The 274,867-nt window shown below is 36.1% G+C and overlaps 12 protein-coding genes and 2 pseudogenes across 22 annotated transcripts; 7 read left to right on the forward strand and 7 right to left on the reverse strand.

Moving 5' to 3' along the window:
- Positions 1–8,511: 8,511 nt before the first annotated feature.
- LOC148208915 (uncharacterized) lies at positions 8,512–9,518 on the reverse strand (annotated as a pseudogene).
- Positions 9,519–56,877: 47,359 nt separating this feature from the next.
- Positions 56,878–62,706, forward strand: LOC111024483 (NAC domain-containing protein 21/22-like). The gene is made up of 3 exons (XM_022302180.2): positions 56,878–57,255; positions 60,618–60,883; positions 62,120–62,706. The coding sequence occupies exons 1-3, from the start codon at positions 57,087–57,089 to the stop codon at positions 62,432–62,434; spliced, it is 750 nt and encodes a 249-aa protein (XP_022157872.1). The 5' UTR covers positions 56,878–57,086; the 3' UTR covers positions 62,435–62,706.
- A 4,091-nt stretch (positions 62,707–66,797) lies between these two features.
- LOC148208916 (uncharacterized) lies at positions 66,798–72,294 on the reverse strand. The gene is made up of 7 exons (XM_088116838.1): positions 69,088–72,294; positions 68,865–69,011; positions 68,453–68,797; positions 68,134–68,370; positions 67,704–68,066; positions 67,533–67,628; positions 66,798–67,446 (listed from the first exon to the last, which is right to left on the reverse strand). The coding sequence occupies exons 2-7, from the start codon at positions 68,934–68,936 to the stop codon at positions 66,883–66,885; spliced, it is 1,677 nt and encodes a 558-aa protein (XP_087972964.1). The 5' UTR covers positions 68,937–69,011; positions 69,088–72,294; the 3' UTR covers positions 66,798–66,882.
- On the reverse strand, positions 69,163–69,800 carry LOC148208917 (uncharacterized). The gene is made up of 2 exons (XM_088117369.1): positions 69,594–69,800; positions 69,163–69,450 (listed from the first exon to the last, which is right to left on the reverse strand). The coding sequence occupies exons 1-2, from the start codon at positions 69,798–69,800 to the stop codon at positions 69,163–69,165; spliced, it is 495 nt and encodes a 164-aa protein (XP_087973495.1).
- A 13-nt stretch (positions 72,295–72,307) lies between the features above and the next one.
- LOC111024486 (uncharacterized) lies at positions 72,308–73,666 on the forward strand. The gene has a single exon (XM_088117370.1). The coding sequence runs from the start codon at positions 72,308–72,310 to the stop codon at positions 73,664–73,666; it is 1,359 nt and encodes a 452-aa protein (XP_087973496.1).
- Positions 73,667–74,058: 392 nt separating this feature from the next.
- LOC111024490 (ubiquitin-like-conjugating enzyme ATG10) lies at positions 74,059–98,764 on the reverse strand. Of its 6 annotated transcripts, none has more exons than XR_015786999.1 (11): positions 98,493–98,764; positions 98,300–98,384; positions 87,931–88,175; positions 87,590–87,763; positions 87,435–87,485; positions 87,259–87,330; positions 87,044–87,149; positions 85,712–85,809; positions 74,949–75,209; positions 74,770–74,865; positions 74,059–74,620 (listed from the first exon to the last, which is right to left on the reverse strand). XR_015786999.1 is itself a non-coding variant. In XM_088116843.1 (10 exons), exons 4-9 carry the CDS (start codon positions 87,743–87,745, stop codon positions 74,961–74,963), a joined length of 732 nt encoding a protein of 243 aa, XP_087972969.1. In that variant the 5' UTR covers positions 87,746–87,763; positions 87,931–88,175; positions 98,300–98,384; positions 98,493–98,764; the 3' UTR covers positions 74,059–74,865; positions 74,949–74,960. The 6 variants fall into 6 exon arrangements, 4 of the variants coding, with proteins under 4 accessions (XP_087972969.1, XP_087972968.1, XP_087972967.1 ...); XR_015786998.1 differs by having other exon boundaries at positions 74,059–74,625; XM_088116843.1 differs by having other exon boundaries at positions 74,059–74,865.
- On the forward strand, positions 76,280–83,182 carry LOC111024489 (uncharacterized). 2 transcript variants are annotated; one of them, XM_088116839.1, is made up of 8 exons: positions 76,280–76,544; positions 76,621–76,706; positions 76,799–76,901; positions 77,038–77,194; positions 78,211–78,339; positions 78,593–78,679; positions 81,548–81,592; positions 82,760–83,182. In XM_088116839.1, the coding sequence occupies exons 1-8, from the start codon at positions 76,405–76,407 to the stop codon at positions 82,907–82,909; spliced, it is 897 nt and encodes a 298-aa protein (XP_087972965.1). In that variant the 5' UTR covers positions 76,280–76,404; the 3' UTR covers positions 82,910–83,182. The 2 variants fall into 2 exon arrangements, with proteins under 2 accessions (XP_087972965.1, XP_087972966.1); XM_088116840.1 differs by lacking the exon at positions 78,211–78,339 and having other exon boundaries at positions 76,281–76,544.
- Positions 98,765–101,525: 2,761 nt separating the features above from the next.
- Positions 101,526–108,562, forward strand: LOC111025647 (uncharacterized). Its single transcript, XM_088117640.1, has 8 exons — positions 101,526–101,843; positions 101,920–102,005; positions 102,098–102,200; positions 102,337–102,493; positions 103,524–103,652; positions 103,888–103,974; positions 106,900–106,944; positions 108,140–108,562. Exons 1-8 carry the CDS (start codon positions 101,704–101,706, stop codon positions 108,287–108,289), a joined length of 897 nt encoding a protein of 298 aa, XP_087973766.1. The 5' UTR covers positions 101,526–101,703; the 3' UTR covers positions 108,290–108,562.
- LOC111025638 (ubiquitin-like-conjugating enzyme ATG10) lies at positions 107,540–114,732 on the reverse strand. Of its 3 annotated transcripts, none has more exons than XM_088117644.1 (8): positions 114,614–114,732; positions 113,365–113,609; positions 113,022–113,195; positions 112,856–112,906; positions 112,680–112,751; positions 112,469–112,574; positions 110,541–110,638; positions 107,540–107,690 (listed from the first exon to the last, which is right to left on the reverse strand). In XM_088117644.1, the coding sequence occupies exons 2-8, from the start codon at positions 113,365–113,367 to the stop codon at positions 107,688–107,690; spliced, it is 507 nt and encodes a 168-aa protein (XP_087973770.1). In that variant the 5' UTR covers positions 113,368–113,609; positions 114,614–114,732; the 3' UTR covers positions 107,540–107,687. The 3 variants fall into 3 exon arrangements, with proteins under 3 accessions (XP_087973770.1, XP_087973769.1, XP_087973768.1); XM_088117643.1 differs by having other exon boundaries at positions 107,541–107,696; XM_088117642.1 differs by lacking the exon at positions 107,540–107,690 and adding an exon at positions 108,778–109,234.
- Positions 114,733–124,653: 9,921 nt separating this feature from the next.
- On the reverse strand, positions 124,654–154,222 carry LOC111023603 (Transducin/WD40 repeat-like superfamily protein). Its single transcript, XM_088117088.1, has 20 exons — positions 153,746–154,222; positions 153,612–153,651; positions 153,283–153,531; positions 150,091–150,190; positions 149,933–150,007; positions 147,293–147,391; positions 146,852–146,968; positions 146,601–146,716; positions 146,301–146,400; positions 145,690–146,048; positions 144,914–145,244; positions 139,397–139,602; positions 132,401–132,619; positions 128,680–128,866; positions 127,495–127,745; positions 127,012–127,104; positions 126,830–126,931; positions 126,188–126,545; positions 125,683–125,820; positions 124,654–125,619 (listed from the first exon to the last, which is right to left on the reverse strand). The coding sequence occupies exons 1-20, from the start codon at positions 153,960–153,962 to the stop codon at positions 124,975–124,977; spliced, it is 4,002 nt and encodes a 1,333-aa protein (XP_087973214.1). The 5' UTR covers positions 153,963–154,222; the 3' UTR covers positions 124,654–124,974.
- A 6,497-nt stretch (positions 154,223–160,719) lies between these two features.
- LOC148208918 (uncharacterized) lies at positions 160,720–164,298 on the reverse strand (annotated as a pseudogene).
- Positions 164,299–175,678: 11,380 nt separating this feature from the next.
- Positions 175,679–180,455, forward strand: LOC148208919 (uncharacterized). Its single transcript, XM_088117371.1, has 2 exons — positions 175,679–176,742; positions 179,652–180,455. The coding sequence occupies exons 1-2, from the start codon at positions 176,516–176,518 to the stop codon at positions 179,902–179,904; spliced, it is 480 nt and encodes a 159-aa protein (XP_087973497.1). The 5' UTR covers positions 175,679–176,515; the 3' UTR covers positions 179,905–180,455.
- A 3,778-nt stretch (positions 180,456–184,233) lies between these two features.
- EMB2788 (ribosome 60S biogenesis amino-terminal protein) lies at positions 184,234–236,079 on the forward strand. Of its 3 annotated transcripts, XM_088116944.1 has the most exons (15): positions 184,235–184,370; positions 184,544–184,645; positions 185,004–186,108; positions 186,210–186,918; positions 187,297–187,789; positions 193,395–193,546; positions 193,619–196,696; positions 196,803–197,012; positions 197,699–197,902; positions 198,159–198,362; positions 205,924–206,079; positions 207,201–207,548; positions 226,948–227,377; positions 234,051–234,135; positions 235,312–236,079. In XM_088116944.1, the coding sequence occupies exons 3-15, from the start codon at positions 185,027–185,029 to the stop codon at positions 235,526–235,528; spliced, it is 7,368 nt and encodes a 2,455-aa protein (XP_087973070.1). In that variant the 5' UTR covers positions 184,235–184,370; positions 184,544–184,645; positions 185,004–185,026; the 3' UTR covers positions 235,529–236,079. The 3 variants fall into 3 exon arrangements, with proteins under 3 accessions (XP_087973071.1, XP_087973070.1, XP_087973072.1); XM_088116945.1 differs by lacking the exon at positions 226,948–227,377 and having other exon boundaries at positions 184,234–184,370; positions 235,312–235,452; XM_088116946.1 differs by lacking the exons at positions 184,235–184,370; positions 184,544–184,645; positions 185,004–186,108 and having other exon boundaries at positions 186,250–186,382; positions 186,532–186,918.
- A 22,162-nt stretch (positions 236,080–258,241) lies between these two features.
- On the forward strand, positions 258,242–259,184 carry AIR12 (auxin-induced in root cultures-like protein). The gene has a single exon (XM_022301083.2). The coding sequence runs from the start codon at positions 258,299–258,301 to the stop codon at positions 259,067–259,069; it is 771 nt and encodes a 256-aa protein (XP_022156775.1). The 5' UTR covers positions 258,242–258,298; the 3' UTR covers positions 259,070–259,184.
- The last annotated feature ends 15,683 nt before the right edge of the window (positions 259,185–274,867 follow it).

A 274,867-nucleotide genomic window follows, 5' to 3' on the forward strand; every position in this document is an offset into this window, starting at 1 on the left:
TCATTTCAAGCAAGTCGATCTTTCACAAGTTGTTTAAAAATTACATCTAGGTCAAAAGTCTGTTTTACCCCTCTAATTACATCTTATACCTTAAGTACCATTGATCCTCTAATGAACAATCCGTTTATAATCCAACCATAAACTACAGTCTCTCTCGGACAAGTGAAAGGGTGGGGTCCCATTGTTCAAGTCCCGACATTAGCACTTAAGAGAACTGAAAGTTATTTTATTTATTGACATTTTTGGCAAAAATATTAAGTTTTATTTAATCATTTTCTATATTTATTTTATGTGTATAATTCAATTATTTATTTGTATGTTTGAATTTGAATATGAATTTGAGCTCTTAAATATTTCCAACCGCTAGTTTTTTTTCTTGGAATGTTTTACTAATTGATCAATTGAGAGATTTTTTGTTGAATTGGAATTGTGATAAATTCACTTTCCTTCTCATGTCAAATTTTCTTGTTTATTTATTGTGTAGTCTTGGAACATACGAAGGAAGGAGTCTGGAGCAAAGTTTGTTTGTTCTCTCAAATTGTCCAAGCATTGTTTATGATGTAAAACTTTGAGAGAATTTTTTATATAATTCGATAACCACACTTCTATGAGTTGTTTTTCTTTGGTGAGATATCTATCAAGTCTTGGAGAAGAGACAACCACCATTGAATGAAGTTCAAGCGGTGGTCTATAACATAAGGGGAGCTTGCGTTTGAAAAGATCCAATTGAAGGAGGGTCGATCAAGTATTGCAGCATGATTTAAGGAGAGAGTTCTTTTATGCATAAGTCAATTTTGATTGTAAACTGTACTAACTTTTGATTGTTAATCTTATTCTCTGGGCATGTGACCTTGTGGAGTAGGTTGGTAAACCAAACTACGTTAAAAAGGACTTTGTGTCATCTTGCTTAATTATTTTAATTTCTAAGATCCAAAAAATTTTATCTACTTATCCTATAATGGGAAGGAGTGAATTCAATCTTGTGATATTATGTTCCCAGCTCTTTATTTGATTAAGTCCCTAAAATAGTAGGCTTATTGAATTGACTGCAAAACACACTCTCACCCATGTAAATCAAAGGACATGCCGTCACAAGTAGGAGTTCATAAATCGTTTAGGATTAAAATCGAGTCACATATGATCCTCCTATGAAATATTTAGAAGATTGACCCCTGAGATTGGAGGCATTATTCATCAGGAAATGAGGGATTTTGTTGATGGTTTTTCGTCTTAGTTTTGAGTTGTTTTATTTCGAGGTTTTTTGCTTCGATTTGTTTTGTCTCAAAAAAAGAAAAAGAAAGAAAGATATTTATAATATCCATTTTGCTACTAATTTAGTATTAATTCCACATAAAAATACAATGAAAACTAACCTATCAAATTTTATCCCTTTCATTTTTCGATCATTTTTTTTTATAATTTCGATGGGATTCAATAAAAGATTTTTCATATCCTAATATTAAAAACTGTAAATAATATAAATTTAAGTTTTAAAAGTTATATTGATTTAATATAAACATTACAAGATTATTTTTCTTATTATTTTTCATTTGTTTTGTTTTTTTATAGATGAGAATTTGAACTTCTAAACTATTATGTGACAATGTACATCTTAATCAATATGATTATGCTTAAAGTTGATAGCTAGTAATCGATGTAAAATGGCAATCGAGCATCTTCTAATTCATGTTGTCCCATATCAACATTTCCACGTAAAAAATTATGTGAAAAAATCAATTTCATTTTTCATAAATGTTATTTATTATATATAAAATATTTAGTGGAAGAGTCGTAGTCAAATTCATAGTTCTAACAACAATGAAGAATCTGCTATGGAGAAGAACAAACAAGAATAAATTAAATGACTTTCTAACCTTCTCTCGCAATTGCAAGAACCCCATGTGTAAAATTTGCAATTCTGATTTCTTTTGTCTCTGTTTTAGGCAAGAGAATTTTGTCTCTCTAATATTTATATATATTTTTTCAATGAATGAAATTTGAATAGATAATTGTGTTATTTCATTGTGATGATTATAATCGTGGATTTTCTTTTATTTGTTTAAATAATTCAGTAGAATACCTACCATCGTTTATAATTAAATTTTATAATCATTGTTGTGAAGAAAAAAAAGAAACGTTTCAAATTCCTAACATAAAAAATTAAGTGCAGTTTCGAATTTCAAGTTTTTGTGAATATGTAGTAAATAATATGTTTTTCAAAGGGTAATATGGTCTAAAAATGTTTTTCAAAGTCACTTTCCTTTTCCTTTTCATTGATCTTGTTTAACAAATTAAAAAATTGATTTTACGAAAGTTTGAAATTAGGTTATTTTAAAAAATGAATTAGACTTAATTCTCTATTTTCAAAATTACTCCCAAAATTTTGGGGGCATTGAGCAACAAGACACTTAATTTAAACACCAAAACAATGGGCATTTATAAGATGATATTTATAATAATTGCTTTATTGAGTGGGATCCACGATTTAACTTTTCTTTCAATTCGTATAACTAATATCATAATTGGAAGTTTTTGTTTTAAAAAAAAAGTAATATATATATATACACGCACACATACATACATGTGAAAGTATTTTGGACTCTTGATTATCTAAAACTCAAAAAACAATTTATTTAGGATTAGTACATTGATAGACTATTTAGAGACTATAATTACATAAAAGGATTTAATTTACAAAATTTACACTTTTGTCACCAAATAACCTCATTTAAGATGGTACCCGTCACCAATTTACCATTATATCATTTTATGTTTACAACTAAATATTAATTATTTTTGAAATTTAAAATTGGTTATTTGGAAGGTTAAATTTTAAATCCCTTATTTTATGCCTAATTAGACCTTCCAAAAATAAAAATTACCAAATCCCGAAAATACTACCCAAATCTCCAGAATCTTCCATTATTACAAATTTTCGAAAAAACCCTCCTCCTTCCTCTGTTTCTTCTTCCTGTCTCGTTTGCTCTCCTTCCACAAAAACCATTGTTTCCATCTGTTTGAGCTTCTTCTTCGTCGCCGGAGCAAATCCATCGTAAATTAGTGTGTCGTCGAATCTGTTCGTTTGTTGCGAGTGGTCAATGAATCTTTGTAGAGAATGTTGTCGTCTGCAAAGGGAACCACACGGCCGCTGGGTCGACAGATTTATTCGTTGATCGCCTCTGGTCGTCGAATCTGTTTGTGGGTCGCAGATCTCGTTATCTGCCGCATTCCAGTTGGTTTTGTTGTCAGCCGTTGTTCCATGTGGTATCGTTATCAGTCGTTGTTGCTGCTTGAAGGTGCGTTACTACATGTTGCTAGAGGTCATGTGATTCATGGTAGGGAGTTCGCAGGAAAGGTCGCTTTCGAATACTGGCTCGTTGTTGGAGAAGACAACCGGGGGAGGGGGTGGCGTGAAGAATAAGACATAGAGGGAGACCAATGATGGATATACCTGTATATATTATAAAACGTATATACCCGTTACAATATATATACCAGTATATATTATATAACACATTGGGTGTATATTATTATCATACTGTAAGTTCGATGAAGAAATACACTCAGTTATGCTTTTTCTTAGTCTATATTGTGAAAGATTCAAATATGATTTCAGTGGTGCGAAATTTAGGTGTGAATTCTTCTATATATGCGAATATAATATATATCTACAACCAAGTACCATATAGGAACTCAATAGTCTGATATATTATATATTTATCATATAAGTTTATCTTGTAATTGTATTGGATTGCATTTGCTAGGTTAACGTTAATAAGAGCAATTCATAATAATGAAGCATGTGCTAGGGTGTTTAAATTGATAGAATAGGTTAATGTTATATGCAGATATAATATATATCTACATTATATAAGTTTATATGAGATTGAGGCTTAAATAGTTAAAGATTATATCTGCATATATTTTATATCTATTATTAAATATCAAATTGCAAGATACAATCTAATGCTGCTTCTTTTTGTTGCTACTGAAAACTTTTGATGTTATACTTCCTAATATCATTAAATCGTGGGTATATTTTTCAACTATTTTGAATTTGAAATCAAGGGTAAATCTACACATTAATTAATTTAGAAATTAAAATCATGATAATCTTTTTGTAATTAATATAACATATCCATGTACTAATCTCATTAATATATGAATGAGTGAATTAAGAGATTAAGGAAAAAAATTGGTATGTGACCCACAATATTTAAAAGATTATGTCTACAAGTTAGGGATTTGAATCTTTTAGATTTCAACAAAAAAATTTAACAATAATAATTATAAATGCAATGAATAAGGGTAAAATCGACATTAAAAAAAATCCTACATGCAGAAATCTAAAAGTGTAAAATTGGAAAACTTTAGACATTTGTGAAAATAAGTTTTTAAAACCGCCTCCGAAAGAAATTAACTCATTTATTTATATTTAAGTATTTTTTTAAGAGGTCGAAGATGTGTTAGTGCATGTGGACAAGTTCATTTTCCAGTTGATTTCATCATACTCAATTATGAGGGAGACAGAGAAATCCCAATTATTTTGGGGAGACCTTTCTTGTCCACTGGCAGAGCTCTAATAGACGTTCAAAATAGAAAGTTAACCATGAGAGTAAATGATCAACATGTTACGTTATCTGTTTTTAATTTAGTAAAATATCCAGCTGATGATGTGGAAAAATGTTCTCCTTTCAGGCTTGCAGATGATTTGTTGAGCGAGGAGCTCCAAACAGAGGCCTGAGTGGATTACTTGGAGAAGGACATTACCAGGGCATACGAATCTGAAGGAATTGAAGCTGAACTAATTAAGTATGTGGAAAATGAAAATAAGAAAGATAAATTAATCAGAAGGGCATTTGAATCACTTGAGTTGGAATATAGAGAACAAGAACCGTTGAAGCCATCTGTTGAAAAAGCGCCCAAGCTGGAATTGAAAACCTTCCCTCAGAATCTGAAGTAGGCCTACTTCGATGATGTTGAGACATTTCCCATTATCATTGCAGCAAACTTAGTCGCAAAGAAGGAATCCCAACTGCTATCAGTATTCAAGAGCCACAAGAAAACATTAGGTTGGACAATTGTAGATATAAAGGGAATCGACCCAAGTTACTATGTGCATAAAATTAACTTATAAGAAGGTTGCAAGAACTCAATTGAGCATTAAAGGAGGCTTAACTCAGCCATGAAGGAAGTGGTTAAGAAGTAGATCATCAAGCGGCTTAATGTTGAGATAATTTATCCGATTGCTAACAGTGGTCCAATGTAGTGTGTACCAAAAAAAGGGGGAATAACAGTGGTTCCTAATGACAACAATGAGCTTATTCCAACGATGACAGTTACAGGGTGGCGCATATGTATGGACTATAAAAAGCTGAACAAAGCAACCAAGAAGGATCACTTCCCATCACTCTTCATAGATCAAATGTTGAATCGCTTGGCTGGACATGAATACTATTGTTTCTTAGATGGATATAGTGGATACAACCAAATTACCATTACACCCCAAGATCAACAGAAAACCACATTCACTTGTCCCTGCGGTACTTTCACATTAGGAGAATGTTGTTTGGATTGTGCAATGCTCGAACAACATTTCAATGTTGCATAATGGCTATCTTTTCAGACTTGGTAGAAACAGTGGTGGAGGTCTTCTTGGACGATTACTTAGTTTTTGGGGAGAATTTTAATGAATGTCTAGCAAACTTGGTGAGAGTGCTTAAAAGATGTGAGGACACTAACCTAATTCTTAATTGGAAGAAGTGTCACTTTATGGTGCAAGAAGGAATAGTGCTTGGACACAAGGTATCCAAGAAAGGGATAGAGGTGGACAAAGCAAAAATTGAGGTGATAGAGAAGCTGCCACCTCCAACATTAGTAAAAGGAGTCAGAAGTTTCCTTGGACACGCTCGGTTCTACAGACGATTTATAAATGACTTTTCGATAATCTCTAAACCTTTATGCGCTCTTTTAAAAAATGACAAAATCTTTGGCTTCTCTTCCAACTGTTTGCAGGCATTTAACACAATAAAGGAGTTGCTCACTAAGGCTCCCATTATGACAGCTCTAGACTGGACAAAGCCATTTGAGATCATGTGTGATGCTAGTGACTATGCTATAGATGCCATGCTAGGACAACAGAAAGACAAGCTCATCCATCCTGTATACTATGCTAGTAAGGCCTTGGTGGAAACTCGGTTGAATTACACAATTACTGAGAAGGAGCTGCGTTGGCTGTAGTATTAGCGTTCGAAAAGTTTAGGGTCTAGCTGGTGGGAACCAAATTAGTTGTATACACAAACCATGCTACTATTAAGTACCTCTTAGCCAATAAAGATGCGAAGCCAAGGCTAATTAGGTGGGTATTGTTGTTACAAGAATTTGATTTGGAGATTTGATAACGCTCTATAATAGAGAGAGTATTTTGTGGTCTAATTTGGGTATTAGTTGTGTGGAAACGTAAGGATCATTGTGTTAATATCATGGAAAAGAGTAGAAATCATTTAGCTAGGGCCCTAAGCTGTTAAGATTCTTTATTCCCGCAATTTGAATGAATTATGCTGAATTATTGAAGTTTTGCATAGGAATTTTGGAATTTGTAGAGGACAAGCTAAGTGCTGCCTAAGTTGTAAGGGTGTTGCTGGAGAGTGACTGGAAGAGCACTTATGCTGAAGCTTAAGACCGCTCGGATGCCCTAGCACTTGTGACTATGCAGTAACTCTTCACATCAGTTTTTCATCCCATCCGTACAGCTTCCAAGGGGTGCCCTAATTTTTAAGGACCTGATATATGAGGAAATGCTACCCTAGCCACAAAAAGAGGACAGGATAGAGAATCAGAATTGGAGCATTAATTTCAGAGAACATTCTTCATTTTGTCATTATCCTTTCATCGAAGAAGGAGCTGGTGGCGTGGTTGACTCTCTTTGGCGTCATCTTGCTGCTGAGGAAGCTTTCATTTCCCTGCTGTCTATTTCACCGATGGAGCACATTTCTCTTTTGCCCACTATTTTTCTTTCTTTCGTTATGAACTAAACCCCACCTTTGGGGGGGGGGGGGGGATGAGCTCGCTGTAGCCAGTGACGAATCTAGGAATTTCATCCAGGGGGCACAATACATATAAAAACGTAGTGCGATAAAAAAATATTCTAAATGTTTATATGCTCTCATAAATGAACTAATTTAATAATATTACAATTGTCCTCTACGAGTTTTCATGTTCTAAAATCGATCTATAATAACATTATTATCTAACTTATCAAATACATCTTTCTCAATATATGCTATGAGACAATCCTTCATACACTGATCTCCCATTCGATTACGCAATGAGTCTTTATAATCTTCATGGTAGAAAACGTTCTCAGTAGTTGTTGCAACAGGTAAAATCAATGCCAAAGTGAGTAATCGATAAACTAATGGATATACCTTATCTCTGTTTGTCATGACCATTTTTACTGCAAGATCATTGATGCTTCTAAGTTCAACAAACTCAATAATTGAGTGCACATCAATAATGTAATTTTGAAGTTGATCATCAAGCATAGACTATTCAATACTTGAAAGTCTCTAGGATAAAATTAAGCAAGACGATTGAGTTTTTCTCTGTCAAAAGCATAAATGAATCACTCGGATTTAAACATGCCACTCAAAGAAGCAACACAGTACTTGTTTCTGTAAAATGATTATTCAACTCTTGAATCTTTATATTAATGCATGCATAAAAAACTTCAACACGGTAATGATGAATATTTGTAATTGGTTGAGATTTTCGCGCTCGCCATCCTCGAATCAAGAACATATCATCCATGTCAAGAACTTAAATATCATGTTTATTACAGAAAGTAGAAACTTGATCTAGCAATGAATCCCAACTAGACTCCCTCATTGTTTGTAATCTTTCTTTATAAATTCTGACTAGATTCATGGAATTCACAATGTATTGGTCTTTCTTTGTAATGGTTGAGACAAATCATTCGTGATTCCCAAGATTATTTTCATAAAATGCATATGAAAAACGAGGTCGAATGATTCGATTGAACTTAATAGAATCTATGCTTCATATTTTTGTTCTGAATTTGATCCACCTTGTACAATTGTCTCAAATACATCAACTACTAACGCAAATATTGTAAGAATACTAAATAAAGCACCATAATGTGATCCTCATCGTGTATCTCCTGGTCGTTTAATCATTGTCTCTTGATTTAACCCTCGACCACTGGATAGTTCACCATATCTAAAGCTTCACAAATTGACATACTATGTTTTTCCCGTAGAATATCACAACCATTTTGATGCCCCAATAACATTCACTACATTTGTAATAATAATAAAAAAAAAGACCAGCAATTTCCACATGATTTATTGCAGTAGCAATAAGAGCTAATTGAAGCTGATGAGAAAAACAATTATTGTAAAAAGCACATTCATTTTCTTTTAAAATAAGTGCTTTCAATCCATAAATTCACCTTGCATATTACTTACTACATCATATCATTGTCCTCGCAAACTAGCAATGCTTAACCCACGTTGAGAAAAAAAATTCATCAATAGCTCCCTTAAATGTTAGAGCATTTGTATTAGTGTCATGTATAATTCCAACAATAACATGACCTTTGTCCACATATCGTAGAACAACTGACGTTTGCTCCTTTGAAGATATGTCTTTGGATTCATCAATCAAAATAGAAAAATAACTTATTACTCATATCTCTTATAATTGCATTTACAATTTATACTGCAATATAATTCACAATATCTTTTTGAATATCAGGTGCAATCAGTTTCAAATTGACTAGAGCATTTTTCAAAGTAACAGCTTCAATATCCTTGTTGTGGTTGCATAACCATCCTAAAAGTTCAAGAAAATTACCTTGATTTTTTGAATAATCTGTCTCATCATGCCCACGAAATGGAAGCCCTTGTTGTAATAGAAACTTAATACAATCAATTGATGCACCTAATCGAGTTCGATATTCAACTCGTGCTTGATTTGACATTCTATTAAAAAACGTCTCAATATGTTGCAATCATTTCAAAAGAGCCTCACATTTAACCCAAGATTCATTATGTGAACTATTAGGACCACCAACATGAGTTTGCAATTTCTCTTTTTTCTTCAAATTACCAACCAACAAAATGATCACCTCTTGATTGTTCACCAACTTCTGGTTTGAACAAGTAGCAACATAAACAAAATGCAGCATCCTTTGAAATACTATATTTTAACCAATTGGAATATTCACTAAACCAACCTGGATTAAATCATCTTGACTTTGATCCAAATTTCTTGAATGGAAAAATATGATTTCGCGGCTGATAAGGACCTTTTTGTAAATAACCTCTACGAACTTAGTCTTGAATATTATAATTGTTATCAGAAAGTTTAGGTCTTAGACTAGGATATGCAGGTCGTTCTTCTAAACTGGCTTCTATATGAGACCTATCAAAATTAGTATTACTCTTATTCTTTGGAGATGATGACTCAATTATTGTTTTTTTATAATACCTCTTCATATTGATTTCAAGTTAAATCTACGCAAATAATTAATAAGAAAAATATTCAAAAACTAAAACATAAATTTAACCATCATAAGAACTAAATAGAAACTTATAAATCATAAAAACTAAAAATAAAAGTCTAAAAATAATTGAAATTTTATCTGTCAATTTTATATTCTGGCTTTCTGACAATAAAACTTGTCCTTCAAATGTAACTCTAAAATTAATAAACACAAAAAAAAAAAAAAAAATCCAACGATGTAAATAAAAAATAAAAAATAGTTTCTTTTTCTCTACAACTTTTATACAAATAAAAAATAATTGATACCTTCTCGAGAATGATAGAGATTTAATATTGTTGAGATTGTGAGGATTTATGCTAACTCAATAGTCAATAGCATTTGTGTTGTGGCTAACTCAGGACAAAAATAAAATACATTGTTTTAGGGTTAAATACATTGTTTTAGGTTAGTTAATGGGCCTAACCTATCAAATTCAATGCCTTATGGATGGGAAATCCTCGCACATGGAAATACTTTCAAGGTACAGAATTTGCCATCCGACCATTCAAAGTTATTGTAAACATTACCTATAATGTGCCCCCTGGCCCCTCCGTGCATCCGCCCATGGTTGTAGCGTTTTGTTAACTATGCTTAAGTAACCTTGAATATTGTTTTAATAGAAGTGTTTTTATTATTCGATCTTAATGATTTTGTTTGGCCAACATTATTGGTTTGTTATCTTACTTGAGGCTCGAAAGAGTCCTTGTTTTGTGTGATTGCCTTTATTAGCTTTAGATTCCTCTCTTTGTAGTAGGATGATGAGTACTTAGGTATGTGACTCACTCTATCGTGCCTATAAACTGCTTTATTGCTTGCTTTCATTACAATGGGAGTTGGGTTTAAACATGTTTGATATCTTGGGAGAGAACCACGTTTGTTTGGGCATTCAGTATTATGGGTTTGCTAGAGCATAGTTAGGAAATGGTGAAAGCATCTGAGCGAATCCCCCTTGATTTACATTCAAACTGTTTCTTTGTCGTAATCTATTTGTTCTCTATATTGGATGCTCCAGCATTGTAGCAAATATTTATGCAGGTGTCGTTTACTGTTTTACAAATTTAGTTTCGTTGCACTCACAATATTACAATCAAACTTTTTTTTTTTTTTGCTTTTTGGTGTTCTAATTTGTTAAGTCAAAGTATAGCTACAATCCCTATAGAGACGACCTTGTTTTATACTACAACAGAACATTTTGGTATATACTTGCACTAATTTTCTCCTAGTTGTGAGAATCCGAACAAGATTCAAGATGAAAAAAGGGTTAGAAAATCAAGTGGCTGACCACCTTTCTGAAGGGGATGTTAATCCCAGAGCGGAAGCAGTATAATGCGTTCTTGAATTTCTTTTGAAATTTAAAACATAGAAAAGTATAAAACGTTGATTTTATTTTTGAAGACTCTTCTTCATGTAATCCCAATGAGATAACACTACTTGATCTTCCTTGCTATGTCTCTTGATCGAGAATCTGAATTGTGGGATCCAATTGCAAGGGATTCAGAGAGTAACAGAGTTGAGAGATTTTTAGCCTTTTTGGCCTTTTAGCCTTTAGCACCTTTAGGGTTCAGCTTACTGTTATATTTATATAGAGAGAAAATCCTAAGACCATTAGGATATCTTATATTTTTGGATATAGGATATACTTCCCTAAAGTATTTAAGGAACACTCATCTACTTCCCTAAAGTCGGGGAGGAGTGAATTTTCATCTTGCATAATTATGTTCTCAGCTCCCTACTCGGTCTCGTCCCCAAAATGGTAGAATTATTGAGTCGGCAACCTGGGCTACTCTCACCCGTACGAATTAAAGGACGATCCCTTATAGGCAGGAGTTCATAACTCTTTTTTTATGATCAAGTCATCTGGTCATCCTATGATATAATAATCTATTGTATGATATAATAATCTATTGACTAACGGTGTTAGAGCCAATGATTAATTATCTCGTAGTCCGGTCTTATACAAACTCATTGTATAGGATACCCTCATTCGCATATCTCTACATGAACGACATGGATAAAGTTGCTTGTAACTATTACAAAGCAGGCCGTATCCATAGTATTACCAGGATAGAGTACCCAACCTTATCTATGTACTATAGACCATTTAGGTTTTACTGGAACATTATCTACTTGTATATCGAATATATACTGTATACCAAAAATATATATATTGTATATTAAATATATACTGTTCCAGTTACGTTAAATAACCTTAGATCTTAGTTTATTGGAATACGAGTAATGCAAAGAAATAATAAGATAACTCTTTATTGAATAAATAATTTGTTCATAAATTACAAATACACAAGCTAAGGGGACCAAACCCAATACTTTCAAAAGTAGAGCTCACAGATGCTGAGAAGGATGTGAGTCCACATCAGGATTCATTCCCTAATAAGCAATTATTGGTCGTGATAGAAGTAAAAAGGGATGCAAAGCCTTGGTTTGCAGATGTAGCCAACTACTTGGCAAGTTCAATTTTGTAGGGGTGCAAAGCCTTAGTTTGCAGATGTAGCCAACTACTTGGAAAGTTGAATTTTGTCCCCTGATATGAACAAGCAATAGTTAAAAAGGCTCCTTCATGACAATCACTTTTATTATTGGGAGGACCCATAACTGTACAAGCTGTGTAAGGATCAAATTATGTGGAGATGTGTGATAGTGCTGAAGTAGCCAAAGTGGTGAAGCATTGCAACGTTGCCTCTTATGGTGGCCACTTTGGAGGGTAGAGGACAAAACAAAGGTATTCTAAAACAGGTATTACTGGCCATCTATCTTCCAAGATGCCCACAATTATGTAAAAAGCTGTGACAGATGCCATCGTGTGGGGAATATCTCTAGTAAGTCTGAAATGCCCCTAAACTTCATTCTGGAAGTAGAATTATTTGACGTATGAGGCATAGATTTTATGGTACCCTTCCCGCCATCGAATGGAAACTTGTACATCCTTCTAGTAGTGGACTATGTCTCCAAATGGGTGGAGGCTACATCATGTATATCCTATGATGCTGAGACTGTCCTCAAGTTTTTGCACAAAAACATATTTACTGGGTTTAGAACTCAAAGAGCGCTTATCAATGACGAATGGACACATTTCGTCAACAAGGCAATGGCCACACTGCTTGCAAAATACAATGTGAAGAACTGGGTGTCTACAGCTTACCATCCTCAGACAAATAGGCAAGCAGAGGTTTTTTTAAGAAATAAGACAATGGGAGGGGGGGGGGGTGGCGAGTGAACACTAACAGAAGGGATTGGTCATTCAAGCTTGATGATGCCTTATGAGCATATGGAACAGCTTACAAGACTCATTTAGACACCTATACATACAAGCTGGTTTTTTGAAAGCTTGCCACCTACCCCTAGAGTAAGAACACAAAGCCTTTTGGGCAATCAAGCAATTGTTCTAGCTGTTGGAATTAGATGAATTCAGAAAGGATGTCTACGAGAATGCAAAATTGTACAAAGAGAAGACCAAATCCTAGCATGACAAGAAAACTAAGTAGAGATCATTTGAACTAGGACAGCAAGTCTTACTGTTCAATTCAAGATTAAAGTTGTTCCCTAGGAAGCTAAAGTCATGTTGGTTCGGACCTTTTACTATGGTACACGTATATCCACATGGAGCCATAATAGTTAAAGAGGATAGTTTTGGAAAGGAATTTACTGTAAATGAGAAAATGGTGAAGCACTACTGGGGAGGTGAAGTGGTGAGAAAGATGGACTCTCACCAGTTGCACCTAAACTGACACCAAGGAAGTTCGAATAAAAAAGGGAAGGTTTCTTAGCAAAAATTTTATTTTTCTCCTGTCTTTGTTCGTTTAAACTTCCTTAGGAGTTTTTAGTAAATTTATTTTTTATAGCTCACTTGGTTTATATTGTTTGCATATTGATGAGGAATAGGTGCTGCAGATGCTGGAGCATTGCTTTTAAAGAGAGGGAATGAGTTAAGGCACAGAGCTTATGTAGTAGTCAAAACGTTTGAGTAAATAGAAGAAATCTCTTCTTTTTCTGACAATTTTGTCAGAAAAAGAAAAAGTGAAGGTAGGAATATCCAAAATAGGAATGACAAAAAGTTCACCACTCCCCATTTTGGAAAAGTTAAAAGAGGTTTTGAAAACCATATTTCTCTCTTATCCTTTCATCCCTTCCATACCTTTTTGCGCTAACCTCCCCATACCTTCGTCTTCCTCTAGCATTATCAAAACCACAGCAACCCAACTAGCCATCCCTCGAGTGAAAACCAGGACTATCAAGGGGAAGAAATTCATCCCACCTCCTCTACCCACACCTCCTTCGTCTCTTGAAAAATCCCTTGAACATACCGCCCCTTCACCTAAACTATCATAGAGGGAGTGAAGCAGCCTGCCAAAGTTTCGCCTCCTTCATAGGATAAAAGGCCTACATGAGGGGTAGAAAGTGGTCTAAGACTATCCTTCCAATTGAGCCTATAAAAGAAGTTGAGCAGCAAATGTCTGAACAATAGCATCACAGTGAGGAAGAGGCTCCATCTCTATCATCAGAAACGCAGGAGAAGATGAACGAGTTCATTAGGTCCCTCTTCGAAATGGAGCTACTAAATATGGGGTTCAACGATGAAGGAGAGCCCAATGGAGACCAATAGGTAGAGGGAGTAGAAGTAGAGCAAAATGGCGAACAGAAGCCAGAGGTAGCTCCAGCTAAAGCAGCATAGTGGAAATCCCCTAGAAAAAGAAGATCTTCTCCTCATCCAGTTCATGAAAAAGGAAAGAAGGCCAAAGGAGGACTAGAAAAAGGAAAGAAAGCCAAATGAGGAGCAGAAAAAGGAAAGCAAAAAGAGGCAGAGGATGGTAGGGAGGAAGGAGTACAACAGATGAAAAAGGAAGCTGTGGGCAAGAAGCTTAAAGACAAAGAAAATGTTACTCCAGGGGCGTTGAGGTATGAAAGATTTGTTGATGCTGTAGCATCAGCCTGTTATGAGCAGCTAAAGGATAGACATTTGTTGGGAGAGTGTAGGTTTCCTAAAGTGTCCCTTCCAGAGTTTGTCTCTAATATCATTCAAAAGCATGAGTGAGACATATTCTATGCCAAGCCCAAGGCTGCGGTGATTCAGCTAGTGCAGGAGTTATATGTCAATTTAGACTCTCAATGCTCTGTGTACATCATGGTAATTGGAAAGGAGGTGTGCTGGACTGCCGAGGCAATCAATGAGGTATATACCTTGCCCAAACCCCATGCTACTTTTAATAAAATGATGGCTACTCAATCTGTGGAGCAGCTTAAAAAGGCTTAAATTTATTGGCATTGAGGGATCACAATGGAGGTTGTCTACACGCGGAGCCGGACTTTTCTACTAGTATACTTGAAGCCCGAGGAAAATGTTTGGCATCACCTCCTGAAGAGTAAAATGCTACCAACAACCCGTGACTCCTCTATAACCAAGGAAAGGGTAATACTGATGTTTTTCATAATGGAGAGGCTTAACATCGATGTTGGGAGGCTGATAGAGAAGGAAATTGCAGCGGTAGAGAAGCGGAAGCAACGAAACCTATATTTTTCCAAACCTCACCTCTGAATTGTGTACGCATTCGGGAGTGTAGTTGGAGGATGTTAATCAAGTCCTAGCAGATAAGGGAATAATTGATGAAACGACAATTGAGCATTTGAAGGCAGTTGACCATACCAAGCGAGGAGGAAACATTGTTTTTGCCATAAGGAGGTGATAGCAAATCAGACCATTGACCAAACAGCTCAACCTATCACTGGCCTGCTGCACACCATGAAGAGGAAACAATAGGCATATATGCACTATGCCAAAGAGAGGGACATGGTAATAAAAAAGGCATTAATGAAGAACTTCTCGCACCCCTTCCCTCCATTCCCATAATTTCCTGACGAGTAGACGTTTGAAGAAAAAGAAGATGAAACTAGAGCATCTCAGCCTGCGGGCGACTCCAGCGATGATGAGGAAGAAGAATGAACGAGGGGAGTTGGGTTTCCTGTTTGCAACTTTATTTTTTTATGCTTGCTTAATTTATGTTTTTCCTTAATTTGATTACATGCTTTTAGTATAGCTTTTTTAAATTCAGTATGCAGCTAGTTAGTTTTTATATTACTAGGATTAGTTCATTTTCGTTTCTCAGCTGCAACTCATGTAAACCCATGGAAAGTAATGACAAGTCAAGCTTTAGAATGAAATGTCCATTGTAGAATAGCTTATAATGCATGTTGATCATACCAAATTGTTTGTCTATGATGACTGATCCGTGGAAGATTTAGATTTCTATTCTTGTGATAGTCAATTAGGATAAGAAAAATTCTTGCTATTTTTCTAAGGTATTTTTAAGTACCAAAAGGTAGCTTCACTCTGCTAGTATCCTCTATTAACCCTAGAAGTTTGGCCTTAATAGAATTTTAAGGGTTGTTCATTCCTTTTCCCCCTGCCAGCAAGCTAATGACCTTAGAAATCTTTAGCAAATTTATGCCTCCTCAGAGACCCTCAGGATATATGAAGCACTCACTATGTCAAATGTTGTTTATAGTATCCTTACCATAAGTTTGGGGCAGCCTTGTCTTTAGCTATTCACCAGAATAGGTTATTAACCTCTTTAGCAAAAAGGACAATGCTTCACTTTATGTTTAGGGGTGTGCGACTCTCCTTGTATAATAGCAATCATTCTTATGATCCCTTTGAGAGCTGTGAAAAATTTTTGGCCCTCTATTTTAGCTTAAGAAAAAAAATCTATTTCAAGAAGCTGTAGGGTCAAGAATGGCTAGTAGCCCATAGCTCTTAATTAGGTTAGTATCAAGCTAGCAAAAGAGGGAAGAGAAAGTCAGCTTACGAAAGGAAGTTGGGGGAAATTTCAAAGGCTGTCAAAGGAGAGAGTAGAATGAAGTGGTCATGTGTGAATAAAACACCTTAGTCTTAGTGCAAGAGTTGATTTATTCTTCTCTGACTTGATGTTTGAGTAGTTTGAAAAGGAATTAGCTGCAGTAATAGATCCTGGGCAAATGAAAAGAGTTGATGTGCATGCGTTGTCTTTCTATTATAGGGAATGAAAAGTAGAGCTAGCATTGCTTGGGGATAAACAATAGTTTAAGTTTGAGGGTGTGATAACTCTCCATAAGAGAGTTATGTTTAAACCAAAATCACCTAGAATAGCTAAGAATTTTCACATGATGAGCTCAATTTATCTTGATTTTATGCTAGCATGCTTCAAGTCCCAAAACAACCTTACAATGGTAGTTAATGTTGTGATTTATGTGATATATTCTAACTTTGAATGTTTTGGTGCAACATTGTTGATGCTGCATCATCGAAATAAAAAAGGTAGAAAAGGACAGAGCTGAAAGCGACAGATTTTTACTCAAAGAGTTGCCGCAGTGAAACTAGAGCAACACTTGATTTTTTGAGTTGGGGCCCACTTTATCCATTTTGTTGCCCTAAAATTAAGGAGGGGTATAAAAGCAACCATTTAAGGCTACCTCCATTATTCTATCCTATTCATTCCATCTTTTCACTACACAAATTCCTAGAGCTCGAAAAAGACAAAAAGAGAAGAAGAAGAGAAGATCCAAAGAAGAAGAAAACAGAGTTGACATCCATCAACATTCCATCATGTTCCTTCTTATTTTATTTAGTAATGAGTTCGTTGGTCATTTATTCTTTCTTTTTTTCTATGACATTTTGTACCTAAACCCATAGGGGAGATATTGTGAACTTATTTTGGGTTCTAAACTTTGTTTCAGTTTATAATGATGATGTGCACTGAGTTGAAGTTTGTTTCTATTGATTAACTTTCAATTTACTTGATCAACATATTGTATGAACTCTTTGTTAACTTTTGGAAAATTGTAATAGAGAGTGTTTGGTTTCAACTTGTGTTAGATCTACTTTTGAGCTTAGAGTGTGAGTACTAGGAATGAGACTCACCTAGCATGGCTAAAAAGTAGACTAAAATTAACATTTGAATAGCATGAAATCTGAACATACTGGAAAGGTGTCGTGTCTGTTTTGTCAGTTTGCTAACATCATTATTGCAGGAGCATCGTTTACTTGTACTCAAAATAGGTGACATAAACTCTTCCCCTTACCTTTCATAAACCAGTTAACCTACCTCTTTTGTGCACTTATTGTTTAAGCTCCCTCCATCTGTTTTCTCGCTGTTTTGGCTAAGTTTTTTAAGCAAAAATTTAATTACAGTACCGTAGTAAGCTCAATCAAATTATTTGTAAACTTGACCTTGTTTTTCTTTAGTGATCATTGAAGTGTCTAGTTGTCAATCCTTGTGGGATCGATCTTTTATTACTTACTACACGATCGTGTACACTTGCACAAAGGTTTTAAAATTGTTAACAAATTTGAACCCTTGACGGCAATTACCGACACTAAAGTAACAAACTTTGTGTGGAGAAACATCGTTTGTCAGTTCGGCATTCTCTACGCCCTTTTCACATACAGTGGAAAATAATTCGACAACGTGCGCTCCAAAAAATTCTGCAATGATCTCGACATCAGATACTTATGCTCGTCCCCTACTCATCCTCAGGAGAATAGGTAAGTTGAAGCCATAAATAAGATCGTCAAGCGCGGACTAAAGATGAAGTTGGAATTGTTGAAAGGGTGATTGGTCAAGGACCTACCGAAAGTCATACAAGAGCAAGCAATTCAAAAATGGTGGCCAATAATTCATAGAGATGAAAGAAGAAGAACAACTCTATTTATCAACATAAATTCGAAGTACAATGCTACTATTCATAGAATATAGTAATAAAAACTCTCATAAAATGAATTTTTGTTCATGAAGATGGGGAAATACATCATGGGAAAAAGAAGAATACAACCCATTCTGACAAAGATAATTGAAACACACAAAAGACACACCAGCTATGCTCGAAAACCAATGGATAGAATGTTTCCTCCCTCAGCTTCAGCTCCAAGAAATGAAATATCCACCTCTTGTCTCTTTTTGGTTTCTTGGACAACGTTACCCCTTGGGATCTATTGTGGCAGCTGGGACTTCACGAGATTTTATATCGCTCCTTGATTTTAGCGTACCTTGCAGTAATTGTACAAACATGAGTAATTTTCACGTGAAATAAAAAGTTATTACACTACTTATATTGTTTTACAGAAACCGATGCTCCAACATTGAGCGCTCTAGGATCTGAAAGTACAAACAATGTCTTTTGCTTCTACGACTCTGCTTCCAATTATTCCAGATTCTGCACAAACAGCCTAAAATTAGCAAAAATAAGCTAGAATTTATCCACGATTAATAAAACAAGGATTTCATTTATAATTTTTTTCTATTTCTCACTTAATTCCTCATTTCAGTGAACTTTTATGACTTGGACTCTCTCATTTGTTGGGAAATTGAAGACCCTGAATAATTTCCCCTTCCACAGAAATATCCAAACACAACCAAAATATATGAAAATAGGAAGAAAACTGTAAAAGCACAAGAATAACGACAGAGTAAATTATACTGGTTCACCACTGAGGGCCACGTCCAGTCTTCCACTTAGATGTGGGTAATTCACTAATAATTGTTTAAAGATTAGAATACAAAACTCTCCCCAAAAATATCTCCTAAAGGTCCCAACAAAAACCCTCTAGCTTCTAAGTACTATAACACACTATACTTAGGTACATGAATGAAAAACACTCACTAAACCCACTAGATACAAAATTCTTTTCAACACTGCTAACAATCACTCAAGTCTCTTTTATTTGGATTTTGTACAAATGAAACCTTAACATAAGGGTTCTATTTATAAGAGGCCAAATATCCTAATTCTTATAGGAAAACAATATTGTAAACCTTATAAGACAACAATATCCTACTCCCGGTAGAAATTGGTAATAGTGTTGAAAAATCTTTTTTTTCATAGGACATGTGTTTCCTGTTTTGGCTCCATAATCCCAACAATCTCCCACTTGGAGACAAAGCGACAATTCTCTGCCTCCCACTACATCAACAGTGTCCCATCAACTTTTTGACACCCTTTGTCAAGGCACAGTTCTGACTCCTCCATCAACGAACTGATCAATACTGCTTGGCCCTACCTAATCATCGTCTGACTCTGCCCCGAGACTGGGCAGCTCTACGTGGTCTTATCCCCCAGACTTAGAGACATAGCCACGTACTCCCACTTGATCTAAGTGGTCTTCGTCGCTTCGTTTCTCGATCGAATCCAACGACCTCTGAAGGAAGATTCCCCTGATGACTTGGCACTCCCACCCAAGTCTGTCGCCACACTAGAAACAGAACTCGTACCCTTCAATGCACTAATTCGCCTATGCGACTTCACTAGCTCGCCTGAACGTCTGACAGTTGAGGTATGAACTCGATGACCTATCAAATTTCCATTTCCCTTTTCTGTACTTCTCAACTGTTTTACTTGAGCTGATGGCAGATTCTTCTGATCTGTTCTGGCCATCATTGCTGTTGATACTCTAAGGTCTCGCCCTGAACCATCTGCTGCTACTCTGTGCATCGTCTGTCTCAGTGAACCCTTGGCAACCCCAAATTCTGACACATAAATAGAAGATCTCTTGTGGCATGTTGCCACCACCCTGGATTCCCTCTTGAGCTTCCAATAACCCTCATTAAACTCACTGCTGTAGCCATCGTCATCTAGTTTCCCTACGGATAGCAAATTAAATCTGAAGCTAGGAATATACCTGACACCTCGTAGCACCAACTCGTCCTCTTTGCATGTCTTCAAACAAACATCTCCAATTCCTCTCACCTTGGAGATACTCTCATTCCCCATCTTCACTGAGCCATAATCACCTACAGTAAAAGATGAGAACCAACGTCTGTTTGAAGTAACGTGCGATGATGCTGCAGTGTCAACCACCAACTGGTCTACAGATATGTTGCTCTGAACACAAGCTAGAAACTCTTCAATTCGTTCTTCTTCTGTTACAACATTTGCAGTAATGTTCCCCTTCTCAAGAACTTCTTTAAACTTCCTGTAAAAGCGTTTAATGTGTCCCTTCTTGTGGCAGTAATAACACTCTACTTCTCCATTGGAACTTCACTACCCCTGCTATATCTCTGCTGCTGTTTCCCATTGTAACTCATCTTTGCGTTCCCTTTGTTCTAAGCTACCAAAGCTGATTCAACCCCGGTTTCTGCCCCTGAAGTAGATGCAGACATTTTCCCTAATTTTCTCCGGGCTTCCTCAGATATGGCGGCATCACAAATAGCTGTAAATTTCAAGCTATTTTCCCCTAACGAATTCGACACCGCGGTCTTCATCGTCTCCCAACTGTCAGGCAAAGACGTCAACAACCCCATAGCTTTCACCTCCTCGTCAATCTTGACACTCATCCCTTCTAACTTGTTCAAGATATCGGTGAGTTCATTAATGTGGGAATTCACTGAGGTTCCGTCCTCCATATGGATATTAAAATACTTCGTCCATAGAAGTATTTTTGTATTGGCAGAAGGTTTTTCATACCTGTCTTGCAAGGCCTTCAACAAATCTTTCGCTGTAGTCTCTTTTGCTACCAGACTACAAACATTCATCGACAACGACATTCTGATGTTCGCAACGGCCTGCTCATCCATCTCATTCCAATCCTTGTCTGGCATCCCTGCTGGTCTCTCCCCTAAAGTCTTGTGTATCTTCTTGCATGTAAGAAGATCCTTTACCTGCATCTTCCAAAAACTAAAATTCTCCCCGGTGAACTTCAGAACTCCTTCATAGTAATGGTGTGTGTGATATTTGTCTCCCATGATGTTGCAACCCTACAGCTCTGATACCACTTGTTGGGAAATTGAAGACCTTGAATAATTTCTCCTTCCACAGAAATATCCAAACACAACCAAAATATATGAAAATAGGAAGAAAACTGTAAAAGCACAAGAATAATGACACATCAAATTATACGGGTTCACCACTAAGAGCTACGTCCAGTCTTCCACTCAGATGTGGGTAATTCACTTATAATTGTTTAAGGATTAGAATACAAAATTCTCCCCAAAAATATCCCCTAGAGGTCCCAACAAAAGCCCTCAAGCTTCTAAGTATTATAACACACTATACTTAGGTACATGAATAAAAAACACTCACTAAACCCACTGGATACAGAATCCTTTTCAACACTGCCCACAACCACTCAAGTCTCTTTTATTTGGATTCTGTACAAATGAAACCTTAACATAAGGGTTCTATTTATAAGAGGTCAAATATCCTAATTCTTATAGGAAAACAATATTGTAATCCTTATAAGACAACAATATCCTACTCCCGGTAGGAATTGGTAATAGTGTTGAAAAATCATTTTCTGCATAGGACATGTGTTTCCTATTTTGGCTCCAAAATCCCAACATCATTTTCACTCAACTTAGCCCAATATATTTCCACAATAACTCTCTTTTGATGAGTTATCAGAGTATGACGTCTTGCCTTGGGTGGCGATTAGGTGCATCATGTGGGGGTGAGAATCAACGATGCCTTCTATACCTCTTTCAGTGGGCTGCCCGGTGTAGCCTTGGGCATTGAGTCCAGTGGTGGGGTATGTCGTCGTCCCATGAGTGGTGGTGTGGGTAGGTGCATGCCTTATGTGCCCGCAGCCATTGTCGTCACGTGGGTGGTGGTTCGACCATCGCATGGAGTCTGCTTCAAGATCTAGAACAAGCTTATCAGAATGTTTTTTAGGGAACAAGTGAAAACATTTGGGATAAGCACATTAATAGACCATTTGGAGATGCTAATTACACAAAAGGATTTCTACTACAACTCCACGAACACCGGCAACTCGAACAGACGCACACACACATACTAATGACAATATTTGGAGGTGGGTTCATGATCTGCTAGTGCACCACCGTTTGTCCCTTGCTGAAGGGGAGATCGCCGCAGCGGCTGAAAACGCAGGGGTGGAGGGGTGGACGGCGGATTAGAGGAGGAAGAGGAAGGGAAAGAAAAATTAAAAGTCTAGGTTTCTACCTTTTTTTAATTTTCTTTCATCGTTCTTTTTTATGAAAAAAAAATCTGGTCACAATTATATAAAACCTCCAAATTTTATATTAATATATTATATAACCTAATTTTTAATACGAAAAACCTCCAAATTTGAGTATATGTTGGGTATATGTTAAGGTATGATGTTAATATGGATTAAATTTTAAATATATGCTACATATACTTCAAAATATATATTATATAACCTAATATTATTATATACATAAAATATGTTGATCCTACTATAAATTGGAATATATTATATAACTTAATAGAATAAGTACTAATATAACCTAATATTGAATATATACCACATATATGTTAAGGTATGACGTTAATATGGATTAAATTTTGAATATATGCCACATATACTTCAAAGTATATATTAGATAACCTAATATTGAATATATACCTAAAATATGTTGATCATACTATAAATTGGAATATATTATATAACTTAATAGTATATGGAATTTAGTTTATATCCAGATATACTCGAGGGTTTTAGTTGAAGAGTGAGTTGCTAACAGTGATTTTAGGAAGTTTATATGGAACTTAGTTTATATCCGGATATATCCGAGTGTTGTAGTTGGGGAGTGTGGATATGCTTTCACCGGTGAGAAGATGTTAGACATTACAAAAGGGGTGAGAATGATTTGGATATTTTTGTAATTAACAATATTGGTAAATCAAGAAAATCAATTTTTTTGAAGGGGTAAATTAAGGTTTTCAAGGACTGAATTAAGGGATTTGTGTTGAAAATTTGTATGGGGCCACAATAATTAAAGGATTATGATAATAATTTATGAAATTAAATCTTTTATATTTCAAAAAAACAAATAACTATAATAAATGTAAATGCAATAAATTAGGGTAAAATCGAAATTAAAATAAAATCTTATATGCAAAAACCTAAGAGTGTAAAATTAGAAAATTTTAGACGTTTTTGTAAATAAGTTTTTAAAACTGCCGAACACATTATCCCAAAACATTCTTGCGGATGCTTTTGCAGACGATTTTGGATGGCTTTTTTGATGGATTTGGGAGGATCGGGAAGATTTTGAAAATATTCCACTAATTTATGGTTGGAATAGAGGACGGAGATTGTAGAATGAAATCTTAATGGAAAAGTTGGAGAAAATGTGGCTTAGAAAATGGAAATGGAAAGGGAAATAATTAATTAATAAATGTAAATATGTGTATCTGAAATTGGGCTTAGCTCAAGTTGAGAAAGTGAAAATATGTGTAATTTTGGACACTTTTATCATTGGGATCTCAAAATAGACTAGCCATGTACTTATTCCTTTTAAGATTTTGGAGATTTAGAATTGCTTAAGGCGAAATAGACTTAAGCCTTTGCTTGTTAAGGGAATTAGATATGAGTATTAGTTTCTCAATAAAATCTAATAAGCTCACAGCAACATTGCAAATGGTGGTAGTTCTCTCAACCACTGAAGCTGAGTTTATAGTGTTGGCACAAACACTAGAAGTAACCATAGGGTTAAAAAGGTTCAAAAGAAAGTAATTAACTATTATGAAAATCAAAACACTGCAAACCTATCGAAGAATAATCAAACATTTCACGATAGAACAAAGCACATCGATGTAGAAAACAAATTGAATTGTTATACGACTGACCTAGATATTTATCATGCGTATTTGGATGCCGATTTGGCACGCTATATTGCTTATGTGATTTCCTACTCAAAATGTATTATTGGTCTCTTCTCTGTGATTTACTTAACTATTCTTGTTCACTTCAATTTTGATATTCTTCCTATAGACTAGTCATTCTTGTTAATATCGAACTATTTCGATTTTGTTACCATCTGCGAGTTCATGTCTTCATAATACTAATTAGAAGATTTGAGCCACATGAGCATAACTCAACGATAATTGGTACCTATTCCTTCTCTTGAGATCAAAAGTTCAAACTCTTATAGTCGCAATGTGTTATACTAAAAAAAGAGAAGGGTTGAAAAATAAAATTTAGTTGTGCCCTATGAAATAAAGTAATAAAGTTTCTAAAACAAGGTATTTTCCACCCAAATGAAAGATTATTAGAATTATTTATTTTTTTAGAAGATATTAGAATTAATATAATGATTACTTCTTTAGTGTGTGATAGTCTAAGTGGGAATAATTTTAAGGCTATTTGATGATCATTTTTAGTGATCTAAAATTATGGGCTCATGAAGTTTATATTATTTAAGAAGTGTGTAGCCCACTAAATAGACATTAGAAATTAGTGAGATTTGCCTATATACTATGCATTCTATCCATCTTCTATTCTCTATCAAATAGTGAAAAGTCATTCATTTTATGTCTAGGGTGAGTTTGAGAAAGATTACTTTCTCATTCATAGTTGGTAATCTTATTCTAAAAAGTGACATCAAGTTAATGGATATAGATTAGATATTGTTACACTTTTATTTTTATGATTCTTAATTAAGTAGGGATATCACAGAAAGATAATAGTATTACGAATATAATATTGAAATAAAAGAAAAACCAATGAATTCAAGTTTTCTCCTTTACAATCGACATTCTACTCTCTCTACTCGTTGAGGTTTCATGAGTGATTGTCTCCCATAATAGATGAATTATAAGAAGCAACGCCTCATAAAAACCCACCAAACTAAAATTAAACTTTGCAGGAACAAACTAAACTTCAACCAATCTTTCTAGGAGGAAGAGAAGGGAGAAATCAAGATTTCAAATTAATAAGCACTTTGGATTCGTTTGGTAACATTTCTGTTTCTTGCCTTTCAAATTTTATTAAGAATTCTAAGCATTTGACAACTATTTATATTTGTAGTTTCTCATTTTTTTTTAGAAACATTCTCAAAATTGTATAGAATTTTTTAAAACAAAATAAATTTCTTGTTTTTTTTGTTCCCGTTTCCAATTTATTTTAAAATACAAATAAAAATATTATTCTGAATGTCTTCCTTATTCACTCGGGCTATGATTTTTCTCTCAATTTGATACATATATATCTCGTTTTCTCTCGATTATTCATTCTTACAAAATATGTCTTAGGTGCATAAACCAGCCATAAAGAATCAAAAAACTAACAAATAATATACTTATAAATCTCACACAATATAACTCACATAAGTGCTATCACCGCTAGCCCAAAGATTAAAAAAAAGAAAATCATTTGCTAAACAAACTTGTTCTGAGCTTCCTCAACTACAGTGTCCATATAGTAAGTGTTTTTGTCTTTTTGAGAAATTAGAGCATGATGTGGTTAGCTAGTTTTATAAGCAACCAAATTATATGGTTCTTTTACAAGTCCAACAAAGAAATAAATAGTTAAAAGGAAGCATCGTTCATAAGCAAACCCACGTGTTTTTATTTCTCAACACACAAAATTTTGCAAAAAAGTGTGAAAGGTAAATCAGATATTCTTGTCTGCTGGAAAAAGCCACTTTTTCAGGGCATCGACACAGCCACTCAAATGTCGGTTGATGGCTTGTCAGATGTCATAGTCATGGTAAAATATATTTGGATGTTTTCGAAAAGATGAAATAATAAAACTCCAATGTTCAATTAAACGCATCAAACTTTTGTTTGCTTCCAACATGGAAACATCTCATAAAGTCATTGCCTAGATTTCCCTTTTATATTTTTTCTGTCTAGATATTCATTTTGTATTGTTTTTTTCTCCTTGTTTTGGAGTGAAAATGGGGCCAATAAAAAACCACCAAAATAGTATATATACATGTGTACAGTAGTTACTTCTTACAAAATTTTTGAAAGAAAACTTTTAATGGGTGGCAACTAACATGGCCATGGAAATAACTAAGAATTTTTGTGGTTCCAGAGAATCCAACTACAGGAGAATTAGGAACGGAGAGCTTTCCCCCCTTCTATGTCCGCCTCTTTGGTCTTAAGAATGTCGGTTTTAAGAATGAGTGATTGCCCTTTCTCCGACCCTTACTGCCCAACTAGAGAGTGGACAGCTAATGCGTTCCTTACTATTCGTGTCAGCCTCAATGCATGCAACGTGTAACGTTAGGAGCCACGAAATGTGCAGTCAGGGTGTCCTCACCAAATGAGCAATCAATCTAATAAGTGCCCAAGCGAGCGCACAGTCCGGGAGCATGAGTTGAGTCACACTCAGTTGAAGTCAACTGGAAAACTCTCTAACCACACAAACTGTTGTCGTGTGATGCAACTCGGCGAGATCTGCAGGTGCGACTTTGTGCAAAGGCTAACCGTTGAGCATCGGTTATAAAAGTCAAGTAATTGCACCAGTATGAGCTACGTGTGAATTTGGAATCTGAACACTATAAATTACCAATCTGATTACTTACTAACTTGAACCTTGAACTTCTCCCTGTTCTTTTTGCAGGTTTTCATACTCGGTAGGCTCATTTCTAATTTGGGCTCTCTTTGAGTTCTAGGAAGATTTTGGATTCAACATCTGGCGCCATCTTTGCGGATGTGTTGTTAAGTCATTTGCTTTACCTAGTAATCCTAATAGAATTAGGGCTGACGACCAGTCCTAGCAATCCAGTGTTCGGAGGAGTTTCATGTGAACCCCAGTTCAACGTAACAATAGAGAGAACAATCGAAGGCGTAGGCAAGGGCATCCCCTCCTAAATCGCACGGGTACAAGGACATGTTCCTCCTAGCCAAACAGGATGGGACAAGAACTCAATGGGATTGAAGAAGAGTTAGGCGAATTTCGAGTAGAGCTAGGAAGCATAGCCCATCTCAGGGTCGTGATCGCTGTCCTAACTTGCAGGTTGCACGATAGCCACACGTTCAACCAGACAACAAAGGAGGCTCAGGGACATGTGGACCCACCATTGTAGCGAGACTGCTTATGGAAGGGAAAAAGGGTAGGAAATCCGTTCAATCCAGCTTCTCCCAAGTCAACAAGTTAATGTTGGGCCCCGTTCAAACGCGTACGGGTAAGACGGCAAACAATCATGTAAGACCTACAAGGAACCCAACACGACCTATGGGAAGTGCTAATAATAATATCGTAGGATCGAACTCGCAACCCTACCATTGTCTTGTGAGACATTCTAAATGAATGGGATTGGGAGGGGGCGCAACCTTCTGCCCTAGTGGACGTGAGCTAGCCTAAGCAACAGGGTGGACAGACCACTGTCAGGCAAAATGATACAGCCTCCCTTTGTTACATCGACGAGAGGTAGTTGTTCCTCCATCCACCACCGTGCCAACGACCCTCATCGCGATCCCATCGGCTTCGACGCTAGTGGTGCATACTGCAACTTTGCCAGACTCGACGCCTATCGTTCCTCCTGCTATCCCATATCAATATTAGGGTATAATAAACAAGCTCCACAACGATTTTGAGACCTTCAGAGAAAGCTGCAAAAAGGGCGAGCTCACCTTTAAAGACGATGAACATGAGGATCCACCCTTCACAGTGGAGGTGGCATTCAAAATGTCTACAAAATTTAAGAAGTCAGTGATAAGGCACTATATAAGCTACATTTCATTAAATTTATATGAGAATTGTTTGTTAGTTTTTGTTTCTTTATGATAGATTTACGCACATAAGATATATTTTATAGGAATGAACAATTGAGAGGAAACAAAATATAATTGGATCAAATTGAGAGAAAAATCATAGTCAAAGTGACTAAAGAAGAATGTACAACAACGATTGGAGCCTGAAACCTGAGGAAATAGCATATCAATCCGTCTCAACGTTGTTGTGCCATTTTTTTTAAAATAAGAATAAGGTTTTCAAGTCGCCGAGAATGAGGAATTTTTAGAGAGATTTTTTGGCAGTTTGTTTTTTTAGCCAGTTTGGAGGGTAAGGAGACCATTGGAGAGCTTAGAAAATAGATTTTCAAGGTTCGAGATCGTGGAGGTCACTTCGAAGACGAACAATTGACACGCCGAACTTAGTTTCTTCTCATTTTCCCTAATTTTTCTAGTTTTATTATGAAACTATCACTTGATTTTGTTGTTTTACATTGAATATCAGTAGCTAAACCTGTTGTCTTAGGAATTGATGTAGTCATTGAACTTTATGAATTGATTGTTTAATTCTCTTGAATGAATGATTATGAATGTTTTATTTATATATCTCTATGCTTAATGTATTTAATCTATTGACCATAGATTGATTGATATTAGACTTGAACTTTTACGCTTAGGAAAGGTGGTTTAGAGTTAGAACTAGGATGAATTACTAAAGGTATTTTAAGATGGAGAGATTTAGAAGTCTTTTAGAGGTCGTTCAAAAACTTATTCAATAAAGTCTTTACTTGTTATAGAAACTAGATATGATATTGGTTTTTTAATTAGTAAGGAGAATTAGCTTACGCTTGGGAGAGACAGCTGAGATTTGAGAGTTCTTAGCCTATAGAATTAATAGTCCATCCATTTTTTAGTAATTAAGTAATTGGTTCATTGATTCAATAGGTGAAATCATTTCTTAGGACCTTTCTCCCCCATTGATTCTCTCTTTATTCTTGCATATTTATTTGCTTTGATTATATTCTCTCATTCGATTTTGATTCTCTAAATAAAATTAAGCAATTGTATATCTGGTACTTGAGTGAGCTATAAACCCATTCTAGAGGACGATATTGGTATTAACTTACCACTTTTTTTAAAACTTGACTCGTACACTTGCGGTAAGCAAATTTCGCTATAGCTAGACATGAATTAGTTCGGTGGAACTACCAACCCGATCATTGTTGTGGGGGAAAATTCCCTACCACATGTAAGGTTAGGAGCCACGGAACGTGTAGTCGGACTGTCCAAACGAGCAATCAGCCCAATACGTTCTCAAGTGAGTGCACAATCTGAGAAGGTTAGTTCGGTCACACTCGGTTGAGGTCAACCAAAAGACTCTCTAACCACCTAGACTGCCGTTGTGCCACACAGTCCGACGAGATCCTCATGTGCGATTTTGTGCAAAGGCTAACCGACGGGCATCAACTATAAAAGTTAGGTAGTTGCACCAATATAAGGTATGTGTAAATCTAGAATCCAAACACTATAAACTACCAATTCAACGTGTTTGGGGGTAAAAATACCTCGGACTCGTGGAGGACGCTTATTGGTGTTCAGGAATTAAAATATCTCAGCTCCACCTCGAACCTGCCGAAGAGGTCGGGTTCGCTCATTGGGAAAAGGCTAAGTATACATGTCGAAGTCTGATCTGATTAGGGTTCGAACTACTCGGAACCCGACAGGTCCGACATGAGGAAAAAACATGTAACTGCCGGTCGTGAGTACTGTCAGATCCCCTACCTATAAATAGAGGGCCTCATTTCACGCTCAGGTATGGAATCTCACCTCGAACTAAATACAAAGTCCGACCTATACTGACTTGAGCGTCGAAGTGTTTACCCTCTTGTACAGGTCCACTCTAGTGTTCAGGTCGAGCCGGAGACCGGGTTCGAGCTAGGTACGTAAAGTGTCGTTGTGCAGACCATTGCATAAACGTTTGGCGCCGTCTGTGGGGACAGGACGATTTAAGTCATCCCGATTTAAGAACGCGAACTAAATGGTTCAGCCAGCAAACTCAACCAACACAGCCAACCGAAGAGCTCTGGCAGCCAATGATGGCCACCAGAGGGAAGCCGGGGCAGAGGTGGTAGAGGGGCAGGTTCATGAAGGCCTGGGGATAGAGCCTCTCCACAGGTTGGCACGCATCACCACGCCTGTTCTGCCACCAGCACATCCAAAGCCATCCAAGGCCAATCGCGGCTGAGGTGGGGCTTCGAAGAGAACCACTCAAGGACCAGCCCCAGCTCCTACTAGGGAGAATTTTGACGCGCTCCAGAAAGAAATGGAGGCAATGCGCACTTAGATGCGCACCATGGAAGAAATGTACAATGAAATGGTGCAGGCGGCTGGCGCAGGGTCTCGCTCTGAAGACCGAGCGGCACGCGACGAGGTACGTGACCAAAGAGGTTATCACCTCGGTCCGGTCGAAGAAGAACGTCCTGGAGGAGATGAGGACGAAGAGTACACTCACCAGAGAGGCGATCTTCACGAGCATCTCAATAGAAAGTGAAGCTCGTCCCTCCGAAAGGGACGATCTTCGTCCTGCTCGCACGAAAACTCCAACCAGCAGGTAGAGTCCTCCTACAATCCAATAACTCCCGAGGGAGTGATCACAAAGTAGGAGTTCGACCAGCTAAAGAGCAAGTTCGATACTCAGGTTGAAGCCTTGAAGGCTAGGTGCGAGAAAAAAGAAAGTCCGCTTGATAATGGCCACCTGGGAGAATCGCCATTTACCTAGGACATCTTGGAGGCCTCAATCCCTCCGAAGTTCAAAACTCCCACCATGAAGCATTATGATGGGTCTAAGGACCCAAAAGACTATGTTGAGGTCATCGAAGGTCTCATGGATTTCCAAGCGACAACAGATGCAATCAAGTGTTGCGCCTTCCAGATCGCGCTCACCGGCAGCGCGCGCCTGTGGTATTGAAGACTGCCGGCCAGGTCGATCTCGACCTACTCCCAGCTGAGGAAAGAGTTCATCACTCAATTCTCTTCTCGGCATTATGATAGAAAGACAGCAACTTAGCTCGCCACCATCAGACAGAAGGAAGGTGAGACGCTGAGAGAATATGTCACGAGGTTCCAGGAGGAGCAGTTGAAGGTCACACACTGCTTCGATGACTCGGCCATGTGTTACTTCCTCACCGGCCTGGTCGATGAGACCCTCACCGTGAAGCTCGGAGAGGAGGCTCCAACCACATTCGCCGAAGTATTACAGAAGGCGAAGAAAGTCATTGATGGACAAGAGCTCCTCCGAACCAAAACTAGCCGACCAGGAAAAAAGATCGACCAGGGGAGAGCTGGCAAAGATAAAGGAAAGGCTGATTCCAAGTCCAAAGACAAGGGATCATCCTCCTCTAGCAGCCGAGCTGATGATCGAAGGTCGGATAGTAGTCACAACCGAAGCCGACCTTATGAGCGTTACACTCCGACCACCATCCCAATCTCTGAAATACTTACAAACATTGAGGAGACTGGGATGGAAAAGCTCCTCAAGCGACCTGAGGACTCTGGGGTGACCCAGAGAAGCGCAATAAAGATAAATATTGTCATTTTCATCGTGATCACGGCCATAATATGTCAAACTGCTGGGAACTTAAGCGCCAGATTGAAGACCTCATTCAAGATGGCTACTTCAAAAAGTTCGTTGGCAAACCGAGGTCCAACTCGGTGGAAAAGAAAGAAGAAAGGAAGCGCTCGAGGACGCCACCTCGTCGAGATGACTGACCTGCGGTCATCAATACCATTTTTGGGGGCCCAAGTGGGGACCAATACAAATAAAAGAAAGGAGCTAGCTCGCGAAGCCAGGCGCGAGGTGTGCATCATCAGGGAGCAAAGACCAACCTCTCCCATTACCTTCAACGATGCCGACCTGGAGGGGGTCCATTTGCCCCATAATGACGCGCTTGTGATCGCTCCTCTTATCGATCACGTCCTGGTCCGAAGGGTACTGGTAGATGGTGGCGCATCTGCCAACATTTTATCCCTTTCAACATATCTTGCCTTAAGATGGACCAGGTCGCTGCTGAAGAAGAGTCAGACACCCTTTGTTGGATTCTCTGGAGAATCGGTCTCTTCGGAAGGGACGATCGACTTGTCGGTTTCGATTGGGCAAGATGATACACAAGTAACTCAGATGGCCGAGTTCGTCGTGATCGACGGAAGGACGGCCTACAATGCCATCTTTTGGAGACCCATCATCCATTCGTTCTGGGCCGTTCCCTCAACACTTCATCAAGTCCTGAAGTACTCAACTCCTAATGGAGTGGGCACGGTTCGAGGAGAGCAGAAAACTTCAAGGGACTGCTATGCCTCCGCGCTTAAAGGGTCATTAATATGCGCCCTAGAAGGACAAGCCAACTGGGACGAGTTGCTGAAATCCCCGACCTACCGAAAATAGGTAAAAGGGAGTTCTCCGCGCTGACTGAGGAGCTCGAGCTTGTTCCTTTACTTAGCCCTGAAAGACAAGTAAGCATAGGAACCAAGCTGGGGGCCACTAATAGGGAGGAGCTAATCAACTTCTTCAGATCCAACTCGGACATTTTCGCATAGTCCCATGAGGACATGTCAGGCATCGAGCCGAAGATTATGGTGCATCGCCTCAACATAGACCTATCATTCGACCTGTGAAGCAAAAGAAGAGACCTGTAAATAGGAAAGGAGTGATGTAATTGTTGAGGAAGTAAACAAACTTTTAAAAGCTAAATATATACGAGAAATTTTGTATCCCGAGTGGCTCTCTAATGTTGTATTAGTTAAAAAAGCTAACGGGAAGTGGAAGATGTGCGTAGATTTTACAAATTTAAATAAGGCATGCCCAAAAGACAGCTTCCCGCTACCAAGGATTAACCAACTCGTAGATGCAACAGCAGGGCACAAGCTGCTCACCTTCATGGATGCCTATTCCGTATACAACCAAATCAAAATGCATGTTCCAGATCAAGATCATACCGCATTCATAACAGACCAAGGTCTGTATTGCTACAAGGTTATGTCATTCGGCGTAAAGAATGCGGGGGCGACCTACCAAAGAGTGGTGAACAAAATGTTTGCCAAGCAGATCGGCCAGAATATGGAGTGTATGTGGACGACATGCTTGTCAAGAGCAAGCAGTCGAAGTTGCATCTTTCCGATCTGGCCAAAGCATTTGAAGTTCTCCAGAAGTATCAAATGAAGCTCAATCCAACCAAGTGTGCCTTTGGAGTCTCCTCGGGGAAGTTCCTTGGTTTTATGGTAAACAACTATGGGATCGAAGCTAACCCAGAGAAGATAAAGGTCGTGCTCGAGATGGAGGCACCCAAGACTCTGAAGTAGCTTCAATGCCTCAATGGCAGGATTGCAGCCCTGAATAGATTAGTTTAAGTTCAAAAGATAAGTGCCTTCCTTTCTTCAAAGTTCTAAGAAAGAAGGGACCGTTCGAATGGATGGCAGAGTGCGAGCAAGCACTGGAGCAGTTGAAGAACTATCTTTGCTCAGCACCTCTGCTCGCCAAGCCATTGCCAGGAGACAAGCTCCACTTGTACCTGGCAGTGTCCGACAGCGCTGTCAGCTCGGCCCTAATCAAGCAAGAGGGAGTACGCCAGAGTCCCATTTATTACACGAGCAAAGCCATGACCGAAGCCGAGACCAGATATCCTCAAATGGAGAAACTGACCCTGACTTAGGCCGTACTTCCAAGCACACACCGTTGTGGTGCTTACCAACTTGCCCCTGAAGAATATCTTCCACAAGCCAGAGACATCAGGGCGCCTGATGAAGTGGGCAATGGAGTTGAGCGAGTACGAAATCCAGTTCGAGCCAAGAACTGCGTTGAAAGGGCAGCAGTGGCATATTTCATCGCAGAGCTTACCCCACCACCTAAGTTGGCCAAGTCCGACCTTCCGTGGACTATCTACGTTGACGGTTCTTCCAATGAGAAAGGGTGCGGGGCAGGAATCCTCTTGCTCGCACCAAGTGGCGAGCGATTCGAGTATGCTCTGCGGTTCAATTTTCGGACTTCAAACAATGAGGCCGACTATGAAGTGCTTTTAGCAGGCTTGCGCGTTGCCAAAGGACTAGGGGCCGTCCACATCAAGGTCTTTAGTGACTCCTAGTTGGTCGTAAACCAGATTAGGGAGGAGTATCAAGCAAAAGACTCCCGGATGGAAAAATATTTAACCAAAGTCAGATTGCACCTCGCCCAGTTCAAGACTTACGAGGTAAATCGAGTGCCAAGATCAGAAAATTCAAATGCAGACGCCTTAGCCAAGTTGGCGTCAGCATACGAAACCGACCTGGCCAAGTCGGTCCCGGTTGAGATCTTGGACGACCCTTTAATCTTGGAGCCAAATATGATGGAGGTGGACACTCTAGCACCCTCATGGATGGACCCAATCGTAAAATTCATCAAAGGAATTTCGCCGCTAGATTCGAAAGAGCAAAAGAAGATGGCGCGGAAAGCAGCTCGGTTCATACTCCGAGATGGAGCGTTGTACCGACGTGGTTTCTCCCTGCCTCTGCTTAAGTGTGTAACTCTTGAAGAAGGCCTTTACATCCTTAAGGAAATCCATGAAAGAGTGTGTGGAAACCACTCTGACGCTAGGTCGTTGTCGGCCAAGGTGGTTCGACAAGGGTACTATTGGCTCACTGTTGAGTGGAACGCAAAGCAGTTTATAAAAACCTGTGATAATTGCCAGCGTTTCGCAAATATCATCCATCAGCCTCCCGAACAGCTCACCCCCAACTCGGCCCCATGGCCATTCGCGCAATGGGGAGTAGATATCATAGGTTCTTTTCCCCTGGGCAAAGGGCAAACCAAGTTCACCGTTGTCGCTGTGGACTACTTCACAAAGTGGGCCGAGGCCGAGGCGCTATCCCACATCATGGAGTCCAGAGTCATATCTTTCATATGGACAAACATTGTATGTCGTTTCGGCATACAAAACGCTATTGTGACAGACAACGGAAAACAATTCGACAATGCAAAGTTCAAAAACTTCTGCAAAAAGTTGGGCATAAGTCATCTCAGCTCGTCCCTTGCACATCCGAAAGTAAATGGGCAGGTTGAGGCGATAAGCAAAATTATAAAACGGGGGCTCAAGCTGAGGTTGGACTCCAGAAAGGGAAGATGGGCCGAGGAGCTACCCAAAGTATTATGGTCATATCGGACCACCCCGAGAGAGTCAACTGGTGAAACTCCGTTCTCGCTAGCCTTTAGCTCTGAAGCTGTTGTTCTAGTCGAGATCGGTATGCCAACAAACAGAGTGGAGCAGTACGAACCAACAAGCAACGAGGAGGGACTACTACTCAACCTCGACTTATTAGAAGAAAAAAGGGAAATGGCTCAGCTACGATTAGCAGAGTATCAAAACAGAATGGCCAGACATTACAACGCCCGAGTTCGACCTCGAAGCTTTCAAGTTGGACATTTGGTCTTAAGGAAGATTCAGAGTCATGTGGGCACCCTTGATCCAAGTTGGGAGGGACCGTTCGAAGTTAAAGGTATAGTCCGACCTGGAACGTACATGCTGGCCAATCTGGATGGAAATGTGCTTGCGCATCCTTGGAACGCGGAGCACCTAAAGCGCTACTACCCTTGAAATTTCAAAATGGTCTTAAAATGGACTTGTAAAAATTTTCAAGGGGAGGAACTAAATTATTAATAAACAGTTTATAAAAGCAAGTTTAAAAAGCTTAAGGGAAAAGTAATAAAAGAATAGACAGAGCTCATTGCACAGAAGTCAGGAAATGAAGACTTCATTGATAGAAAGACAGAGCCAAGGCTTGTATACCTTGCATCTCTGCCCTGAAACTTACAAAAAGAAATAAAAAACAACAACAAACAACGAAATAAGCATGAAGCCTCAGCTACTCCCGAGGTGAGAGGATAGCTCACCTTGGGAGCCCAGAAGGTTCATCTCTTGAGATCCGCCTTGCTGTGAGGGGACTTCTTCTTGCGTAGTGCCGACATCAGCTAGCTCCTGGCTTGGAGCATCCTCATCTTCCATGTCGGAGTAGTCAGAGTCCAGCTCCCTAACATACTTCTCCACCAACGACTGAGGGCCTGAAGTAGGCCCAGAAGCCCATTTCTCAGCATACCTCTTCTTCAGACCGCCGAGGTCGATCTGGAGGTGGGGCATGTCAGCAGCTATGCCTTTCATCAAGAACTTGAAGCCGACATCACTGAAGTCTTTAGCAAACCGATCGAAGTCTGGGTGTTGCTTGAATGCTTCCTACAACAGAGCACCATTGGTGAGGCGTTTCTTCATATCTTTGAGCTCGGTCGTAAGGCGCCCAATTGAGGCATCCTTCTCCTCAAGGACTTGAGCAAGGTCGTCTTTCTCCTTCAGGAGCTGGAATTTTTCCTTCTCCAGCCCTTTGGTGATGGCATGGGCTGCTCGGAGGTGAGCCTTGTGTTTCTCACCTTCCTTCTCCAGAAGCTCGGCCTTAGCTTCCACCTCGGCCCTCAGGATATCCACCTCGGAGTGAGCCTTCAGTAGCTCGCCTTTCATAATGGTGGCAGCCTCTAAGGCAGCAGAGGAGTTCTCCTTCTCCTTTGCTGCCAAAGCCTTCCTCCCATCCAGCTCGGCTTTAATGATAATCGCTGAATAAATGGAGGCAATGAACGCCTGTGAAGGTCAAAGCACACAATGGTTAGACAGAACAATAAAATTCAGAAAATAAATAATATAAGCAGATATGAAAGCATGTCTTACCTCGACAGCATGGTCAATCGTCCTTTGCAGCACAAACCCTGGATCACTTACAAACTTGGACGCTCTCCTAAGACAATGGTTCAAGCACGCAGCTGAGATGCGAGACACCTGGTCTTTCACCCCGGAGCTTGACGGTTCCATCCTGAATCGCATTCTCACGTCAGATGTCCCCCCCATCCGAGCTTCGGGGTCATCCACCAAATCAGCATGGCTCGTGGGCAAGGTCCCATGAGCTTCGGCCTCCGAGGAGGAGGTGGTCTTTTTCTTCTTTCTTCTCCTCCTCAAGGGAGACTCTCCCCTCACCTCATTCAGGGGAGATACATCCAGCACCTCAGACTCGTCCCTTGGGCGCTTTTCCCCCGAGTGGTCCCTAGTTAAGTCCAGCTCGACCACTGGGGTGGGGACTTCAGAGTATGGACCAGCGTTACCTTGAGCTGCAGGGCGAGACGCGGCAGGGGTTGTAGGCTTCGTACCCTCAACGGACTTAAGGGCGTGAGCACGGCCCTTGGACTTGCGCTTCACACTGCTGGTGAACCCGCACACCATCGCTGCAAGGCATTTAAAGTAAGATGTCAGCAATGGAAGTTGCTTTATAAGTCCAAAGTGAGACCGAGCTCGACTTACCAAGTTCAGAGTTTGGCCTTGAAGCTTCGATTGGACGAACTAAAGGGTTGTAGTCCAAAAACCCAGAATCGAGAAGCAGCTTGTCGGTTACCAGAGTGCCGATCTTCCTGCCCTTCGGAAAGCGATCCTTGGAACACTTGAGTGTATCACAGGATGCTTGAGTGAGTTCGGGAATTGGCCTGATTGATACTGCACAAGGCCAAGGAAGGATCGAGTTAGATGAGAAAAGTCAAAAGTCAAAAGGATTAGAATTACATAACAAAAAAAAATGCAAAAGCGAAAAAAACAAGGACGATCCCATACCTAAGTTCCCAAACCTAGTGGGAACGTCAAAGAAGGGACGACCTGACTCGTCCTTTACCAGCCACTCCCCAGAGGCAAAGAACCACTTCTCTACCCATCCTTTGATGGAGGTCGGCCCTTTGACTATACCACCTGCGCCTTTTCTTGCGCATATATAGTATCGACCTGGCTTCTTAGCTATCCTTTTAGCCTCAAAGCACCCAAGAAGCTGGTCAACGTTCAGTAGCTCGGCCTCGTCCTCTTCTCGAGCTCGTAACCAAAAAAGGATGGCCAAAGCAAAAATGACGCCCCATCCGTTGGGGGCCACTTGAGCATGTGCCAGTCCAGTTCGGTTTAAGAACTCCTGGGCAAAAGGATGAAGGGGAAGTCTGAGGCCGTACTCAAACATCTTTAAATAAAGAGTGACCCATCCCTCTGGAGGATTGTCAGCTCTTTCCCCTTTCTCTAGATTCCTATGGAGGATGTCCTTTGGAATTTTAAACCCCCTACAGAGGGGTCCGAGATAGTGCTCGGGTATTTTTGAAGGGTATTCCAAACCCTGACCCGAGGCGGAAGCATCACTATCCTCCCCATCATCAGAAAACCTAAAATTCTCAATCTCTTCCAGTTCGGATTCTAACCTACGAGCTAAGTCTTCCCCCGAGTCACTTGGTTTAGGGGGCGAACTACTTATCGGCCAACCTGCGCTACCTAAACTATCACTACTAGAAGAGGAAGACATGAAAACTACCATATTTGAAAAAAAGAGTAAGACAAGAATGACTGACCTACAGAAGGTTCGAGCTGATTTCAGATCGAACTCCAAGAATTCAGGGAACGTAAGGTTTGACCTGAAGTCTCGGAGCTATTTATAGTCAATCGGAAAAACTTCTACGTTGTACACGTGTAATGAACGAGTGGCCAGGATAATCTCGAAATCCGTAACGACGGAATAATTGAGTACTCCGACAACCTGGCAGATCGAAACATCTTCCGCAACGGTCATATTCTCCTTACGAATTAAAAGTCACCACGTGTCCAAAATCGAATCGGATCAACTTCTCTGCCAGGCCGAGATCGAAGCTGACAGAGAGGGGGCCAATGTTTGGGGATAAAAATACCTTGGACACGTGGAGGACGCTTATTGGTGTTCAGGAATTAAAATATCCCAGCTCCACCTCGAACCTGCCGAAGAGGTCGGGTTCGCCCATTGGGAAAAGGCTAAGTATGCATGCCGAAGTCCGATCTGATTGGGGTTCGATCTACTCGGAACACGACAGATCCGACATGAGGAAAAAACATGTAACCGTTGGTCGTGAGTACTGTCGGATCCCCCACTTATAAATAGAGGGCCTCATTTCACGCTCAGGTATGGAATCTCACCTCGAACTAAATACGGAGTCCGACCTATACTGACTTAAGCGTCGGAGTGTTTACCCTCTTGTGCAGATCCACTCTTGTGTTCAGTCGAGCCGGAGACCGGATTCGAGCTAGGTACGTAAAGTGTCGTTGTGCAGACCATTGCATAAACACAACGACTTATTAACTTGTGTGTTAGAGTGCTCACTTTTTTCCTACAGGTTTCCGTACTCCGTTGGCTCACTTCGAATTTGGGCTCTCGTCGAGTTCTAGGAAGATTTTGGATTCAACATTGTAAATATAGCATTTTTTTTTTACCTATTTAGATACTTTTTTGCAATCTCCCTTTTACCATTTTTACTCATTTCTATTCTTGTATATATTAGTGATAGTCGTCTATCATTGATATAGGTCTCTTAGTTATAGACGTTTCAAATCTATTTTAGTCCTTTCCATGAGTGGGCCCGGTATTTTTTTTAGTTATATTTGCAAATTTATAATGTTGCTATTTGCAATTAATTAAACTTGTTTTTGCAAGTAGTGCTCCACTTTATAATAGATGAGAATATATGATAGTTTTTATAATTATTAAATTTTGTAAATATAAAATTTTAAATCATTATACTGACTTGGAATGTAACTCAAGTAGTCAAGCAGTGCTTCTTTTTATAACTTCAAATTCTTTCCCCTCACGTATGTAATATTGCAACAAAAAGAACATGAGATCTTTTAATGATTACTACATAGGATTTATCAATTATTCTAAAAAATATTTATTTATAATAAATGTAAATTGATTAAAGGGGGGCTTTAATGAAACTTAGGTCAAATACGAAGCCCAAAAATGATATAGTTCATATACTAATGATATACAAGATATATATACCTAATTCTATATGTTGTCGATATATTCCATTACGTTCCATGTGGTGGGGAATTTCTTCCACGACAAATTGGATTTATGTGAGATCACTTCCTTCTTGTTGCAAAAAGCTGGCGACTTCCGAAGAATCGGTTTCAAAGGTTAGTTGGGTATCCCACCAGATTTTGCAAAGAATCTTGAAGCTTCTCGTTTCTTTAAGAAAGTTAAACGTATTTATGCTTGGGAAGATATTCTACATCTTAAGAATGAATAAACCACCACTAAATCCAAAAGCTTAAGCTAACGGGTTGGGTAAATTTAATTCATTTATGAGTATCTCAACAAATATGATGAAAGATCAAGAATAGAGGAGAAATTGTTCCTATATTCAAGATTTTGAACTCTCCACAATCTAATTGATCAAACTAGATTGAAAGTTCTAAAACATGCATTCTAACACAATAATAATTAATATAAAAAAAAGCTTAAAGCTTGAGAGAGATTGAAGTCGTTCTAAAATTTCATTCATCAAATGTTGCGTTTGAGAAGCAAATTTACATTCTTATATATAATAATTGAAAAGACACAATAAGAAGACACAACAACCCTTGGCCTATGTCGTCCAAATTCAACCAACACCCTTTTACATCCATACATTATCCTTATTAAATGAAAATACATGAATTTAAATGGTATCTAATTCATTAAATATGACAATGAATCTGGATTTTCATATTCATTAAACTTCTTAGATGAAAAGGTGCATTATCTTGGCTTGGCTTGAATGAATGCAACTCTTCACCTGTGAACATAGTTTAGATATTCATATCAGCATCAGCGTTCAACTTTTAGATATAAGGGTAGGTAGAGACCAGCTATCCCTTGCTTGCAAATATCTATGTGGATTTTTTTTATTGTGGAAATTTTTGTCAATTTAATGGAATAGATTTTATGGATTTGGAAATATTTTGTAGAAGGCCACCCTGTGTTTCTGTAGTTCTATTATCTCCCATGCAATGAGCATCAATTTCTCTAAATCTTGTTACCTTGCATTCCCATAAAAGATGCTTCAATGTCTCATCTTTTTTCCTGCACAAAAAACACCACAAGTCAGTAGTAACTCCTTTCTTATAGAAATTAGATTTATCGGGGAGAATATTATTCACTATTTTCTATCGACTTGTTTGGTAACGTTCCCGTTTCTTGTTTCTGGTTTCCAATTTTCTTAAGAAATTTAAACATTCTCAAAATTGTTGTTCCTATTTCCAATTTGTTCCAAAACATAAATAAAAAGATTGTTTTATCATACTTGAATTCTTGAATGTTGGAGCCATCCAATTTATTATTCTTCATTAAAAATGAAGAAACAGAAACAAGAAACAAAAAACCATAAATCATTTTGGAACTTTGACCTTCTAGAACAGCTTCCATCTTCCACTTTGGAGATCGGAATTAGAAGAAGCGCGTGGCATTCGTGATGTTGTTTTGTCCAAGCCTCATATAACCCCATTGATAAACCCTTGATTTAAAGGGAAAAAGGAGTAGAATTGATAGTAGTTTAGGGCTTTGTTATGCAAATGGTGTATATATTATGCCTACGATTAGGTACGCAAGTTTCATTTCTCTTTTAAGTTTGTAAAACTTCTATTTATTAATATTTGAGCTTGTTTAGATTCATTTACTCATTTGTCTTTGTTTCCCCTTTAGTCGATCGAGAGAGAGAAACGTGACAGAACGAGTGTTGTGGGGTGTGAATTTGCTCAAATTGAGCTACTTATCTATTCCCTTCAACTCCAAAACGAAAGGACGAGGTTCGGATTGCAAAATTCTCACATTCTTCTCCAGATCCTTTATTTTCCAGCTTAGTTTGAAAATTTATAAATTTATTCCTTTCTTTTCTTTTCTAATTTAATAAAAACTACTTTTCTAATTTATATTCTGGAATAGAAGTTGAACCTGGTCGCTTGGCGCGCACCTCGAAGTTGTGTTTTATTTTTTTTTAACTAGGCAAAAGTAGGTATAAAGGGCGGGATCTTTTAATTCTAAAATTAAGAACTTATTTTTCAACCCAACATTTCGTTTCTGTCGTCATAAAATCAATTGATCATTCAAGTGTTTTATGATTTATTCTAAAATAAACTAGTCCATGAAGAAAAGAACTTAGAATATTTTCCATGTTTTACTTGCGATAGAGTACGATTGCACTCGAATCTCTTGCTATTAAGTGGAGGTGCAATATTTATCGTCCAGGTTTCTAAGCAATGAAATCCACAATATGGGTTCAGCCTATGACTCGATGATACTAGATCTGACATTTTACTCCTTCCATCTTCCCCTTTACTCATGAAAGAGGCATAGACACAATTATAAATGAAAGGAGGTTTAAATTTCCTACCTCCAATGCCAAGGATATCCATTTGTAACCCTTTTCAAAGTGGTCACGCCACCAAAAGATACTTCGATCATGCATAAGAAAAATTATTTGTTGGGATGTATGCCCTAAGCTCGTGATGTAAGGTAAACTATTTAGATATAAATAAAATAGGCATAATATATGGATGTGCAATTTGTTAAGAAAATTGATATTAAATGCTTAATTGCTCCTAAGCTACTGGGTGTGTTCTAAATCTTGGTATGTAACATATATATGAGACGATCATGTTGAATAGCAGTAGCTTAAGTATTCTACCCCATATAATAGGGTTGGGGACTTTATCTTGAAGATACTATTCATACGGTCCCCTTTGTAACTGTTATAAACGGTCCTATCCGATCATTCAGTGGTGACATATGAATGGAGGCATCATATATAATAGGATTGCATAATACTAAACCACGATGACTCTTGCATTTTCTAATAAGAACCTTTAAAGAAAATGAAAACACATCACTAGGATGATCATAGACTCATTTGATCATAATCTTAAGTGTGTTCTAAACTCCTACCTATGTGGGTATATTCTTTGATACATATGAGTGAAGGGAGACATGAATAGCCACCCAATGAGTCTTATCTTTTGGGAACACATTGGGAGCTGAGAACATTTCTGCACAATATAGAATTTATTGTTGGGTTTGTAAGGAGATTGCAAACAAAGTCCCACATTGGCTAGGGAAGGAAATGATCATGGGTATATAAGAGAGGACAATTATCTCTATTGGTATGAGGCCTTTTGGGTAGAACCAAAAACAAAGCCGTGAGGGCAATGCCTAAAGCGGACGATATCCATACCATTGTGGAGATACGTGGGGTACTTCGGGTACCGTTGTCCTTTAAAGTTTGAAGGGATTGACATGACCTGCAAAAAATAGTCGAGAACATCTCAGCATCGAGGCCTGGTCGGCGTCGAGCACTGCTCAGTGCCAACCATGGGTCGGCCCGAGCCTCCTCGGTGTTTACCTGCGCGCTTCTCTCCCGTCCTCTACTCCCGCTTCCTTCGTTCTATGTATTTGTTCTCAAAACAATAGCTATTTTCCGTTTTACTCTTATCAAACTTATAGCTCGGCCACTATGCATGTCTAAGGTGTTATGAATAGGTCACGCATGTGATCCATTTTTCTTCGTCCACATGCTACGTCATATTTTGCCCTCCAACATGGTCCAAGACGAACATTAGACTCTCCAAAACAGAGTCGTCCGAGTCCAAAGGTCAGTGGAGGTTTGATTATACTAGTAAGTTCTCATCCAAATAAGAGAGACAATACTACAAGTACTCTTAAAACAACAATATTGATTGAAACAAGTAGTTACCATCATTCTCCACACCATTCCAATTCCCCATTATTGAATCACAAAGTTATACGCCACATATTACATGGACATGTATTATATACATAATAAAAGATGATGAAGGAATACGAAGGAGAAGGGGCCAAGGCCTTAAAAATATGGCTCTTTTTCAACCAACAAAACAGAAGATAATCATTGAAACAACAAATTATTTGTGGAAATACGTAGGTGGTGAGTAGGATCATGAGATTCTGACAAATAAGGAATCCAATTATTATTATCAAAGAAATCACATATTGATTGGTTCCTAATTATTGAATCCATTACACAAAATGCCATATTACAAGGATATCGTGTTCCACATCCTCTGGAAAAAGCTTGTTCATATTAATGGAGAGTGGATTTTTTATTAAGAAGGCAATTACCTATGCGGAATCAAATCAATAAATATGTATTTTCAAATATAGTATAAAGTTTAAACTCAATGCTCCCAAAAGATTTACTCGTGGCAACCTTCCAGCTGTCGGTTTCTTGATTGCGAGATGAGGGGGGGTTCGATCGAAAACCTAATCTCCCTGAATCCCTCAGGGAAGTCTACAAAAGAAAATAGAGACAGTTGAATAAAAAAAAAAATGAAAAGCTGTGATAGTTTATAAAATACATATTCAATTTATGCTATGGATTGAAATTTCTCAATTTTTTTAATGTGTCAGAGGATTTTTTTTTTTAATATTTAGAAGAAGAATAGCTAATAAAAAAAATGTTGGTTTTTATGATTTAGGCTTAGTTTTAATTTGGTCCTATACATAGAAGATTAAACCTCACAAATTGTCTTAAAAAAAGTCTCATTTTTACCCACTTGAAAATTTACTTATATAGGTTGCTAAACATAGGTAGCTAACACAATCACCGAAACTAGAAAACATAATCTTATTACCCTGTAAATAAAAGTGTGAACTACAAGGATGATTCGTGAGGTTTGATTAAGCCCACGAGGACCAAATTGAAAATCTTAAAATCATACGGAGCAAACTGAAACTTTAATTTTGAAATTACATGGACAGATTTGTAATTTATCAAAAAATTAATGGTTACTAAGCTTTATTATCTTAAAGTCAATTAACATATTAAGTGACTCGTTGAAAATGGTTAAGTTCTGTTAGAAAATTATTAAAGCCTTAATTCCTAATTATATGAGAACAAAAACCTTTGTTTGTTCAAGAATAATTATGAAACGCGATCTACCTAGAACAAATCTTAATTCAACAATCTTTCATTGCTGATTAGTTTTAAGATGGAACCATGAATATTGATATGGTATTAGAGCCGAACAAAATAATTGACAATAATGAAAGAAGTAGCTCATAATATTTAATATTATAAATGATTGTTAGGACTCTTTTCAATGTGAGACAATCTTTTAACATTGTTGAACTAATAAAAACAAAATATATACATATACATATACATATTAAGAAAAGTTAAGGTTTTTTTTTAGTACAATATTTGGGGGTGGAAGATCGAACTCAATACCTCATGGTTGAAGATATATGTCAATTACCATCGAGCTATACTCATTTTGACTAAGACAAGTTAAGTTTTCTATTAAATTGCTTAAATATGATTACCCTTTAAATTTTTATTTATGAATTAATTATAAATCAATTCCAACAAGTTTAGAGAAAGTCAGTTATAATATCAATAGAGTGATCTCTGATGATAAAAAAAAAATTAGTTAGCTAATAATTATATCCTCAACACACACACAAAAAAAAAAAGTTAGTCAATAATTATTATTTATTGATATTCATTGTCTTCTTTTTTTAAGGAGAAAAAATTGATATTCATTATCTGATGTAGGTTAACTGATTGTCATCAGTTTATCAAGAATAATATATATATATGATTGTCATTTAGATAATTAAAGGAGTGATTCACGGCAATTAACATAGTAACTTATATGAATTCGAGTTCAATCAAATCAATAAAGATAGTATATATAATATTAATGACAATTGAAGAATAACTGAAAAAGTTAGTTATTTTATTTGATTAAATTCAATTTCTATTCTATTCTATTAGCATTACAACTTTGACTACAAATTTTTGTTATGGTCAAATTTTATTGGGAAGGTAGTAGAGATGGAATCACTTTTGAGAAAAAAGTGTTTTTAAATAAAATAATAATAATATCTTTTTCTGAACACTCTTGAATAAAAAGAATTTATTAAAAATCGTATCGTTTCGAAGAAGAGATGAGAGATGATTACCTAAAAAGTAACTTTAAAGTGATTGGGATGTACTTAAAAAAAATTAATAGAAAAAAGTGCCAAAAAAAAAAAAAAAATCTTATACTAAACTGTATGCTACATCCTTATTAACAAATCTTTTAAATTTTGACTATCAACACTTACTCAGTACAATTCTTGAACAAAGTTTAATCCTTTTGTTGAAACATGTATCCGTAAACTTTTTATTTTAAGAAAAAAAATGCGAACCCGCAAGCTCTCGAAGAAAGTAGAGATACCTTAGGGTCTGTATGATAACCATTTCGATTTTTGATTTTTTGTTCTTTTTGTTTTTGGTTTTTGATTTTGTGTTTTTAAAAAACAAAAACCATATACGTTTGATAACTATTTTTAGTTTTTTGTTTTTAAAAAACATAAAATCAAAACATGTTTTGTAACAATTTTTAGTTTTTTTTTTTTATTTTTAAGAAGTTAGAAAATTGAAAATACATATTAGAGAGAGAAAATTTTATGTAGGGTAGAGATGACAATGGCATGGGTGCGAGTGAGGATGCTCTCCTCCATTCTCGTGCTCGTGAAAATTTTTAGTCCCCGTCTCCACCTCGTTCTTCGTTCAAGAGATGTTCTCGAGAAAATTTATCGGTTTTATAATTATTTTTAGAATTTAAGTATAAAAAAAGTGTAATAAATATATTTTAATTATTTAAAAAATTGAATCGGGGATAGAGACAAGATCGGGACATGCATTTCCTATTTTTGGGACCCAACCCTGCAGAATTTTTTGTCATCCCCTGATGTAAAGACATGAAAATACAAGTTTAGAGAAAAATGTAAATAAACTTTTGGAAGATAAACTTTAGAGAGATAAATAAAAAGATTTAGAGCAAAAATAGTTCAAGACAAAGAGAGAAAAAATTTAGAAGAAAAAAGTAAAGTCGAGAGAAAAATATTTGTTAAAGAAAAATAAATAAATTACAAAGAAAGAGAAAAATTAGAGTGGAAACAAATTTAGAGATAAAAACAAAATTCAAAATATAATTTTTAGATAAAATAAACAAATATAGAGATAAATAAAAGTTACAGTGAAAGAAAATTGAACGAGAAAATAAAATATAATTTTCAGAGGAAAAATAGATTACAAAATAAAGAAAACTTATAAAAGACAAAATTTTAGAGAGAAAAAAGAAGAAAAATATTAAATTTTTAGAGAGATAAATGAAACGGGTATGTTAGAAAAAATAAAAAAAAAAAAAAAATTTTGGAGAGAGACAAATAATAATAAATATTTAAAATATGAAAATTTTAGAAAGAGAAAAATAAAATTTGTAGAGAGAAATTTAAAAATAAAAAATAATTTAGAGTGAGAAATAAATTGTTTAGAGATAAATATGAAAAAGAAAAAAAAAGTTGAATATGGAAAGAAAAAATCTGATTTTGAAAAATAAAAACCTGTTTTTAAAATTACCTTTTTTATTTTTGAAATTTACATAGGACTTCAAAACCCAAAAACAGAAAATTGAATTGCTTATCAAACAACAGTATTTATAAAAAACCGACCCTTTTTAAGTACTAAATTTTTTTCTGTATAGCTTGGATATAGAAGTGATTTCCCAACCTCTAACTGAAAATCTTAGAAAGATCTATATATGTAATTGGACACAAATTAGAATAGACAAAAATTTATCATGTAAAAAGATTCTGACTTTACTCAAGATTATTACATCAATACAAAAAAACAAAAAGTTCCTGTTAAATCATGAGTATAGCATGTTACATATCATTCTATATAAAGCACTCTAATCAAGCCATACAAATCTATATATTAGATAATTACATCAAAACGACGTAACAAGATGTTCCTTATTAAATCATGTCAGAGTAACACGTTACACATCATTTAAAAAAAATGCTATAATAAAACAATACAAATTTCAATATAGTAAGTAATTTGCATCCGAACAACACAATAAAATATTCCCTCTTAAATCATGATCAAAGAAACACGTTACACATCATTCTTGAAAAACGCTATAATCAAACCATATAATAAGTAATTTCCATCCAACCTATATATATATATATATCAGAGAATTGCGTCAAAACAGCGTAACATAATGTTCTTGTAAATTATGATCAGGATAAGAAGCTATACATAACCCTAGAAAAATGCTAAAATCAAACCATACAAATTTGTATATATTGGACTAGTCCAAATGGCAATCAAACCACACATAGATTAGGATTGGGAGTCATCATGTCCTAGTAATACTATGAAATAAAAAACATGAAAAGTTTTCAAGCTCTTTTCTATCAATAGTAGAGAACCTTGAAAAAAAAAGTATACAATGGGTATTTTCAAACTATTATCCATATATTCTCTCTCTCAGATCCCATCTTTTCTCTTCAACACTTTATCATAATCAATATAATGTTGGACATCATGATTAGATAGAAAGATTGGGTACCAAATACCTTGTTGTTATATATAGGACACATTACAAATTTATGCCCAAAAACTTGCAATAATGAAGGGACTTAATATATATACACACACACAAACACACATCCAAACCTTTATGTAAACCATACAATATTATTACAAAAATAATATAAAGCAAATCAAATTAATTGTGAGTTTGGAGATGAGTATTAAAAGTAGTGTTATTATTAAGTGAAGCATTTTTTCTATAATCTTGAAAGAAGCATTTAGGACCCGTTTGATAATCATTTCTGTTTTTGGTTTTTGGTTTTTCTATTTTTAGTTTTTAGTTTTTGGCTTTCTGTTTTTGAAAAAGAAAAATCGTATACGTTTGATAACCATTTTTTGTTTTTTGTTTTTAAAAAATAGAAAACCAAACATGTTTGCTAACAATTTTTAGTTTTCTGTTTTTAAAAAGTTAGAAAATTGAAAATACAGAGAGGAAATTTAATGTAGGGTAGAGATGATAATAGTGTGGATGCGAGTGACGATGCTCTCTTGATTCTCGTATTCGTGAAAATTTTTAATCCTCATCTCCAACTTGTTCTTCCGTCCGAGAGTTGTTCTCGAGAAAAATTATTGGTTTTATAATTGTTTTTAATTATTTTTAGAATTTAAAAAATAAACAAGTATAATAAATATATATTAATTATTTACAAAATTGAATCGGATACAGGGTCGAGACATGCATTACATATTTTTGGAGCCGACCGTATGGAAATTTTTGTCATTAGAGACATGAAACTACAAGTTTAGAGAGATGTAAATAAACTTTTGGAAGATTTCAGAGAGATAAATAAAAAGATTTAGAAAAAAAAATTAGTGGAAAAAAATTTAGAGATAAATAAAAATTAGAAAAGAAATATAATTTTCAGGAAAAAAAAAATAGATTATGAAGATAAAAGAAAAGTTATAAAACACGAAATTTTAGAGAGAAAAAATATTCGACAAAATCTTAAATTTTTAGAGACAGAAATGAAACTGATATGTTATAAAAAAATAATAAATAAAAATTCAAAGAGATAAAAATTTTGGATAAAGAGAGATAATTAATAATAAATATTCAAAATATGAAAATTCTAGAGATAGAAAAATAAATTTTGGAGAGAGAAATAAAAAAAAGTTGAATATTAGAAAAAAAAAATCTAATAAGAAAGTGAATTGGTTACAAACAATGCTATTTTTAAAAACAAAAAACGAGATGGTTATTAAACGAGTCCTTAGTATTTTAAAAGTTTTGAAAAATATTTTTAATTAGCTAAAAGTTTTTTTTTTTTTTTTTTTTTCTAAAAGTTACCATAACTCACCCCTAATTTCAAAAAGATGGAGAGATGAAATCCTTGACAAGGTCATTGAGAAATTACAAAAAAAAAAAGAATGGAGCTGGAGGTAGTCATTATATTGGCTGAGGGCACAGCGCCAAGAGGCTATCAAATCCTACATTACCAAGTTCATAGCGCCACATTATTGCTAGGTTTCAGCAAAAGCATATAGAAGAAGTAGCGGCAGTGAACTAAGAGTTAGAGAAAGAAGATTGTAGAGCTTAGCAGCAACTCGTTTTTATGAGTCCAGTCATGACCTAGGCTCGTATCATAATAGAAATTATTTTTGCAGAAGACTTGACATAGTCTCAAATTTGGGGTGAACTAATATAAACTTTGGTGTGTTAAGCTTTTATGTCTCCATCTTGTATTTACTTTTGTTATTACTTATCTGTGATCATTTTCATGATGTTGAAGGATAACTAGTAAGGTCTTCTTTGGATAGCTCTATTTTAAAAGATTCTTTTTTCAACCATTTGTATCAAAGTGTTTTTGTTTAGAGTCATGGGATCTGCAGAGTGATCAAGTTTTGAAAGAATTGCCATACTTCAATGGGGACAAACTTTGGATGTTGGAATATGCAGGTTCGGGATTACATAACATACAAAAAGGTACACAAAGCTTTAAAGGAACGACTACAATAAATGAAGAATGAAGATTGGAAAGCGATGGATAAACATGCAGTACCTATCATCATTCTATATTTATCAATGAATGTGGCGAGTCTCGTGGAAAATAAGATAACTTTGATAGATTGGATGAAAGCACGGGTGAATAAGTGAATAGGTACATCAGAGATGACAACTATCTCCATTAGTATGAGACCTTTTGGGTGAAACTAAAAGTAAATCCGTGAGGTTTATGTCCAAAGCAGATAATATCATATCATTGTGGAAATACTTTGAGAGTATTGTGTACCCGTTGTCCTTAAACCCAAAACTCATTAAGCTATAGCATTCTTGCTTCTCTGGCTGCAGCAAAGTTGAAGTTTAGTTTCTTCAAAACCCAATGAGTTTTATGCTTCAATTCCCATAGGCAAATGACACATGTTTTTCCAAAGATTATTGAACACGATCCTCTAGTATGTAATTCAGTAAGTAGTTGACATACAAGAGGATCATGTTCAAAAAATACCAAGGACTTATTCCCAAAGTGTACAATGTAATACCTTTGTGTAAATGTGGAAGGTCCATTGTCTCTAATTAGTGGTATTAGAATGTTACCTCTAACTTAGTCACATCGGTTGAACTATCGGGCGCCAAATAAAGCAATCGTGAGCCTCAGAAGTTATGGTTATGGTGTGATCCGTGATTGAGCTGTTTTAGACAGCATGTGTGCTCTAATGAAGAAGAATTGACCTGGATAAGAGATAAGGGATGGACAACTATTTGAGAGAGATTCGGTGAAACTTTGTTCAAGGTGAGGATTGTTGGAAATGTGACCAACGTCCCACATTGGCCAGATAAAGGGAAGGTCATGTGGATGTGAAGGACAACATCTTCATTTTTATGTGAGTTCTTTTTAGTGAAATCAAAAGTAAAGTCATGAATGCTTATACCTAAAGTGGACAATATGATATCATGATTCGTTGTCCCTGATAGAATTTAATTAATTGTTATATTTAGTTGTGAATCCACAATTGTATAATAATATTTCTTTTTTCCTTATTTTTGCTTGCATTTTCTTTGATTGAACGGTACAATGGAGCTATTTCTACTTTTCTAGGGTTCTCATCTAAATTAGGAACTAAAAGCTACACATCAAAACTTACCAAAATTATGGCCTACAATGTTATTATGTATCCCACACATTACCATTTATAGTTGCCAATTTAATTACACAAGCACTTGCCCACCTGTTTAAGACCATATCCTATAAATCCCCATTAATGAAAATGGACAAGTGTTTGCTTAAGATTCGATCAAGTCATTTTGTTACCTAGACCCAATGATGAGCCCCAAATAAAAAATAAAAAATAAAAAATTAAAAAAAGGTTAGCTTTTTCTTTGTATAGAATTTAATCATCCAAGTTACTCAATATTAGCATATTGCATAAAATATGATACTCAACTGTAAATCTGAGCTTAGTTCTATGATAATTTACTTTCATGTACAAATTTTAACGCTTAAGCTTAATATCAAACAAATAGAAAGTATTTGTATTATTATTATTTATTTTTTTTGTGAAATGTCTCTTTTTATTTAGCTAAATTATCATTTTAATTCCTATAATTTGTGTTTGGTTTCAATTTGGTTCGTTTCAATTTTTAGAGGTCTTAAATTTGTTCTCAGGGGTTTTAAATCTCTTTCCACTTTTCTTAGATATCATGTTTCATTCTCTTTTTTGCCACATTATAAAATAAAAGGAAAAAAAAACATGTCACAGCTAAAAAACTTATGAAATATTTAACAAAATCATAGGAACTAAATTGAAAGTTATAAAATCATAAATCATAATTCAACCTTTTTTATTTCTTAGTCTTCTTCCTTTCTTATACTCGTCCTAGATTTTAGAAATGTTTTTCAAATTGTGTTTAAATTTTAAAAGCAAAAATTTAATGTTAAAAAATAATTTTTTTTGTTATTCAAATTTTCTTTTCTCCACGTTAATTTTCTTTTTAATGTATTTTTTAAGATATTTGGTTACTTAGCTGTGAGAACCAATATTGTCTTCATCATCACCATTGATTACAATTTCAAAGAGAAATGCAAAAACATAATTTTTTTTAAAATAATAATAAATTGTCAATTTTTCAATGATAGTGAAGATAAGATTTGGTACTCACGAACAAAGAAGTAACTATTTTCTTCTCTATATATTTCTCTTCAACTTACCTTCTTTTCTTTTTTTTTTCTTTTAACTTTTATCCATTTTTTTCTCAATAACATTTCTTTTTCTCCCTCTCATAAATCTTTTTTACTCTACCATATCTCTCACGATATTACTCTCTATCTCTCTAACTATTCTCGACCTAAGAAATTTTCCTCCTCTCTTAATATTCTCTCTCTAAACTTTTCCTTATCAAGTATCTCCACAGTACTATGATATTATCTGCTTTGAGCATAATCCTCACAGTTTTACTTTTGGTAGTGGTGGATCCATAAATTTTGTTGAGGGGGGCTTCATACCAATTTCTTCATAAAAGTGTGATTTCTAGGCTGGTGTAATGGTAAGCGCTTTGGACCTTGGTACCACCTACTTGAGATCTCAACTTAGAGCCTTGTGCTTGTCATTCCTCAGCCAAGAAAACGAGCCTCCGTTATAGGGATCCACTAGCCTAAATCACACGACATTCAACTATTTTTACTTTGGAGATAATGACCTCATCGATTTTCAAAATCTCTCCATTTATATTCCAAATCAATTCTAGAAGAACACCAATAAAAATAAAATAGGAATGATATAGTTATATGCATAAAAACAATTGAAACATGAAAATTTTATATTATAGTTACTAGCTATATTTTAAATAATCTCAAATAATGATCAAATTCATAGTATATATGATATAAAGTTAATGAAAATATATCCTTGACAATTAATCTCAAAATTATCAACTTGTTTAGAGACAGAAAAAAAATTAAAATTAAAAATTATATAATCTCCACAATGGTATGATATTGTTTGCTTTGGGCATAAGCTTCACATTTTTATTTTTTGTTTCACCTAAAATATCTCATACCAATGAAGGTAATTGTCATCTCTTATATACTATGGATCACTACCTTCCCTAACCAATGTGGAACTTTGTTTGCATACCTTGCAACCCCAACAATATGTATAGCTTTTGCTTCTTATACGCAGAAAACAAAAAGTAGAAAAATCAAAAACCATAATGGTTATTAGTTTAGCACTTTATTCCCATTCTTCTCTTTATAGTGTTGGAAAAAGGAAGGAAAAAACTAGATCAGTGCGAAAATGTCGTTGTATCGTGGACAGGACTACTACTTTGAAAAGCAAAATCGGTACGACCTTGGTGCTAAATCATTGTATTGTCAAAATACTTCCCAAAGTTAACCCAAACTCCAACTCAGACGTGTACTCATCAAAACAGAGTGAAATCAAACTAGCTTAGAAAATTCTTAGAAAACACCAATTGAGTAGAGAGGGAGAGAAGTGAATGGGATGACGAGAGAGTGGTGGAGGAGTACCAATTTATAAAGGTTGAAAGGTCCAAAGTAGACTTTTATTTTCTAAAAAATAAAAACCTCCAAAAATCAAGGCATTCCACGTGTCTCTTTGAATGCCAAACTCCCTCCAACCTTGCCACTTATCCTTTATTCTCATTAAACAACGTACTTCCTACCATAACCTAAGCTTAATTCCCTCTAAGTGAACCATGTGTGCTTTGATGGGATCAAAACGTTGTAAGGAATGAAGTACAAAAAATAAGCTCCTGCCCGAGCCCGAGTCAGATAGACGGCAGCAACAGTCCACGTGTGGGCCATGGTTTAGGCTTACCCCAAACCATGTTTACAAACTTACTACAAGGATTTGACATATATAAAGCTTGTTTCCCGAGGGATAAACTTCTCATGTGGGATAATTTGTAGCTAGTTTGTTTTACAATGTCATTCCAACAATGTCCCACGAATGACAAATAGTAAAATTAGAAAAGAGAGAAAAAATATTTTTTGAGAAAAAGGAAAATAAACTTAAATGAGTTACCTCTTGAACTTCCAGTAATTATGGTTAAGACCCCCACAACACGTTTAGATCCTTGATTTTGATTCAGCGATATTCGTCAAGTGCTATTAATGGTCATGCACTTACGAACCTTGAGTCATCGTGAAAGCTCTAGAAAGAGATTCTTCAACTCTTTCATAGAAGGTGGTCTCACCTCCACAATCACGTTATTGCTTCATCAAGTTTATCATAGATAAACAACTCACACCACAGCTATAAAAACTTTGAATATTATCCCTCAAGTCCAAACAGGACTACCCAAAGAAGGGCTATGGATTCACATAATGTTTCACTATGTCCATCAAGTCCATACACGGACCACCCAAAAGAGGGTTATGGATTCGCATAATGTGAGAAACATCAAGATTTAAGTCTCATACATCCTGAGGACTCCATAATTACTTTCCTCGTCCGGCCTTTGGTGAGATAATCTACCAAGTTCATCTCTGACCTCATGTACTCCAAGGAGATAATTTCATTTCTCAGCAACTGTTTCACAGCTCTATGTCTCAGGCGTATATGACGTCTCTTGCAGTTAGACACACTATTTTTGACAATCCATATGGCAGCCTGTGAGTCGCAATGTAGGAATACAAGTACAAATTCCCCCATAGTGGCATGTCTCGAAGAAGACTTCTTGGTCATTCAGCCTCTTGCCCTACTAATTCAAGTGCTATGAACTCAGATTCTATGGTAGAACAAACAATGCAGGTTTGTTTTGTTGATTTCCATAACTTATCTACCAAAATTAAACACACATCCGCTGGTGGAGCTTTGAATATTGGTGAGAGATAAATCTATATACATAATTCATTAGTAAATATCATTCATTGTATTTACATATTCAAAAGCTAAGTTCGATTATTGAAGAAATTTTTATAGACAATATTAATCTTGGTCTTTTTAACAATAGTGTAAATAGGGGCAGAGGAAAAAGATATGCTGGCATAAATATTACTAGATATATTAAATAGTTTGTTTTCTTTTTATACAAGATATATTAAATAGTTAATCTTTATTAAAATTATGTTTATTTTTAATGACAGGATAATAATAGCTTTAAATCTATTAACATCATTCTTATTCATACATATATGATTTGAATATGAAAATATTAAAAAATAGAATATAAAAAGTTCTGTTAATTTATTTCTAAAAATTTTATGACTTAACCTTTAATTATAGAATTTCAAAGTTTTTGGAATTTCAAAAGTTATACTATTTTTTTTCAACTACTAGACTATATCAAGATTGTCTCTCTTCTACATTTTTCCTACAAAACTTTTGTGTCTTCTTCGTCCCTCAATTTTCCTTTTTATTAAGTTTAAAACACATATTTACCAACCTCTTAGGTAGATGTTTTAGAGTTACACTTTATGATTGAAAAATATATTTTATAATTAAAATTGCTTTTGTTTTAAAAGTTTATGTATGACTAGAATTTCTTTAATTTTTAACTTCAACGATTAGAATTTCTTTAACTTAATACTTACAAAAATTTTAATTATTATTTAGTATAAATTGATAAATTCATTATCAATTTTAATGTAATGTATGATCAAATAAATTGGAAATATCAAGTGCATTGCAGGTGTTAAAAGACTACTACCTAATATACCTAATATTAATGGTATCAATTATATCAATGTGGCTGATATAATTCATATTAATTATATTAGTAGTATAATTCATATAAGTTATATAGGTTATATAAGTGATATACATAAAATAAATTATATCTTATATAAATGATATATCAATAAGATAAGTGCATTACTTAAAACAAAATCTTTAACCCAAATAAGATTTATCTATGATATACCTCAGGTATATCATTTACATATTTAATGGGATTGATATTTCATATTTAGTAGTTATATATGAGTGATATTCTTAGTATGAAATATATCAATACTTAGGGTAAAATTGGAATAACAAATAAAACCAAAAATTTGATTTTAAAAATTTTGTCATATTTGACAAACTAAATTGTTATTATATTTGCAAATAGGACAAATGTTTTTGCCTTTTTTTTTCTACCCATTAAAAATACCTATTAAGAATAACATATTTAATTACTTTCATGTTCAATACATGTCAATCGAAGTCACAAATTCCAAATTAAACAAATCACAAACATTTGTATGGCTTAAATTTTGGGATGTAAATTAATGTTGGAGATTTCTTTAATTGGAAAAAAGAGTTAATTAAAGATCTAATTTTGTCCGTGGGTAATGAGCGATGGCGCAGTCGTAAGAGTCTTAGTCTATGGTATCACCCTTCCTGGGATCTTGGGTTCAAGTCATGTACTTGGTCATCGTATTGTTCAGCCCAGGCAACGAGTCCTGGTTATAGAGATCTACAGCTTAAGTCATACGACATCGATTTAAAGAAAGAAACCCAAAAAAAAATAATTAAAGATGCAATCTTTGTGTCCCACAATTTTCATTTATCCTCCCAGTAGACGTTTCTCTTGTGAATAAAAGCTTCCGTATAACTTTGGTGTTTATTGCAAAAGCTTCATATAATTTAACCAACTTCTTACCTCCTCTCTCTTTCTCTTCCATAATTTAAGGTATTTTTGCCATTTGTCCTCCCCCACTCAAAATCTCTATATAACCACTAACAACTTCTCTAAATCTCTTCATTAAAGCCTTTTTCATTACTCCCATGATTCTTCCTCCGACACAGAGGTTGTCTTCAAAACATTTAGTTTAAGGTTTCTTTTTTCTCTCTTGTTTGTGTAAGAAAAAAAAAAGAAGAATGGGTCTGCGAGACATTGGAGCAACTCTTCCTCCTGGGTTTAGGTTCTATCCGAGTGATGAGGAGCTGGTGTGCCATTATTTGTACAAAAAGATTGCAAACGAAGAGGCCTCGAGGGGAACTTTGGTCGAGATCGATTTGCATACTTGCGAGCCTTGGCAGCTTCCCGGTACGTCGCCCGACCCGTCTCTCTCCTATCTGTCAATTTATGCATACATCGACTATTGTTCTTATTAGGTGAAATTATTAATATGGTTTTATAGTATTTGATGTTGAAAAACTATATGATATCATAACTATTCGAGGCAATAGATGATTTGTCTAAACGGTACAATATCTATATTGGAGAGCGGAAAGATAGTAAATGGACATCACAATATATAGCTATGGCCTCCTTAACACCGGGGGTGGCGATGTAGTGGACTTATGGACGAATGGAGATATATCCTGTCTTATTTCAAGTCCCACGACGTCGGTTATAGTAGTGGGTGGCCATCAAGACTCTCCAATTATAAAGAACCTCTGCACGACATTAATTCTAAATTATCAAAAGAAAAATGAAATAGGGCCTTTTTGTTTGTGTTTTAATGGTACATAATCCACTTCTCTATTCTAAAGATGAGAAAGCTTTATTTGTTGTTAAATTGGAATATGGGTTGCTCTGTCTTTATATGACATGGAATTATGGATGGCTATCAAGGTTACTAAAGCTTGGAATGACAAAATTAGCTGTGGGGTTAACTGGTTAAGCCTACCTGCAACTTGATCCTTCTAAAGAGGAGGAGAATCTCAGTTTAAAAATGGGATCAAGGTCCGAGACAATGAAAAATCTTTCTTAAATTGCCCTTTTAAGATCGTGACTCTTTTGACTCATTGATTCGGATCCCATTTTTTTATCGGATATTCGTTTGAACGTTTTGAGCTCTAATATACTATATCAATATTTGTGGAATTACATCTTAAAACGAATTGACGATAATAGAAGTATCTCATGTCTATTATATATACTTTTATTAGGTCACTTGTCTTTTCGATGTGAAATCCTTAACGTGAAAATCTCTAAGGGCTCACCCTAAACGAGACAAGGAATCTTGATTTAGGGTTAGGGTTTGAGGCGAAGAACCGTTTTTCCTTTTTCTTTCTTTTTTTTTTCTCTGATTTTGGACTAGTAAATATTACTAGAAGAAATTTTTTCCTAACTGAAATCCTAATTCCCTGTACCAAATTGGAGGATGGGATAGGATAGGAAATTAAAAATCTCCATTAACTTTAACAAATTTTACAAAAAAAACATTATTTTAATCTCTTTCTGTAGATTATTAATCAAAAACTTGAAATGGAAACATCTATTTATTTATTAGACCAATAATCGTCATCACTATTTGAAGCTAGAGTGTCAAATTTCAAAATAATGTTGGATTTTTTATTAAATGGTTAGTAAAAAAAATTATGAAAAATACTAAAAATAGTATTATTATGATGATCTAAACTTAACTATAGGTTAATCATTAAGAAATAAATTAGATCTATAAAATTGGGAAAAAGATTATATAAATTTATCATAATGTGGAAAAATATTATAAGAAATTTTTGTCGTGTAGGAAGGAAATGAAATAATTAGTATTTGTCGAAATGGGCAGGCCAATCCTATTCCCATAATTTCTCCAAATACCATTTTTTTCAACATTGAAATTATTTTTGGAAGGATTATTGTCCCTTACGTTTTTGTTTTCTATATTGATTGACACATATATATTCATTAACCCTTTGTTTGATCATATAAAACTATATGAATAATTTATTGCATATAAAAATATATCATTTGATTCCATTATTGAAGTCTTTTTTGGATTGGGTACTTCTAATCATTTTCACTTATGTGGATGTGGAAATGCTTTGGATAATCTTCTAATGGATACGTTCTCGTTTCTAGTTTCATGTATCTTGTTTTTTGCCTTTTCTTTTTAATAAAGAAAAATATTAATACATTTGATAACGATTTATTATTTTTTTTTGTTTTTTGTTTTTATTTAAAAAAGTATCTTGTTCTTCTTCTTTAAAATTTTAAATTAAAAAAAATATGAGAGTTTTATATGGAAATTAAGTTTTTAAATTAAATATTTATGGTTTTTATGTTATATTTTTTTTAATATTTATTCTACATTTTATAAGTCAAGAATGATAAAATAATTTTTTTTATTTATGTTTTGGAAAAAAAAATTTCAAGTCAAACAAGAAATTTGATTTCGTTGATTTCGAAAATTTCTACTCAATTTTTAAATTCTTTTCTAAAAATTGAGAAACAATAAATTGAAACAGTTATCAAATGCTTTAAAAAACTGGAAGACAAACGAGAAACAAGAAAATTGTTTCCATTATTAGTAAAATATGATTTTTTTTAATATACTTAATGAGATATTTTGTTTTTGGACATGCACTAGCATTAATGTAGTAAAAGAATTGAGCTTTATTTATTTTATGTAAAGTTATTAAGGTTGATTGATTAATTAGTAAAAATCTTAGTTCAATTTTTTACGTGAAATTAGTCTCCAAAATAGTTAATATTAGTGTTTATGTGATAATATTGTTATCTCACATTACTTAGATGAAATGTCTTATTCGCACTAATATATATGACCATGTTAAGTTACTTGGATACCGAAACTTAAGCTTTGAGGTATATGGTGGTTGAAAATAGGTATTAGAGTCATAATGTCGTATGTTCAAAATCCTACAACGTCATATTCGAATATTAATGGCTCACATATTCAAGTTTGTAAATATAGGTAAAAAATTAAATATATACTATTAACTTTTTGATTCTACGTATAGCGGTGGTATAGCTGTGAGAATCTTACCATCTCAGTTAATAATTTAACAAAGTTAATAATTTTGTTTTTAATGCAACAAATGTGGGAATGAGGAATTGAACCTCCCACCTCGGGAAGGACTATGCAAGATATACTTTAACCGTTGAGTTATACTCGTGGCATAAAGTTAATAGTTAAAACTAAGTTTATGTTCATACTCTTTTAGTATTACAATCCATGGATACAAATTTAAACTATGACGACTTTAATTAGTTGAATTATATTCAAACCGGCTAAAAAAGAAAAATTTATGTGTATCTCACTCCCAAATGTGATATTTTATAGTATAACTTATAGAGTAATCTCTCTCCCATATGTATTTTATGTTAACAAAAAAGGGTAGATATTTTATGTTCAAATCTCATATAGCCACAAATGAAAAACAAAATTCTAAGATTTTTTTTGGGTGTTCTATCTCCCATAAAAAATAGTTAAGATTAGTTAAGATGCGTGTAAACTGGTCTTGAATGTTCTATTGAATGTAAGAGGCAAGAGTGGTGTTTTTTTAGCATTTAGGGACCGAAAACGGTCACCTACACAAATAAATCTATTTTGTACATGCCTCACTTTAAAAATTTACTTTTTATATATTCTCGAGTATAGTATATCAATATACCTTTCATCGTAATCACTTTAAGTTCTCTCTCATCATGGAGAGTAGAGGTGGCGAAGCTGAATGGGAACGAGTGGTACTTCTTCAGCTTCAGGGATCGGAAATACTCAACGGGGTTTCGGACGAACCGGGCGACGACAGCGGGATATTGGAAGGCGACGGGAAAAGATCGAATGGTTATGGATCCAATGAGAGGTGAGGTGGTGGGAATGAGGAAGACATTGGTGTTTTATAGAAACAGAGCTCCAAATGGGATCAAAACAGGGTGGATCATGCATGAGTTTCGGATTGAGACTCCTCATATGCCCCCAAAGGTTCAATTTCTCTCTATTTTCCCTTTCACTACTTTTATTTCCTACTTATATTTCTAGTCATCAATATCATGCTTAAATTGCATCCCATTACACACATATTAAATAGAAAGAGAAAAATAGATTAGAGAATGATGGAAGTTTTCTTTTTAAGACGAGATATTAGCAAGGGCGGAGCGGAAAAGGAAGGAGATGGGAAATTGCTGATAAGTTTTTCGTAAATTTAAGAAAAAATGAAAATTACTCGGTTCCTCAACAAATAGGAGAAATCTTGTTCTCAAATAATGAGTTGTCAAACATTTAATGGTGGGGAGAACAAGATTCCTCCTCAATGTGTCTTAACCATTTGAGCTATTCTCGATTTGGTAAATTTTTCCTTTGATTTGTCCCTCTAAATTTTTTGAACTCAAATATAATATTATATGCAAGAAGTTAAAATATAAGATTTGGTCATTTATTATGAAAAAGAAGAAGGTTACTTCCTTGTTAATCTTTTACTATAACCAAACCATTAGGTCGTTTTTTACGTGTTTATTTAAAAAAGAAAGAGAAAAATCAAATTCTTCTTTCCTTGTGTTCCTCTCCTGTTCGTCAAAAATCTATAGAAGTAATAGGAATCGTCCTTCCTAATATAACATAATATTCTCTTTGTCTAGCTAATGTGAGACTTTAATCATACTCTCAATAATCCTCTTTTCGAACAAAGTACCAACAGAATCTTCTCTCAAATAGTTATCGTCTACTTTCAATCTCGTCTCCTAATCTCAAATTGGTTCTTATTATTTTCTCTTTTTAAATCCAACATGTGAGAGTAGGGATTTGAATTTCAAACCTTTTAGTCGATGACATATGCAACCCATTAAACTATGTTTAATTAGTATTTCATGTCTTGACATTTCATGTCCTTGACCTCTTTAAATCTTAAAGTCTTTGAATTTCTACCACACATGTTGGATAGAAATAGAATAATATTATCAACACACATGAGTTTAGTTCAATGGCAATTGACACAGCAAAAATAAATCCGAGAATTCCGCACTAAAAAATAGAATAATTTCAAGTTTTGTTAAATAAAAATTAACTATAATAGACTAAAATAATTATTTATGTAAAGGGAAATAGGATGGGAAAAGGAGAGTAGGTTGCATGGATTATTCAATGTACAGTGCCATGATAAACATTCTTTATCATCAATATCTTCATTAACTTCTTCAATATACCAACCTTTTTGTCCCACAGGAGGACTGGGTTTTGTGTAGAGTATTTCACAAGAGCAAGCCAGATCAGGAAATCACAGAAACAACTCACAGCCTGCAGTTTCCGTTCGATGCAGCGGCGGCCACTTCATCGTCCTTCCGTTCACCGCCAAACCACCTTGGCCAGTTTCTGCCCCCGGACGACGCGACCGGGCTGCTGCCGTGGGACACCAACATGGAAGAAACTGCAGCATTCAGACCCAATGGAGTATTTGGGGACTCTAATATGCAGGAAATGAAGTTTGAGATTAATGACACCATGCAAAATGGCTTCCCTTTTAACTATTTTATTGCTTGAGGAGATATTGTGTATAGATCATTCACCAAAAGAAAACAAAAAAAAAAAAAAAAATAATAGTTTGATTGATTGTTTTCTTGTTGAATTTAAGTGCATGCATAACTGAGAGTTTGGTAAGTGCCTTACTTTGTGGATTTTTTTTTTCCTTTTTTTGGGTTTGATTATTAAGTAAATGCACTTGAAAAAATGGGAGAATTTTGTGTAGAGTCCTCTGAACATGTTGATAGAGGGCTAATACTATGTGTCTTTGTATATAGAATACATGTGTAACATTTGTCTATATGGCTTAGCTTAAGTTAAAAGTATATCCCATCTCGACACTACTCTTCAAGTTTATCTCGTTCATTCGCAACAAGATATTTTCTTTGTATGGATACGGTAAAGATGAACTTGACCACGTACTTTGATGATAAATACCATTAACAAAAATATTAAAACTTGACAATTTATATTGTCACCTTTAGTATAAACCTACCTTAGCATTTTAGAATGGTTTATATAAATATTTTCTTAAAAATAATTTATTTTAATGTGAAAATTAAACTTTTTATTGATGTTTTTTACGAGCACACCTAAACAAATAAAAGCACGCATAACATGAAATCGATGATAACAAAAACCAAAATCAATTGGAGGATAGTGAAGGACGAAAAACCAAACGGAAGAGTTATGCATGCGAAGGAACTCGAGATCAGGAATGAAAAATTCATATGAAATCGATGATAACAAAAAATCCCAAAAACGAGAATTAATCGAACGATACGCATTGTGAAGAGCGAAGAAAGACGAAAAATCGAACAAAAAAGTTGAAGCCATTGGGCGGAGAAGATGAAGAAAAATGGAAGGAAATTGGTTTGGGGCATAAGTAATGGAGATGCAAAGAGTATAATTTGGCAAGCAGTCCATGTTCTGTTTTTCTCTTCGTAATATGTGTTCGAAAGATTCGTTTTTAAAAACGGTCTTTGGATTGTGCATCCAAATAGTGAAAATTTCTAAAAATTTTATTGTTTCGAGTGTTTTTAGATTTATAATTTGAAATTTCAAAACGTAGAATTACACTAAAAAAAACCAGGTAAAAACTTTGATAAATATATTTCAAGATTACTACAATATCTTTTGACTTTAAAAATTTCATATCAAATAATAAGTTAAAAGATATTTCCATATACGTGAAATTGAATCTTGCGGTGATCGTTTTTCTTCAATTTCAACATTCTCATCAAATGGTTTTTATTTTTCGAATCGTTATTTTTCGTGAAATATTGGTTATATTTTCATATCATTTGCAATTTTCTTAGCAATCTTTTTTCTCTATACTTCCTTGGCTCTAGTTTGTTTTTCATAATTAGATGCTTCATTTATTCAACAACCATAACATCATCTACTATTTTTATTTCATCTCTTGATTTGTCTATATTTATTATTTCTTTTATAATTTCATCATTTTTATTACTTTTACTTCCAATAACAAATTTATTGAGTGTGCCTTTTTAAGACTAAGTTTTTCTACTATTATTTTCTTTTATATTTTCATATCTAGATTCATACTTTCACATATTGATATTCTAAATAAGTAAATCTCTTATATTAGGTTTTGAGCAATCAACATGCAGTATGAAATAATTTATAAAAAAAAAGTAAAAAATTATGAATGAAAAACATGGAATTTTAAAGCCGCTAGGTTGAGTTGAGGAAATAAGAAGTTTCGATTTTTACTCTAGCAATCGATAATATTGTGAGACCACACAGAAAATCAAGATGAAAATATGAAAATTTGAGATCTGAGAGAGAGTGAGTATTGACAGAAAGAGACCGAGAGTTCAATCTAAAATTAATGTAACCTAAGTAATATATTTATGAAGTTTTTTATAGAACTTGAAAAGTTTTGGTTAGTGAAAAAAATAAATAAAAAGATAAAAAGATATGGTCTCCCGCTTTGAGGAGCTTATTTTAAGGTTAAGATTTTTAAGGAAATTTGAAATGAATATGAATAAAAAGATTAGGGTTAACAAATTTTGAAAGGTAAGCAAATCAAAATTGAAAGAAATTTATGAACCTATTAATAGTGGATGTTGTTAGTAGTTTGTATTTTCAATATTATAAAAAAAATTATGAAAAATAATTAGTAAATTATTTTATATTTTAAATTTATTTACAATTAAAAATTAAATTAAAAAAATACTAATATTATATATTATAGGTCTCCCTAAAACGGGGGCTTTAGGCGGTCGCCTCGCTCGCCTATAGCTTAAGCCGGTTTGGTCCTATTTTAAACTTCTTAATCTTGATTTACTCCCTTTAAAAATTATTTATAGCATAGCAAGAGCGTAAAATAACTAGAGCGAGAGAATAAACAGAGCCGAAGCAACATGAAAATGCATAGAGAAAGAGCGTGAAACAGAATGAGAGAGAGAGTCAGAAACGGAGAGAAGAGAAAAAAGTAATAGAAAAAGTGAAAAGGAAAAGTTAGTTAGAAGGTAAAACAAAAAAAATATATAGAAAAAAGTTTTTTTTCAAAGGGAATATAGAAAAAAGTTTTAAAGATGAGTGAGAGAATAATAGAGAGAAGAACTAAACAAAAAAATAAAAATAAAAACATTTGTTTTACGAAAATATACTGATTTCATTTTGACTCTTCCACATTTTTTTCAGATTCAATTTGAAACTTTATAATATAGGATTTCTCTAGAAAAATAAAAGTTTGGATAAATATATTATATTATGATAAATTTATTTTTATTTTTATTAAAATTAAAAACTAAAAAATATAATATATTATAAAATATATAATATTGTAAAATAATAATTGTACAAAGATTTTGATAAATCAACTAAATATATAGTCGATAATTTATCAAAAGAAAAGAGTCGAATAATAGTTACCAATAACAATTTTTTATATTAAGATGCAATTTACCAATCTACCACTAAACATATATTTTGAAAACAATCCCTATCACGTCGAACTGCAAGATTCTCCAAAAATGGCGACGGACCTCCAGAAGGGGAAATTGGCTCAAATGACCTCCAAAAATTTTTGAAATGCTCAAATGACCCACCCCCTTTAATTATGCCCAAATGACCCACTTTTAACATTGATGATGTGTTAGAAGCAGGTGAAATGACCAAAATGCCGTTAAATGTAACAGGTGACCGCTGGAATAATTCCCGGCCGAGGTAGAAAAATTCCCGCCCGAGGTAGCTTCAATGCACGGCAAAACCAATTTAATGCACACCGACTTGTACCTTAGTAATCAGTACATGTCATTACTAATCCCAGAGAACATATGTCCTTATCGTAAATATTCTCTCTGCACAATCCTAAAAAATCTGAAAAGTATTGTGAATATTCTCTTTAGAAGTTTCAAGATTTTGGGAGAAGTAGTTCTTTATTTTTTATGCTTTCTCCTTTTGCGCGTTAATCTTGCTTGATTCTACATTTGAACACATGTGTTTTTATTTGATCCTCGTTTGGTTTATTTTTGTTACAGTCGGAGTAACAATAACTATTGTTATTTTGTTTTAAACTCATATGTTCATTCCTCCTGCACTATGCATTCTAATTGTCGGGTTATTCTCGAGCGAGGTGATATGATTATCGGCCGAGATTCATGTTTTTGATGAACCTCGGGCAAGGTACTAAACTTTCTCGACCGGGGTCAGAGGTTTTCAAAACGGAATGTTTGTTAAACTTACCTCGGGCTTGGCTGCATATTGAACTCCACCTCGAGCGAGAAAATATGTTTCTCGCCCGAGGTTGATGTGTATATATATATATATATATATATATATATATATATATATGTATGTATATATATTCCATCTGTAATTGTCTTTCAATTGTGCTTTGTAATGCAGAACAAAATGGTACCCAATCGAAACCCTCATACTTGGTTACGCTGAACCCGTGTACCCCCGTTGAAGACGAAGAATATTGGATTTTACCGGATGACTACGTGCCGAGGACGATTAAGCCACCAAAATTTGTGGACTCTTACTGGAAACCGCCGCTGCATATTTTTCTTGATTCCATAATTCTCGGCCAAGTTATGGTCGACCCCGACCGTAAAATTCAATGAGCTACAAAAATAGAGATTAAAGTTCTGTACATTTAATATGGGGGTTGTTCTTTATTTCAGTTCTGCCAATATTCTCGGGCTCGAACTCGATCGAGGTAGATACCGAGGTTGGTATTTTTTTCAGTTGTGCAAAAAACCTCGAGCGTGAACCAGCTTACCTCGACCGTAAAATACAATGTTCTTCATAAATAAAGATTAGAATGATCCTAATATTGAAAACGCAGTCCTAAACTCCATTAATAATTGATGTTTTGTCTCAATGTATCTAAACAAGTCCCTGTTAAATCATAGTCAATATACTTAAATTCATTTGCATTATCAAATTTAACTAAGTTACGTACAAAATAAGAAAACAATTCTAATAGAATATCAAAAAATAGGTCTATTCGCCCAAAGTTGAAAAGCAAATTGCCTCCTAAAGTATGCGACCCTAGACTGTGTTAGAGTATCCAATGCGGACCCGGTTACATCGTACTCAAAATACTTGACGCAGAAAATCCCACAGTCGCCACCGCCAATCTGCTGTGGTGCTGACGTAACTCGTCGAATCCACCATGGTTGGATCGGTAGATTGGGTCGGACTTTCATAACATCACATTTGAAGAGCATTACTGGGATGATGGTGCGCATTACCTTCAAATGATCCTCCATAGCATGATCCGTGGTCATTGAAGTCAAGGAGTCCCATACTACGATTTCGCCTTCCTCGAGGTCGATACATACCATTACCCAGTGCTTGCCCCTGATATTAAATGGGAGATATATGACGTCCACTTCCATCCACCTCAAAGGGTAGTCCGTATGAGTGCCGTCAGTATAACCCATGATGCTCTTGTCCCTCCCGTCCCAATCGTACTCGGCCGCTACTTTTGAAGGCAATGAACTATCAGATTGCATGCATGCATATAGACCATCCTTACGTCTGAAGTAGTTCTGTAACGTCAAACTTAACTCAATGAGTCATCAACCTATTCACTATGACCAATTTGAAGTTAGTGGATAAGCATGAACACACGTACCACAAGAACTAGATCGCCAATTGTGAACTTCCGAGAACACAGGTCAGGCTGCTGCTCAAGCTTCTTCCGCACTAACATGAACAGCTCATCGACGACCTATGAATAGTACCCAATTTATAAACATGAACGTATACATATTTACTACATTTAGTGTGGTTAATGACCACTTACCTCGGTTGTGCACCAGTTACCTAGCCTCAATAGGTTGTGGAACCAGACCTTATTCCTGATCGAGTATGCGGTCTTTCGCGTTGAACGTTTGTCATCGTCATCTAGCCAGACCTGAAATTTGTCATCCTCCTCTTTTGGAATATCCACAACTGGATTGTATTGTATGACCTTATGTCGTTTTCCGTCCACCTTCACTTCAACCGACGCACGCAACTTCCATGGTACTCTCCTTTCCCGATGTGGTCGCTGAATTTTGGGACGTGGCAATGGTTGTGATATGAGACGTACTTCGTCCGAGTCTACATGCTGTGATTGGTCTGGTACGACCTCGTCTGTCGCCGATGCACTATCGACGTATTGGGACTGAAAGTAAACTAGTTAGAACCTCGACAGATTGACAAAATGAAGTATATGATGTACGATTCGATACCTCTAGCGTCAGTGTCTGAAACTGGTTCGAGTCCGACTCAACCTCTTCCACGTTTCGAACCCCTGCGTCATCTCCTATGTTGACCTTCAGTACTTGGTGAACATTTGGTTCTTTCGAAACATCAAATGCATTTTGGACCTGGTGAACCTCTACCATGTCGACGTTCATGTGGCCTGCTCCACCAGCATGACCGCCTACTTTGGCTCTTCGCATTTCAGCAGGATCGACTAGTTGACCCTATACATCAAATGACATATCACACCATCCAAATTTTAAAAAACATACGGGAATACAAAATTTAATAAACTTATCTACTTACCCTGGCAAGCCGTCGCAAATACTTCCGTATGGATTTTAACTCACCTTCCACACCCTTGAGCCTGTTTTCCACGGCATCGATACGCATGTCCAACCTTCCTAACCGCTTATACACCTTCTTCTTGATCTTCTTCTTCTTTTTCTCTTTCTTCTTATTTGTGCCCTCTCCGTCTTCAATATCATCGACCGGTGGACATTCGATCATATCGTCGTGGCCCTCGCATGCGGGTCGCGGACTTTGGAGCCCTTCTTCATCATTTTCCACATCATTGGATGCTGGTGGTTCGAACGTCCTATTAAAAAATATCGTCTCTGATTCAGTTTGTTCCAAGCTCTTTGCTCTGGCCTGCACGAAATATGATATCACTTAGGTGTGGTTCGAAAACAAGTGCATGATAAAGTTAGTCACTTACTGTTGTTGACTGGAATATGTCTCTTTCCAGCATCAGCCATCCTATCGAACGAACACACCTCCACCGGAGCATGCGGGGTACCACGTCATCATTAACTTTTATAGCAACTCGTCCATCCAGGGACGATATCGTCCCATACCCCCACACCTGTATAAATTATAGAGAATGTTAGCAATCATTAGTGGGTCCAAATAAATATGGCAATTATATGATATTTATTTACCTGAAACACCCACGGGAAACCATACAGACTGTACGCTTTCCTCAACCTCCCATCATCTGTCTTACTCGTCAGTGCTCATTGAAGACTTCTTATTGTCTTGTCAAACGATATGGATCCCCAGTCATAGTTACAGCAAACTTCCCAATCATCTACTATTCCTAGCAAACTACTGTCAAACTTCAAACTTCTCTCCCGTCCATGAAGTACTAGTTCCACGAAGTACACAATTGAGACCTTCACCTCGTCCCAATCATCATCAAACCGTAACATTTTGTACTTCTTCTCCAAATTGGCCAAGGTCAAGTTTACGTCATCATCGAAGTACAATGTTCTAAGCCTGGCAGGAAACGTGTCTTTCCTAACCTGTGCTCTCGAATATTTTAGGCCGCTTATGAGGTCAAATTCTCTCCAACCGAATGACACGTTACTCCCGAACAAGTTGAAACTAATGGTGTCCGGACTACTATTTTCTACCAATACCTCCCTAAGTAACAAGCTACCAATACCTCCCTAAGTAACAAGCTATGTATTAACTGCCCATTAAATACTAGATCCACATCAATGAGATGGCTAAATACAGTCTTCCTAAAAAGACGAAGCTGATGGGGGGTAAGTTTCTCTTTAATATCCTGGGCTGTCTTTGCTAGGTGCGACAGACAAGACACTTGGGACGAGGCATACATCGCGGGAGGGACCTTCGGTACCATTTCCATTTCCTATAAGTAAATGCAAACAAACATGCACACTGAGATTCAAACAAACAAAGTTCAAACAACGAAGAAGTGTTCTCTGTTATTTTTCTCGGGTTCGACCTCGAGCGAGGTTGAGCCCGAGTACCAACCTCGAGGTGAACATCTTTCAATACCTCGGGCGAGGCTGAGCCCGAGGTCGAACTCGAGAAAAATAACAGAGAGCACTTCTTCTTCAACCTCCCACCTCACCACCTCAAATATTTCAAATGAACCGCCTACAGACATATTTCGAATAAACCTCACACCCTCACACGCAGAGACCATATCGACATAAAAATACACAAAAAAAATCAAGAACAAAGAAGGTAGAAACAACAATCAGTTTTCCTATTTTTCGAAATACAAAATACATGAGAAACGAAACCTAAATTGATGCGATATTAATCATTAATCATGTATTCGTTCATCCGAACACCAGAGAACGTAATCGACGGAAGAATCAAACATTGAACTCCTAAACATAGTTGAAAATTGAAGCCCTAACTTTCAATGTGATGGAAAAGAACAAAATCTAATAGAAATCGAACTTACCTCGAGCGATTTCGAACGGAGAAGGAGAAGATAAATAGAGAAGATGATGGAACTGTATCGATTTCAAACAAAGAAGGAGAAGACGAACCGCGCGATTATGACCTACCCTCTCACAGTACCCAACTAACCCACTACTTTTAGCATTGATGATGTGTCAGACGCAGGTGAAATGACCAAAATGCTATTAAATGTAACAAATGAACGTTTACATAATTCCCGCCCGAGGTAGCTTGAATGCACTACAAAACCAATTTAATGCACATCAAGTTGTACCTAACTAATCAGTACATGTCATTACTAACCTCAGAAAACATATGTCGTTATCGTGAATATTCTTTCTGCACAATCCAAAATATCTGAAAAGCTTTGTGAATATTTTCTTTGGAATTTTCAAGACTTTGGAAGAGGTAGTTATTTGTTTTTTATGTTTTCTCCTTTTGCTCAATAATCTTGCTTGATGTCTACATTTTAACATATGTGTTTTTATTGGGTACTCGTTTGGTTTATTTTTGTTACAGTGGGAGTAGCAATAACGTTTATTATTTTGTTTTAAACTCATTTGTTCATTCCTCCCGCACTGTTCGTTTTGAATTTCTAGTCGTTCTCGAGCGAGGTGCTATGATTCTCGAACGAGAATCACGTTTTTGTTGAACCTCGGGTGAGGGACTGAAATCACCTCGATCAAGGCTGCGTATTGAACTTCACCTCGGGCGGGAAAATATCTTTCCCGCCCGAGGTTGAAGTTTATTTTATATATTCTTCCCATTTCTAATTGTTTTTCAATTATCGTTTACAATGCAGAATAAAATGGTTCGCCTTTTTGTGATATATGGGGGTCAGTGGAATCAGACAGGCACTGTATACGAAGGTGGAGTTATGGGTGGGTTAAATGTTGATGAAGGAATAACATATAGAGACCTTGTAAGTGCGATCTTTAGGATGACTAGAATAAATCCTGATCTTTTCAATATTGTTCTACAATGTATCTACAAACTTGAGTACCAAGTGCCGAACTTTTATATATCCGATGATACTAGCCTTGGTTTTTACCTTATGGGCCCTCTACATCCCTTCCAAGTGCCTTTGTATGTATCTGTTGTACCAAAGGAAAGACAAGGTAGTGGTAGTAACTCACGTGATGGTACATTATATCCCCAAACCGAAACATTGGCTTCATTTCCATACCAAGTAGAACAAAACGTTTCTTCTCCTATCCCACTAAATCACATGCACTCACCTATAGATACTATCAACCCGCCATGTTCTGTACAATTTTATGACTCCATTGACAGACAATATTGTCCCTTGCAATTTAGGCGATGATGAACAAGAACACTTCTGGCAGTGGGATGATGTTGGAGGTGATGAGGACCATGAGTATGAGAATGAGGATGATGGCTACACAGGAACTGAGAATGAGTATAAGTACAAGGATGATGAAGCTGAGGACCCAGTTTGGGGCGGTGATCCATCCCCAAGAACACCTGTTGTGGAAGTACAGTCTGTAAGTAGGAATGCCCCTTGTGCAACTACTAATGGTCAACATGCGTCCTTAGAATAGATGGATACAATTGGTAATGAGGATGATTTTGTTCACGACATTGCAGTTGGCAGTGTTTTTCGGTCTAAGGATGAATTACGATTTAAACTGGCTGGTTTTGCTATCACCAAGAATTTTGAGTACAAGGTTAAGAAATCTACCACGAAGTTATTATCTGTTGCATGCACGGAAAATGGGTGCAAATGGGCCCTACGTGCAAGAATAATCAAAGGTTCGGATACCTTCTCATCTCAACGTTTTCTGAGAATCACAGTTGCGAACGATCGACACTGGCACATGATCATCGACAAGCTGGTAGTTGGGTAGTGGGCAGTTGATAAAGTCAAACTTTGAGGAGGTCAGCCGTCGTTACAGGCCTAAAGATATTGTGAATGATATGCGAAAGAATTACAGTGTCAATGTCCGATATGAAAAGGCATGGCGAGCGAAAGAAGTCGCACTGGGCCTATTGATGGGATCGCCTAGAGAGTCGTACTCTACTTTACATAAGTATGGACAGGCTCTGAAGGCCGTGAATGAAGGAACGGTTTTCCACATGAAATTGGAGGACGACACATTCTTCAAGTACGCATTCATGGCCTTAGGATGCTCGATTAGGGGTTTTGGAAGTTGCATACGACCTATACTTGTGGTTGATGGAGCACATTTGAAGGGGAAGTACAAAGGAGTACTACTTACTGCATCCTCAATAGATGGCAACAACCAAATTTACCCTCTTGCATTTGGTGTTGTCGATAAGGAGTGTGATGATTCATGGACTTGGTTTATCGAGCGGGTTAAGATTTGTATAGGTGACATAAATGGTTTGGTTTTTATATTTGACCAGCATCAAAGTATCACGAACTCCGTGGCAACGGTGTTTCCTGATGCAGCACACGTCACATGTATGCATCATTTAGCGATCAAATTGAATGAGAAGTTTAGAAACGAGGGAATGCAAATAATTTTGGCTAAAGCAGCAAAGACGTTCAAGATATCAAAGTTTCGATACTATTGGGGCCAACTAGCCGGATTCCCAAGAGTCCAGAAATACTTAAAAGACATCGGATTCGACAAGTGGGCTCGTGCATATCAACCTGGAATGAGGTATAACCAAATGACCTCGAATCTTGCTGAGTCCATGAATGCGGTACTTGTTCATGCTCGTGCTTTGCCAATAACAGCTCTATTTGAAAATTGTCGAGCTCTATTACAACAATGGTTTTATGAGAGGCGGACGGCTGCCTCTAGTCGAGGAACAGTTCTTACTGAATATGCAGAAATTATTCTTAAAAAAGAGGCAGAACGAGTTCGATATCATCATGTCAGGCCAATTGATCGGTTCGAATTCGAAGTGCATGATGGTACATCCAAGGTAAGTGTCAACCTGAATAGCAAGACCTGCACGTGTAAACAATTTGACTATTTCGAGATTCCATGCTCTCATGCCATTGCTGGGGCGGTTTTTCGAAACATTAGCGTGCATTCATTATGTTCTGATAGGTACCAAATCGAAACCCTCATACTTGGTTACGCCGAACCCGTGTACCCGCTCGGAGATGAAAAAGATTGGATTTTACTGGATGACTACGTGCCAAAGATGATTAAGCCACCAAAATTTGTTCCTCGTGTTGGACGTCGCCAAACTACTAGAATACCATCGGCCGGGGAAGTCCGACAGGTACACAAATGCGGGCGATGTGGAAACGTTGGACACAACCGCAAGACGTGTAGGCAACCGCTCCGAACAGAATGATATGGTTGTTATTATAGTCGGAACTATGTGTGCTATGTAAATACTACTACATTATGGTTTTGCCGGCGTAAAATGATGTATTTTGTAGGTTCAGAAGTAGACTAAGTCAAGAATAATTCTTTTCAGCTTCTTTCATGTTCTGTCAAAATTCTCGGTGCTTTCTCGGACGAGGTGAAGCCCTAGGTAAGCTCATTGGCAGGTTCTGTCAAAATTCCCGGTCATTTCTCAGGCTAGGTGACACCCGGGGTTGGAATATTTTTAAGGTTCTGTCAAATTTCTCGAGCGCGATCTCGGTTGAGGTCGAACCCGAGGTTGGCACATTTTTGTTGATTCCATAATTCCTGGCCGAGTTATACTGGACCCCGACCCTAAAATTCAATGAGCTATGAAAGTAGATATTAAAATGAATAATATATTGAAAAATAGTTCGTATACTTCGTCACCAAATAGAGATAATAGATACTACGTTGCAAAAGATTTTGTACAAATTATCACCAAATTGCCTTATTAGACCATAGCTGGAAGGCAAATTGCCTTCTAAAGAAGTCCCTGTTATATCATATTCAAAATACTTAACACAAAAAATGTCGCATCTCCACTACCAAACGGTTGCGGTGCCGACGTAACCCTACGAATTCGCCACGGTGTCATTGGTAGGTTTGGACGTACCGCGATGACCTGAGATTTATGCAATAACGATGGGATGACTGTGCGCATGACTTCCAGTTGCTCCTCCAATGATGCATCTGAGGTAATTGCTCTCACAGAGTCCCAGACAACGATCTCACCTTCAACGAAGTCTATGCATATCATAACCCAATGGTTGTCGTTGACATTGAAGGGTAAATAGACAGCCTCCACCTCACGCCACTTGAGCGGGTAGTCCGAATGACTTCCGTCAATGTATGCCATGACGGTACTCTCCCGCGCATCCCAGTCATACTCCTTCGCCACCTGTGCTGGAGTGGCATTCTTTGATTTCACCAACTCATATAGACCATGTTCGACGGAAAAAGTTATGTACATTTAATATGGATGTTGTTAGGCATGAATAAGAAATAGAGAACAAAAAATGGAGTAACAGAAAATTACGTGGGACGTACCGACAACACAGTGTCTCCAGTGGTGAATTGGCGAGAACATAAGTCAGGACGTTCTTCTAGCTTCTTCCTCACGAACATGACTAGTGAATCAACGACCTGCAAGTATCACCGTCATATTAAAAGTAATAGACACAAAACAATTACTAATTCCCAACCTCCACCATTCAAACCCTATGTACCTCATTCGTGCACTAGTTGTTCGGCCTAAGTAGATCACGACTCTCATTTACCTCCCTAAGCAGCAGACAATGAATTAGTTGCCCGTTAAAGACAAGATCCACATCAAGCAAATGCCCAACTGCAGTCTTCCTAAATAAACGAAGCTGACCGGGGGTAAGTTTCTTCTTAATAGCCTCGGATGTCTTCACTAGGTGCGATAGACAGGTGAGCTGGGACGAGACATACAACCCGAGAGGGACCTTCGATACCAAATCCATTTCCTATAAGTAAATACACACAAACATTTACACTCAGATTCAAACCATCAAGTTTACACTGAACTAAACCATATATGGTCATAAATGAACACTGTTTAATAACTCACTAAATAATTCGGGCAAAATATATATTACTGTTAACAAAGTTTACATTCTGTAATTTTCCTCGGGCACAACCTCGGGTAAGATCGGGCCCGAGAAATTTCACAGAATATAGACTACACAAAAATATGCAACGTTTGTAAGCTTCAGTCATTTTTCTCGGGTTGACCTCGGGCGAGGTTATGCCCGATGTATTCAGCTTAGTCTGAACCTCGAGGTAAGCTCGAGGTTGGATTTCTTTCAAATACCACGGGTTCAACCTCGCGCGAGGTCAACCCGAGGTACTTGAAAGAAATCCAACCTCGAGCTTACCTCGAGGTTCAGCCTCAAGCATCTGACGAATACCTCGTGCTCAACCTCGCCTGATATCGACCCGAGAAAAATGGCAGAGCTCTCCTCCTTCTTCAACCTCCTAACACACTTAGAACGGTTCCCTCCCACATACCTCAAAACTCAATTTCAGGTCAAAAATCAATTTCGGCAGAACAACAATGAAGGAAATCATAGCAGAACAACCTCCCAATAATGGAACGACAAAATAAAGTAAAATCGGACAGCGAAATCACTCATTCATGTACATGGTCAACAAGATACAGTGCTGGTGTTCAGGAATCAACGGAAAAAAACTCATTCAACATGAAAAAACGTAGCCCTAACCCCACGGAATAGTGGAAAAATTGAACTTACTTCAAGCGATTTCGAACGGAGACGGAGTGGGAGAAGACGACTCACGCGAACGGAGAAGGAGAAGACGACTCACGCAAACGGAAAAGGAGAAGACGAACGGAGAAGGAGAAGAGGAACGGCGACTAAAAATGGAGAGAAATTGGGAAAGTTAGAATGGTCCAATTTTTTGAACGAATGGTACTATAGTAATTTCGCTGCCTATAAAAATTAATTTAATATTCAAGTGAGTAATTAGGGCACAATAAAATAAAATAAAGAGGATTATTTCAACCTTTCAAAAATTTTTAAGATCATTTGAGTCAATATCCCCTTGAGAAAGTTTAATTCTCCTTCGAGGATTGAGATTTTTCCTGAGTAGCCTTCACATAAATCGTGCGAAAAGTAATTCTGGGGAAGAAACAAATCCCCAATGATGTCGAAGAGCTTCCTGAATCGTAACAATTGTGCAAGGATTTTTCTCTTATCGCCATTATCGTGCTCTCCGGCGCATGCTTCTTCTCCTAAAAGCTTTTCCGTCGCCAAGTCGGGAAAGATTCAGCCACTCAACCTGTAAGGATTGTTCTTGACATTTTGTCGAACACCTTGAGTCTGTTCCAGGGAATGAAGCTGTTTTTGTTTTCCTTAGGAAGAAGAAGAGGAGGTTGGATGAGATTTGCGTGGAAAGGTACCAGCAATACAGCCGAACAATTATACAATCGTGGATATTACAAGGTAGGCCTGATTGGATTCGTTGATGATGATGAACTTCATTTTATTTTTGATTTCTTTCTCTCTCTGTGTTTTGTGAACAAATTTGTGTGTAGGCAAAGTGTTGGTAGATGGCAGAGTAGTCAGCAAAGCTGGAACACCTGTTGGGGATAAAGCTAAGGTTGAGATTATTGCTGAAATTCCGAAATATGTATGTAGGTGATAAAACTTCGCTGAAAACTACCTGTTCTTTCCCCATACATATCGATGCTATGCTTCATCCCCATTAGCCTAGATGAAGTCTCTGAAGTTAATATAATCAATTGCTTTACTATTTTTATTTTATAAAATCCAGAGCAGGATTCAAGTTGGAAGCTGCCATTGAACAGTTGGGGGTTGATGTTGCTGGTAAAGTTGCTCTTGATGCTGGGTTATCCACTGGAGGATTTACTGACTGTTTGCTTCAGCATGGGGCATCATTTGTCTACGGAGTTGATGTTGGCTATGGGCAGGTAAAGTTTATAAACTTCTTTCTAATACATATTGTTCGTTATCTACTTAGATAAGCGTGTAAATAAATGTCACTAATATAAAAGTAGCACTACACCTCATGTTTTTTGGGAAAGTTCTACTAGCAATTTTATTTACTTGTCCATCTTTTGTATGCAAGAAGTAATTGAATTGAAGAAGAGAAACTTCAAAAGAGGGGGAGATAACTAGAAGTTAAATCCAAGCTCAGGATTAAGAGATAACAAAAGATGTATCCAACTAATCAAATTTAGCAACAAGGGTCAATTATAAATCTCTTCGGTATTAGAAAGAAACCCAAGGAGAAGCACAATATTTCAGCTTCTTTTGACCCTCCTCCACAATATCCCTTTCTTCAATCCTATTACTATCATTTCAATTTCCCAAAAAGTAAAGTAAACAGTGCCTGATAAGATTTATCATTGGGAAAGGAGGGGCAATCTTAATAAGGAAGAGATCTGTCACTGTTGAGGAAATGTCATATTCTGTTAAAATTAAATTGGTTCTTATATACACAAAAAGCAATAACAAGGGATTATCTATATAGCTATAAAGGATCTAATTTAAATTGACCATTCAAGATATTGGAGTTTGAGTGCAAGCAGGGCACTTTTATAGTTAGTTGTAATTTGAACTTGTAAATCCATCTGAAACTGGCTTGCAAGTGAGGAAAAGGAGGAGGTATGTTCAGGCTGCAAAGAGTATGAAGTGATTAACCTTGTTCTCTCCTCTAAATATATTTATGTTTAGAACAGTTTGTCATTAAGTTAATGCATGTGACAGAAATTAAGGATCTGGTTCTCCATCTCCATTGAGGCCAATGAACTAAAAACTTGGTAATTGGTGCTGTTGCTTTCATTGACCAGAAGTGTTTAAACCAGTGAATTGATAACCAATGTTCACTTTGGATACCTTTAATATTTATGTAGGAAACTAGCAAATATGTCCCACACTTTCTTCTGTTCCATTGTGATGCATCAATGATCTGCAGAATTTTTAGGTTTCTGATAAGATTCGCCGAGATGAATGTGTTTGTGTGATGGAAAGGACAAACTTAAGATACCTTGCTGGACTTCCTCAAAAAGTTGATATTGTTACTCTGGACCTTTCTTTCATTTCTATTCTCTTGGTAAGGTTTCAAATGGCTGCGGAAATGTGTTTTAATAGCTATGATGTATATTTCAGTTTGTTAAATCTAACTTGATAACAGGGTTAGAAACATTATTATAGCCATAGTTTATCATTAGTACAATTTTGATCATAAGTACAATTTTGATCATTAGTGTGACGTGTCTTGATTTTGACCAGAAGGTCTTGCAATGGTCATTTTAAGTGCTTTTGTCTTTTCTCTCATTCCTTGCTCTCATTTGTTTATGTATCAGGTCATGCCTGCTGTCGTGAGTGTGATGAAGGAAATGTCAACATTGGTTACTTTGGTGAAACCTCAATTTGAATGTCGCAGATCACAAGTAAGAGGCTTTGAGTTCTTATCCTTCTTGGGTGTTTTAGTAGTTCCTATCTGGCTGCTCTTTTGCTTATCATATAGATTATACTGAAATATGTTTTAATAGAGTTTCTAAGAAAATATGACCGAGTTTATTTTAGATATTTCGTCCTATATAACCGTTATAAGGCCATTTGTTGACAAGTCAAAGGGCCATATTCTTTTTGCATATATTTCCTAATTGAGACCTCCAACCTCTTCTAGTTTAGACGTGATGGCCCAATTATCCAGGTGAGTCACCTTCCTCGATAAGTCATGTTATCAAGAAAAGATGAAAGAGAACAAAGAGGACAAACAAAAAGACAACCCACAATTTGTGTCAAAGGATAATTATACAAGATTAATAAGAAAAGAACAAAATTATTTAGTAACAGATGCCCAAGCAGAGGTGTTAAACCTAGCTAGCAAGAGACTGCACCATCTCGGGAGATCTTTCCTGATCCCTAAGAATTATGTTGTTCTTTTCCAGCCAAATACCCCGAATCACCGCAAAAAAACCAGTTCGCCGCATGATTCAGTCCTTTTTGCAAAAGGGAGGACGAGGATTATGATTAACCTCTTCCATCATCTCAAAACAAACACTAGATTTCGCGAAACAAAGCTCGACCACGTGAAAGAAGCGATCCCAAACAGTCTGTGCATTGACAGTTTCATAAAATGGGGTTCAAGTCTTCAACATCAATCTTACACTAAACGCCCCATGTGGCCCAACAACAACCAAATAATGCCTCAGAACATGACAAAGTGTTCACTCTGCTATGCAAAGAATCTAACCTTCTTTGAAATTTTTCACCTTCTAAAGCAGGGAACATGCAAGGCTCTGAAGAGTAGAGGAAAAATACATGAATCGACTCACAGGAGAAACCCCCCACAGGATTAGGAGGACAAAAACGAACACCCCTATGGTGAGGTATTTCCTCACACTTTGATTGAATCTCAAGCAAAAGCCCGTAGGCAATATAGAAACACCCCACCTGTTCGAGAGGGTGGGTAAGCTCTCCTTCTACCTCCTTAAGGTACTCACAAAAACAAGCACATCCCCCAATATTCCCTAACCTCCTTCTATATCTACTCGGCCCTCACTCCCACACTGATCCCTGGGCCCCACAACCTAAAACGGTAATTCCTCCCCTATACCCGAGTACAATTCCTTTCTTGCCCCCCCTAGTATATTTGTTAACTATTGGTGGCCTAACACCCTTCCACTTGGACTCACAACCCGATCATCTAACAAGGAGAGAAGATGAACAACCTCTGTTGTCTCTCTACCAGACGAAGGTCACTGAAACCAAAGGAAAAGGAGGAGGAACCTCGAGAAGGAAGAACAAATGTGACCAGACTAAATTTCGTAGATAATAATTGATTTAAGGGAGGAAATTGGACACAAAAGGCCTATCGCTCAACCTAATGTCCTCCATTATTATTATTATTTTTGGATAACTGGGAGTCGAAACTTTGCTCCCCTATACCTAGGGGAACTCGTGCTTGTCTCAAGGGCTAGACCTAGGAGACATCAAAGATTTTTTGTATTAAGCTCATCGGAAGGTTCAAACTTGAAATCTTTAAGTCAGTATGTCCAAGAGACCTCAAGTCCTTGCCAATCCGGCTGCCCCTTGGGGGTTAATGTCCTCCCATTATAAAGTAACAGATCTATTTCCCATTGGGTATTTGAAGAATCAGGAGAAAAAGAGAAATCCAGCTGCGATCTCTTTCAAGGGATTTCTAAAGTGTGCTTTTTAAACCCCCTCCTGAAATTTAATCATAGGGATGAGAACCATACTTACTAGGAATAACCTTGTGCCACAAGGACTCGGTCTCACAAGAGAACACGAAGTGGGCCTTGTTTCGACGTCTCAGATTACCAATGCCCAAAACCCCCTAACGGGATCGACCCTAGCCGTCTCAACTAACTAGGTGGGATCCTCTACCTTCCTTCACCCCTTCCCAAAGAAATTGCCTCATAAGTCTCTCTAAATTCTTACTGACCCCTGCACAGATCCGAACACTAAAAGGAAATAAGTCGGAATTCTACTCATAATTGACTGGATAAGAGTCAACCTGCCACCCTTAGAAAAAGGCTCTATTCCTAGACGAAAGACGCTTCTGGAGTTTTGTCTAGGACTGGGTTCTAAAAGGAATGACCCCTAGGATTATGTGTATGCCTGAGTGGAAGACCTAGATAAGAAGAAGGAAACCAACCTCATCCACAAGAGAAACCCAAGCATCAACCTAGGGGCACAGTTAATGCCAATGATGGAGCATTTCCCCTATTTACCTCAACCCAGACATGGATTCAAAGAAAATGTGACAACTATTGAGGGTGATAAAGGAATCCTCTTGAATGGAGCAGAAAAAGATAGTACCATCTGCAAACAGAGGACACTTGTGTAGCTAAGCAAAGAGAAAAGGGTGATCTTCAAGAATTTTTCTCCCAGCTATAAAAGCCCCGTTATGTCTTATGGATTGAATATTTCTTACCCTTTATCTCTCACTTTTGAACTAGATCCCTTTTTGTAATTGTGTAGTTTGTTAGCTTTTTACTCTTTGTTTTTGCTCCTTCGTCTTAGTTTATTTTATTTTGTTTCAAGTGTGTATTATTTCATTTCTTCTCACTGAAAGTTAGTTTATTCATTAAAAAAATGGATTAAATATTTTTGTTCTTGCTGGCCTTGACTCGAACTATGCTATCATTTTACAATCTCCTAATAAAATCATGAAAACCAGATATCTTGTAAAAATAGATGAAACTATGAAAAATAAGAATGTCAAAATATAGATATCCGACATATGAAGTTTATGTAGACCATCCATTTGAAGATATAGTTCATTGCAGGTAGGAGGTGGGGGAATCGTGAGAGATCCACTAGTTCACCAGGAGGTAAACATTTATTTCTTCCTTTGTTGTTATTTCATTTAATGTGTTTTATTGATTTTTACCTGCTTATAGAGAAAAGTCATGCTACTGAATTTTTCTAATTGGAATTATTGCTTAAATTATCTTGAGATGATAGCTCTTACTGAAGTTTAGAATAGTCATTTGCATCTTCTGTGCACTAAAAAGGATCTATATACATCTTTTTAACATTACCTGTCCACCTGATAAGGATGGGTATTTTAATTTCTACCCTCAAAAGAAATAATTTTAATCACTTTTCAATTCAAATAATAATAATTTGTAATTAATTCCAAGATTGGGGCTTACACATGAGGCGCTTAAAAAGCGAGTTTTTTTTTCTTCGAGGCACACTATATATAAAAATCAATAAATATATATGCCCATCTACATAGTAATAAACAGGTAGAGTCAGAGAGAGAGATTGAAATAGAAAGAAAGAACACTTGAGGGGGAATGAGAAAGAGTTTAGAGGAAGAAAAATGAGATAAGAGAGAGTTTGAGGATGGAAATGAGAGAGAGCTTACTCCAACTTCTAGTGAAGAGAAATGACACTTCTATTTAAATGGTATTTTTTAATAAAATATAAATTTATATAACATTATTACAGAAGAGCTTCAGCGCCTCCAACTCTTTAATATAAGGCATGCTCTTATAGGTTGCCTTCTTAGTTTTCCCTCGCCTTGCATGAGGTGAGCTCAGGTGCACGTCTCACTACGCCTTGCAAAAACACTAATCTTAATTAAATTTCAAAAACAAAACAATCTCTTTGAAAATTACATTTCTTTAAGTTTTTAAAATTTTGCTATAATTTCGAACTCGGTTTTAAAATTAGATTAGGAACCAAGAAAATGTCAATAAATAAAACATAATTCCATAAAACAGAAAATAAATGACAAAAACATTATCAAACATCCCGTTAATGGTTTAGAGAGATTTCAATTGATTATGGTTTATATATGTTGTTAAGATAATGTGATGTTAGTTTCCTCTATTTGTTATTAGCACATTTATTGATACGTTGAATCATACGACCTTATTTAAATAGGATCCGTTCTTTTGGTTGTACTTGTGTCCTCGAGTTTTTCCTCAAATTCTAAAGATTGATAGGATGAATACCTCAAATCTATGTTTGAAAAATGAATGGTGTAGGTTGTTGAGAAGATCATAAAAGGTGTGGAGAATTTTGGATTCTGCAGCAGAGGTTGGATTGAATCACCAATGAAGGGGGCTGAGGGTAATACAGAATTCTTGGCTTGCTTTGAGAGGACAACTGCAGTTTCAAGTGCAGATGCAGATTAATTTCAAATGGGAGTTTTTTTTTTAATACTAACACATTGGAAATATGGAGTTCGAACTTCCGACCTCAAAAGAAGAAATAGGTGACAATTACTGCTAAGTGATGTCAGAGAATAGAACCAACTTGTCCTGTAGAAACTCAATGTCTTTAATGTCTCTTGTTTTTACATTTTTTTAAAGGTCTTATTTATCTGTGTAATTCACACATTGGCCTTCATAGAATGATGTGCTAATCTAGTTTTCAATTAATATTAGTATAATTTATTGGAGTATCAATTTTGTTTGATAGCATTCATTCAATAACCATTACTAAATGCCATTGAATAATTATTGGACCACAAAATTGTCATCAAACTGTACTTTAAAAAAAGTGCTGTAATTTTCACCTTAATCGTCAAGGAGTGTTACGATCTTTATTATGTGATAGGTTTTCGATTGTCGACATGAATTTAGTTCAACGACTATCGGTACCTATCATATCATGTGTCCAAATCTCCCTATCCTCATTAGTTGCACTAAAACAAAGATGGATTTTCATTTGAATAATGGTTGAAAAAGTGTCAAATGAACTATAAAACATATATTTGGTACGAGATTGATAAAATTGAGACAAAATAATAGAAAAATGATAATGTAATTAAAAAAAAAGTATAACCTATGGGGTTGAATAGGCTCCGCGGGTTAGGTTCAGAAAGCATGATGTTGCTAAACTCATGCTTCAAACACGGGGTGGACTACCCAAACCGACCCTACCCGATTATAGGCCAAACGCCCTGTCAAATAAAAGACTTTCCTAGAAACACTTTAGAAAAGAATATTAATCTAAGTGCTTCATATAGAAGCAATCTTATGATATTTTTAAAGTTTTTAAAAGTACTTTTAGCTTTGTTCCAGAATCACAACTGACTGCCGCTGTCATCTTTCAACATTTCCATTGGAATCTTGAAGCCAACTACTTGGCCCACAACTGAAAGCCAGGCTGCAACATATCTTTCCATTGGTATTGTTTCATTCTTACACCAAGAAGCATCACCCATTCCCTGGTTCACCCATGCCCTGGTTCCACAAGCATCACCAAGGAAGAGTAGCTTCACCCATTCCCTGGTTCCACAAGGATGTAATTTGAACCATGGCCTGTTTAAATATGGATGTTCCTACAAATCGGTACCCGAAACTAGTTACATACCCGACGCAATGCATAAGGAGCATAAGAAAATCCTCCTGCACTCCTATCTTCAATCAAAAAATAACTATGAGACTGATTGCAAATAACTCTCATAAGTTAAAAGACTTATTTTCTAAAAGACTAGTCGATACCCGAGACTAGTTTATGGAAGATTTCATGAACTTTCATTTCTCAAACCCGACGCAGTGCATAAGCAGCATAATAGAATCATCCTGCATAACTATGCCAAGCCATATAAATTTTACTTTCTTGCATATACTTTCTTTTAGTAACCTATTTGTCCATACATTTTTTTTCTCATTCTCTTCAATACATGCCATCTCTTAACCCTTTTTCAGCACAATTTTATAGACTTGACTTCTCTTTCCACGCTTCATTTCTTTTCTCTCTCTCTCCTTACATTCTTGCAACTCTTTTCTGATTAGTTAATAGAAGAATTTTTTAGTAAATGAAGGCATTATAAAGGTTAATAGAAGAATTTTTAGTAAATGAAGGCATTATAAAGGTTAAACCAACATAACGATCAAATTAGAAAATGGTACCAAAAAAGCTTTTTATGTTATTTTTTGAGACCAAAAATAAAAATTGTTGTTTTGTACTAAACTTGTTAAGAAACTATGTACTATAAGTCTATAAACTATGAAGATAGAAAAACAAATAACAAAAAAAAATATAATAATAATAATGAGAAGAAACAATTTCATTGATAATACGAGATTAGAAAAACAAAAGAGAGATAACCCCAATAAAAACCTCTCCACAGTGATGAAAAAGAGGGGAACATTTACACCAAAAAACGACTAAAAAGACTATTCAAAAAACGATCAAAAGCATTATCAAATTAGAAAATGGTATTATCAAACAAATAAGAAAAAAAGAAAAACAAATAAATGCAGAACGGATGAGACTGCGATCTATATGGTCAATCTAGTTTTAAAATCTCAACCAAAACAATATAACCGAACCCAAAAATCCTCCAACCCATGTTATTACAAACTGATAAAGAAATATCAACATTTTAAACAAAAAAATGGTCAATTCAATTCAAAGAACGCCCAAATCTTAAAATAAATTGAGCTATTTCTTTTACAAGCTATATAGTATATAAATTTATCGATTATGGGGATTTCCTGTACTAATTTAGTACAGGTCTAAATTAGCTGATAAATAATAACAATTCAGACTTTAGAGCATCAAAGACTGTGAGATAGTTATAGTATTTGAATGAAATTAATTAGTAGATTGTGTATCACGCATATACCTTTAAAAATTCATAACTATTTAATAAAAAAAGCATGTTTATTAGATCAAAATTCAAAGTAACCAATAATTTTAGTTTATCATAGGTAAGGACACTATTGCTAACATAATAACCTCTATTCGCAAGGCTGACATGACTACAAAAGGAATGGTTCGAATACCATCTACTAACATCACCGAAAACATTGTTAAAATACTTTTACAAGAAGGTTTTATTGAAAACGTAAGGAAACATTGGGAAAGCAACAAGTAACACATAGCGAAATATGAAAACAAAAGTAGATTATATTAGGCACTACCTTCCGGTCTGACCCACTTAAGAACCAAAGACTAAATAATTAAACGAAGAAAGATTGTACCTCTTGAGTAATGAATGTCCATTTTGAATCCAATAATGCATCTTTAGACTGTGATGGAAGGTCCTTTTCAATTTCTTCGAAAATCAGAGGTAGCCCATCTGTACACTTAACAAAATTAGTATAGTGAATGAGCTAAATACTCCAAGATATCAGTACGAGCAGATTTATTTATTTTAATAAGAAACAGAAATGTATTAACCACAAAAAGGCCACAAACAACCTAAGGGCAGGGGATGAGAGAGCCCCTCCCAAGAAACTAGTGCATTACAACTTTCCAATCCTAATAATCATCGTGGGACTGTAGTTACAAAAGAGAATTTTATATGGTTTATAGACATTTAAATCCATAAATCCTGAATTCTCCACAAAAGAATTACAAAAGAATCCTAAATTTAAATGCATAAATCAACATTTAAGTGCAGTAGTCTACATATTATAGGATAATTTGGAGTGGAAACTTGAAAACAGGTTTAAATTATAGTGGAGATCTATTATTGTCATGTCATACTAGCCAATAAAGTATCTATATTTCAACTTATCAACATGTAAGTGATATTCTAGAATTTGCAGCTCTGTAAGCCAAAGGATAGTCAAAATGATCCATGTACCTCAAGTGAATAAACTGGGTTACATGGAATACATAGGACTGACTAGCAGATCAAACAATAATCAAATTGCTATAACCAAGAAGCACCAACTTCAAGAACAATTAAATATTCAGAAATATACAAAAACAACACCAAATATGCTCATTCTTTCCTGATTTGTGAGTGACAAATCTAGGATGAGATCACAAGGTTTCAAGGGCATAAGGATGATGGTTCGTATTTCTCCCTCTTTTACACTTTCCACCTAACAACAAAAATTAGTTTCTTATCTTTTTAAAAGAAGGAAAACGAGCAAGGACGATGGTTCTAGGAAAAAGAGTTATTAAAGATTAGTCTACACTGGCAAAAATTAAGGTCTTGAAAGATTCTATGGGGGATTAAACCACTTGGAATAAACCACGGTTAGATTCCAAGATTTCCAATTTGTTCCACCCAATCACATTTTCAGAATGCATACGTTTACTATTTAAACAGAAGTAACGCTCAGTCACATTTTTGGAATACCATATTCAAATTTAAAAAAACAATAATTTCCAATTATAGGTATTCGCTATAAATCAGACAATTATATATTAACATACAAATATTAACATCAGTACACATCACTCTATTTATTTGCAAAACCCCAACAACTTTCATGTTGACAAATGCACAAAAAAAAACAATTTTACTAATGCATGGTCTCCACTCTGTGGTTAGTCAGGCCACTTCTAAAATTGCATACCACTACAGTAAGCACGAAAGTATAGTATTGGAACACCATATGATGCACAGTGCAGAATGTGAAAATCATAGTAATGTACTTCTTGGTGATCACTTGGGGATGAGACCTTCAGAAAAACAAGAGAGAATCATTAACAAAGACAGCAGATGTCACTCAAGAAGTGTAATACCAACAAACAAATCAAGATCATCAATTCTAGAATGCAATGCACATACTAACGTAGCTTCATCGAGAAACTCATTGTTGTACCCAGCAGTCTCTCTTTCCTCAGAACACTCTCCTTTCTCCTGTTCATTCCATAGAAAAAATAATAAAGGAAACAATGAGGAACGATGGAATTGGCATATTGCTAAAGGGAAAAAGAAGGGCCATTAAAATGGAAGAAGCAAACCTCGAGTGGCCTCAGAAGGCATATTTTCTCCAAAGATAGGTATCCTTCCACCTACAAAAAAGGCATATATGTTGAGATTATGAGAATCAATGATACCTTCAACTCTCCATAAAGTGAACCAGTGGTATCTTAACCTAAAGAAGAAGAAACTTAACCTTATCAGAACTAATCCATTGTAGTTTCTGACTTGGAACCCATGACCATGAAGGAAAATTAGAGTTGATCAATTTCCATCTCCGAAGAAAAGCAGAAGCAGCCTTGTAAAAATCACTTGATGAGATAGTTCCATCCCAAGCTAAAGTATCCACCATTGTTTTGAATGTACCAACCTAAGGGGAAATCACCAATGGAAAAAGCGTTAAAATGGAACAAAAATTTGAGGCATACCAATTCAATTATAAAGCCAAATAAACTACAAAGAAAATAAAATGTTCTTCATCCTTTTGGCTATAAGGATTAAGAAGTTAGAATAATTTGAAATACTACTAGTACTAACCTTATGTTTCAGTTGAATACGTGAAATCCAGAATCAATTAGTCATCATTTCGTAAACTCGAAGCTCAAAAATCGCACCAGTGCATTTGTTGAAGTTGCATCGCTGGTTCGGAGGTTCAACTTTCTTTGCAGTTGCACCACTGAAATGGTCTATGACCACCAAAGAAATCTCCACAAATTTGTTTGCTCCACCTCAACCACTTATCTCAAACCTTCATCAATCAAAACCCTTCCTGATATCATCTCCTGAAATAGACATTAATTTTGTGAAAAAATAAATATAAAAAAAAAACAGAGGATTTTTTTATGATAAGAAGAATTTCATAAAGGAAAATTCATGAATAATTTACTTCAATCGTTTGGAGGAGATGATTTTAAGAGAGATAATATACCCAAAAGAAAAAAAGTAGGAAACTTCACAAAAAGCATATAGTGCAATGGGAAGATACGGTTATTTTCGAGCTTTTTCTTTCATCTTCGACACTAGTAATATAGTTTGATTGGCATTCAAATAATACTGCACATCTTAAGTAGAGCAAATGGGAAAATGAATAGACTTTCATTGATTCAAAAGTTGTATTGTTTAGAATGGCTTAGTAGAAAATTCATCCATGTAATATGTCTACTGACGTAAAAACAACTCAATACCATTTATGATCTCATAATGTTAAAGACCATCTGATTTCGAACACCATATTTCTGTCCTCTCTTTCATATTCCCCTCAGTATCTCTTATCATTTGTTATTGAACGATCCAACACTTTGCAGAAAGTTTTGCTTTTCTATCGCATATTTATGATTAAAATCCTTTTTTTTTTTTGAGAACCGGGAGTTGGAGCTTTGCTCCTCTATACCCAGGGGCACCCGTGCCCGCCCCAAGGAGCTTTGCCAATTGTTCGAGTGACTCTACAGCAATTTACAATTTATCCCCATTCGTGAACTCATAGATTCAATCATTTTTTTAATGTTTGTTGATGTAGTTAAGCCCTTGCAATCGAGTTCCAAAAATTAGCTTTCCACAAAGGCCTTGTAGTACCTAATTCACCGATATCTTCATAAATTTTGAAGATTGAAATTCCCAGCAAGCAACCAGAAGCATCTTCTAAAAACAAAGCGGGAGAGAGAGAAAGAGAAAGAGAAAGGCAAAATTGTAATCTCAAAATCAAGCTAAATGCTTATAATTTCTAGCCATCACTTCCTACTTTTCAATTATTTACCAACAATTTCATGAATTACGGCCAAAATTCGTGAATTGAGAACAAACCTAAAAAAATTATTGTGAGAGAGATTAAGGACAACAACAGCGACGATATCAAGCAAAGGAGTACATTTGCAAACGGGCGGTGGCAGCGGCGACGGGTGAGACTGAGGAAGAAGGGAAGAACAGCAGCAGTGATTTTATGATTTTTCCATAAATATTAAATATATCCATCTATTTTTTTTTTTTTTGACAAATTCATATATTTATTTGATTTTTCAAAATATCAAATTTAAAGGAGAAAATATTAAAAAATATATTATATTTATTATTATTGCACAATAGTTTTAAATAGTTTATTAATAGATTTAAATTATTTAGAGCAACTGGCACTTACCTCTTCTCAGGTTGGAAGTTCGTACCTTTCTATTAAAAAAATTATTTAAAAAAACTATGTTTTAGAATATAAATTTAGGAGGAATAAAAGTATAAATTATTTATTTTAATTAGAGAAAACTTTGTTATATATTTGTTAAACAAATTTTAAAAAAATAATTGTTGCTAAAATATAATATATCATATACAAATAATGATAATTGTACTTTACAAGAATAATTAAATAGGTCATCAAGAAAAATCAAACAAGGATACCAACACAAGGACCTGAGTATTGGAAAATTAAAAGATTTTCTAAGTTTGACTAATTAGTTACTCTTTTATTAGAAAATTGGTTTGATCTTTCTGGATTGTGATTTAACAAAATTGGTTAAGTTCTAAATTAGAACAACTTATTTTTAGTCTCTTCAAATACTACATAACAGAGGTGGTAGTGGGGATATAGAGTGATTCCAATAGAGTTTCTCGCAAATAGTTTTCTATTGAAAGCAAAGTGTTTTGGTTTTGAATTTTATGAGTTTGAGCATGCAAGTTAGGGATTCGTGAGAGAACTTTGCTGTACAGATTTTTCTTATCTCTCTATTTTAGTGTTGATTAATTCAATTAAATGTTTGTATTTATTATTTGAGAAGGGCGGGAACCTCGATGAGAGGTTCCTTCGAGGATATCCGTACACCATTCTCGGCAAATGGTTACCTGCCCTAGTTCCAACAGACATTGGAAAGAGTCTTAGTTTTGGGTGAGTGGGGATTGGCTCGCAAATAGTGCGGGTAATTACATGGTTCCTTCCAGGTTCGGGACACCGAGTCAGTGGTTTTTGTTTCCCCTTTTTACATGCTTAACTGACATCTTTGTTTGCTTATTAACTTCATTTCTGCTCGGCTGGTATTTTCATCTATTTTTAATGTTGTGATTCTAACTTTTGTGTGATTCTCTAGTTTCTATTTGTGCTCCACCAGACCATGGGGCCATTTTTCTCAAGACATCGTTATCTCTAGTAGGTAAAGAGGTTGACCTATTGTCTGAATCCAATCTGTGCAAGTATGGCTTGTCTCGATTGACTTCTCCTTTGCATGAACTGGACGACGATTGGATCAACGCGGCGTCTATTGGTGACTTCGATAGTGATACAACAATACCTAAGGAACTTCTTTTTAGTAAGGAAACTTCGTATTCGGTTATGTCTTTATGTACTTTATCTTTGTATTCTTATGTCGTTTCCATTCTATTTTTTAGGTTTTGAACGACATGTTCCTCTTTCGTTGCTTGTCGTCCAACCACCTACTAGTCGAGCAATGATGAATCCTCTCCACCGTCTTCTTGCGCAGAATATAAAAGCTGTTCAAGGAGATTCTTCGAGTATGGCTTCGGAGTCTGTCCAACGACGCCGTTTGACAGAAGCCTCTTCTTCGACTGAGCCATCAGATCCACCTCCTATTGTGATGGGTCCTCCATTACTTGCTTCTACCCGACTGAGGGGTGTTACTCCACCGATCGGGTCTCCATTTGTCGGGGCTCCTCTTGGGGGAGGCTCTCCTTCTCCTCCAAAGACTTTGTTTCCATTTTTCAATTTTTCGAGCCTTTATCAAGCCCCCATCCCCCAAGGGGTTGCTGACAAGGAGGGTCGACGTGTCTATGATAGGCTGCAGACTTTGACACTGCCTGAAGTATTTGGGGTGAGGACCCTAATCGGGAACCTTGTCATGCCCTTTTTGATATACTCAAGGTTAGTTTTACTTCTGTATTGTGGGTGTCTTTCCATTTAAATCCTATTGATGCATTGTTACTTGCTTTTCTTTTCCAGGGTGGCACACGTATTAGTTCGGCAACTCACCGCATGGGGACCGAACTCTCCTATGCTTGGAAGCAGAAGACAGATGCTGCGAAAGAGGCTTAGGCTCTTTTACGCCACTTCGAGCTGCGAATAGCGGAGTTAGAAACTTCTGTGGAGCAAGCGAGCTCTGATTAGAGTCGAGTAGAGGCCGAGATGAACAAGATGAAGGTAGCCCTTGAGCGTCATGAGGCTGAACACAAAGCTAAGTTAGAGGTTGAACGTTCTCAGTTCGAGGCTCAGCATGTTCGGTTTGAGGCTATCTTGGGCGATGCGAAGAGGCTGGAAGAGGCCATGCAAAAGATCGGAGCGTACGACGCCCTTGAATGAGAGATTATGGAGTTGAGCGTGGACTGGGTCAAAGACCAGGTTAGTGGGAGGTTCTCTGATATAGACTTTGGGTTTCTTTCTACTTTGCTTCGTGCCGAGTGAGGTGGACCTCGTACACCTGGGCCTTCCGAGATTGTCGCGGGATGTGCCTTGGGTACTAGCGAGACAGGGATAGATTATGCCAGCAGTAGCATAGCAGCTATTCTTACTGATACGATGAAATCGGGCTCCTCTGGTAGGTGATGAGGTTTCACCTGTTGATGTTAGCCCTTGAAGCCATCCATTTGAGGGATTTAGTGGCTCGACTTGATGTACCGTTAACTAGGGAAGAGTCACAAGGCTAGTAGTATCATAATTTTGCCTGCTTTCTTTAGTTTTAAACACTCGTGGTTTTATGTACTAAAAACTTTTATGCTTGTATTTTTACAATATAACTTAGACTTTTCTTTAGCAATGTACATTTTTATGGATAATATTTCTTGAGATGCTCCACGTTCCATGGATGCTTCAATTGCTTGCCTTCAGAGTTTTCTAGATAATAAGTACCTGGTCGAGCAACTCGAACGACTTTGTATGGGCCTTCCTAGTTTAGGTCCTAATACTCCATCTGTGGTTTCTTTAGTGTTTTGTGCCACTCGTCGTAGCACCCAATCTCCTTCTTCAAACGCTCTTGGCCGAACATTTATATTGTAACATTGAGAGATTTGTTGTTGACGGGTTTGAATCCGTTGTCGGGATACTTCCCGTAATTCTTCTATTAGATCAAGATGGAGCCTGAGACGTTCATCATTGGTTGCTGGGTTGTATTCCACTACCCGCAATGACGGGAGGCCTATTTCAACGGGGATCACAACTTCAATCCCAAAAGCGAGAGAAAAAGGAGTTTCCCCTGTCGCAGTCTTTGCTGTCGTCCGGTAGGCCCACAACATGTTGGGTAGTTCTTTCGTCCATGCTTCTTTTAACGATTCCAGGTGGGCTTTCAAATGTTGCTTGATGATTTTGTTTACAGCTTCCACCTGTCCGTTGGACTGTGGGTGAGCCGGCGAAGAGCGAAGATGGCGGATGCTAAGTTGCTCACAAAAATTCCGAAAGTTGGCATTGTCAAACTGTTTTCCATCATCTAAGATGATGGCATATGGGACACCAAATCGACAAAATACATATTGTTCTTCCAGAACTATATACTTGACAAAATACAAGTGCCAAATGTACAATCAAAGTTTCCACCTTTGCTTGTCCAGTAAAACAAAGGCCAACAACTCTAGAGATGGTTATATACTCTCCACCATGAAAGCAACTGGTATGGAAAATACCAAGCAATATAACTCAAAATTCTATAGAGAATGTCAAGTCAAACCATATCAATAGAATGAATACCAAGGCAGAATCATAGACTAATTAAAATACATTACAGTCTGTGTAGTTTCCCTTACTCAATACTTTATAGTTAGATAAAATCAACTATTACAATCATATACCTCTTTTAAATCCCAACATGAAAAGTTCAGAAAGAAATTAAGAATGAAGATTTCTTTATTTTGCTTTCATGATCTTTTCTTAGTCGGTTAGTATATGCACCCTCCTTCAGGGACATGCAGTTTGTTTTGCCTTGTAACTGCCGAGTCGGAACTTATATATATAATGTTGATCCTTCGCAATCCGGTCAAATGAGCGTTCTGCTAAAATATTTTCAGGCTATTTGGAGGTGGTGTTAAGAAATAGTTTTCTGTTTTTAAAAATAAAAACAGTTTTTAATGAAAAAAGGTTGTTTGGCAGAATGATTTTTAAAAATATTTATTTTTCCAAATTGAACCGTAATTTGCTATTTTTATATGTTCTTTTAGTGTTTTTTAAGTTCATTATTTACCTAAAATCATCCATTATTTTCCTAAAAGTAAAACTTGGTCTAAATGTGTTACATTTTAAATTAATACATTAAAGAAATGAATGAAAGCACTAAATTAAAGTTCTTTTACAAACAGTTTTTAAAATTAAAGCAATATAAAGAAGTTACTTTTTAAACAAAGAAATTAAAATTTTCATTGATGTTTGTGAAAATTTAATGGATTGTTTTTAAGTAAGTGTTTTGGGTGAAATTTCTCTCTCTTTGGTATTTCAAGTTTTTGTTTCATCTAATGCTAATAGGAAGCCAGGAGTACCATTTTTAAAAAAAGGAAAAACACATTTGGGTGTTGTAAAGAGGCTGAGAAGTGGTATAAATGTGAAGTGGGCAGAGGGGACAAAATTCTTTTTTGGAAAGACCAATGGCTTGAGAACACTCCTCTTACATCTTCTTTTCCAAGGCTGTATTCTGTGGTGAACTCCAAAGGGCTTTTGATCTTGGCTGGGATTTCAAATTCATAAGGAACTTCACTGAACCAGGGGTGGAGGAATGGGCTGGCCTTCTCATCGAAGGAAATTCCGTTGCTTGATGGAAAGGAAGAAGCTTCGGGCTAATCGGCTGAGGAAATTGGGAATCGATGCTCCTTGAAACAGAATCTGCTTGATATTATATAGGTGAGGAACAAATTCTTCCTTAGAAAAGTAAAATTAGGTGGTTAAACGAAGGGGATGAAAACAGTAAATTCTTTCATAGGTTTTTGGCAGCAAAAAGAAGGAAAGCCATCATCTCTGAATTACAGGATTCTAAAGGGAATTCCCTAGTTAATCTAAAGGGACATTGAGCTGGAAATCATCAATTACTTTGAAGCTCTTTACTTGAACAAGGGTCAGCAGCGTTTCTTACCAATTGGGCTCTCTGGGCGACCTATTTCTGTTCAGAACAGGGGCTGGTTAGAAAGAAGCTTCAAGGAGGCTGAAATTTGGGAAGCTCTAAAGGGTCTTGGCAAAAACAAGCCCCCGGGCCGAATGGCTTTACTGCTGATTTTTTTTTTTTTAAATTCCAGAAATATTGGAAGACCGATTTTATAAGATTCTTTGTTGAATTTCACAAGAATGGACAAGTGAATCCGTGTATTTTGTACCAAAAAAAGACAGAGTGGAGAAAGCAAGGACTTCCGTCCTATCCGTCTCACTACAACAACCTACAAAATCTTGGCTACAAGTATTAGTAAAAAGGCTTAACAAAGTCATTTCTTCCACTCTTTCCCGTAATTAGAGTGCCTTTTTAAGTGGTAGGCAAATTCTTAATCCTATTCTTATTGCCAATGAACTGGTGGAGGATTATAGATCTTGGAAGAAGAAAGGATGGATCCTTAAAACTTGATTTGGAAAAAGCTTTTGATATGGTTGATTGGAACTTTCTTTCGGAAGTCTTAAAGCAGAAAGGCTTCGGTTGAAAGTGGTAGAATGGATTAATGATTGTATCAGGGGGCAACAACTTTTGTGTATTCATCGACGGGAAACCGAGAGGAAGAGTCAGAGCTTCAAGAGGATGATAGAACTCGAACTACTAATGATATATTGAAATATAAAAGATAGAATAACTACAATATCACCCAAGTAATTCGAGGTACTTGGACCCTCCCCTCTCTTGAGTATTCTTACTCAAGTCTAAACCATTCTACCAATTTCCTACCCTCATCATTTCCTCTTCACCTTATTTATAACCAAAATTCCTAACCCAATTACTAATATACCCTAATAATATTCCCAACCTATACTAATAGCAATTCTATAAAAGGATTGAGGCAAGGAGATCCCCTTTCTCCTTTTCTCCTTTTATTTATTAGCGATGTGCTTAGTAGTCTTTTAGACAATATATACCTCAAGGGATTTTTTGGAGGCTACGTAATTGGAAGAGATGTGACTCATGTCTCTCATTTGCAATTTGCGGACAACACGTTACTGTTTTGCAAAGATAATGATGGGATGTTAAATGTTCAATTTGAGACTACAAGGGCCTTTAAATGGTTGTTAGGTCTTGGGAAAAATCATCCTTGAGTGGCATCAATATGGATGAACAAAGAGTGGTGCATGTTGCAAGTTCCTTTAGTTGTAAAGCTGAGCGCCTTCTGATACTATATTTGAGCTTGCCATTAGGAGGGAATCCTAAACTTGATGCCTTTCGGAGTCCAGTACAAGAAAGAATCTCCAAGAAGCTCGGCATATGGATGAGGTATCATTTATAGAGGGATGGAAGGTTGACATTATGTCGATCTGTTCTTGGGAGTATTCCTATTTATTATTTCTCTGTTTTTCATTCTGGTGAGAATTGGCAAACAAATTGAGCATTTTATGCATTCTTTCTTGTGAGGAGATTCTTCAAAAGGGTCGATGAGATACCTAGTTCGTTGGAATATTGCTTCTCTACCTAGGGAAGCCGGCGGTTTGGGTATTGATTGTGTCCTTAAGCGCAACAAATGCCTTTTATCCAAATGGGGATGGCGGTTTAGTGTGGAGATTTCGACTTTATGGCATATGGTGGTGGCCAGTTTATATGGTTATGATCATTTTGGCTGGAACGCGGTGCCTCAGATTCATGGCTCGAGTCGTATTCCTTGGAACAATATTAACGAGCAATGACTTTTGGTTGAAAAGTATTCCCTTTTCAAAGTAGGGAATGGTAAAAGAACTCTCTTTTAACATCACCTGTGGATAGGGGACTCCATACTTGGGAGAAATTTCCTCCTATTTTTAATATATCTTCTTCTACGTATGCCTCTGTCTCGGATGTTTGAGATGGAAGGTCAGCTTCAGGAGATTGTAGAGTTGGAGGAGTTGTTATCTTGTATTTCCATGGCTGTCCTTAATGAGGAAACCGATTCTCGTTGCTGGAGTTTGGAGAATTCATGAGTATTTTTTGTAAGTTCTCTTTGCAAGCTTGATAGTGCAGTTTTGTTTCTCCCAAAGGGCTTTTTCTCTTCTCTTTGGAGCTTGGGGAGCCTCGAAGGGGTTAACTTGATGATTTGGATTCTCCTAAATGGTAAGGTGAATATTTCAGAGGTTCTTCAATAGAAGCTTCCTACGATGGCCTTGCAACCATCCATTTGTTTCTTATGTGCTGAACAAGGTGAATTTCTGAGCCACATGTTCTTTTTCTACCCCTATGCTTCTATTTGTTGGAGTTTATTCTTTCCGATGTCAACTTGTCTTCGGCCTAGGATCTAGCGGCTCCAAGCAACATTCTCACATTTTTATGTGGTGTTAGGCCGCAGCCTAAATCTAACCTTCTTTGGATGAATGGTTTCAAGACAATCATTTCAGAATTATGGTTTGAAAGGAACCAACAGGTATTCGAGAATCTCGTCGTTCGACCCTAGATTGTTTCAATATTGCCAAATTCAAGGCATCTCAATGGTGTGATCTTTCTGATGTTTTCTCTCCCTTTTCCCCAAATATGATTTGTATGTATTACGAGACCTTTATAATTCTTTGTTAGTTTTGTTGTTCTTCTTTTTAATTTTCCGTTTTCACTATCTTGGGAGTTTGTATCCTTGAACAATTTTGTTCATTTTCATCTATCAATGAAAAGTTCGAATCTTGTTAAAAAAAAAAATTCCTCCCGAAGTTCCAACTGTATCAAAGAAGACAAACTTAATTTTTTGAATCCCAAAGAGACTTGATGACTCCTCTATCCACCTTCTCATCCTAGTTTTATGAAGAATCACCACATCCAGGCTATTTCTTACAATTAAATCTTCAATTGTAATTAGTTGCTTGAGGACTTATAAATGAACTACACTTGGTTTCCTACTTTGAGTACTATCATCTTACTTACCGGGTCGAACCAAAATATGAACTAATGGTTGAAATGATTTGGCTTAATGAATTAATCCGAGGTGGATTTGACAACACAAATTAAGTCTAATTTTTAATCTGCATAGCATTTTGTTAATTTTAATACAAAAATTCCATTTTTCTTCCCTTTTACTAAATCGATATTCACTTCTGACCCTTTCTTAGTTTATCCCAATAAGGATCGTTTTATGGACTGCAATTTGCTCCACTGGAGTTAACCTTTACTTCGCTGTTAGATTTTAAGTTGTAAATGTACAAGCTATACTTTACATGTCTAATGGTTTTAACTACTTTCTGCCCCACCTTCTCTGCACAACCCAGGTATGCCCCCGAACTCCAGAAAATAGGCTCCTTCTTCACATTCTTCGTTCATTTCATTGGATGTTAGGAGTATTATCCAGGATCTCTTTCATAGTCATACTTGTTATTCTGCCAACCTTTCGGTTGCAGTTGGTAAGCATGGTCATGTTATCATGCATGTGGTTTCTTCATCCCCTTAGCTGAGAACATTGGAGCTATAAACAATGATATCAATCTTTCACTAAACATTTTATCAGAGCTTTCTGAAGCCCAAAACCGTAACTTTTGGTTCATCAAACATGTTTAAATTATGGTCTTTGGTCCAGTATGTACTAAAATCATCTTCAAAAGTGCACCTTAGAAACTATTCAAATTTTTCTCGAAATAATAAAAAAGCAGGTTCTTCTAGTGTCCCCAGTAGCCTCTAGCATGGCTGTACCTTTCGATTCTCAACAGCAATTTCAACAACAAAAGCCAGATGACAACAGATATGATTTCTACATTAGTCGCCAATCGGCCCAATTTCTTAAACAGACGAATCCAACAATATAAACACCACATCTTAACACCCAACTATTGAGAAAAGAAAAAACAAGTTGAAAAGGGACTGCGTACCTGGCTTTTCTTTCTTTTCTTGTTTTGTCTATCAACCAATAAACAAAATGGCTCCTAAGGGAATGGAAGGTACGAAATTAAGAATCTGAGAACAGAGGTGGGTCTGGATCAGAAACGGGGATAGAGAGAGTTCTTGAATTGATAAATTTTAGGACTCACGAAAAGTAATTAATTAGGAAATCAAAGAACTCACCCTGGTTCTTCAAATTTGCATCAGAAACCTTGGTCAAATAGTTGCAATCCGTTTCCGTCAGATTTCAGAATCCTCTTAATCTCATCCATTGAGCTTTTAGGGAGGGTTGGGCACATGAGAGCAATGCAATGCAATATTTATCTTTATTAGTTTTTACTCAGAAGTTTTCCAACCCTAACTTCCAACATTTCTCTAACGGAGAATCAATTAGGCAATGAATATGAAACCGCTGTCACTAAAAGTATTTTCAGCAACACCATCTCATAACGATAACGATGTCACTGAAAGTTATATTAGCGACCCAATTTATAAAATGTCGTTGAAAATATTCTTTAGCGACGATTTTTTTTCTTGTAGTGGAGGCTAGAGATCTTATAGAAACTATTGGAATAGGTTGAAACAATATGGTTGATAGTTTTATACTATTGCATTGCATCTAATTTAAAAAACCTACTTTAAACCTGTATCGAATTGTTATCAAGGACATGCAAGTTTTAAAAAGAAATTATTGGATTCTTTTTCTTCTTTTAATTTTGATTTGAGTTTTGGGTAGGTCGATTTTTCAAATCTATAGTAATATATGTTTTAATATTGAAAATTTATTGTTGAGTATGGTTGAAGGCTAAACGTTTCTATAGGTCATAAGTTCGAACTTCATACCCTTGTTGTATTTATAGTATAATATTCTTTAAAAAATGATTAAAAACTTTTGGTTCGTCAGTAATAGCTCAACGAATAAAATTTATAATTTTTCATACAATCTTTTCCTTTCACCCTATTTCAGGGGCAGCTCAAGGTGATACGGAGTTTTAGGCAAAACTTTGATTTAGAGGTCTTAATATAGAAAATATCATATAAAATTTATTTTTATTACTTTTTGAGATCCAAAATTATGTATCAAATTTTGATAATCTAAGTTGGTTGATATATCATTTTCAATTAACAATATGACTAATCCATTTAATCTTTCTTGTGACATAATTGACCTTAAATACGATTAATTTTAATTTTGAAAAGTATTCTTTCAGTAGAATCACTGTTAATAATATTTTATAAGCAATATATATATTTGTAAAAGTGTTTACTTTTTTTATATAATTTAATATTTTGATAGTACAGTCAATTTAATTTTGTAAGACTTCTCCTAATGTTTTTAATTCAAAAAAGAAATCTAAACCGCTAATGTCAGTAAATATATCATGTTTTAATATATTTTCAAGATTACTACAATATTTTTGACTTTAAAAATTTCATATCAAATAAGAAGTTAAAAGATATTTCTATATACGTGAAATTGAATCTTGCCGTTATCGTTTTTCTTCAATATCAACATTCTCATCAAATGATTTTTTATTTTTCAAATCGTTATTTTTCGTGAAATATTGGTTATATTTTCATATCATTTGCAATTTTCTTAGCAATCCTTTTTCTCTATACTTCCTTGGCTCTACTTTGTTTTTCATAATTAGATGCTTCATTTATTCAACAACCATATCATCATCGACTATTTTTATTTCATCTCTTGATTTGTATATATTTATCATTTCTTCTATAATTTCATCATTTTTATTACTTTTACTTCCAATAAAAAATTTATCGAGGGCACCTTTTTAAGATTAAGTTTTTCTACTATTATTTTCTTTTATATTTTCATATCTAGATTCATACTTTCACATATTGATATTCTAAATAAGTAAATCTCTTATATTAGGTCTTGAGCAATCAACATGCAGTATGAAATAATTTATAAAAAAAAGTTAAAAAATTATGAATGAAAAACATTGAACTTTGAAGCCGATAGGTTGAGTTGAGGAAATAAGAAGCTTCGATTTTTACTCTAGCAATTGATAATATCGTGAGACCACATAGAAAATCAAGATGAAAATTTGAGATATGAGAGAGATTGAGAGTGAGAGTGAGAGAGGGGGAGAGTATTGACACAGAGATAGATAGTTCAACCTAAAATTAATGTAATATATTTATGAAGTTTTTTATAGAACCTGTGTTTGGTTAGTGAAAAAATATGGAAGGTCTCCCGCACTCCCAACTTATGCCAGGAAAATTTTGGGAGCTTATTTTAATGGGTTGAGATTTTTAAGGAAATTTGAAATGAACATGAATAAAAAGATTATGGTTAACAAATTTGAAAGCTTGCTTAATTGAAAGGAATTTATAAACTTATTAACTGTGGATGTTGTTAGTAGCTTGTATTTTCAATATTATAAAAAAATTATGAAAAATAATTAGTAAATTATTTTATATTTTAAATTTATTTATAATTAAAAATTAAATTAAATAAATACTAATATTTTATATTATAGGAAAAATATGAGGCCTCCCTATAACGGTGGCCTCAGACGGTCATCTCGCTCGCCTATAGCTTAAGCCGATTCAATCCTATTTTAAACTTCTTAATCTTGATTTACTCTCTTTAAAAAGTATTTATAACATAACAAGAACGTAAAATGAGAAAATAACACAACAATGCAGCATGAAAATGCATAGAGAAAGAAAATAGAAACAGAATTAGAGAAAGAGAGAGTTAGAAACGGAGAGAAAATAAAAGAAAAAAGTAATAGAAAATGTGAAAAGAAGATAAAACGAGGAAAAGTTAGAAGGTAAAACAAAAAAAATATATAGAAAAAAGTTTTAAAGACGAGGGAGAGAATAATAGAGAGAAGAACTAAACAAAAAAATAAAAATAAAAACCTTTGTTTTACGTAAATATACCGATTTCATTTTGAGTCTTCCACATTTTTATGTTTTAAGATTCAGATTCTGAATTTTAAATTTTATAATACAGAATTCCTCTAGAAAAATAAAAGTTTGGATAAATATATTACATTATGATAATTTATTTTTATTTTATTAAAATTAAAAATTTAAAACTAAATATATAATATTGTAAAATAATAATTGTACAAAGATTTTGATAAATCAACTAAATATATAGTCGATAATTTATCTAAAAAAAAAGAGTCGAATAATAGTTACCAATAACAATTTTTTATATTAAGATGCAATTTACCAATCTACCACTAAACACATATTTTGAAAACAACCCCTATCATGTCGAAGTGCAAGATTCTCCAGAAATGGCGACGGACCTCAAGAACTGAAGTTTAATTCTCCTTCGAGGACTGAGATTTTTCCAGAGTAGCCTTCACATAAATCGTGCGAAAAGTAATTCTGGGGAAGAAACAAATCCCCAATGATGTCGAAGAGCTTCCTGAATCGTAACAATTGTGCAAGGATTTTTCTCTTATCGCCATTATCGTGCTCTCCGGCGCATGCTTCTTCTCCTAAAAGCTTTTCCGTCGCCAAGTCGGGAAAGATTCAGCCACTCAACCTGTAAGGATTGTTCTTGACATTTTGTCGAACACCTTGAGTCTGTTCCAGGGAATGAAGCTGTTTTTGTTTTCCTTAGGAAGAAGAAGAGGAGGTTGGATGAGATTTGCGTGGAAAGGTACCAGCAATACAGCCGAACAATTATACAATCGTGGATATTACAAGGTAGGCCTGATTGGATTCGTTGATGATGATGAACTTCATTTTATTTTTGATTTCTTTCTCTTTCTGTGTTTTGTGAACAAATTTGTGTGTAGGCAAAGTGTTGGTAGATGGCAGAGTAGTCAGCAAAGCCGGAACACCTGTTGGGGATAAAGCTAAGGTTGAGATTATTGCTGAAATTCCGAAATATGTATGTAGGTGATAAAACTTCGCTGAAAGCTACCTGTTCTTTCCCCATACATATCGATGCTATGCTTCATCCCCATTAGCCTAGATGAAGTCTCTGAAGTTAATATAATCAATTGCTTTACTATTTTTATTTTATAAAATCCAGAGCAGGATTCAAGTTGGAAGCTGCCATTGAACAGTTCGGGGTTGATGTTGCTGGTAAAGTTGCTCTTGATGCTGGGTTATCCACTGGAGGATTTACTGACTGTTTGCTTCAGCATGGGGCTTCATTTGTCTACGGAGTTGATGTTGGCTATGGGCAGGTAAAGTTTATAAACTTCTTTCTAATACATATTCTTCGTTATCTACTTAATATAGTTGACAGTTGATAAGCGTGTAAATAAATGTCACTAATATAAAAGTAGCACTACACCTCATGTTTTTTGGGAAAGTTCTACTAGCAATTTTATTTACTTGTCCATCTTTTGTATGCAAGAAGTAATTGAATTGAAGAAGAGAAACTTCAAAAGAGGGGGAGATAACTAGAAGTTAAATCCAAGCCCAGGCTTAAGAGATAACAAAAGATGTATCCAACTAATCAAATTTAGCAACAAGGGTCAATTATAAATCTCTTTGGTATTAGAAAGAAACCCAAGGAGAAGCACAATATTTCAGCTTCTTTTGACCCTCCTCCACAATACCCCTTTCTTCAATCCTATTACTATCATTTCAATTTCCCAAAAAGTAGAGCAAACAGTGCCTGATAAGATTTTTCATTGGGAAAGGAGGGGCAATCTTAATAACGAAGAGATCTGTCACTGTTTAGGAAATGTCATATTCTGTTAAAATTAAATTGGTTCTTATATACACAAAAAGCAATAACAAGGGATTATCTATATAGCATAAAGGATCTAATTTAAATTGACCATTCAAGATATTGGAGTTTGAGTGGAAGCAGGGAACTTTTATAGTTAGTTGTAATTTGAACTTGTAAATCCATCTGAAACTGGCTTGCAAGTGAGGAAAAGGAGGAGGTATGTTCAGGCTGCAAAGAGTATGAAGTTATTAACCTTGTTCTCTCCTCTAAATATATTTATGTTTAGAACAGTTTGTCATTAAGTTAATGCATGTGACAGAAATTAAGGATCTGGTTCTCCATCTCCATTGAGGCCAATGAACTAAAGACTTGGTAATTAGTGCTGTTGCTTTCATTGACCAGAAGTGTTTAAACCAGTGAATTGATAACCAATGTTCACTTTGGATACCTTTAATATTTATGTAGGAAACTAGCAAATATGTCCCACACTTTCTTCTGTTCCATTGTGATGCATCAATGATCTGCAGAATTTTTAGGTTGCTGATAAGATTCGCCGAGATGAACGTGTCTGTGTGATGGAAAGGACAAACTTAAGATATCTTGCTGGACTTCCTCAAAAAGTTGATATTGTTACTCTGGACCTTTCTTTCATTTCTATTCTCTTGGTAAGGTTTCAAATGGCTGCGGAAATGTGTTTTAATAGCTATGATGTATATTTCAGTTTGTTAAATCTAACTTGATAACAGGGTTAGAAACATTATTATAGCCATAGTTTATCATTAGTACAATTTTGATCATTAGTGTGACGTGTTTTGATTTTGACCAGAAGGTCTTGCAATGGTCATTTTAAGTGCTTTTGTCTTTTCTCTCATTCCTTGCTCTCATTTGTTTATGTATCAGGTCATGCCTGCTGTCGTGAGTGTGATGAAGGAAATGTCAACATTGGTTACTTTGGTGAAACCTCAATTTGAATGTCGCAGATCACAGGTAAGAGGCTTTGAGTTCTTATCCTTCTTGGGTGTTTTAGTAGTTCCTATCTGGCTGCTCTTTTGGTTATCATTATAGATTATACTGAAATATGTTTTAATAGAGTTTCTAAGAAAATATGACCAGAGTTTATTTTAGATATTTCTTCCTATATAACCATTATAAGGCCATTTGTTGACAAGTCAAAGGGCCATATTCTTTTTGCATATATTTCCTAATTGAGACCTCCAACCTCTTCTAGTTTAGACGTGATGGCCCAATTATCCAGGTGAGTCACCTTCCTCGATAAGTCATGTTATCAAGAAAAGATGAAAGAGAACAAAGAGGACAAACAAAAAGACAACCCACAATTTGTGTCGAAGGATAATTATACAAGATTAATAAGATCTAGAGAATAAGAACAAAATTATTTAGTAACAGATGCCCAAGCAGAGGTGTTAAACCTAGCTAGCAAGAGACTGCACCATCTTGGGAGATCTTTCCTGATCCCTAAGAATTATGTTGTTCTTTTCCAGCCAAATACCCCGAATCACCGCAAAAAAACCAGTTCGCCGCATGATTCAGTCCTTTTTGCAAAAGGGAGGACGAGGATTATGATTAACCTCTTCCATCATCTCAAAACAAACACTAGATTTCGCGAAACAAAGCTCGACCACGTGAAAGAAGCGATCCCAAACAGTCTGTGCATTGACAGTTTCATAAAATGGGGTTCAAGTCTTCAACATCAATCTTACACTAAACGTCCCATGTGGCCCAGCAACAACCAAATAATGCCTCAGAACATGACAAGGTGTTCACTCTGCTATGCAAAGAATCTAACCTTCTTTGAAATTTTTCACCTTCTAAAGCAGGGAACATGCAAGGCTCTGAAGAGTAGAGGAAAAATACATGAATCGACTCACAGGAGAAACCCCCCACAGGATTAGGAGGACAAAAACGAACACCCCTATGGTGAGGTATTTCCTCACACTTTGATTGAATCTCAAGCAAAAGCCCGTAGGCAATATAGAAACACTCCACCTGTTCGAGAGGGTGGGTAAGCTCTCCTTCTACCTCCTTAAGGTACTCACAAAAACAAGCATATCCCCCAATATTCCCTAACCTCCTTCTATATCTACTCGGCCCTCACTCCCACACTGATCCCTGGGCCCCACAACCTAAAACGGTAATTCCTCCCCTATACCCGAGTACAATTCCTTTCTTGCCCCCCTAGTATATTTGTTAACTATTGGTGGCCTAACACCCTACCACTTGGACTCGCAACCCGATCATCTAACGAGGAGAGAAGATGAACAACCTCTGTTGTCTCTCTGCCAGACGAAGGTCACTGAAACCAAAGGAAAAGGAGGAGGAACCTCGAGAAGGAAGAACAAATGTGACCAGACTAAATTTCGTAGATAATAATTGATCTAAGGGAGGAAATTGGACACAAAAGGCCTATCGCTCAACCTAATGTCCTCCCTTATTATTATTATTTTTGGATAACTGGGAGTCGAAACTTTGCTCTCCTATACCTAGGGGAACCCGTGCTTGCCTCAAGGGCTAGACCTAGGAGACATTAAAAATTTTTGGTATTAAGCTCATCGGAAGGTTCAAACTTGAAATCTTTAAGCCAGTATGTCCAAGAGACCTCAAGTCCTTGCCAATCCGGCTGCCCCTTGGGGGTTAATGTCCTCCCATTATAAAGTAACAGATCTATTTCCCATTGGGTATTTGAAGAACCGGGAGAAAAAGGGAAATCCAGCTGCGATCTCTTTCAAGGGATTTCTAAAGTGTGCCTTTTAAACCCCCTCCTGAAATTTAATCATAGGGATGAGAACCATACTTACTAGGAATAACCTTGTGCCACAAGGACTCGGTCTCACAGGAGAACACGAAGTGGGCCTTGTTTCGACGTCTCAGATTACCAATGCCCAAAACCCCCTAACGGGATCGACCCTAGCAAAACGTCTCAACTAACTAGGTGGGATCCTCTACCTTCCTTCACCCCTTCCCAAAGAAATTTCCTCATAAGTCTCTCTAAATTCTTACTGACCCCTGCATAGATCCGAACACTAAAAGGAAATAAGTCGGAATTCTACTCATAATTGACTGGATAAGAGTCAACCTGCCACCCTTAGAAAAAGGCTCTATTCCTAGACGAAAGACGCTTCTGGAGTTTTGTCTAGGACTGGGTTCTAAAAGGAACGACCCCTAGGATTATGTGTATGCCTGAGTGGAAGACCTAGATAAGAAGAAGGAAACCAACCTACCTCACACACATCCACAAGAGAAGCCCAAGCATCAACCTAGGGGCACAGTTAATGCCAATGATGGAGCATTTCCCCTATTTACCCTCAACCCAGACATGGATTCAAAGAAAATGTGACAACTATTGAGGGTGATAAAGGAATCCTCTTGAATGGAGCAGAAAAAGATAGTACCATCTGCAAACAGAGGACACTTGTGTAGCTAAGCAAAGAGAAAAGGGTGATCTTCAAGAATTTTTCTCCCAGCTATAAAAGCCCCTTTATGTCTTATGGATTGAATATTTCTTACCCTTTATCTCTCACTTTTGAACTAGATCCCTTTTTGTAATTGTGTAGTTTGTTAGCTTTTTACTCTTTGTTTTTGCTCCTTCGTCTTAGTTTATTTTATTTTGTTCCACGTGTGTATTATTTCATTTCTTCTCACTGAAAGTTAGTTTATTCATTAAAAAAATGGATTAAATATTAGTTTATTCATTAAAAAAATGGATTAAATATTTTTGTTCTTGCTGGCCTTGACTCGAACTATGCTATCATTTTACAATCTCCTAATAAAATCATGAAAACCAGATATCTTGTAAAAATAGATGAAACTATGAAAAATAAGAATGTCAAAATATAGATATCCGACATATGAAGTTTATGTAGACCATCCATTTGAAGATATAGTTCATTGCAGGTAGGAGGTGGGGGAATCGTGAGAGATCCACTAGTTCACCAGGAGGTAAACATTTATTTCTTCCTTTGTTGTTATTTCATTTAATGTGTTTTATTGATTTTTACCTGCTTATAGAGAAAAGTCATGCTACTGAATTTTTCTAATTGGAATTATTGCTTAAATTATCTTGAGATGATAGCTCTTACTGAAGTTTAGAATAGTCATTTGCATCTTCTGTGCACTAAAAAGGATCTATATACATCTTTTTAACATTACCTGTCCACCTGATAAGGATGGGTAATTTAATTTCTACCCTCAAAAGAAATAATTTTAATCACTTGTCAATTCAAATAATAATGATTTGTAATTAATTCCAAGATTGGGGCTTACACATGAGGCGCTTAAAAAGCGAGTTTTTTTTTTCTTCGAGGCACACTATATATAAAAATCAATAAATATATATGCCCATCTACATAGTAATAAACAGGTAGAGTCAGAGAGAGAGAGATTGAAATAGAAAGAAATAGAAAGAAAGAACACTTGAGGGGGGAATGAGAAAGAGAGTTTCGAGGAAGAAAAATGAGATAAGAGAGAGAGTTTGAGGATGGAAATGAGAGAGAGCTTACTCCAACTTCTAGTGAAGAGAAATGACACTTCTATTTAAATGGTATTTTTTAATAAAATATAAATTTATATAACATTATTACAGAAGAGCTTCAGTGCCTCAACTCTTTAATATAAGGCGTGCTCTTAAAGGTTGCCTTCTTAGTTTTCCCTCGCCTTGCATGAGGTGAGCTCAGGTGCACGTCTCACTACGCCTTTCAAAAACACTAATCTTAATTAAATTTCAAAAACAAAACAATCTCTTTGAAAATTACATTTCTTTAAGCTTTTAAAATTTTGCTATAATTTCGAACTCGATTTTAAAATTAGATTAGGAACAAAGAAAATGTCAATAAATAAAACATAATTCCATAAAACAGAAAATAAATGACAAAAACATTATCAAACATCCCGTTAATGGTTAAAGAGAGATTTCAATTGATTATGGTTTATATATGTTTATATATGTTGTTAAGATAATGTGATGTTAGTTTCCTCTATTTGTTATTAGCACATTTATTGATAGGTTGAATCATACGACCTTATTTAAATAGGATCCGTTCTTTTGGTTGTACTTGTGTCCTCGAGTTTTTCCTCAAATTCTAAAGATTGATAGGATGAATACCTCAAATCTATGTTTGAAAAATGAATGGTGTAGGTTGTTGAGAAGATCATAAAAGGTGTGGAGAATTTTGGATTCTGCAGCAGAGGTTGGATTGAATCACCAATGAAGGGGGCTGAGGGTAATACAGAATTCTTGGCTTGCTTTGAGAGGACAACTGCAGTTTCAAGTGCAGATGCAGATTAATTTGAAATGGGAGTTTTTTTTTTAATACTAACACATTGGAAATATGGAGTTCGAACTTCTGACCTCAAAAGAAGAAATAGGTGACAATTACTGCTAAGTGATGTCAGAGAATAGAACCCACTTGTCCGGTAGAAACTCAACGTCTTTAATGTCTCTTGTTTTTACATTTTTTTTAAAGGTCTTATTTATTTGTGTAATTCACACATTGGCCTTCATAGAATGATGTGTTAATCTAGTTTTCATTATTGTAGTAATAATTTATTGGAGTATCAATTTTGTTTGATAGCATTCATTCAATAACCATTACTAAATGCCATTGAATAATTATTGGACCACAGAATTGTCATCAAACCGTACTTTAAAAAAAGTGCTGTAATTTTTACCTTAATCATGAACTATAAAACATATATTTGGTACGAGATTGATAAAATTGAGACAAAATAATAGAAAAATGATAATGTAATTAAAAAAAAAAAAGTATAACCTATGGGGTTGAATAGACTCCACGGATGGGTTAGGTTCAGAAAGCATGATGTTGCTAAATTCATGCTTCAAACACTGGGTGGACTACCCAAACTGACCCTACCCCATTATAGGCCAAACGCCCTGTCAAGTAAAAGACTTTCCTAGAAACACTTTAGAAATGAATATTAATCTAAGTGCTTCATATAGAAGCAATCTTATGATATTTTTAAAGTTTTTAAAAGTACTTTTAGCTTTGTTCCAGAATCACAACTGGCTGTCGCTGCCATCTTTCAACATTTCCATTGGAATCTTGAAGCCAACTACTTGGCCCACAACTGAAAGCGAGGCTGCAACATATCTTTCCATTGGTATTGTTTCATTCTTACACCAAGAAGCATCACCAAGGAAGAGTAGCTTCATCCATTCCCTGGTTCCACAAGGATGTAATTTGAACCATGGCCTGTTTAAATATGGATGTTCCTGCAAATCGGTACCCGAAACTAGTTATATACCCGACACAATGCATAAGGAGCATAAGAAAATCGTCCTGCACTCCTATCTTCAATCAAAAAAGAACTATGAGACTGATTGCAAATATACTCTCATAAGTTAAAAGACTTATTTCCTAAAAGACTAGTCGATACCCGAGACTAGTTTATGGAAAATTTCATGAACTTTCATTTCTCAAACCCGACGCAGTGCATAAGCAGCATAATGAATCATCCTGCATAACTATGCCAAGCCATATAAATTTTACTTTCTTGCATATACTTTCTTTTTAGTAACCTATTTGTCCATACATTTTTTTTCTCATTCTCTTCAATACATGCCATCTCTTAACCCTTTTTCAGCACAATTTTATGGACTTTACTTCTCTTTCCACGCTTCATTTCTTTTCTCTCTCTCCTTACATTCTTGCAACTCTTTTCTGATTAGTTATAGAAGAATTTTTAGTAAATGAAAGCATTATAGAGGTTAAACCAACATAACGATCAAATTAGAAAATGGTACCAAAAAAGTTTTTTATGTTATTTTTTGAGACCAAAAATAAAAATTGTTGTTTTGTACTAAACTTGTTAAAAAACTATGTACTATAAGTCTATAAACTATGAAGATAGAAAAACAAATAACAAAAAAAAGAAAAATAATAATAATAATGAGAAGAAACAATTTCATTGATAATATGAGATTAGAAAAACAAAAGGGAGATAACCCCAATAAAAACCTCTCCACAGTGATGAAAAAGAGGGGAACATTTACACCAAAAAAAACGACTAAAAAGACTATTCAAAAAAATGATCAAAAGCATTACCAAATTAGAAAATGGTATTATCAAACAAATAAGAAAAAAAGAAAAACAAATAAATGCTAAACAGATGAGACTACGATCTATATGGTCAATCTAGTTTTAAAACCTCAACCAAAACAATATAACCGAACCCAAAAATCCTCCTACTCATGTTATTACAAACTGATAAAGAAACATCAACATTTCAAACAAAAAAATGGTCAATTCAATTCAAAGAACGCCCAAATCTTAAAATAAATTGAGCTATTTCTTTTACAAGCTATATAGTATATAAATTTATCGATTATGGGGATTTCCTGCACTAATTTAGTACAGGTCTAAATTAGCTGATAAATAATAACGATTCAGACTTCAGAGCATCAAAATTATAACACATAGCGAAATATGAAAACAAAAGTAGATTATATTTGGCACTACCTTCCAGTCAGACCCACTTAAGAACCAAAGACTAAATAATTAAACGAAGAAAAATTGTACCTCTTGAGTAATGAATGTCCATTTTGAATCCAATAATGCATCTTTAGACTGTGATGGAAGGTCCTTTTCAATTTCTTCGAAAATCAGAGGTAGCCCATCTGTACACTTAACAAAATTAGTATAGTGAATGAGCTAAATACTCCAAGATATCAGTACGAGCAGATTTATTTATTTTAATAAGAAACAGAAATGTATTAAGTTATTAACCACAAAAGGCCACAAACAACCTAAGGGAAGGGGATGAGAGAGCCTCTCCCAAGAAACTAGTGCATTACAACTTTCCAATCCTAATAATCATCGTGGGACTGTAGTTACAAAAGAGAATTTTCTATGGTTTATAGACATTTAAATGCATAAATCCTGAATTCTCCACAAAAGAATTACAAAAGAATCCTAAATTTAAATGCATAAATCAACATTTAAGTGCAGCAGTCTACATATTATAGGATAATTTGGAGTGGAAACTTGAAAACAGGTTTAAATTATAATGGAGATCTATCATTGTCATGTCATACTAGACAATAAAGTATCTATATTTCCTTTATTTCCTGATATTTCTAACTTAAGAATACAACTTTCCAAAAGATCGTAAGATTGTCGTGTTTAAAAGATTATAAGTTCATATGCAAAGAACTTATATCGAACTTTAATTATTTAATGCTCAATATAAGAAGCTTTGATCTCAGTTGTCTAGTTATTGGATACTTTGGAAAAGAAAAGATAAATTTATTTTCAACATATTATTTACTATAGAAAGCTTAGAGCTGTCTCATACCAACAAAAGACATGCACTAATCCCCCAGTGAAGACCATTCAAAAACATTAACCAGAGAAGAACTGATAAAGAAGGACCAATACTGAATGCACTCTGGATATTAAATAGGTAATCGTACCGCTAGAGGACAACTTACTTCTGTCCTTTACAATATCAATGGACGTACAAATAGCTATTCATTTGAGAAAAAAAACAATAAAACTTCAGAACATCTAACCCTACAAAATGGATATTCCGTACCTCATATTTCCTAAACCATATAACACCAAAGAGGGAAGAGATAAAGGGTGGAAATGAGTTGATGAAGAAGATAAAGTACATGCATTAAACCACTCAACTTCAACATGTAAGTGATATTCTAGAATTTGCAGCTTTGTAAGCCAAGGGATAGTCAAAATGATCCATGTACCTCAAGTGAATAAACTGGGTGACATGGAATACATAGGACTGACTAGCAGATCAAACAATAATCAAATTGCTATAACCAAAAAGCACCAACTTCAAGAACAATTAAATATTCAGAAATATACAAAAACAACACCAAATATGCTCATTCTTTCCTGATTTGTGAGTGACAAATCTAGGATGAGATCACAAGGTTTCAAGAGCATAAGGATGATGGTTCTTATTTCTCCCTCTTTTTACACTTTCCACCTAACAACAAAAATTAGTTTCTTATCTTTTTAAAAGAAGGGAAACGAGCAAGGACGATGGTTCTAGGAAAAAGAGTTATTAAAGATTAGTCTACATTGGCAAAAATTAAGGTCTTGAAAGATTTTATGGGGGATTAAACCACTTAGAATAAACCATGGTTATATTCCAAGATTTCCCAGATTCCAAGATTTCCAATTCGTTCCACCCAATCACATTTTCAGAATGCATACGTTTACTATTTAAACAGAAGTAACGCTCAATCACATTTTTGGAATACCATATTCAAATTTAAAAAACAATAATTTCTAATTATAGGTACTCGCTATAAATCGGACAGTTATATATTAACAAACAAATATTAACATCAGTACGCATCACTCTATTTATTTGCAAAACCCCAACAACTTTCATGTTGACAAATGCACCAAAAAAAAAAACAATTTTACTAATGCATGATCTCCACTCTGTGGTTAGTCAGGCCACTTCTAAAATTGCATACCACTACAGTAAGCACGAAAGTATAGTACTAGAACACCATATGATGCACAGTGCAGAATGTGAAAATCATAGTAATGTACTTCTTGGTGATCACTTGGGGATGAGACCTTCAGAAAAACAAGAATCATTAACAAAGACAGCAGATGTCACTCAAGAAGTGTAATACCAACAGACAAATCAAGATCATCAATTTTAGAATGCAATGCACGTACTAACGTAGCTTCATCGAGAAACTCATTGTTGTACCCAGCAGTCTCTCTTTCCTCAGAGCACTCTCCTTTCTCCTGTTCATTCCATAGAAAATATAATAAAGGAAACAATGAGGAATGATGGAATTGGCATATTGCTAAAGGGAAAAAGAAGGGCCATTAAAATGGAAGAAGCAAACCTCGAGTGGCCTCAGAAGGCATATTTTCTCCAAAGATAAGTATCCTTCCACCTACAAAAAAGGCATATATGTTGAGATTCTGAGAATCAATGATACCTTCAATTCTCCATAAATTCTCCATAAAGTGAACCAGTGATATCTTAGCCTAAAGAAGAAGAAACTTAACCTTATCAGAACTAATCAATTGTAGTTTCTGACCTGGAACCCATGACCATGAAGGAAAATCAGAGTTGATCAATTTCCATCTCTGAAGAAAAGCAGAAGCAGCCTTGTAAAAATCACTTGATGAGATAGTTCCATCCCAAGCTAAAGTATCCACCGTTGTTTTAAATGTACCAACCTAAGGGGAAATCACCAATGGAAAAAGCGTTAAAATGGAACAAAAATTTGAGGCATACCAATTCAATTATAAAGCCAAATAAACTACAAAGAAAATCAAATGTTCTTCATCCTTTGGCTATAAGGATTAAGAAGAAGTTAGAATAATTTGAAATACTACTAGTACTAACCATATGCTTCAGTTGAATACGTGAAATCCAGAATCAATCAGTCATCATTTCGTAAACTCGAAGCTCAAAAATCGCACCAGTGCATTTGTTGAAGTTGCATCGCTGGTTTGGAGGTTCAACTTTCTTTGCAGTTGCACCACTGAAATGGTCTATGACCACCAAAGAAATCTCCACAAATTTGTTTGCTCCACCTCAACCACTTATCTGACACCTTCATCGATCAAAACCCTTCCTGATATCATCTCCTGAAATAGACATTAATTTTGTGAAAAAATAAATATATAAAAAAAACAGAGGATTTTTTTATGATAAGAAGAATTTCATAAAGGAAAATTCATGAATAATTTACTTCAATCATTTGGAGGAGATGATTTTAAGAGAGATAATATACCCAAAAGAAAAAAAGTAGGAAACTTCATAAAAAGCATATAGTAATGGGAAGATATGGTTATTTTCGAGCTTTTTCTTTCATCTTCAGCACTAGTAATATAGTTTGATTGTCATTCAAATAATACTGCACATCTTAAGTAGAGCAAATGGGAAAATGAATAGACTTTCACTGATTCAAAAGTTGTATTGTTTAGAATGGTTTAGTAGAAAATTCATCTATGTAATATGTCTACTGACGTAAAAACAACTCGGTACCATTTATGATCTCATAATGTTAAACACCATCTGATTTCGAACACCATATTTCTGTCCTCTCTTTCATATTCCCCTCAGTATCTCTTATCATTTGTTATTGAACGATCCAACACTTTGCAGAAAGTTTTGCTTTTCTATCGCATATTTATGATTAAAATCTTTTTTTTTCCGAGAATGGGAGTCGGAGCTTTGCCCCTCTATACCCAGGGACACCCCAAGGAGCTTTGCCAATTGTTCGAGTGACTCTACAGCAATTTACAATTTATCCCCATTCGTGAACTCAGAGATTCAATCATTTTTTTCATGTTTGTTGATGTAGTTAAGCCCTTGCAATCGAGTTCCAAAAATTAGCTTTCCACAAAGGCCTTGTCACTACCTAATTCACCGATATCTTCATAAATTTTGAAGATTGAAATTCCCAGCAAGCAACCAGAAGCATCTTCTAAAAACAAAGTGGGAGAGAGAGAAAGAGAAAGAGAAAGGCAAAATTGTAATCTCAAAATCAAGCTAAATGCTTATAATTTCTAGCCATCACTTCCTACTTTTCAATTATTTACCAACCATTTCATGAATTACGGCCAAAATTCGTGAATTGAGAACAAACCAAAAAAATTATTGTGAGAGAGATTAAGGACATCAACAGCGACGATATCAAGCAAAGGAGTAAATTTGGAAACGGGCGGCGGCGGGGCGGCGGGTGAGACTGAGGAAGAAGGGAAGAACATCAGCGGTGATTTTATGATTTTTCCATAAAATATTAAATATATCCATCTATTTATTTATTTATTATTTTTTTGACAAATTCATACATTTATTTGATTTTTCAAAATATCAAATTTAAAGGAGAAAATATTAAAAAATATATTATATTTATTATTATTGCACAGTATTTTTAAATAATTTATTAAATTATTTAGAGCAACCGGTACTTACCTCTTCTCCGGTTGGAAGTTTGTACCTTTCTATTAAAAAAATTATTTAAAAAAACTATGTTTTAGAATATAAATTTAGGAGGAATAAAAGTATAAATTATTTATTTTAATTAGAGAAAACTTTGTTATATATTTGTTAAACAAATTTTAAAAAAATAATTGTTGCTAAAATATAATATATCATATACAAATAATGATAATTGTACTTTACGAGAATAATTAAATAGGTCATCAAGAAAAATCAATGAAGGATAGGAACACAAGGACCTAAGTATTGGAAAATTAAAAGATTTTCTAAGTTTGACTAAGTAGTTACTCTTTTATTAGAAAATTAGTTTGATCTTTCGAGATGGAAGGTGTGATCTTTCGACACATCTTCAATTAAATGTTTATATTTATTATTTGAGAAATTTCATTTACCTAATATATTTCCAACAATAATAGAGAAGAGGTGTTTGGAATTTCTGATTATAAATTTTTGAAATTTTATAGTGTTGTTTGTAATTTCTTTGGTTATAATAATTTTAATTTTAAATTTTCTCTATCTTTGTGAAATAGCAATCAATTACAAAAACTACCTATTGGAGTTGTTTTTCTCTATTTATTCTAAAAAGTGTTTAGAATTAAAATGGAGAAAGAAGAAGGAAAAAAAATGGTAATGTGTCCCCTCTACCTATGTGAATTAATCCTACTGGTTTCCTAATGATCTTCGATCCATATAGAATGATTTATATATAACCATGGGCAAAAGCAGTACGGTGGTTTCTTAAATTTCTTAATTTATACCATATTTAAACTTCGTTTTCCTAATTGGATCTATTTTAGAATGTTCACGAGAGACGTAGATATCGATGGATTTCTTGTCTATGGTGTTTTAATTATTTATCTCTAATTAATAAGACTTATGCAGTACCTTTAAGTTTGTTCCATAAATATGGATGAAGTTGTTAATTCTCTCATGAACACTTTGGATTGATTTTTTAAATTGAATCTTTATACACTCCTCCCAATGTGAATTAATGGAATTTACTTATTATGTTAAATATAATTGAATTTAATATATTTATTATATGATTAATAATTTCGTGGACTTGTTGCATTATAATATCTTGACTAGTCTATATGAGATATTCAATAAATTAAAATTCGTTACTATTTTAGGGTTGCATATATTTTGCTCCCCAAATAGCTATTGGCAGGTTGTGAGGATTTTATTAGTTGGTTTAATTAAAGGCAAATTATTTGCGTACATTTGGAGGATTTATTCTAAAAATATAGAAATCTTTCTATATAAAAGGCTAGCTAATTTTTCTATATATGAACATACGGATGTTTAAAATTTTATGTGGCTTATGACAATTTAGCACTGTACAGACTTTTAATTCATATCGATACCATATTTTGAGCATGATAATTGTTGTATTTTGTGCATAAGCTAATAGTAAAACAAGTTTGTTTCTTACCCATTGCAATGTGAGGTGACTTGTTATAGCTTTTCTGATCTCACGATTGTTTCTAAAATGTTAATGATTTGTTCTATGTGGCCACTTCATTTAGCATGTTAATTTACATGGAAATAATTTTTCCCCTTGTTGTTGACGATGCTCATACGTGATAATTACATTTATTTGAAATAATTATGAAATATAGCTAAAGTTGTTTTTGGTACAGCTTAATTTGTAAAGTTAAAGGAAAATGAGGTAAAGATCGAGTATTTCAAAATAAAATAAAATAAAAATTAAGTTGTGATCCCATATGTTAAATTAGGTAGACATTGGGAATTTTATTGGTAATTTTATTTAGCCACGAGTTTTATTAAGTTGAAAGTTATATATTAATTTGGCCTATAATTTCCTTGCTTATTTCTTTCGGCATAAAAGTCTTCCTTGCTAATGTGGTAATTATATAAAGCGAGTAAGGGTGGTGATTTAAGATGATTTAAGATCTATGATGGCTATATTTGTATATATATTTTCTTGGTGGTTTGAAAATTAATTCATTATAACTTTGTATGTGTGATTCATAGCCATGAGTATCATTGGAGGTAGAAATTGAATTTATACGATTCGTTAATTACTCATGTGTTATCAGGTACTAATTCGTAAAGTGATGTTGCTATTTTAAATTATGTAGTAAATCAAGTGAAATATCTCATTGGCAAAGTTTATTAATATAATTATGTGAAACTAAAGTAATTTTTGGTAATTAATTTTTATGTATTCTATGATGTTTTAATTTCCCCCATATATAACAATTTTGTTAATGCGTGATACATATCAAATTGTTGGGAAAATTGGACGGAATAGTCGTTCTCCCAGCCTTTCATGTTTTTTAATCACCATTTTCAAAACTCGTTTTCTAAACGTTTGCTTACATCACCCAATTGCCAATTTACTTTTACTACCCCACCCATTTTTTAGATTTCTCTTTTATTCTCTCTCTATCTCCTTCCCTGTTCTTCCAGAATATTTTTCTTTCCCTCTGTTTCCCCATCTCTCTCTTTCCAGTTTTTTTTCGTTCTCTCATTTTCCATTAATTTTTTTTCTTCCATAATTTTCCATTAACCCATTCTTTCTCTCTTCCGTCATGGGTTTTTTCCTCTCATTCTCACTAAAATTTTATTAGGTTTCTCGTTCCCTTATTCTTTACTCTAAAAAAACCCTAAATCTCTCCGTCTTCTCTTTTTTCTTTCTTTCTTTTTTTTAACGAGCAGACTCCATAATTCCGATGACCTTCAGCAATCACCAGCGACAGGTGCATCAAAATCGACGAGGAAGGTCGTTTGTCGAAGATGGAAGCTCAAGGAAGAAGAATGTTCCCTCTAACCATGGGGGATGGGGATGGGGAAGGAGATAAAGAGAGAGAAAGTTGAGTGAGAGAGAGACAGAAAGTTGAGCGAGAAAGTTGAGCGAGAGAGAGGTAGAAAGATGAGCGAGTGAGAGAAAGTTGAGATAAAATGTTATATAAATAATAATAATAATAATAAATAATAAATTTTAGTTAATTTAAATGAAACTATAATCAGATTAAATCGATTATAACTAAATAAATAAATTTCGAAATAGTTTGGTCAAATTCAAATTTAAAATGAATTAACAAATAATTAGAGATTAAAGATTCTTTTAATTAAAAATTTGAAAATTGGAATTCAAAGAAACATAATCTCGATCTCTCCTTAATCTCCTTAATTTTAGTCATTTGTTATTCAAATTTTAAATTTAATCTAGATTTGTTTCCTTAAATTTCTCCTCAATCTTCTTAAATCTAATTTAATCTCTCGTAGTTTTAATTATAATTGAATTTAAAAATTAAAATTTAAGTATATTCCCCCTATCATTACGTGAGAGAAAAAAAAACCAATGGCCAAAGAGAGAGAGAGAGCGAGAGTGAGATCTGGAAATTACTTCTAAAGCAATTCCGTAAAACTCAAGCAAAAAAAGAGAATAAGGTGGAAGATTATGTATAACCCAAACAAAAAAGACAAGAGATGTTTTGTAACATCCAAGCGAAAAAAAAAAGAAGAAGGGAGATAGTGTAAAGAAAAAATGAGAGGAGAAAAAAGGGAGATGGGAGAGAGGACGGAGAGAGAATGCATTGTATAAGTGGAGGGGCAGTGAAAGTAAATTGGCAATTGGATGATGTCAGCAAACACTTAGAAAACATGAGTTTTGAAAAGGGTGATTAAAAAACATAAAAGGCATTGGAAAATGCTTATTCCGTCCGATTTCCCAAATTGTTGTGTTATGATTTATGCTTGCAAAATGTCTTGAGAGATTAAAGTATATATGTTATATAAAATATCTCAAAATGTGGGGAGAATATTTTAAAAGTAAATATTGCAACGTAAAGAAATATTTGTTTATATTGATGAGTTGTTGATTGAGTTTTGCAAGCAGTGCATATGCAAAGAGCAATAGATTGACCAATCAAAAGAATTATTGAAATCATTTGAGAGATGAATGTGTTGAAATCATTGAGGGGAATGGGAGGCCCATAAAATAGTCACCGCAATGCGCACCCAACCTCAAAGATGGGAGATCCCATGAAAGAGGTTCAATGGGTAACAACAAAGTTGAAGTTTGACTATGAGCACACTTATTATAATGGAGGATTACTATGAGTCTCATTCCTAAAGTGGTAGTGTTCATAATTGTGATAATAAGGAAGAGTCTAACTCTGAATGAAACAAATGCATGTATTATGTAGGGTGTTGATCACAAACAACAGGAGGTTTCACCTATGTAGGTGTTGTAGTGAGGTCACTACGATGAGAACATAGTTCATCCCTTAAAACACTCATGAATATGATACATGCGCATGACGTTTAACGCATAACCCAGATAAAAGAGTACCTTATATATTGCTTGTACTATGTATGTGGTAAGTGGAAATTTGGCCCAAAAGACCTAGTTTAAGACTTAGTTCACTGTAGTTTTTTCAAATGTACATTTACTTACACTAAAGTGAAGGTTCAAACCCAAAAGGTACTTACACCTATTACATTAATTTTCTTTTCATTGAGGCGTGGTACTAGAGACCAAGTTTTGTTTTGCATAAGTGCCTTATATTCTTCTTGCATAGCAGCCAACTAGTAAAGACAAGCTAAAGCATCTTTAATAAATGGAGGTTCAATAGGAGTATAATCAACAAAGAAAATTTTTTGTTTAAAAATCCCATGTTTGACCGGTTTCATCATACTGTGAAAATTCAAAGCAGGCACTGATGGAGGCCTTGATGCTTCAACTATAGGAGCAAAACATATGTACTAAACCAAGCGCAGCAGGTACTACTGCTACAGATGGTGAAGCAGAGGTGTGGATAGGGGAATCATTCGAAGAGGAAATTTGGTCCTCTTGTATAGAAGGTCCAAAGTTGTTGTACATGGTTACAGAAGAAGAAGTAGCATACTGGTTTGTAGTTGGTGTGGATATGAGACTAGAAGGAGATAAATGGTTAGGCAAAGAAATAATATTGGGTATGAAAGTAAAAGGAGAGGTACTTAGAGTTGTAGATGTAGATGAAACGGAGGATAAATGTGATGACAAAGGAAAGCAAATTTCATTGAAAATAACATGTTAAGACATATAGAGACAACTCGAAGGTGCAAGAAATTTATAGCCTTTGTGAGTTGAGCTATATTCAATTTTATGATGGTTATAAGGGCGCAAGGAAGGGTAGCTTAAACACCCAAAAGTCTTGAGAAAATAGTAATCGGGTTTTTGACAAAAAAAGCTTCTCCAAGGGAAAAATATCATGTAGGACAGCAGTAGGTAATCGATTGATTAAAAAGACAGTCGTGGAGAAAACATCATCCCAAAAATCTAAAGGTAAAGAGCCTTGAGAAAGCAAAGTAAGCCTCATATCAACAATATGCCTATTTTACACTCTACAATGCAGTTTTGTTAAGATGTATAAAGACATGAAATACGATGTTCTATCCCATGGGTTTTAAGAAAGGGAATAAAATGAGAGAATTCACAGCCACCAGACGATGAATGGAACAATGTTCCAATTTAATAGTTTTTCAACTTGTTGTTTTGAAGAGAAGAAAAGCATTAAAAGCCTCAGATTTAGAATGGAGAAAATAAATCTAAGTGTAGCGAGAATATACATCAACAAAATTAAGATAGTATTTGAAGCTATTACGAGATGTTTTAAACGAGGGTTCCCACAAATCAACAGCAACTAACTCAAGGGGAGCATGATATTGTGTTTTAGAAGAAGAAGAGGGAAGATTATGACTTTTACTGATAGCACAAGCATGACAAAGATAAATTTTATTTTTATTCAAACCAGAAATATCACATGATTTGAGTGCAGATTGCATAACATGTAAGGGAGCATGACCAAGATGACGAGGCCAAAGTTCAAAAGTACAGGATAAATGAGAATCAATAAAAGAATTAGTAGAAAACAAAGAACCATAAGCAATATAATATGTAAGAACTTCACTATTGGGAGATGGTATTACACTGTTGAGAGATGTGCGATTCAAGGATGAGATTGTGTTGGGATGATCCTTCTCTAAGGTAAACTTGTATAGTCCATTATGCATTTTCCCTTCGAGCATAATTTTGCCAGTAGCTGGATCATTCACAAAGCTAGAAAGTGGGTGAAATTCAAAGAAAACGTGATTATCTTTTACAAATTGACTGACACTTATCAAGTTTTTCGTGATTTTAGGTACATGAAGTAGATTATTTAGTAGGAAAGAATGCTGATTTGAGGAATTAGAAGAAGATAGGTAGAATCATTATGTAATACTTCCAAACCTACATCATTTCCAACCATTACTCTGTGGTCACGTTGATAATCGCTACTGATTGACAAATTACCAAAATCATTGTTAACATGGTTAGAAGCGCCTGAGTTGGGGTACCATCTCATGCTCTCTATTCAACGTTCAGGTTGGACCATGAGGGCTTGCATTGGAGTTATTCAACTGTTGTTATGGTATTGCAGGATGAAAACCTCCAGTGGGAATTAAGGTAGGAGATGAATAATTCTACTGATATTGTGTTGCAACATTCGGTCTTTGATACCATCTCTCAAAGCGAAAATAACGGCGCAATGTTGTATGCCCAAATCTGCCATGTAATTGGCACTGAATTTTGCCACTATTTTGATTCCAATGTCTCTTCCCTGTGCGATTTACATTCTTACCTTTATTAGGTAAGGAATGAGTATGCCCAAATTTACATTCTTTATTAGCTCATTGCCACTATTGTTTCTATAGTTTTGTCAAACATCACAAACTATCTTTGTCATTACTATATTGACAAATTGCCACATTTTGCCACGTGGCAATGAGCTTTCTATCTATAGATTGAGTTTATTACCAATGAGCTAATTGGTTTATAACTCATTTGACTACTTCTAGAGCGATTAAGGCATCTTGCTCCGTTTTAGAGGATGGAGGTTCAATCTCTCATCTACACATTTGTTGTATTAAAAAAGTGTATATATGTTAGGTTAATGATAAAGAATCAATTAACCAAAAAGTTATAGAGAAAAATACACTTTTAGTCATTGAGATTTGAAGTTAATGTCCTTAAAGTTTGGAAACTAGTTTCAAATGGTCTCTTACCTTATTTGACTGTTAGTTAACTAACTGATGTGTCGGGTAAAATTGGTGACTGTATTCTCCTGTGAAACTCACAATTGGTAGTCATTTTCGTCGTCGCTAACCATGGAGAGGAGGGACTTCACCCTCATTCCAGATCTAGAACAAGGAGAGAGGGTGTCTGCAAACACTCCAGAGCTATCGTCGCTCCAAATATGCGCTTGGAGGAGGGGAGGGGTTCTAAATCTAGAGCTCTCTCTCTCTCCTTCGAAAACTAAATGAGGTCGAACACCCTATTCAAATAATCAATTCCATAGTTCCTGGTTCGTTGGTACCAATTCAATCTTCGGTCCCACTTGAAGTATTTTCCAAACTTCAAAAATTAAAAGTCTCTTTCAGAACCTTAAGAACCAAATAGACCTTAGCTTCAAACTTTAACCAAAAGTATATTTTTTCCAAAGTTGTATCAAGGGTGTGTTTTTGGATGATTTTTGCATGGCCAAAATCACTTTTGTCATTGTCAAAATCAGTTCTCTTTCTATTAATCATGTTTGATAAATTAAAAAAGTGATTTTAGGAAAGTTTAAGAGTATATTTGAGAACTTTTGTCATCGTCAAAATCACTCTTCTTCTCATTGTTCATGTTTGGTAAATTGAAAATTTGATTTTAGGAAATTTTAAAATCACTCCAAATTGATTTTTAAAATATGACTTGGATGATGTTTTTGGGAATCAATTATACTAAATCTCTTTTTCAAAAATCACTCTATTCTATCATCACTCCTAAATACACTTTGAAATCACTTTAAAATGATTTTTAAGGTATCACTTAAATGGTGACTTTAGAAAATCAATTATGCTTCAATCTTTTTTTTTTAATCATTAATTCTACCATTACTCCCAAACACACCCAATAAATTAGACACGATTGGAACGCACAAATTTGTATGTCCATTTGTATGTCCATTAAGCCTATACTCGCTTATTATTTTGTGTGACAAACTTATTTAGAGGAAAGAATATTAAATAATGTTGATTTTTTTATTTAGACATTTAATAATGTTAGTTATTTAATTTGATCTTTAATTAGTAATAATTTAGATTTTTTTATTAGTTTTACCGATTATTATTTAAAACTAAGAAAAACTCAATTAGGTTTAAGAAACCTAACTGGATATGACCAAAAATCTGCTGATAGAACATCTAAGTAACTAGGGCTGAACATCGGTTGGTTGGTTGGTTGGTGTCGGTGTTGGAAATAAGCTGAAACTAAAAATTAATCATTCACTAATAGACAACTGCCCCATCTAATTACAAGTTTTAACTCTTTAGTTTTAATTTTTTTTTTTTTTTTACATAATAACCCTCCCAATTGGAAGGCATCCTTCTAGGTACTTTGACCAATCGATCAATTGACTCCGATTCAACCATGCATAAAATAGATAGACCATCGTTGGTACCATTTATGGTCGAAACCAAATGCTATATATAAAGCAAGAGTCGATAATTGCTTATGTAGCAATTATGCGGAAGATAAATAAAGTAATTACAAAAATAAAGGTGGAAAGTAAAGCTGATATGTCTGCTACTAAACAAAAAAAAAAAAAAAGTTGCTTAAGAAGATGATGATGACATCACCCGACTTCTTCTAACTAGCAGGGATCGAGGATTATGTATATCATCGTATAGGCATTACTGGCTTCCTTTAGATAAAACCGCTCCATCTAGGGACTTACTCACGACCTACTGCCTAAATTGCCCAAGGAACTCTATCTATCGTAAACCAGAGCTGCCTTTGAGATATAGAATCCACTCTTCCGAGAGAGTGATCCTTCTTCATAATGAACGTTCGGGACTGGAGGAGTGAAGTCCACTGACGATCGCATTGATTCAGATCTTTTGAAAGATCCATTGAAGGAGTTAACCGTCCTGATGTCAGAAGATGTGCTAGGACAACTACTCATGCATGAGATTAGATATCCCAGGATTAGAGAAATCATGAGTTACGATAGATAGAGTTCCTTGGACAGTTTAGACAGGAGGCCGTGAGTAAGTCTCTAGATTGAGCGATTTTATCTAAAGGAAGCCAGTAATGCCTGTACGATGATATATAGAATCCTCGATCCTCACCAGTTAGAAGCCGGGTGACATAATCATCTTCTTAAGCAAGTTGTTTTTTTTAGTAGCAGACATATCAGCGTTACAGAGTCCTGTCCTATCTGCCATCTTCTTTAAATCTTATCTCTTCAAGATCTATATAGCACTTGATTTCGACCCTAAATGGTCTACTCCAAAACTAGGTTTATAAAATTCAACCCAAAGCACGTGCAAGCTAGCATTCTCATATGCCAAAATTCTTGAATTCTTCTATTCGGACTTCTGTTATCTGTAACAAACCGAATTTTTAACGGTATAATTCAAACAGGCAACTCAGACTCACAGATACAAGCTCCTCGGTTTTATAGATCGTGCAAGATATTTTGCTAGCCTTTCTTTTAGAATTCGACCTAAGGCTCTAAGATTTATTTTACAACCAGATAAAACTTAACATCTTACACCATAGCAACCAAAGGAGAGAGAAAATAATAATAATAAAAGTAACAGTTGCGTTTAATTTGAAAATTACTAAAATTAGTATAATGGAAAACGAATGTCAAATCCCGAGACCAATACTAAACTTGAGCTAACATCAAATTACAAAATAACAATGAAGCACACCAGAAAAATTTTACAGATGGAACCGCATATATAATGGAATGATTGTTCTAAATTTAATGTAATGATGAACAAAAGAATATATGCAACTTTTTTATAACACAATTAAACACATGAAGATTACATTACAATCAGCTGGGAACAAAATCAACCTCACCTACTATACTCAACTATATCCGATGAACACCGATGCAAGTGTCGGGGGCAGGGTGTCTCCATCCTTGTAAGTTGCAAACAATTTCAGGTGGCTGGATTTCAAATTTGTGATACCTCCTCGGATGGGGCCTCTGATGGTGTTGGTGCTCCATCCTTTGTGGATGATGAATTTGGAATAGAGGAATTCTGAACCTCGGGCACCTCTAACAGGGCGTCTGATGGTGGTGCTGTGTTATTTACAGACGATGGTGTTTGAGTCTCTACTGGCATCGTGCTAGAGGATGCTGATTGACTATCAGATGGCTCCGCAACACCTGATATTGGAACATCTTCTGCTGGAGTAGTTGGAAATGGGTCAGTAGCTGTCATCGAAGTCGGGGCTTTATCGTTCGAAATCTGTTCGCTTGGTTCTGATTGGTCCGGTGTACCTTCGGATGGTTGTGGATTAGCAGGCGGTGCCTCCAGTAGTAATTGCTTGACTGGTTGCTGCAGTGTACCTTGTGCTCCAGGAGTTGGCTTCTTTGGAGCTAAAATGGAAGCTGATAGAGATGGCATTCCAGGAGGAAGGATTTCAATTGGAGGCTTCTTGCCTGCATCTGCCAAGCTTGTGAGTTTCGGTTCCTCGAGAGATGCAAAAAAAGCAGCTGTGGCGTCGGTCTTTTCAGACGAAGTGTGCTCCATCTCCTTCTGTAGCATCTTGTTCCATGACTCGACCAAGTTTTTCAATGTTGGTCGACCATGAGCCTGGAAATTGCATTTAAGTTAATAACGGGAGTAACATAAACAGCACAAATGAAGATGACATACCTGAGCATGAAGCACAGCTTCCGCAAGCATTCCTGTATCTTGCCATGCTTTTTCCATGAGAGCATTGTCTCCTAAAACTGCAGCTGCAAATGCTGCTTCACGTCCCGAGCCGACCGAGATCAAATTGTTTACCAAACCCTGCAGCATTCACATTGTCATTTATCATAAACAGAGCACTAAAGACTAATTATCTTAAGAAACAACGCACCCACTGCCGGCATGAATCATCCAAATTCTCATTTTTCGCTAGTTTATATGCTCAGAAGACCTAAGGTAAAAAAAAACCAAGCTAAAGTGACACCTTGAAAATTCAGCATGAAATTCAATATGATTTCTTACTGTCTGAAGCAATACGAGACAGTATGGGGAAAGAATTAGGATCAGATGTAAAATAGCCTAGTGAAAGCACATTGTATCACCACAGGATATTTTGTATAAGAAGACAATTAGCAAGCTTTAAAGATAAATGAACTCAGGCTAGAAAAAATATTTTGCAAGAACTTACACTCAATCGTGTCAACTCGCCATGATTTGCTAACCGCAGAGCCAATCCTCTTAACTCATGACCCTGTAATGCACCTTTCAAAGAACCTGTAGCAGCTAATCTTTTAAGCGCCTCACGAGCAATATCAGCCTGTCCTGTAGCATCTGCAGCATCAATCAAATCTAAAAACTCTTTTGCAAATTTCACAATTCCTTGAGCTGTTTCCACCGTATCTTCCTTTTTAATTGATAAGCTGAGAATGTTGTTCAAATCAAGCCCTGCATTATCTTGCCCCATGTCCCTGCTGTTGCTCATAGTAAGAAGACACTGGAGTGCTCTTTTCAAATCATTGCCTTGCATAGCCAGATCAAATTCCAATCTGAAAATTTTAAGGAGAGATGGATTACAATTAAAAGTAGGATTACAATAATCGGATTGTTATACAATTGATGATTTTGACATATTGACCTCGTACAAAGGGACAAACTCCAAGCTACTACTGAAAGAGTAACATTGAGGAACTATGTATAAAATAAATGGCAACAAACCACAAACAATGGGTGCACACATATGCATGCTTTTTGACCGGCAATTGATGGGACAACAACGATAGGTATATCATTTTTACAGTAAGGTGGAAACTGTGCTGCAAGTATTTTTTACCTCTTGGATATTCCAGGCAGATGTAAAGCTTCAGTAGCATAGCCCATACCAAGCATAAATTGGGCTAGATCATCATGGTGTTCTCTGCCAAGCCTACTTGCCCTGCAGGAAGAAGAAATATTTAGAACTTGAAACAATTCCAGTCAGTACTATATGTAAAAGAATGAGAAAATAGCTGATACCATTTGACAGCACTGACTGCATCACCATAGGCAGCAAGACACCGGCAACGAATACCAGGATGATTTAAGGATAAAGCATGTGCACTCATGTATCTGACAAGAAATTCAAGCAGCAAAAGTCAGGATTTTCATCTTTATATTTTGGACTTTTATTTTGACTCAAATTCAAGCACCCTTTAGGGGGCATAAGAGATGATATTAAAAATGAGACACGGATTGATGAGTGACGTCATAAACTCTATGCTCCTATAAGATCAACATTGAGAAAGCTAGCGTAATTTTTTAAATACTTCACAAACACATGATGTAACAGACACATGGTTGAATGAAATTTGAAAATCTACTGAACTTTCACCAATTTTGGTATATGATGTAACAGAAGGAAAATATGTGAACAGACAGAGATACAGCTCACAATTTGAGCTGAAAACTAGGAAGGTAGTTATATCCTCTAAATTCCTAAATATTAGAAGACCCAATTACCTGTCAATTAACCAGAGAACACCATCTCTAACACCAACCACAACTAAAGGTCCTACAGGACGTTTCTGCTCAGCTGGAAAACGAGTAACTGCCACTGACACTCCACCACCACCAACTGCTATCTCATTAGCTTTTCTTTCTTCAAAATCTTTCGGCATCATTGAATCATCAGCATCAGATTTTGATTGTTTCGGCAATGATAAAAATGGTGGCACAGAAGGAGCTTGCTGAAATGATGCTAATCGCACCACCTGAAATTCTAAGATAAAAATTGATATTAAAAAATAAGAAAGAAAGAAACTAGCATTATACATATGAATCAAGAACCATATACTATACACAAAAAATTAGGTCGTAGAAGCACCATTTTGAGCAAAGGGTAGGTATTGGACATATATCCAACATGGGTATGCATGCATTCAACATCTGTCCGATGCTCAATTTTTAATATGATTTTTCTTATGCATTTTATGTCTTTCAATTTGCTCAGTGAAAGCTCGATTTCTCTTTGAAAAGAAGTAACGTGATATTTCTTTCTTTCTTTTTTTTTTTTTGAAATTTTTTCTTAACACCTGTTGGGTTAGTCGGGAAAATTAAATATTAAAATAATAATAATAATAATAATAATAAAAGTGTTGAAAGGAACCTTATAAAACAGATCGATGAGAAAAATTAAACTAGAACCCAAATTTCATGAAGGTCCAACAGAAACAAGGTTGTGGGAGGCACTCATAAAACTTCTATTCAACCTCTGTTTAAATGTATATACCTATTTTAAAGAACCAGAGGCACTCATAAAACTTCTATGTTCTGGAGAAAGAAAGAAAAAATCCAGATACAGCAAAAGGTTTTCAAATACTAACAATACTTTTCCTGTTCCCAATAATCTTAGAAACCAGTTTCCAAATGAACCAAATGTCATCACTATTATCTATAGTTGTGAAGAGATTTTAATCATTATCACTATTATACATTTTAAATTGTTAAATTTCACGTTGGTAGAGGCTTTCCTTATCATAACCTGCAAGTAATCTAAATTTAGTATGAGAGGTCTTTCCATATTAGTCAAGGATATGCATGATCAAATCAAGCTTCACATTATGTGAACCCAAAATTAAAAACATTAAAACATTTCTAATACTGTAGCCATGGATCTACATATAAAGAAAGGGAATAAGATTCGACCTGAAGCATTGGAGGCCTCAGGGTTATCCTTTCTTGCGTAACAGTTTGTGGACCATCTACAGTAATAAGAGCTAACTCCCCATGCTCAGCAATGGCTTTAGCTTGTGCGTCTTTCAACTTCATCTCTTCTTTCATCCTTTTTGTTTCAATGTCGATAGGTGCAACTCCAGCATCCACAAAAACACATCTATAACATGCAGCAGAACAAAGATAAGCTCTAGTAGTATCTTCTTTAAATTTAAATTTCATATTTCAATCATAGATTCATAATGACATAGTATGTAAAACTTAAAAATTCAAAAATATTAAAGAATGTGAATTACATTAAATGACAAAGTTGACTCATAGAGCGTGGAAACTGGAAAAGAGAAACAAACTCATCTATAAGTTTACAGTACTCGTTTAAAAGGAAAAGTTGAAGGAAAGATAGAATAGAGCATTTGGAGGAAGATGATATTGCCTCGGCTGCCAACACTTTTGGCCTTCCACTTATTTGGGCTCTCATTAAACAGGAAGTATAGATCCAAATTCAAATCTCCCTACTTACTATCTCTCTCTTTTCAATTTAACAGCTGGAGCAGCAAAGCTTTCAGAAAGGTGATCGAAAATTTTCCTCGAAAAGTCCCAATTCGGGTAGAAAAATGCATCTTGTAAATTGGCAAAAAATCCAGCTTTTGTTCTTTATAAAGGAGGTCTAGGAATTGCCGAATTGGCAACTTCAAGAGAAGGAATGACGCCCTTTTATCAAACTAGATATACAAATATATTGTGGAGGATAAGTCAAGGGGAATTTTTTTTTTTTTTTTTTTTTGAACAAGAGACAACTTTTCACTTTTCATTGATATATGAAAAGGAAAAATGTCCAAGATACAAACCCCCCACCAAAGGGGTGAAAAAAGAAGAGAGAATACAAAAATAACAAAGAATTAACATAACAAGAGCAATACAGGCTCATAAAAGATGTGAAGAACTCTAAACCAGAACACAGAAAACTGCTTGCTGCAGACCTCGGAAAATCAAAAGAAATTCAGAGCCACAATCGCATGAGAGATAAAAACTTCCTTAGATCCATAAGCGAAGACCAAGCTCCAATAAAAACCAGCCGAAATGCTCAAAATGCAGCAAGAAAAGACCATTTCCACAAAGGCTATCAAGGAGCAAACACCAAAAACTAAGCCACGATGCTATCCTCAAATAATAAACCACCATATGCCAACCCTCAAGCTGAAAAAAAGAAACTTAGAGATCCTCACCAACCAACCAACCCAACTAAAACAGCAAAGCTTCGAAAACTGCGAAAGGTGTAAGAGAGAACATTCCACCTTTCCGAACAACTTAAAACTCAAAGGACCCAAGTGACTCCTCAAAATATCTTAAAAATCAAGCTCAAAATGCAGTCAAGGGGAATGTTGTTGAATACACTTTTTACTTGAACATGCAATTCGTCATATTTTCAACTCTAATTGCTGCCAAAAGCAAATATGTACATGTGTAGACTACGCTTAGATGATTATGCATGAATTGGACACAAAATACCTCCTTTGAGTACACTTTTTACTTGAAAAAAGTTGAAACTAACATGATTTGACCCCTTTTTTACCCTTGAAATCAAGGGTAATCAGTAAGCCCCTTTGGAAGAAAGTTATCATGGCTTAATATGGAGATTCTAGGCAGGATTGTTAGCCAGTGATTACAGCTCATAATTTTAAAGGTCCATGGAGTCCCATCCAGAAACAAACTTACTTTGTTAAGGGGAGAGCTCGTAATAAGATTGGCAGGGGAGACAAAATTAGCTTCTAGAATGATTTGTGGGCCTGGACTCTCCCCTAGCAAAGGCCTTTCCCAACATCTTTGCCTCGGCCACAAACAAAAACCTATAGGTCTGTCAAGCATGGTTTAATACAACAAGCTCATGGGATTATTCTTTTCGAAGAGCATTCAAAGAGGAGGAAACATCTGAATGGACCACTCCTGGTCAATTATTATGTTATATTTCCATTGCCTCCTCGATAGACAAATGGATTTGGTCTAATGATCCAAAAAGACAGTTGTTAGCTCCACGTTTAAGGAAATTTGGAAGGGTCCAATCTTCATGACTCATCTCTATATGACAATATTTGGAGGGATAAATTTCCAAGGCAAATTAAAATTTTCTGCTGGGAGCTTAGTCACAAAGCTGTAAATACCCATGATGTTATCCAGAAAAGGCTTCCTAATTTCTCTATCCGTCCAAGATGTTGTATCATGTGGAGAAGGGCAGAGAAACACAGGGGCATCTCTTTATCGCGTGTGAATTTTCTAATACATTTTGTTGCTTCATATAATCCTCCTTTGGTTGGCGCCATGCACAATTCCATCAGCTGTATGATACAAGATTTGCTGGTGAGGCACCCTTTGAAATACATAACAAAGGTACTTTGGAATTACTTCACCAAGGCCTTTCTCTAGAATATTTGGAAGGAAAGAAATAATAGGATTTTCAATGGCATCTTCCAGCCTAATAATTGATTTTTTGGATGGAGTTTTGTTATGGCCCTTAGCTGGTGCAAATGCTTTGCATTTTTCTCCTGTTATAGAATAAATGACCTTTTGAAGGTTGGAGGGCCCCCTCCTCTTGAGGTTTTCATATTTCTTCTGTATATTTCATCTCATCAATAAAATATCCTGTTTCTCATAAAAAAACTAAAAATAGGGAAAAAAAAACAATAAAAAAGATAGAATAGAGCATTTAGTTTTTTTTTTTTTTTTTACACTACAAGAAGTTAAGAGAAACAATAGTTCAAATTAGTTCAAAGAAGTTTACAGTTTATTGAGGTCAGGCTCAAGTGTCCCCTTCAAAATAGATCCACATAAACAAAGCCTCTAAGAAATAGTTGGTCAATCTCTACAACCGAAACTTTGAAGATTGCCTTACCACCCACTCCATGTGCTTGAAGTGATTATTTCATGAAATCTTTGGATCTAATTAGTTTCCTTATATGGCTTGATAATATGAATTGTTATGTTACTTTTCTCGTATTTGTTATATTTCATCTCAAGCATGTTGTACATGTTTCATACATATGCACAAAAAATTCATATTTGTCACACGTAGAAGGAAGTTGCATCATAGAAAGAGAGCTCAAATTCCAAACAGAAAATCAGATGTAGTTATACTTTTGAGCTGTTATTTTATATCAAATCAAGGCACCTTATCTTCCAGATACAAGGATATTTCTAACTAGAAGTCCAACAAGAAAAGGGACGAAAGTGAAGGTAGAACTCATAAAGTGTGGAAGGAAATAGGAAGCATGTTAAGATGAGTAGAGCTTCAGCGAACCATTTTGAATGATCATCTCTCTTGACCAAAGGCAAAAACAATAATAACAAAAGCAAACCAAACGAACATGCTGAAAGTTATGCCGAAACCAGGAAAAGAAAAGGCAGCATATTTTCTATCTATATATTATCTTTTAATAGCTCATGTTGTGAATAGGTAGGTCCAAACTCAACTAGAAAAGATTTATTGTTTTGGAATAGTGGATGCCATGCACCTAGGCTGGTGTGAGTGACATGCCGTTGCTTAATGAGTGAAAAACCCATTACAAGGTTGACCACTCAAGGGAATTGATAATTCAACTCTTTCAAGTTATTGAGAAGAAGGCCGAATTCATGAGGAATATAATGAATGTTGTTAAACCAGGAATCGAACAAAAGTTACACATACAAGAATATAACTTACTCTATGGTAGTTGGAGTAGCCACAAACAGTTGTCTGCGATGCCAGACACCTCCAGTAGCATATGGAATTGCTACATCTCCCAAGTATCTATACTGAGGACGCAGAGAAGATATGACAATATAATGCTGGTATGCAAAGGCACAATACTCAACAGTTTGGTCCCATGCGGTCCATTCTGGCTGAGGTAGAAGACCACCAACAGGCTGAAAGGTTTCCCAGCTGCATGATATACACCATCACAAGTGAATAAAAAGGAAAATAAAACTCATGGGAAAAGGGGGCTAATGTAAACACCAACTACCAATATCCAAAAGATAAATAAATAAAAACTGCTCATTAATAGGATGAAAAGTTCCAATCCGCATGATAACTGCCATCAGGAGTGAATATGAAAGCAAAAATTGGTAGGACAAGCTTGGTTGAATGGGAGGTTGTTTTCAGTTTAGTTTTCTATTTTTGTTTTCAAATTCATTTTTTTGAGTTATGTACTGGTGACTTGTAAAGGTCTAAAATCACCACTTACAAAGCCATGGATAAATCATCCGTGAGAATAAGCTAATTAATAACTTTCAGAAGAATATATAAATATAGTGACCAAACACAGTTTTACTAAATCTTGTCTGAATATAATTTCTCAAAAAAACCACTTATACACTAGTAAAATTTGCAAATTTTTTTTTTTTAACAAGATACTAACTATTCATTGATACAATGATAAAAACTCTCAAAAGAGTGAAAAGAAATGCAGAAAACTGAAAAAAGACCATGATTATACATGGAACTTATATAAAGACCATGATTATACTAAAATTGAGTACTTTCCATGTGCTAATTGGACAATGTCTGAGGAAGATTGTTTTTATTTTTATTTTTTATATGAAACAGAATATATATATATATATATATATATATCAAGAAAGAAGGCAACAAAAACAGCCTAAGGGCCTGGGGTTGGAGGGTCTCTCACCGTGTTGAATCAGAATGCAGATCACTCCTACAGTCTGCTTGTCAAGTAAGGTTGATACAACTCTTATCTGGCTTACGTTTAATTGTTACAGTGATGTAGCCGTGTGGCCTTGGGTAGCTTGTTTAAGTCTTTTAAGTTCAACTTATATTTGTAGTTCTTTTAAAGGACCCTTTTACTGTTTAGTAACTTCAAGTTACTATTGTTTGTTAGCTATTGTTAGTTACTTTAGTTACTGTTAGTTGTAATCCCTATATATATAGGGTGTTGTTTCAATTAATGGGACAGATTGAGATTTTCTCTTACTTCTTGAGTGAGTCTCCATCAAATTGGTATCAGAGCAGAAAATTTATGGGCAATCTGATGGCCGGAAAGAAACCTACAGCGGGAGAATTCTCTTCCATAACCAGCAAAGAAACTGAACATTCGTCCGTTCTCTCACCACGAACGATGGCCACACGCTTGCAGTTGGTCGAAACTGAAGTTAAAGATTTACGGAGCGATGTAGGTGAGATTAAACAGATTTTGGGTTTGATTCATCAGCAGCTGGAAACATTGAATATAAACCAAGAAACGGTAAGGAATGATCAACTCCCGCATCCAAGAACCAGTCAAGATGTTCGGATTGAGGATCGGCAAGGGATCCAAATTCAAGAAAGACCCGTCCCACCTCGAAGATGTCATCAAGAAAGAGGTTATGAGGTAAATGGGGGTCCAAGATTACATCAAGATCCTCCCCAACAGCAAGATGTTAATCATAATCCCCTGTTTCGGGGTGGCCAAGACCCTTTTCTGGATTTTTCCAGCGATGAGGAAGATGATTTTATAGCAGTGGAAACTAATCAGCGGGGTTTTCAAAGAAGGCCGTTTAGACAACAAGACACACCAGATTTCAAAATGAAAGTGGATTTACCTACATTCAGCGGAAAAATGGAGATCGAGGGATTCTTGGAATGGATCCAACAATATCGAAAACTTCTTCTCTTACCTTAATACACCAGAGGATAAAAAGGTACGTCTTGTTGCTCTCAAACTTAAAGGAGGCGCCTCTGCGTGGTGGGATCAATTAGAGCTTAATCGCCAAAGGTATGGTCGGCGCCCTATTCAAAGTTGGGAGCGAATGAAGAAGTTAATGCGCGAACGATTCCTTCCCATCAATTTTGAACAGATTCTTTATAATCAATATCAAAATTGCCGTCAAGGAACCCGTTCAATTGCTGATTACACCGAAGAATTCCATCGGTTAGGTGCAAGAACCAATCTTTTGGAAAGCCAGCAATATTTAGTGGCCCGATTTATTGGAGGGTTGCGAGCTAACATCAAAGAACAGATTTCTGTTCATCCTATTGGTTACCTCAACGAAGCTATATCTACGGCCACAACAATTGAGGAAAATATAAACAATAGGTACAAGAAGACGTATGCTTGTCGGACAGTGTGGGATCAAGGTGGGACCTCCAAAAGGAATGCATCTGCCTTGGATAAATCTTCTATACAACCAGCTGACAGTTCCTCTAAAAGGCAAGCAAATTGCGAAGGACACTCCTACAGAAGATAAAGGTAATGACACAAATATGGGAAAAAAGATAACTAACACCTATAATCGCCCTACTTTGGGCAAGTGCTTTCGCTGTGGGCAGGTGGGACATCTATCAAATGAATGCCCCCAAAGAAAGGTGATTGCGTTTGTCGAAGAGGATGACCAATTGGAGTGTAGTGAGGAGGATCTCCAAGACGATGAAGTGAGCTACATCGGTCCTGATGAAGGTGATCCGATTAATTGTGTCATCCAACGCCTTTTAATCACCCCAAAGGTTGAACCTGCCCACCAACGGCATGTTTATTCAAATCCCGATGCACCATTCAAGGTGAAGTTTGTAATATCATCATTGATAGTGGGAGTACCGAAAATATTGTGGCCAGTAAACTTGTTATAGCCCTACAGTTGCCACTAACACCTCACCCGAATCCTTACAAAGTTTCTTTGATCAAAAAGGGGGGAAGTTCAGGTAACACATACTTGTACGGTACCCTTGTCTATTGGGACAAGTTACAAGGATCAAATTATATGTGATGTGTTGGATATGGATGTTTGCCACATCCTGTAGGGCCGACCATGGCAATATGATACCCAAACGATCCATAACGGTCGCAGTAATACCTATGAATTCCTTTGGATGAGAAAAAAGGTCGCTTTACTTCCTATCCCTCCTTTATCTCAGCAGCCTTCTAAAGAAGGTATGCACCAGGCACTTTGTTTACTCTGTCTTCTGCCAAACAACTCCTCCTACATAAGGATATGCCTATTCTGGGGTTGGTGGTTAAAAGCTTGGGCACAACAAACCAAACATACTTCATCCCTCCTGAGGTGGAACATTTGTTAGGTGACTTCAAAACTATCCTGGAATCTCCCACCGACCTACCTCCTTTAAGGGATATTCAACACAATATTGAGTTCTTTCCCGGAGCAACCTTACCAAACCTTGCTCATTACCGGATGAACCCATCCGAATATAAAATTCTACATGACCAAGTCCAAGAGTTACTTGATAAAGGTCACATACAACCTAGATTGAGTCCCTGTGTCGTGCCTGCCCTACTTACACCAAAAAAGGATGGTACATGGCGCATGTGTGTGGATAGTCGAGCTATAAACAAAATCACTATCAAATACCGATTTCATATTCCTCGAATTAATGACCTGATGGATCAACTTAGCGGCGCCACCATATTTTCTAAAATAGATCTTAAGAGTGGATACCACCAAATCCGCATTCGGTCGGGGGATGAGTGGAAAACAGCATTCAAGACAAATGAAGGCCTATTTGAGTGGCTTGTTATGCCATTCGGCCTATCCAATGCCCCTAGCACCTTTATGAGACTCATGAACCAGGTATTACTCCCTTTTATTAACAAATTCGTCGTGGTTTACTTTGATGATATACTGATATATAGCCAAGGCATGTCCGAACATATACCACACCTCCAATGGGTTTTTTCAGTCTTAGCCTCTAATCAGTTAGTCATAAACCTTAAGAAATGCATTTTTCTAGCCTCTGAAATATCCTTCCTCGGCTTCTTAATAGGACATAACACAGTCAAGATGGATCCTCAAAAAACCCAAGCCATAGTTGAATGGCCAGAACCTAAAACAATTAAAGAAGTCCAAAGTTTCTTAGGGTTAGCTTCCTTTTACCGAAAATTCATCCAAAACTTTAGTTCACTAGTAGCACCATTAACAAACTGTCTTAAAAAAGGACCATTTGTGTGGGGACACCAACAATCAGAGAGCTTCAAACTCATAAAACTAAAATTAAGCAATAGCCCCATTCTTACCATACCAAATTTTGACCACCCGTTTGAAGTCTCTGTAGATGCTTCGGGTATTGGCATAGGAGCCGTCCTTGCCCAACATAATCACCCTATAGAATACTTTAATGAAAAATTGAGCCCATCAAGACAAAAATGGAGTACATATGAACAAGAACTTTATGCTTTAGTAAGAGCCTTAAAGCAATGGGAACATTACCTTCTCAGGAAAGAATTTGTCCTTCTTACCGACCACTTCTCTCTCAAATTCTTGCATACCCAAAAGTCCATCAGCCGTATGCATGCCCGTTGGTTATCATTTTTTACAAAGATTTGACTTTGTCATTAAACACACTTCGGGAGAAAGTAATAAGGTTGCCGATGCTTTAAGTAGAAAGCATAACCTCCTTGCGTTACTTAAAGGAGAAATCGTGGCCTTTGATCATCTACCAAACATTTATGCAACCGATTCGGACTTTAAAGACATTTGGCATCACTGTACAAGCCACTTACCTACAGAGGACTACCACATCGTTAATGGTTACTTGTTTAAAGGGAATACATTATGCATCCCTCACACTTCCCTTCGTGAATCTATTATTAAAGATGTCCATGGGGGGGGGGGGGGGTTAGCAGGCCATTTAAACCCTCACACTTGTTAATACACGTTTTTTTTGGCCACAACTCCGAAAAGATGTTGCAAACTTTGTTCACCGATGCTATATTTGTCAAACATATAAGGGATCCTCACAAAATACAGGGCTATACATTCCCCAACCAATACCACAAAATATTTGGGAGGACCTATCTATGGACTTTATATTGGGTCTTCCCAAAACACAACGGGGTTTTGACTCCATTATGGTGGTGGTGGATAGATTCAGTAAAATGGCTCATTTTGTAGCTTGTAAAAAAACATCCGATGCAGTTTCTATTGCTACATTATTTTTTAGAGAGATTGTACGTCTCCATGGTATCCCAAAATCCATAGTATCCGATCTAGATGTCAAGTTCCTTAGCCATTTTTGGCAAACCTTGTAGAAAAAGTTTGATAGTACACTAAAATTCAGTACTACTAGCCATCCACAAACGGATGGGCAAACTGAGGTTACAAATCGTTCGTTAGGAAATTTGCTGCGATGCCTTAGCGGCGATCGTCCAAAACAGTGGGATATGACACTTGCTCAAGCAGAATTTGCATTTAACCACATGAAGAACCGTACAACAGGGAAGTCCCCATTTGAGGTTGTATACACTAAACTCCCTCGGATCACTATTGACCTATCTAATCTACCTGTTAATTTTGATATTAGTGTGGAGGCAGAGGAAATGGCAACTTGGATTACACAACTCCATGAAGAAGTTCGTCGACATTTGGAGCTGTCAAATGCTAAGTACAAGGAAGCGGCAGACAAGAAGAAACGATTCAAGGAATATCAGATTGGGGATCTTGTAATGATACACCTACGAAAGAATCGATTCCCTGTTGGAACTTATAATAAATTGAAGAAACGGAAGCTTGGTCCTTTTGCTGTACTTGCGCGTTTTGGGGAGAATGCTTATAAGATAGACCTCCCACTGGATTACAACATCAGCCCCGTTTTCAATGTAGCAGATATTCATCCCTTCTATTCCCCTGATGAGTTTTTGTTAGCTGATTAACTCGAGGACGAGTTTTTTTTAGGTAGGGGAAAATTGATGTAGCCGTGTGGCCTTGGGTAGCTTGTTTAGTCTTTTAAGTTCAACTTATATTTGTAGTTCTTTTAAAGGACCCTTTATTGTTTAGTAACTTCAAGTTACTATTGTTTGTTAGCTATTGTTAGTTACTTTAGCTACTCTTAGTTGTAATCCCTATATATATAGGGTGTTTTTTCAATTAATGGGACAGATTGAGATTTTCTCTTACTTCTTGAGTGAGTCTCCATCATACAGTTTCCATCCAAGTGTTGTATGACAATCAAGTTGCCCTCAATATTGCATTTAATCCAATATTTTATGAGTGAACTATACATATTGAAGTCAATTTTCATTTTTTTCATGAGAAAATGCAACAAGGTTTGCTATCTACTAGGGGACTAAAGAGTAATTGAGAGATGTATTCACAAATATATTAAATAGATCTCAAATAGACTACCTTTATAGAAAGTAGGGCCTAATTAACATATATGCTTCAACTTAGAGGGAGTGTTAACAGCATGGGTTCTTAACCCCATTAGTAACATTTTCTTTATTGTAATTTAACATTCTGTTAGTTAGCTGATGTATGGCAATACATCGTACTTTACTTAATTGGTTGGTAAGTTAGTTAAACCATCCGTTGGGCTGTTATTAGCAATGATATTTCTTTAGTTATTTGGATAAGTTACCATTGGTTTTTCTTTTTTTCTTTTTTCCGTTTCTTCTTTTTTTTTTATAGGAATCAAATTTCATTGATGTTATGAAATTACAAAATTTCATTGATGGGATGTTATTAGGCTGCATGTCTTCTTTTTTTATACGAAACAATTTCATTGATTGTATAAAATCATATACGGAGAATAAAGATCTCATCCAATGAAGTTACAAAAAACTTCTCTACAAGAGTGCTCAAACTATAATTGCGAACGGGAGAAATGAGCTAACTTGTAATTTGATTTATTCATTTATCAATAAAACAAAAGCTTCAAGGTTTGGATTATACCAAATGAGTTATGCATGCATTAAAAATTCAACGTTATGCTCACCTATACAACTGAAAGTTCGGTGCTGTTGTTTCAGCCGAAGATTTATGGGAAGAAAAACTATCGTCAAAACTTGTAAATGAGGAAACACCACTGTTACCAAATCCTGATAAAGGCATTGTTGAAATGGCTGTGGCAGCAACTGGACTAATTCTCCTGGATGTTCGATATGCGACGCCAAGAAGAGCCCCACCATGCAAACCAACAACCTAGAAAATATATTTTAGTGACCTTTATATTCTTTCACTTTGCTCAGTGAAAGCTCGATTTCTAATTAAAAAGCAGCCTAAAAAATATATTTTAGCTAAAAAAAATCTCCTCATACTGAATAATGATATATAAAATAAATGAGGAAATGAATATGCAAAATGCAATGACTTGCTAGCTCATTGAAGTTTTTCACTGAAAGAGATAAAAGTTGTAGTATATCCAATGACATGCAAAAAGAAATTCAGATCTCTGGTAATCAGATAAATGTATAAGAAATAGCTAAATATTAGACATAAATAAGAATAAAGTGCTCCATAGACATTTCAGCATCATATCTCTGGTGCACGAGGCAGGGCAACATAATTGTTTTGGTTTTCTCAATTTAGATTTAGGGGTGGCCTGGTTTTGTGTTTATACACAAGAAGCTCGTTAAACCTAAGCCAATATGAACAAGCTTAGCAGTAATTGGCACCTACTCCTCCCCTTGAGGTCGGAGGTTCAAACCCCATACCCCGAAATTTATTGTACTAAAGAAAAGGCTTGTTAAATCTAAGTAGTAGTTGTGAAAAAATACGAGCCAAGGTGCAGGAGGAGAATTTGTTGAAAGAGATGTGCATTCAAGACAACCTTGAGCAATCCCAGGGGTTAGCTGAACAAGGATTTACACGAAAACCTTTAAGAAGAATTAAGGGACCAAAGACAACTCCTACCCAAGCTAACAATGAAGTCCCTCAACCAGAACAATAAGGCCCCAAGATTTGACCGCCTCCCTATCGAACAAAGGATGACAAGAACCAAAAACCAATGAAGAAGTGTTTCCTAGAGAAGGCAAAATTGAACAATTTACCAACCCCTCATGGAAGAAAGATGATACAAGCGAAACGAGGAGCAAAAAGGTCTATCCTTCAGCCACCTATCCTCCCAGGAGTAGGTGTCATTCCCATCCCAACCAAACAATGAACGAACTGAGAAGGGAAGCTAAAAGAAATAGATAACTACGGATTCCTAGAAGTGCCTTTAGAACCCCACCCCATCTACCATTTAAAGGGATGAGGACCATACTTACTCACTATGACCCTAAACTACAAAGAGTTTGGCTCCTACGAGAAATGCAATAACCACTTGACCAGCAAAGCTTCCTTACGCAGTCTCAAGTTGCCTATGCCTAAACCCCCTTGATCCAAAGGCTAAGACACCAACACCCAATTGACTAGATGAGACCCATTCGCGTCATCAACCTCTCCCAAAGAAAGTCCAGCATAATTTTCAAGATCCTAACAAGATATGAAGTAGGTCGGGATTCCACTTAAAACAAAATATATGAAGGTTAATCTTCCTCCTTGGAAAAGAAACACTTTTTCCATGAAGAAAGGCACTTCTACACCTTTTCCACAACAGGAGCCCAGAACGACAAAGATCTATTCCTGTGCCCTAGGGGAAGACCTAGCAAAGAAGCGGAGAGGGACCCTCCCTCACAACCTACCAAAGTCGCCCACTTGCCACGTTAGAGGGATCGTAGATTCGTAGTTAATGCCTAAGTCAAACCATTTACTACTATTAATCTTCAAACCCGAAATCAACTCGAAGAAAGACAAGAGGCGGTTGAGATTAACAAAAGACTCTCCCTTACCAGAGCTGAAAAAGATCATGTCATCGACAAACTGAAGGTGAGACAAAGTCAATCTATCCCTCCCCATCCGAAAACCCTCTAGAATTCCACCCTCAACCCCCTCCTGCTCAGGACATCCACAACCAATAGAAATAGAAAAAGAGAGAGATCTCCTTGTCGTAGCCCTCTCGAAGCAAGCATTCTTCCTCTTGGCTTCCCATGAATAAGAATGGAGAATTTGACGGTCCAGATACACTTCCACATCCAAGAACTCCACTTATAACCAAAATCTTTCTTCCAAAGCACTTTATCCAGAAAATCTCAATCTAGTGATCGTAAGTCTTCTCAAAATCACCTCTTTCGACTTGCGAGATCTATAGTCCTCAATCACCTAATTGGCTATGAAGGCATGGTCTAGGATTTGACTTCTAGCAATAAAGGCACCTTGGAAATCAAAAATCGTCTTGGGGAGAACTTTCTTGAGCATATCAGCCAAAACCTTAACCAAGATCTTATACACACTTGTAACCAGACTGATAAGCCTAAAATCCTTAACCCCATTAACTTTTCTTTCTCGAGGATAATACAAACAAAGGTACCATTCAAGGAGCCATCTAGGATTTTCCTCTCATAGAACTCAAAAAAGACGTTTCAAAGATCCCCTTTGATAAATGTTTTTTGGATAAGAAACTTGTATATAAAGCAAGGGAAGAGAAAAAAGACAAACTAACGGCTTGGGAAGAGGGAACCCCAACCAAAAGGCCTATACAAAAGCTTTCTAGTTGTTCCAAAACATGGAGAGGTTGTAATTACAAAAGAATTTTCTATAGTTGAGACACCACCAAATAAATCTTCGTCTGATCAGTTTAGCTTAGATAAATTTAAAACCTCACAGTGGTTTTCTAAGTCATCTCTTTTTGGAACTATTTTTCTTCTCTTATTTTTTCTAATTGGGTTGCTTTTTGCTATAATTTTAGTTTTTTTTTTTAACAAGAAACAAACTTTTCATTGATAATATGAAAAGGAAGAAAAAAGTTCAAGGATACAATCTTCCAAAGGAAGCGAAAAAGGAAAAAGAAAAAAAACAAACAGCACATAGAAAACAAAAACCCATAAAAATATGAGAACCGAAGCCCAAGAACAGAAGTTGAACACTGATTACAAGAAAGCTCGCCAAAACAAAGGACAGACTGCCGAGGAGGAATCCAAAACCATCACTTAACACAAGCTAATCGCCAGAAGAGAAGAAACTAAAACCTCCCTCCACCAAGAGAAGACACAAAAGCGAAAGAAGCTCAACCATCAAAACTGCTGTGAAGCGGAACCAACCAAAAACCTGATACCCATAATTTTTAGTTTTGTTCTGTTTGATTATATTCTGTCTATCTTTCACTCTTCTAAGAGTTTGTATCATTAAACATTTATGTTCTTTTTCGTTATTTCAATGAGAAGTTTGTTTCTTGTTTAAAAAAGAAAAAAGAAAAAGAAAAGTTGAGACACCACCAGGAAACAGTGTCATGTACACTTCTAAAAAAATTTCCAAAAGTACAGGCCTTATCTTAAATGCCACAAAAGAGCCCTCGCAGCACAATTCCAAATACACCTAGCTTTTCTAGGTAATTTTTTGGATAAAGTAGCTTATCTAGGTAAGAACCAACCTGTGAGGATCTCAGGAAGCCAGCTATTAATTTGCTTAGGAAAGCACACTGAGATGCCAAAGAGATCAAGCAGAAAGAACCAACTTCGAGCTGCAAAGGGGCAATGCACAAAAAAGGTGGTCCACCGCGTCCACGGATTGATTGTAATTTAGGCACACTACATACGAGCCCAGTTCTACCCTTCTTTTGGAGGAGATCATGAGTATTTAAGCTTCTAAAGGCCAAGGCTAGAGAAAAACCTTGACTTTCTTTGATATTTTGAACTTCCAAATAGAAGTGATAAGGAGATCCCCTTTGATAGATATTAGATAGTCCTAATTATCCTGAAAGGAGACCTGAAAAAAAACCAGGACTAGGGGCTTTATTCCTATCAAACCCGAACACCACCTTCTTGATTTCCTCACAGGGGAGAGGAACATCCAAATCTAACCTATTGCTTTTAAAAATAAGACACCAATCAAGCCCATCCGTAACAGGTTTAAGGGAGACCTCCGGAGCACAAAGAGACAAAGAAAAGAAAATAACGTCATCCTCTATCTCCTTATCCTCACTCGGAGGCTCACCTTTGACATTTTCTCTCCTCCCACTCGCAACTCCGTGAAAAAAGGTGGTATATTATAGTCCCCCACCCCCTCTTTAGTCCATTTAACCTTGGTCTTTTGTCTCCGACTCATCCCTCCCTTTCTCACCCGCTCTTCAAACTCGCTCAACAAGTTAACATGTTCAAATAACCTAAAAATTCAAATCATCCAACCTCTTAATTCTCCCCAAAATCTCATTTCTTGACTGTCAAATCATCAAAAACATTGTGATTCCATTTCTTAAGAGCCCCCAAAGAGCACAATTTTCACATAAAATGGCAACCTTTCCACCTACCAGGAACAGCAACGTTCCACCAAGAATGAAGGAAAGTTTTCAAAGAGGGGTGGAAAAGCCACAGTTTCTCTAACCTAAAGGGATTGGGACCCACTTAAGGGGAGCAAAATCCAGACAAATTGGCCAGCAATCCAAATTAACCCTAGGGCCCAAGAATGATTAAGATTTAAGAATGAATCCATCTACCCTTAAACAACAAGAATCTATCTATTTTGCTACACACCCTTTGATGGGACCGAGTGAAAGTACCGATAGCAAGGGGAGGCTACAAAAGACGAAAATTTTCGATGAGTCTATTAAAACTCCTCATAGATCTGGTTGCCCTCCCTCCACTTGATCTTTCAAAAGGAAATATGGTCACATTGAAATCCCCAGCCCTCCACTTGATCTTTCAAAAGGAAATATGGTCACATTGAAATCCCCAGCCATGCACCAGCAAAAACCACACAACCCAGACCCTCACATCACCCGAAAAGATAAAAGAAACCAACAAAGAAAAAACCTCTCAAACCACCTCCACAAACCGGAAACGCACCTAATGTCCCACATCACTAGAATGCCCCCCAACGATCACACCAACCCACTCCAAATTATCCCCTCTCTAGAGACTTTAAACAAACTCACAACAATAGAAAGCCCGTTTTGTTTCCACAAGAATAGCGATGTCGATTGTCGGGATTCCTCCTGTCAAGCAACTCCTTCACTAATCCACTTGTCCCTCCAACCAAGCCCCCTTACATTAGAAGAGACAATTTCCATTGTAAAACTGAAACACCCCCAGCTTCAGAAGAAGCCTTCTTTCTCTTCTCGTATAACCAAATATTCCAAAAAGCTACAAAAAAAACACACACACCAACCTAGGTGTATGGCATTACTTACTCCCATGTTTTTTATAATCTACTGAAAAATATCCACTTGTTAACTTAGCATCAAATCGCAAAGGGTGTGTTTGAAATTATATTACATCATAATAGTGTGTTTGGTAAAAAGGAGAGCAAGGTGATATCATTTGAGCTACCGTGATATAAACCATGTGAGTGAAAATAATCATTATTAATTTATAGAAGATGCATTTGCCATCATTGAACTTCGAAAGTATATTTTGCCGTCCTAAAAATAAAGTATAATAAAAAAAGAATTAAAGGGTTAGGACAATAAGCCAAATACCGGTTCATTGCGGCTACCTATAGACCTCATCAATATGTTCGATGTTCCATCATCAAGCACGATACGAACTTGAACACTGGCCGAGGAAGCAGCTGAAGCAGCAGCTGCTGCAGCACAAGCTGCAGCAGCTGCAGCTTCCTTTGCTTTTTTTGATGATCCCCCCTTAGGAATTGTAGGAAATCTAGGAGGTATAGCAGATTCCAGTAATGCAAACCTGTCACGACATGTATCCCAGGCCAAAAGCCTCGCGCTTCCTGAGTCAACAATGGACCAGTCACTTACTTTGTAGATGGAAAAGTATGGAATATCGGGCCAAATTATAGCAAGGTACCTGCATCAAAATGATTACATGACTTTGGAATGAAATTACCACTTTAGTCCAGATTCTTGATTTAATCTACTTGAAATTAATGGAGGCAAAGAATAATATGTTACAGCTGATAAATGTCAAGTTCGAGAGAACAAATTTCCAGACAATAATACAGATGTCATGTATACATAATAAATAAACGGAAAAAAAAAGGTGCGAACACACACAGATGCACATCTTTTGCTTATTACCAGAGAGGCTGAAAACGATAGTGGACCCTGATGCACACACTAGAACAAAATACAGATAAAAGTTGATCATCCAATAAAAATTCTCCTAATCCATCTGCTATTAATGTGAATAAATAATAAAGTAAAAATTCATTTCACATAGTAAGGTTCAAACAAGAAGAATTGGTGTGTCATGTGTGTCGGGGGGGGGGGGGGGGGGGGGGGGGGGAGCTTACTTTCCAGAACTGCTAATAGAAAGAACTGAATATGCATCATGTGGAACAGGAGTGCTGATGTGTTTTTTGACCTGCTTGACCTGTAGTTGCTCCAACGTGTCTCCCTTTAACCTTCCTCCTTCAGATAAGGATCCATTATTTCCCAGAGATGGATTTGTTGTGTGGGACAATTGAAAATTTAGCAACTTTAGTTCCCTTTCAACAATATAAACAGCAGAATGCTCCCGGCCCCCTGATGGAGTTGGAAGAGGAGCTACTGCTGGAAGAGATCTGGCATCAAGCTCACTGATGATGACACCAATATTAGTTCCAGTGGCAACAAGATGAGGTTGTAAAGGATGAGCAATCATACAATAAACCTGCAACGTGAGACCGTCAGGACAGCTATTTGATAATTTATGTTACTTTGAATCTTTGGGAAACTAAAATGATAAAAAGACTTCTCCTAGGAAGAATGAAAGAAATAGGAAGATGCAAGGGCACCAAGGGGCTAGGAAGAAACCCCAACAATACAACAAAGATCTAGGCTAAATGTTATATAAAAACCAAAACAGAGAAAAAAAAACTCACTGGGGACAGTTACAAGATTTATCTTGTGCGGAAAGACATACCCTAACTTTCTTGTTTGGAGCAAGCACTTGAGGAGGGACAAGGGAAGAAAGTTCACATAAAGGTCTCGTGAGAGCTGAGTACGTGGGGTGCTCAATAGCCCTGAAAAAGTGCAGGCCTTAACCTATAAGAGCCTTGATGTAATAAGAAAACTTAAATAATACAGCTGGAATTCTAATTAAGATAGATTAGGTGGAAGCTGATATCATAAGCTCACTGCTATTTTAGTTCACAGAAAGCGTTAAACATTCTCATCTGGTATACTCCATAAAAAAAATGAAAAAAATAATACAAAATCATACCATATATGGGAATCTTTGACACAAGTGAGAATATCAAGGTTTGGAGCTCGAGGATGACACCAAGATGCGACACTATGGCAAGCCAATTTTGGAACAGGTTTAATGCGACGCAATTCCTGAGAAGAATAGATTAAATGAGATATCATAAAATATGCAAGAGACTTGAACAAAGGTAATCTAGTAAATATCTGTTAAACTCTCCAGGGGGTTATAATTATAAAATGTAATGCACTATTGATATTTATTGATACCCTAAAAGAGATGGTATCCCATATAGCAAGTGTTTTGTCTGCACCAATCGTGATAAGCTGTGGAGCACCTCCAATCACCCTGGAAAGTTCAACAGCTACAACCCCACCATCATGTGCCTATCAAGAATGCAAAATAACTTAGAACTCAAAGGACACAGTTATACAACCTATAGAAGAGATCTTGTTAAAGTAAGGCAACAAGAACGCAAAACATCTTATCATTATCCCAGTCCATTTATCTTTATGAAACACACAATAAATAAATCAATCCCAAAAAGGATATGTGAATCCATTGAGTATTCAAGTTCTAAGATCATATTAGAAAAAAATGGACAGCATGAAAAAGTTTTCTGAAGAAGTCGTAAGCATTAAATATTCAAATATAATAACTAATAATAATAAACATAAAATAGTTATTGAAATTGAAGGCAGAGGACGCACTTTTAAGCTTAATTTTGGTACAAGTTCTCGTGAATCTTGGCTGTTGTCCGCACTCCAGAGCACAAGTAAGCCATCACTAGCACCAGATACCAAAAGTGCCTGGCCATCAAATTCACAAATACAAAAGGGTAATAAATCCAAGAGGAAAAAACAAGGAAGCATCAACAAGAAAAAGAATGGGAAATGAAGATAGAGCGCTGGGGTACATAAGAGATCTAACTCAAAAAAGCAATTTACTGAAATGCATAAATAAATTTAAATTAAAACCTTAACCCCAAATCAAATAAGAAGTCTAAGACTACAAGTGTACACCAAATTGTTTGATAATAATAATAATAATTGTAGAACATGTCTATTTTGTATTTTCACTCCTTTAGAAGTTTGTATCTTTAAACAATTTGTTCATTTTTATTACATCAATGAAAAGTTTGTATCTCGTTAAACAAAATAATTGTAGAACATGCATCTCCAAATTAAGAGTAAGCATTATGAATGAACCCAAGGCAAGAGTCAATGGTGTTATAACTTGTTTCAAAAAATGAAGATAGTCTCCTTTTAATCAAAGTTTACTCTCTTCCTTCTTAGTGTGGTTGCCATATGTCACAATCCAATGCTCGTGGATTGGCAATGCGAAACAAGGGTGGGCTATCAATGACACATGATAGCAACCCAAGGTTGGAGTAAGCATTATGAATGAACCCGAGGCCAAGAGTCAATGGTGTTATAACTTGTTTCAAAAAGTGAAGATAGTCTCCTTTTAATCATAGTTTATTCTCTACTTTTTAAGTGTGGTTGCCAGATGTCACAACCCAATGCCCATGAATCGGCAAAGTGAGCATCGCTTGGAGATGTCATTGACACATGATAGTAACCCAAGGTTGGAGATCATGAGCCCAAATATGGGATCCCACAGTAGTCACTTGCCACTGTTGACATAAAGGAATGAAAAAGGGATTTCTTTTAGAAAGTATGTAGGGTAGCATGGCGTCGACTTACCACCACCGTTGGCCAGGTGTGCCTAAGTTAGTCATCCTTAGCACATTGTGTGCCATAGTATGGGTGAGCACCATAGGGTGAATGGGCCTCTATTGAGTTATTGTGTTCCAACAAGAGCACGTATCCCTTTTGTAATTATCCGTTAGGTCTTATTTTGTTAGATTGGAGTCCCTTTCAAGAGTAGTTTCGCTCCTTTATTATTTTTTTTCTAACAAGATACGAACTTTTAATTGATCGATAAAAAGGAACTTTAGTTTCGCTCCTTTATTAGGGCTGTCTTTTTGTATGCCCCTTTGTATTCTTTCATTTCTATCTCAATGAAAGCTCGATACCTTAAAAAAAAAAAAAGCACAAGTATCCAGGACAATGCATTGGCACGAGTAGGCCAACATTGGACTCCTACCTACATGTTAGAGGTTTCCATATAACGTGTAGCCCACGATGAGTATCCAAAAGTGGGTTGATATGGGTATGAGCAACGCCATATTAAGAGTGCCTCGAATGGACAGATGTTCAAGCAAAAACCCAAAGGACTCATGGAACTAGTGAAGGAAATGCCTTTGGGCTAGAGACAATGATTACAGATGCCCTCCTTCATCAAGAAATAAGGTGGAGCAATCTAACGTCACATTAAGCAAGCAGCAAATGTTGAGGCACTTTTGGTTGAAGAAAAATACAAGACTTACCTTGGGCATCTCAGCTAAGCAAAGAAGCAGGGTTATTGTGAGTTGAATTAGAGAAAGCAACACAACAATGTATTCATGATCGCTTGGCCTAGAGATGAGACAAGACTAAGTCATTAGTCTTGACCAAGTGTAAAGACCATATCATTGTACACTGCACATTTGCTACCAAATTCTGGAGCAGTCTTTTAAACTCTTTTGGTTGGGCCTTGCCTAAGGATGAAAATATCTTCCAACCTTCTTTCCCTTGTGTTGCTCCAGCCCTTAAAAAATAGGCTAAACCTATGGCTTAATATCATTCTGAGTTCCCTTTGGAATACTTGCTTCAAAAGGAACAAGTCTCTTCAGTGGAAACAAAAGAAATTTCACATACCTATCTGACTTCAGTGCAAGCTTAGATTGTGTTCAAAGCTGCCACTTCATTGCAAGCTTAGATTTGTTTTGTAATTATTCTCTAAATGATTTATGTGCTCATTAGAGGGAGGCTCTCCTCCCTTTTCTGTACATCTAATTACATTAATAAAATACCGTTTCTTCTCCAAAAAATAAACAAAAAGATGTTATAGTTATACCCAAAAGAAAGTTAATTCTATAAGCAAAATATGAAAATGATCAGATATACTTATAGGAAAAGCAATTTGTTTTGATCTAACAAACCATTCTTCCTGATGAGGAGATAACAATCTGACCAGACAAGATCACAACACGTAGTTTAATTTCTAATTACTTCAAAAAAAAATCCTCATATTTACAATCCAAACGTTACTCCCTCAGACTTTACATACTATCTCTACGTTTAACAACTTTTCCCCTTATTGACACTTGATTGAGAAAAAAAATGTCAAATAAAACATAAATTAGACCAATAGTTGATGAATGAGAAGGGACATCCCATATCAAATTACTTGAAACAAGTCTATGGTATTGTACGTTACACCTAGATCACATTTTATGGATTTACCTCACCAGAGGAAGCCATGAAGGTCATCAAACACGAGATAGATCCTTTATGACCTCCAGTATATCTGCGCACTAGCTGCAAGAAAATATGGAATTAGAAAATAAAAATAACAGTTTGATAATGCTATCGAACTTGGCCAGTAAGAAAAAAGTTCAAACCTTCCAGGTTAGCATTGAGAGGACCCTAATAACACCATCTGATCCACCAAAGGCAACAAGAGGACCATCTCCTCCCGAAGATCTAGAAAGGAACTCCATGCTGCAACATGGGTGGTGGCAGAGTTTTAGAAAAGAGAAGGAAAAAAGAAGATGAACAATTTAGTGATTCAAAACCAACCACAAACAAAGGACTCTAATAACAGCTTAAGTAATCAACTCAATTTAAATATACATCTATCACGTTCCTGTAGATAGAAATTGAGGATTTTTGCTGAAAATTTCAAATTTGTAAAATTTTTATTGGAAAAGGATGGAACTTTTTGTAAATTTGGCAATTGAAACATTTGAATCTAAAAAGAAAATGACTGATGATTGGATGAAGTAAAATGCAGTCCAGATTGACACAAACATGTGTTCTTTTATGCAATACGTGCATTAGGTACAAATAAAAATTTATTGACAGTGCAGTTACTAGGTTATTACAAGAGGAACTTATAGTCCAACAAGAACGTATCGTTTTGTAATAATAAAATCGAGATGTATTAGCCAAAAGAAGTTCCAAGGCAAAGTAGGCTGCTCATTCTTGAAGAAAACGAGGCCTCCTCAAGGGGTATGTATCATTGTATCTAGGTGTGGCAACATCAGAATTAATCACCTACTTTTTTCTGATGATACCCTCTTATTTTCTAGCAAGGACCCATAGAATATCAAGAATCTCCAAATAATAGTCAAGGCTTTTCAAGATGCATCCGGACTCGACATCAAGTATAATAAATCAGAAATTCTTGGCATTTCACTAGACCCACAGCTATGGGGACGCAAATTGGGCACTTGGCCTACTACTTATTTGGGCCTCCAATTGAACGGCAACCCTAGGAAGGAATCATTTTGGTTACCCATCATAATCTCACAGCAACAAGTGGAGCAATTCTTTCATCTCAAAAGGGGGAGACATACTATCATCCCATCGGTTCTTGCTAACTTACTCACTTACTATCTTTCTCTTTTCAACCTCTCTGGACAGGTAGCAGAAAAGATAGAATAAGTCTTCAGAGACTTCCTCTGGGAGTGACCAAGCAAGAAAGGAAAGCTTCACCTAGTCAATTGGAACAAGGTACAGCTTCCGTTTCTCAAAGGGGGCTTAGGCATTGGTAACATCAAGAAAAGGAACATCGCCTAGCTGTCCAAGTGGATATGGCGTTTTCTAATAGAGGCAAATCAGCTTTGGAGGAAATTCATTTTGGCAAAGTATGTTGAGACCTCCACGGCAATCTGACCTACCAACCGTTTGAGCTCATCCAAAGGTCCATGGTGCACTATCCTATCACAAACACACATTACTAAGGCAAACGCCTACTGCCAGATTGGAGAAAACAGCCAACTAAGCTTCTGGAATGACAATTGGTTGAATACTGAGATTTTGGCCACCCACTTCCCCAGACTTTATGCTATCACCTTGAACAAAGATGCCAAAATCTCAGATCTTTGGTCCAAGGCCACAGCCTCCTGGGATTACAACTTCCACAGAACACTTAAAGATGAAGAGTTGGAAGAATGGCTACAACTAACACATGTATTAAACAGGTTTGTCCCTCCCCCTATTGACGATAAATGGATCTGGACACAGGACCCCTCAAAGCTCTACAACATGCACAAGATCTGTCTTCTCTCTATGGGCTTCCACTGAGAATAGCCAGCCACCTCCCCTCTATCTCAGCTTTTGCCATGGGAAATATCCTAAGAAAATCAAGCTTTCTACTGGGAGCTAAGTAACTGTGCAAGGTCCAAAGACGACTACCACACACTGCCCTCTCCCCCAACTGCTGCCACCTTTGCTATACGGCTCCTGAAACTCAAGGTCACCTCTTTATCAAACGTGACTTCACATCCACATTTTGGGAAAGGATTCTAACAGCTTTCAGGTGGAAAACTGCATTACACAACCACCGAAAATTCTTCCTCAACATTCTCATGGCTGTCATCCATTCAAAAAAGAGAGAGCAATCCTTTTGGGCCCAAATCATTAGGGCTTACCTGTGGAGGTTGTGGATGGAAAGGAACAATAGGATCTTTATCGACTCCTTTCTCCCTTTTGAGATCTTTTTTGATAGAGTTATTTGTACTTACTCTAGAATTGTGTAAATGTTTCTACTCCACACTCAATAGTTACAACCTAAACTACCTTATAGCAAATTGGAAGGCGTTTTTGTAACTTCCAATATGGCCTTTTTATATTTCATATCATCAATTAAATACATGTTTCTTTCTATAAAAGAAAAATAATAATAATAATAATAATAATAATAATAATAATAATAAATAAATAAATAAATAAGATAACTTAATACTCCACATTTCAAAAGATGCAAAAGAATAGAGCTTTCACAAGGGTCAAGTCCATCCACAAAACAGGTTTTTTTGGGAAATGTTACAAGATTATATTTTGAAGCGAAATGAAATTGGTTCTCCTACTAGAGCTGAAAGTAGAAGGTTGGGGGATTAAGAAAATGAAGAAAGTTCAAAGGAATTTCTTTTCAAGGATCACAACTCAAGTCAATGAAAAACAGGATATTCAACAATCATACTGGATCAAAAAGGAAAAGGAAGTGGTTGGATTGGATTAGAATTCTTTGAAGACTTAACACTCTTGATAATTGGAAAGAAGTATCCATTGCTTTGAAGAACCATTTTGAAGTTGAATGTTCCATTAATCCCTTTATTTGAGGGCTTTTCTCTTATCTTTGTTGATTCATGGATTCTTTTTTGGAGGGCCTGCATTATCGTTTCTTCTCTTTTTCGACACCCTGATTTTTAAAAGATTCGCAATTCTTTTTGGAGCCTTTTAAATTCTTCAATGTGATATGATACTGATTTTTTTATAACCAAAGTCCTTTATGATTACTCCTTTTAGACAGTAGTCTGTAATATCAAACCTGAATAATGACACGGGTCAAACTCCATCAACCGGGAATGTCCAATTATTGTGTTGGAGTACAATTTCACACTTCCATTGCGATTAAATGGAAGGCACTACAATATCAAGGTATCACAAAATTTCAAATGGAACAAAGAAATGCTGAATTTCAAAACTGTATTCCATACTTCCAAATTAGAAGTTCAATTTCAATATAGAATTCAAAACGCTACTTTATTCTACAAACACACTACCAATCAAACAGAGTGACAACTTACCAGAGAAGAGATTTATTGTCAAGATCCTGCTTCGGTACATCACGGCCTCGCATTGTCACCAAGTCCAAGAATATGGCTTTATATTCACAACAGATAACTAGAAAATGTCTCCCTTTTGTGGAAGGGGCAGGGGAACTCAAAGCTGATGTAACTTGGTTAACGGCTGAAGGAGCTTCAGCAGCTGCCGAGCGGTTCCGCCAAAGTTGCCAAAAGCGTACATCATCGTCATAAAAGTTCACCTGCTTCACACTGCGCGCAACAATGAGCTCCATGAGATGGTTCAGGAAGTGATGCAAACAAAAGATAACTGCAAGATTCTGGATTCACACCTTCCCCCTCGTATAGCTTCGGTCGGCTTCCCCTTGGAATCTAACAATCCCATTCAACAGACCCAAATCAGCAGAAATTTTCGTCACAAAGATGAATTACACATTTTCAACAACAATAAATCAATGGGTCGAACCTAATTCACCCTCAGCGAGCTTCTCCAACTTGGCACCAACGAGACGCCTCTGATCAACTCCGCCTGCTTTGAGCTCGTAAATGACCTGCCGATGCTCCCAATTCCAGACAGAGACGTGATCCGACGCATCGGCTGTAACAAGCCATGGATGGGTCGGATGCATCTGTATCTTGACGACCTTCTCATTTGTAGGCCGAAATGATCTTAGCCTCAGCATTTTTCTTCCGCTTCTTCAGTCCAGTAGCACCGAATCCTACTTCAATTCGACTGGAAAACTGAATATAGGGATTGAAAATGCATGAACAATGATTGCGCCCCGACTGCAAATTCTAGTCTGGTTCTTGTGCTTCTTCTGGGCGATGGATTTTATCGGATCGGTAGAGAATCTTTCTCAAGCCGGCGCTGGTTTCCGCTCGGAAGAGCAGCCGTGGTAGAAACGAGACGAGCTTTTTTTCTCTTCGAGTTGTTGCAAAACGACATCGAGTTGTTGCATATATATGTTTTAACCCTTGACGTAGTTTTTGACGGCGAACTCAAACCCACAATGTCAATTGCGGCTTTTGGTCGTTGTATTTATTTTTTATGTGCTTGAAATTTAAAGAAATGTCTTTTTTTTTTTTTTTTTTGTGAAAGGTGAAATGTCTTTTAGTTTTAGGTATATATTAATTATCATTGAACTATATTCGCTTTGATTAAAGAAATGTCGTTTACTTAAACTTAAAAATTATTGTAATCCTTATCTTAAATAATTGGGCATGTAATTTCGATAAAAATGCAGTACGTTTTGAATTTAGAACCCTGCATTAGTGTTGTACTAAAAAAACCCCTACATTGGTGTTATATGGAAAAAGTAACATATATAATAAAATATTCGAATAATAAAATTTAATAATATTTTATATTAAATGATGGTGGTTTAATAAAAAAAATATTTTAGTTGATAGAATTTTATTAATTATTTATTAATATGAAATAAATTGTTATAATAAAAAATATTTACTATAGTAATAAATTAGCTTAGAATTTATTACTATTTTAATTAAAAAACGCTAATATTAAATGATGTTGCTTTAATAAAAAAATATTTTAGTTGATAGAATTTATTTTAAATATTAATTATTTATTAATATTAAATACATTATTATAATAAAATATATTTACTGTAGTAATAAATTAAATTAGAATTTATTACTATTTTAATTTAAAAAACGATTAGCGTAATGTAATTGTAATTCGGTTTTTTTTTAATATTGTCGTAAATGAAACTTATTTTAGAAAGATAGTTGTTTAATTAAAAATATTAAAAATACTGTAGATTTTGAAACATATTTAAAAATATTGTAGTTTTAAAAAACTGAAGGTTGGTCGTCTTTAAAAAGACCATTTAGACATGGTGCCAAGTAAATTTTTTTTAAAATTTGAACATGGTCATCTCTTAGACGACCATCCAGTCAGTTCATTTCTGAAAAAAAAATATACATATAATTGTTTATATTATATTTTATTTAGTAGCTTTAATGTAAAAAGTTCCTTAATAGTGTAGTGGGTGCACTGCTACCTTAATATTTCTTCCATCCCAATGACAAATCTTTCTTTTTTATAACCATTAATCATCTTTTTTATATATATATTATTATTTATTTAATAATAATGATACATTTATTATTATCACTATCATTGTATTTTCTTTTATTTTATATATTCTTGTTTATATTTTATATATTATTATTTATATTAAGTAAAAAAGAGAAAAGAGATGATTCGTGGTTATAAAAAAGAAAGATGTGTGACCCAAGAATAGCAATACACCCACTACACCACTAAGAAATTTTTTACATTAAAACTACTAAATAATATATAATATAAACAATTATATTTTTTTTTTAAAAATGAACCGACCGGATGGTCGTACCATCCCACATGGTTGTCTCTTAGAGACGACCACGTTCAATTTTTAAAAAAATTTACGTGGCGCCATCGCGCCACGTCTAAATGGTCGTCTTTTGAAGAGACGACCAACTTTCAGTTTTTTAAAACTACAATATTTTTAAAATAAGTTTCAAAATCTACAATATTTTTAATATTTTTAATTAAACAACTATATTTTTAAAATAAGTTTTATTTACAATAATATTTAAAAAAAAACCCACTTGTAATTAGCTATAAAGAATAAATGGATATACTAGTAATTACTATATATTTGATTTCGATTTTGATTTCATACAGTTTTAGTGAACAACATCAAGTGAATTTTGATTTCGATTCCAAAAACTTTATGGTAAATAGCATCTAAAAATAACATTCTTATTCCAATCAATTTGATTTCAATTTCACGGTTTCCAGTTGCATGGCACTTTGCTAACGGTTTCCAGTTGTGATATTCAATATTGTCAATATAATTTTTTTTTTATGACTGTTGATGCTAGAATTCGGCTTCCTGGGATCTCACCAAATTCGTACCAATCTTCTAGAATTAAGATATCGATGAGACCTGCAAAACAGAATAACGCTAAGACCGATGTGACTCTTGTCACACGAGTTCTGATGCTTAAGTTAGTATCGGAGTAGTCGAATACAGAGAATAGGGTTTTTAGGCATACCTTTCCTTCAGAATTTACATTAGTTGAACCTTAATCCCTTTAGGGTTTACATCAGTTGAATCCTTATGCACTCAGGAGATCTTAGACGGAATGGGCCTCATGCTGCATTCAGGGCCGAGACCAAGTCGACTCAGATCGGGCTGTATGAGGGTCGGGGTGCATCGGGGAGGTTCTCCACCATTGGGCCGAGAACTCCTCGACATCGACCAGCCGACCCGGGTTGCTAGGCCCCGACCCACTTACCTCTCTTCGGGTCCACTCCTTCTTCGGCTCTCTTTCCTCTTTTCGGTTGTTTAGTATGATCTCTATTTTCTCTCTATAACATATGACGATTAAAAATATCAATGTAAAGACCTTCCTGATAGTTAAAACTGTCAACGTTGACGGTTAAAATTATTATTATAAACGTTTTCGTTATCACGTTTTCTTGACGTCTATAAATTGTGGTTATAAAAGATTGCATGATAGTTATAAACTATCGTTATTAAGTTTTTTTTCACGAAAGTACTTTTTTTTATTGTTTTATTGACCATTATAGATTATCACGAAACGTATTTTTGTGACATTTTTTTTATTGTTATTGAAGACCATTTGTAACATTTTTTAACTATCACGTTGAATATAGTAATGATAGTGTCTTTAAATCTCATGTTTTTTCTTTCTTTGATGGACGACTCAATGATTTTTAAAAACGGTAACAAAATCAATTTGTTACATTTCTTAACTGTCATTGAAGTTTATATTTATAAGAGTGAATGTATTATTAAATCATTGTTTTATTAACATATGTTTGACACATAATATGCAACTCAAATGTTACTTGATATTTAAAATCAAACTCATTCATCAACAAAATCTGACTATCAATCAAATAATTATATTTTATTTATTAAAAGCACCATGCTCATATGTCAAATTATATTAAGAAAACAATAATTTGACATAAGTTTTATGTTAATAAATTTCAACATTCTTTTAAGCCAGATGATAGATAATTTTAATGGATTAAAGACGAATTTGATAGTTACCTATTAATGACCATTATTTTTTTTCGTTTTTCTTTTTTTTAAAATACTCATAAAAATAATGTTAAAAACACATTTGGTCATTGAACTTTTCGTTAAAGTAACAATTTAGTCCCTCAACTTTCAAAAGTAACATGTTAGTCTTTGTACTTTTAAATTGGTAAACATTTAGTTCATACCGTAAAAAATTAGGTTAATAGTTAACAGAATATTAACGTGGTGCGAAATAGGATTGATGTGTACAAATTAAAGAGCCACATGTGCATGTTGGTTTGGTTCGATTTGGATTACATTTAAACTGGTTTAGGGCCTAAAAAAAAGAAATAACAAAATATTTAAAACTCAATCTCCCTCGTGAGTTTTCGCATATCTTATCCTTCTCCCAACGACTTCTGTGCAAAATTTCGAACAAGCCTTCCTTCTTCGAGATGACTTCCTCGCAAAATTTGGAACAAGCCTTCCTTCTCCTAGATGACTTCTGCACAAAATTTCGAATGAGCCTTCTAGAAGTTTCAAGGTTAAAAAACGAGCATTCTTAGCAGAATTTCTTGACTAAACAACCACTACAAGAATTTCAAGTTTCATCGACGAACGAAATCGTCGCCGAAAGCAACATTTTCGTTGCCGAAGGTCTTCGGTGACGAAATCCGATCGTCGCCCAAGTCGTCGTTGTAGGGTCGTCGCCAGAGGTTTTCGGCGACGACCGAATTTTCTTCGCCGACGAGAGCTTCGGCGACGAAATCAACATTTCGTCGCCGAAAGTCTAATCAGCGACGAAACTTTTTTCGTCGCCGATGATGTTTTCGGCGACGAAATGGTTATTTCGTCACCGAAGATCCTTATCCCTTTTGGCTCCATTTTTCCCTTTTTTTATCTTCCCTTTTTTCCGGTATAAATCTGAATCCTGTTTTTTTCTTCCCTTTTTTCCTGTATAAATCCGAAATTTTCTTAACATCTTAACCATGATCAAATTTCATTGCAAAAGTCATAATATTTACAAATATTTGTTTTACAACAATATAAGTTTACCGACATACTCTAAAATGTCCCAAACTTAAACAATTTAAACATATACTAAACGATTACATCTTACAAAGTTTGTTCATAAAATTTGATCAAGTTTCCAAAATCTTTCCATAGAGGGATCGAACAAACCTGAAAAAATAAATGAAAAATAAACTTATATTAGCAAAATAATTTATCTATTTCTTAAAACTAATTTAAAAGTCATAAAAAGATCTATCTCACTCCACAAGCATGTTTTAACTCAAACTAGACATTAAAAGTTAACTCACCACATTTACATGTCATATGAACTCAAACGACGAAGTATTTAAACATCCTTATTATGTCATGAACGCAAAGTAAGCATTTCACAAACTAAAAGAAAAGTATAAGAGCATCCCCAACATCAAACACTATCTTACAAAGTTAATAAACTAAAAAAAAAATATTATAGCACCCCTCCCCAAGTATGTATAACACACCCCCCTCCTCTTACAACATAAAACACGCATACTCACCAATAAACTTTACAAATTTAACAGAATTATCGAACAACACTTAAACATAACCATAACTGATCCATTCGTGATATACGTTTTAAATGGCTACCATAACTGCAGGATAGCCACATTTACAACTATTCAATTCTAACAAGTAGTAGACGTACCTATTTTGATGAGCTGGCTCCATCAGAATGACCCATAAATTCTAGGATCATGGATTTCAGATCCGACATTTCACCACGTAGACCCATAATCTCAGACTCTTTGTCTGCGAGAGACTCCTTTAACTCCGCAAACTCTTTGTCTTTCTGTGTAAGGCGCTCCTCAAACTCGATGTTCTTTCGTGTGAGACAGTCCTCAAATTCTTCTCTTAGTGTACTTATTTCTTAAGACAACTCTTATTCCCGCTGTGAAGTATGTACACTTGAAGCAGAACCTCTGCGAGATTTAGGTTTCGGGCCCCAACCAGCATTTTTAATGTATCCTGATTGATAACCGAGAACTGTTTCCAGTACTTCTGGGTCTGGCATGGGTTCGCCGCCATCCTGCATAGATTCTTCTCTAATGCGCATCATATCTAGCTGCATATACATATTTAAATAACATCAAAGTGTTGACACATACAAGTTTAAGCCTAACTTTCAACTAATTATTATAAAAGCAGTAAACTTACATAAGTTGTCTCCGCGCCTTCAACCCAACCTTTAGATTCGGAATATCTCGTCTCTCTGAACAGATCGATTTCACTGAAGTTATCACCTCCATCTTCCTCTTTCTGCATTTGATAACACATACTTGTTGATAACCGATTATTAGTAATATAAGTATATGAAATAAAAATATTATTAAATTATACCTTCTCCTTGGCAATTATAGCAAACGCCTTTGGCCCCGCATGATAGTTGAATGACATCTTCACCCTGTTGCGTTTGTGGTCTCAGATTTTTGCTAACAAAACAAACTTACATCAGAATTTAGAATATAAATTATATAAACTTACATCATATTTTTACCTTCCATTCATCTGACTCCCATCTATCGCATAACATATTCCAATCATTTGGTCTTGCCAACAACAGCTTGTGCGGAGTGTTGCGAGCAATCTCAGGCGTGGGCTGACTTAGGTAGTATTTGTGCAATTTTGACCTATACGCCTTATGTGTCTGTTTCATTTCATGCTCGATGAAAGACATCATAATTGGGTCTGACTCGTCGAAATCGAAATGACCCTACGAAAAAAAACACCGAACCAAGTTGATTGTTGTTGTTGCTACATCATAAAAAATAATAAAACATATTAAGTAATTAATCTCAAACCTTGAGATGGGTTAGAATTGTCATCTTCTCACTTTGTTCGATCTCGCTCCATTTACTACGTTTTAGGCTAACACATTCGCGCGTATGTACCCCGATCGCGTTAGAAAACGTGGTGGCCATAGGACAAGTTGGTTTATTCACTGTGGGGTCACATCTGATCCTTACTTTTGTGTTATTTGCACGGACTTGATTTTCTAGATCTATCAATCGGGTGTATCCTCGCACGTCTGTTCTAACTGTATGTTGTCAAACATTCAACCAATTACTTAAAAATAACTTATTTTTTCCATATATTTAAATTGACGTACCTTGAGGAAGAACTGGAACATGCGGGTTCGCTGGTGGATGATCACCACTCTGTATGTGTTCTTGTGACTGACCTGCCTCGTATGACCTCATTTTTCTACAAACTTAGACGGACAACCAATGAGTATTACATATTGACAAAACAAATACTGAACATAAATCAATTTCATGCCTAATTTATCTAACATATAATTAAATCGACGTACTTGGAGGATTATTTATTCGCTACTGTATTCATCATCAACATCATCAATACTATTGTGAGTTGACGCGTCTAGTACATCTTCTGATTCGTCATTTATAAAATCATCCACATCGCGCGTATGTATGCTTCTACTTGATTGTTCTTGACCCTCAACGACAACAGGATCAACACCATCTAGACACAATGAACTATCTTGAGTGGATTCATCTACTTCAATCCTGGGTCCTATTTCTAACAATGAAACATGATCATCATTTCCAACGTCTTCTTGTTCTGGAATATCCCATACACGTTTATTTAGAGTAGTTTGAACAACTTTCCAATTATTACCAAGTTTGGGGTCATCCAAATAAAAAACTTGTTGTGCTTGACCAGCGAGAATTAATGGGTCGTCTGCATACCAATAATTAGATGTATTAATCGACTTAAAACCTAGGTCAACTCGAATTTTATTCTTTTTAGAGTCTGTATTAAACCACTTGCACTTAAAAAGTACGACACGTCTCTTATTAGCATAATCTAACTCCCAAACATCATCCAAGACACCGTAAAAATTCATGTCATCCCTTTCTCCTCCCCATACCATGACCCCGCTATTTTGTGTCGTTCGACGACTATCTCGTTCTGTATTATGAAAACGCAATCTGTTTACAATACAACCGCTATATGAGCGTGCAGTTAATGAGGGCCCCAATGCAAGTGAATAAAGATCGTCATCTAATTCGCCTTGTTCCCGTAATGTCAAAACCTGTAATAGATAATAACAAAATACTTAATGATTTCATTTTGTGTTCATCTAAATTCTAATCCTAAAAATCAATATTACCTGTGCTTTGAACTAATCAGGAAATTGAGTACTGTGTCGTTCATATAAGGCAGAAACATTGTCTCTTGGAAGTCGAATTACTCTTAAATGTTGACTATCATGCCGAAGAAGGAGAAAAACAAAGTTAGTGTTATGTACTCGCTAGTGTGCACGTAAAATGTACTTAGCATAAGTCAAACTTACTCTCGATACGACTCTATCTCTGCACAATTGTTTAGTACATATCAATGTGCAACTTTTCTTTCAACGACAGATAATGTCTTTGAAGTTGATGCCCCTAAAGGTCGTGCCCTTAGCCTGAACATGTCAAAATGTCCACAATTTTTATCACCAGCAATATTATCATCATTGCGTTTGTCTCTATTGAATCTCGTTTCAATTCCAGTCAGATACAATGAGCAGAAAGTTAAAGATTCATTCATGATGAATGATTCGGCTATTGAACCCTTAGGAAGAGCTCTGTTCTTCTTTTGTGCATATTGTTTTAATGTTTGGAGACTTCGCTCAATAGGGTACATCCAACTATAACTAACTGGCCCCACTATTTTTGCTTCGTATGGCAAGTGAACTGCAAGATGTACTATTACATCAAAAAATGCTGGTGGGAATATTCTCTCCAGTTTACAGAATATGACTATAATGTCCGATTGCAATCGATCTAAATCACTGATGCGTACTGTCTTTGCACATATATCACGAAAGAAGTTACATAGCTCAACGATGGTCGTACCCACAAACTTCGGTACATATGCTCGAATGACAACGGGCAGGAGTCGTTGTAGAAAAACATGATAGTCGTGAGTTTTCAACCCCCATATTCTTCCATCCTCTGCGCTCACACATCTCGATATGTTTGACACAAATTCATCTGGAAACTTAGCTGATTTCAAAAATCTGCAAAACTTTACCCTCTCAACGGCAGTTAATGTATACGTAGCATTTGGTTTTACAACTTTATTCCCCTCTTTTTGTAAGTGTAAATATTTTCGAATCTTCAAATCTTCTATATCTAAACGCGCATTGATCGTGTCTTTTGATTTCCCATCAATATTTAACAAAGTTCCTACTAGATTGTCACATACATTCTTCTCGATGTGCATCACGTCTAACTTATGTCGTATCATAAGTTTCGATCAATAGGGAAGTTCGAAAAATATACTTTTCTTCGTCCATTTTAGATCTCTCTTTCTTTTATTTTTTTGTTTGGTTGGATTCTTACCAAAATCTAGAAAAATTCAGCGTACTTACTTGTTGAAGAATTGCGTCTCCATCCATTAACACTGGTGGAGGTCGTTGTTCTAACTTTCCATCATGCAGTCTACTCCCACGCCAACTATGATTTTGAGAAAGATAACGTCGATGTCCCATGAAACAAATTTTGTTTCTTATTCGAAACGACGAATTATCCTCTTTATAAATGGGACATGCTTGGTATCCTTTCGTACTCCATCCAGACAAGTCGCCATATGCTGGAAAATCATTAATAGCCTACAAAAGAGCTGCATGTAGTTGAAAGTACTCACCACTTGTACAATCGTAAGTACGAACCCAGTATCTCATAACTATTTCAGCTTTTCAATTAATGGCTGTAAGTAAACGTCGATTTCTCTTCCAGGTGACTTCGGCCCACGAATAAGCAATGACATTAATAAATTAGATTCCTTCATACACTTCAAAGGAGGCAAATTGTATGGAATAAGTACTACCGGCCACATGCTGTACGAATTGTTCATATTCCCAAATGGATTAAATCCATCTGAAGCTAGTCCCAAGCGAACATTTCGTGGGTCTAAGCAAATTGAGGAAATGTGCTATCTAGATGTTTCCACCCCAATGTGTCAGCTGGATGTGTAACATACTCTCAGTCTCAACTCGTTTTTCTGTATGCCACCTCATTTCAGAAGCAAAATGAGTGGAAAAAAAGAACCGTTTCAATCTTGGTATCAACGGAAAATGTCGTAAAACTTTTTGTGGGACTTGTGAGTCTTTTCCATTTATTTTTTTATAACGAGACTCACCACATACTAGACAACTTTGACATTCAGAATATTTTTTCCTGAATAATATGCAGTCGTACTTGCAGGCATGGATGGACTCATATGAAAGTCCTAAATCACGCAGTATTCTTTTAGCCTCGTAAGATGTACTAGGTATGGATGCACCGGTCGGAAATGCTTCTTTTAACAATTCAAGTAACATATCGAACGATTTATCACTCCAATTGTTAATGACCTTGAGATGCATCAACTTTACTAAAAAATTCAATGATGAAAATTTTGTACAACCTGAGTACAACTGACCACATGCTTCGTTGAACAACTGCTCGAAAGTGTTAGACGTGTCTCTTCCACGTTCGTTTAGAGGCGTATCAAAAAAGAATTATTCCCTTTCTACATTTTCTTCTACAATGGAGGCTTGTATATCATTGAGCATACCATACATTTCACCATCCTCATTATTCGTAACATTAGATTCCCTACATGAATCATTATGCAAAGGAGTTTCGTGTCTTGTATGACTACTTGAAGAGGCTAGTTGTTCTCCATGATATATCCACTGAGTATAGGAATGTGATATTCCATTTATAAACATGTGTCTTTCTATTCCATCAACTGAATGCCACTTCACATTCATACAATATCTACATGGACATCTTGTTTTTCTCATATCGTTGACGTGATGTTTTGCCAATTCTATGAACTGTTTTACTCCTTCTACATACTCGGGCGAGAATCTATCTCTAACCTTAATCCAATCCTTATTCATTCTTAATGATAATACTCTTTAAAAAACCTCCAATTCAGTATAAATAGGCAATGTCGATTCCTAAAATAACCAGATAGGGCAATAATGTCAATTCCTTGTCATCAACCTAAGGATATTTTTAAAGTATTATTGAGAGCTTAGATATATCCCTAAGATATAGTCACTAAGTAAAGAACTACGATATAATTACAGGGCTCACCTAGATACTTCTATGTTTTGCATATATTTTTTCAAGATTTTTGAAATCTAAACCATTATCAACATGATCACAATCAAAATAACGAACTAAGAATAAAATCAGTACGCTCACAACCAAAATAACGCTGACAGTTTAATTAACGAGTTCACAATGACACCAGCATGCTCGAAACTAAAATAGTTATTACTTCATTATCAAACCGATAAATAAAATTAAACAAGCAACATTAGAATGTTCACATTAAAAAAACATCAAATCAAACTAATTACAAATTAATTATTAACAACATACCTTTAGCACAAGTTATTGTGAACTTCGGGAAACAGTATGATACAGCTCAAAGTCAAGCTTATAATTGAAACCTAACAACAAAACATAATTCCACAAACTTTAAAAAACAAAAAAAAACTTCCACCTAATTCCACGAACTCAAACATTAACTTTCAACTAATTATAATTCCACAAACTTAAAAAAAAAAAAAACTCACAACTAATTCTACAAACTAAAACTAAAACTTCCAACTAATTCCACAAACTCGAACATTAATTAACTTCCAACTAATTATAATTCCACAAACTAAAAAAACAACTCCAAACTAATTCCACAAACTCAAAAACACTCCCAACTAATTCAACAAACTCAAACAACTTCTAACTCATTATAATTTCACAAACTCAAAAACAACTCAAAACTCATTTCACAAACTCATCAAACAACGAATTCAAATTAATTATAATTCCACAAACTCTTCAAAAAACAAATTCGAACTAATTATAATTCCACAAACTCCTAAAAAAATAAATTCAAACTAATTATAATTCCACAAACTCAAAACCAACTATCAACTAATTTCACAACCTCAAAGAACAAATCCTAACTAATTCAATATCATCTACATACAATAAAATTAAAACAAAAAAGAAATTATCAACTTTAAACCAGAATTTATACAAAAAAAAAAACAAAGTAAAAGGAGAAAGAAAATATACCAAAGAATGAGAGGGAGGCCGGTGGCGGATGGACGGCGTCAGGTGGCGGCGGTGGCGGACGGAAGGTATTGGCCGTTGCAGACGGAAGGCGTCGTCGATGTCGGACGGTACGAGCGGCGGACAGCTCGAGGGGAAGGGGCGGACAACGCAAGGGGGGCAATGCGAGGTCTCTTTTTGGGCGGAGGAACTGACAGGACGCGTCGTAAGGCGAAGGCGGCAGACCGGAAGCGTCGGCTGGCGAATGTGGCAGACTGGACGAGTCGTCCGACGTCGGCGGCAGACGGAAGCTGGCGACTTCTCGGCGGCGGAGCAGACGATGCGGGGGGGGGGGGGGTGTTGTGTTCTGAAATCGCGAAATGAAAGAGATAGGGATTTGGGGACTTTGAGTAACTTTCGGCGACGAAATTAATTTCGTCGCTGAAAGTCAAAATTGTCGTCGCCGAAACTTTAGGGAAAAATGGGCTGCTTTTTTGCCGTCTAAACTTTGGCGACGAATTTAAAATTCGTCGTCGATGCTTCATTTTCGACAACGATGTCTAAAAGTCGTTGCTGAAAGATACAAGTTTCAGCGACGATTTCTAAAAGTCGTTGCCGAAAGACAGCCAAGATTGGACTTTCGGCAACGAAAATAGTTTTCGTCTCCGAAAGTGAACACTTTCAGAGATGAAATGAGTTTTCGTCGCTGAAAGTTGGACTTTTGGCGATGAAATATTTTTTCGTCGTTGAAAGTTTTCACTTTCAAAGACGAAATTATTGTTCGTCGCCGAAAGTGTTCACTTTCAGTGACGAAAAACTTATTTCGTCGCCGAAAGTCCAACTTTCAGCGACGAAAACTCATTTCGTCTCTGAATGTTCAAGTCTCAGTGACGAAATTAGATTTCGTCGTTGAATGCCACTTTTGGCAACAAAATAAATATCGTCGCCAAACATTTCGTGGCCGAAACTTGAAATTCTTGTAGTGAACGAAAGTTCTTTATTTACTAAAAGTATAATTTCCAACATTATATTTCTAAGTTTCGCTTATCTTTCTAGGTATAATATTGTTGGGTTTTATTCTCTAAACTCGTGATTTGTATATATAAAACAAATATTTATTCAATAAAGTTGCTATTGATGTTTCTCTTAGAATTGCATTAACCCAAATCCAATAAACTAACATCGAAGGTTATGTCATGTAATTGGAACAGTATATAACATATATACATTATATATTGAATATACATCATATATATTTTATATACAGTATATATTCGATATACAGGTGAATAATGTTTCAGTTGTAACCAAAATAGTCTATAGTATATGGATGGTAACATTATGGATATGACCCACTCTGTAATAGTTACAAATGACTTGATCCATGTTATTCGTGTGCAGACATGCAAGTGGGGTATCCTATACAATGAGTTTATATAAAGCCGGACCGCGAATTAATTAATCTTTAGCTGTAACGCCGTTAGCTAATCGATTAATATTTCAATAGGATGACCAAGTAACTCGATATCAATTTTGTGTAAGTTATGGTCTCCTGACTGTTAAGGCTCGTCCTTTGATCTGTATAGATGAGAGTGGTCCGAGTCGCCGACTCGATATTCTTACCATTTTGGGGACGAGACTGAGTAGGGAGTTGGGAACATAACTTCACAAAGTGGAATTAACTCCTCCCCAATTTTAGGGGAGTAGATGAGTGTTCCTTTTAGTACTGTTCGAGACTTGAATAAAGGGCCCCACTTTCTTTTTGGCCTCAGAAGGACTTCCGGCCTCAGAAGGACTTCTGGTTATTTGTTGGACCATAATCAGGTTGTTCACTAAAGAAGCAATGATATTTAAGAAGCAAGATGTAACTCAGGGGTAAAACGATAATTTGACCTAGCTAGAGTTACGAGCACTCGTGAAAGATTGACTTACCGTTAATGGTCGTACATCTGTGGACACGAAAATATTCTGCAGTGAGAAAGGTGAGCTACAGGTCTTTAATGGAATAACATACAGTTAACGAATGTTGATTAACTCAGTTAATGAGTTTGAATCATTAATCTCGTATCATTGGTGCTTCTGATCTGTAGGTACATTAGGTGCCCTTGCTAGTTCACAATAGGTAAAACGAAGATCAAGATTTTGAAAGAATTTAAAATGTGCAAATTATATATCAAAAATTTATTTTTTAATAAAGATTCAATAATTAAACTACATGTTATGAGAGAAATATTTGAATAGGATTCAAATAATTAATATGAATTGGATTCATATTAAAACGATAGGTTATACAAGAGAGATACATTTGAATATGCTTCAAATATATAGTTTTAATTAAATATGTGATATTTAATCAAAAGTTAAATAATTATTAATTAAATTAATTAAATTAATTTGTTTATTATTAATTAAAAAGAAGAAGATATAAAATGATGAGATATCCTAATGGTCTTAGGATTTTCCCGCTCTATAAATATAATAGTAAGTTGAATGCCAAAAAGGCTTGAAATCTCTCAATTCTCTTACTCTTTCGATCATTTGTAATTGGATCCTAGAATCTGGATTCTCGACCGAGAGACATAGCAAGGAAGATCAAGTGGTGTTGTCTTATTGAGATCGCATGCAGAAGAATCTTCAAAGGTAAAAATCCAACATTCTTCCTTGTTTTATGTTTTTATGTGTTTTGCATTTCAAAAGAAATTCAAGAACGTGTTCTACTGCTTCTGCTTTGGGATTCACATCTCTTCAAATTATCATCTTCATTTGAGTTTTCGATTTTTTTGAGAATCTTTTTATATTTCAGGTAGTGCGGCTTGGATTTCTCATTGCCTTCATTTATTTGAAGTTTTTGTTTCTCTTTAAATTTTGTGTATTTTTCCATTGAATTGATGTTAGTTTGGCCGTCAGATTTATATCTTTTTCTCTTCTATATAAGATAAAATGTGAATGTTATTTGATGTTGTAATTTTTATCATTCGATGTTGTTCTTGTCATGATTTTGAAAGAGAATACTAGTCCGATCAATATTGTATTCATAAAACAACGATTTAATTAACAAGTAAAGGAAAAATGCACAAAAACAATTTTTTTTTTCTTTGAGAGCAACCAAAATAACTCTAGTTTTATTTTTCTTTCATGAGAAAAAATTTTCCACCGACTGTAATCTCAGTATAAAAAAAATCTGTTTGAATCATCTCATGTTAAATTACTATACTTTTTAGATATGTGTCAGTTCAAGTAATCTTCAAATAATTTACCTATAATATTTATATTTTATTTTGTTTGTAGAGATGACAACTTTTGTAGTAGAAGTATATCACAATGGTTATTTTATGCATGAGCTGTATTTTCAGTACTGGTAAGGTGGATTGTTATACAAATCTTGATACAAATTATTGGTCTTTCTTTGACATAATTGATGTTGTTGAACAATTGAGATATTATAATTATTTAAATTGTGGTGTAGGGATCCATCAAAAGTAGTAGGTGGTTATCGAGTAATAGAATCTGATAAAGATGTTATGGAATTAGTTAGTCTTTTAAGTGATTGAATGACATTTAAGATATATGTAGAACATGAATGTGAAACTGAATCAATATTGCTCGAAAATGATAGTGATGCATTACTTTATATTAGTGGTTGAGAATCTGGATTTGAAGATTGTGATAATACTTATTTTGATAGAGTGTAGAGAGTACTTCAAAATCATTGGATACCCTAAAAACATATGAGAATGTTGCGAAGAATGATGGAAGTGACACTGGCTCTAATGAGCTAATTTCATTGAAAGACTCGTCTGATTCTGAAGGTAGTGTTGGAACGAAATATCCTATTTATAGAGAAATAACATGTGATAAGAAACCACACTTTGAACTAGACATGTTATTTAACTCAGTAAGCGAGTTCAAGAATGTTGGGGATGATTACATTGTTAAGGGAGGGTGACAGATACGATTTATGAACAATTATGAGATAAGAGTTAGAGTCAAATGCATAGATGATGTATATTGTTATTTGGTTTTATATTATAACTGTATATTGTTATTTATTTTATTTAGTTTTGTATTTGGTATTTGATTACTAGCTTTGTTAGTGGGACTTTTTGGTACAAATACTTTCTGTATTATGTAAACAAAATATTGATCAATAAATGACAAATTCACAAATTGTGAAAAGTCACATGGTATCAGAGCATGATTGACACGTATCATTGATCATTTTTCAAATCATCGATTCTTGATAATTTTTTTTTTTGATTTTCTTGGTTACAATGGCCCTTTCATCTTCTTCTAGAATTTCATCGCAGATCACTGCTCCCTCCATTGGAGATGTCAATTCTTCAATCTTTTTGTTATCTAATACATGCAGTCTTATCTCAATTCGGTTAGATTCAACAAATTACATTCTATGGAAGTTTCAACTCTCTGCAATTCTCAAAGCTCACAAATTATTTGGGTTCATCAATAGTTCAACGTCACAACCCGAACATTTTCTACCATGTGAGTCTTCCTTTAAAATTCTAAATTATGCAATTTCTGCAACTTCTTTACTACACCATCCTCTATTTGACAAATGGATTGCTAAGGATCAAACACTTATGACGTTGATCAACGTCACTCTCTCTCCCACTGCTTTAGCGTATGTCATAGAGATGACACTTCTAAAGAAGTCTGTTAGGTTTTCGAGAAACATTATGCATCCAATAGTCGTACCAATACAGTCAATCTCAAAACCAATTTGCAGGCTATTGAGAAATATGATGAATCTATCAGCGACTACATCAAGCGCATAAAGGAGATGAAGCATAAACTTGCGAATATTTATATACTTTTAATAGATTGTCTGCTGAATACAACACTTTTTGTATGTCGATGAGAACTTGTTCTCTGCTTATTTCTTTTGAAGAGTTACATATACTTCTAATTTATGAAGAGCTAGCAAGCAAATAAGGTGTGATTATTATTTTACACAACCTTCTCTGATGCTTGCTTCCTCTCAACTGTGAAATTTTTCTCCTAATTTCTCTCAAGGAAAATCTTTTAGCAGAAACAACTCCAACAATAATCGAAATAATCAAGGCTAAAATCAAGGTGATGGACGTTTTTATCCAAATAATCAAGGACGTGAGCATAACAACACTATTGGTGGTTCTTCTTTTGCTCCTATGAATCAGTCATCTGACAGCCAAATTTTTTGACTGATATGTAATCGCCCTGGACATTCAACCTTATATTGCTACAATTGTATGAACTACAATTTTCAAAGGAAATATCCATCGATGCAATTGGCAGTTATGGTAGCATCACAGAACCAACAATTCACCTCTAGTTTAAATTTTGTTCCTGCATTTGTCTGGCTTTCCTATTCAGGTTGCAATGCACATGAAACCACCGATGTAAGCCATCTCTCGGTTGCCTCTGAGTACAATGGAGATGATCAAGTATCAATTAGTTGCAGGCAATCCCTTCCCATAACCCATTCAGTTTATGGAGTTCTTCAAACTTCAACTACTTCCCTATGTTTATCAACCTCTTTCATGTTTTATATATTGCTGCAAATTTTTTATCAGTTTACCAGCTTCGCATTGATAACCATTGCACTGTCATTTTTATTCTAATCATTTTACTATTCAAGACAAATTTTCGGGCAAAATCCTCTTCCACAGGCCTAGCGTTAGTGGCTTGTACTCTATCCCCTCCTTGGATGGTTCCTTGTCTTCACCCAAAGCTTCTATCATTACCAGCGACCCTCTTCTCATGTCAACACCAAGACCTCTTCTTCCTTATGTCATAATCGATTAGGTCATCCTAGCTGTGACACTCTAAATTTTCTTCTTCGCTTATTACAATTACCATCTTACAATACTCATTCCTATTTATGTGAACATTGTTTGTACGGCAAGATGAACCAGTTGACATTTTCTCATTCAGTTTTAGTTTTTGTATATCCGCTTTGAAATAATTCGTTCTTATGTATGGGGCTCTGCGCCTGAAATTTCTATTGTTGAACATATACCTTCGTTGATGACATGTCCCTTTAAACATGGTTCTTTCCTCTCATTCATAAATCTGATTTTTCCCCATGTTTGTTAAATATAAAACCTTAGTTGAAAATCTTTTCTCCTAAAAAATCAAAATATTTCGTAGTTATGGTGCAAGTGAATTTATCAGTAGTAATTTTAGCACCTTTTTTAGTACCAATGGTATTCTTAGCCAAAAGTCTTGTGCTTATACACCTCAACAAAATGGTGTCGCTAAACAAAAACATCGCCACGTAGTTGAAATGGCTTTAACCTTAATGTCTCAATCCTTTCTACCTCTTCGCTTTTGACCATATGCCTTTTCTTATTAATCGTCTCGTTCTTTTGTCCTTAACCATAAATCTCCTTTTGAATGTCTTTTTCAATGACCTCCTGACTATTCTCACCTTCAAACCTTTGGTTGTGCTTGTTACTCTCTTCTAAAGCACTATAACTCTCATAAATTTTAGTCTAAAACTTCTAAATGTGTTTTTATTGGTTATCCTTTGAAATATAAGGGTTGTTTGTGCTATGACATGAGCAAATGACAAAATTTACACCTCCAGACATGTAGTTTTCGACGAAACCAGGGTTTCTTTTTAATCTGCCATCTCCTCTATGACTTTCCCTTTTTCTTCTCCTTCTCCCTTCTTGCTCTTCTGATGATGCCTCTCACTATCGTTCCAATTCACTATTTGACGTTCACACATCTCGATATTGCTTACTCAGTCAGTAAGTTGTCTTAGTATATGCACTCTCCCACTCATGTCAATTTATCGGCTACAAAAAGAGTTCTTCGCTATCTAAATGGATCTTTTTCTTCTGGATTATTTTTCAAGAAGGGTTCTTCTACTTCTGTTTCCTTTACTACATTTTCTGATTCAGATTGGGCTGATGACTCTATGGATCGACGTTCCATGTCTAGTTTTGTTATTTTCTTAGGGCTTACTCCCATTTCTTGGGTTGCAAAGAAACATTCTATCCAGAAGCTGTACAAAGGCTGAATATCGGTCTTTAGCATCTATTGCTGCTGAATTATTCTGGATTCGTCGCTTCTTCGAGATCTTCACATTTTCAGTTCACAGCCTCCAAGTCTTTGGTGTGTAACAGTTATGTCATTCATCTTGCGAAGAATCCCATTTTTCATGGATGCACAAAGCATATGAAATTGATTTTCATTTTATTCGAGAATAGGTTGTGCGTAATGATATATCTCTTCATTTTGTTCCTATTGTTTCACAGTTAGCAGATTTGTTTACAAAACCTCTTCCCACTGATTGACTGTTGTTTCTGAAGTCCAAACTTATACCTTCGTAGGCATTTTTTTGAGGGGGCATATTAACTGTATATTGTTATGTGATTTATATTATAATTGTATATTGTCATTTATGTTATTTAGTTGTGTATTTGTTATTTTTAGTTACTAGTTCTGTTAGTGGGATTTTTTGGTATAAATACATTTTGTATCATGTAAACGGAATATTGATCAATAAAGGATAAATTCACAAATTATGAAAAGTCACATGTAAAAGGAGAATGACTAATCAATTGAAGACCTGTGTTGATGACCACTCATGTGATAGATGCTTCAACAATCTGCACCTAACGTCTAGGTAGTTAAGTAATCAAATATTAAATGATGTGAAGGAACAACCCGATATGAGATCGCGTACCATCCAAGAGAAAGTACAACATAAGTACATTTCACAAATTAATAAAGTGAAAGCATTTACAGCAAAGAAATTAGCTTTAGATATAGTGCATAGATCACACAAGGAGCAATATAATTGATTGTGGGAGTACTGTGAGGAGATATGTAGATCCAATCTAGGTAGCAGTACTCTATTGAACTTGGATGTGTGACATGAATAGGAAGAGGTTGATCGTCAACCAATTGGTAGAATTAGACATATCAATGTTTTTCAACGATTTTTTATTTGTCTTGATGGATGTCAACGAGGTTTCACATTGCTGGTTGCTGGTCATTTATTGGTTTAGATGTTTGCAATCTGAAAGGCCCTTATGGAGGAAAACTAATTACAGCAGTTGGAAGAGATCCTAATGACCAATACTTTCCCTTAGTTGTTGTAGTGGTTGAGGCAGAGACTAAGGACTCATAGACTTAGTTTTTTACTAAATTACTTGTGAACATTGAAGATAAAAAAAGTTACATTTATATCTAATCAACAAAAGGTCATTATTTGTTAGACTTAAATTTTTTAGTTTCTTTACATATTTGTGATATGTTTATTTTACTTATAATTTCATGGTTTAGTACCAACTTGAATTAATTCCAAACTCAAAACATCACTTTTGTGTGAGACATATTTATAGCAACATGAGAAAGAGGTTTCCTGGACAGCAGTTGAAAGAGTTTTTTTTAGGGAGTAGTGTTTAACGATTCATGTTTGCTTTATGAAAGTGTACACAACCTTTGTAGCAAGTTATAAAAAAACCGTGTCCACAGGGATTGATGACGAAACACTTCAATATTTTACTTAAGAAAACAAATAACTTAATTAAAATATGTTTAATAAGGTGGCATATGAAACTAAAACAAAATAGTGTAAAAGGCATTTACAAAAGAACAAGTAAAATCAGTCCGATTATAGAGCAAAATGAACTTAATGGGGGTTTAACTACTGATGTAACAAAGGTACAGGGAAGAGTTTATGTAACTTTTTCTGAGCTCACGCAAACAATGCTACAGCATTAACGATGTTGATATACTGGCCAAACAGATATGAAATCTTCCCAGATTTTCTAGATTTTCTCCTATATTAAGTTTCAAAGCAAAACAACAACATATCAACACAATTTATGGACTTACTAGGTGAGCCTTATTCGTACCCATGCTCTAAACTCAAGTAGATCTAGCATGAGTTGAAGTCAAACACTCCTTATTCCAATTTTCCAAAAGTTAATTGTTGCGTCCTCACAACTGTGATAGATACAATTGCAAGTGCACACCATATCCGTTGATTGTAGTACGAAACGAGGTTGAATCAACAAGGACTAAGGAAAATACTTTAAACTATGCATGAAGATACCAAAGTTACAAAAACAATAAAATATAGATGTTGTGTTGACAGTAAAAGAAAAATATCATAAATAAAGCACTAAACAATCCCAACAGTAAACACACTTTAAAATGTTCGCAGCAAAAAGAAGTGTCAGAACAGAATAGCGAAAATGGGGATAAACAGATATGGAAAAAACGGGGGATACATACATGCTTTTCACTGAATCTCAACCTAGACTTTAACCCAAAATCATTTGCTAATGCTCAACTTGACATGGTTCCCTCCCGAGACACCAAACATGCATGCCCACAACTCTCGTTGCTAAATACCAAAGTAATAAAAAAAAGTTCTAAGCATGATTAGGGGACCTCATTCTTGAGTATCAACGAATCTACTAGAAAAAAGTAGCTAATCACAAATAGAACAAGTCAGCTACCCGTAAAAAACCCTCCCGTGTCATACAGACGCTAGCATACAGAACAAGGTGGCCAACAATGTTCAGTAAGATTTAAAAAAAACACAGCTCTATTTAATAGCAAGAAGAAATCAGTGAGAGTTTCGGTTGTTCATCAATTACAGCATGCAAATCTCCCCCAAAATGAGGTTTAGCTCATCGCGGAGGGAGAAAACGAAATGGGTAAAGAAGATACAACTCATTCTAGAGAAAAGAGAAGAAAACGGAAGATGGAGATGGCAACTAGCAGCAACAACCGAACATCCTCCTCTGTCGCCAACTCTTCCTTCGAAAACGGTGACAGACCTCCTCGAAAATGGTGAGATTCATCTTTGCTGTCTTTTCAACAGTAAAGAATATGTTTCTATTGGGATATGTATGTGTCGGCTAGGGTATAATGTCCCTTTTATATCGGGTCCCAATTTTAAGGCACCTAACTGGTATTTGTACAGACATGGTAAATTATCTCGTGTCTGGGACAATTACTGTACTGTAAATCCATGCTCTAGCAATTGTTTGCTCAAGCTCTTTTCTGCTCTGTCTTGAACATGCTTCGTCTATTCTTCTTTAAGCTTAGCGCTTTCTTCATGCCTTATTTTCTTTTTCCAAACCTGCGCATTTAAGCCAATAATAAGAGAATTTAGCGCAATATTAAGCTAAAGCATTCAAGACATTGAACTTTAGCTTGGAATTCAATTGCTAATATTATTCATGATGCTTGAGAGCTAAAATAGACACATTTAACAATTCTTTGTACGAAACAACCCTAATATTTACTAGAATAGAGAGTTATCACTAATAAAGAGGTATTTCAATATATTGGCCAAGCACATTGAAAATCAAACATTAAAAACAACTTAAACTCAGTATATATATCATCATTAAAGTCAAATCAAAGTTTACAGCCCAAAATCACTTCACAACATCCTCCCTCTTACAATATGAACTTAGCTACGCAATGTCATACAAGAAAAAAAGAGAATAACTAACAAGCTCAATACTAAATAGAAAAACGATAGAGAAAAAGGAAGAGCTTATGTATATTAGCTCAGTTTCTCTTGCTTCAGATGCTTTTTAGGTCTTCCTTCCTTCTCGTCTTTTTCGCGTTCTAGGGAGATTTTTTGGAACGAGAAGTGACTTTAATGTGTGGGGAACGTTGGAGGCAGCCTTAAAGGGTTGTTCTTATACCCATCCCTGATTTTTAGGGCAACACAAAAGATAAAGTGGGCCCCAACTCAGAATATCATGTATTTCTCCGTTTTACTGCAGTAATTTCTCAGGTAAAAATCTGTCACTGTTTGCTTTACTTTTCTGCCTTTTTGATTCCGATGATGCATCAAGACATTAAAAATTAGGTCATTTTTCATAAGTCTCAGCATTATCTACTAAGGCAATGATGTTAATGAAATTAAAGCATTATTTGACAAAATCAGTGTAGAGTGGGTGTTGGTGTGGCTATCCTTAGCTAATTTATATGAAATTATTGCGCAAATAACTATCTTTTGAGAGTTATCAAGCATCCAATGCAACTTATTACAATCAATGGGAGAGGGATATGCAAAAAGTGAAGAAAGTAGACGAAGGTGCAAACAAGTGGGTGTTGGCCCTCCCTTGTGAGAAATGGAGTAAGCATGCGTTTAGTTGTGGGTCTAAATGTGATTCTCTAGTTAATAATCTATGTGAGGTATTTAATGCTACCATCCTTGAGGCTACAGACCAACCAATTATTTCTCTACGTGAATGGATTATAACTTATCTAATGAGAACATTTCAAAATAATTAGTATTTTACTACATGCAAATGCACGTATGTGTTTTTAAATATTTAAAATATTTAGAATGTTGAATAAATTGGGTAACATATTATTTAACTTAATTATATTTTAAAATTAATTAAGATTAGTTTTATATCTTTATAATATAATTTTATTTTTCAAAAACAAAAAAAATTATACAATTTTATTTAGTTGGATGAATAATTTAATTTTATGACTAACTATATGTTTTAGTTCCTCATGTTTGAGTATTTTTTTAAAATTTAGTATCTATTGTTTAAAAAGTTTCAATTTAGTTGCTATAAAAAAAAAGTTTCAATTTAGTCTTTTATGTTTTACATTTTTTAATTTCATCTCTTGCTGTTTGTGAATGTTGAAATTGCATAATCATAAATTTATATGACATGGTAGTTAACAAATCGGTGGTGAAAATTTATAGGAGAAAAAATAATTTTGAAGAGGAATTAGTCTAATTCCTCCTCCAAAATTTTAAGAAATTGGTAAAAATTTCAATTTCTTTTTCTGTGGGATGATATTTTTTATTCTCTAAGTTTTTGCCAATTTACTTAGTATTATAATATTTTTAATTTTATGCAAAATCTTTTTTTAAAGAAAATTTATACGAAATCATTAAGTATTATCTCATGTAAGTTTACAATTAGTCAATTTTAATATTCACATAATCGTAATAGACTAACTTGATACATATTAAAATATAAGTGACTAAATTGAAAATTTTAAAACAATATAATTATGTTGGAAAAAAATCCAAACATTAGATTTTTGGTCTTTGTTATTATGGGTATTTCTAAGATTTTTTTTTGAAAAAGATAATAGGTGTCAATAGATTTTTCCAATTTATAATATTTTCATGTGTAAAAATCTAAACAAAACAATAGAAAGTTCACAAAGAGATGTTCGAGCGGACACAAAGGTTGTGCTTGAGCAAATGAATCGGTCTAAAGAAATCCTGAAGAACGGTGAGCTAAAGAAGATCTGACAATATAAAATGCAAATTATATGGAAATAATGATGAGAGTGAATAATATTAATGGTGACCATAAAATTAGTTACAAAATTATCTTGAGGGAGGAGGGAATATTCCTTTAAGAATATGGAAAAATTTTACTTTTTTTCAAGTAAAAGAAAAATTTATAGAATGTATGTAAGTGTGTGTGTGTGTATATATATATAATCTAGAATTTTAATAGTTATCGGTTTCATTATAATGATAAGGACAATAATTGAAAACTATTTATGTATTTAACTTAATAATTCGTGGAAAGATAATTAGTGTGTCAGTTACAAAAAAAAAATCATAAATAAAACAATGAAATTGCACCGGGGTTGTAATTAATCAAAAGTTAAAGGGGTATTATGGTCTAAAAAAGTTTTTTTTTAGAGATGGTAGCTTTTTAATATAGTATAAATAGAGACAAAGTTGACACGTTTGAAGGCGATGTGTGTCCTAAAATAAAAAAGAAAATCGAGGAAGAGAAATTGCATAGTAGGAATTGGTTACCTGTTGTTGTGTCTTTGCTTAATAGCTCGAGGATAAGTGTAAGTGCACACTGTTACAAGTAATACTATGAAAATATTAATTCCAAGTTTGTCTCCACAGGGACTAGTTTTCTTTTAAAAATGAATTTGTAAACTGCTTGAATGAGTAATCAAGTTTGGGATAAAAGTTGGTGAAATTGTTGGGAACATGATCTAAAAACACAAAGATTAAAAGACCAACCCCTCTACTAAGATTTAGTATAAAAAGATGAATTACACTTACCAAATGTACCCATATAATTATGCTCAATTTATGCAAACTGGTTCAACTCTTATTCCATACTGCTTTTGGTTTGTTTAGAAGCTTAGGCTATGAAACTCTAGAATCCTAAATAAATCAAATTTCAACTTACGTTTAACGGTTAAGAGAGCTTATGTCTAGGATCTTCTTTTAGTTTTTATTTCTAAGTAACTCCTCATTTTACCTTGATGAAATCCGTTTGACTCTAACATTTTCATAATTAAATTCAAACTATTGTGATTTAAACAAGTGGCCAACAAGAAAATCAATAGAATAATTATATCAATCAAGATAAGCAAAAAGAGCTTAATACGCCGAGCTCACTGATAGATGTAATTTATAATGATAAGAACTAAAGCATTCGTAGGAGGGTTGAAGAAATAATTTAGCTACTCATAGAAGTAAAAGAATTGAAATAACAAGAGAATATAACAAAAGAATGCATTTTCATTAAAATTGGAAAGAAAGTACCGAAACAAGTTGAATTGCGGTAAAATAAACAAAGAATAATTTAAAAAAATAATTTAAAAACAAAACTTAAATAAAAACTACAAAACTGAAATTAATAACAAAGTAGAAAGGAAAAACAAAAGCATGGAAAATTAGATGTGTTGAACTGATCCATGGAAGCTCAATTTATAGGCTTGGGAGGAAACAAGGTGTTGAGAAATCCATGAGAAGTTGACAACCACTAGTAGTTGTAGAGATCTTAGGAAAGGAGATCAAATCTTGGACCAATTACTTGGTCAAAAGTGGTTATTCACGTTTTGATAATCTAGGCATCGAATATGGCTGAAAGATTGTGAAGCTGAATCTTTGAAAGTAATGTGGTTAAAGCATGACTCTAGTAAGCTGGAATTCTGGGAGTGTGATGCGTCTGATGCATTGTGATCATCAATTTTCAATTTTCCTTACAAAGTACACATATTTACATCAGCCTTCATTTACCTATAACTAATTGCTCAAGTCTTTAATCACAAAATATACACATTTTTGCTAACATAGATGCATAATCATACACTTTTCATCCTAAATAACCATAAATTAAGCATGTAAATCTATTCTTTTTAACCTTTAATCAAGACTTATTACCCGTATGGGCCGATGACTTGAAATTCTTGTTGTTGTCCTTGATGCAAGAACTTATAGTTGTAGAAAGTGGAATCTCAGTGGCTTACCATGTCATCATGCTATTAGTTGTATTTTCTATAAAGGATATAAATATGATTACTATAAAAAGAAGGTCTCCATTCCATGCTATGAACCTCTTATTTACCCAACCAATGGTCAAAACTTGTGGTCAAGTACAAATTTCAGATTATTAATCCACCTAATCTTAGAAGAGCTCCTGGTAGACCAAAGAAATTAAGAAGAAGAGAGCTTGATGACCCAAAAAAGGTAGCGCAGTTGGCAGAAGAAAATTATCTATGAAATGCAGTAAATGTAACCAATGTGGTCACAACAAAAGGAGTTGGAAAGGGCTAGTTGATAAAGAAGAACTTCTAAAAGTTAGTAATTCAAATAACTATTAACTTAAATTTTGTTTCTCTAATACCATAGTTGTAAATTTGATTTTTTTCTTACTTCTTAACGACTTTGCAAGGAAGTTCATCATCTGAAACAGTTCAAGCGAATAAGCGGTCAAAGTTGCATCATCTGAAACAGTTCAAGCGAATAAGCGGTCAAAGTTGCCTATAAAAGTTAGAAGGGAGTATGACTTTTAACTTATATTAAACTACTTATAAATCTTTATAATGATAGACGTGGAAGTGTGAGAAACTAGTTTATTTTGTTATGCTGCTAGGATTTTGGAAAGGAGTATTTTTGTAATGACAATTGTGGAGTTTTTTTTTCGTAATGATAGCTGTAGAATTTTTATATTTTAAAGTGACTTATAATGATATATCTTTTGTTATTTATCTCGACTCAAATATTAGAGACTGACATTTATGTTTAGCAAATCATTTATTTTAGTAGCGAATATGATTAGTGCTAATTGATTAATATTGCAATTATGTTATCATTCTCATATATATGTAAAATGATTTCTCTTATTTGTTTATGTAGTGGACAGACTATCATCAATTTTAAACCATTTAATTCATTTGACAAAAAGGAGACGAACATTGCACAAGTACTAAACTGAAATAAGTTTGGTCTATGCCAAGGTTTTGAATATGAGGTTAAAAAATAGACTAGAAAAATCAATATACAATGAATTTGATGAATATTTTCTATATTATTTAAAAAAATTTATTTTTATTTTTAAATATAACATGTGGGGGTGGGGATCGAACTCATAACCTCATAATTTGAGGTATATGCCAATTGCCATGAGCTATACTCGCTTTGGCTTCTAAAAAAGTCTTTGATCCAATACAAACTGCTATTTTTATATTTTAAAATAAAGTATAGAAATAATAACTAAGTTCAATTAAGATCCACGACATTTACTTAATGCTAAAATAGTAAATTAAAAATCAAAGGCAATAATAGAAAATATACAAATAAAAGGAAAGAAAAATGCAATCCAAGAGATTGTTGTTGAGCCGTGTTAAATTATTATAGGCAATGACCCAATAATTATTGGGAATGATTAATTTGTCCTTAAAAGACTTAGACTTCTAACTATTTTTAATTTTACTATTTTTTAAAACACAAAGAATAACATTTCTATATAAATTAAAACTTATTTTTGTTTTAGAACGGAGTAAGAAAACTTTTCTGAGCACGTTTATCGATTCCATTCAACCCCGGCAAGTGCACGCCTGATTTCGAAGTTGTGTTAACCTTGGGGAGCAATCGACAAGCATACGATATAGTATCATGATCGTGCCGTAATTGCTTTCAGGGTAGTGGCTTCATCCACGATACAACAATTTTTTCCATTTAGTTCTCTTATGTTCCAACAATATTTACCACCGAGGAAACCTCAATAAGTGCTTCTTTTATATTCAACATCTTCAAATGTATCCAAAATATTCGGTTCTGGATTTGTGATCCCCAAATAAAAAGGCAATGATCCAATTGTGCTCTCATTTCTATTTCTTATTTCTTGAAAAAAAAAATAGAAACAAAAATATATTTGATAAGTGTTTCTTGTTTCTTATTTTTATTTTTAGCTTTTTAGTACAACAACTTGTGGAGTTGAAGATTCAAACCCACAACCACTCGACCAAAGATATATGATTTAACTTAGGTTGGTTTATTTTTATTTTTAGTTGAAATTAAAATGAGTAGATGTAATATAAAAAGATTTAATATATGGTTGAATAATATAATTCATTAAAAAAATATAATTTACAATATAAACTTATTTGATATAAAAGTATAAATTATTAGCTCTAAAGAAAGAATAAAAATTAAAAATATTTTTAATTAAGAAAAGAAAAAATATATATTTTAAAGAAAGTGTAATAATTAGATAAAGAATACAATTTCAAACTATATAGATGTAACACAAGGACAAGCTTATGCCAACAAACTAAAACTACATTTTTTTTATAGTACAACAAGTGGGTGGATGATCGAATTTACCACTTCTTTGTTGAAGATATATGTCAATTACCGATGAGCTATGCTCACTTTGACAAAACTACATTTTAGTTTCAAAAGCATAATATATAATATTTATATAAAGACGGCCTTGTACACAACAAATAAAAAAAAATGGAAATGAACAAAACTTGGTCCCTTTTTTAAGAAACGTTCCCAAATTTTAGAAACAAGAAACCAGATGGATTACCAAACACGTCAGTTTCTCAAAAAATTAAAAACTGAAACAAGAAACAGGAAACAAACGAGAACGTTACCAAACTATATTTTAAACTTTCAATTTTGCGTCTAATAGATTCAAACTTTCAATATTATATCTAATAGATCATTGGACCTAATTGACATTCTTTAAAAATCATAAATTTATTATACACAAAATTGAAAAATTTTAGATTCTATCCGATGCAAATTAAATTTTATGTCCAATAAATCCATAATTTAAAAAAATTTCAAATATGGTAGAGACCTATGAGATACAAAATAAAAAATTTAATGACCTACGAGACACTTTTAAATATGAGGACACTTATTATGCACATAATTCAAAACTATACCTAAAGGAAATTTTTATTTATTTATTTAAGTTAAGAAACCTATTAGATACAGATTTGAAAGTTCAATGACTAAACTTGTAATTTAACCAATATTATATATATTGGAACAAATTATACACGCATAAGAAATTTCCTCAAACTTGACTAAGGTCCGTTTACCTCAGAGATGAAAATTAATTTTCATTCTTGTTTGAATGTGTGAAATCAAATACTCATCTCAAACTTTAAATCACTGCGATAATCTCGTTCATTTCCGGCCACTTCATCAATTTCATTCACATTTTTAATCATTATTTAATAATTGTTGCTCTCTTTATCTATTAGTTAGACCCATGACTATTTAATTAATTATTTTACAACTTTACTCTTTGTTTGTTTAATTATACATATATTGTTAATAATTTTTTATAATAGTACCGCTAGCTAAACTCACTTTTAACATACAAAAATTATGAACATACCATTCGTTATTATTAAATATTATATCAAACAAATTAACAATGCTTTTATCTCAACCACAATTCTTCTAATAAAAATTATATTAGCATTTCGTGGTCATGAAATTTTATTTTAAATAGTTATTAATATTAATAAATAATTAAAATAAAAAATATTTATTATCAATAAAATAGTAATAAAATAAATTCTATTATTGTTTCAATTAAAAATAATATTAGCACTGTTAGAAATAAAAAGGAATTTTTTTTTTGTGTTTTGAGAAGAATAAAAATAAAAGTTAGTCTAGTTATTTTCTTATATTTGATTCATATTCCACTTTTAGAAAATTTTTAAGTGAGCAAAAATAACATTCCATTTCCATAAGTAAATTGGTATCGGGCCAAAAAGAGAAAAATTTCTTAAACCCTGCTTCCTTGAAGAGAACAAAACCGTTTAAACCCTCTTTTGGACCGGTCCGGTTCTCAACAAGAGTTGAAATTGTTTTGGTTTAGGGTTATGGGTTAAAGATTTAGGAAGACATCGAGATTTTTGGTTCTGTCATCTCCCCTCCTACACCTTCACCTTCGTTCCACCAATGCTAATGGATACACCACCTTCCTCTTCTTCAATTTCTTTATTTCACTTTCGATTGATTAATTCTCCACCAAAAAATTATTTCAAATTAATATTTCAAAAGTCAGATCGATATATAAATTCCAACATGGAATAGAAAAAAATTTATATGGAAGAAAGTTACACAAAAATTTTAAATTTAAAATTTTTTAAATTAAGACAAATTAGAAGGTATTCCCCTGGATTTGAAAAAAAAACTCATGAAAACTATTATAAAATCATTATAGGAGGGTAATATATATTCTATATATAAACAATTAGTAAACTCAATCAAATCAATTTCAATTTCATTCGTTGAATGAAATTCCAATACCCAATCAGAGTGTAGTTTAACTGAGCGGATTAAAACATATGTATCCAACCATTTGAATGTTCGAATCTCGATATCTATATGTTGTACTAAATAAAATCTCAACATGTAAGGGTTTTCAACCGATGCTGAACCGATACACTCATGTTGCCTGAAAGCTAGGGCCGTGCAATTCAAAACCGTCGAATCGGACCGAGCCGGGAAGCTTCCATCGTCTCTGCCGACCCCTTTTGATTCCGTCTTCACACCAAGAGGCGCTACATGCTGAAGCTACTGTCTGTACTCTCGCCTGGTTTCAAATTTTCACTTTCTCTGTTCTTCTTCTCCTTTCAACGTTAATCAGTTGTAATGTTTTCTTTCTGGGTTTTTGGTGCTGGGAAATTTTACTTCTGTTCTGTAATGGGATTGTTCATGCTTTTTCTTTCACTATTTTGCCCAGAAAATGGGATTTTGCTCGTGAAATTTCACTAGACTCTGTCTTTCTTGACCCCCATTTGTTTTGCATTCTGAATCTACAGGCAACGGAAGTTTATGGGTTATCTATAAGCATTGGATGTGAGGGCATGATTGAGGAGGAGTAGAACTTATCAGCGAGCGCCAAAGGGATAGACACTCCCCAGGTTCTCTTCAGCTCTGTCATCTGCCTAGGGCTATTTTTTTTTTTTTTTTTTTTCTAACGACTCTTGTGAAGGCGGCTTAATCTTTAATTCAATGGTCGAAGTATCAGAAGATTAAGGGACAAGTGGTAATGAAAGTGATTAAAAAGGCCTTGCAGTAGAATAATACAAGTGATGGACAATTAAATATTTCTATGACTCCCAAAAAACCATTGACCTGTGAGGTCTATCTCAATATTTCTAAACCATAGAATTCAAATGGATTTTATTCTTTTTTGAAGCTTTGTTTAAGAAAAGTGGAGTTAAAATAAAACCAACTGATTGATGTGTGAGATGATAGTTGTTTTGAATTTTCTCCCAGGACACTTGTTCAACTTGGGTCTTATGGATGCAATAAATGCAAACCTTGAAGCTAAACTCAAAGAGTTACTATTTAAAATTAACTCTTTTGAGATTAAGATATGCTCAGATGCTACAAAAGAGTTCATAAAGTTATTGAAAGGGGAGATTGGATGTAAGTTGCTCCATTTATATGCAAAGACTTCTCCAAAGTGCTCGGAACTTTTAGATACATGGAAGCTCCAACGGGGGAAGGCTGGAATCCCATATATATTTTCATTAGTTTCTGCCATTTTGAGTCATCCTGATGGAAATTACAGTCTCAATGACTTGGAGAGAATATCAACTAGTCGCGTTTTGGACATGTTGGCTCGATCACTTGTTGAAGAATGCTTGGGAGACATAAATAATGAATTAGGTTCCCAAGAAGTAAAGCGCCAAAATGCAGCTCTATTATTGATGTCTTCAATTGTTCGGCGTGGTTCACGTATGGCTTCTGAAGTTGCAAAGAACTTTGATTTTAAACATCGTGCATTTTCCAAGCTGGCAGAGTATAGACAGAAGCCAAATCAGAAAGGATCAAAGCACTCGTCAAGAAAGTTGTTTGTTGGGTTTGCTATGTCATTTTTGGAGGTGGCTAAGCCTGAATTGTTGAGGTGGGTCTTGCAGCAAAAGGAAATGTATTCTGGTGTGCTCCGTGGACTTGCAAATGATGATGAGGAGACTATTATTTATATTTTATCCACATTGAGGGACAAAGTTCTTGTTGATGAGTCACTGGTACCTCCAGGCCTTCGAAGTGTGCTATTTGGAAGTGTTACTTTGGAACAATTGGCCACTATATGTGGAACAGAGAATGGTGGTCCTGTAGCAGAGGCTGCTTACCAGGTTTTAATTTTGGTTTGTACTGACCCTTGTAATGGGTTGATGCCAGATCTGAAAAGATGCCCAAATCCTTTAAAAGGTAATCCAAAGCGACTAATGGACCTCATGAAGAAGTTAAAAGCAACTGGAGTTATTTATCATAGAGACTTGCTTTTGGCAATTATTAGGGGGCAGCCAACTTTCTGTTCAACATACTTGGAGGAATTTCCTTACAACCTTGAAGATTTTTTATCACCTACCTGGTCAGATTTATTCTTACAACTATGTGACTTATGATCTCCTTTGTAATGTTTCCTTCATTACGATCTCCTTGTATATTTGATGGTGACTCTTGAAATTGCAGGTTTTCTATGGTTTCTTTGACAATTAAGTTGGTTTCTTATGTGAGTAATGGCCTATCTATTGGATCTTTTGATTCTCAATCAGATGATATTACTTCATTGGAGAATATTTATATGAAAAGCATTGTGAGGTGCCTCTCTTCTCGGCCATTTAGTCGATCAGTAATTAACAAAGGTTTGCTTCACTCAAATATTCTTGTAAAGCATGGAACTCTACGACTTCTACTTGAGGCATTGAAGTTGGTCAATTCTTTTCTCGGTGCTTTAAACAAAGCATTATCCGTCAATAAGCAAATGATGTCCTATTGGTTGTCTCTCAATCAGGAAATGCAGAATGAAGTTCAAACTTTGCTCCCTGATCCCCAAGTGCTACTTACTCTACTTTCTTCGTTGGCTAGCCAATCTAGAGTTCAAGCAGTTAGTTTGAAAAGGGCCTCTGGTCTGGAACATAGCTTCCATGGTGTTAAAAAATTAAAAACAACTTCACCAGATCATGACACTGATATTGTTGTTAGTGGAGTTGTGTCAGCTCCTGGTAATGGCCAAAAAGTGGTTGATATCTGTACGGTAGAGACATCAGAGAAGGAAAGGGAACTGATGATTTCTATAGCTGAACTTTGGGATTTGGATCCATTGTCTACTCTTGTCGAAGTGAATGATGTAGAGATGTACTTCCTTTCAAAGCTCTTGGATGCTCTTACAATTTATCGTGTAAGTCTAATTTCAGAGAATATTGTGACCTGATAATAAAAATAGCCTTTATGTGAAATAAGGAAACTGATAATCTAATGTTGTTTATTATTGCTATTTATTGAAATAAAATGTTGAACTTGGATTATTTATGATGATGACAATCTTCTTGTTTTTGAATCAAATATGACTTAGTAGACTATTCAACTATAGTCATCAGCTCAATCAGTTGATCAACGCTTCTATATTTAGACATTTATAAAAAGAATAATGCTTCCATTTAGGGGGTAATTGATAAAATAGTTATGTATAATATGCAATGTCATTATTGGAGCTCTATGTATGCCCCTGCTTGAGCTTATCATCTTTCATGATTTTTATCCAAAACTTCTTTTGCAGCGAACAATGCCACACAATTTGGAGGGATCATTTGAATTTTTCATCAATCTTCTTGGAAACCCTTTATTATTGCCCACTACTTTGCAGCATTCCTTGTTGTCCTTGCTTATCGAATATATTCCATCATCATCAACGAGTGCAATGCACTTTAGAACTCCACCAGGGATGTACAAGCATTTACAACCGTTTATTAGCTTGTTCATACATTCGCCGGACAGTGACATAAAGGATAAGGCATATTATCTGGCCCAAGCTTGTATTTTAAGTACTGGTGCACTTGATCAAAATGTGTATGAAGTTGGATCATGGTTCTTATTTTTATCAAATTATGATCGAGGAACATCTCTTATAGAACTTGGGATGGGGAATTCAGAGAATTTAATTTATGCCGTAATTTCATTCTTATGTGATGCCATTTCCACTGTGGGGAATAACTTATTCAAATATTGGGGTCTCGTAAAGAGTTACATCAACAATTCAGAAGATGCCAAAGGTAATTTGTAAGTCATTTGTGCTAAACTTTGTTCCCCAATGGGTTGGATTGATGTGAGTAGAGTTTTCATAGACAGAATATACCTAGAGTAATCCTTACCTTGGTGTAATATATTTTTAGTTTAGTCAGAGTTCGGATATTTATGTTGGATTCAGCAGGTTGGACATTTGATCTTGATTCTTGGATATTACCTTCCATGGATTGAAAACAAATCTCCACTTAGTTTATAGAGTCTTCCTTATGATGAATCTTTTGATCCACGCTTTCTTTTTTCCTTATGGTGAATCTTATGGTGTGATTATTCTTGACTTGAACTGTATATAAATATATGTATTTTGTAAATATAATTGTGATTCCAGTACCATGATTCTTCACTTCATATATATATTTTTTTATAAGAAACGACACTTTCATTGAGAAAAAGATTCTTCACTTCATATAATCATAACATTTATTTATTCATGAAACATTTGCATCATGAGAGTCTTTTTTTGACTCTCTAATATCACTGTCCACTTTGTGACTGTAAAGTCTCTTTGAGTCAGTCAAGCATTTCAATAGCTTTCTTTGGTTACTTACAAAGAAATATTTTTGGTTCTTGTTAAAAAAAACTTATAAAGAAATATTTATGAATTCCAATAGAATTAATTTTAATACGATAGAATCAACTTAACAAGGACTTGGGGGCTTAGGGTATCTTGGTCATACCGGCTTAGAGGTCTCAAGTTCGAATATTTAAGTGAGCTTCATACAAAAAACCCTTGATATTTCTTGGGTTTGGGTTTTGGGGCAGGTGCGGGTGCCCTCAGGTACAGGGGAGAAAAGCTCCAACTCCTGGTTATTGAAAAAAGAAAAGATAAAACCGACTTGGCACCTTGTGTCAAATGGTAGGATGCTTTATTTTATTTAATCATGTATTTACTAGATTAATTTGCAATTAAATTATTAATGGAGAATGCTTGACATTATGTTATAAATGATAACTTTGATGTTACCCTTTATTCTTTTTCAGTTTTTCTTACAATTTGAATGGTCTCTATATGTCCAACCAATGAGACTGTTGGAACATAATTTGTGTTAATAATAAGAAAAGAAAATAATTCTTCCTTAATTACTCCAAATGATTGATACAAGGCTATATAAATAGCAGTCACAAAAAAGAAACTAAAAAGAAATTCTTGCCTATTAGGATAAGGAAATACTTACCTATTAGGACAATAAAACCCTAACCTAAATAAAATAGGAAACCTTTAAAATAAAATAAACTATAATTTAACACTCCCCCTCGAGCTGGTGAATGAATATTTTCCATTCCCAGCTTGTTAACCAAATGCTCAAAGTTGTTGTTGTTCAATCCTTTTGTAAGAATATCTGCTATTTGATTGTTTGTTGGTACAAATGGAGTACATATGAGGCCGCTATCTAACTTCTATTTTATGAAGTGTCTATCAACTTCAACATGCTTGGTTGTGTCATGTTGAACTGGATTATGTGCAATACTAATGGCAGACTTGTTATCACAATAAAGTTTCATAGGCCCTTCCCATGGAATCTTCAAATCTTCTAAAATAATTTTTATCCACAGTAATTCGCAGATGCCCAATGCCATTGCTCTAAATTCTGCTTCTGAACTTGATCTTGCAACTACATTTTGTTTTTTACTTCTCCATGTCACTAAGTTCCCACCAAAGAAAGTACAATAGCCAGAAGTGGATTTTCTATCGTCTATCGATCTCGCATAATCTGCATCTGTATAAACTTCTAGATTGAGTTTCTCGCCTTTCTTAAACAACAATCCTCTCCCAATGGAGTTCTTTAAATAGTGGAGTATTCGGTACACAACTTGAAGATGAATTTCTTTTGGATTATGCATAAATTGGCTTACCACTCCTACAGCATACGCAATATCTGGTCTCGTATGAGAAATATATATTAATTTTCCAACTAACCTCTGATAAGTTTCCTTATTTACTGGAAGACTCTCTTCAGATGCACATAATCTATGGTTTTGAGCAATCGGCGTTCCTATTGGTCTGCTGCCAAGCTTTCCTGTTTCAGAAAGTAAGTCAATCACATATTTCTGTTGTGATAAGAATATGCCTTGTTTAGAATAGGCTACTTCTATCCCAAGAAAATATTTCAGTCTTCCCAATTCTTTAACTTCAAACTCTTGGATTAAACAATTTCTCAGTTTCTCTTGCTCATTATTATCATTGCCAGTGACGATAATATCGTCCACATAAACAATCAATGCTGTTACTCCCCCTGTAGAAGAATGTTTTATAAACAATGTATGATCTCCTTGACTTTGTTTATAGTCCATCTTCCTCATGACTTGAGAAAATCTACCAAACCATGCCCTAGGAGATTGCTTTAATCCATACAACGCCTTTTTTAATTTACAAACTTTATTTCCTGCTTGCTGATATCCAGGTGGAATCTCCATATAAATTTCTTCTTCAAGATCACCATGTAGAAAAACATTTTTTACATCATATTGTAACATGTCCCATCCATGATTTACAGCAAGAGATAGAAGTATTCGTACTGTGTTCATCTTGGCAACAGGCGCAAAGGTTTCATTATAATCAATTCCATATGTTTGAGTATATCCCTTAGCAACCAACCGTGCTTTGTACCTCTCGAGTGTTCCATCTGCTTTATACTTTACAATATATATCCATCGACATCCTACAGCTTTCTTATCTTTAGGCATAGTAACCAACTCCCATGTTTTATTTTTTTCTAAAGCTTGCATTTCAAGATTCATTGCTTGCCTCCATTCTTTATGTTGTATTGCCTCCATATATGTTTTTGGAATATTTATCTGAGTAAGGTTAACCATAAAACTTCTGTACTGACTTGAGAGTTTGTCATATGATACAAAGTGAGACAATGGATATTGAGTACAAGTCCGTTTTCCCTTTCTCAAAGCAATCGGCAAATCCAGGTCTGACTCATCATTAGCGGATACTATAATGTCTGATTCATCATTGATTATTTTCTCGTCAATTTCAGTTACAGGGATATGTTCAGACTCTTGGACGTGCTTATCTTTTTCAGTGTTCCTTCTTAAATAAACCTGTAATGGTGTAGTAGTAGAAGGGTTAGATGGTCCTGGTAAGGTGTCTAAGGGTGGTGGTAAAGGATTTCATATAGGAAATGTGAGGTTGGGAATGGGCAAATCCTTATCTTCCAATAATAGTTCCTTCCCCTGAAGATAAGGTGAGGTAAAGAAGCTGGTGTCTTCATAAAAGGTAACATCAGCAGAGATGAAGAACCTTTTTGAAGGAGGATGATAGCATTTATATCCCTTTTGAGTGTTCGAGTATCCGACAAAAATACACTTGAGTGCTCGTGGATCAAGTTTACCTCGCTGATGACTGTGAACATGAACAAAGGCTACACAACCAAATACTCGAGGAGTCAAGTTATTTGTTGTTCGAAAATCAGGATAATATTTTGATAGGATATTCATAGGAGTTCTATGGTCTAGAGTAGCAGATGGTAACCGATTGATTAAATAAGTGGATGTTAACACAGCTTCCCCCAGAAGGATTTAGGAACATTTCTTTGAAAAAGAATGGCACGTGTCACAGAAAGGATGTGACCAATTTTTCTTTCGGCCACTCCATTCTGTTGAGGAGTGTCCACACAAGACGACTCATGGATGACTCCATGTTTTTGAAAGAAGGATGTTAAGTTTTGATTGAAGTAATCTCGAGCATTGTCAGAACGGAATCGTTTGGGTTTGATTCCGAATTGGTTTTCTATCATTTGAAAGAATGTTTGAATGGTAGAACCAACATCAGATTTTTGTTTTAAAAGATAAACCCATGAGACTCAAGTACAGTCATCAATGAATACAATAAACCAACGAAATTTGGAAACATTTGGAACATTGGAGGGACCCCACACATCAGTATGAATAAGAGAGAAGGGAACTGATATTCGTTTATTATTACTAGGGAAGGGTACACGCTTGTGTTTAGCGAATTCACAAACTTCACAATGAAGTGACTCAGGATTAAGATTTTGGAATAAATCGGGAACCAATATTTTAAGAGTTCGAAATGAAGGATGTCCTAGTCTATAATGATTCAACAAAAGCTTACTTGAAGGATGATGAGTTTGTGAGGTGAAGGAGACTGGAACACTAGTCTGACCGACAAGTTCATTAAGATAATAAAGTCCATCTTTTTCATTAGCAAGTCCAATAATCTTCCCATTGCCTTGGTCCTGTAAAATACAAGAAGAATCAGAAAAAGTTACTCTGCAACCTAAATCTTTGATCAAATTCTTTACCGATATCAAATTAACAGTTAAACGTGGTATATGAAGCACATTCTTTAAAGTAATGTTTGAATTTATCTTGATGTCTCCTTGACCAGCTACTGTTACCAAGGTACCATCTGCTGTAGAAATTTTCTTATTGCTCGGACAAGTACTGTAAGAGATAAAATGACAGCTACTATTCGTCATATGGTCTGTTGCACCAGAATCAATAATCCATGTACAAAGTTTAGGCTGGGAAGTTGTACTCGTCAAAGTTACCGAACCTGTACCTTGACTAGGAGCATTATCCAAAGTTTTTAAGAAGCTCCTTGATTGTTTGATCTCATTTATGTCCAAGTTTTTTGTAATTTTGGACGACTGTGACATTGATACCAAGACTAAACTGCAACTCAAAAATGGAGATCCAAAACTGAAAAAACAGTACTGTACCGAACCGAAAGAGGGCTGAACCGAATCAAAAACAGTTGAATCGAACCAAATCTGACTGAAACGAACTGAAATGAACTGAAACCTGTCGAAACGATCCGACAATGAACTGAACCGGACTGAAAAACGCTGAACCAGTCCAACAACGATTTGAACCGAGCCTAAAGGAGCCGAACTGGCTGGACCGAACCAGTTGAACCAGACTATCTGAACCGAACTGGACGAACCGGGTTGACTGGACCGGACGTAACAGCAAAGGACGACGGCGGCAACGGTGGCGGCAACGAATAACAGCGGTGACCGTTGTCGGTGACGAAGGATGGCGAGACGAAACCCACGAACAGCACTCGAAAAACAGCAGCGCTGGCGAATCAGCAAACAGTGACGGTCAGCGGCGGCGGTCGGCGGTGGTTGGCGGCGGTAGTAATAAACAAAATCTTAATGGATAAAAAACCCTAATGGGCATCAAAATCCTAATGGGCACAAAACCCTAAGTTAAAAATTTTTTTTTTGAAGAAACCTAGAGCTCTGATACCATGTTAATAATAAGAAAAGAAAATAATTCTTTCTTAATTACTCCAAATGGTTGATACAAGGCTATATAAATAGCAGTCACAAAAAAGAAACTAAAAAGAAATTCTTGCCTATTAGGATAAGGAAATACTTACCTATTAGGGCAATAAAACCCTAACCTAAATAAAATAGGAAACCTTTAAAATAAAATAAACTATAATTTAACAATTTGTTTTCCCAATTCAGTTTCTCAAGCTTGGTTTTTAATTCCATATAAATATACATAAGCCTGTATATATTTTGTATACATCCTGAACCAAATGAATGAAGCACACACTTTCCATTAGTCATTTTATTGTTTTTCTTGCAGATGTCTCACCTAATTTCAGCCCAATCACCGTGTGTGTTATGCAGAAGTGTCTAAGGTTGCTCAGCTCCGAATCTGTAACCTTCACCAGACCTGGGAAAGCAGTTATATCTAATTATGTGAGCAGTACGCTAAAGTATCTCCTGCAGACTCAGGTGCACATATTTTGTTATTAGGGTTTCTAGTAGGTTGTTTAGAAGTCTGACGTCTAGTTTTATTTTGGATAGGTTGATACACGATTGCTGGCCTCAGTGATTGAGTCTATCCTGTCTGAGATATTTGGTAACCATGGTCCTTTGGATGTGGATTTAGGAAGTTCAAACTGTGAGTGGAGACCATTGAAGAATTTATTTTTCTTTTCCCGCAGAATGTCTACTACTCATAGTGAAGATGTTTTTGCTGATCATCGTCATTTAATGAATGATGAAGAAAAAATTTGTAACAAAGAGTTTGATAAAATTGAAGCATCTTCTACTAGGTTTTCTACCTTTTTGAAGAGAGCGCCTTTTCATGTGCTGTTTCCTGCAATTATGTGCACTCATGGTCCCAGTTCTCTGGTACTTTCAAAGATTCAAGATTCCCTTCTGCTTAAACTAAATGAGTTGACATCTGATCACCTTCTATTACCATATCTGCGGCTTGTCCTATTTTGGGCTTATCAGATACGAATTTCTTATAGACTTAAACCTATAGTTGAACTCCAGCAGCTTTCCCAAATTTGCTTTACTCTTCTTCAGAACATCTTAGGTAAGCTACTAGCTTCAAGAACTCATTCTGCTACTGCTGAAGATTACAAGGGCCCTCTGTTAAGGTTAGAGGTTCAAGATGTAGCAGAAACTATCTTCTCTCATCCTGCTGTAGTATCATCCTTGTCCTGCCCCCTCACTTGTCAAGGGGACTTGATGAATGGTGCTATTGATTTAAATTTGGAATCTTTGATTCACTTATCTGGGAAGAACGTTAATACATTAGATTGTCACATTATCAACTTATTGACCACTTTTTGTGAGCATCTTTTAACCTCGTGTGATGGCCAGGATTCAACATCCAGAGAGGTAGTGGAGACTTTTAATTTTCTCATGCAGAGGCTATTTTCTGAGTTCAGGGATCGATTTGATCACTTTATTGATACAATGGATCCGATGCCACTTCTTCCCCCATTTTTTGCTTTACATGCTTTAAATCATTTTATATCACCTTGTGATCTTCTTGAATTAGTGACTTGGATATTCAAGAGAGTAAGTGTCAATAGTTGGGTGGTACAGAAATCTGACACGACCCAGATCCATGGTCTATCATTTGGATTTGGTATTGCTGTCATTGCTTTGAAAGATGTCACAAGCTATTTGCAGTTATCATTCCCCAGAAGAGTACCGTACAGTTTATTCTGGGAAATGGATGAGAAGAATGTCTGTAACATCGTTGATGAGATTTACACTAAAATAAATGCATTTGCAATACATTACAAGTCTGAGTTTTCAGATACATGCTTGCTTGAAGTGGTTAAGGCTATTTGTGCAAAGAAATACGTGCTATGTGATTATTTTAATCAAATACATTTAGCAATGTTCAGACTTATAATGATCATACCTAGTGAGTTGGTTTCTTATTGCATCTACAAGACTAATAAGGCAAAAGCTAGATTGTTGTTTACTCTTACTGAGGCTAGCTCCTTCCATTTGTCAATCTTTGGGCACTTTATGTTGGATATTATGAACAAGCATTCTTGTCACATGGACATTGAGATGGTAGATACTTTGAGCTTTCATTTTTCTGATGAGGAATTTTTGATGCTCCTGCCTACTTCTTTGTCATACTTGAATTCAGTTATTGTGAAGTTTGAAAAGAAATGCTGGTATAACTTCAAAAGTATCTCTTCAGTATATTCAGGAATTATTTTTCAAGGTTTACGTAAGTGGAAGCGCTTTGTGTCCAAAAGCATTTTCTATGAAGAATTTGGTGATTTAGTGCCATCATCCACTCAAGAATTTGTTGATCTTGTTAATGACAGTCTTCTTGGAAAAACAGTGAATATGCTAAGGCATCACTTTGCATTTAGTGGAGATCTGGTGACAGCAAAGAAGCGATTGAAAGTGTTTAATTCCATTTTCCCAGCTTCTTGTTCAGGTGATGAAGTTTTAGAATTTGAGGTTGATGAACTTGACTCTTATTCATCCAGTCAGGCATTAAATTTTTCCAACAAGGTTGTTGCAAAGATTTCATTTTGTAGGGTGTTGTTATTTCCAGAAGGCTACAGTATTCCCTCTTTGCCAAAAGAAGATGAGAATTCAACAGAAAATTCTTTAGCAAGAAGGTCAAATAAAGCAGAATCCTCAAGGTTGCAGTTTTTGAACATTTTGGCTAGCATCTGGCAGTGGATTGTGAAAAGATTTGCTTTCATCTCTGATATTCATGATAAAGAAATGGACAACTCAAGATTATTTAGATACTTGGAGCTTTTCATATTGAATAGCGTTCTTGAACTAAGCACAGAAATGCATGATGCGCTTGTCAAATTACCATCCATCCCCTTTCTAGAGCAATTGATGAGGCTTTCCCTCTTATATAGGTTCGAGGATCCAACAACATTAAACGTTCTTCATAATATTCTACATTTATTGTCTGATGGCAAGTTTGCAGAAGATTTATATTTGCAGCTGCTGCTTGCGCACTCTCAGTTTGCTCCCACTATCCATTCAACTCCAAGACCATCTTATTCCATTGAAACTTTTTTGAGGCCAATGTCCAGCATGCTAAGATCACTTGTCATACCACCATCTGATCAATGGGGAACCCATTGCAAGCAAGACTCAAAATCCACTCAGATAGACTTGAAACGCTTAGTAATTGTTAAGTTGGTCCACATACTTGTGCTGATGAAGGTACGTAAAGGTGGTTGTGGAAAACATGATACCATAAATTTCAGAGAATTGTACTCGCTGCTTCTGTCTTCTTATGGTGCCACTATCAGTGAAACTGACTCTGCTATCTTAAAGACATTAAATGAGATTGAAACTGTAGTTGGATCAGATGTAGAAAATCTAGTTCGAATGGATTTTTTATGGGGAAGTGCTATATTGAGAATTGCAAAAGAACGGCTTCTGGAGCAGGAATCTTCTTCAAATATCAGGAATGATGCTGAAGTACTCAAAGAACGTTGTAAAAATCAATTTAGAGAAAATCTTCCTGTTGACCCGAAAATGTGTGTGTCCACAGTGCTATACTTTCCTCATGATAGAACTGAATTTGATGAAGAATTGTACTCAAAGAAGTATCAAGTAAAGGATTTAGATGATCTCTTTAAGGTAACCTATAATTTTAATATCCTGTATGACATAGATCAAAAGGCATATTTTTACAATTAGTTTATATTTGTCTGTTCCAAATGAATACTCTATTGCAATGATACAGGGAAATTTTCATGGTATCAAACCTGAACAATATGATCCGGTTTATGTCTTGCGGTTTTCAATTCATGCTCTGTCAATGGGATACATTGAAGCTGTTGAATTTGCTACTTTGGGTTTGCTTGCAATTGCATTTGTTAGCTTGTCTTCAGCTAATGACAGATTAAGAAAATTAGGGTATGAAAGTCTTGGGGCATTAAAGGATGCGTTGGAGGTAATTCTAATATTCTTCTTAAATATGGTTTCTGGTTGATTTGGGGTGCAGATGATACTTGAACTGATGGTCGAAATCTGGTACAGTGCATTCCTTAAAAAATGTGTATGTATCACTTTTAAAAGAATTTAATAGTGGAACGCCTATTAGAACTCAGATAAAAAAAGTGAGGAAATATGTGAAAACAATGAAACCACATTTAGGTGCATAAAAGTAGGGTTGAACTTAGCAGGAATAAGAAGGTTCATGCAGCTTTCTATTTTGCTCTTGTAAGTGTTTACTTATGCTTTAGAAAAATGTTTACTTGGGGATTTGGTTATACGGTATATTTCATTAATGGAAAACCAAATGTCGGACAACTTGTCATGATTAAATTCAGTTATGCTTCGCATAGCTCAAAGGGTGAAGTGTAAATATACTTAATTCAGTTTGAAGGTGTCACGGCTGATATTTAACGGGGGATTGAGTTGAGACACTATATACACTTGTTAGGTTTTTAACTGGGTTGTCAGTGGGTTCTTTTTGCCAAAGAAACAAAACTTAGGAAGGTGAAAAGGAAGATAAGATGTCTACACCCAACCCAAGTCGAGAAAGATTATTGTTTGTATTTCTCTTTCTATTTTCCCTTTAAGGTTTATGAGTTTTTCCTCTCTAATATTTTACAGCCAAAACCTTTTTCTTTGCAGAACTGTAAGAGGAGAAAGGGTACCATGAGACTTCGGCTCCTCTTAACATATGTGCAAAATGGCATTGAAGAGCCATGGCAGAGAATTCCTTCCATCATTGTTCTTTTTGCTGCAGAGGCATCCTTTATTTTGTTGGAACCATCCCATCATCATTATGCAGCATTAAGTAAGTTTTTGGTGCGATCTTCCAGGATGAATAAGAAGGTAACACTTTTGTGAACTATGAATGTCGTGCAATTTTTGGTTAGCAGTTTAATGTTTTAAAATAAGAATTCAGTGATAAAATGTATATGATGGGATGAACATGAAAACAAAAGAAGTTTTTTAGACAAGCTCTTTATTTCATATTTGTTTGCTGTCGCAGTTATATTTTCTTTGCACATTCCATATTTCTGTTATACAGACTTGGTGATAATTCATGTTTGAAGCCCGTTTCTTTATTTCCTATTTGCAATTGCAGTCCATTCCTCTGTTTAAGAACTTTCTCTGGAGCAGCTCAGTAAACTTCAAATCTGAAAGGTTATGGATATTGCGTCTAGTTTACGTGGGTATTAATGTCGATGATGATGCCCGGTTATATATAAAGAACTCAATTCATGAGGATCTGCAAAGCTTTTATGTCTCGCCCCTTTCAGACAATGAGTCTAAGGAGCTTATCCTTCAGGTAAATCAAGTTCATGGGTGTGCAAAGCTTTCATGTTCTTATTTTAATTAAGCCTTTTTTCCCTTCTTTTTTTTTTTGAGAAGAAACAATTTCATTGATGATATGAAATTAGAAGTACCTCTCCAATTGGAAGCCATGAAAGAAATGCTAAAGTGATGAAAGAGAGGGAACTTTACACCAAGACACAACTAGATATACTATAGATTCAAAATAAACGATCAAAAGAACAATCTAACGAACTTTTCATTGAATTTATGAAAAGGAACAAAAATTGTACAAAGATACAAACTCCCAAGGGAGTGAGAAAGAAAGCAAGAAAAATTAAAGAAATAACAAAAGATCAAAATAAAGGCAAGAACAATTACAACTTTGGGGAAGAATTAGCATGATCTTCAAATGAGTTGGAGAGAGCACACCAGAAGCTTTGAATTTGGCCATATTGAAGCAATCCACAGAAGGTAGCTCTTTGTCTTGAAAAATCGTATGATTCCTTTCTAACCAACTAGCCCAGAAAAATGCTTGAACAAAATGCAACAAAGGATCTTTTCTCCTTTTTGAAAGGGTGACGAGTTGAATGCAGAGAGAATTTTTTCCATAAGCTTGCTGTAAAAGTGCAATTTTTAAAGATGTGGCCTTGAAACTCACTGCTGTTTTTACAAAGAACACACCAATTGGGGGAAATATCCATAAAACTCATTCTCCTTTGGAGCTTGTCATGAGTGCTGATAGCTTTTAGGCTAACCTCCCATAAGAACTTCACCTTTTTTGGTTAACGATCGCTCTATATTACTTTATGAATGGGGGAGTCATCGTCATTCCTCGTATTTTGCATCAAATGACGAAGCAGAGGCTGGAGGTTGTTGTCATAAATTTTACTCTTGCTTGTTATGTTATGTGGCATATTCTGTGTACCAGGTGTGTTAAATACTTAACTTGAACCATTCATATCATTAGGATATTCACACAATTTAGATTCTCATCCCTTTTTCCCCAACCCAACCCAACCCATCCCAAGTCCCATCAAAGTTATGGTCAGTGATGTTACTCACATTGCAACTATTGGTTAGAAGTTTGTAATTTCAGTTAGATATTTATCTAATTTCATCCCTTGGTATAAGCAATATTCATAAGATTTGCTCATTAGGGAAATAGAGGAAAACTATGGAGTTCCTTTGGTGTTTCTCTAATTTTTCTTTTTAAATTGTTTTGGTATGTTGATCTTTGAAAATTGTTTCTATCATTTTTAAATTAGAAAAATTTATTTAGAAAGATATCTTTTATCTTTGTTTCTTATTTACTTCTATATGTTGATATGAAAATATAATACATTTTAAACAAGTAATACTTAAAAAGAAATTAATGATCATATATAAACTATCAATAAAGGAATAGTTGAAAAAAACAATTAATAAAGGAAACAAATAAAAACAGCAAAATATTGTTTTTGCTTCTGTTATGACAATTATTTTGAAGACTACCATGCTAAACAAGTTTTGAAAAAAGTATTTTTAATTTAAAACATAAAACTGCTTTTTACATATAACTTCCAAACAACCTCTAAGTAGTGTTTTCAAGACTATCAAAATGATGAAGAAGCATTAGAGCACGTGAAAAAAGTAAAGGGATTTTGGAGAATAAGTTCAAAACCCATAGGCCACCTACCCAGATACTAAAATTTTATGAGCTTTTTGACAACTAAATATTGCAGGGTATGCGGTTGTCAAGTGAGATTAGTTTAGTTGCGTGTAAGTTGGTCCAAACATTCACAGATATAGAAAAGAAGATTATTTGAAGAAGTGTTGAGCAAAAAAGTTAACAAGCAACAAATTCCACGATAATAGGCATCTGTGTTACAAACAAAGAGGTTGAAGAAGTGACCAGGTTAATTGTATTTGTAGGTGCCGGAAGGGGGTTTTGTGATGTAGTTAAGTAGCTGCTTCATAGCTTTTCTTGTTTATTAGCTACTGTTATAGCTTTTATTTTAGTACTTTTACTGCACAGTGACAATAGTTACTCATGTAATTCTTAAGCTTGAAACCTCTATAAATAGGTTTCAGCCTTTTAATGAGAGGGCATTGAATCATTTCTTAAAAACCTTGTGAAGTGCTGCATCATTTTGCCTATCTCCTATACTACGCTTTCTTTACATGGTAATCCTATGTGAAAAAAAGTAAGGGATTTTGGAGAATAAGTTCAAAACCCATCGGCCACCTACTCGGACAATAAAATTTTATGAGCTTTTTGACAACTAAATATTGTTGGGTCAGCGGTTGTCAAGTGAGATTAGTTTAGTTGCGTATAAACTGGTCCAAACACTCATAGATGTAGAAAGATGAAGAAGTATTGAGCATGAAAGTTAACAAGCCACAAAGTCCACCACAATAGGTATCTGTGTTGCAAAAAAAGAGGTTGAAGAAGTGGCCAGATTAATTGTATTTGTCGGTGCCGGAAGGGGGTTTTTCCTATCTCCTATACTATGCCTTCTTTACATGGTAATCCTAGGATTTCCACCTTCTGGACACTAGTGTTAGAAAGATTCTCATGTTGGCTGTTGCAATCACCTCTCTCAAAAGGAGGAACATTAGCTCTAGTGCCGGCAATTCTAGCAAATCTCCAACCTACTTCTCAGTTTTCCAGAGACCCATTTAAAGTGGCAAACGAGAAGGAAAAAATCTTTAGGAGTTTCTTATGGGATGAATCAAACATAGATTGTGGCTTTCACCTTCTGAATTGAAAAATGTCTTCTTTCTACTCAAGTAGGTGAATATGTGTAGGTGTCATAAGAATGAGAAATGGTGCATTGTTGGCCAGATTCCACCTTGAAAACAAGGATTTCTGGTATGATGTGGTGAGAGAGCAAATAGAGGGGGTTGTAAGGAGATCAATTGTTGGGTCGGTTCTTCAGATCTTTGAGGTGGCTTGGGTCCGTAATAGGGATTGTGGGGCAATGTTGGAGGAAGTGCTTTTGTCTCTTCCTTTTTGTGAAAAAGGGAATTTTTTGTGGCAAGCTTGTTTCTTAGCTATCTCGTGGGGGATTTGGATTGAGATAAATAATAGAATCTTTAGGGGAGTGGAAAGATGCAAAGAGTCAGTCAGTTTGAGATCTTATTAGATTTATTGTCTCTTTATGGGGTCAGTTTTGGAGTTTTGGAGTTGATCTGTAATTATCAGTTAGGTTTTATTCTTTTGGATTGGAGGCCATTTCTTTAGGTGGGTTTCTTCCTTGCGGGCTGTTTTTTTGCATGCCCTTGTTCATTTGCTTTTGTTTTCATTTGTCTCTATGAAAAGTTTGGTTTCTCATTTAAAAAAAAAAGGAGAGGAGATTAATTGTTGGATAGCAGTGGACAGGGAAACTGAGGTTGGCCTTGCAAGTCTTTCCTAAATCTCATAAGTCTGATAACAGAGTCTTCTTTGGGGCTGAGGTAACAAGGTAAATTTCTTTTTTCAAATCAACGGTACAACTCCCCTCTGTTTAAGGTGACTTTCCCAAGGCTTTACAACATTGACAACAATAAGTTTGGACAGACCTCTGGTACTTGAAACATTAATCAAAAGACAAGTATAAGCGACGTTGAGGTGGAGGAATGGATTTTGGTTGATGAAAAAAGATATGTTCCTACTTAGTCTAATACTAAAAAGGATAAAATGGAAATGGTTAAAGAGTTCCGTCCCATAAGTCTCACCAATGTTTTAAAAATCGGTCAAGGCATAAGCCTTGAGGCGCGCCTTGAGGCGAGGCGACTGTATCATCCCTCAAGGCTTACGCCTGTAACAAATAAAAAGAAGCTTACGCCTTAGATGACAAAGGCGTAAGCCTCTGTTCTTAAGCCTTTGAGGCTTAAAAGGCGTTAGCCTCAAATGAAAATGGTCTTTGGCGGTGGTGGGTGAAATTAATAAGGTGGTGTAATTACCAAGGTGGTTTAGTGCTCTGACAGAAAAATAATTGCCTTAGACATTTGTTTGATATATTATTTTAAACTTAAAATCTTATTATCCTATAATTAATTAGCAACCTAGACCAAACTAAAAGACAAACTAGGTTTGTCTTGATTTGTTACAATGAATAAAAATGTAAATCAGCAATGTTATAATTTTATTTTCCTTCTCTTTCTCTCCTATCTACTCTGTTTTGCTTTGTTTTTTCTTTTTTCTTTTGGTTATTACATACTGTATTAAGGGTAGCAAGTTTTATTCTTCTCTTTTTTTAGTTTTGTTTTTCCCTTTTTTCCTCTCTTTTTTCACCTCAACTTGTTTTCCAAATTTTTTCTTGATTTATTTTTTGTTTTTTAGTGATAATGATTCTGAAATGTTAGTATATATGTACATTAATGGACTATTGAGATATTTCTTTTTGTTAGAATTTTTAAGTATGTTTTGTACTTTTATAATACAAACTTTAAAATTTTTATGATTTCTTATTTAAAATGAGGCCTATGCCTCATACCGCCTCGAGGCTTACGCCTCACCTCTCATTGAGAAAAAGCCTTGAAGCCGCCTTAAGACTTTTAAAACATTGAGTCTCACAACTACCACTTATAAAATATTGGCCAAAGCATTAGTTGAAAGATTTCGTAAAGTTATACCTGATACAATATCTTGCAATCAAAGTGCCTTTTTGAGTGGAAGACAAATACTTGATCCCATTCTAATAGCCAATGATATTGTGGATCATTATAGAACCAAAAAGAAGAGTGGGTGGATTCTAAAGCTAGATCTTGAAAAGGCTTTTGACCTAGTAGATTGGGATTTTCTGTCAGAGGTGCTAAGCAGAAAAGGTTTTGGGCAGAGATGGATTTCATGGATTAATGGGTGCATTAGAGACAACAAATTTTCCATCTTCATTAATGGAAGACCAAGAGGAAGAATCCTTGCTTCAAGAGGCTTAAGGCAAGGTGATCCTCTTTCTCCATTCTTGTTCTTAATTGTGAGTGACGCTTTGAGCAGTTTGTTGGAACACATATACTCTATAGGAGCATTTGAAGGATTTACTGTTGGCCGGAATTCAGTGCATATTTCACATTTGCAATTCGCCGATGATACACTATTGTTTTGCAAAGACGATGATGATATGTTGGCTGTATTGTTTGACACAATTAAAGCCTTTGAATGGCTCTCGGGATTGAAAGTAAATTGGGAGAAATTTTCTTTAAGTGGAGTCAACATGAATACTCAGAAAATTCAATTCAGAGGATGGCTTCTAAATTTTGTTGCAAAGCTGAAAAACTTCCGTTGATTTATTTGGGAATGCCATTGGGGGGGGGGGGGGGGAATCCAAAGCATGACAATTTTTGGAGTCCCATTCTTGACAAGACAACAAAGAAGCTAGATCGATGGAAGAGATATCAACTTTCGAGAGGTGGAAGGTTGACCGTTTGTCAATCGGTTCTTGAACATCTTCCATTATATTACTTTTCTCTATTCAAGGTTCCTATGCGAATTTGCAAAATAATGGAGAAAAGTGTTCAATCCTTTCTTTGGGGAGATTCTTTGAAAGGTTCAGTAAATCACTTAGTGAGGTGGGACATATCTTCTTTAGATCGAGAGGAAGGTGGCCTTGGCATAGGGAATTTTGCTAAAAGAAACCGAGCTTTGCTTGCCAAGTGGGGGTGGCGGTTCAGTGTTGAATCCTCAAGTTTGTGGAGGCTGGTGGTGGCTAGTATTCATGATCTGATTTTGGTGATTGGTGCACGTTGACTAAGTTGACAGGTTCAGGTAGAAGCCCATGGAGGAATATATCTAAGGTATGGAAGCAATTGGAATCATTTTCCCATTTAAAAATCGGGAATGGCAAAAGGTGTCTGTTTTGGCATCATCGATGGATGGGAGATTTTTCGCTTAAATATAGATTTTCGGCTTTCTTTAGGATCTCTTCTAATCTGTCCATTGTAGTTGCGGATGCTTGGGATAACACTGGTTATTCTTGGAGGCTGCCAACTAGGCGATCATTGAAGGATAATGAAGTTATTGAATTGGCAAATCTTTTATCCTTGCTTTCTTCAACCTCCATCACTGATTCAGAAGATCATCGAGTATGGAGTTTAGAAGCTTCGAGTTTATTTTCAGTTCGATTGTTGAGCAAATTCTGGCATTCGGTTTCTAATTTTCCCAAGGAAGTACTACCTATTCTATGGAACTCTTTTTGTCCAAAGAGAGTTAATTTCATGGTTTGGATTCTTCTAATGGGCAAAGTTAACACTTCAGAGACATTACAAAAGAAAATGCCCAATTCTTTGATGCAGCCATCATGTTGTTTACTGTGCAAAGCAAGTGGGGAAACCCAAAGGCATGTCTTCTTCTCATGTAGTTATGCAGTGGTCTGTTGGAAAAAATTCCTATCTATGTTCGAAGTTTCATGGGTGTGGGATCTGAAGGTGCCTCAAATCATTTTTCAGCTTTTCAGTGGGCTGTAAGCAAGCTCTAAAACTAATCTGCTTTGGGCTTTTGGAATAAAAGCTCTTCTTTCCGAATTGTGGTTGGAGAGAAATCAACGAATATTTGAAGACAAGAATCGATCTCTTATGGAGTGTTTCTCAATCGCCAAATTCAAAGCCTCCCAATAGTGTGTTCGTTCCGATCTCTTCTCTTCTTATTCTCCTAGTGTGCTTTGTATGAATTGGGAGGCTCTTATAACTCCCCTTTAAGGAGGTTTCTTTAAGTTTATGGTTTTTATTTCTTCTAATGCTTACTTTTATTTATTTCCTGTATCTTCACTCCTATGGGAGTTTGTATCTTTGAACAATTTTGTTCATTTTCATTTATCAATGAAACGTTCGTATCTTGTTCAAAAAAAAAAAAAAAAAAATACTTGAGAATTTGGAAGCATGCAAATCATGTTTTTCTCTAGCAAATCCCTTCTCGAATACTGATAACTTGAGAATTTGGAAGCATGGAAAATCATGTTTTTTCACTTGAAAATCCCCCCTCCTTGAGCCTACACCCTCCTTGAAGCTTTAGCTTACAGAGAGTGTATAAAAACTGCACCATATGTTTGCATGGCAATTTGGAAGGGCAAATACTGGGAAAATGTCAAGTTTTCCTACTGACATTCCTGATAAGATCCAAAAGGATATCCCACTTCAGCCCTTTCCCTCAACCAGTGCAAATGGAGTAAGAGAAGAGGAAATGGTGGAACACATGTTTGTATGGTGTCCATATATTATAACTCTCGTGCACAGGCTCTTTACCATTTTGGCAAAGACTTCGTTGCCCAGGGAAGTGTAGAAGAACTTTATTCAGCTTATATTAACATCCTTTCAAGAACAAGCCAAAGATATTTTGGTTGAATGCCATTAGATATATTCTTTCGATGGATGCTATTTGGCTCTTTACTATTTTGGTATAGACTTTGTTGCTCTAAGAACTTTGAAAGAACTATTTATTTAACTTATATTAACATCCTCTCAAGAACAAGCCGAAGGTTAGAATCTCTAAGGAGAGAGGGAGAGGGCTAGAGGTTTCTAGTGTAACTTTAATTCATTCCTATATTTTATTTTCAGATTTATTTTACTTTTTGGCTTTTGTGAAAGATAATTTAATGTCCTTTTCCTTGTTTACATTCTAGATAATGAAGAAGTCCGTTAAGTTGCAAAGGATGGCATTTTATTTAGTGGAACATGGTCTATTGTCATGGTTATGCTCTATCATTTCGACCCCGGGCAGGAGACAAACTAAAGATCAGAAGTCCTTTTTCTCAAAGCAGCTGATCTTGGTATTAGAGGTAGCAATTATTTTTCATTGAGGGTCTAAAAGCTTCACTACACTCATGCACTTTATTTTGTTGTTACTTCTTCAATTGTGTGGAGTGTGCACTTTTCTGTTATTTATGCATTTTTATTACTCAAACTGAATTCCGATTCCAACAGAGCTAGAGGTTTTTGATTTGTTTCAATTGGGAGGCTTTTATAACTCCCCCTTAAGTTTGTTTTAAATTTTGTTGTTTTTGTTTCCTCTTCACTCCTTCGGGAGTTTGTATCTTTGAACAATTTTCTGTTTCTTTTCATTAAATCAATGAAAAGTTCGTTTCTTATCAAAAAAAAAAAAAAAAGGGCTAGAGGTTTTTAGAGTAGTTGCCATTTTTGGGTTTCTGGTTTGCTGGTTTTAAGATTTAGTTTGGGCTAGAGAGGAGGTCTTTTGTTCCCCTTTTTGTTCTTCTGGGTTCTTGCTGTGTTGTGGTCTGTTTTAGATTTTTGGTTGTTTTGGAGGAGTTATTTTGTTCCTCTTTATGCTTTTCTGGTTAGCTAGTTGGTATTCTTTGGTTTCCTCTTGATTTTTTCTGTTGGGTACTGCTGTTTTAGCCCATTGGGTTATATTGGGTTTTTGTAGAGAATTAAATTTGCTCTAATCCATAAGCTTAAGCTTGTAGGTTCATCAGTGTTTAATCATGTTTGATATGGTATCAGAGCAAGAAGTTTTGTATTCAAACCTCTACATCGTCATTTCCTCTTCATTTATTATTGATTTTCACTTTTTGTGCTTTCTGCAGATTTCTAAGCCCACAAGTGAAGAGAAGTGTTAGATATCCTATTAATGAATTAAATTTGTCCTTATCCATAGGCTTAAGCTTTTGGGTTCATTGGTTGTTTTAATCATGTTTAGCAATTTTACTCTTCCTTTTGGAGGTTGTTTTGTTGAACGTTTTATTTTTGTATCTTTTCATCTATCAATGAAAACTTGATAAGTTGTTTCTGGTTATTAAAAAAAAAACCTGAAAACTGAATTCATGCTTCATTAAAACTAAAAGAGGTAGGTTGCAATTATTTGAATGCCATCTCTTCCCTTGATCAAGTAAAGAAAATTTAAATCAGTACCTCAGTAACTCTTATTTGTTTCTGGATTCAGGTTGTCAATAATGTCATTTCATTTAGAAACATCTGTGAGTGGTTGCAAAAAGATGCCCTTGAGCAGCTTATGGAATTTTCATCCAATCTTTTCAAAATCTTGCTTGGTGCTGAGCAATCGCCAATAGAAGGGACATTAGTTAATCCAATTCTGCAGATAATAACATCCGTGCTCAGAATATCACAGAAGAGAAAAATTTACCAGCCCCATTATACATTGTCAATTGAAGGCCTGTTTAACGTTTATCAGGCTGTTCACAGATTAGATTGTGCAGGGTTGGGTCCCAATTCAGCTGGTGGACTCAAAGTGATACTCATGAACATGCCACAAATAACACTTTTACGCATGGTATCTCTCTCTCTCTCTCTTTGTTTCTCTTAAAAAAAAAAACTACTTAGTCTTTGCTTTATAGTGCATCCAAATTTTGTATTCTTTGAAAGCTGGAGTAAGAGGTTTCTTCTTCTTCAGGAAGGAGGGAACTGATTGAGATTGGAAGATAATTTTGTAATTCTATTGAAATTTGTTGGATTACTTTGTTATTTTGTTTTTGGTAGTTGTTAATTTGCAAGCAGTTATTGGATTAGGTTTTGAGTTCAAACTTAGTTACTGAGTTAGATTGTGATGTCTATTAATCTTGAGCCTTTGTATAGAAATTTCTTTTCTAAATGAATAAAATCTTTTGAAGAAATCTTTTGTAGAAACCTTTTGAAGAAATCATTTGTAGTTAGTTTGGTCCGTCTCTCAGACTTTGCTGGGCTATTGTGGACTATGGAGGAGATCCTTTTGCAATCCTCTGCTTAGAGAAATGGATGATTCTTTGGTTCTAAATATTTAGAGGTGCAGGGACTGTGAGTTTGACAATCTCAAATCCTCTCTTCGAAACAAGGTTATTAATATTTCTCCCTTTCTGAAATCATATCCACGCTCTAAAAAAAACATCTCCAATTGGATACTAAATCTGTAAAGCTGTAATGATGGAAAATAGGAGAACATTTACACCATGAAGCAACCAAAAAATGATGAATTCAAAGAAACGATCGAACGGGAGCTCTTTTCTTTGCAAAATCCGATGGTTTCTTTCCATCCAAATTGACCAAAAACCGGCTCGAACAAAGTGCATCCATAAAAGCTTGAATGCACCTACCTTTTGGTTCTCTCTTTAAATTGGTCTCTAAAACTCCCTTGATGTTTCCCTCCCTCTCTTAGTCACTACCGTTCGGCTCCCTTCCATGGCTTCTATAATAGCAACCATGAATATCATTGATGGAAAAAGGATAGCTCCCTGCTCAGCAACGATTAAGAGAACTTTTTCACCATTGAAAATGTAGAGAATAAGGTTGGAGAGAATCCAATGTCATGTATTCTCATTATTAAAGTCTATATATATAGACAAATATACAAGGTTGACCTAATCCTATAAAGAGAAGGTAAAAGACAAATTAATATTAATATAAGAATATAAAATATACTAATATATACTCTAACACTCCCCCTCAAGTTGGTGCATATATGTTAATCATGCCCAACTTGTTAGACAAATAATCTATTCGTGCTCCATTCAATGCTTTAGTAAAGATATCTCCTAGCTGATCTCCAGTCTTCACATACCCCGTAGCCACCAATCCTTGCTGTATTTTCTCACGTACATAATGACAATCAATTTCAATGTGTTTGGTTCGTTCATGAAATACTGGATTAGATGCAATATGAAGAGCTGCTTGATTATCCCACCAAAGTTTTATTGGAGTGGTGATGCCAAATCCCAATTCAGTCAGAAGCTGATGTATCCATACTAATTCACACACCGACTGTGCCATAGCTCACTCTATATTCTGAGTCAGCACTCAAACGCGACACCACATTTTGTTTCTTACTTTTCCAAGAAACTAAATTACCTACAACAAATACACAATATCCTGAGGTTGATCTTCTATCTTCCTTAGAACCTGCCCAATCAGCATCTGAAAAACATTCGATATTAAGATGACCATGATCTTTATATAACAAACCACGTCCAGGAGCACCTTTCAAATAACATAGAATATGTTCCAATGCGATCCAATGGTCAGTCGTAGGAGAACTCATAAACTGACTCATAATACTGACTGGATAAGCTATGTCTGGCCTCGTAACCGTAAGATAATTCAGGTTCCCTACTAATCTCCTATACTTCTCAGGATCTTTCAACAACTCCCCTGCTTTTGTAAGTTGTAAATTAGGTATCATTGGGGTACTACGCGGCTTAGCAGCTAACTTTCCTGTTTCAGTTAACAAGTCATACATACTTTCTTTGTGACAAAAATATCCCCTTCTTGCTCCTTGTTACTTCAATTCTTAAGAAATATTTTAACATTCCCAAAACTTTAGTATGAAATTGACTATGAAGAAAAGACTTGAGTGATAAGATGCCTGATGAATCATTACCATCAATCACAATATCATCAACATACACAACTAGTAAGATAACACCAGGCTCAGATTTTTTTTATAAAAAACAGAATGATCTAACTTACTCTTCTTCATTCCAAAATTCTCAATCACCTGACTGAATTTTCCAGACCATGCTCGCGGACTTTGTTTCAACCCATATAAGGATTTACGAAGGCGACATCCCTTTCTATTCTCCCCCTGAGCAACAAAACCTGGTGGTTGCTCTATATAAACTTCTTCTTGTAGATCACCATGGAGAAATGCATTTTTTGCAAGGGCCAATGGTGAATAGATGCCAATGAAATGAATAACCTGACAGAAGCCAATTTAGCAACCGGAGAAAAAGTATCAGAATAATCAATTCCGTAAGTCTGCGCATATCCTTTAGCAACAAGGCGAGCTTTCAAACGGGCAATTGATCCATCCGGATGAACTTTAGCAGCAAACACCCATTTACAACCGATCGGTTTCTTTCCTGAAGGGAGAGACGCTAAATCCCAAGTACCATTGTCATCTAAGACAGTCATCTCTTCCAACATAGCAGCCCGCCAACTAGGATGAGACAAAGCTTCATGAACAGTTTTAGGAATAGATACAGATTCAAGGGATGCAATAAACGAACAAGTAGATGAAGATAAATGGTTATATGAAACAAAAGAAGAAACATGATAAGTACACTTACGCTTACCTTTTCGAAGGGCAATAGGAAGGTCATCACTCATTCCTGGATCCACAGGCAAAGAAGCTGCTGGTATAGGGCATGAATCCGTAGGAGGTTGCCGATGGGAATAAACTTGAGTAATAGTGGGGAGAGAAGGATCAGGCGCAGAGGGAGATGTATTGCTAGGAAGTTCTTCAGTAGAAGTAGAGACAATAGAATAGACAAGAAAGGTATCATCTTCCTGTGACTGCTCCCCCTGACTGGTACTCAAGGACGATGAAAAAAGAGTATTTTCAAAGAACGTAGCGTCAGGAGAGACAAGATATCTATTGAGATCAGGACAATAACATTGATACCCTTTTTGAACACGAGAGTAACCAAGGAAAATGCATTTCAATGACTTAGGGTCTAATTTGGTGAGCTGGAGGCGAACATCCCGAACGAAACAAGTGCAACAAAATATTTTAGATTTAATAGGAAATAAAGGTTGCGTAGGACACAGAGTACGATAAGGTATTCCACCCTTAAGAACTGACGAAGGCATGCGATTAATCAAGAAGCAGGCCGTCGAAACAGCATCAGCCCAAAAGTATTTTGGAACATGCATTTGAAACATTAAGGCTCTTGCTGTTTCGAGAAGATATCTATTTTTCCTTTCTGCAACTCCATTTTGAGACGGAGTATCAACATACGAGGATTGATGAATAATACCATGTTCACTTAAATAGGAGCCAAGAGCATCAGAAAAATATTCCTTAGCATTATCACTCCGTAGAACTTTAAGAGAGCCACAAAATTGAGTTCGAATTTCAGCATGAAAGTTACGAAAATGAGAAAGTAACTCAGAACGATGTTTCATCAAATATAACCAAGTTACACGAGAGAAATCATCAACAAAAGTAACAAAATACTGAAATCCATTTTTGGACTCAATAGGACAAGGACCCCAAACATCAGAATATACTAATTCAAAAAGAGCATTAGCTCGTGTATTGACTCTAGGATAAGAACTGAGACGATGAAACTTAGCAAATTGACATGACTCACAATCTAAAGAATGAAAACTGTGAAATTGAGGACGAAGACTCTTTAACACGGAGAGAGATGGATGACCCAAACGATAATGTTCTTCGAAAGGAGTTGGCACTCGAGTGCAAACGGTGGCTGTAGGTATTTGTGTATCAAACGTGTAGAGGCCATTAGATTCACGCCCTTTACCAATAGTCTTCTTCGTTGTAAGATCCTGAAATAAGCAATAACCAGGAAAGAATAAGACACAACAATTGAGATCACAAGTAAGTTTACTGACAGAGATCAAATTAAAAGAAAATTGTGGCAAATTTAAAACAGAGGTCAATGAAAGAGTTTTGGTACCATCCGCTATTGTAACATCAGGCAAAGATGTAGATGGGAAAAAGTAGCAAATAAATTGGGGTTACCTGACATATGATTCGTAGCACCAGAGTCAATGACCCATTTTAACGCGGAGGAAATAAGACATTTATTGGTATTACCTGAATCAGCAATGACAGTGATTGGATTAGAGGATGATGCCATCAATGACTCTTGATACTGTTGGAATTTAGCAAACTCTTCCGCAGAGATCGTTACCATTAATTTCTTTTCAATCATAACTTCAACAATATGGACACAAACAAAAACTGCACTGAAACAGACCAAACCAAATCTGAAGGAGGAAAGGGAATCAAACCAAACCAATTGAACAGAGCCAAGTGAACCAAACCAATTGAACTGAAACAAACGAACCGGACCAGAACCGGTATAAATCAACCAAACCAAACTGGAATGTGACGAACCACCAAACCGAACTTGAACTGGATGAACCAAACCACTTGAAACCAAACCGGTTGAATTGGACCGCTTGAACCAGATCAGGTGTTTTCTAGAACCAGAAACCCTAAATGCTACCCCACGACAACCAGAGGGGCAAAGGCGATTGGCGGTGACGGAAGCGCATGGCAGCTGGCGGCGACGAAGGTGCGAAGAACAACGAGACGAAACCCACGAATAGCAATTGGAAAACAGCAGCATTGGCTAATTAGCAAACGGCGGCCGGCGGCGGTGGTGGTCTGTGGCTACGGCGGCGACCGGCAGCGGCAGCGGTGGTGGTCGGCGGCGATCGGCGGTGACGGCGGCGGCGGTGATGGTGTTGGATAGCAATAAACAAAACCCTAAGGGACAAAACCCTACTTGGCACAAAACCCTAATGGGCATCAAAATCCTAATGGGTACAAAAATTTTAGAAGAAACCTAGAGCTCTGATACCATGTAGAGACTAAGGTTGGAGAGAAATCAATGTCATGTATTATCATTATTAAAGTTTATATATATAGACAAATATACAAGGTTGACCTAATCCTATAAAGAGAACGTAAAAGGCAAATTAATATTAATACAAGAATATAAAATATACTAATATATACTCTAACAGAAAGCAACCATGGACTTAGAGGAAGCTGAGCAAAAATACAAAGACAATAAAGATAGAGCTATCTTCATCTCTATACATTGGCCCTCACTGACACATATTGCAAACCTTAATGCTCTTCTCAACAAGAAGTTCTATAAGGAAATCCAGATCGATGACCAAATGATATGGATGGAAAAGACATTGAAAATGGAAGGGACCTTCGCTGAAATCATCAAATGGATAACGATGGTGGTCTAAACAATTTACTGATACCCATTGGCGAAGACCGGAAAGGATGGAGGGCAGATTTGATAGAAGGTCATCATTGCTACTAGTTGACTTAGGAGAAGTTCCTTCTTGGAAAAGGAACATAGGACTCTTTCATTCTTTTCAAACTCTTAATGGTGTTTTCAGCCTTGAAACACAACAACACTATCTTTGTCACTTGTGAATATGCTACAAAATTTTGGGGTATTCTTCTATCAAAGTTTGGTTGGTTGGTCTACGGTGATTTGGAATAATCCTATTTATCTTCTCACATTAGTTATTGGGAATCATTCTTTTAAAAAGGAAAAGAAGCTTCTTTGGATGACCTTCGTTGGAGCTTTCTTTTGGGTTACTTAGCAAGAATAGAACTGTGAGGTATCGCCCTCACTGTTCTTGATATTCCAAAAGCATAAACACCTTAAGGCTTACAAGACCAGCCAATTCGTGAGGGTTGGGTTCTCTCCTAATAGTCAAGCACTATCCTTTTGCACAAAAAGCAAAAAGCTACCCTTCCCTAAGCCCGAGGGTCCCTTACATACATTCCACTAATTCCCCAACATTCGTACTAGACTACTCTAACTAACTTTAGAGTCCCTCCCCCAAAATACCCTTCCTCCTACAGCCTCCTCCTCAATTTCCTTTTCTACCCCTCTTAGCATAAGTATAAACAATTGGTGGTCTAACAGGAACCAGATACTAAAAACATGAAGAGCTTCAACTTCCTGATTGAAGAGCTAAATCTTTTTGATGTTCCTATGAAGCATGGTTAGTTTACTTGGTCCAATTTTAGAGGTAGGCCTACAGCTACTCGTATTGATCAGTTCCTTCTCTCTAAAAATTGGCTAGAGGCGTTCAAAGAGGTCGAACTTGTTCGGCTTGCTCGAACTACATACATTAGATCACTTCCCTTTCAGCTGAAACTTGGCAACCAGAAATGGAGCCTTGCCCATTTCATTTTGGAAATATGTGGCTAGACCACCCTTCCTTCAAGGTAAATGTAGAGTCCTGGTGGAAGTCTTGGTGGAAGTCTTTGCCCTCTGACGGCTGGTTGGGTTTTAATTTCATGTCTAAGTTGAGGGACCTTGAATGCTTGCTGAGTAAGTGGAATAACGAAACCTTCGGGATTGTGGAAAATTCATTGAGGCAATATGAAGGGAGGCTTGAAGCTCTTGATAAGCTAGAAGAGACGAGATTTTTAACCGATTCAGACAGAAAAGAAAGAAGTGATCTCAAGAAGGCCTATTTGGATCTAACGATTAGTGAGCAGAGGAAATGGGCTCAAAAGTGCAAGTTAGAATGGTTAAGAGAGGGGGACTCAAAAGTGCAAGTTAGAATGGTTAAGAGAGGGGGACGAGAACTCAAACTTTTTTCATAGATGGTCTTCAGCTAGGAAATCCAAAATCCTTATCTCGATGCTTGAGAAGGATAATCATGATTTATTAACAACCGAGGATGAGATTGTATAATTGGAAAGCCTGGTTTGAAAGACCCTTTGATATGGAAGAGATTCAACAAGCTGTGTTCAGCCTAGGAAATTTAAAATCCTTGGGTCCAGATGGTTTTACGAACGAGTTCTTTAAAACATCTTGGAACACTTTCGAGCACGATCTATTAGGAGTGTTCCAAGATCTTTTTAGAAATGGCATCATTAACCGATGCACAAACGAGACCTATATATGCTTGATCTCGAATAAGTCAAAGGCGACGAAGGTAGGAGAGTATAGATAGATTAGCCTAGTTACGTCCTTGTATAAGATCATGTTAAGTCCCCAATTGTCAACACTTATACTAGGAGGGGTAGATTGGGGAATTGACTTAGAGGTCTTAACGGCGAAGAGAGAGAAATACGTGTATAGAGCGTAGTAGGGGAATAAAAGGAAGGGGAGGTTAGTGAGAAGGTTGTCGAGTATTTTGTGGATTGTTTAGCAAGGCTTAGGAAGAGAGATCACCCACCCTCTCGAATTCGTGGGTTAGCTGTAATCCCTTTTGGGAGTTTTCCTTTTCTATAGTGAATTCCTGTGAGGGATACCTCACAGTTTGGTATCAAAGCAGTTCGACCTGGAGACTCGAGGAAGAATGGCGCAAAGGGAACTAGAAAAGCGATTTGAGGCGACGGAACATGACATCGCCAACCTGAAGGAAACCATCACTGCCATGAATGTGAAAGTCGATCGGCAACAACAGGCAACTGATGAGTTACAACAGACGTTTAAGGCGTTCATCGCTGAGATTATCGGAGAGCAACGATCAGTGTTGCCGACGTCGACCGTAGTGGGAGAAAGTTCAATTCAAACAGGAAAAGCAGTAGAAGGAATGGGAGAACGGGCAATCCAATCGGAGGGAGTAGCTGACCGTAACCGGTTTAAGAAGGTTGAGATGCTAATATTTTTGGGACAAGAGTTGGAGTCCTGGATATTTCGTGCTGAAAGGTATTTCGAAATACAAAAACTCACCGATGTGGAGAAGATGATCGTCTCGGTGACGGGTGATCAGTTTCGAAGGAATCGCCCTGGCTTGGTTCCGTTATACCGATAATAGGGACCGATTTCGTGATTGGAACCAACTTAAAATTCGAATGAGAGATCGTTTCCATCCATCGAAGGAGCGGCGCCTTTGCGCTAAACTGCTATCCATAAAATAGGAAGGATCGGTGCAAGATTATCGCGAACAATTCGAAGCAGTAGCAGCATCACTTCCTCAATTATCGGAGGAAGTTCTGGAAAGTGCATTTCTGAATGGTTTAGATTCAGTGATACGTGCGGAAGTTCTAGCCACGGAACCACAAGGATTGGACCGGATAATCAAGAAGGCACAGTAGGTTGAGGATATCAACCTTGCCGTCGAAGAGGCAGTAGGGGAACCGCCAGAGTGATTGTGAAAACCGGCCCAGTTTGGGAACCGCCGGAATGACTGTGAAAACCGGCTCGGTTCAGAACAAAGCGGTTCAGAAAGGACCAGAGACCTTGGCAACCCGAACCGTAACTCTTGCTAGCAAAAGCCCTAACCCAACGCAGACTTCGACGACGTTGCAAACTACTAGGAAGGATCCACCATACAAACGGTTGACGGAATCCGAATACCAGAAGCGAAAGGAAAAGGCGCTCTGCTTCCGCTGTGAGGAGAAATTCACCGTCGGCCATAAGTGTCGAAACTGAGAGCTGCGGGTTTTTGTAGTTCACGACGACGACCTCATTGAGGGGGGCTAGGAAATTAGTGCAGAACTTGGAGATAGTACGGGCGGACCAGAGAAAATGGCCGAGTGCAGATTGAACGCCATCATCGGAGTATCCACCCCAGGTACCATTAAGCTGAAGGGTTTATTGCAGGGACGAGAGTTAATTGTGCTGATTGATTGTGGAGTTACCCACAATTTCATCTCTCTGCCTTTGGTTGAGGAGCTCCAACTGCCACGAACGAACACTCTGAATTGATTATGGGATCCGGAGCTACTGTTAAAGGGAGTGGCATTTGTAAGGGGGTAGTGATTACTCTACCAATGTTTACTGTCAAATACAACTTCCTTTCTTTGGATCTAGGCACACTCGATGTTGTCTTAAGGATGCAGTGGTTACAAACCATGGGAAAGATGGAAGCAGATTGGCCAACACTGATGTTGTCTTTCAATAGAGATGGAAAACGAATCGTGCTAAAAGGCGATCCCACTCTGAGTAGACTCAAGGTATCCCTTAAATGACTATCACGCAGATGGGAGAGTGACGACTTGGGATTCCTAGTCGAGTGCCGTGCTCTAACTACCCAAGTGGTGGAGGAGGAAGCAGTTGGAAACCATTCACAAATAGAGATATGGATTCTTTACCCAAGATGGTTCTCGATCTACTAACGGAATACATGGATGTATTTCAACCTCACAAGAACTACCACCCAGCAGGGTCGTTGATCATCAGATACCTCTTAAAGAGGGGCAACCGCCGATCAATATCAGGCCTTACCGCTACCGTCACTACCAGAAGACCGAAATTGAGAAACTGATTGGAGAAATGTTAGCTGCCGGGATAATACAGCCAAGTGTTAGTCCTTACTCGAGTCCAGTCATTTTGGTGAAGAAAAAAGATGGAAGCTGACGGTTCTGTGTGGATTATCGGGCTTTGAATGAAGCAACGGTACCAGATAAGTTCCCAATTCCAGTGATTGAGGAATTGTTGGACGAATTGCACGAGTCCAAGGTGTTTTCAAAGATTGACTTACGTTCTGGTTATCATCAGATACGAATGGCTGCAAGTGACGTTCCCAAGACAACGTTTAGGACACATGAAGGCCACTATGAATTCTTAGTAATGCCTTTCGGCCTTACAAATGCTCCAGCCACGTTCCAATCCCTCATTAATCAGGTATTCCGTCCGTTTTTACGATGATTTATACTAGTCTTCTTTGATGATATATTGGTGTATAGCCCTGACTTACAAACCCATCTAACACATCGGGGGTGGTTTTTAATGTGCTGAGGGATAACTCCTTATGTGCCAACTACAAGAAGTGTACCTTTGCCCAAGAACGAATAAACTACCTCGGGCACTGGGTGTCTGCACAAGGAGTAGAGGCAGATCCTGAAAAAGTCTCAGCGATGTTGCAATGGCCTCAACCAACCACGTTGAAGGAGTTGAGGGGATTTTGGGACTCATGGGCTACTATAGAAAGTTTGTGGCCGGTTATGGGACCATTGCAGCTCCCTTTACGTAATTGCTAAAAAAAGATTCGTTTGAGTGGACCGAACAAGCAACCAAAGCTTTCGAAAAGTTGAAGCGGGCTATGGTAACCTTGCCGGTTCTAGCCCTACCGGATTTTAGCAGCCAGTTTGTAATTGAAACTGATGCTTCAAGCACGGGATTGGGAGCAGCTCTCACTCAAAATCAGCGACCCATCGCTAACTTCAGCCACACTTTATCCCATCAGAATCAGTTGAAATCCGTGTATGAAAGGGAACTGATGGCAGTGGTTCTCGCCATCCAACGTTGGTGTCCTTATCTTCTGGGTCAGAGATTTGTGGTTCAGATTGACCAGCAAGCCTTGAAGTATCTGCTTGAGCAATGGGTGGTTCCACCGGAATATCAATGATGGGTTACGAAGCTGCTTGGATACGCCTTTGAGACCGTTACAAATCGGGGCCAGAGAACAAGGCAACTGACGCTCTGTCTCGATTACCTCCTTTGCCACAGCTGGCTCATATTTCAGCCCCTTTAGTCATTGATGTTGAAGTAATTAAAGCAGAGGTGGTAGCTGACTCCCATTGGAAAAACATCCTCAAGGACCTGAATGAGGATCCAGATAGCGTGCCTCGATATTCATTCACACAAGGGACACTTTGCTACAAGAATCGTTTGGTATTATCCCGCTCCTCAAGTCTGATCCCAGCCATCTTACACATGTTTCATGATTCGGTGCTAGGGGGCCATTTGGGATTCCTTCGTACCTATAAGAGAATGACTGGAAAACTCTACTGGCCTGGCATGAAAGCTGATATTAAGAAATATGTGGAAGAATGTGAAGTGTGCCAATGCAATAAGACAGTCGCTATGACACTTGCAGGGCTGCTACAACCTCTCCCCTTACCCGATCGAATTTGGGAGGATTTGTCTATGGATTTCATAGAAGGGCTGCCTAAATCCCAAGTACAGGACACCATCTTAGTGATCGTCGACCGACTAAGTAAGTACGCTCATTTTCTATCTTTGAGCCACCCTTTTACTACGAAAATAGTTGCTTCTTTGTTTGAAAAGGAGGTCGTTCGTCTACACGGTTTTCCTAGGTCAATTGTTTCGGATCGGGATAAGGTTTTCATCAGCCACTTCTGGACTGAGCTCTTTCGGCTTCAGGGCACTAAACTTTAGAGAAGTATAGCCTATCATCCTCAAACGGATGGCCAGTCAGAAATTGTGAATAAATGCTTAAAGGTGTACCTTCATTGTTTCTGTAGTGACACTCCTCGACTGTGGGGACAATGGTTAAGTAGGGCGGAGTATTGGTACAATACTACTTACCATAGCTCCTAAGGGTCACCCCCTTTCAGGCGGTTTATGGCAGAGCCCCACCTCCACTTATCTTGTATGGGACCAACGGACGTCTAATGCAAATCTGGACCAGTTGTTAGCAGAGCCGGACAGTGCCCTCGAACGAATTAAAGAGCATCTTCGACTAGCACAAGAGCGGATGAAAAGGCAGGCTGATAAGGTCCTACGGGAAGAAGAGTTTGCCATTGGGGATCATGTTTATCTAAAGTCACGCCCCTACCGACAGTAGTCCAGAGCTAAAAAATGGAATGAAAAGCTTTGGCCTCGTTTTTTCCGGCCCTACACCATCCTTCAACGTTTGGAACCGTCGCTTACCGCCTAGACTTACCTTCAGACGCGACCATCCACCCCGTTTTCCATGTATCACAGCTGAAACGAGTGCTTGGGAATGTTACAGCCTCACCCAAAATTCCCATTCAGCTCTCTGAAGACTTGGTCTGGCAAGTTGAGCCAGAGGATATATTTGCTCCTCGAACCAATGAAGAAACCGGGGACCAAGAGGTGCTGCTTAGTTGGAAGGGTCTACCGGAAGAAGAAGCAACATGGGAACCCCTCCAGGATATGTGCAAATAATTTCCAGCGTTTCACCTTGAGGGCAAGGTGGTGGTGAACCCGAGGGATGTTGTTAAGCCCCCAATTGTCAACACTTTACTAGGAGGGGTAGATTGGGGAATTGACTTAGAGGTCTTAACGGCGAAGAGAGAGAAATACGTGTATAGAGTGTAGTAGGGGAATAAAAGGAAGGGGAGGTTAGTGAGAAGGTTGTCGAGTATTTTGTGGATTGTTTAGCAAGGCTTAGGAGGAGAGATCACCCACCCTCTCGAATTGGTGGGTTAGCAGTAATCCCTTTTGGGAGTTTTCCTTTTCTATAGTGAATTCCAGTGAGGGATACCTCACAGATCATTTCACAGGTGTTAGCGGAGATGCTTAAAAAAGTGTTGCCTTATATTATTCACGATGCGTAGTCGGCTTTCATAGAGGGGAGTATGAAAGGCCCGTGCAATCACTTAGTGAATTGGGGGAAGACTGCCCTCCCTTTGCAGTTTGGTGGGTTAGGCATAGGAGCTTTACAATAGAAGAACAAGTTGCTTCACAAATGACTTTGGAGATTCACCCAGAAAACGAAGCCCTTTGGAGAAAGGTAATTGTGATCATCTATGGGAGGATTTGCAAGGGTGGTCCACACTTCCGCCCTGTAGAAACTAAGGTTTGAGAGAATCAGATAGATTTTATTCTCATTACTGAAGTCTATATATATAGACAAATATACAAGGTTGACCTAATCCTAGAAGGGGAAGGTAAAGGACAAATGAATACATATTATTTAAAAGAAGGTAAAATATACTAATATATACTCTAACACGTCCAATGGCAGAGCTAAAGGTAGCCTTGGTTTGATATTATGAAAAACAGTGTCTTCTCTCCAAATTCCCTGGGTTCAAAGTGCAAAAGGGGAACTACATTAAGTTTTGGTCTGATAACTGGCTCAGTGAAAGTTCTCTTTAAAACACCTTCCCTGACATGTTTAATCTCTCCACAAAGAAAGGGGCTACGATTGCCGATTATTGGAATGGTACTGAGAAGATTAGGACTTAGGCTTTTGAAGAGGCCTCTTTGATTGGGAAATAGACAGTTGGATGTACCTTATTCATGCCATCGATGTGGTGCGGCTAGGTGAAGGAGAGGATCAAGTTTGTTGGTGGTGTAAAATGAAATGGAACTTTTATTTAAACTTGAGCTGAACTTTACACGAGGGGGAAAAGGGCCTTTTATAGGCTTGGAGGATCGAGAGGGGCTAACTAACTAAATAAGGAATTAGTTAGAATTTCCAAACAGATCCAAATATCTTAACTACTGACTTTTACGAAGCTAACAAACTGGTAGTTAACTAAAGAAAACAGAACATAACTAATATCAACTGAAAGATATATCAAATTCCCTCCCTTTTAAACAAGACTCATCCTCGAGTCAATCATCTAGCTGGAAAGTGTCCGGTGCTTTGTACTCGAAAATATTTGAAATTTTGAAGATCGGATGTATGCGTAGGTTTTTTGGGAGATTGATTTGGAAAGCATTATCTCCATACTTCTTTAGTATTTCAAAAGGGCCGATTTTCTTGTCTTGCAGCTTGTTATAAGTTCCTTTAGGGAAGTGAGACTTCTGTAAATGGACCATTACAAGGTCTCCCACATCAAATTGCTTTGCCCACCTATGAGAGTCTGCATTATCTTTGTATGCTGCTGCTGCTTGTGTTAGGTTGTCAACCACCTCCTTGTGTAGTTCCATAATCCTCTCGGCCATTTGTTCTGCCTCCTCACTAAAATCAACAGATGAAGGGATGTTAGCAAGATCAACCATTAATCGAGGTAATTTTGTATAACAATTTCGAAGGGGGACTTCCCTGTGGACCAATTCTGCATGTGATGGTAGGCAAATTCAACTTGTGCTAGAGTGAGATACCACTGTTTTGGTTTATTAGAACCAAGGCACCAAATGGGATTTCCCAAAGCCCGATTAGTCACCTCTGTTTGTCCATCCCTTTGAGGATGACTAGTTGTGCTAAACTCGAGTCCTATATTAAACTTTTTCCAAAGTGTCTTCCAAAAATAACTCAAAAACTTAACATCACGGTCAGAGACAATAGTCTTAGGAATACCATGTAATTGGACAATATCTCCAAAAAATAAATTGGCAATGTACATAGTGTTAGAGATTTTCTTACAAGGGAGGAAGTGAGACATTTTACTAAACCTATCCACTACTACTAAAATGGAGTCATAACCTTGTTGAGTCTTAGGTAACCCCAAGATGAAATCCATTGAAAGGTCTTCCCAAATGGACTCCGGAATGGGTAGCGGAGTATACAATCCAGTATTCTGTGATTGTACCTTAGCTTTTTGGCAAATAAGACACCTTGTAACAAAATTTTGGACATTTCTTCGCACTTGAGGCCAAAAGAAATGGGTAGCCATAAGTTCAAATATTTTATCTTGTCCAAAGTGTCCAGCTAATTCTCCTGCATGTAAATCTTTGATTAATGTTTCTCTTAAAGATGTGTGTGGTATACAAAGCCTATCCCCTTTAAACAAGAAACCATCCATTATATGAAAATCGTCACAGTGTACATGGTGTTGGCATTTATTCCAAATATCTTTAAAATCAGTGTCGTTTTCATATAATGTAGGAAGGTGGTCGAATGCAATAATTTGGTTGGATAATAGAGTAAGGAGACTTGCTTTCCTACTCAAGGTATCAACTACTTTATTAGTAATTCCTGCATTGTGTTTAATGACAAAGTCAAATTTTCGGATAAAAGAGATCCAACGGGCATGCATTCGATTAATGGTTTTTTGTGTTTGAAGGTATTTGAGGGAAAAATGGTCAGTAAACAAGATGAACTCCTTCCCAATAAGATAATGCTCCCACTGTTTAAGTGCTCTAATTAAGGCATATAACTCCTACTCATATGTGCACCATTTTTGTTGAGGGGGGGTTAGTTTTTCGCTAAAGAACTCTATAGGATGATTTTTCTGTGAAAGGACAGCCCCAATACCTACACCCAAAGCATCTACGGCTACTTCAAAAGGTTGGCTAAAGTCGGGAAGGCCTAGAACAGGGGTAGTACTTAATCTTTCTTAAGGGTATTAAAGCTTTTGGATTGCTCCTTCCCATTTAAATTGCCCTTTTTTCAAACATTCTGTGAGGGGTGCCGCAATTGTGCTAAAATGCCTAATAAATTTTTTGTATAAGGAAGCTAGTCCTAAAAAACATTGGACATCTTGCACAGAAGAGGGTGTAGGTCATTGTTGTATGGTTGAGATTTTTGAAGGATCAACAGCAATACCAAATCTAGAAATATGAAAGCCTAGGAAATAGATATCAGCTGAAAGAAAGGAACATTTTTTAAGGTTTATATGAAGTTGATGTTGTTCTAGTCTTTGAAATTCAGTGCGAAGGTGAGAAAGATGTGCTTCCCTTGTTTTTCTATAGACTAAGATATCATCAAAATAAACAACTACGAAATTATTAAGGAAAGGGAGTAATACCTGGTTCACGAGGCGCATAAATGTGCTTGGAGCGTTGGATAATCCAAACGGCATAACAAGCCATTCAAAGTGTCCCTCGTTTGTTTTGAATACCGTTTTCCATTCATCCCCCGGCTGGATTATAGTTTGGTGATAATCGCTTTTGAGGTCTATTTTGGAAAAGAGTTGTGCTCCACTTAATTGATCCAAAAGGTCTGATAGTCGTGGTGTAGGAAAACGATATTTAATCGTGATTTTATTGATGGCACGGCTGTCTACGCACATACGCCAAGATCCGTCCTTCTTGAGAGCTAAAAGAACAGGCACGACACAAGGGCTTAAGCTTGGTCGAATGTGCCCCTTGGTCAATAATTCTTGTACCTTATCGTGGAGTATTTGGTACTCTTTCGGGCTCATCCGGTAATGTGGGAGATGAGGGAGAGTGGCACCAGGTATAAAATCTATTCGATGTTGAATATTTCGTAACGGTGGGAGGTCTGTAGGTCCTGACTAAGGATGGGAAAATCATCTAAAGGTTGTTGAATATCAGGTTGATGGGTGACAGAAGTGGTAGGGGAGGTATCTCCTTTGACCACCATAGCCAAAATCATTGAGTCTTCTTTTTGGAGGAAATTCTTTCCACTGATGAGAGAAAAAAATTGGCTGGAACTAGTTTGTTTATCCCTTTTTTGTTTGGGACCGACCGTTGATGGTAGGAGAACAATTCATTTTCCCATCCAAGTGAATTCGTAAGTATTTTCTATTCCTTTATGGATTGTTTGAAGGTCAAATTGCCAAGGACGTCCAAGTAAAATGTGACAAGCGTCCATATCCAAGACATCACATATAATTTGGTCTCTATATTGGTTACCAATTGATAGAGGGATTGTACATGCAGAAGAGACAGTAGCTTCCCCACCCTTTCCAATCCAAGAAACTTTATAAGGGGTCGGATGGGGGTCAATTTTTAAGTTAGGTGCAGTGATTAATTTTTGAGATACCATGTTCTCACTACTTCCACTATCAGTAATCACATTGCAAACCTTGCCTTGTGTGGAAGAGAGAGTTTCTTTGGGGATGTACCTCTGTTTTGGGAGTAAGGAGGATTTTTTGGGCTACACAGTTGAGAACATCCCCCTCATCTGGTTCAAGGTATGTCGGGTCATCATTGATAGGGAGTTCCTCTTCTAGTTCCAGACTATCCTCATCATTAATTATAGCCAATGCATCGCGTTGGGGGCATTCGTTTGATAAATGTCCGACCTGCCCACATCGAAAGCACTTGCCCAAGGTTGGGGAACATAGGGATTAGTTCCTTTTTTAGCATAAGTATCAAGAGTTTTAGAAGGGTGGATATACTTAGCTGGTTCATCTGATGTCTTGGTAGAGGTTGTTACAGATGTAGACCCAATAGCAATATGTTTCCCATTGTCTGACGTTCTTGCTCTGGAAGTGGATGCCTTGTCCCAGTTTGCCCGTCGTGTAGAACCTCGAATGCATTTCTTTTCCAATTTTTCTTCAATCTTGGTCGCCATTGTGATGGCATCATTCAAAAGGCCAAATGGTTGTATATCCATCTGATCTTGAATATCATCCCGTAGTCCATCAATGAATCTGGCAATTTTGTAGTCCTCTGTTTCGGCCAGATTTGTGCGTGCTCCCAATCTATGAAATTCTTCCGTGTAGTCAGCCACGTTCTTGAATCCTTGTCGGCATTTTTGGTATTGTTCATAGAGTAATTGCTCGAAATTAGCAGGTAAGAATCTTTCCCTCATTAATCGCAGCATTCTTGGCTAACTATGGATGGGTCGTTTACCATTTCTTCGCGGATTAATCTCCAATTGATCCCACCACACAGATGCGCCAGATTGAAGCTTAAAGGCGACAAGCTTGACCTTTTTATCTTCCAGCGTGTTGGTATAGTTGAAAAAATATTAGACGTTTCTTACTTGGTCCAAAAATGTCTCGACGTCCATCTTTCCATTGAAGGTGGGAAGATAAATTTTCATCTTAAAATCTGTATGAACAGCTCCCCTTTTTGGGTTGGGTTCTGCTTGTGCGAACCTAGGATTGATCTGAAGAAAACCCATGTTTTCACCGGATGAATAAGAGTCTTGAAGCCTGATTTGCAATTCTTGCTGCCTTTGCTCACGTCCAGCGACGTTTCTTGGATGTTTTGGTGTGCAGCAATGATTTCTTGGCTGACCCCCACCGCGATTTGCCTCGCCTTGGTTTCGCAAATCGTTCATCAGTCTTTCTTGTTCCACAGAAATGAGTTCCAACTGCCTACCTAAGTTCTCCAGGAGATCATGAATGTTATGAACGTTGGTTCGTACTTCGCCTAGGGAATCTTCCATCAACAGCAATCCAGCAGGAACAACCGTGGGTCCTCCGATGGAAGCAGCTGTGTTCTTCCCAACCATCGGGTTCTGATATCAAATTTGGTGTAAAACCAAATGGAACTTTTATTTAAACTTGAACTGAACTTTACTCAAGGGGGAGAAGGGCCTTTTATAGGCTTGGAGGATCGAGTGGGGCTAACTAACTAAATAAGGAATTAGTTAGAATTTCCTAACAGATCCAAATATCTTAACTACTGACTTTTACAAAGCTAACAAATTGGTAGTTAACTAAAGAAAGCTAACGAACTGGTAGTTAACTGAAGAAAACAGAACAGAACTAATATCAACTGAACAATACATCAGTTGGTCTATAGGCAAAGGGGGAAGTTTTCTACTCGTTCAGCTTGCTTGAATATGGTGGAGTGCAACCCTTCCTTGAAATCCTCCCTCATTCCAGCGATTTGGAAGTTTACAACTCCAAAGAAGGTTAAGGTGTTTCTTTGGTCCCTAGCACATATAAGCTTAAATACTCATGAAACTCTCCAAAAGAAGTGCACCAAATGGATGCTCTCTCTCTTGGTTTGCAACTTATGTATGGCCAACAATGAGACCATCGACCACCTTTTTATTCACTGTCCATTTGCGGCTCGGGGCTGGTATTTTCTCCTGGACCTTATTGGTTTGACTTCTTGTTTCCCTATTCAAATAGATTGGTGGTTATTTGAAGTTTTTCATGACTGGAATCCCCCTAAAAAGGTTAGGTTTTTGTTGAATTGTGCTTCAAGAGCCCTTTTATGGCATCTTTGGTTGGAAAGAAATCTTTGTTTTTTTGAAGATAAGTCTTCCACTTTTTGACTTTTTTTTTTAGAAATGTACAGTACATTGCCTCTTGGTGGGCATCAATTGCAAGAAATTCTTTTGTGATTACAACCTCTCCATGTCATGAACCACTGGAAAGCGATTGCTTAGTCCTTTTGGGTGGGGTTTCCTCTATCACAACCCTTGGGTTGTTTCCTTTTGGTTTTTTTTTTCCTTTTATGGAATATACAAGTTTCTTTATCTACTAATGAAAAAAAGAATGAAACCAGGGAATCTTCCAAGATAAGGAGCTCACTTTTGATTTTGATTTTTTTTTTAATCCTGTAGTCCTCGTGGTTGTTACTTGAGGTAAATGTTCTCTTATTTTCTATTACTATAGCTATTCTTCTCTTTTATCCAAATTGTTGATGTTTACAAACCCCGAGGTCCGCCCCTCTTTTTGTAATTTCATATCATCAATGAAATTGTTTCTTATAAAAAAAATTAAAAGGTGCAGAGGAGTTGTGGTAGAAGGCTTAAAGTTTGACATGTGGTTTTTTGTGGCCATCTTTTTTGCACGTGATCTTGGACTTGATGTGTTTTCCACTGAAGGAAAATATAACAAAATTGGTTATAACTGACCATGTCTTGAAGTGTTTGATTCATTTGTCTCATCTATTCATCTTACAATTGAGTCATCAATCACGTGCTTCAATGTTTCTACGTTTGATCTTAATATTGTTATTTGATTCTTTGATTTCTTACAGGATCCAAAGAAGTGCTCAAATTTTCTGTCATGGGCAATTTCCACCGCTTTAGAGTCTGATTCAAGAATGCTGGCCAAAGAATCTATTTTGGGTTCAATGAGTGAATATGATGAAGAGCATAATGATGAATCCTTGACATCAAAACTTTTACGTTGGTTATCTGCTTCTGTAATTATTGGAAGGATTTCCTGGAAACTTGATAGCGTGAACCTTGCAACTTCAGAAAGATTAAACACCGAAACACTCTACTCTTTATTAGAACATTTAAAAAATACATGTGATGACAGTAGTCTACAAGAATTTGGTTGCGAGGAGCTGTTAGCTGCAAATATTTTCTATCTTCAACAACATCTTAAGAGTAGTTTCACGGTGCTCCCTGTGGTGATAGCTGCCCTTTGTCTCCTCCTTTTTGATGCTCTCATTTCTGCAGGTATACTTAAGTGTATTATAAATAGGTTATTAGGTCTGTAACAAGCAATTAATTGAATGAATTCTATTTTGTTATTCTCCCTGAACTTTACATGGTATCAGAGAGCTAGACTTGAACCTTAGCTTTTGGTACTCATTAGGGTTTGGTACCCATTAGGGTTTTGTGCCCATTAGGGTTTGAAGTTTGGAACAGCCGTCGTCGCCGTCGCCCACTGTCGCTGCTTGTTCGTGGTTTCCATTTGCCGATTTCTTCGATTTCTCCTCTTTTTCCGCTACCGATTATTCTCTTTGCCGGTCACCGGTCGTCGATCGTTGGTTGTCAGTCGCCGTTTGTCGTCGCCGCGCCGAGTAGTCTTCGTCGTTCCCCGTTCGCCGAGTCGCCGTTTCGCTTCGCCGTCGAGACACCGACTTCTTTGCCTTCACTGTTCATCTTTGTTTAATCAGTCGCCGCCGTGCTGTTCGCCGCTAGTCGCCGCCCCGTCGCCGTGCGCTTCCGTCACCGCCAATCACCGCCCGTCGCCTTCGCCCCTCTGGTTTTCGTGGGTTAGCCACTTAAGGTTTCTGGTTTCAGAAAACACCCGGTCCGGTTCAACCGATTTAATTCGAGCGGTCCGATTCATCTAGTTTAGTTCAAGAGGTCCGGTTCATCCGATTTGGTTCAGTCGATTCGATTTGTTTGGTCCTTCCAGATTTTGTTTGGCCTGTTTTAGTGCAGGTTTTTTGTTTGTGTCCGTATTGTTGAAGTTATGACTAAGAATAAATCAATGGTGACGATTTCGGCGGAAGAGTTCGCTAAATTTCAACAGTATCAAGAATCATTGACGGCATCATCATCTAATCCAATTACTGTCTTTGCTGAGTCAGGTAATATTGGTAAATGTCTTTTTTGCTCCGCATTAAAATGGGTCATTGACTCTGGTGCTACAAATCATATGTCAGGTAACCCCAGTTTATTTGCTACCTTTTCATCATCTACATCTTTGCCTGATGTTACCACAGCAGATGACACCACTTCTCTGGTTCTTGGCTCTGGCATAGTTCATCTTTCCAAAACTCTTTCATTGACATCTGTTTTAAATTTGCCACAATTCTCTTTTAATTTGATTTCTGGCAGTAACTTACTCGTGATCTTAATTGTTGTATTTTATTATTTCTTGGTTATTGCTTATTTCAGGATCTTACAACGAAGAAGACTATTGGTAAAGGGCATGAATCTGATGGCCTCTACACATTTGATACACAAATATCTACAGCCATCGTTTGTACTCGAGTGCCAGCTCCTTTCGAAGAACATTGCTGTTTGGGTCATCCATCTCTCTCCGTGTTAAAGAGTCTCCCTCCTCAATTTCGTAGTTTGCCTTCTTTAGACTGTGAGTCATGTCAATTTGCTAAGTTTCATCGTCTTAGTTCGTATCCTAGAGTCAATACACAAGCTACTGCTATTTTTGAATTAGTCCATTCTGATGTTTGGGGTCCTTGTCCTATTGAGTCCAAAAGTGGATTTCCGTATTACTTTTGTCGATGATTTCTCTCGTATAACTTGGTTATATTTTATGAAATATCGTTCTGAGTTACTTTCATATTTCCGTAACTTTCATGCTGAAATTCGAACTCAATTTGGTGGCTCTTTTAAAGTTCTACGGAGTGATAATGTTAAAGAATATTTCTCTAGTGCTCTTAGCTCCTATTTAGGTGAACATGGTATTCTTCATCAATCCTCGTATGTTGATACTCCGTCTCAAAATGGAGTTGCAGAAAGGAAAAATAGACATCTCCTCGAAATAGCAAGGGCTTTAATGTTTCAAATGCATGTTCCAAAATACTTTTGGGCCGATGCTGTTTCGACGGCTTGCTTCTTGATTAATCGCATGCCTTCATCAGTTCTTAAGGGTAAGATACCTTATCGTATTCTATGTCCTACACAACCTTTATTTCCTATTAAACATAAAATATTTGGTTGCACTTGTTTCGTTCGAGATGTTCGACCTAAGCTCACCAAATTGGACCCTAAGTCATTGAAATGCATTTTCCTTGGTTATTCTCGTGTTCAAAAAGGGTATCGATGTTATTGTCCTGATCTCTATCGATATCTTGTCTCTCCTGACGTTACGTTCTTTGAAGATACTTAATTTTCATCCTTGAGTACCAGTCAGGGGGAGTATTAACAGGAATATGATGACTTTTTTATCTATTCCATTGTCTCTACTTATACTGACGTGCTCCCTAGTGATACATCTACCTTTGTACCTGATCCTTCTCTCCTACCTATTACTCAAGTTTATTCTTGACGGAAACCTCCATCGGTCTCATGCCCTATACCAACAGCTTCTTCGTCTGTGGATCCAGAAACGAGAGATGATCTTCCTATTGCTCGTCGAAAAGGTAAGCGTAAGTGTACTTATCCTGTTTCTTCTTTTGTCTCATATTACCATTTGTCCTCACCTATTTGTTCATTTATTGCATCATTTGAGTCTGTATCTGTTCCTAAAACTGTTCATGAAGCTTTGTCTCATCCTGGTTGGTGGGTTGCTATGTTGAAGGAGATGACTGCCTTAGATGATATTGGTACTTGGGATTTAGTGTCTCTTCCTACAGGAAAGAAACCTATCGGTTGTAAATGGGTGTTTGCTGTTAAAGTTCATCCTGATGGATCAATCGGCCGCTTGAAAGCTCGTCTTGTTGCTAAAGGATATTCGCAGACTTATAGAATTGATTATTCTGATACTTTTTCTTCGGTTGCTAAATTGACCTCTGTCAGGTTATTCATTTCCTTGGCATCTACTCACCATTGGCCCTTGCATCAACTTGATATTAAAAATGCATTCCTCCATGGTGATCTTCAAGAAGAAGTGTATATGGAGCAACCACCAGGTTTTGTTGCTCTGGAGGAGAATGGAAAGGTATGTCGCATTCGTAAATCCTTATGGGTTGAAACAAAGTCCGCGGGCATGGTTTGGAAAATTCAGTCAGGTGATTGAGGACTTTGGAATGAAGAAGAATAAGACAGATCATTCTGTTTTTTTATAAACGATCTGAGTCTTGTGTTATCTTACTAGTTGTATATGTTGATGATATTGTGATTACTGGTAATGATACATCAGGCATCCTATCACTCAAGTCTTTTCTTCATAGTCAATTTCATACTAAAGATTTGGGAATGTTGAAATACTTCTTAGAAATTGAGGTAATAAGGAGCAAGAAGGGTATCCTTTTGTCACAAAGAAAATATGTACTTGACTTGTTAACTGAAACATGAAAGTTAGCTGTTAAGCCACGTAGTACTCCAATGATACCTAATTTTCAACTTACAAAGGAAGGGGAGTTGTTGAAAGATCCTGAGAAGTATAGGAGATTAGTAGGGAAGCTGAATTACCTTACAATTACTAGACCTGACATAGCATATCCAGTCAGTTTATGAGTTCTCCTACGACTGACCATTGGGCCGCATTGGAACATATTCTATGTTATTTGAAAGGTGCTTCTGGACGTGGTTTGTTGTATAAAGATCATGGTCATCTTAATATCGAATGTTTTTCAGATGCTGATTGGGCTGGTTCTAAGAAAGATAGAAGATCAACCTGATATTGTGTATTTGTTGGAGGTAATTTAGTTTCTTGGAAAAGTAAGAAACAAAATGTGGTGTCGCGTTTGAGTGCTGAATCAGAATATAGAGCGAGCTATGGCACAGTCGATATGTGAATTAGTATGGATAGATCAGCTTCCGACTGAATTGGGGTTTGACATGACCACCCCAATAAAACTTTGGTGTGATAATCAAGTAGCTCTTCATATTGCATCTAATCCAGTATTTCATGAATGAACCAAACACATTTAAGTCGATTGTCATTATGTACCTGAGAAAATACAGCAAGGATTGGTGGCTACAAGATATGTGAAGACTGGGGAGCAGTTAGGAGATATCTTCACTAAAGCACTGAATGGAGCACGGATAGATTATCTTTCTAACAAGTTGGGCATGATTAACATATATGCACCAACTTGAGGGGGAGTGTTAGAGTATTTATTAGTATATTTTATATTATTGTATTAGATTCCTGTTCCTATTATGTTTAGGAATTAGTGTATTATAAATAGGTTATTAGGTCTGTATCAAGGAATTAATTGAATGAATTCTATTTTGTTATTCTCCCTAAACTTTACAATTGCCATTATATTAAATTTTGACAAGAAGCAAAGAGTTTGGCTCCGCTTTTGGTATCAAGCCAAGTTTAAAGCTGCTCATTGGGTTTCGCTTTCCCTGTTAACAGTTACTCGCCCTCCACAATTTTCTCCTCTTGGGAGGCCCTCTTAGTGTCTTAATTGTTCTCCTTTTATTTTAGTGTTATTGTACTTTTCAGCATCTTCTTTTTCATTCCTTCGGGACTTTGTATCTTTGAACACTTTTACTTCTTTTCATCTATCTTAACGAAAAGTTTGTTCCTTGTTTCAAAAAAAATATTATTATTATCTTGGAATCTTTATAGGAGCCAATTTTTTTCCTTCCGTTGAACAAGTGTATGCTCCTTCTATCGATATAACAAGGGATGGGGGTAGCTCTTCTTTTGGCTAGATGATTGGAGTGGAGGAGGTTGCTGTTAAGTAGCGGTGTACTCTTGTTTCTTACTTGAAAAAAAGTAGCGGTGTCCTAGAATTTTCCCTGAAAGAGAAACACTTGAATGGTATGGGATTGGTAGAGTCTCATGGGTGGTTTTCTTTATTTATAAGGCAGACAGGGAGTAGGAAGAATGGAATTCCCTTATGTTGGTTTTGAGTTCTTAGGGTCTTGTTGATATTCTTTATATTTGTAAGTGGAAACTTGAGCGGAGTGGGATTTTCACTATTAAATTTCTTTCACTACTCTTATGGAGGGGGTCTGTTGCCTTCGTTGCATTCTATAGTCTGATAGAAGTAGAAGGTCCCAAAGAAATGTGAATAAATCCTTTGGTCCCTGTTATCTCCTCTTAGTGCTTAGCTCCAATTGGTGCATCCTTCAAGTAGCTTGAATAAATAATGATTTAAACGAGCTTCTTTCTGTGGTCCATTGCTTTTGGGAGGCTCTATCAAAAAGTTTCTGTCTTGGTCTTTATGTCATTTTATCTGTCTAACAATTTTGCCTCTTCTTTTTTCTTTTTTCACTCCCTTTCGGAGTTTGTATCTTTTGAACATTTTGTTCCTTTTCATTAACCAATGAGAAGTTCGTATCTTGTTTAAAAAAGAAAAAAAAGAGATTTGAAATTGTACTACCGAGGCTCCACCTTCGAAAATCAAGGGTATATGAAAAATTCACCCTTCCAAGCAAAGTAGTAAAAGCTCCAACCATTCCCAATCTCATGTTCAGAAAGTTCCTCCTGAACTCTAGGCTCTAAGTTTGATTCAGAGCTAAGCAACACTTCTTGATTGAACAGTTGGTAGAGTCGGGCACTTTAGTTCCACCCTGTAAAATAAGACCATACTTATGGAATTGACTTCCTTCAAAGAAGAGCCCCTTGGCCATTCCCTAGTTTCATCTAGCTCTCTTAGGTGTCCCAAGCCTAGCTTATCTCTCTCTGTTTGGTAAGGAAACCTTACTCCAGCAGATAAGATGGTTAATTTTCCTGTCGGCGTGGCTGCTCCAGAAAAATCTCTCATTATAATTTAAAGGTCATATTTTCCTCTGCTGCACCCAATTCTAGAATAAGCTTGAGTTTGAATCACAGAATGTTAATTGATTCTCATGAGTTCAGATTTCAGATAAAGCTAATCTTTAGACCTGAAGCCTTCTCAAAGATTTCCCAAGTTTGTAAAAATTTTCAAGACTAATCCGATCATATCAACCACAAGTCCATTTCCTTGCTCCTTTCCTTGATTTCAAAGAATTCAATCGGTTAAGAGACTTGGGACTAAATGGTTCCTTTGTTAGATTGTGAAGTCACTTGCATTCCATTATTGTAGAACTAGGCCTCCTATTAGGTTTAGATCAATATATTTTAGCAATGGTAGTTCGACCAAATAACCGTACATTTTTTGAGTTATATCTTGAGGAGCAGTTGACAATTTGATAAACCTTGCCATAGCATTGCACTTTATACTTGAATCCTTCATCTATGTCCTCTCCTGTCAACTTTCTCCCATCCTTGTTGTCTGATCCCTTCTGTGTGCTATGATGTCCTTTTGGTTCTTTTTTATCCTTCTTCCCTTTAAATTCGGGACTAAAGTTCTCGTAATTGCATCTTTTACTTTTTGGTTAGTTAATTCTGATGCCATATGAAAATTTGATATCACCAAAGGATTTTTTAAAAATTTTTATGTTTCTAATTGGTTAGCATACTCCAATGACTTGCATAACTATCATCTTCCTTTTCCTGCTGTCAACCGGAATATTTTATGCAAGTACTGGTTTTTTCTGTTGGTTGTGGATGTCTTAGTATTATTTTCTTGTCTGTTCTTGTTCTTATTTATGAGAATCTGTCAAAATAACTCTGGAAAACAAAAATGAAAAATTAATTACTATTATATATCGATCATGCTGTGGACATTGGTGTCTGTAATCCTAGCTATTTATTCAACTTTATTCTTTTGGATATTCTGAACAGTGCATCATTTTAAAAGTAAATTCAAAATCATTTTGATTAAAATTTTATATTACTTTGTTGTCTCATATTTTACCTGATAACCTAGTTTTTATAATGGATTAGGTCTCTTTCATAATCATGGAGCTGACTTGGCACAACAGTTGTCGAAGATACGTTGTCCTGAAGAAGTAAATCCTGCTTGGAGATGGTATTTCTATTCTATCCAACCCTTTTTATTTTGCATCTTACACTTAAGTGTTTATTGGTCAACACTCATCTTCCTGTTGACTGCCACTGGCTTTTATTTATTTATTTTTTTTGAGATGTAGAAAAAATATCTCCATTTAAGCATTTGTCTTTCTTACTTGTCAAAAATTTAATGGTGGTCAGCACAAGATAGAAGGTAACTAGTAAACATTTAAATATTTTTTTTCTCTAGTTATATATTATTTTTAGAGGATTCGATTGATTCAAAATTGCATTTTAGTAATTGGCATGTAGCACCAGGCGGACTGTTAGCTAGTGTGTATCATCTTATGAGAATTGAGTGTGGTAGATTTTTTCTTTTATTATAAGGTTATAATAAATCTTTATCTTGTTTTACATAATTGCTAGCGTTTTCTGAGAATTTTACGTAGACCTCTTTGAGATAAATAGTATTTTTTGTGCAATTCCAAATGTGAAGTAAGTCTTCACTCAGACTGGCTAAGAATATGGTTCATGGGTTCTGCATCTTCACAGACATGTCTATTTCACCGACTCTCTCCGAGCTTTTCTCTCATGCCTTTCTTAGTCTTAGATGCATGCTACATCTACAATACATAAATATGCTGGGGCTAGGGTTCACTGGTTGGGAAGAAATATAAAAAATAAAAAAAATTGAAAGAAATTTAACGTGGTTTGTTCTGCCAAGTCTTTGAAACTCAACAATGTCTTCCCAACATTTTCCTCTTTCTGAACCATGATAATTATTCAAGAGTAACATGTCTTTCCTTTAACTTACAATTCTATACTAGTGAATTATCAAAGTTTCAGTTTTGAAATGTATTTAAGAAAATTTCCATTCAAATTTATTCTTCAGCTCTCTTATTCCTTTTTAGTGGAGAAAACTTCTTAGTCAACCGACTGTGAAAGTATGAATGTGGTATGAAAATTTCCCTTCAAAAAGACTGGATATGGTTAATTTGCACTATTTTCTTTTTATCTACAAAATTTGTTGAATGTTATGATATATTATGAAGTTAGAAGATTTAAAGGATTTAATTTTCAATATCAAGTGGGTTCTGAAAAGTTGCTTACTGTAGGAACTAAAATTTAGTTTATCTGATCTTTTATGTCTCTTGATTGTGCTATCTATCTTCTTATACATGGTCTTCGATTTCAGGACGTTCTACCAGCCATGGAAAGATTATTCATTGGAATTGACGGATTTACAGAAGGTGGACGAACTCCATGCTTGTCAAACTCTTCAAGTAGTTATCTCAAACATTCTTAGTAAAAAACCTCTCGATCTCCAAGTTCTGTTGCCTCAGGATATCGAGATTTCTGGAGTATTTAAGTGGGAGAGAGATCTCATAAGAACGCAAAATTCCAATCCGTAACAGAGCAGGTTGATATTCTTTGAAGTCAGCTTCTTTATTTTTGTAGGCATAGATAGTTTAAAGAAAAGTAGTGTTCATAAATTGATCTAGATAGTTTAAAGAAAAGGAAAAGACTTGAAGTTTTTGACAACTTCTCAAAAAGTAAGGAAAAGGTACAATCTTGAAAGTAGCAAGTTCTTTCAAGCATAAATGATTTGCTTCTTAAGAGAAGATTAATTGATCCAACTCTAATTATTGATAGTGGAGGATCAATTAGCAATCTTGCCTTATAATCCATCTTATGATAGTATAGGTACTCAAATGATTTGTTGTTTACTTTTTCCTTAAGATTTTGTTGCTGGAAGAAAACTTCCCATACATGCCTCCCCACAATAGTCCATAGTCGGTTATCGAGAGTTTGCTCTTATCGGGGTCGACTTTCCTCGGGGAATGTATTGTTTGTTTTGGTAGAGTTCTACCAAAGATTACGTTGTGTGATAACTAATGTTGGCCACTCTTTGTTGCACCTTTATAAATCCCTCCATCGAACAAAGATCCACTCAATTCTCTCATCTTTTTTCTATTATAGTGCAAGTTTGATTGAGCTCTATTTGAATAATTCATCTGCAGTTTCATTTAGCTATGAATTTGATCGTTGATCTTTGTTCGGCACCTTAGAATTTTATTTACACGATAAAGTCTTAAAGTGATATTGTTCATTTTGGGATTAAACCTTATATAGGTAAAAATAAACAATATCCTTGGCATTTGAATGATGATAATTTTCTAGTTTGGTGTCATTTGGTGTTACAGGAAGTTTCATAACTACAGATTGCTCTCTTTTGAGTTTGTTACAACTAAAATAAATGGGAGTAGTGCTGCCCTGGAAATCAATTTTATTTTCGCATTTTTTTTAAATTGACATGAACATTTAAATTTCTATAAGATTACTATTGGATGATGATTTTATTTCTTGTTTCTGATTTATGAAGCATTTGATAATTTGTCTGTTTCTTGTTTTTCTTTTCTCTCGATCCTGTCGTACCTGTCCAATCAGGTTGGAGAATCTTCAGTTTGATTGGGTATGGGTCAAATTGGAGATTTTAAACGGAGTCTTCGACAAGGACGGGGAAGTATATCCTCAACCCGTCTTCGTTTCGGACCTCGGCTTGTTTAATATTTTACTAATTATTATAATAATAATTTTAATAAAAAAATATTTCAAATTTAAAAACCTATAATTTCTTTCCCTTTCCCTCCTAATCCTAATTTTATTTTTTATAATTTTTATAAGAATGAAAGATTTGTTGTATTGAAGAAACCTACACATTAAAACATTTTAATGGAATTTAATTATGCTCATTTATCTTATATTCTATAAAAAAAGAGCTTATTTTTTTAAATAATTAAGAATATTTTTAAAGAAAGAAAAGAAGTGCATTCTTAAAATAAAAATAATAAAAAAATTACATTATATTGGGACTGGTCCCTGTGGGGAACCCATCCCCATTAGGGGGAATCCCATCTCGTTCCCTAGTTTCATCATGTTGTCATCACTAAATATTTCTAAAATTGTATATAAAATTTGAGGAAAAAAACGTAGATATAAGTCCGGACCAAAAGTAATTTTTAACCTAAAAATTATGATAAATAATAAGGAATGTCCATTGGAAAAAATCTTTGAAACTTCAATAATAAGTTTGGAAAATTATATTAAATGACATATTATTTATAAAAGTATTATTACTTGTTTTTTTTTCAAAAATATCACAAAAGTGAGTTTTAATGGCTCTCATGTGATTGTATAAATTTACAATTTATGTCATATTTGTAGAATTTTAAACCTAATACCGTATCAATCTACCCTTGTTTAGTTCTTGTTGAAGTATATACTCGGGAGGTGGGTGCAGGGCGGACGGTCTATAGAGACCAAGCTGGTCTTTGCCAACACGTACAACTGCCCCTTGGAGGCAAGCACATAGATCACATTGTAGTGTAATGTTTTTGGTTTTACTAAAAAAACACTTTATCAATGAAAATAATTGTCCTTATTTGTATACCATGGACCTCTCCCTTCTCTAGTTAATGTGAGATGGTGTTTGCACTTCTAACACTTCCATCTGATGAAAGTCCATTCAGCTTCCCTTCAACAATCGAAAGTATGATGCTTGTCTAATAAGGTTTTATCCTCATAGTTCATCCATAAATTTACCTGATTATGTATCAAATACTCACCAATTCTTGTTTATTTAGCACCAAAACTTTTATTCATACATCTAAGTCTTGATACGATATTGTTTACTTAGGCTCAAGTTCATGTTATTTTGATTTCAATTTCTACCGTATTGTTCACTTTAGGCCTAAACCTACTAATGATGATATTTTTCTTACTTACATCCTTTTAACCATCATAAACTTCAATTTTTATTTATCTAATAGATAGTATTGTTATTGAGCAAAAACACGCTTAAGGAGGCTCTTACTAGTTCTCTCACAGCTATGAAGAAGGAAAATGATGCTAGATTTGTAATAGTACCTCTGACTATATGTTGTCTCATTCTTCAAACACAACTCTTGCATAATGTAAGTGAATTTTCAATATCAAAAGAAATGCAAATGGTTCAATATCATGGGATAAGACTTGCTTGGTGGCCAGGAGTCGTGAACAAACTTTGGGTTTTGATTTGGATAAAGTCTATAATATGTATTGATGCGTGATTCTATCTGAAGTGGAGATAATTCAGCTGAGGTGATGACTTGCACAGAATTGCGAATTAACATTTGACATTGTTTACGGGAAAGATGTATTAATGCTTTCATGCTTTACTCTCAAAATCAACAATAGGTTCTTGATCTATTGTCGAACCACATACCAGATGTCTCATACTCTCTCTCCCTCACTAATAATTGGCTATTGAGATAATTCGACCTAGAATAATGTGCTCCTCAATGGTGATTTAAAGTACTTTTGTCAAAATTATTGGTTTTTTAAAGCACTCCAAAACACAAATTAAGACTCTCCATAACACTTCTAGAGGGCAATTGCTCAAATTTAATGTTGAAAAGCCAAATTGTAATCACTCTAATAATCCTTTGTGCAAATTTTCCATATAAAAGTTTTATTCTCTTGTGGCTGTTCTCTAGACAGTTTGACAATAAACACTGTTGCTAGGAAACACATGCTTATGCAATGGGGACAACTTAAAAGAATTCTCCAACCACCACACATTGTTCTGCCATAAAAAGCCATCATTTTTAGACATCTCTTGAGCTTCATTGAATAAAAAGTTGGAACCTTAATAATTATTGCACCCATAACAATTTCCAATAATTTAAAGAGATAGTGTAAAATAATCCTAAAAGAATAATTACTTAGTAAAATTAGAATGCACGTTATAAATACTGTTAATCAAGGTAAGTTAATTAGGGTCCGTTTGGTAAGATTCTCGTTTATGTTTCTTGTGTTTCTTGTTTACTCTTTTTGAATAAATAGAAACAGATGCATATTTGGTAACAATTTATTGTTTCTCGTTCTCTAAAATTTTAATTTTTTATCATATTTATTATGAATTTTATAAGTCAAGAATGATAATAATGTTTTTATTCATGTTTTGAAAAAAATTGGAAATGGAAACAAGAAACTTGTTTATAAAATTTCTATACAATTTTTCGAAACATTTCTTAATTAAAAGTGAGAAATGAGAAGCATAAATAAATAGTGAAGGCTTATATCCCTAAAAAAAAACTAGAAATGAGAGACGAAAAATAAGGAAGAAGACTACAAAACAGGGCCTTTAATGATCACCATGATTATAGATAATCACCGTCTAGACTAACTATCGATATAAATTAGTTAATGATTTTACCAATTTTTTTTAAAATATTTTTTTTACAATTACTTTATTTTAATAAATACCAATCTAACAAAATATTTTAAAAAAAAGTAGCTACCCATCAAAATTGTCTTGATATAAAATTAATAGAAAGAAGGAACAAAATTATGAGCTGGGAAATGGCTCATTATTTGAAATTTGAGAAATTTAAGTTGGTAGTTATTAAAAATAATGATAAATAATAAGGGAATAGCATGGATGTTGGGAAAAAGTTGCAACTTTGATATGTTTTCACTTAACAAACATAATTTGATCAAATGATTGAGACAAATTTATAGCCATAAACATGATGCTTCAATTAATAATCATAATGCATCCTTTTACTTTATATTAAAAAGGAAAGAAAAATTATTTAAAGCAAACTTAAACAAGATAGCCTAATTGATTTACTTTTAAAATGATGAACTAAATACAAAATTTCATATAATTAAATTTACTCTCCCATGTAAAATTGTAAATCATAAGCTCAACAACATTTGAGGGTGAGAATTCGAACCTCCGACCATTTGGTCGAGAATATATGCAATTAATTAGTTGAATTATATCCAAGTTGACAACTATAAATATAACTTGATTGAAGATATTTGACCAAATCATGTACATTTTTTCTATATAGATAATTGTTTAAAAAATTTAATACTTTTTTAAAAGTAAAAATTTAAAAAGAAAAAGGAAAATAGAATTTTCAAGCCTACGACCAAAGAGACCCCTCTATCCTAAAAGATGGATGTTATAACAACAAGTTCTTTTCCACTTCATTAAAGAGATCAAAGAAAGGTAAGGTTTTGATCCAGATATTGTTCTCTCATCAATCTAACTAGGTAACTGTCTTTCATAGTTTCCTTAGATTCTAAACCAATCAATTTGAGCCACACCTATTTAAGAAGAGCACTATAGATTAATTAGTGCGGCTTCTTGATAGGTTTACGGCTTCTTGATAGGTTTATCTTTGAAAATTGAAAGGTCAAAGTCCTACTGTCGTGTGTTAAGGTTCCTTTAGTAATGAGAGAAAGAAATGATCATGAACTGTTCGACTTACACCAATCAATTTGTTGGTTTTGGAAAAATGAGTTAGACGATGAATTTAAAACTTTGTGATGGAAAGAAAAAGGGCGAGTTCCTAGAAATATGTCAAGAGATGCACGATATGTGTTAGGTTTTAGGTTTTGTGTTCATGTTATATTGTATCATAAGTGTTCCTAACTGTTGGAGGTAGAAAAATAGCCTTGACACGTGGAGGACAGAGGAAGATCGGAGGGGTTGGTCTTCCCATAAATGACGGAGGGCCGACCTTCAAACTTAGCCACAAAACTCACTAGAATATTTCCGTGCAGTTGAAGGTCTCACTCAATTCCAACCATATATACCCAACAAACTGATAACTCTCCAGAAGAGAGCTATTGTGGTATATTAGACTAAATTGAGTGCAAATGAGTCCTAATCATAAAAGCAAACCAAAAGAAGGATTTAAGTAAGTGATCAATAGAGAAATCATATATGAAATCTTTGTTTTTGTTAATTGTTGATAAAACTTAAATTTTGAAAAGAGGTAAAAAATCCAATCCCAAAAACTTTGGTAGTAAAAAACGCCAATTTTCCATGCATCCTTCCACAACATATTGCGAATATTAAGTGTTGAAGACTGTTTGAGGGTAAAATGTGCCCGGGACACGTGGAGGACTCTCATTGGTGTTTGTGGAAGCTAAATAAGAGAGATTGCCTAGGTCCACCTCGGCCCTGCCGAGGAGACCGGGTTCGCCCATTACAAAAAAGGCTAAGTATGGGCATTACGGTTCGACCTGGCTTGGGTCCGACCTGCTTGGAACCCGACAGGTTCGACATGAGAAAAGACATATAATCGCTGGTCGTGTGTACTGTCGGATCCATCACCTATAAATAGAGGGCTTCATTTCACGCTCAGGTATCGAATCTCACCTCGAACTAAATACAGAATCCGATCTATACTGACTTGAGCGTCAGAGTGCATACCCTCTTGTGCAAGTCCACTCTGGTGTTCAGGTCGGAGCCGGAGACCGGGTTCGAGCTCGATTCGTAAAAAACCGTTGTGCAAACTCTTGCATAAACATTTGGCGCCGTCTGTGGGGATCGGAACAACAACCTAAGTCATCTCGACCTAAGAAACATACGCAAAGATGGTGCAGCCAGCAAACTCTGCTAACACGACAGAACGAAGGGGTTTGAACGCTGATAATGGCACTCAGCGAGACCTTAACGCGAGAATGGTCGAGGACCAGGTCCGAGCGGGACAAGAGGGAGATCTGCCATGCAGATCTGCCCGCCATGCGAACCAAGAGTTACCCCCAGCTCACCCGAAACCCTCAAAGGCCAACCGAGGCCGAGGTGGGACCTCTAGAAAGACCTCCTGAAGAGCCAACCCGATGGCAGACCCTGAGGCTTTGTCTACTCTCCAGCGCGAGTTGGATGATATGCGCCAACGGTTGCACACAATGGAAGAAATGTACACCGAGGCAACGCGGGCCAACCGAACAGCGTCTCCCTCCAGGGTCCCAGGCGCACCTAGAGAGAACGAAGGCCGGGTTCCATCTCTCCACCCTGGCGACCGCGAGCCCATTCCCAACAATGAGGGGGTGGATTATAGCTTGCGGGATAACGATTTGAGAAAGCACCTCACCGATAAGAAGAAGAGAGCATCTCGGGAGCTGGAAGACTTTCCGTCCTACTCCCGAGAGTTCTCTAATTCTGACCTCAAGGCTCAATCAAAGTATAAACCTCTAACACCAGAAGTTGTGATAACCAGGGAAGAGTTCGACCTGATGAAGCACAGGTTCAACGAGCAGGTCGAGACGCTCAAGGCCAGGTGCGAGAAGATAGAGTATTCGTTTGATGATGGCGACTTGGGAGAATCGCCATTCACCTCGGACGTCCTGGAGGCCCCAATTCCTCCAAAGTTCAAAACTCCCGCCATGAAACCTTATGACGGGTCTAAAGATCCGAAGGATTATGTTGAGGTCTTCGAAGGCCTCATAGACTTTCAAGCGGCAACAGATGCGATAAAGTGCCGCGCCTTCCAGATCGCGCTCCCAGACAGCGAGCGCCTGTGGTACCGGAGACTGCCGGCCAGGTCGATCTCGACCTACTCCCAGCTAAGGAAAGAATTCATTAGCCAATTCTCTTCTCGTCACTACGATAGAAAGACAGCGACTCACCTCGCCACCATCAGGCAGAAGGAGGGAGAGACGCTGAGAGAGTATGTCACGAGGTTCTAGGAGGAACAGCTGAAGGTCGTGCACTGCTCCGACGATTCGGCCATGTGCTACTTCTTTACCGGCCTGGCCGATGAGACCCTCACCGTGAAGCTCGGAGAGGAGGCTCCAGCAACCTTCGCCGAAGTCCTGCAAAAGGCGAAGAAAGTCATCGATGGACAAGAGCTCCTCCGAACCAAGACTGGCCGACCTGAGAAGCACATCGACTAGAAGAGGCCAAGCCAAGAAAAGAGGAAGGCTGATTCTAAGTCAAAGGATAAGGGATCGTCCTCTTCTTGCGGTAGAGCCGAGTATCGTAAGTCGAAGAGCGGCCCCAGCCGGAGCCGCCCTTATGAATGGTATACCCCAACCACCATCCCCATCTCCAAGATACTCACGAAGATCGAGGAGAGCGGGATGGAAAAGCTCCTCAAGCGACCTGAGAAGCTCCGAGGAGACCCAGAAAAACGCAACAAAGATAAATATTGCCGTTTTCATCGCGATCACCGCCATAACACGACAAGTTGCTGGGAGCTGAAGCGCCAGATTGAAGACCTCATTCAAGATGACTACTTCAAAAAGTTCGTGGGTAATCCGAGGTCTAACTCGATCGAAAAGAAAGAAGAGAGGAAGCGTTCAAGAACGCCGCCTCGACGAGAGGACCGACCTGCGGTCATCAACACTATTTTCGAAGGCCCAAGTGGGGGCCAGTCCGGAAACAAAAGAAAAGTGCTAGCTCGCGAAGCCAGGCGCGAGGTATGCATCGTCAGAGAGCAGAAACCTACTTGCTCCATCACCTTCGGCGATACCGACCTGGAGGGGGTCCACTTGCCCCATAACGATGCACTTGTGATCGCCCCTCTGATCGATCACGTCCTGGTCAGAAGAGTATTGATAGATGGAGGCGCGTCTGCCAACATCCTGTCCCTCCCAACATATCTTGCCTTGGGGTGGACCAGGTCTCAGTTGAAGAAAAGTCCAACACCTTTGGTTGGATTCTCTGGAGAATCGGTCTCCCCTGAAGGGTGTATCGACCTACCGGTCACGATCGGACAAGATGCTACCCAAGTAACGCAGATGGTTGAGTTCGTAGTGATCGATGACAGGTCGGCTTACAACGCCATCTTCGGGAGACCCATCATCCACTCATTTCGGGCCGTCCCCTCCACACTGCATCAAGTCATGAAGTACTCAACCCCTAATGGAGTCGGCACGGTCCGAGGTGAGCAAAAAACTTCAAGGGAGTGTTACGCAGCCGCGCTCAAAGGATCGTCAGTATGTGCCCTGGAAGAGCAAACCAGTCAAGACGACCTTCCGAGAGAAGGCAAAAGGCAGTTCTCCCCACCAACAGAGGAGCTCGAGCTTGTTCCCTTACTTAGCCCTGAAAAACACGTAAGCATAGGAACCAAGCTGGGGGCCACTGATAGGGAAGAGTTGATCAACTTCCTCAGGTCCAACTCGGACGTCTTCGCATGGTCTCACGAGGACATGCCAGGCATCGACCCAAAGATTATGGTGCATCGCCTCAACATAGACCCATCATTTCCTGTAAAGCAAAAAAGAAGACCTGTAAATAAGGAGAGGAGTGATGTAATTGCTGAGGAAGTAAACAAACTTTTAAAAGCTGAATATATACGAGAAATTATGTATCCCGAGTGGCTCTCTAATGTAGTATTAGTTAAAAAAAATCCAACGGGAAGTGGAGGATGTGCGTGGACTTCACAAATTTAAATAAAGCATGCCCAAAGGACTGCTTCCCCCTGCCAATGATCGACCAGCTCGTGGCAACAGCCGGGCACGAGCTGCTCACCTTTATGGATGCCTACTCTTGATACAACCAAATTAAAATGCACTTGCCAGACCAAGATCATACCGCGTTCATAACAGACCGAGGTCTGTACTGCTACAAGGTGATGCCTTTTGGCCTAAAGAACGCAGGTGCGACCTACCAAAGGATGGTGAACAAAATGTTCGCGAAGCAGATCAGTCGGAATATAGAAGTGTATGTGGACGACATGCTTGTCAAGAGCAAGCAGTCAAAGTCGCATCTTTCCGATCTGACCGAAGCCTTTGGAGTACTACGCAAGTACCAAATGAAGCTCAATCCGACCAAGTGTGCCTTTGTAGTCTCCTCGGGGAAGTTCCTTGGTTTTATGGTAAATAACCGTGGGATTGAAGCTAACCCAGAGAAGATAAAGGCCGTGCTCGAGATCGAGGTGCCCAAGACTCTAAAACAGCTTCAGTGCCTCAATGGCAGGATTGCAGCCTTGAATAGGTTCGTGTCAAGATCAACGGACAAGTGTCTTCCTTTCTTCAAGGTTCTTAGGAAGAATGGACCATTCGAATGGACGGTAGAGTGTGAGCAAGCACTAGAGCAGTTAAAGAACTATCTCTGCTCGGCACCTCTACTCGCAAAACCATTGCCAGGAGAGAAGCTCCACTTATACCTAGCAGTATCTGATTGCGCCGTCAGCTCGGCCTTGATCAAGCAGGAGGGTGCGCGCCAAAGTCCCGTTTATTACACCAGTAAGGTCATGACTGAGGTCGAGACCAGATACCCCCAAATAGAGAAGCTGGCCCTCGCTTTAGTCACCTCGGCCCGAAGACTAAGGTCGTACTTCCAAGCGCACACTATTATAGTACTTACAAACTTACCCCTCAAGAATATCTTTCTTAAGCCTGAAACATCAGGACGTCTGATGAGGTGGGCATTGGAATTAAGCGAGTACGACATCCAGTTCGGGCCTAGAACCGCGTTAAAAGGGCAAGCAGTGGCGGACTTCATCGCGGAGCTTACCCCACCGTCCCAGTCAACCGAGTCCGACCTCTCGTGGACGATCTATGCTGATGGATCTTCCAATGAGAGGGGGTGCGGGGTAGGAATCCTCTTGCTCGCACCAGGTGGTGAGCGATTTGAGTATGCTCTGTGGTTCAACTTTTAGACTTCAAATAATGAAGCCGAGTATGAAGCACTTCTAGCAGGCCTGTGCGTTGCCAGAGGACTAGGGGCCGTGCACATCAAGGTCTTTAGTGACTCCCAATTAATCGTAAATCAGGTTAAGGAGGAGTACCAAACGAAGGACGCCCGAATGGAAAAGTACCTCAGCAAGGTCAGATCGCACCTCGATCAGTTCAAGACTTACGAGGTGAGTCAAGTTCCAAGATCTGAAAACTCCAATGCGGATGCCTTAGCCAAATTGGCGTCAGCATATGAGACCGACCTGGCTAGATCGGTCCCGGTTGAGATCTTGGACAGTCCTTCAATCTTGGAGCCAGATGTGATGGAGGTTGACACTCCATCACCCTCTTGGATAGACCCAATCGTGGAGTTCATCAAAGGAAGTTCACCGCAAGAACCGAAGGAGCAAAAGAAGATGGCATGGAGAGCAGCTCGGTTCACACTCCGTGAAGGAACGTTGTACCAACGTGGCTTCTCCCTGCCTCTGCTTAAGTGTGTTACTCCCGAAGAAGGCCTTTACATTCTTAGAGAAATCCATGAAGGAGTGTGTGGAAACCACTCAGGCGCCAGGTCGTTGTCAGATAAGGTGGTTCGACAGGGGTACTATTGGCCCACTGTGGAGCAGGATGAAAAGCAATTTGTGAAAGCTTGTGACAACTGCCAGCATTTCGCAAACATTATCCATCAACCTCTCAAACTGCTCACCTCCATCTCGGCCCTATGGCCATTTGCGCAATGGGGGGTAGACATCATAGGTCCTTTTCCCCTGGGCAAAGGACAAACAAAGTTCGCCGTTGTCGCTGTGGACTACTTCACTAAGTGGGCCGAAGCCGAGGCACTATCCCACATCACAGAGTCCAGAGTCACATCTTTCATATGGGCAAACATTTTATGCTGCTTTGGTATACCCAATGCTATTGTGACGGACAACGGAAAGCAGTTTGACAATGCAAAGTTCAGGGACTTTTGCAGAAAACTGGGCATAAGCCACCTCAGTTCGTCCCCTGCGCATCCAAAAGCAAATGGGCAGGTTGAAGCGGTAAACAAAATCATAAAGCGAGGACTCAAGCTAAGGTTGGACTCCAGAAAGGGAAGATGGGCCGAGGAGCTACCTAAAGTTTTGTGGTCATATCGAACCACCCCAAGAGAGTCAACTGGCGAAACTCCGTTCTCGCTAGCCTTTGGCTCTGAAGCTGTTGTGCCGGTTGAGATCGGCATACCGACAGACAAGGTAGAGCAGTACGAGCCAGCGAAGAACGAAGAAGAGCTACTCCTTAACCTGGACTTATTGGAAGAAAAAAGGGAAATGGCTCAGCTGCGCCTAGCAGAGTATCAAAACAGAATGGCCAGACATTACAATGACCGAGTTCGACCTCGAAGCTTCCAAGTTGGACATTTGGTCTTAAGGAGAATTCAAAGTCATGTGGGCACCCTTGACCCAAGTTGGGAGGGACCATTCGAGATTAAAGGCATAGTCCGACCTGGAACGTATATGCTGGCCGACCTGGAAGGAAGAGTGCTTGCGCATCCATGGAACGCGGAGCACTTGAAGTGTTATTAACCTTGAAATGTCAAAATAGTCCTAAAATGGACTTGTAAAAATTTTCAAGGGACGAAACTTTTTAATAAACGGAGTTATTTAATTTCATAACTCCGAGTTCGATCAGAAATTAAATGGGGGCCACGGACTCCCATAAGGCTTAAGACTTAAAATCGGTAAGGTAAAGGCAAAAATTGATCAAATTCGATCCTCAAAACCCACGGGTCCGAGGTGCGACGTCAAAATCAATTAGAACCAAAAATTCAACCCGTTAAATGTTCAAGTTAAAGGTGCGATGTTGAAGGTTCAGGAAATTCGGTCCTCTAAACCTACGGGTTCGAGGTGCGATGTGAATATTAATTATGGACTAAAAATTCAACCCTTTAGACGTTCAAGTTAAAGGTGCGATGTAGGAAGTTCAAATTGTTGCTTAGTATAATCTTCTGGACTTCTGAGTTCGAGGAGAAATATTAAAGATCAATTAAAGAAACTCATATTCAAACCTTAACGGTGCAATGTGAAAAAGTATCTCAAGCTCAATCTTTCAAACTTACAAATTAAGAGGTGCGAGATGGAAATTATTCATGGATTAGTTCCAGCTTACAAAAGCAAGTTTAAAAAGATTAAGGGAAAAGCAGTAAAAGAACAGACAGAAATGGAGAAATGGAAGTTTCATTGATTAAAAGGATAGAGCCAAGGCTTGTATATTTTGTAGCTCTGCCCAAAGACTTATAAAAAACAACAACAAAATAGACGAGGAAGCTCAGCCGCTCCCGAGGTGAGAAGATAGCTCGCCTTGAGAGCCCAGAAGGTTGACCTCCTGAGATCCGTTCTGCTGAGAAGGAGTGCCCTCCTAGGTAGTGCCGACCTCAGTAGGCTCCTGACTAGGGGCTTCGTCTTCGTCCAGGTCGGAATAGTCAGAGTCCAGATCTCTGACGTACTTGTCCACCAGGGATGCAGGACCTGGAGTGTCGTTGGGCCCAGAAGCCCATTTCTCAGCATACCTCTTCTTCAGATCGCCGAGGTCGACTTGGAGGTGCTGCATATCAGCAGCAATGCCCTTCATCAAAAACTTGAAGCCTGCATCGCTGAAGTCCTTGGCAAACCCATCAAAATCTGGGTGTTGCTTGAAGGCTGCTTCAAGAAGAGCTCCATTGGTAAGGCGCTCCTTCTCCGCCTTCAGCTCGGTAGTGAGACGCCCAATTGTAGCGTCCTTCCCTTCGAGGGCCTGGAGCATGTCGTCCTTCTCCTTAAGGAGTTGGAACTTTTCCTTCTCCAGCCCTTTAGTAATGGCATGGGCAGCTCGGAGGTCGGCCTTATGCCTCTCATCATCCCTCTTCAGCAGCTCGGCCTTGGCCTCTACCTCGGCCCTCAATATGTCCACCTCGCTCCGAGCCTTCAGCAGCTCGCCCTTAAGTGTAGTGGCAGCCTTCAGCGCAGCAGAAGAATTCTCTCTCTCTTTCGCTGCCAAGGCCTCCCTTCCATCCAGCTCGGCCTTGATCATGATTGCTGAGTGGATGGAGGCAGTAAACGCCTGCAAGACACAAAAGGCAAACACAGGTCAGATCAAGCTATAAGATGAGAAAATAAAAGTGTAGGGGTAGATCTTACCTCAACAGCGTGGTCGATGGTCCGTTGCAGCACGGACCCCGGATCACTTACAAACTTGGACGCTCTTCTGAGACAGCGATCCAAGCACGCGGCAGTGATGCGTGACACTTGGTCCTTCACCCCGGAGCTTAACGGTTTCATTCTGAACCGCATCTTCACGTCGGATGTCCCCCCCCCCCATCCGAGCTTCAGGATCGTCCACCAGATCGGTTTGGCTTGAGGGTAGGGGGCCACGAGGTCTAACCTCCGAGGAGGTGGTGGCTTTCTTCTTTTTCTTCCTCCTCTTCAGAGGAGAGCCCTCTTTCACCTCGCGAAGAGGTGACACGTGCAATGCTTCGGACTCGCTCCTCGAGCGCTTCTCCCTAGAGCGCTCCCCAGTAGAATCCAACTCGATCACTGGAGTTGGAACTTCAGAAGATGGACCCACCTGGTCCTGAGCTGCATGTTGATCCACAGCAAGGGTAGCTGGATCAGAGCTTCGAACTGTCTTAAGGGCGTGAGCACGGCCCTTAGACTTACGTTTCACGCTACTCGTGAATCCACACACCATGGCTGCAATATGAATAAAATGAAAAGTCAGAAGTGAAAACTTGAAATTGAAATTGAAGTTGAAGATCGAACACGGCTTACCGAGTTCGGAGTTTGGCCTCGAAGCTTCAATCGGACGAACTAAAGGGTTGTAGTCCAATAGCCCTGATTCTAAAAGCAGCTTTTCGATGACCAAGGTCCCAATCTTTCGGCCCCTTGGGAAGTTGTCCTTGTAGTATTTGAGGGTGTCGAAGGTGGCTTGAGCGAGCTCTGGAATCGGATTAATCGACACTGCACAAAGCAAGCAAAAGTTCGAGTTAGATGTGAAAATCAAGAAAATTAAAAGAAAAAAAACAAAACAAGAAAGACTCCATACCTAAGTTCCCAAACCTAGTGGGAACATCAAAGAAGGCGCGACCAGACTCGTCCTTTGCCAGCCACTCCCCAGAGGCAAAGAACCACTTACCTTCCCATCCTTTGATGGAGGTCGGCCCCTTGATTATACCACCCGCGCCTTTCCTTGCGCACATGTAATACCGACCAGGCTTCTTAGCTATCCTTTTGGCTTCGAAGCATCCCAGAAGTTGATCGACACTTAGTAGCTCGACCTCGTCCTCATCCCGAGCTCGCAACCAAAAAAGAATGGCTAAGGCAAAAATGACACCCCATCCATTGGGGGCCACTTGTGCTGGCGCCAAACCAGTTCGGTTGAGGAATTCTTGAGCAAAAGGGTGAAGAGGAAGTCGGAGGCCGTACTCGAACATCTTTAAATAAAGAGTGACCCATCCCTCTAGAGGATTATCAGCTCTTTCCCCTTCTCCCGGAATCCTAAGAAAGGTATCATTCGGAATTTTAAACCCCCTATGGAGGGGTCCGAGATAGTGCTCGGGAATCTTTGAAGGGTACTCCAGACCCTGACCCGATGTGGAGGTATCACTATCCTCTCCATCGTCTGAGAACCTAAAGTTCTCTATTTCTTCCAACTCGGACTCCAACCTTCGAGCTAAGACCTCCCCAGAATCGCTTGGTTTGGGGGGTGAACTACTTATGGTCCGACCTACACTACCCAGGCTATCACTACTGGAGGGGGAAGACAAGAACACCACCATATTCGAAAAGAAAGTAAAGCGAAAATGACTGACCTACAGAAGGTTAGAGCTGGTTTCAGATCGAACTCTAGAAATTCAGGAAACGTGAGGTTTGACCTGAAATTTCGGGACTATTTATAGCTAATCGGAAAAACCTCTGCGCCGTACACGTGTAGTCAACGAGCGGCTAGGATCTTCTCGAGATACGCAACGGCGGAACACTTGAGTGCTCCGACAACCTGGCAGATCGAAACGTCTTCTGCAACGGTCATATTCCCTCTACAAATGAAAAGTCGCCACGTGTCCAGAATGGATTCGAATGAACTTCTCTGCCAGGTCGAGATCGAACCTGACAGTGAGGGGGCCAATGTTTGGGGGTAAAATGTGCCCGGGACACGTGGAAGACTCTCATTGGTGTTTGTGGAAGCTGAATAAGAGGGATTGCCTAGGTCCACCTCGGCCCTACCGAGGAGACCGGGTTCGCCCATTACAAAAAAGGCTAAGTATGGGCATTACAGTTCGACCTGGCTTGGGTCCGACCTGCTTGGAACCCGACAGGTTCGACATGAGAAAAGACATATAACCGCCGGTCGTGTGTACTATCGGATCCATCACCTATAAATAGAGGGCTTCATTTCACGCTCAGGTATCGAATCTCACCTCGAACTAAATACAGAATCCGATCTATACAGACTTGAGCGTCAGAGTGCTTACCCTCTTGTGCATGTCCACTCTAGTGTTCAGGTCGGAACCGGAGACCGGGTTCGAGCTCGATTCGTAAAAAACCGTTGTGCAAACTCTTGCATAAACACTTCCTACTAGGAGATGAATTCAAAAGAATTACTTATGATCTTGCTAATTGGGATGAACCTAATAAAAAATTAATTGATTATTTTACGAAGTTCTTTGTCTGATTATTGTAATGATGTTCATGCTGCATTTGACTTATGACATTATTGTTAATATACTTCATAATGCAATATTTAGATTTAAAAAGTGAAAAGAAAGAAGGAGAGTCATTGATTAATTATTTAGTTATTAATTAGTTGCTTAAATTAATGAGTTTGTTATATAAATTTTTTATACAACTCTTTATATGTAGTCATTGTATCTCTACAAGTTGTTAATCTTTGTTATTTAGTTCCAATTTGTATTAGGTGACTGATTACGAATAGACCATGTATCCTTTAATAAAAATACAGAAGTTACTCGTATATTTGCTTGAGTTGTTTTATGGTATGGAGTCCATCAACACACCTCTACTGGGTTTCCTTACATTTTTTTTTCCAACATGTCTTCCTCAAGTGCAACCTCTTCTTCTCTTGTTAATTCTTCTATAACTTAGTCTCCTTTGTTCCTGCTTCGAAATATTTACAATCTTGTTCCAATGACTTTCACCTTTCTAATAGCCTTCATTCTCCCATCGTTGCCTCAAATTTACTCTCTGTTTATCAATGTTGTCGTGATAACAATTGGCTATTTACTTATTTTTTATTTTGATTAGTTCCTTGTTCAGGACAATGTCACGTAAAGGATCTTGTACTAGGGGAAGAGTGAAAATGACTTATATCTCATTCCATGTTCATTGGCTTCATCAATTGCGTCATCAAAAAATTATGCGTTTTTTTTGCAAATGAGGATTGTATTGTTTTGCCAACTTTTCCAATTCTTCTCCTTATCCTTCTTATCCTTCTTATGACTCATCACTTTTCTTTTCCCAATTGATTCATATTTCTCACCCTTCCAATCCTCTTCAACAACCTAATATTCTCTACTCCCACTATCACACCATCTGCTTTACTTTCTCCACCACTTGCTCCTTCTCAACCCACTTTCTTCAATACATCTATCAAACGGGCTCCAAGTTTGGCATTTCTGAAAAGAAGGCATATCATTCCTTTGTTGCTTCGGATGTTCCTAGTGGTTCTTCATCATATACTATTGCATCCAAGTATCTGGAGTGACGTGCAACCATGCCAGAAGAGTTTGCCACCCTTCAATAGCATGGTACATGTCGCTTGTTCCACAAATTGACGACATGAATGTTGTTGGATGTAAATGGGTCTTTCGCACCAAATATCACCCCGATGGCACAATTGCTTGATACAAAGCATGTCTGGTTGCTAAAGGGTATCACCAGGTTGAACGATTTAACTTCAATGAGACATTTAGTCATGTTATCAAAAAACCAACTATTCGTATTATTTTAACTATTGCTACCACTTTTGGTTGGACTTTAACTCCATTTGATGTTAAAAATGTTTTTCTACGTGGTCATTTAAAGGAAGAGGTCTACATGTCTCAATTATTGGATTTTTGTGCCCTAAAAACTCGTGGTTTGTAATGTGAACAAATTATTTATTCAATAAAATAATGGTTATTTTATTTGCATAACTCAAAATCCAGTAAACGAATATCCAAGATTATTTGATCTAACTTCAACAAAACTCGTGGTTTGTAATGTGAACATATGTGGTCGACATAATAGTTACAAACGATTTGATCCAAATCAGTCATGTGGAGACATGCAAGTGGGGGTATCCTATACAACGAGTTTGTATAAGACTAGAACACAAAATAATTAATCTCACTTGGTAACACCGTTGATTGAAGAGATTAATATTTCATAGAGTGACTATATGTAACTCGATCTTAATCCTGAGCGAGTCATGGACTCCTGTCTATGAGGGATTGTCTTTTGATTTATATAGGCGAGAGTGACACGAGTTGCCAACCCAATAAGCCCACCATTGTGGAGATGAAATTCACTCATTGCCCTATTTAGGGTAAGTAGATGAGTTGTTCTCTTAAGTGCTGACTCTGGGTCTTGAACAATGTGATCTATCCTCTGACTGGTCTGAGAGGGATTTTGTTTATGGTCAGACCATAAACAAATTGTTCACTATAGGGACAGTGGTACTTGAGGAATGATAAGTAATTAAATGGGTAAAATGGTAATTTGACCCAACTGTAATTACGGATGACTCGTGAAGGATTGACTTACTTGAAATGGTTATATCCATAGACGCAACATGTTCTACCGTGCATAAGAGTTAAGCTACTTTAGTAATGAAGTGCCCCATAGTTAATGAATGTTGATTAATTTAATTAATGAGTTTAATTAATTAATTTCAGATTAGAGCTTATAACCTTCAGGTCCCCTTGCTAACTTACAACAGATAAAACGAGGATCTAAGAGTTTTGAAAGAATTTGAAATGTTCAAATTATATGATAGAATGTATACATTGTATGTATATACCACTAATATAATGTATATATAGATACATTATATTTGTGAATAAATATTCAAAATTAAACTATATTATAAGAGAGAAATATTTGAATAAGATTCAAATAATAATTAGTATGAATTCGCGATTTATATGAAAACGATAGGTTAAAATTAATTTGAACGAGATTCACATTAAAACTACAGGTTATCGAGATATGTGCATTTGAATTTGATTCAAATAGATGATATTTAATTAAAATTAATTAATTATAAAGTATTTAAATAATTAATTATTTAATTTAATTTAATTAAACCAAATGCAGGGCAGTGGAAGAATGCTGAGGTGGGGGGTTATGTTTCCCCCTCCTATATAAATGCAGGTGCTGTGCAGTTGAAGAAAATAGATCGATTCCCCTCTCTCTCAAATCTCTACAAGAAAATTCTCTCCCTTTCCAAGAGGTTCCCACACAACCGATCCTTTTTGGGGACTCAATCCCTTCATCAACAACCCAGTTTTATTTATTAGTCTTGTTCTTCTCATGTTTGTAAACTACACAAAAGTTTGTATGACCTTAATTGGGCTCCTCGGGCATGGCTTGATCGGTTTACATCATATTTGTTAACCTTGGGTTTCGTTGTCTGTTAACGATTTTAAACCCTCGTGCAAGCATACATAAATCGCGTAGCAAGTGATAAAAAAAAATCGAACTTATAGGGGTTGATTACTGAACACTTCACTAATTACTCAAGAAGTAAAAAAGCAAATAAAAGATAGTTTGATATTTAACCAATTGCTCCTATGTAGGTAAACATGCATAAATCTTAAAATAGAGGTATTATGAAAAACTTGATGTCAGCTCAAGATCACGAGACACAAAAGAGAATCTAAGGTTAAATGATAAGGACAAAAGGAAGGGAATTTGTATATTTTATTTTGACGCTAGCAGACAATGGTTCAGCAACAAGGATGTTAGCATTACTGACCAAAATAACACATGATCTTTCAAGATTGCCTAGATTCAACGCTATTTTAATTTTACTTAAAACACACCAATTTAGCTCAGTAATTTTTATCCATGTAAGGTGAGTCTTATTCCTAAGTACCACACTATAGACTCAAATGTAGATCTAGCACAAGTTAAAGCCATTCACTCTCTTTTACAATCTCCCAAAAGTTAATAAAGAGCTCATCCAATATGGTGATCAAACACATTAAACTTAATAAGATGTAAACAAACTTTTAACTCAGCAGTAACATCTTTATAAACCAGAAATTAAGGTTTAAAGCAAAGTTTACTGCTCAAAGCCATAACAAAGAAAAAAGAAAAGAAGAACTATCAAGCTCATTTACTTAGTAATACAAAAGAAGAAAGAAGAAAAGAAAACAATAAACTCCTACTCTACTTCTCCTTCTTTGGTGCTTCCTCTAGTTCTTAAGGTCCTTCTCTGTGTGTGTTTTTTCGTGCTTTAGAGGATTTGTGTGGGGTGAAAAGATTGAATGAGAATGGAAACGAATGGAATCCTGGAGGCAACGTTTAATGCTAGCTTTTATACCCATCCTTAATTTTAGGGCAAAAGAATGGATAAAGTGGAGCCCAGCTCAAATTTTTGGTGCGTGCTCCATTTTTACTACTGTAACTATTGGGTAACAATATGTCGCTTTCAGCTCTCTGTCTTTTCTGTTTTTAGCTCCAATGCTCCAACATCAATAATGCTGCCACAAAAACATTCAAAGTTAGGACTAACTTGCAACAAGTCACAACATTACTATAGATGCAATATTATTTTGAACTTTTACATACTAAGCCTAAAACAATAGTAATTGGAGCTTCTTTGTGAAATTTCTTCTCTACTCAAGACATTTTTCCTCTAAAATAACTCTTTTATGGAGAGTTATCATCGCCTCAAATGCAAATTCTTCTTCGTTTGTTCAGTCTTCTGGCTCTTCCTTTACCTATCTTTTCCTTTATGTGGGCGACATCATTATTACAGGCCCTGATAATGCTTATGTGAACACCTTGAAGAATGATTTAGCTGTTGAATTTCAAATTTCGGATCTTGTTGAACTTAAATACTTTCTTGGTATGGAAATTCATAAGCGTTCTTCTGGACAATTTGTGAACCAAACTAAGTATCTTATCGATACCAAGTCTGAAATGCTTAATGCTAAAGCTTGTGTCACTCCTATGTCTGCTACCGTGGATTTCCTTACTCCAGCTCCTCCTTTCTCTAATGTCTCTTTATATCAACAACTTGTGGGATCATAACAATATCTTACTTTTACTAGATCGGATATTGCTTTTGTAGTTAATAAAGTAAGTCAATTTATGCAAAATCATTCTACAGTCCATTGTACTACTGTTAAAAAGATTCTCTGTTGTTTGTGTAGCACAAGGGATCTTGGTGTCTTGTTTCGTCCATGATATTTGTCTCTTACAGCCTACTGTTATGTTGATTGGGCTGGTGATGCTCATGATCGTCGCTCGACGACCAGTTTTGTCACCCTTCTTAGTAGTAGTCCTATTTTTTGGTTTGCTAAAAAGCAACAAACTGTTTATCGATCTTCTACTAAGGTATAATATAGATCTTTGGCGACTACTATGTCTTATTTATTTCTCTCGCTAGTAATCTAGTTTTTCATGCTCGCACCAAGCATATAGAGGTTGATTATCACTTTGTTCGTGAGAAGGTGGTTTGGAAGGATTTGTGCGTTCGTTTTGTATCTTCCAAAGATCAACTTGCAGACTTGTTTACCAAGACTTTGGCTACCTCTGCCTTTCTTTCCTTTCGTGGCAACCTTATGTCATATTTGTGCATAAGTCTGAGGGTATAATAGGATTAGTTATTTAGTTATTAATTAGTTGCTTAAATTAATGAATTTGTTGTTATTTAGTTTGACATTGTATCTCTACAAGTTGTTAATCAATTTGTTTAGGTTGTTATTTAGTTTCAATTTGTATTAGGTCGCTCATTACAAATAGCCCATGTATCCTTTAATCAAAATACAGAAATTACTCATACTTTTGCTTAAGTTGTTTTACCCGCATGCTCAACATAGCCTTGATACAATCAACTTAAATTTTTTTTTTAGGAATTAGCCTAATTTCGACCCAATCAACTTGACTTGTTGAGTTTGGATATTTTTAAATTTAACATTCATGAACACTAACGGAGCGATTACTCTCTAGGGTTGAGTTGGCTGGTTTAATTTTAGCACTTAACACCCGAATAGTGGCAACTACTATGGATGAAATTACTGTACTAGGTTCATCTAAAGTGAGACCAAGGGAGCAACATAGGTTGAGCGGCCTGACTTGACCAGACCCGATTGAGCCAATCTACCCGAATCAACTTGAGGAAACTCTCTCTATAAATAAGAAGAGAGGCCTAACGAGCTTTACAATCCTACTTTTTGCTACTCTCAACTGAACTATTTGTCTGACACATCTATTGTGTGCACAAGTGTTCATTAGATCGAATGCTGCATCAACCAGTGTAATTGAAGAGAGGCACAAAACATGAATATTTTGAACATTAAGAAAAAGATGGATGAAATTAATATGGTTTATTTACACACAAGGATGAAACATGACCCATTATATTATTTCCATTTCTTTCTTTTCCAAATGAGTGGTAACATTTTTCTAGTTCTTCCCAGATTTGAATGGTTGCTTTTTTTTTAATTATTAAAAATAATTCCCTCTCTTTTATATTTGCATTTTTATCTTCCGCACTTGGGGGAGATAGTCTTTATTTATTGTTCTTTGCCCTTTTCTAATTTGACCATTAACTCATTAGGTTCAAAAGGAAAAGTCAAAGTCACACTTTGTAGGGAGGGAAATAATTTCTCTTAGTTCAAACTTTTACTTACATTTCTATTTGAAATTTGAAAGAGTTTTCAAATTGGGTAAAATACACTTCGATTTAAGAGATTTGGACTTCAGCCCCTCAATTTAAGAACTACTATTTTTTGTCCTTCAAATTTAGTTTCAATTTAGTCTTTCAAATTCAAAAATAACATGTTTGGTCTTTGAAGTTTGAATTTAATTTTTAATTAATTCTTGAAGGTATGAATTTGATTTCTAATTGGTCCTTAACTTGATCATTAGTTAACCTAACAAAATAATGATGTTGTACTTAAAATGTGTTGCTAGATTTTGGTGATATGTATTTTTTAAACGAGACGACAAATTTTGACTAAGTGACATCTTTCTATCCTCGCTTTTCTCACTCCCTTCCCTTCTCCTTTCTTTCTTCTACATTTAAATTGACTAAGTTCTTAGACATAGTTAACCAAATTTATGGTCGTAGTAATGGATCATTCGAGAGATTTCTCATTCTCTAGTCAACATATGTTCCACTGAATCAATTCAACTGAAAAATCAATTAAAAATCAAACTCATACATGGATTAAAAACAATTCAAACTTCATAACTATTTTCTCTTTCTTGTATCATAATCTTCTCTTCCTCTTCCCTAAACTCAAGTTAAAAGTCTCAAACATATTGTAAATCAAATCAAAATCCAAAAAAGAAAAAAGAAAAAAGAAAAAAAATTATGGGTAAGCAAGTTCCCACTTTCCACTCTCCCACTCTACGCGTTGAAAATAAATCACCTCCCCCACTGCCCCCACCACTATATAACCTCTAACAAATTCCCCATTTTCTTCAATTTCTTCAATTTCTCTCTCTAATTTCTCAATTTCTTTCTCCGAAATGGCTATGCCTATGGCTTCCCTCTTCTACTTAATTCTCGCCGGATTCCTCCTTCCGGCCGCCCATTCTCTCACCTGTTCTTCCCAGAAATTCGCAAACAGAACCTTCGCCCATTGCGAAGATCTCCCTCATCTCGATGCTTTCATTCACTGGACTTACGATTCCAAAAATTCTTCCCTCTCCCTCGCCTTTCTCGCTCCGCCGCCGCGCCCCGGCGGCTGGGTCGCTTGGGCCGTCAACCCCACTGCCACCGGCATGGCCGGCGCCCAGGCCCTCCTCGTCGGCGGCTCCGGCGCCGCCCCCTCCGTCCGCACCTTCAACATCTCCTCCTACTCCTCCGTCGTCCCCTCGCCGGAGCTCTCCTTCCCCGTCTGGGACGTCGCCGCTGAGTCCACCGGCGGGCGGTTCACGATCTACGCCAAGTTGAAAGTTCCGGCCAAGGCCACGTCCCTGAACCAGGTCTGGCAGGTCGGACCGGCCGTCGACCCGTCCGGCGGGCTGACGGTTCACGAGTTTAAACCGGCCAATCTCAACGCCAGAGGCGTGTTGGAGTTCGTCAAGAGTAAGAAGCGTGATGCCAGTCCTGCCCCACGCGCCCACGGCGGCGCGTCGCCCGCACCTGCACCCGCGCCGGCCGTCGTCGGAAGGGAAAATGGCACCGCCACCGCCGCGCCGGGTCCGGATAAGGGTGGGGCTGCCGGAATCAGAAGCAGAAATTTGGGATCTGTTTTGGGTTTGTTTCTGTTTGTTTGGGGAATTATTGTTTTCTAATTTAAATTATAAATTCTGATTTTGTAGTTTTTTTTTTTTTTCTACATCGATCGATTTAGAATTTTGTAGTCGAAGAAAAAGAAAATAATAATATTGTTTTACAGTTTTGATTCTATTTTTTGTCTCTGGATTCAGTACTTTGATTCTAATTCCACAAATATTATTAGATTTTTTTTTTACTTAAATATTATTAGATACTTGATTCATAAAAAGTTAGTTTATTTATATCGAGCTCAGATATCTAAGTTTAAATTTTATATTCAAAGGTCATGGGTTCAAAAAGATCGAAAGAGGAATTCTTTTTTCTTTTTTTCTTTTTTTGTAAAAAGTGAAAGGAATATTTCGTAAAATCCAACAATATTTAATCTGGATTTTCCAAATAGTTTCCCTTTTTGCTAAAAGTTTCCAAATAGTTTCAGATTTTATGCTTTGATTTATATTTCTTGCCGACAAAAAACAGACATCAAAGGGATGTGAAGAGGAATTATTGTTGGAAAAATTAGAAATGGTGAAATTTTAGTATGTTGGTTCACAAAAATCCTATTTTGTTGGTTTCTAAATTTCAAGTTATTCCATTATACTTTTTTGAATGGATCTCAAACAATGTTTTCATTTTTTATAAAAATAATTACTTTAAGATAGCTCGAATTTAGTATTTTTTTGGTTTTAATTTTTTCGAAATTACTTCACCATATAATTCTTTAAATAATATAGTATATTAGAGCCAGAAAAATCTAATAGATCCAACTCTAAAAAATTTGAGACTAAATCTATATCTTGACTTTATTTATTTCAAAGTTTAGGGATTTTTAAAGATTTAAATCTTTCATTTATATTTAAATAGCGAAAAAAATATTTATTTAAATTGGTAATTGGGCATCATGTGTTAGTTTGGGGCAGAGGGAAAATTTGGAATTTGTTAGAATATAATACTGGATTGGAAGATGGTTGAATCTATTCAGTCAAATTTGGGAAGATTGAAGTCCAAGTTACTTTAATGGCACTTTTTTTTTTCATTTGAATTTGGGAACTAAGTTCTTTAAAATTTTCAAAATTTGATTTTGGGTACTTCTAATTTGATATTCTGTTAAGATTTGAATGACAAAAAGAAGTTATCGACGAAATTGATCAGCTCTTTTATGAATAATTTTCTTTCCAAAAAATAAAATTTATTTTAGTTTATATAAAATTCTATAAATTAATGTTAAATTATAAGTTGAGTAACTGAATTTTTTTTAAAAAATATCTAATAGACTTTTAAGGTTCCATTTCATAACTATTTGGTTTTTGGTTTCCATTTTAAAAAATTAAACTTAGAAACACCAATGTCGATAAAAAGTAACTCATCTAATGGTATTTAACATTCAGAAAATTGTCAAATAAAAGGTGTCCGAAGCTAAAATATCACAAGTACCACCTTGTCCCGGACCGTCGCAAGAAAAATTATAACAAAAATCCTTTTTATCCAGCATTAATTTGGAACCACGTACATCTAAAGCACCACTTTCAATTTTTACGAACATTTTCTAAAGGTAGGCCAAATTTTGAAAAAAAAATTAAAAAAGTGTCGAAAATTGTGTTTGTTTTTTAAAATGTGGCTAAAAATTCAAATATGCTTTTAAGAGGGGTGAAAAGACTTACTAATGAAGTTGTGCAATTTTAAAAACAGAAAACTAAGGACGAAATAGTTATCAAACAACTCTAAACTAATCTTGTATCTAATGGGTACTTGCATTTTCAACTTTGCATTATAATAGTTCGCCTTGACCTATTCTACATTTAAAAAAAATTCTAAATCTATTATATACAAAAATGAAAGTTTATGATTTCTTAGATATAAAATTAAGTTTGTTTTATGTTTAATAAATACGTTAATTTAAAAACTGTCAAGTTAGTCATCGATCTATTAGGCTATATACACAGAATAAAAAATTTAAATACATTAAATATTTTTAAAGCCGAAGAACCTATTTAACGCAAACATGAAAGTTTTTTTTCTAAATTATAATTTAGCCAAAAATAAAATTCACAACTCATTTGTTTTATTAGAATAAGCATTCATCACTCAATTGGTGATGAGCACATCTCCAATATGAAGAAGAATTGGTTTTTATTTTATTTTGAAAAGAAGAAGAATTGGTTTTAGATTTAGGTATGTTGGGAAAAGACTATGCTCCATGTGTCACTGTTGGGTTTGTAAAGGAAATACAAACAAAGTCCTAAATTAATTAGAAAAGAGAGAGCATGATCATGCTATATAGATAGGACAATTATCTTGTATGAAACCTTTTGGGTGAAATCAAGCAAAGCCGTGAAGGATACTCAGGATATTTGGGGTGCCGTTATCCTCAACAGTCATGAAATATGGAGCGTTTTAATACTTCTCAGCTCTATTACCGTAAGGCCAATGCAGCGACCGATGTTTTTGGATACATTTAATGAGACGTAATCTATACCTAAAGTGGCCAACTTGAGCCGAGATCAACAGGTCAAGGTACTTATTTTTTAGGTTATGAGTACAAATTTCCACCTCTAATTTTTGATTAAAAAAAGTACCTAAAGTGATAAGTATACTACTTATGGAAGAAAAATGGGATGTCCTACATTGCTTAAGTTAGAAATCTAACTCTCATCTACGTTTCAGAAAAACGGCCAACCTAAGCATAGGATCAATTAATTAATATATATATCTTCAATCAAAAGGTCGTGGATTTGAATCTTCACCCTTACATATTATATTAAAAAACAAAACTTTTCAAAAGGGCTTGTGGACAGGTCTGACAACTCAATTTGATGCTGACGTACTGCGATTAGTCAAAGCAATGTGAGTTGAAAGACGAGTTATCCATTTAAAATAGTTAATTCAGCGTCTCCTTCGTGTAAGAATGTGACGTAGACTTTAGATATGTGAAACATCATCATCGAATAGTTACAAGTTTGTTTATAACAAACACATCCATTCACAAAAGAGAGACACTTGAATGATAAAATGCATTTAAACCAATGTAGACATCTATTCACAAAAAGACACCTCATTTTACACTCAAGAAAAAGAAGGAAAAAAAAACATTCCTCTGCAAAAACTCTCATTCCCTATGATCTAGAAGAGTTTTGTTCACGAATAATTCTCATGTCGAGATTAGTACAGTGTTTTATCTTAGAATACAATTATATGTTAGAGTGTAGTACCTATGCGTAGTAAGTAAAATTTGTCAAATCTAATTCGTGCGTGTCTCACTTCTGAAAATTTTCTCTCTTGTACTCTGTTTCCAATATTCTATAATTTGTAAACGTTTGTATTTGTTTTATTTTTGCAGTGCATGTATGATATGTACATAGTAGATATTTCTGATATTTTTTATATTATCTTTATACCATGCTTATCATTGCAATGCACCATGTTTAGCTCCATTCCAACGAGTAAAACATAAGATTGTATGGTTTTTTCCTCCTCAAATTATTGGTAAAAGAGGTTCATAAGTGCCCACTAAAACATCTCAATTATTTTGGCACAACACCCATCAGTATCATCTATCCAACAGCCAATTTTAGTGTATTATTAAAGGGGAAAGGAAATGGAGACAAAGAAAAAAGTTCAAAAAAAGACAAGTAGTCACAAGTCTCATAGACTAAAATCAAGGTGAGCAAAACAAGAAACCAAACACATTACCACTAAATGCAAGCATATCAAACATCAAATATAATAAAAGCAATACAAAGTAAAGAAAGAAGAACATTTCTATAACATAAATTAATGAGTTTTTAAATTGAATGCCACAAAAATTCACTTCTTTCTCATCTCGTGTTTCAATAAGATTTTATCTTCTACTAATATATTAATGATCTTTTCCTTCAACCTAGTTGATGTGATATTTATGTGTCTCATTCCCATTATTGAAGTAGAAAAATAATCTTTTCACGGAGGAAGGTCGGACGATCAGGTCTTACTTGAAGACCTCCTAACGTGGGATCGACACTTCTATACTTAGCCGCAAATGCTATGGAGATACCCTCCTCAATGAAAGGTATGACCAAGGCTCGACCTCAGGCGCCCGACAAACCCGACCTCCGGGGCAACATCAATAACCTCTTATGATCGGGTAGTCTGTTAAATCTCCAACCTATAAATAAAGGGTCTCACTTCTGCATCATATATCACATTCTAGTTCAATCTTCATACTAGAGTTGGACTTAAACTGATTTGAGCGTCAAAGTGTTTACCTCTTTGTGCAGGTCTTTCCTAGCCCAATAACACTCAAGCTATTTCTTGTCAGCCTAATTTGATTAGGTTCGACCTCGACCGAATTCATTGTACAAACACTAGAAAAAAAAAATCAAAGAAAGAAGTTTCAAGTCAAATACTCGACAAAGACAAATTAAGGATATAGTTGCATACTTTTTTAATTATACATTCATGGAAGATTTCGACTCTAGATATTAATTTTAGATAAATCAATCGAAGATATATATTTTAGTAAATATAAATTATTTGATCAAGATTCCGACCAAGTTCGCGAAGTTCGGTTTGGACAAATACTAGCTCGACTAGTGAGCTGGGTGGGAATGATTGGAAATTGACTGTAAAAGTCAAAACATTTGAACACCAGACATGTTTTTGTTTCAAACCTCAATAAGGTGTGACTTTATACTATTATAAAATATAAATTACATTTGGAGTTTTCACATTAAGACTTGTGAAAAATGATGCAATTTTTTTTTTTTTTTTTTTTTGCCAATTTTCAAAAAGTTGTTTCAATTAAGGTTTGGACATTATTCTCTTGCTCCTCTTTATTTCATGGGAATACATTCAACATTTGAGAATTAAATATTTGTTTTCACACGTATAGTTAAAAGTTGTTTGAATATATTAATTTTTAAGGAAAAAGTTAATTTATACTCTTTGCAATAACTTTTTTTTTATTGAGGACACTATTTGCAATATTTAGTCAAATAAAACTCGAGAGTAATTTTATCGGTTAAAATTATGAAATTTTGTAAGCTGAGTCAATTAAAATCCTTAAAATAACAACTAAAAATAGAATAGTCACGATGCTATATTATTAAATTAATTAATTTTTTCGATATTTTATAAGTAGAAAAAGGATAAAGATATGGCTTTTATTTACTTTTGAAATTTATATAATAATATCATCCGCTCAGATGAAAGACAAAACTTGATGAGGATTATCATTCCAAAGATCCCAGGGTTTGTCGAGTCGATGTATATTTCACATCTCAACCGATCCTTCTCAAAGGACGAATCGACCTTGAAAAGCATCTGCACAGCGTAATCACCAGTTAGAATCTCAAACAACACGTCGCGATTTTCGGGACGGTCGGAGAGTTGTTGAAGTGGTGTCGAAAGCTCATTGCTATTAATAGAGATCCTCTCCTCTTGTGCTAGGTACGCGAAATTATATTTTCTCTCGGATCTAGATCATATAAGTACTGACTTGAGTGTCGGAGTGCTAATTCTGTTTTGCAGGTTCTTTCATTGGCCTATAAATAGAGTTTTACAATATATTTTGACGAATAAAAATTGATTTGAGAGGTTTTCTTACCTGTTGCCTACATGCAACCCCAATATTGTATTCGTTTGTGTAGTTGAACTTAGGATACTTTATTTACCCATCACTTGTTTGATTGGTCATCAAATTCATAGTGTTTCCAACCTTGTCTGTCTACTCTTACTAACGAATGTACAAAGGTAATATATCTAACTTTTTTCTTTCGCGTCAAACCATCTATACGATTGGATTCAAGTAACTCGAGGCTCGAGAAATCCATACGTTTGAGTTGTCGCATATCAAATTTTCCAAACTTCGTTGGAGGCTTGATCGTTTTACTTAACCAAACATAAAAATTGATAAAATAATGTTTTAGAAAAAATTGAAAACTTGATTTCGTTGTTTTCAAAATTTATTAAAAAAAAATCTTACCATTTCTAAAAAAAATTGGAAACCAAATAAAAAATAGAAGCTATACCAAAAATATAATTTTGGTGAGGAGATGATGATGTAAGGGTAACGTGAGCAAAAAGGAGGCACGTGGTTGGGAGGCGGAGAAAAGGGAAAAATTTAAAGGAAGTTGAAATTTTAGAAAAAGCGCGGAGTGGGAATGCGAGTGTGATATTGACAGGTGGAAGAGGTACGCTGCCACTTCGGTTCTTCGAATTGCTCCCTTAATTTCGTTTGTTACACTTTAATTTATTATACCTACTTCTTTTGCCTTCACCTCTCCTTTTTTGTTTTGTTTTGTATTCTTCAATTATTTTTAAGTTGGGTCTCTAAATGGATTTTAAGCTCTCTACACTTAATAAAACAAAAAAAACTATAAACTTTTAATTTGCATCTAATAGACTTGTGAAATTTTACCTTAGAGAGTAGGAGATTACCCTGCTGTCCTGGATGCTCATTTCTCCACAGGAATGACCTACAACACTTAAGCCAAGTTATGGGGAGGAAGATACTGAAAGTTTACCTACAGATCGTGCGCGCCAAATAGGTCGACCTTCGTCCTGACACGTCCAACTGCCAGTTGGATTCCTTATTGGATACCCAAACCTTTAAATAGGGGATCTCATTCTTCAGTTAGGTATCACATTCTAACTCGGTCCCAATACTAAGTTGAACTTAAAATTGACTTGAACGTTAAAGTATTTGTTCCCTTGTGTAAGTCCTTCCTTGCCAAGCAACTTTCCAACTCATTCGGGACATTCAAGCTCGCCAGTCAACTTACCTTGACCGACATTTGTTGCACAAACAAAATTTAAAAAATTTCACGTAAATCAAGATTTATTGAATACGAGAGTGAAATTCAAAGAACCTGGAATGTATTAGATTCAAAATTGAAAGTTTATGAACAGGATACTTTTAAAAGCTTATAGATCTATAAACAATATAAGAGATTTATTATGCACAATTATGAAAGTCTATGAACTAAATTTACCACTTACATCTTTTTTAAGTACAAGTCTATGAGTTAAAAGAAAAAAAAAAGACAGCCTTTAAAAAATATTTTTGATAATTATTTTTAATTTTTTGTTTTTAAAAAATAGAAAACCCAACATTTTTTGTAACTGCTTTATATATATTAGATAAAGAAAATTCTATGTAGAATATAGATGACTAGGATGAGAGTAAGGATGTTCTCTCTCATTATTGTGCTAGTGAAAATTTGTAGTCCCTGGAATCGAGATCGATGTTAAACAAACCTTATTTGGGGATGAGGATATTCCTAAGAAAAAATACCAATTTTATAATTAATTATAATTATTTTTAGATTTTTAAAAATTAAAAAAGTGTAATAAATATATATTATTTTTATAATTATTATTTACTAGTATGAATAATTAGTTTTAAACAATATTTAATATTTTATTCACAATTTAGTAAATATGTCAATAAAATATATATTAATTATTTAAAAAGTGGAATTGGGGATTGAGTCAGGACATGCATTTCCTATTCTTGGAGCGGAGAATCGACTACATAAATTTTTGTCATCATTAAAGTAGAAACATGAAAATAAAAGTTTAGAGAGATGAATATAAATTTTTAAAAAAGAAATTCTAGAGAGACAAGGAAAAAAATGGTGAAAGAAAAGTTAAAACAAAAAGAAGGGTTTTTTTTAGAAAGGAGTAAAGTTGAGAGGAAAAGATACGTTAAACAAAAAATAAAAAGAAATTAGAAAGAAAAAGAAAAATTATAGTGAGAAAATTTTGAGATAAAAACAATATTCGAAATATACTTATTAGAGAAAAAAATAAATACAAGTAGAAATAAAAATTATAATGAAAGAAAATTGAATGAAAAAAGATATAGAGGAAAAATAGACTAGGAAAAGAAAGAAAAGTTATAAAGGACAAATTTTAGATTGAGAAAAGTTGGGGAAAATATTAAATTTTCAGATAGAGAAATGAGGGTGATATTTATGGAAAATTGTTAGAAAAAAAGAAAAAAATAAAAATACATAGAGCTGAAAAATTTAGAGAGATAATAATAAATATTTAAAAATTTAAAATTTGAGAGAGAGAAATAAATTTTTTAGACAGATATTTATGGAACAAAAAATTTAGAGTGAGAAAGAAATTTGTTAGTGTTGAGGGTAAATCTGAGCAAGACACGTGTCCCCCTCTAAGAGGTGCGGGACCACAAACGATTACATACTGTAGGCTACCATGGTAGGGAAGATGCATTTCCACTCCCACAGTACGGGGAGCACGCTGAGCCTGCAGCCTGTCACCTGCAAGCGACAGGCTCACAGCCTGCAGGTGGAGGCACCACCCACCTGTTGTCGGGGACGTACAACCTTGGCAGGCAACGTACCCCGCGGCACGCTCCTGTCATCCCAATCGACGTCCTCACTAGTCGCCCCTCCAAGCCTATATAAGGGAGGACCCTCACCTTTACCAAATAAGTGAGAAACTTGTCACTTCTACCCATGGTGTCTTTTCTATTTTTCATTTCGATTATTGACTTGATCGTCGGAGTGCATTAGGCGGGATATCACACCGGCGTCGAGTTTTTTAGTTGTAGGGTCATTTGTTCTCCACCAAAACCACTCGTTCGAAGGACACGTGGACCTCTCTAAAATTCGCCGTCAACAATTAGAAATAAATATGTCAAACAAAAAAAAAGTTGAGTATTAGAAGAAAAAATAGATTTTGAAAAATGAAACTGACATTACAGACCACCCGACATCGTAGTCTACAATGACACTAGGGTTAATGTCGGTTGGAAACTGACGTTGAAATAACCGACATCAAACAAATATAATGTCGGTTTATTTGATGTCAGTTGACAATCGACATTGTTTGAAAAACGACATTGTACGGTACGATGACACCCGAGTTAATTCGATTCGAGAACCGACATCTAATATGTATGATGTCAGTTGACAACTGACATTACATGCCAATTTTGTAGTAGTGAAAAACGGAAATCTTTTTAAAAATTACTTTTTCCTTTTTTTTAAATTTAACTAGAAAAAATGGTTTTTAAAAAAGAAAAAACTGAAAATTGAATCGGTTATCAAATGCTCATGTTTTTCCAAAAAGTAAAAAGTAAAAATAAAAATAGAAGACAAATGTTATCAAGGTCCCTTGGCTGTCAAACAGCTTGTGAGATTTTAATATTCTACTTACGATGAGGATTGACTTTAAATCTATTTTTCTAAAAGTCTCTACTTTTTAAATTGTCGACAACGTGTTTAGTAACGATCCTATTTCTTATTTCTTCATTTTTAATAATTTCATTTGGTAAATGTTTTTTCACTCACTGAAAAAGATGAATGAAAACTTGATTTTAAATCGAAGACGAAAATAAAAAGAAACTTGTCTTTTTTCTAAAATTTCTAAAAGTTCTTAAAAAAAAATAAAAAGTAAGAAACATAAATAGTTACTAAATATTTAAATTTCTCAATAAAACTACAAAGAAGAACAAGAGCCCTCTATTTAGCTCTTTATTTATGAATTTTAAATTGTGGTTGTGTGTGGTTTCTAAGACCATCAACTAAATGACAGGAAAAAATTGGTTAATTTCTAAAACGGATTTGGTTGATTGCTCAAAAAGATTCCCTGTGCCATTTTATTTTGTTCAAACTATTTTTTTCCAATTTATTAAATTATGGATTTCTTTCCCTTCTTTGTATTAATATTCATGGAGTTTTATCTCACGATCAATTGGTGGGAGGAGTAGTCCATGTATATATAAACCTATGTAAGATCTCTTTTTTATCCCTTAACATTCCCCTCAAGATCGTGACTCTTTTGGCTCATCGATTTTGATCGTATCCCATTTTTGGACCGGTTGCTCGTTTGAGCATTTTTGGGCTAGATACCATATTAATATTCGATGGGATTCCATCTCACAACCAATTGGTAATTATAGGGGTAGTCCATGTGTATTATAAACCTATGTAAGATCTCTTCTTTATCTCTTAACACTTTGTGTATTTCATTTCTGTAAAATTTAACAACAAAAACTAATAGAGTCACAAGACATAACTTTCAAAATTCATTGACAAAACTTATAATGTAACTTAAAATTTTTTATTAGGTGTATATGTGGCTTGGATTAGGTTAAATGTACTTCTTGGTTTGCAATATGTTATGTCTAAAATCGTTATTTTATTTTTATAATAACTATTTTGGTCTTATCGAATATTGAAAAAGTATTTAGTTAAAATAATTATTATTGATTGATTGACTAAAATTTGGTAAAAATATTTGATGACCGAATTTGTTGACCAAAAAAAAATCAAATCCAATATCTTGTCTATTTATATGTATTCTTATTAAGTCAAATTTGTTTTGAAAGGAGATACTTTGACTTTCTCAAGTTTTTCCGATCAAAATATTATTTTAGTTTGCATAATTTCAATCCTGATTTATTTTAGTCCGATCTCAATAGCATTTTCTGTTGCGGTTTGAGTAGCAAATGATGTCCCTCTTCTTATATCTTTGAATCGGCCACAAGTATCGGTAGAGGATCAAGAAATTACTAAACCCTGTACATTTGTAACCGTCACAATTGTATTGTTAAAACTTGCTTGGACATCAATGACACTGCCTTTGGGATTCTACGTGCACTTTTACGGGAGTTAATATGTTCATTTCTACGTGAACCGATTCTTGGTATGGGTTTTGCCATATTTTACCATTTCATAAATCTAAGTCAAAGATATATATGGATATATCCATGTCATGTCAAAATGCATCCTTTTGATGTGCATCCTACTTTGAAAATATTCATTTTGGTCATTCTACTTTTAAAAAGGATCATTTTAATTCCTTTTTATATAAAAAAAAAGATTTACCTAACATAAATTATTTAGAATAAAATAATGTTTACATTTTAAGAAATATATTAATTGTAATATCGTGTTGAAATTGTAATAAAAATAAAAATCAGATTAAAAATAAAATTAAAGGACCAAAATATTATTTTTTTAAGAATATAGGGACCAAAATTAACATTTTAAAAGTATACAAATTAAAATAAACTACAAAAGGAAAGTATAGTGGCCAACTAATATTTTAACCCAAAAGAAAAACATCAAAATCTTAATCTACCTTAAAATGTTGGATTCCTTTTCTTTTTTTTAACCTTAATTAATTTTACGGTGTTGAAATTGAAAATTGAAAATTTTATTGGCAATTAAAAACCATGTGTTATACTTAGAAATTTATAAGTTGTTTTTATTAATCATTTCAAATTCACAGGTAAATGCTAAAAACTTGCACTCTACCTTTCAACACCTATAAGTTGCATTAAATTTAATAATTAATTCACAAGTGCATAATAATTTTAAGAACGATTATATATTCGAGCTATTTAATAAATATATTGAGGTGATCTTAATTATGAATTGATCAAGATCATTAGGTTTTATTTAATACGTTTATTAAAGGTGATCCTTCACTAAGTTTCTTTAGTGAAGTTTATATATATTGAAAAGAAAAGATTTGTATTAAAAAAAAATGACAAAAGATAAAAAGTAAGTCCATAATAATTCTTCGCAGACAGATATGATTCTTTTGTAAAAATATTAGTTACAAAAAGTGATGAATATTTTAATCATCATATTATTGTTTTATTGACATATTAGAACACGTATGCCACTTAGATGTTACCTAGGCAATAAATCCAACTTTTCCGTTCAAATATGTTAATAAATTAATTTAATGTCACATCAACTCTTTGTCAATATGTTTTCAATTACCTCAAAGATCGAAGACCATTATTTAGTATATCAAGTCTATTGAAAAAGGAAAAAAATGTTTCACGACTCGAGATTAAGGTATCGGAAAAGAAAATGAAGTAAAAGTGTAGCTAAATTTAAAAGAGATCTCATAGCTCGAAACCATATCACATGCATATTACAAAACACATGCTAGATGCATGAAAAAGAGACATGGGACCACAAAAACAACACATAAAAGGGTTTAGGGCAAAAAGGGTATCTCACACATAGAGTGGTCCAAGTAATAACATGAGATGGAATGGATCATTACTTTACAAGCAAAGGATCATAATTTATTCTTCAAAAAGTCATCGTTTGAGAGCAAGTTGCCAATCCAAATACGTTTCATCCTTAGAATGATGATTCCAACTAAAAAAGTCCCATCAAATGCACTCGTTTTACTTGCCAATCGACTCTGAATTTCTATCCCCACATATTGTTGAATTAAAAAAATAATAATAAATAAAGGTAACATTCATGAATGACTAGCTTAAAAATAAGGGAATCTTTATTAAATTCATTTTTTGATACCAAGTTACCTATCAAAATTATTTTTCATTTTTATAGGAGAATCTATTGATTTTTTTTCCATCGTCCAGAATTTTTTTTCCAAATATAGAATCTTACCATTTTTTTTCATCCTATTTTTATAGAGAATCCTAGTAGAATCAAGTAAGAAAGATTCGTTAAATAAAAATCTAAATCAAAATTCAAACTAATGCAACTTTGAATCAAAATATTATCTACTTCAATTTGCGATTGATAATGTGCTCTCCAATTGGCAAATAAATTAATTAAATGTGGCCGATCCATATACAAATAAACCACCATATAGTAGACGAAATATTGGCCCAATTATTCATATGGGTCATAGTTTGAAGTTGGCCTAGAATATTATAAATGCTAACCAAGAGATGAAAAAAAAAAAGCTTGGAGATACAATTTCAATTTAGCGCAGTTGAAGTTCTGTAAAACTTGGAATCTTTTCCTCTGTTTTTCATTGACACAAAAATGATATATACAAAATTGTCTAATACCCTGATAAAGAAACAAAATCACAAAAAATAAATAGATACCAAATACAATAATGATCAATTATATTTGTATCATCCCCTTAAAGTGGGAGCATGCAAGTCGTAAATGTCCAACTTGCCAAGAAGAAGATCGAATTGTTTCTTCCCCAATGCCGTGGTAAAAATATCTGCGAATCGTGCTATTGTGGGAACGTAGGATGGGGAAATTAAACCTCTTTGATAGCATCCTGGACAAAGTGACAAGTCAACTTCGATGTGCTTTGTGCGTTCATGAAAAACGGGATTTTGCGTTATGTGTAAGGTAGATTAACTATCACAGAAAATGGATGTTGCCTTTGGATGATGCACTCCCAAACTCAGAAGAAGACCTTTCAACCATTTCAGTTCACATGTGATGGAGGCCATAGACCGGTATTATGCCTCCACGGAAGAGCGAGCAACTGTATGTTGCTTCTTGGTCTTCCACGAAATTGGTGAGTTTCCCAAAAAAAACGAACCAACCAGTGAGTGATCGTCGGGTAAGAGGACAGGCCGCCCAATCGGAATCACACCAACCTGTCAAAGACAAATCACTATTGGAACGTAACAGGATCCCTTGACCCGGAGATTTCTTTAAATAGCGCACTACATGTAAAGCAGCATCCCAATGATCTTGTTTCGGTTCCTGCATAGACTAAGATAGAATATGAATCGAGTAAGCTAAGTCAGGACAGGTGACAACCAAATAAATCAGATGTCCCACTAAGCGTCAATAAGACTCTGGATCTAATAGAAAAGAACCAGAGGCACGCGCCAATTGATGATTCTGCTCAAGAAGAAATGAGACTAGTTTCGAGCCTAACAAACCAACCTCCGAGATGACATCAAGGGCATATTTTCGTTGACATAAGTATAGGCCTGAGTTATTTCTAGCCACCTCTGTGCCAATAAAATATTTAAGAACATCAAGATCCTTCATATGGAAACACTGGCTCAAATATGCTTTAAAGCTAGCAACAACAATGGAATCATTGCTAGAAATTATCAAATCATCGACATATACTAACACATTGAGCTGTACAAGTCCTTTAGTGTAAGTGAATAAAGAATAATCAGAGCAAGACTGTAGAAAACCATACCCCTTTAAAGATCTCACAAGCTTGACAAACTAACATCGAGGAGCCTGACATAAACCATACAACAACTTTCGTAGACGACAAACCAAAGTCGAGTCGTTGGATGTAAAACCTGGAGGAAGTTTCATATACACCTCCTCATCCAAATCACCATGGAGAAAAGCATAGTGTACATCCATTTGATGTAACTCCCAATTCTTCGATGCTTTAACAACTAGAAAAGTTTGAACAATCACCATCTTTGCTACTGGAGCAAACATCTTGTTGTAGTCAATTCCTTCAACTTGGTGATTACCAAAAACAACTAGTCGGGCTTTCAAGAGCTCAATACTATCATCATAATTGTATTTAGTTTTGTACACCCATTTACTATCGAGAGCTTTCTTTCCTAAAGGTAATTTCTCCATAGTCCAAATGCCATTGTCTTCCATAGCACTAATTTCTTGTTGCATAGCAGTATGCCATCCAACATCCGTTATGACTTCTTTGAAGGATTGTGGTTCAACACCTACAGTTATAGCTGCAAGGAAATCTCAATGTGATGCAGTAAATCTGTCACAACTAACATAATGTGCTATAGGGAAGGGGTTACTTGAGGAAGAATGATGGTGTTAAGCAGATGGAGGAAGAGATAGACTTTTCTGAGTAATTGTGTATATCACATAATCTTGCAATTTAACTCATGGTACTTTCTTTCTACATCCACGACCCAATTGCTCCTCACCAACATGTTCCTTACTAACCCCCTCGCTGATCGTGGAGGAAATGGCAGAGGCCGATGGAGAATTAGTGTCGACCTCACATAGTATCTCTTCAATTCTCATACCGTCAAGAACCACTTGAGAAAAATTATCACTATCTACAGGAGTGTCAATACAAGACTGTGGAATAGTCAAGAAAAGAAAGACGTTTTCATAAAACTTGACATCCCGTGACAAAGAATTTCTTATTTTCAAGGTCAAAGAAACTTCAACCCTTTTTGCCAAACGGATAACCTACAAAAACACATTTGCGACTACGACTAGCAAACTTGTCACTTTTAGCATTTTGGTTATGAGCAAAAGTTAAACATCCAAATGATCAAAAGAAGGAGCACAACCAAATAAAAGCTCATACGAAGTTTTGTTTGAAAGTACTAGATAGCATCCTATTAATGAGATGAGCAGCCGCCAAAACACATTCACCCCAGAAATATATTGGTAATCCTCCCTGAAAACGTAAGGCATGAGCAACATTTAAAATATGTTGGTGTTTTCGTTCAACGTGTCCATTCTATTGAGGTGTACCCACACAGAGGTCTGAAATACAATTCCACTATGTGTAAAATAATTTTTGAGGCAGTTGGACTCTGTTCCATTATCACTATGAACAATTTTCACATTTGAGAAAATTGACGATCAATCATGGCAATAAATGACATAAACATTGAAAATACATCTCTTTTATCAATCATCAGATAAACCCACACAGCTCAAGAATAATCATCAACAAGAGTTAAAAAAAAATAACGTGCACCACAAGAGGAAAGTTCATTATACGGACCCCATACATCACAATGAAGCAACTTAAATATCCGAGTGGATTTAGTTTGACTCGAAGGAAAAATACTGCGAGAATGTTTAGCCTGATGACAGACTTCACACCCTTTATCCAACTGACCTCTAGAACTGGAAAGAAAAGGAAGCAACTTCATTATGCTCTCGGAAGGATGACCCAATCGATAATGCCATAACTCCAAAGATTTCAAGACTTCAAACTAGAAACTGAAAGGGCTTGTAATGTTAAGCTTTGGCGCAGATAATAAAGTTCATCTCTTCGCTCACCCGTGCCAATCACCTTCCTCGAACGTTGGTTCTGTATAGCACACGAGTTAGAATCAAATTGAACTAAACAATGAAGCTCGT

Source organism: Momordica charantia (genome assembly GCF_013281855.1).
Source record: "Momordica charantia cultivar OHB3-1 chromosome 9 unlocalized genomic scaffold, Mcharantia_2.0 BLBB01000009.1, whole genome shotgun sequence".
NCBI lineage: Eukaryota > Viridiplantae > Streptophyta > Magnoliopsida > Cucurbitales > Cucurbitaceae > Momordica > Momordica charantia.

What these genes read in the sequence shown, in the direction of transcription:
- LOC111025638 (XM_088117642.1), bottom strand. An exon ending in GCCTTCTGAGGCCACTCGAG is followed by an intron (nt 112,752 to 112,855) that starts GTTTGCTTCTTC and finishes TGGAATGAACAG; the next exon opens with GAGAAAGGAGAGTGCTCTGA. An exon ending in GGACATTCATTACTCAAGAG is followed by an intron (nt 109,235 to 110,540) that starts GTACAATTTTTC and finishes ACCGATTTGCAG; the next exon opens with GAACATCCATATTTAAACAG.
- LOC148208919 (XM_088117371.1), top strand. Translation starts at nt 176,516, where the DNA reads ATGCAAAAAGTGAAGAAAGTAGACGAAGGTGCAAACAAGTGGGTGTTG. An exon ending in AGAACATTTCAAAATAATTA is followed by an intron (nt 176,743 to 179,651) that starts GTATTTTACTAC and finishes ATGACTTGAAAT; the next exon opens with TCTTGTTGTTGTCCTTGATG.
- LOC111023603 (XM_088117088.1), bottom strand. Translation starts at nt 153,962, where the DNA reads ATGCTGAGGCTAAGATCATTTCGGCCTACAAATGAGAAGGTCGTCAAG. An exon ending in GGGATACCATCTCTTTTAGG is followed by an intron (nt 146,717 to 146,851) that starts GTATCAATAAAT and finishes TATTCTTCTCAG; the next exon opens with GAATTGCGTCGCATTAAACC. An exon ending in TCTATTAGCAGTTCTGGAAA is followed by an intron (nt 145,245 to 145,689) that starts GTAAGCTCCCCC and finishes ATTTTGATGCAG; the next exon opens with GTACCTTGCTATAATTTGGC.
- LOC148208917 (XM_088117369.1), bottom strand. Translation starts at nt 69,800, where the DNA reads ATGGAAATGGTACCGAAGGTCCCTCCCGCGATGTATGCCTCGTCCCAA. An exon ending in ATAGCTTGTTACTTAGGGAG is followed by an intron (nt 69,451 to 69,593) that starts GTATTGGTAGCT and finishes TCGAGAGCACAG; the next exon opens with GTTAGGAAAGACACGTTTCC.
- LOC111024489 (XM_088116839.1), top strand. Translation starts at nt 76,405, where the DNA reads ATGATGTCGAAGAGCTTCCTGAATCGTAACAATTGTGCAAGGATTTTT. An exon ending in ACAATCGTGGATATTACAAG is followed by an intron (nt 76,707 to 76,798) that starts GTAGGCCTGATT and finishes ATTTGTGTGTAG; the next exon opens with GCAAAGTGTTGGTAGATGGC. An exon ending in ATTCCGAAATATGTATGTAG is followed by an intron (nt 76,902 to 77,037) that starts GTGATAAAACTT and finishes TATAAAATCCAG; the next exon opens with AGCAGGATTCAAGTTGGAAG.
- LOC111025647 (XM_088117640.1), top strand. Translation starts at nt 101,704, where the DNA reads ATGATGTCGAAGAGCTTCCTGAATCGTAACAATTGTGCAAGGATTTTT. An exon ending in CTTTCATTTCTATTCTCTTG is followed by an intron (nt 103,653 to 103,887) that starts GTAAGGTTTCAA and finishes TTTATGTATCAG; the next exon opens with GTCATGCCTGCTGTCGTGAG. An exon ending in ATCCACTAGTTCACCAGGAG is followed by an intron (nt 106,945 to 108,139) that starts GTAAACATTTAT and finishes TGAATGGTGTAG; the next exon opens with GTTGTTGAGAAGATCATAAA.
- AIR12 (XM_022301083.2), top strand. Translation starts at nt 258,299, where the DNA reads ATGGCTATGCCTATGGCTTCCCTCTTCTACTTAATTCTCGCCGGATTC.
- LOC111024483 (XM_022302180.2), top strand. Translation starts at nt 57,087, where the DNA reads ATGGGTCTGCGAGACATTGGAGCAACTCTTCCTCCTGGGTTTAGGTTC. An exon ending in CGAGCCTTGGCAGCTTCCCG is followed by an intron (nt 57,256 to 60,617) that starts GTACGTCGCCCG and finishes CATGGAGAGTAG; the next exon opens with AGGTGGCGAAGCTGAATGGG. An exon ending in CTCCTCATATGCCCCCAAAG is followed by an intron (nt 60,884 to 62,119) that starts GTTCAATTTCTC and finishes TTTGTCCCACAG; the next exon opens with GAGGACTGGGTTTTGTGTAG.
- LOC111024490 (XM_088116842.1), bottom strand. Translation starts at nt 87,745, where the DNA reads ATGGTGGATACTTTAGCTTGGGATGGAACTATCTCATCAAGTGATTTT. An exon ending in TTCTCGATGAAGCTACGTTA is followed by an intron (nt 87,150 to 87,258) that starts GTATGTGCATTG and finishes GTTTTTCTGAAG; the next exon opens with GTCTCATCCCCAAGTGATCA. An exon ending in CTTTCGTGCTTACTGTAGTG is followed by an intron (nt 85,810 to 87,043) that starts GTATGCAATTTT and finishes TTAAGTGTACAG; the next exon opens with ATGGGCTACCTCTGATTTTC.
- LOC148208916 (XM_088116838.1), bottom strand. Translation starts at nt 68,936, where the DNA reads ATGCTCCGGTGGAGGTGTGTTCGTTCGATAGGATGGCTGATGCTGGAA. An exon ending in ACATATTCCAGTCAACAACA is followed by an intron (nt 68,798 to 68,864) that starts GTAAGTGACTAA and finishes TATTTCGTGCAG; the next exon opens with GCCAGAGCAAAGAGCTTGGA. An exon ending in TTGGCGATCTAGTTCTTGTG is followed by an intron (nt 67,447 to 67,532) that starts GTACGTGTGTTC and finishes TTGACGTTACAG; the next exon opens with AACTACTTCAGACGTAAGGA.
- EMB2788 (XM_088116944.1), top strand. Translation starts at nt 185,027, where the DNA reads ATGGATGCAATAAATGCAAACCTTGAAGCTAAACTCAAAGAGTTACTA. An exon ending in CAATTCAGAAGATGCCAAAG is followed by an intron (nt 187,790 to 193,394) that starts GTAATTTGTAAG and finishes TTTTTCTTGCAG; the next exon opens with ATGTCTCACCTAATTTCAGC. An exon ending in AGCTGATCTTGGTATTAGAG is followed by an intron (nt 206,080 to 207,200) that starts GTAGCAATTATT and finishes TTCTGGATTCAG; the next exon opens with GTTGTCAATAATGTCATTTC.
- LOC111024486 (XM_088117370.1), top strand. Translation starts at nt 72,308, where the DNA reads ATGCGAAAGAATTACAGTGTCAATGTCCGATATGAAAAGGCATGGCGA.